The sequence below is a fragment of the Sinohyriopsis cumingii genome, chromosome 1, assembly GCF_028554795.1.
Source record: "Sinohyriopsis cumingii isolate HCF-2022 chromosome 1, ASM2855479v2, whole genome shotgun sequence".
Classification (NCBI taxonomy): Eukaryota; Metazoa; Mollusca; class Bivalvia; order Unionida; family Unionidae; genus Sinohyriopsis; species Sinohyriopsis cumingii.
In genome coordinates, this window is record NC_142961.1 from 121,350,039 (window position 1) to 121,638,396 (window position 288,358).

General features: G+C 34.9%; 5 protein-coding genes across 5 annotated transcripts in view; 2 read left to right on the forward strand and 3 right to left on the reverse strand.

The window, feature by feature from the left end:
* LOC149807756 (proteasome assembly chaperone 3-like) overlaps window positions 1-5,766 on the forward strand; it is a 25,751-nt gene extending 19,985 nt beyond the window's left edge. The window contains exon 4 of the mRNA XM_089970167.1: window positions 734-5,766. Within this exon, the coding sequence (XP_089826293.1) occupies window positions 734-877 (144 nt within the window). The 3' untranslated portion in view covers window positions 878-5,766. The remainder of the gene's footprint in view (window positions 1-733) is intronic.
* A 24,436-nt stretch (window positions 5,767-30,202) lies between these two features.
* LOC149807757 (muscle, skeletal receptor tyrosine protein kinase-like) lies at window positions 30,203-195,177 on the reverse strand. The gene is made up of 9 exons (XM_089970143.1): window positions 192,611-195,177; window positions 145,766-146,041; window positions 133,053-133,183; window positions 126,330-126,519; window positions 109,331-109,343; window positions 73,949-74,212; window positions 51,073-51,248; window positions 39,925-40,167; window positions 30,203-32,731 (listed from the first exon to the last, which is right to left on the reverse strand). The coding sequence occupies exons 1-9, from the start codon at window positions 192,690-192,692 to the stop codon at window positions 31,542-31,544; spliced, it is 2,565 nt and encodes an 854-aa protein (XP_089826269.1). The 5' UTR covers window positions 192,693-195,177; the 3' UTR covers window positions 30,203-31,541.
* Window positions 195,178-223,303: 28,126 nt separating this feature from the next.
* On the reverse strand, window positions 223,304-247,391 carry LOC149807758 (WD repeat domain-containing protein 83-like). Its single transcript, XM_089970155.1, has 7 exons — window positions 247,251-247,391; window positions 244,657-244,881; window positions 237,055-237,167; window positions 236,559-236,691; window positions 235,120-235,228; window positions 232,839-232,953; window positions 223,304-226,660 (listed from the first exon to the last, which is right to left on the reverse strand). The coding sequence occupies exons 1-7, from the start codon at window positions 247,327-247,329 to the stop codon at window positions 226,514-226,516; spliced, it is 921 nt and encodes a 306-aa protein (XP_089826281.1). The 5' UTR covers window positions 247,330-247,391; the 3' UTR covers window positions 223,304-226,513.
* An 849-nt stretch (window positions 247,392-248,240) lies between these two features.
* Window positions 248,241-268,078, forward strand: LOC149807759 (protein mago nashi homolog). Its single transcript, XM_089970178.1, has 5 exons — window positions 248,241-248,370; window positions 260,865-260,923; window positions 262,678-262,788; window positions 265,361-265,443; window positions 267,243-268,078. The coding sequence occupies exons 1-5, from the start codon at window positions 248,277-248,279 to the stop codon at window positions 267,340-267,342; spliced, it is 447 nt and encodes a 148-aa protein (XP_089826304.1). The 5' UTR covers window positions 248,241-248,276; the 3' UTR covers window positions 267,343-268,078.
* Window positions 268,079-272,928: 4,850 nt separating this feature from the next.
* LOC149807760 (ectonucleotide pyrophosphatase/phosphodiesterase family member 3-like) overlaps window positions 272,929-288,358 on the reverse strand; it is a 73,723-nt gene continuing 58,293 nt past the window's right edge. The window contains exons 14-19 of the mRNA XM_089960155.1: window positions 286,767-286,881; window positions 286,107-286,184; window positions 284,803-284,932; window positions 280,086-280,233; window positions 274,691-274,851; window positions 272,929-273,774 (exon numbers count right to left, since the gene is read on the reverse strand). Coding sequence (XP_089816281.1) covers window positions 274,693-274,851; window positions 280,086-280,233; window positions 284,803-284,932; window positions 286,107-286,184; window positions 286,767-286,881 — 630 coding nt within the window. The 3' untranslated portion in view covers window positions 272,929-273,774; window positions 274,691-274,692. The remainder of the gene's footprint in view (window positions 273,775-274,690; window positions 274,852-280,085; window positions 280,234-284,802; window positions 284,933-286,106; window positions 286,185-286,766; window positions 286,882-288,358) is intronic.

The following is a 288,358-nucleotide window of genomic DNA, read 5'->3' on the forward strand; positions in this document are numbered from 1 at the left end:
TTTCAAATGATTATTTTGTTTTATATTATGATCATAAGTTGCACCAGAAGCAGTTTTTTATGATTGTAAAATGCATTTTTGGTCATGGGCCTTTGTCTCCCTGCACCCCCAGATGAGGGACACTGCCCCTCAAGACCTTGTTGGGGGAGGACCCCCAAAGCCCCCTTAAAACTTTTTCAGCTTTTTTATGGAAGACCAAAATCATGTCTTAAAAATAGAAATATTTTTAGATAGCTTCTGGGGAAGCTGGTCAACAGAATGTACCAAATTTGACAAAAACATTGTGGTATGAAGGGCTTTCAGTTTGTAAAAAGCATTGTCCTTATATTATTGTGAATGTAGATGCAGAAGGTATGGAAGCCTGAAACATGTTTTCATGGATGAAATTTTGTACTGATAGGATCCTACTGTTTCTAAGTTCATGGGGAGCTGCTCTAGCACGTGGTTATTGGGAATATGTTGGCCAGGTGAGCAATCTCAGACCTGCTTGGTCCTCTTGTTACAATAATTGTTTGACCAATAATAAATTCTGCTTATGCCATTTATGGGAAGAAAATCCATAAGATGGTTGACAATCATTGCATGGGAGGTAATTATAGGACCATGTGCTTAAATCCAAATAACTACAATTTGTCTGTTTGGTTTATTGTATATAACCAAGTATGCACACAGCTGCTAATTGATATACTGACACATACTATTATGATTTGTTGCATCGTTTTATTTATTTCAGCCCATGACACATGTTCTGGCAAAGACGTTGACGTCCAAGTTAGATGTCCACAAACCAATTATTCTGGCAATGGCTCTGAAAGACACTGCTCCCTCAAGTGTGAAGAAACTCGCTGAATATCTTACTCAACTGGTCAACACATGAATTGTGGCATTATAGCATAAATGGACTTTGATTATTCATTTAGTTATATTCACAATAAGTGAATTGAAATGGATGGCTATCATATTATCAGGATGTTGTCTATTAACAGGGGTTCATAAAGTTAGTGTCAGCCTGATGTACAGTATTTACTTACAAATTGAGACCAACTGCAAATACCATTGACCTGATCTTCTGTCACATCAGGGTCTGTGTGATTGTTTCTACTGGTTGCTGCATAGATGAAGATCTGCTGGCGCATTATGCAATGGGAGATCTGGATCTGTGAAGTTTGCAGTTGGGCTAGTATGCATATATATATATATATATATATATATATATATATATATATATATATATATATATATATATATATATATGGTGGATTTTTTCAAACAATAAATATAATCAATTATGAGTCTTTAAAAAGACAAAGTCTCATTTCAGTTTTTCAAGACACTTTTTGAGAATTCATGGTGTAACAAATCGTGTGCCCAGAGCCCAGGGGATACCATATGTTACATTTAGGCATCCTAGTGGTCCACTATAAGGTATATAACAGAGTTTGACAATTTTTGTGCCCAGAGACCAGGGTCCAAGGATACCATATGTTACATTTAGGCATCCTAATGGCCCACTGTATGGTATATAACAGGGTTTGACAATTTTTGTGCCCAGAGACCAGGGTCCAAGGATACCATATGTTACATTTAGGCATCCTAATGGCCCACTATATGGTATATAACAGGGTTTGACAATTTTTGTGCCCAGAGACCAGGGTCCAAGGGATACCATATGTTACATTTAGGCATCCTAATGGCCCACTATATGGTATATAACAGGGTTTGACAATTTTTGTGCCCAGAGACCAGGGTCCAAGGATACCATATGTTACATTTAGGCATCCTAATGGCCCACTATATGGTATATAACAGGGTTAGGGTTTCTGAAAAACAGTCATTTTTGAAAAACAACTGTTTACTGTTTTCAATTTTCAAAAAACAGCTGTTAACAGCTGTTTTTACTGTTTTTTTCATATTTTCACTAATTTTACAGTCAGTAGCTTATTTTTATGATGAACACCGTTTTATTATATATCTTTCGTGATAAGTTCTAAATCAATACATTTTTACTTCTTATAATAATATTTCAAGAATACAAGTGCATTAAGCGACTTGTCTGAGAGACGTGATCTTAATTTTATACAGAAATTCGTACAGACCGAAAAAACTCTTTCAACATCCGTTGATGTCGGTTTAATGGATAGAATTGCGTTGTACAATTTCTGGAGATTTTCAGTGCGCTGGCCAGAGTTCCTGAAGAGCGTGAATTCGGACTTGAGCCATTTGAAACTGTCTTGCCCTCCGACTGCAATTGATGATCCATCTTTTTGAAGCAACAAATTCAATTCATCTTGAAGAGACAAGTTCACACTTTCAGCATCATTTGACGACAGTTCAGTGACATCTTCTACATCGTTGACTTCAAAATAGACAAGACGCTAGATTTCCTGCGAAATTTAGCGTAGTTTTTGATGGGGCGACAGATGGAACTTTGAGACTGTGCAGGAGGTTAATGACATCATTGTTCAATCGCTCTTCAACGTGACACTTCAAATTTTCCATGAGCTTGGTACTAATATCATTATTCAGGTTAGAGAGCTTGTTGAACATGAATTCTAAAATTGTGTCAGCACTCATCAACGTCGCGTCTTCTCGACTTAGATTCTCAACAGCAAGTTTCACAGGTTCCATTGCCTTCAGAAGAGTTTTGAGAGCGTCAAAATCCAATGTCTCAATGTCCGTTAGAAACAGTAAAACAGTTAGAAAAAAAACAGCTGTTTACTGTTTTTTGATTTTGGACGAAAAACAGCTGTTTTACTGTTACTGTTAAACAGTTACCAGAAACCCTAAACAGGGTTTGACAAATTTTGTGCCCAGAGTCCTGTCTCCAAGGTATACCAATGTTACATTTAGGCATCTTAGTGGTCCCTCGATAACTCGCACCCTGATAACCCACGAACCCGCTTATAACTAGGGATCATGTGTGGATCCCATTTTTTAAAACCAGAAAATAATAAAAACTTATTCCTATTTGTTGAACTTATAGAAAATTGCGATTAAAATTTGTAATGGAAACTGATATTTTGCTCATTTTATCATTGAAAATGGTAGATATGACCTGGAAATTTTAATTAACATTTTGAAATATAAACTTTAAAAAGAAGTCATAAAATTTATAACATTTTCTTTCCAAACAACATTCTTAGTACACCATAATTAGCAATACTCAATGAAAGTTTGATCAATGAAAATGTCACGTACACCTAGTGGAGGCACTACTTTGATAAATAAATACCAAATAAATAATTTTTTGTATCGATTGAAATTTGTGTTCTAGTTCTATCTTTTAGTTCCTTTTAAGTGTAATAATCATAAATGCAATGTGTCCTCTTGTAATTAAATGTAAAATGTGTCAGTCTACTCTAACAGCTATATCTGCGAGAGTTTCACAGAAAACCTAATTAAGTGCCAACTGTGTTTTGATATCGGGCTTGCAGAAACATTTGTTGTATTGTTGCACTAAATAAAAAGTGGGCCTCCTTTTCTATTATCACATTAATTATGTCTTTTGAATCAAATAAAGGAGGTGGAATAAACAAAAAAGTTAAAAAGACATACAAACCCTACATGCTTAAGAACCAGCGGATTCAGTCGTATGTCGAGTAACTCATTTCATTTGATCAATTGAACACTGTTATAAATGTTATTATGTACATAATCTAAATAAACTACCTTAAATCAACCTACTCAATCATAACTGTGATTAAAGGTAGCAAGGCAACCAAGCGAAATGTGTACTTCGTAAAATAAAGAGCTTTGTTTCACAGATATAGACTATTATGGGGAAAACAGTTTTCAGAGAATTCCTGAATTCGCATGGAGAGATATTCTTTAGGATGATAAGAAGTTTCAATGTTACTTGCAGTGAAATCATGCCATCTATATTTTTCTAATTGAACAATTCAAAAATAGAGTTTCAACATAGACGATTGTCTCATGAAATGTTTGTTTGATAAAAAGGAATCTTATTTGGTAGTTTATCAACAGGTAGTATGGTTTTCTGCTTCATAGACTCCTTGTCTCACAAAAAGTATCATACTCCACTCCGGAAACCAGACTAATCAACAAAAGCAAAAAGATGTGATGTAATACGTGATTGTTTTCGCGTACTGTGTTGGTTGTTGAAACCAGTTGGAATCATGTTATCAATCTTTCAGATGTTCGACAGTTTGAAAATAATTGTGATTTATACAGAATAACAAACAACTTCATCAGAAAAAGCGCTTTATTGACAATTATTTGATGCGATTATAAAATGAGGATTGCGTCATTAAACAGAACAGTCCCCCCTCCCCCCAACAACCCCTAAGGTCTCAGGATGTCTTTTGTTTTGTCGATTTTTGGGAGGTCCTTCGGTAACTCGCACCCTTGCTTCTAATACAGTCTATCTTTTTGGACCACAGTGTGTGTGAGTTATCGAGGGTGAGGTGTATATGGTATTTAGCAGGGTCTGTTGAATCTTGTGCCCAGAGTCCAGAGCCCAGGGAATACCATATGTTACATTTAGGCATCCTAATGGCCCACTATATGGTATATAACAGGGTTTGACAATTTTTGTGCCCAGAGACCAGGGTCCAAGGATACCATATGTTACATTTAGGCATCCTAATGGCCCACTATATGGTATATAACAGGGTCTGACAAATCTTGTGTCCAGAGCATCGGGTATATATACTAGAATGATGTGTTTGGGCTACTTTATATTGAAGTCAGGTAACCCAGTGGGTTGCTATTTGATATCATGACTTCTTGTTGTAGTATGATGAGAAGATATACAGTACAATATTTAGTAGATTTTAAGAACAATAATTTTTTAAAAACAAAATAGAAACCAAATCAGTCTCAGTATTATAGTATCCCTTATTATGAGTAGTTATGGTAGCAGTGGTATTGGCCATTATTTTAGTACCTCTGCTTTGATTTCATAGGAAAGAATGTACTTATTGTTAAAGGGGCCTTTTTATTCTCAAGACTACATTAGTGTGAATTTATTTTCTGTGTGATAATTAACGTTTGCTACTGAAGACTATTAAAAACTTTTTAGAGGCAAATCATGTGGTCATAGTTTACATGCTGGTTTTTAAATATACCGAGAAAAATATTTTATAAATAATAGTAATTTATTAATTATACATTAGAAGGCAACAGATTATTATTTCAGTGCCTTCATTGCCTTGTTAGGGCTACTAAATATCCAATTCTTTTTTAGATAACCCACTGGGTCACAGTCTGATTTTGAAATTTGGTGAACGTTGCTGAGAAAGATAACATTTTGTTATTAGAACAATCATTTCAGTTATTTAAAATCTATAGTAATGGGAGTTACAAGTGGTTTATTACACCTCTTGATTCAGTTGTAAGTACAGTTTCAAATAGAGTGTAGCATTTGTAGACCAGGGGAATAACTTTTAGTTATCTGTTGTTGCTGTGTTATGATTGTGTTAGGCACTACTTGTTTGCAATAAATTTGTTTTCTGTATATATGACGAAGAAGCTGTATGCAGATGAAGTGATTTGCTCAAGTTTGGTATGTTTTCTTGGCATGTTCTTTTTACAGTATAGAAAAATAGATGCATTTTACTTTTAAATACATGTGAGGTGACTTTGAGTTAGTTCATCAGTATTTATAATGAAACATTGGTATGTCCAGGCAATAAAGAAGCTTTTAGTGTTAGATAATAACTGCCTTTGTTGAACAGAATATGAATTCAGTTGTGGACTTGGATTAAAATGAAAATATTTTCAAATTCATTAAAGTTTTCAACTTACTACACAGATACTTTATTGACATCTGCATGCATTCTTTAGTTGATCATGAAAAAAAGATAATAAATACTTGTATGAAATGTTGTTGATTACTTGTAGCTATTAACATGTTCAAAGCTTTGTGTATAGTTTATGCATACGACATTCTTTAATCAATTTTTTTATATTTGAATTTTGTCCCTCGTTTACAATTAGTTGTTGTTGTTGTTGTTGTAGGGCTTAACGCCATTTTTCAGCACGCGATTGGCTATACATGGCGGCCAGTATTAATGGTGGAGGAAGAACCCGGGAAAACCCCGGAAAGAACCACCGACCCACGAGAAGCTACTGGCAGGCTTTCTCACATACCCACATTAGCCGAATCCGAGACTCGAACCCACGCAGACAGAGGTGAGATGGCAGTGATCCGTAACGGTTTACAATTAGTGAAGAATATATATTTTTCTAATTTACAGAAGAACTTAAATAGTGAAAGTATAAACTAATATCATTAAAAATAAGTTTACTAATTCTTTAAAAATGAAGGGGCATTTTAAACTTAATTCTCAATATATTACAATTAATTATTTATAAAATACTTATTTATTTTATGATTATAAGTATACTGTACACCTTAATTTTTTATTATATAATTTGAGTTCTGATGAAATTTTGATCATTCATCAATTATATAATATATAAAAAATAAAATTTAAAATGTGCATTATACATATTAAAAATTATAATAAACTTTTTATCTCTATTTATTCATAAATTTTTTATACATACACAGACACTAATGATAGGAGAAGGGAGATAATATGTATAGGACACAGTTGGAAAGTATTGAGTTGCTTCTCTTGTATCATTGTTGTACAAGAGTGAGAATTGAGAGTTCTATTCATTAAAAAACTTTTTCTTCAAATTTAAGTGTTCTAATGTGCATAGACAGCTGGATTTTCTGAGTTTTACTCAGAGCCCAAAAAATGATTCCTAATTAGATATAAGGTCACATAAAAATTACACGTGGTATTCCTACAATAGTTTTTAGCTCTGTTGATCATAGACTAGAAGAATCAGTGTGATGGGCCATTGTCTGTTATCCATCATCTGACATCCATCTGTCATGAAGAATCAGTGTGATGGGCCATTGTCTGTTATCCATCATCTGACATCTATCTGTCATGAAGAATCAGTGTGATGGGCCGTTGTCTGTTATCCATCATCTGACATCCATCTGTCATGAAGAATCAATGTGATGGGCCATTGTCTGTTATCCATCATCTGACATCTAACTATCTTTTAGAATAATTTTGTTTTTGGAACTCCTCCTGATTGGATGTTTATATCAAAATGGGCATTTCACTGAAAGATTTATTATTATTCCTACTTGGTCCAAAGTGGAAAGGGTACTGATCTGCCTTCCAATATGGTAACCACAGTGGCCATTTTGAAAATCTTGTTATTGCTACTCCTTCTGAATGGAAAGTAATATTAGCATTGGGTTTTCTCCAGAAGACTTTTTATACTGTCTGGTTGGTCTGAAACGAAAATGGTACCATATGAACATGCAGTTTAGCTGTCATAATGTCCTATTTGACGGTCTTGCTGATTGAAAATGATGTCGATCTAACTTCTAATAAAGCTTGTCCTCCCAATAAATGTTATACTCAGATCTGGTTTTCACCTACAAATTTCTTACAATATTTATTTAGTCCTAAATAAAAATGGTGTCTGACAGACATTAAATATGGCTGGCACAATTGAAATCTTTAAAGTCTTGTTGTCACTAACTCTCGTGAATGGGTGGTCATATTTGCTTTGGCCCAGAGTTTTCACAACTGATGTTGTCTGGTTTGCCCTAAATGAAAATGGTGTCTAACAGACATTAAATATGGCTGCCACAATTGAAATCTTTAAAGTCTTGTTGTCACTAACTCTCGTGAATGGGTGGTTATATTGGTGCAGAGTTTTCACAACTGATGTTGTCTGTTTTGCCCTAAATGAAAATGGTGCCAGTTGTGCATCATATTTTGGTGTGTCACCATGGCTGATTTGAAAATCGAATTGCTGAAGAATATGAAAGGTGCTTTCAACACTTATCAGTTAATGTCCTTGAATTTGTAAAAAATGATTTTGGACAGTCAAGCATCAGTCCTTTTGTGGGACTTGTGTTGTTTTTTTTATCAATATCAATGTTGCATTTTTATTTTGCCATCATTTAGAGATATAGACCAGGAATCTTTTCCTAACTCACCTTTGTAGAAAACAAAATTATATTCAAGTTTTGTTCACTTTGTTTTCCACATTCTTCTGTGAAGAAGAAACAATACAATTTTCCATACTTTTTATCAGGGTTTCCTGCCATAAAGGCCAGTGTCTTGTACAAGTCCTTGGAGTGACCTTTATTTACTGGTTTGCATTACATTTATTATTTTACACTTACATATTGCATTTATTTACAACTTATGCACAATGCCACCCATTTTATATGGATAATTGAATAACCTTAATTAACATAATTTCTAATAGAAAGTTCTTGAATGATGTCATCAGCAGCCATATTTGTGGTCTGCTGGCAGATTTACCATTGAGTTTATATGGTGTTTGGAAGTTAAAATAAATTAATTTAATCTCAAGATACTGTTACAAAACATACATAAACAGAATGCAAATCAAGCTTTCTGTTAGTATCAAAATTTATAATTTATAAGTTGATTTGCTTCAAAGTGCGTTGTTCAGAATAGTCAATTTTTGTGGTTGCATATAGGAGAAACTGCCAGGTTGCCCATTGTCCAGTTAAATGGACAGAATATCATCGACTATTGACTTTATCGGGAAGCATCTATAGATGAAATCTGTTCCCCAGAATTTTCATTCAGAGACTGAGATGTACAGATAGATGGAGTATTAGGCCTTCCGGTAGTACATATAGTAAAATATTGGCCCGAATCCAATTACAGCATCACACACTGCACCAGATGTAGATATCAGATCATAAATCATTAGATAAAAACATAATCAGCTTGCAGATTAAAATTCACTTGTTTCAAGGAGCAGCTGACCTCTTTTTCTTGGTCAAACAGCATGCCTCATCTTGATAGCATCTTTTGGGTTGTAATCCTTAGTGTCTAGTGAGCTAAGCAGCACCATCATCAGTTTGATTCAAGTGATTATTTATCAAATTCTTTACAACCATTAACAAATTAAGTTCCCAGTATACATTTGTAAGGGGCCCCGGGTGGCCAAAAGTGGTCTAAAGTGCTCTCCGTTATGGATCACTGCCATCTCACCTCTGTCTGTGTGGGTTTGAGTCTTGGGCTTGGCCAATGTGGATATGTGAGAAAGCTTGCTGGTAGCTTCTCGTGGGTTGGTGGTTCTTTCTGAGGTTTTCCCGGGTTCTTTCACTATTAATACTGGCCGCTGTGTATAGCCTATCTTGTGCTGAAAAATGGCATTAAACCGACAACAACAACAACACATTTGTAATTTTCTGAATAATCAGTACACAAAATGTGCACAGCTTCAGAGCCTTTCCTGGGTCATATTTCAGCCATTCATATGCTTTTTCTATGCATTTTACATACTTACTTACTCTCTTCTTTTGTTCATATTGATAATAGTCTTCTCTCATCATCTAATTTCTGGCATTTCTGCACACCTTGTAAACACTTCCACAACTTTCCAATCATCACTGCACATTTATCAGTAGCTTCAGTGGTTCTTTCTGGGGCTTTCCTGGGTTCTTCCTCTACCATTAATACTGGCTGCCACATATAGCCTATCTTGTGCTGAAAAATGGCATTAAACCTTATAACAATGACAACAACAACATCAATGCACAATGCAGTGAATATATGTCAACAACAATGTAAATATTAGAACATTATTTGGTATAATTCTGGTTTATTTTTAGTGCAACTAAGTGACTTTGTGGAAATTAAATTTATTGTGTACTTAGCTGGAAGTCAGCTGAGATACAGTACATGGATCATTTGGGTGCTTGCCCGAAACATATAGTCAATCCAAGTTCTCAGGCATTGATTGACCTAGTCCATGTAGAATATACATATACTATATATATGTAGTGTCACAGCGTGTTGGTATGGCTGCAACAAGTGATTGTGGTAAGTATGTTGGAAAAATGATGAAGCTTTCTTCCCCAATTATGCAAAATTAAGAAAAAATCTGTTGGGATTCACCAAGTCATAATATCATAAATGATTATTGGCAGTGGACCTGGGTACATTGACCATGTCATAATATCATATATGATTATTGGCAACGAACATGAGTACATTCACCACATCATAATATCATATATGATTATTAGCAATGGACCTGGGTACATTCACCATGTCATAATATCATATATGATTATTGGCAATGGACATGGGTACATTCACCACATCATAATATCATATATGATTATTAGCAATGGACCTGGGTACATTCACCACGTCATAATATCATATATGATTATTAGCAATGGACCTGGGTACATTTACCATGTCATAATATCATATATGATTATTAGCAATGGACCTGGGTACATTCACCATGTCATAATATCATATATGATTATTGGCAATGGACCTGGGTACATTCACCACGTCATAATATCATATATGATTATTAGAAATGGACCTGGGTACATTCACCATGTCATAATATCATATGATTATTGGCAACGGACATGGGTACATTCACCACATCATAATATCATATATGATTATTAGCAATGGACCTGGGTACATTCACCACGTCATAATATCTTATATGATTATTAGAAATGGACCTGGGTACATTCACCATGTCATAATATCATATATGATTATTAGCAACGGACCTGGGTACATTCACCACATCATAATATCATATGATTATTAGCAATGGACCTGGGTACATTCACCACGTCATAATATCATATGATTATTAGCAACGGACCTGGGTACATTCACCACGTCATACTATCATATGATTATTAGCAATGGACCTGGGTACATTGACCACGTCATAATATCATATATGATTATTAGCAATGGACCTGGGTACATTCACCACGTCATAATATCATATGATTATTAGCAACGGACCTGGGTACATTCACGACATCATAATATCATATGATTATTAGCAATGGATCTGGGTACATTCACCACGTCATAATATCATATATGATTATTGGCAACGGACATGGGTACATTCACCACGTCATAATATCATATATGATTATTAGCAATGGACCTGGGAACATTCACCATGTCATAATATCATATATGATTATTGGCAACGAACATGGGTACATTCACCACATCATAATATCATATATGATTATTAGCAATGGACCTGGGTACATTCACCATGTCATAATATCATATATGATTATTGGCAATGGACATGGGTACATTCACCACATCATAATATCATATATGATTATTAGCAATGGACCTGGGTACATTCACCACGTCATAATATCATATATGATTATTAGCAATGGACCTGGGTACATTTACCATGTCATAATATCATATATGATTATTAGCAATGGACCTGGGTACATTCACCATGTCATAATATCATATATGATTATTGGCAATGGACCTGGGTACATTCACCACGTCATAATATCATATATGATTATTAGAAATGGACCTGGGTACATTCACCATGTCATAATATCATATGATTATTGGCAACGGACATGGGTACATTCACCACATCATAATATCATATATGATTATTAGCAATGGACCTGGGTACATTCACCACGTCATAATATCTTATATGATTATTAGAAATGGACCTGGGTACATTCACCATGTCATAATATCATATATGATTATTAGCAACGGACCTGGGTACATTCACCACATCATAATATCATATGATTATTAGCAATGGACCTGGGTACATTCACCACGTCATAATATCATATGATTATTAGCAACGGACCTGGGTACATTCACCACGTCATACTATCATATGATTATTAGCAATGGACCTGGGTACATTGACCACGTCATAATATCATATATGATTATTAGCAATGGACCTGGGTACATTCACCACGTCATAATATCATATGATTATTAGCAACGGACCTGGGTACATTCACGACATCATAATATCATATGATTATTAGCAATGGATCTGGGTACATTCACCACGTCATAATATCATATATGATTATTGGCAACGGACATGGGTACATTCACCACGTCATAATATCATATATGATTATTAGCAATGGACCTGGGAACATTCACCATGTCATAATATCATATGATTATTAGCAACGGACCTGGGTACATTCACCACATCATAATATCATATGATTATTAGCAATGGACCTGGGTACATTCACCACGTCATAATATCATATATGATTATTGGCAACGGACATGGGTACATTCACCACGTCATAATATCATATATGATTATTAGAAATGGACCTGGGTACATTCACCATGTCATAATATCATATATGATTATTAGCAATGGACCTGGGTACATTCACCATGTCATAATATCATATATGATTATTGGCAATGGACCTGGGTACATTCACCACGTCATAATATCATATATGATTATTAGAAATGGACCTGGGTACATTCACCATGTCATAATATCGTATGATTATTGGCAATGGACATGGGTACATTCACCACATCATAATATCATATATGATTATTAGCAATGGACCTGGGTACATTCACCACGTCATAATATCTTATATGATTATTAGAAATGGACCTGGGTACATTCACCATGTCATAATATCATATATGATTATTAGCAACGGACCTGGGTACATTCACCACATCATAATATCATATGATTATTAGCAATGGACCTGGGTACATTCACCACGTCATAATATCATATGATTATTAGCAACGGACCTGGGTACATTCACCACGTCATACTATCATATGATTATTAGCAATGGACCTGGGTACATTCACCACGTCATAATATCATATATGATTATTAGCAATGGACCTGGGTACATTCACCACGTCATAATATCATATGATTATTAGCAACGGACCTGGGTACATTCACGACATCATAATATCATATGATTATTAGCAATGGACCTGGGTACATTCACCACGTCATAATATCATATATGATTATTGGCAACGGACATGGGTACATTCACCACGTCATAATATCATATATGATTATTAGCAATGGACCTGGGTACATTCACCATGTCATAATATCATATATGATTATTAGCAATGGACCTGGGTACATTCACCACGTCATAATATCATATGATTATTAGCAATGGACCTGGGTACATTCACCACATCATAATATCATATATGATTATTAGCAATGGACCTGGGTACATTCACCAAGTCATAATATCATAAATGATTATTGGCAATGGACCTGGGTACATTCACCACATCATAATTTCATATATGATTATTAGCAATGGACCTGGGTACATTCAACACGTCATAATATCATATATGATTATTAGCAATGAACTTGGGTACATTTACCATGTCATAATATCATATATGATTATTAGCAATGGACCTGGGTACATTCACCACGTCATAATTTCATATATGATTATTAGCAATGGACCTGGGTACATTTACCATGTCATAATATCATATATGATTATTAGCAATGGACCTGGGTACATTTACCATGTCATAATATCATATATGATTATTAGAAATGGACCTGGGTACATTCACCACGTCATAATATCATATATGATTATTAGCAACGGACCTGGATACATTCACCACGTCATAATATCATATATGATTATTAGCAACGGACCTGGGTACATTCACCACATCATAATATCATATATGATTATTAGCAACAGACCTGGGTACATTCACCACATCATAATATCATATGATTATTAGCAATGGACCTGGGTACATTCACCACGTCATAATATCATATATGATTATTAGCAATGGACCTGGGTACATTCACCACGTCATAATATCATATATAATTATTAGCAACGGACCTGGGTACATTCGCCACGTCATAATATCATATATGATTATTGGCAACGGACCTGGGTACATTCACCACGTCATAATATCGTATATGATTATTGGCAATGGACATGGGTACATTCACCACATGTTCCTAACTTCGTTTCTTTAAAAGCAATGGAAAATTATATCCTTTTCTGGAAATATATGGTATGAAAATTTACTTTGGTGTGTTATTTCTATGTATATGCTTAACTGCCAAAAAGCATAGACCCATATTTGCTGTCATATAATTTGCTGACTGGCCAGGTCCAGTATTCTCATAAAAATAATTTCCTTGATTAAACATGAGCTCCCAAAATCTGATGTGATAAAATCATAGACCCGTATTTGCTGTCATATAATTTGCTGACTGGCCATGCTTAAACACGAGTCATATAATTTGCTGACTGGCCATGCTTAAACACGAGTCATATAATTTGCTGACTGGCCATGCTTAAACACGAGTCATATAATTTGCTGACTGGCCATGCTTAAACACGAGTCATATAATTTGCTGACTGGCCATGCTTAAACACGAGTCATATAATTTGCTGACTGGCCATGCTTAAACACGAGTCATATAATTTGCTGACTGGCCATGCTTGAACATGAGTCATATAATTTGCTGACTGGCCATGCTTAAACACGAGTCATATAATTTGCTGACTGGCCATGCTTGAACATGAGTTCAAAAGTGAGTATGTTACAGTGCCAGTTCAAAAGTGAGTATCCACCAGAATAATGGAAGCTGACATATTAAGTGAAATACTATTTAATATGGTCACTATTTGGACAATAATTGTTCTGCACTCTTGATTTTAGATGTGTCCACAAAAGAACATTTTGACTTCAGTTTGAAATTGTTATTTTGTAACAAGTGCTATTTTTAGACCACTTTGGTGACGTAAACAAAATATGACTTTCTGACAGGAATTGGCACGAGTCAGAAGGGCCAGTTTGTTGAGAAAGATATTAATGGTAGAAAATATCAGAAATAACTGGAATATCTCATAGGCTTCTATAGAAACCAGGAAATAAGCAGGTGACTAACAATCTTGAACAGAAGGAGTGAACATGGGCTTTCTCATGTTCATCACAATTTTTGACAATTGTAGACACTCTTTGTTGACTTAACAATAGTTCTTAATTTATAACGAGTCTTTGAGTGTTCATGTTTCAGAAAGCACCATCAACAGAAGGATAAAAAGTTTGGGATTCAGGAGATTGATGGAAGAAGATGGCAGGTTTTCAGCAGAATTGTGTATCATGTATTTCAAGGTTTAAAGAGAGACATAACTGGAGAGTTGAAAATGGAGAGTTGAAAACAAGTGACCAAGATTAACTTTTTGCGATGAAGCTTAAGTTGTTTGGGGCAAATATTAAACGTTCAGAGACCACCACCACCCCAATGGCAACCATAGTGTTTAAGTCTGTAACTGGACATTTGCCATTCAGGCATATTTCAATCATGTTTTAGTGGGCATTAATTGGAGCTGTGCTTGAAATCGGCATGGGTTTTCACCAAAAGTACGTCTTATGATATTTAGCTGGTCCTATATAAATGCGGTGCTGATCTGATATGTATCCACTATGGTAGCCATCTTTAAAATCTTGCTATCGCTACTTCTCTTGAATAGATGATCATATCAGCATGAGATTTTCACTAACAAGCGTTTTAATGGCAAATCAGGGGTTATGCTATTTACATTTGGGTGTACATTACGTGGGAGGGGCATATCTGCTGTTATGTTATTCACATCTGGATCACATTATGCAGTGACATATCTGGGGTTATGCTATTTTCAGCCCAGTTTATATTATTTAATGGCAGATCAGGGGTTATGCTATTTTCAGCCCAGTGTATTATTATTTGATGACAGATCAGGGGTTATGCTATTAACATTTCTGTCACATTATGCTGAGACACATCTGGGGTTATGCTATTTGCAGCCTGGTATGCATTATTGAATGGAAGATCTGGGGTTTGGATATTTAATTGGGTGCATATTATAGAGTGACATAGCTGGGGTTATGCTATTCACTGCTGGAAGCACATTATTTAATGATATATCAGTTATGCTATCCACACTTCGACGCACATTATAAAATGACAGAGTTGGGCTTCTGTCATTACAACTGGTTGCAAATGATACAATGACAGATCTGGAGTTGAACTATTCACAGCTGGTTGCACATTATACAATGACAGATCTGGAGTTGAACTATTCACAGCTGGTTGCACATTATACAATGACAGATCTGGAGTTGAACTATTCACAGCTGGTTGCAAATGATACAATGACAGATCTGGAGTTGAACTATTCACAGCTGGTTGCAAATGATACAATGACAGATCTGGAGTTGAACTATTCACAGCTGGTTGCACATTATACAATGACAGATCTGGAGTTGAACTATTCACAGCTGTGAGAAGTGTCATAGCGCTTTGGTAATTCAGGCAGCCGTGGTTGAAACCTGACCATAAAGAAGTTAGATATCAGACTGATCACAATAAATGAAATTATAACGACTTTGATTTCTCAGTTAATTTACCATTAAGAAAATAGGATTGATACACAAATAAGCATATACAGGAGAAACACTGCATTGACCATCTTTATCAGTTTTTAGCTCTATAGGTTGGTTATAGACCAAAGAGCTTATGGGAAGTTGTCCATCCATAGTCCAAGTTTGTTATCAATACTTTTATAAATCTTGACAAGATTGCCATGAAACCTTATACACACATTCATCCCAATTTTTTAAGGCCAGTTGATCCTAAATGAGGGACATAACAATATGGCCAGCATAGTTGACATTTTAAAAATTGCTTTTTAAGCATGATGTTTTTTTCTACATGCCTTCTTATGATGTCTTATTGGTCCAAAAATAAAAATATGGCCACAGTTGCAGCCATCTTGAAAATGTTATTGCTACTCCTGGAAGAAACATCACCACATCAATATCTGGTTGGTCCAAAATGAAAATGTCACCAAGATAACTGCAGCCAATATGGCAGGCCACCACATTTTTATTGCTTGAGAATATCAGACATGGTTTCAATACTTGGCAGTTGAAAAGAAACAATGATCTTGTCTTGGATTCCTGGAAATTCTTTTCAGCCAGAAGAACATCAGTATTTTTTAATGTACTCTTGTTCTTATCTGTAATATAGCTAAATCTGAGTACCCCATTTTTTTGTTATAACATGCAGCAAACAGAGCGCACCATTTTTTCATTATAACATGCAGTGAACAGTTTGAGCACACCATTATTTCATTGTAATAGGTGGTCAGAATGGATCTTCTTCACCATAAGGTTCCAGCATATCAGAATCTATTCAGTTTTTCCTGTATCTTACTGAAAGTGAACAAAACTTTGACCCTGATCTACTTAAATGCTTTACCCTGACAGATCTGAGTCTATCCTGATCACTTGTTCATTGTGAAATGTCAGGTCATCTACCCTGATCACTTGTTCATTGTACATATGTGAAATATCTGGTCATTGGTTGTGATCATGATCCAAAATTCTGTCCTCTACAAAACAACAGGAAATCAGGTCTGTAAAGCCCACCTTCAAGACTTGCAGATTATTTTTGTTGTTGGTTTCATGGTAGTTTTAATATATTGTTGGCTATATCATGCTGAGGATATAGGTGCTTGGTGCAAAGGCACCACCTGGCAGCCAACCCTGACTGTCCTGTGCATGTATTGGGCCCATGACCTTTTGATTATCAGTCCTGTGCTCCATCAGCTGAACAACCATTCACTTGCAGGTACTTGTATTGATAAGCAAATAGTCTTTTCACAACTCATTTTGTTTATATACAACTTGAAATTGTTATATAAAGAACACTTAAGAGAACACAAAATTTGTCCTTAATGGATGTAAATAGACCGATTTTGTTTGATCTGTATAAACAGGTGTATTTTACCTATTGATGATAGCTATACCAAGTTTAACAATACTTTTAAAAAAATTACAAATTACTTTATAGTTCTTTGAGTAGAACCAAATGTAGAAGTCAGTGATTAATTTGCCATAGAAAGCACTTATTCACCATTCAACTTTGCAGACCAGTGGTCATTTTGTAGCAGCACAAGTTTCTGACCACTTTTGTAACCTTTAAGTTTGGTATAAAAGCTCCCTTCATGATTAAATCTGCATCAATTAGTGTCAAGCTTGCTTCATTAATTTCAGGACATGTAACAGATTAGTTCATTAGAAGGGGTCATTCTACAGCCATATTATATAAATCTTAATTTGTTTATCTTTAATCAGCTTTTATTGGAGCAAGCACCACTTGCAATGAAGGGTTAGCAGGTGCCTTTCTATTTCTCCTCCAGAAACAAGAACCCCAGAATATTTTCAAGCTTGATTTGGACTTAATTTAGCTCATATGGCTGTCCACCACCCTGATCCTACTCATCCCTGCCCCAGGCAGTGATCCAGCATGGCTCAAAGTGCAAAATCTATCACAAATGTGATGTGTTTGTAGGACAGAGAGAGGGGGGAAAAAACCTGTGACAAATTTCCCAGGGGTAAAAAAAAGGTTATTTTAATGTCATTGTGAAATGTATCAATTATTTTTCACTCTAAGGGACATGCATTAATTTAAAGTAGTGCTTTGCATAAAGTTAATGGAAAATTTACAACAAATGAGACAAAGATGAGTTTTGAAAATTACTGTATGTAAGTAGTAGTCTTTAACTAAAAACATCACAAAAAAGTCTTTAGCAATTCACAAATCTTTTTATTTCATCACAATATATACAAATTGAAAGCTCTACAAATAGATAATAACATACAAAATCAATCCCATCTGGGTATTTGAGCTACAAAAAGACTGGTCCTCAATATATAAAAAGTATTCTATTTGCCAAGAAATTATCCCAAATGCCTACAGCAAGGAACCAGTCAACCAATGATTGCAGACTGGAAACACCTTTAATTTGTTTATTTGCTAAAAATAAATGTAATCAATTTATTAAATGATTGATATTTAAAAAAGAAACTGTTCTGTCTGCATATGCTGCAGTAATCGATCTCTAAACCTCACTGATCGGTCTAGCCCTGTATTCTTTAAATTGCATAAATTTAGCATGTAAAAAGAAGAATCAATAGTGACAACAATTCCGAAACTTTTAAGTTCTATTATTCTGGTTAATTTTAATAGAAAGTTAAAAAGCTATAAATAAAAAAAAAAGATTTGGACTTGCATTCTAGTTTTCACTCTCAAAATCAGATAAAGTACTATCAGTTGAAGATTTGTTCCAATTTGTGCAGTGTAGACCAGTCCGTTACGATAATTCATTGGCTACTTTTGAACACAGGGATGATTTCTTTTTCTTTCTGTCAATAAATAATGAATCATACATGAGAACATCTATGATACAACAGAGTGTAATGAAATGATAAATGTACAAACTGTAATGTATAAAAATGCATACATGTTATTTTGCCATGCAAAATAGCATTTTTAACAATTTTCATGCCACATGCAATATGATTACTATATCTGAAACTAGTGCATAATGTGTACTTGTCATCCATACACATTAATATACCTTAATCTGCCATTGTATAATAAGCCCATATATCGGGTTCCTTTCTGTTCTTTTCACTCGTGATTTCAATCAAATACCATAAACCCTAATTTATTCATGCAATATGCTATGGCATATCATGGTTTGTGTTGTTCACAGTTGAGAGTGTCCTGTACACGGGAAAGTATATAAAAAAAAGAAATAAATGACAAGCATTGTTGTTGAGTAGAAAAATCCACCTGAGGTTCAGAATTTGTGGGCAAGGGCAAGGCTTTGCCAAGTTTCAGCCCACAAATTTTGATCCTTTGGATGGGATTTCTCTACCTCTCACCATGAACAAATATTTTTCTCTTTGTAACAAAGATGGCTGATCTCAGACTTGGAGGTTGCCACAGAAGTTCCAAGTAATTTCTAAAAGTTATTACTTCAACAGATGGAGTATACAAAATTTTGCTTGCAACAAAGAATATTTGTTGTAACCATGAATTGCTTTATTTAAATTTGAAGTCTTTTTTTAAGGCTATCATATGACAACACTATTGGGTGTGATTTTTGTGAGAGCTCTAATAAAGTATGTGTTGAATTTTGTTACATACTGTTTTGCATACCACTTGAATTGTAAATAAACATCAAAAACTCAATTTATTACACCAGCTTAAAACAAAATTGTTTTAGTGCTGTAGTCTATGTGTTTAATCTTTTCCCACTGTATTCTATCAAAGACCCCCTGTTTTGTCTGTAGACATCAATATTCAGCCTTATCTTCCAACAGAAGCTGTGTGAGGCAGCTGTACACTTAATCTCTGCAGCTCCAGATTGTATTCTGCATGGAACAGATAGCATCTTCATTCAGTACAGGAGGATGTGAATGTATCAATCCCTTTTAGTGTCCCAGTATTGATCTGAACTTTTCTAAGCATAAAGGTGACATCAGCCTTATGATGTCATGAACTGAAGTACAAGTTGTACCAGTCATGTAGGTTTTTTTGGCCCGGACTACTTCAGCTATAGGTGTCATTTTGAGAATTGTATCACACATTAACTGCCGATTATTTGCTTCCTTTTGTTCCTCGTTGATCAATATTCCTTGGAAAATCATCATATAAATGCCCTAAGAAATATATATGACAAATCTATCTTAAAGTCTGTTTACATTTTTAGATCAGAACAGCAAAGGGGTGTGATTCAATATAAACAATACTTAATGTCATGTTATGATGTCACAAAGAAAGTGCAGCATATTAACTCAACCCCCCCAATGTACACTGGTACTAATTAGACCTCCTATCGTGTTTCCTTAACCCAGATTAGTGCCAGTGAGATTGATAATTTGCACCTGGAAGTTTATATGTTGACAAATAAGGTACAGATGACTGAACAATAAAAATGAATCAGCAAAACTACTTTTGGACTAAACTTTTGAATGCTTAATATTTTATTTTACGACAAGCATAAATGCTGACATGACTGTTCATGTATAGATAATGTAAAACATGATGTTACAATTTGAATGCTAAAATATATATTTTTGACAAAATAATGAAAGTGTATAGAAATGAAAATGACACCTATACAGAGCCAATATTTTTGAGGTATCCAGTACACTGTATGAGGTGACTACTGTAGGCAACGCATTTCTTGCCATTTGATATATCCCATCAAGATTTTCAAAGTTATGAACTTTTCAATAAAGTTGGGTTTATATAGAAAAAAATTGACATACTGTATTATTAGGATTGTACTTCTTTTTGGTCTATCTTTGTTCTGTATGCCTTTTACATGATGCCTAAACTTATTGGCGCTAGCGAGGATTGTACTCGAGTGCTGTTAAACCCCATCCATCCACTAGAAATCTTTATAATTTATTTTAATGTATGAGATCTTTTAGGCTAGGAATGGCTCATTTTAAAGAGATCATCTGCAACCTAAATTGGTGACTCCAATCCCAGTGTCAACAAAAACCATGATAGGCCCCATTCACAATGTCAAATATTTTAAAAATCTTGAAAAATGTCCTCATTTTATCAATTCAAAGCTGAAATTGTATCCACAATTAAACACTTTTCCACTCGAAATAATGGATCTATTCGCACCCATCACTATAATCCTAAACTGATCCCAGAACAGTAGTCCCTGCAAACATCAATGCTGCACAGTACTGACTGGAATTCAGGTATCACTGACCCGACATGAGCGTTTTGCTGATCTTACAAATTAAGGTAAAAGGAACAGGGAGCGTAAAGATAAGAGGTTCTATTGCTTGTTGGAAATACCACACTCTGGGGCATGTAAAGGCATGGGGAAATACCAGCAAAATTTCCGTGTTTACCAAAAACATAATTTTGTTCTTCACTGTACCAGTCTCATTTGTACTACAGGATCTGAGGCAGGCAGGCATTGACACACACATATTTATATATAATGGGATATGAAGGACCTTATTTTGCAGACCTTTTTCAGTGATGAATATGCAAAGTTTTAGGCACACAGATTATCAGTATTTTGAATTATAAAATACGGGCAATACATTGCAGTGATGATTACCGCATATATTCACTTACAAGTCCAGTCTAACTACAAACATCAACCCTAACATGCTACTTCATAATTAGCTGGCCACTCTGGATTAATGCAGTCTGCAGTTATACTGGACTTGGAAGTCTATATATATATATATATATATATATATATATATAGTAATCTGTTGAGCAAGTTTTAATCTGATTCAAATAAAGCATATAATTTCTCATACCATATATACTCTCTTATAAGTAGAAGCAAACTGCAAGCAACAGAGATCCTCACCTGCCACAGGATAATGCAGTTGCAGATCTGGGTCTATATGGTTTTGTTCTACTAATTGCTTATAGCAAACTGCACACTCAGATCTGCCTGCACATATTGTAATGGCAGATCTGGGTCTGTGTAATTTGCAATTGGACTCTTTATATATATATATATATATATATATATATATATATATATATATATATATATATATATATATATATATATATATATATATATATATATATATATATATATATATATATATATATATATATAAAATTTCAATCATCTTCTGTTTCATAAGGGAGAAGCAACAAAAAAAATATGCCTTAATAATCAATGACTTGACAATCAAGTAAATAAAATCTTTATTTATACTGCTCCACAAAATTGGGCATATTTTGAACAAATAATGCCCACCCAACTTTATTCAACTCTTGCCTTACATTTAGATCTCTTAATAGGCATAGAAGAGAGCAACATGATATTAAGAATGGTAAACAAGGTGACACTTGGAAACTGAAGTCTTTAGAAACTTCTAAGGACCAAGATTCTTGAAAATATAACTCTTGTGTTAGTTGAGATTTATTGCCAAAGAAATATACTGAAAAAACTTTTCTTGAGCAATATACACTTATATTCACAATTCAGATAAATGAATCTAAATCGAGAGGTATCATATATACTCAGAAGTCCAGTAAAATGGCACACCGCATAGACCCATATCATCCATCACATATTTATGGTCTAGGTTGTTTGCAATCGGACATGCAAGTCTATACGCCATTGTCTCATTAACCTTTTCCAAACTGTGCACATAAACACATCGGTTGGATAATCAAGTAGTGACAAGTATTGTCCATCTCATTGTATCTTATTAAGAGAGATTAACAAAAATCAAGATAAAGGAGACCCGATAGTATTTAAATAATTCATATCAACAATTTTCTGCATGAAGATAAAAGCAATGCATTTCACAATTTTAAAAAGAATGGCGTTGGATATTCACAGTTTAAGATTAAGTAGGTTATCTGGAGCAAACAGTTTTAAAGAAACTCAGTTACCTCCAAAACCCAGGACTGGCTTTAAAAAAATGCCCCCAGACCTACTCAGCTAACTGATAAAGAAGATATTTTTTATCATCAAGGTATCAAGTGATAACTAATATAACTCCCTCTGGTGAGTGGCTGATAATGTGCCCACTGAGGGAGACAACTTATGTTCATGGAGAATAATACTGGATTCAAAAACAGGTGTGCATCAACATCCTGTCAGAATGCTGATTAGATTCATTCATCTGTGGCTGTGCTATCAAAATTCCTTCAATAACCCTTGCATCCAGGAACAGTTATTTAACACCCTGGCAATAGTGTGCATATGAAAACATATTTACAAAATACTTCAACAATGCGGTTCATATTCAGACAGGAAATATGGCAGAGAATTTTATGAAATATTTTTTCCAGAATTCCTTGGTGTTATGAAATGAGACAATACAATTATGTTAACAATTCCTAATGAAAAGAATAGGCTAAAGTTGAAATGTATCATAAATTCTTTGTCATCTCAATGAAAATGCAACAAAAGGTTGAACTTACGGAAGACAAATTATTTATCTAGATACAGCTATCATCAATTGATAAAATACACCTGTTTATTCAGATCAAACAAAATAATCTGAAAATAGTCTAATGAATGCAGGGTATACTACCATATTTCTTCAATGATAAGACCAGGGTACCAGCCTAATAAATTTGTCTAAAAGTATAGGGTGGGCTTATTAAATATCTGTCAAAGTTTTCCAAAAAGGGGAGGCAGCAGTGCTTACCATCTGATAAGTATGGTGACATCTATGCTGTATCATCTTGGCCATGAGGGAGGGGTTATTTCAACATTTTTATTTTCAATCAGTTAATTTAATGACAACAATATAGGCAAGGGAATATTGGTCTTGTAATGGTAAGTTGCAGTCACTTTAACTGATGCCAACTGATACGAATCAGTGTCAAATATTTATTAAGAAACTTATTTAAAGTATAAGGCAAATCCAAGCTTTTTTAATTACTACTACGTGTTCTAACAAATGATTAACACTTGCCAATGTTGCAATTCTTTACGTGTGTGGGTGGGAGTGGCAAGAGAGAGTTGTTGTAGGGTTTTTCAGCACACGATAGGCTATACATGGCGGCCAGTATTAATGGTGGAGGAAGAACCCTGGAAAGAATCGCCAACCCACGAGAAGCTACTGGCAAGCTTTCTCACATACCCACACTGGCCAAATCCGAGACTCAAACCCATGCAGACAGAGGTGAGATGGCAGTGATTGGTAATGGAGAGCACTTTAGACCACTCAGGGCCCCCTAGCAAGAGAGAGAGAGAGAGATGACTGGACAGATCAGCAAATTTGATAGACAAACAAATGTATTTCATAATTGCAAAGAAAATACTTGAAGAATTTTCACCACAAGCTACTGTATATACAAACAAGGCCATGTGCAAACTGTACGGATCCAGATCTGTTATCACACAATGTGCTGGCAGATCTCAGTCTTTGCTGTTTGCAGTTTGCTGGCAGATCTCGGTCTTTGCTGTTTACAATGTGTTGGCAGATCTCTGTCATTGCTGTTTGTTGGGAGTGATCAGTAGAACAAACAAAATAGAACCTGAACTGCCATAGCATCATGTGATATTTTAACCACATTACACAATAAACAGTCTTGTATTTACACATGCAAGAATGTTTATCAGTTTTTTTTTGTTTCAAAGTGTCTTTTACTGGTGTTGCAACAGTGATATCAGTAAGATGGATATTTGTGAATGTTAACCATTATCAGTCAAATTCTCACACCATTTTAATATGGCACTTTTTAAATTTGTATTAGCTGAAAACAAATTTCTTTGTGGTCTTCCATCACAGAATTTTTTTTTGAATGGACAGAAAGTTTCCTACAGTATCTGCCAGACTTTTATTGTTGTGAATTTTGATTTTCAACTATCTGAAACAATACTGCATTAACAGATCTGACAGAATGAGACATAACGTTTCTGAATTTGAGTACCTATCAAAATTTTATAAAAACAGGTGATGGGCATGTCAAACATGGGATTATCATTGAGTATGGGGATATCATCAAACATGGGCTTATCATCAAACATGGGCTTATTATTAGATAAATATGGTACTGTAGGTAAAGATTTACTTTTAAGTCCGAATGCACTTTATGGACCCAGATGTTCCATTGCAGAATGCATTGGCAAATCTGGATTGTTTATGTTTGTTAGGAGTAATCAGTAGAATAAACAACACAGACCCTGATCTGCAGTGGCACAGATTGGGATCTATTTTGTCTGGACTCAACTTATAAGTGAATTTATATGGTATGTGGTGTCAGATCTGTTTTCTGTATTAAACATACAGGAAGAATTTGTAATAATTAAGAATATTGGCCTATGTAACAAGCTGCCTAAAAATCATATCACATGATGCAGAAATTACATTAAATATTCATAACTACTCCTTTATAAATGTGCCCTTCTTGCCTACTTTGACAATATTTGTCAACAATGGCTAATGAATAGCTCTTTCATTTAGTTCTTGACATTCATTATTATTTTTAAAACTCTTTGTAACTGTAAGAATTAAACCTTATATTTTACAGAATTCAGTGGCAGACGAGGTATTTCAAGACAGGTTCTACTTTAAAATCAAAAGTTGATGAGTCACAGAATTTATGCAATAAATTTGTATAATGAATACAAGACATTTATTTTTCACTTTCTGAACCGCTAAATCTTAAATCAACTCATGAAAGAAAGAACAAACGTGGCATAACATACATTCAACACATGTATATCAGAATTACTCATAAAATGTACAAACAAGTGTGTATGCAAAACGTTCTCAGGACACAATGTGTGAGACCATCAATACACTCTGAGACATCTTACAAAAATGAGACAATAAGTCAACAGAAAAACAAAATACAATTGTGATATAAATATATTTTGTACAAATTTAAAGTTAATTTAGGCAGCAAGGAGCCACATTAGCATACATGCCAACCATTATGCTTTTGGCATAATTATGCTTTTTGCACAAAATTATGTTGCATGCTTGCCTGTATATGGATTACGCTTTTTTGATACATTAAAAATTAAAAATAAAGCAAGAAAAAGTTGTATTTTTCATTTATACTATCGTTTCTTTAATCCCACTTATCATATAAAGTTGAGAATATTCTCAAAAAGAGGGCTACTGCATAAGAATAACTTACAAGTACATTTGCCCATCCCAGACTTACATGTGCTTTCCTAATTTTCTGTTTATAGCAAACTGTATGACACAATTCCAAGAAAATAGACTGGTATTTCAATTTGAAAATTTGCCTCATGAAGTCATGAATGTAATAATGCATTTAGTAATGGACCAGTCTATACTTTTAAAGAAAAGGTGCCAGATGTTAAAGTTAAACAGGCTTTATCAATGTGCCTCATGGTTGTTATAGAAAAAATGTTAAAGCAGATGGATCTTTATAAAGTTCAAAAAATTGCATCAACTGCGCTTTTAAAATCTGAATAGAAGAATATGAGATTTATTTCAACACTATTAGCACATTGTAATGCTCACTGCAGAATTTGAGGATATGACTATGATAATTTAGCAAAAATTAAACATGTAGACTAGTTAAAGCATGTGATGAATATAATAATCTGGCAGTATGTTTTGTGTTTGTATTATGGAACTAATCCACATGGATTTTGTCCATTTGTGACAAGAATTTTGATCAGCAGATTGAAATAAATGTACATTTTACCACATAATTCTCATGCTTTATCAATAAAATACAATGAAAATCTGTGACAACATGAAATAACTGTATCTGTTCTGTAAATATTTATAGTACAGATATTTTGTGTTGTCAAAATTTTCATATTTTATTGATAAACATCAAACTCCTGCAACTTTTCATAGTGTCCTGTCATTATCATTATGGCATGTAATATATAGATTAAACATTTAATGCTTTTTTGACACATAAATGAGTAATAATTATGCTTATACATCTTCTGGGGTTGGCATGTATGCATTAGCTAAGTTGATGAGTGTAATACAAGGATCACGGTTTGATACCTACCCAGGCCAGCCTGGGTCAGCTACCAGTGTGTTGTTGGAAAAGGCACTGTGACTTAGCTCCCATTTCCCTGGGATGATATTGTCAATAATGTGTTCAAAGTGCTGTTGAAAATCCAACCAACTTCATTCAGGTAGCAAAAAAAAAGGCGAAGTCCCTTCCTGACCCACATTCACTTCACATCCATAGCTATATCTGATTTACCATATATATATATATACTTACAAATTGAATCCAAATGAAAACAACATAGACCCTGATATCCTGTCATACAGTGCACCAGCTGACCAGGGTCAGTGGTGTTTGGTCTACTGATTGCAATGTATGAGGGTAGATCTGGATCTATGAAGTTTTCAGTTATAGATGTCTTATAGGTACGTATCTATGGTAGAGGTACAAGCTCACCTTGGCTGCAAATACACACTGTGTCTACTAATTCTAGACAAAATTCAGGCCCAGCCCTAGGGCAAAGGCAAACAAGGCAACCACCTTGGGCCCATGCTAACTGGCAATGCAATTTTTTGCTTGGGGCCCTGCACTCATTACTTGCTGCCAGGCCTGACTAAATTGGTTTATAATGACTGGAAAGGGGGGGGGGGTTAACGTATTTTTTTTTTACATGTGTCTGGATAGCCTTTATTGTATTTAAAGGATGTTCATTTTTGTCAAATCAACATCTAACTCAAAATGATGTAATAATTACAAAATATTACATAGTCCATATGACATAACACATTGCACCAGTGTGTCATTGATGCTAACTCTGAGAGACATTGGATACAAGATGACCTAATTCTGACTTATTTTAATAGTAAAATTACCAAGCATCTCAATGAGATTGCTCATGGAGCTGGTGTCTGCCAAAAAAAGAAAAGAAATTCAAAAGCAGTTGACCAAGAAATCTGGTTCAGTAGGATTCCTCCTGTTGAAATTTTTTCACTGCTCCTGAAAAACAATAAGGGTCCACGCTTTGAGGATCTTTCCGATGACCGTCATTTCAACCGGATACAGAGAAAAAGCAAAGTTGACTTCATCTGTTTTTTTAGTTGATATCTTTTCCACACACATTATTTGCGAGTGATTTTACTATTCTGAGTATAATATCAACTTTTCTTTCTTTTATCTATTCAAAATCAATCGTAAAACAGAGCAGTGGCATAATTTACACAAACTTGAAAGTTCATCATGTCAGATTGCTTTCTGTCAAATTCTGTTCTTTCGTTTTCTTATTAGAAGTTTCAAAGTTTTCTTATTTTAGTAAAAAAAAGTCACTATATTTGATAGTGGGTCTGAATCATTCATAAACATTTGAAAGCCCTAAATGCCAGGATGTTGGATGTTCTCTGACAAATTTGGTAAAAACTGATTCAATGGTTTTAAAAGTTCAAAGCAACAACAAGTTGTCATATAAAACACTCAGGACAAGGCAAGCTAAGAAATGTTTATACAAGTTAATAACTGCAAAGAACATTGCTGTAAACGAAAATTTTAAAGTCAACGAAAACTATGACAGTTTGAGAAGCATTAGTGATTTACGATCTCCCATAAAATTGACCACATAGACTTTCTATGGAGGAATTTTCATGTGAGTTCAATAATTGTGCTGTAGAGTGAAAATTCACTCATCCGCGCATGTTTCTAAACCTACAATAACAGGGCTCAATAACCTCCGATCTGTGCACATGTGATCACATAGTAAATGCTCATTCATCTTTCATATAGTCAGTGATACTGGACTCTTCCCTATACTCTTATATGTAATGACCATTACATAGCTATTTTACAGAAGAATAAATCTACAAAATTACCTAGATCTTTCAATATATAAAAATTTACATTTTTCAACAACAAAATGTTTCTAAATATTCCAATAATTCACCAGTGGCAATCTTTAATCAGATTTAGTAATGGGCACAGGGTCAGGAGGGGGCTGTAGACCCCAGTTTCAATAAACATCTAGAAATTTCTTCCTCAAATTGAGATAATTAAGCAACTTTTGTTTTTGGCTTGGTTAATAAATGTGTTTAGCAGTGAATATTCAGCACACATCCAGGTATAAAACAAATTAGTAAAATCGATAATGCTTCTTGAAGGAATCTTGCCTTATCTCTGAGTAAAGTCTTGATCATTTCCTGCAATTTGAGGAATTACTCGACTTGTGTTTTAAGATTATGTTTCCATGCTGTGTTAAATTTTAAAACAAATAAGTGATTCTGCATCTTTTCCACTATACCAGTATTATCTGAAGTATCACAAAAATTAGGTAAAATCTCAGTCTGAGGAGAAATTTAGAGCAGATTAATGAAGTGGGAGGCCTGTTTATCGGTGGTTAAGACTGGTCAACATTAAAAATAAAAGATACATATTTACAAATATGCTTGTATAAATATACAATAAAGAAAACACCCAGTCTGTGTATGGACTGGGACCATGACATTTTACATGAGAAATATTTAAATAAATTAGGTGATTGGAGAATTTGTTCATAGAAATGTGAGCAAAAACATGCATACTGAGGATGGATAAATATTTTGTAAAATGAATGGTTGGTATAAAGAAATGCTGGTCCATAGCTTTGGAATAAATTATGGATAAAAAATACATGTATACAAAAATTGAAAACTTTAAAGCAGGTTTTTGGCTTATTTTATAGCATAAATTTATCTTAAGTTTTGGCATCCCTGTTCATGAAGCTGAAAATTGTCCATCATATAATTATTGCTTCAATCTAGTATGATTTCAGATTAACTTACTTACAGCACAGATGAAACTTATCAATCATTATGGATTGTCTACTGTAATTTTAGTACTGTTTTCTTTTTCAAAGTTGTATTGTATACCAATCAGTTTACTGATAGTAATTGCAGTGAAGAGTACCATAATGTGCCAGCAGATGTGGGTCTGTGCAGCTTATTAGGAGTAATCATTAAAAACAAACAACACAGACCCTAATATGCTGTGGCAGATCAGGATCTTTTTTGTTTGCCGTTTGACTTGACTGATAAACGAATACATACGAAATTTTGATCTTTCTTGGAGTTATCATATCTGGTGCCATTTAATTTACAGACTGACTCTCTAATGGAAAAGTACAAAGTTGGTCTCATTGTCTGAACCCTTGCCTTGTTTCCTTCCCTTAATGGCCCCATTCTCTATTATGCAATGTGTAATGCTGTGCAAAAAAACCTAAGAGAATGGCTGTTCTGTTATTGCAAGAAGCATCACAAATGCAGATGAAACACAACTTCATCAAATGAAAACAGATATCTCTCTTGTCATGGACAAAAGTTGATACATGTGAAGATCTGGCTTCTATGAAGATAAGTCGTAATTGCTGTAATATATACGAGAACTGATGCATTACTGTATATACTCACTTATATGTCAAGTCCAACTGTAAACTGCATATACCCAGATCTGCCATCACTGGGTCTCCACAGTTTACTAGTAATACTCATTTGAACACATACATACCATGATCTGCCAGTGCATTATGTGATAGCAGATCAGGGTCTATGTTGATTGCTGTCGGATAACTTATACAGGAGTATAAATTATATATAAATATGCTTGACACCTCCAATGCATGTTTGATCTAATCTTGGGATTTTATATATATATATATATATATATATATATATATATATATATATATATATATATATATATATATATATATATATATATATAACAAGCAAAATATAATGAGCTTGAAACAGAAAAAAAATGTTTGCAATTAATTCCATTTCATCTGCATTTGTAGTTTCTGTAAAGTCACTCTCATGCTTCTATCATCATAGCATCACATGATTTGTGAGAGTGGCCGGTGACTGGTGTTCTTGTTCCTTTTATTTAGAAAAATTGAATTTAAAAAAAAAAGTTTATGAAATCTGGTGCTTTTATTTTGTAAATAAATTTGGACTTTGAACATTAGAACATGTACTCCTTTTTTGATACAATTTTAACAAGATTGAAACAAAACATACAACCTTGGGCATTTTGCTTGGAGTTTACATTAAGTGACTGGTATTTGAAAACACACGCAGACAGAACTTTAACTTGTGTTAGAATTTCTCTTGCAATAAACTTTACAAATTGGAGCAATAAAATAAAAAGATGGTGTTGCACAGAATCGGTACTGAGAAGAAGGAAGACAATTCAGCATGTCAGTGAAAATATTTCAAACTAGTAGCAATGTTGAATAGTTTAGATTCATCAGTATAAACTTTGTTAAATAATTCTGTTAAAATTTTTGTTTTAGCTAAATAATGGCTTAAAACAATGATAAGCATGTGCTATACCGTTTCTACTTCTTTCAACTTTTTCCTACTAAATTCATCGTGTAGACCATTAAGTGTCAAGTGAAGCGTCCTGAATTTAGGTCGGCTTAATGGCTTTCTATTCCAGCACATGCACATTAATTCATAGAGTTGTTGGGGCGTGTTTTCTGGACACACTAGCACCTTTCCTTCTTTTACATACTGAACAACTTCTTCATGCGTCATCCCATAATATGGCTGTAGTGCGAATGAGAATATTTCCCATAATACCACACCGAATGACCACACGTCTGATTCTATTGTAAATTTGTTATAAAGTATTGCCTCTAATGGCATCCATCGAATTGGAATAGCATCATGTTCACTACCTTTGTAATAATCAATACTATGAACACTCCGTGCTAGACCAAAGTCTGAGATTTTCACAAGGAGATTATCCCCGACCAGACAATTTCTGGTAGCCAGATCTCTATGAACATAGCCTTTTTCTGATAAATACACCATGCCGGCTGCTATTTGCATGCCGACAAAGAGCTGTTGAACATAGTCTAACATATATGTATCACTGTTGTAAATATCCACACTATGTCTGCGGATGATGTACTGATCTGGACTACTATTCCGTAAGAATTCATTTAAATCACCTTTTCCCATGTACTCAAACAGCAAGCACATAGGTTTCCCAATTGCACATACCCCAAGAAATTTAACAATGTTTGGATGGTCAAACTCCGCCATCAATGAGGCTTCTCTTTCAAAGTCCTGTTGCAGATCTTCCGATGCATCCTCTTTCAACATTTTAACAGCAATAAGAGTGTAATCATCCCCTTTGGTTAAATTAGGGGCTTTAGCTTTGAAAACTCTCCCAAAGGCACCTTGCCCAATGTCTCGAATATAAACTATATCATTTCTAGGATACTCAAATATTTCAAGTTTTGGATTTAACCTTTTGGTCTCTTCCACTCTATGGTATGACATGTTGGCTGGTAGTTTTTCAACATCAATCTCTAACTCGTCTTGTGGAGTTGTGTCGTATTTGATATTTTTACGTCTGTGAGAAATAATCAGACAGCACAGAACTCCAATAAGAACAAAAACTGCGACTCCAACAGAAGCAACTACAGATATCACCAAAACTGTTGGAAAGTCGTTTGTTTTCTGTTTGGATTCTTCCTTTACAGTTGCCTTTTCTTCTTTTTGTTCCTCTGCAAAATAACACAGAAAGTGCATTGTAAAATATAATGGGAGGAGGGGAGAGAAACAAATTGTATTATGTAATAATCACCTGATGCTACTGTGTATCTTACTCTTAATTATGGACGGAAAATACCCTTGATCAGTGCAGGGGGAGACCAGGAAATCAGGCAATACCAACACTGAAGTATGTAAAGTCTTGAATTTAAAAAAAGTATTGAACCTTAAGCATTAAAACTGTATCATGTTTAAGCCAGAAAAGTCTTTGTGAATGGTCACATCAAACTTTCTTCTTCCCCCCCCCAACCATGTCAGTGTTAAACTTGAAAGACCAGCATCTACAACTCGTTGAGATTTGACTGGGGCATCCTCAGAAAGTAAACATTTCAGCTACCAACTATAACCACCTGATAGGAACCCATGTCAAATAGTCATTTTCAAAGGGAAGTTGAGATGCAACATAGTCCAGAGATTCTAGGCTGTCCACAATCTGACGAAAGAAATGATTATCTCCGGAAAACATTTAGAAACCGCTGCATATGATTGGTCAGAGTAAATTAAGGCATACACTTTGGAAGTAATGTGAATTTAAAGTGTGACCTTGGTCGAAAATCTTTAGTCTCATTCCTGAGAGAGGAGAAGTTTGGCTTCGAGGAAACCTAAAAAGAATAGTGCTTTCCTTGTTAAAAAGAAAAGGGGACCAGGTGGCTGTCTTGTAAGAAAAGAGATATGGTAATGTTAGATGCACCGCTCACTTGTTAATTTATGGCAAGTCACTGTGAAGCAAGAGTGATGATCTATCAAATTAGGTCAGAATTTATGCAGTGTTTGGATAGCTAGTTATGCTTCTGAGTAATGTAAGTGAGGGAATTTTATGTACATATCGGAAGTGATGCATATAGAGATTATGGGGTAATTTTGTCCTTTCAAGAAACAGCTTTCTGGGAAAGACGGAAGTCCGGAAAGAGATGACAAGTTCAGAATAAAAGACTAGGAAGTCCAGAAAGAGATGAAGCTTTCAGAATAGGAAGACTAGAGAGAATAGGAAGACGTGTGATACACAGTTGAGAGAGGAAGGTGATGCAATCAGTTGCAGACATTGCGTTCTTTTCACCACTCGTTACTATGATAAGTCCAATTTAGATGCTGCTATTAAATTCTGTTGACATAACTTAGGCTGAATTGGAGTTTCTGCTATTGTTATTGATTAATTAACCACCCCTCTTACTAAGAGAGCATCATTACAAAGTATTACATCATAAAAATTAATATCACTAATACATAACCTGTTGCAATTCCACAGCTGAATTTGCTAGTTTTGGTTGAAGGCTGGTGATCCCACAAAGTGGCAAAGGAAAAAGCAAGGAATACTTTGTGTGTGTGTGTGTGTGTAAAATGCTTTCAGTCATATCGCTATGATGTCTGCAGTGTCGCAGTTTATAGTGATGTCTAGCACTGGGGCATCATGCCGCAGACATGTATCATCATGTCCCACCTAGCCACATTATCCCCACACCTGGCAGACAAGTCCTAACACTAACCTCTTAATGCTGTGTACCTAGAGAGGCAGTTCTACCATTTTTATGTCTGGTCCTGGGTTCAAACCCATGACATCCCACATCCAAGGCAGATGTTCGAACCATTAAACCACCAGAGCGGTCACAAGGAATACTCATATTTGCTGTATAAGTGTAGACTACTATAGAATGGTGCCCATATGGACCATTTTTGTGCTAATACTACTGGTTCCATAGAAATACGCCTTCACTTTGGTGACCCAAATAGCAAAGGTAGGAGGAAAAGGTGTGTGATCACCAAACTGTGACCTTCATATTCAAAAAATGAGTAAGATAGAACCATGAGGTAGCAATGACTCAGACCTCATGGGCTTTTAATCTTCATGGATGAAAGGTCTCTCTCAGTATGGAAGTAAGGGACTGATAAGCTTTCTTGATTGTTGTGACAATCCACCTCAAAATGGTTTAAGCCAAAACGTCAGCCATAAGGAGGACAGAATATTGTTTCCTATATCCTTCTCCCTTTAGAATCTGCCCTATAAAAATTTAAAAGCCCAAATTGGGCAAAACACCTTTCCAAATGATCTGATACTCCGAATCTCAATCAGAGGTGGAACAATTTTTTTCTTTCTTAAACCCCTACCCCACTAAATCATGTTTGGCAAAGGAAAGAAACTTATAATTTCCACCAAAACCTCAGACAGCCTGGTTCATGGATAGGGGATGAAGCTTGCTAATTCATCTCTTGGACACTAAGGACATTAATGGCTCGAGGGTAAGGTTTTCAAAAGAAGCTTCAAGCAAAGGTTTATAGGGAATTTTAATGAAAGCTGAGGCTAAGTGTTGTCAAAAAGGAACTGCACTCTGAGATGGACCACAAGGATTCAAATGTTTCCTACTGCAACAATTGCAAAAGATTCTCCACTTGGCGCCTGGACATGGATCATCTCCTGGAGTGAATGATGCACATGGCAACTTTGTTCTAAAATTACTCTCTATTGGGGAGCAACCTAAATGCAAAGTTATGAAAATACACCTAAGTAAAAGAAGCTAATAATGAGAGCATCAATTCTAAACAGGAATAAAACTTTATCATGAGGTAATTTCATGTGGTAAAAACAAGTACACAATGAAATTGTCTTGATGTACGACTTGAAACAATTTTCTCTTTGAGGTGTTTTTTCAAAGCAACTATTTAATGGCTACAACTGGAAAAACAATGAAGCTTTAAGTGCATGGGGTTGGGTCATGATTTAGACCAGAGATCTTTCTCGAATGTCACCCTATTGGAGAATGAATTCTCATCATATCCTTGAGGGGTTTTTTCCATCCAGAAAAAAGTATGCTATATAATAGCAACAGGTTATGTAATGCTGATTTTAAATCGTCTTGAAATAATAATCATGAACAGTCTAATCTTGTGTATTACTGATATTAAATCATCTTGTAGTAATAATCATGAACAGCCTAATCTTGTGTATTACTGATATCAAATCATCTTGTAGTAATAATCATGAACAGCCTAATCTTGTGTAGTACTGATATTAAATCATCTTGTGATAATAATCATGAACAGTCTAATCTTGTGTAGTACTGATATTAATATTACTGATATTAAATCATCTTGTAATAATAATCATGAACAGTCTAATCTTGTGTAGTACTGATATTAAATCATCTTGTAGTAATAATCATGAGCAGTCTAATCTTGTTGTGTATTACTGATATTAAATCATCTTGTAACAATAATGTACAGTCAAATATTGTTATTTTTTTACTGATATTAAAACATGTAAGAATAATCACATACAGTCTAATCTTATTATGTATTACTGATATTAAACCACCTTGGAATAATAATATACAGTCAAATCTTGTTACTTATAACAAATATCAAATCGTCTCAATATTAATAATAATGTACACTCAAATCTTAATCCAACACAAGTTGGTACTGAAAAATATTTCTTTTTAACTTTTCATGTTAGTTATTCATATGAATCGTCTTAAAGGAAACAATAAAAGAAATCGAAAATAATTTGATGAATGAGACTAGACTGTATTAAAAGAAAACGTAATAAAAGTTGAATAAGAATCATATCAATCTGATTGTGCTATTAAAGGAGACTGCCTAAGTGGTTATAGTGTCCCCCTCAGATGCTGGTGGTTACGGGTTCTAACCCCGGCTGAGTCATACCAAAGACTTATAAAAATGGTTGTAGCGGCTGCTCAGCATTAAGAGGTTAGTGTTAAGATTGGTCTGTCTGGTGTCAGGATAATGTGACTGGGTGGGACATATTACTACATGGCTGTGGCATGGTGCCCCAGTGTTAGACATCACTATAAACTACCACATTACAGATATTGTAGCGATATGACTCAAATTATTAAAGCTATGTTAAAAATCCCAAAACACAACCACATATATTGAAGGAATCAATACTACAAGTTAAATAAGAGTCAACTGAATGAAACCAGACTGTGTAAATAATGATGTGTAGTTCTGCACTGTGTACCTGCATACAGACAAACTTGTCTAAAGCAGCTACCACTTGAACAGTTAAAAATTGTCCTCTCAAGACAGGTACTTGCCTAACAGAGGTTGTTTTTGTAAAAATATTTCTGTTTCTGGGAATTTGTAAAACTTGAAATTTTAGGCAGGTTATTGTTTAGTACAGGTGTCCTGTAAGGTAGGTTCAACTGTATAATGTGCACCCAACTGTAGGTAATGTTGCAGCCTTGATTTTGTGACAATTATCTGTTTGACAGTTTTTCTTTTGCAATGAAAGCAAACTAAAACAAATTTAAAAAAAGAGAGAATGGCACTGTGTATAAATGGAAATGAGTACAAAGAGGTCATGAATTCACTAGACCAAGGAATCTGAAAAATTTAACTAAATAGAATCTAAAATAGCTGAGGTATATGGCATGTAAGAACACAGATGAACTAACATTTGAGAACAACTAGAGAAGCTATTAAACTCATCATAGAATACATCAAGTCACACAAAGAAATGCCTATTTCATATGTGGAGTAAAGCTATATGATAAAATCTGTATGCAGGAGGGTTTACTACATGATAAAATGTATTTGAACTCCAAGATCAAAGGGCCATAAGCTGATGTACGGGTTTTCGATTAATATGGAACAAGGTATGCAAAGTGCCTTATGATAACCTTCATAAATTATACAACATAAACAAACTTGAGTGGCTTACACATTTTTTTAACATGACCAGTATTTCTCGGATAATAAACCCACGCAAGATGGCAATTTGATCCCCAACTTTCACAAAACTTGGACAGAATTTTTTCACTTAAAGTTTTGTCTAATTAAAAAAAAAATCCACACTTTTCATCATAATTACAAGGCTGGCCCACGTGGGCTTGTCAATGGTGTTACGTATATCTGATTTAATTCATATTTATTTTAATTTTATTTTTTGTTTGTTAGCTTTAAAAATTTATTTTTATTGTACATGCTATTATAATATAATATTGTTTATGTGATTTGGAAATTTTTCAGAAAATAGTTTGACCTTGATTGATTCATTTGCAAACACATAAAGCTGACCTAGTTCCCGACCTTAATTCAAAACTAGCAACAGTCATGTAAAAATTATTTAAAATTTATTTTTACTGTGGGAATATTAAGGCTGAGATTGAGGCTCTGTTGGATACGTGATCTCAACTTGTAAATAGTTTTTAGTGAAGTTAACAACTTTTTTTATTTTTAAAAATTTTATTCTGAGAGTAAAATGATTGGTTTTTGTCAGAGCCATGTTTTGAGTACGTGTTTTGAGTATGAGATGTAAACATGATCACGTGACCCTCGTACGGGCACCCATTCTGCACCTCAAAATTACTGTATAACCAATATTTTAGAGAAATAATCTCAGTCTAGGCTTAAAATACTTGGTGTCAAGGTGTTCTTTTGTTGTGTTAGTTTGGAGTTATTTCGAATTATTTGGATTCAAAAGGATTAATTCTTTTTTCCTGGAAACGTGTGCTCATACAGAATTCTTGAACAAAGACATTTCTTACAAATTTTATTTGGATTTTCAAAACCAGAGTGTTATTTCTTGTTTCTCTACAAATACCTGTAGACAACCACACTATACAGGATACACTACAGCATACGCCAACGCCTTCCATCTTGGATTCTTCGTCGGGACTCAAACTTGAATTCATTAGAACATTTCTTTATTAGGACTTCTAAAATTTTATTTGTCGATTATTCTTGGATTATTTTTGGATTTGATTCTTAAAATTAAGTTCTTATTTTTCATTTTTACATTATTTTTCCAGGGAAATAAATAATTTGTTAAATTTTTCAAAGCTTATTGCTTTCACTCTTTCTTGTGCTACTGTTTTTTCGAGCCTAAACACGTGACATAAGACTGGAGAAATACTGCCAAAAAAATAGGACATTTTCAACAGAATCGGCTAAGCAGCAATGCTGGACACAAGTTTTGCACTTAATGATGATCATAAACATTTTTCCCTATTCCCATTTTTTACTTTGCTACAGATAAATTTTATGTTTGTCTCATATTTACAAATAACTGCTCAAAGTTTTAATTAATTTTTCCTGTGTTCAGAATGTTTAATGTCTAATGTGCCAGTTAAAGTAGATTTTAATTTTTTTCAGGGGAGAGTAAATCCAACGTACATGGAACTTGCAACCTAAGGCCATCTTGTTGTTCAGTTTCATCTTTTAATAGTTAAATTTTCAAATGACACAATAGTCTCAGTTGCAGAGACTGAATTCAAATAATATATAAGAAAAAATTAAAATATTACAACATTGTGATAAAATTCCAAAACTTTCACAAAACAAGTTCTGCAAAACCCAGTGTTTCACCTGCATCTTTATGCATGCTAGAATAATTACTAATTTTGCCTTTTAAAAACTTGCACACAAAACAATAACATTGTTGCCACTTGTACCACCAGAAAAAGCAACAACTTTATCTCACCATAATTATAAAATGTTAAGATTTTGTCTCCAAAACAGGAAAAAAGGATAATGGCCAATAATCAAGGAGGCTTCCGACTGAAAAGGATGATCTCACACATACTTCTCAGCCTTTTTCATTCAATTTTAGAGGATTTTGTCACACACAGTTCAGTTTGTCATCAAAATTCTGTGTCACACTGTAATGCCTTGTGCCAGTACATAGTGTGTGTGTTTGTGTGATTTGGATTTTTAATGCAGCTTTAACAATTTTTCAGTCATACTGCTAAGATGTCTGCAGTGTGGCAGTTTATAGTGATGTCTAGCACTGGGGCATCATGCCATAGACATGTAGCATGATGTCCCACCCAGTCACATTATCCTGACACCAGACCGACCAGTCCTAGCACTAACCTCTTAATGTTGAGCACCAAACGAGGCAGCTGTTAGTTGTTTTTATGTCTTTAGTACAACTCGGCCATGGTTCAAACTCATGACCTCCTGCATCTGAGGTGGATGCTCTAACCACTCAAGCCACAGGAGAGCGGTATGCCAGCACATAGCAAAGTCACCATGGAACAATTATATGATAAACAGAAAAGAATATTTGTGATCTTTAAAGATCTAATTCTCAAATTTGTTGAGAAGCAGTAATGGGGTATATTATTCACCTTTCTCATGAACTTCACAGATGATTAACACATATTTACATCCTCAAATATTTACTTACCACATTTAGGTATATCACAGAACTCCCATCTAATATAACGGTCCTGTGTATAGCACCATGGCGATTTTTCCTCAGAGCCAGGATTCCGGCAGTAGTTCTCTGAATTCATTAGCTCAGGAAATACGTCAGGAGGACGCTTATGGGTGTGTGGTGTATTGGATGACCATGCTTGGCAGGCAAGGCCAGATTTGGTGACATTGACTGTCCCATTATACCATTTGCCCGTATCAATATAACAGTCACCTGAAATGAGGAAAAAATTATAGAACTAAAGTAATGAAGTTTGAGCCATGATTTACAGTATATACTCTCTTATAAGACGAGTCCAACTGCAAACTGCACAGACCCAAATCTGCCCGCACAGTATATGCCAGCAGATCTGGGTCTGTGCAGTTTGTTAGGAGTAATCAATAGAACAAACTGCATAGACCCTGATCTGCAGGTGCATTATGCTAAAGCAGATCTATATTGTTTGCAGTCTGACTGGATTGATATTAAAGTATATAAAGTATATACCATCAAGTCTAAATTGGCTATAACCAACCTAAATTAAGCAAACATTTTGATATACAGTGAAACTTTACTAAACTATGCCCTCCGTAATTTGTATTGGCCCAATTCAGTGGGCTCCAAATACATGTACAAATGCCCATCAAGCCTCTTTATAATGGCAACTTTAACAAATCAGCCATATTTTGGGGTCGGTGTCCAGTTAAAGTAAATTTCACTTTAGCAAAGTACAGTGTTTCCTCACTATAAAGTACCTCAATATACCATTACTCTTATAACTCAAGTATAGTGATAGATCCCATCAAATTGGTAAATTTTCAATATTGGCTGTTGAGAACTAGTGAACTAGTTTTTATTATGTACATTGTTTATGCCATTAAACACACACTGTTTATACCACTAAACACACATTGGTTATACCATTAAACACCCATTGTTTATACCATTAAACCCACTGTTTATACCAAAAATCACCCATTTTTTATACCATTGACCCTTTGTTTATACCATTAAGCCCACTATTTATACCATCAACCCATTGCTTATAACATTAAACCCATTGTTGATAGTACCAACCCAATGTTTATCCCATTAAACCAATTGTTGTTTCCCATTAAATACCCATTATTTGTTCCATTAAACCCATTGTTTATTCCATTAAACACCTTTTGCTTACACAATTAACCCACTGTTTATACCATTAAATCCTGTTTATACCATTAAACATCCCATTGTTTATACCATTAAACACCCACTGTTTATACCATTACTCATTGTTTATACCATTAAACCCATTGTTTATACCATTAAACACTATTTTTGTTTTATGCATTATTATGATGCATTCTTGTTATAACATCATGATCTCATTTACAAAACAAGTCAATGTTATGGCTCCAATGAGCAACTTTATCATCATATGAATAGGAAGCACTGCATTATGTTGGAGTGATCATGGAATTATTGCACTTCTTATAAAATCAGTTTATTATTCAATTTAAGTGCTCCATAAAATTTTGTTAGAGTGTGTGTGTGTTTAGGATTTTTAATGCAGCTTTAACAATTTTTCAGTCATACTGCTTTGATGTCTTCAGTGTGGCAGTTTATAGTGATGTCTAGCACTGGGGCATCATGCCACAGACATGTAGCATGATGTCCCACCCTGTCACATTATCCCGACAACAGTCCTAACACTAACCTCTTAATGCTGAATGCCAAGCGAGGAAGCTGTTAGTACTATTTTTGTAAGTCTTTGGTATGACTTGCTGGGGATCGAACCCACGACCTCCCACTTCTGAGGCAGATGATCTAACCACTAGGCCACCAGAGTGGTTTTAAAAAAAACTTTGTTAGAAACTGTTTCCACCATTTATTCCCATTAAAATGAAAAATTTTAGTAACAAATTTTATGTATAGTGACCCGTGCATGGTAAAACATGGTCCTATTATAACATTGGTATTTTTTATTGATCCCATTATAAATACCTCTGAAGAATATGGTTCACCACATAACAAGTATGTTCATGGATAACAAGTATGTTCATGGATAACACGTATGTTCATGGATAACACGTATGTTCATGGATAACACGTATGTTCATGGACCCCATTATAAAATGCTTCAGTATAGCATTGTCCCAAATATAACATCTCAATTGTAACATGGCCCCTAATATAACACAGTAGGGTAATGAATTCCATTATAAAATTCCTCCATATAAACTGGTCTTTTAAAGAACATGGGTACAGTTATAAATGTCATTATAAAGTACCTAAAAATAATGTGATCCCTTATATAACATGGATTGGTCATGAATACCGTTAATAAATACCTCAATATAGTACAGTCTATCATATAACATGGGTGTGGCTATTAATGCCATTTTAATGTGTCCCAGTATAACATGGTCACTAATAAACTTGGGTAGGGTAATGAATATCGTTATAACAGTCATTAATAGAACATGGGTATGGTAATGAACTTCATTGCAAAGTACCTCAGAATACCATGATTCCTCATTTAACACAGGTATGGTAATGGATCCCTTTACAAAATGTCTAAGTAAAACATGATCCCTAATATAACGTGGTATAGATCATGATTTCTATTAAAAAGTGCCTCAGTATAACAAGGTCATTAATATAGCATAGTATATTCATGAATTCCACAATAAAGTGCATCAGTATAATGTAACATGGACATGGTAATGGATTTCATCATAAAAATACCTGATTATAACAGGATCCCTCATATAGGAAGGGTTGGTCATGGATCACTTATTTAGTACCTCAGTATATGGTCCCTGATATAACACAGGTGTGGTAATTGATGCCATTATAAAGTACCTCGGTACAACATGGTACCTGATATAACACAGGTATGGTAATTGATCCCATTATAATATGCCTCAGTATAACATGGTCCCTGATATAACACAGGCATGGTAATTGATCTCACTGTAAAGTGCTTCAATATAACATGGTCCATGATATAACACAGGCATGGTAATTGATCCCATTGTAAAGCAACACAATATAATATGGTGGCTATCAGAAAACAGGCACTGTCATGGATTCCATTTTGGGGATGAATATATTTTGATATTGATTCAACATGTACCTAGGAAACATTTATGGCACCTTCAGCAGCATAATAATGCAGTCCTTCTATATATATTCATATATATAATGCAGCAAACCATGAGTGGTCTGCTGTCACAATGCACTGACAGCTCAGACACTCTTTATCATGCTTGTCACTACAAGTAGGCCTTAATATGCTGGTGACTGTAGATCTGGATTTATTACAACAAAAACACCAATGCTGTTTGATTAACCTTGAGGATGATTGTTATAATCCTTTGAACAGTGGTCTCTCATTATACATCCCCTTAGTATACCATTTCCCTTATAATGCAGGTTTGGTCATCAACCGTCTCAATATCTTTTGAAGTACCTAGTTGGCTCAAATTCAAAGTATAATACTGGCCAATACAACAATATAACAAAAAAATTGACAGTGTTAGTCAAAGCTAAACAGAGCAGAAAAACAATTGTTAAGACCTAATTTTTTCAGGACGAAAACTGCCAGTTTCGGAACTGGAGTTTGTGCCCAGATTTTAGACTTTTAGACTTTTTGACAACAGATCTATATCAGATTGGTCTGAAATGCACACAGATAAACCTTTGGTTTTACATTTTGGAGTAAAATGTGGCAAGCACACAAAAATCACAGACCCAATTTGAAAATGTTTCAATATAGAAAATAGTCAATTTTCATCCTTCTGCACATGTGCAGTCAAAATAGTCAATCAAAATGTATTTTATACACCTAAGCATCTGGTCACATGAAATCTCCCAGAATCAGTTGTGTCTGGATTCATTCAGAAGAAAGCCCAAATATGTTTGTTACCCTCTTGAAAGGTGAAAATGATTTATTTGATGGGGCCAATGAGTTAAATGTCTATATTTTTGTTCTGTTGTTACTTATTATATCTGATTCCTTATCTTTTAACACTTAGCTGCTTAAAATCAGTAATGTAGTTTTACATCAATGAAAACCCATTTTTGCTAGGTTTATTTCCCTTCATAATATGCATGATGACGACACTGCCAGTACAAGGTGTGTTGTCTGTACACTTTATCTGCAAGTTACTTTAATATAAAATGCACATTCATCTTGAAACCTGCAAATATAGGTTTGATAAAGTGCAGCTATCCAGAGAAATAATGTGCATCAAATAAGATCTTGGCAATAAATAAATTCCTGTCCAATGTACCATATATCCTTGCATGCAAGTTAGATGCATCTGTAAACACAACAGATCCTGATCTGCTGTAGAATAATGAAATGGCAGTTTAGGATCTATCTTTGCTATACTGATTAGTCCTAACAAACTGCTGAGACCCAAATCTGCCTGCACATTAGGCCATGGCAGATCTCGGCCTATGGTGTTAGCAGTTTGGGGACCCCATGTGGCCGAGTGGTCTAAGGCATTCACCTTTACAGCTCATCAACATTTTACCCATGTCTGTGTGGATTTGAGCCTCAGATTGGCCAACATGGGTATGCGAGAAAGCTCGCCAGTAGCTTCCCATTGATCGGTGGTTCTTCCTGGTTTTTTTGCCCTCCACCAGATATAGTATTTAACATATATAGCCTATCCTGTGCTGAAATAAAATGGTATTAAACTCACAAAACCAAACCAAACTGTTAGTGGTTGTCTCTGACTTACATGTAAGTATATATGGTATTATTCTTTTGATTGAGATAAGCTAACAAGTTTAAACATGCATCTTCAGGTTATCCCACTGGTGTTTTATATACCATATAAACTTCTTTATAAGTAGAGACTGACTGTAACTGCACAGATCCAGCAGATCGGGGTGTATGTTGTTTGCAGTTGGATTCAACTTAAAAGCAAGTATATACAGTACATATCCAGATCAAGTATCAAATTCTCCTTAGTGCAATTCATTCATTCAAAATGAACAAAAAAATAAATATTTTTTATATAACAGCATGTATTAATTATATGTCTCGGGCACATAAAAAAAAAGGCAAATGGCCTAATACAACACAGCAGGAATCTTTTACAAGTGTAAAACAAAACTAATAAAAGTAAATAATGGCAAAGTTTGTTATATTTGAGAAATTGTAGTTCTGGGGAGAACATCTGTTAACTTGAGAAGTGGAACTGTTGATAACTGGTTTACCATTACATCCAACTGAATGAGCTGTCAAAAACAAACACCTGTACTGTATGTATACAGGCCCCATGTATGTATCATATATCAGAAAACGTCAACCTAATATTGGTCCATACTTTGACATGGTCCTAATTAGGTAAACAAATTTGATGCAGTTTAATTAATCAAGACCTTGTAGTTCCAAACATTTAGTCCCAGCGACTTCTATTTTTTTGTCTGCTCAGATTAGCATGTGTGTAGTCATTTTTTCATTTGTGATAGTTTGTTCCAAAAACTGAATATGTAAACAGTATGGGTGAATAATAGGGAAAGAATCAAAACTAAATATACAAAATTATTTTTCGGACTATCTTTTTATATGAAAGCAGATCATAAGTCACAAAACTGGAGGAGAATCAAAGATTAACATCAGCTCAAGACTACAGAACTTTCAATACAGCCCTTCATTATAATGTCAATCATGCAGTTGTAAATTACAGATATACTGTAGCTTACTATAACACATCTTCACTTTAAGATGGAACACTCCGCGCTGTCAGTGGACAACAGTTTTAAATGGTGCTGACTTTTGATTTTGAGTCAAGTTGTGATCTTTAAATATGATTAAAGTTGTGATCTTTTTGATACGAGTAAAGTTGTAATCTTTTGACGCAAGTAACGTTGTGATCTATGAGATGAGTAAAGTTGTGATCTTTTGACGAGTAAAACTGTGATCATTTGATGCAAGTTGCAGTCTTTTGATATGAGCAAAGCTGTGATCTTTTGACATGAGTAAAACTGTGATCATTTGATACAAGTTGCAGTCTTTTGATATGAGTAAAGCTGTGATCTTTTGACATGAGTAAAGCTGTGATTATTTTATACAAGTTGCAGTCTTTTGATATGAGTAAAGTTGTGATCTTCTGAGATGATTAAAGTTGTGATCTTTTGGCATGAGTAAAGCTGTGATTATTTCATACAAGTTACAGTCTTTAGATATGAGTAAAGTTGTGATCTTTAGATACGGGCAGTCAAGTTTTGTCTTTTGACACGAGTTGTAATCTGATGTGAGTAAAGCTGTGATCGATAAAAGTTGTGATCTTTTGATATCAGAAAACTTGTAGTCTTTTTTATACAAGTACTGTTGTGGTCTTTTGATACAAGTTGTGGTCTTCTGATGTGAGTGAAGTTGTTGTCTTTTAATATGAACAAAGTTATAATCTTTGATACAAGTAAAGTTGTGATCTTTTGATACAAGTGAAATTGTGGTCTTTTGATACAAGTTGTAATTATTTGATATGTGTAAAGATGTGATTTTTTGATACTGGTGAAGTTGTGGTCTTTGAATATGAGTAAAGCTGGGATCTTATCATATGGGTAAAGTTGAACAAATGTATGTTTTTACAATCTCACCATTATAGTGAGTCAAGTTTTTGCACAATTTAAATACTGAGACCCAGTTCAAATTTTGTGCTCAGAACAGTTTATAAAATGTACTTTTAAGTCAAGTAAACAGCAAAGACCCTGAACGCCATTGCATAATGTGCCCTCAGATAAGAATCTATGTTGTTGTTCTACTTATTATTCCTAACAAACTGCATAGACGAAGATCAGCTTGCACATTATGTTTGGGCATATTGGGGTCTGACCAATCTGCAGTTAGACTGGACATTATGCAAGTATATATGGTAGCTTTGGTTCAGAGTCTAGAAGGTTATTATCGTTACTTCCCAAAGATTTTCTGGGTCCCAGTTCAAGGAACATTATCTATGCTTCCCAATGAGGGGCCCAAAGTGGCCTAATGGTCTGAAGAACTTGCTTTTACTGATCACTGCCATCTAACTACTGTCTGCATGGGTTCAAGTCTGGGGCTCAGCCAATATGGGTATTTGAGAAAGCTTGCCAAAGCTTCCTGTGGGTCAGTGGTTCATCAGATAGTTTTCCCAGGTTCTTCCTCCACCAGTTATACTGACCACCATGTATAGCCTACCATGTGCTGAAAAATGGTGTTTAAAGCCCACAAAAACAACAAGTTCCCAAAGATATTCAAGGTCTCTGGTCAAGGGACATATCTTTAGTTCTCAATGATTTTCAAATTCCCAGGTCATGGTACATTATCTTTATTATCCAATGACTTTGTTTCTGTACATTAATAACAAGGTAGGCCAAATTTTGGTGCAGACACAAAATATTGGTCAGCAAATGTGCCTCAAGACATATCCTGTGTATACTATTTTAAATGCTATCAACGGGGATTTATCTGCATGTAATGAACATTGAGATTCATTTGCATGTAATGAACATTGAGATTCATTTACATGTAATGAACTAGCACAATGATTGATTTGCATGTAATGAACTATCATAGGGATGTATGCTTATTGATGCTGCACTAAAACCTTTAAATTAAGACCTCTGATCAAACTTGGAAAAAGCGAACTTAAGTAGCCAACCTCAGAGGATAATATGAAGATTTTCCTTCAAGCAGAGAACACTAATCCTTGACAGCTTTCTGTTCAGGGACACCCATTCCAGAATTTTAGACATCACATGGAATCAACTTTTAAAACATTTCTTGCAATGTTTTCCACAAGAGGAACTCCTAATTAGTTTATAGAAGTCCTACTGCAAACAACATAAACCCTGTTTTGTCATTGCATCATAAACGAATATTAAAGCTCAACAAATCTCATGTTCAGGGTACCCTTAACCCTGTAATTTTTCTAATATATGTAAAATAAAAATTATGCACAAGAAGTTTCTTTTGGGGGCTTTTTTTTTGGTGGGGAGTGGTCTTGTTTTGAGGGTTTCTGGATCTGGTGTACTGCATTTATCAATGTATAACGCAGCCCTCAACCTTTCAGTATAGCATGCAATGGCAGGCAACAGTCTATCACAGTGAAACTTTCCTAATTAGGCCCCTTTGTAACTTAGTGTCATCTGTATACTAGTTGCTTATTCTGGTTAAAAATGGCTCTTCAAGTACTGACCAAACTTCCCTATACTGGCCAACCCTCTACAAGTTGAAATGAGTAATCCCATCAGTGTCCAGCTTTTGAAAATATGACTACTTGTCATAGAACTTTTTTTATTTGGATATGTACTGTAGTTACATTATGGGCACTCCATACTGGATCTCCAGATGTTGAGTTCAGATTTGTTTTCCATAATGTTCACTACAGCTTTTGCAGTGAAAGAGTTACCCTGTTTTGTCCTAATCTAATGCTAATAACATGGTAAGATAAGCATGTAAGTGTACCCCATATCAAGGAAAACATGCCAGATCGAGATAACAGCATTGCTAGAAAGCACCTGTTTTTACCATGATCAAATCTAATAACTATGTCCATGTGTGGTGAGCAGGCCAAATTAGTACTTGAAATTCTCTGCCATTATTCAACTTCTTTCTTTAATTGAACTAAAAACAAATGTGTGTTGAATACTGCACTGGTTTTAAAATTAGGTTAGGCAGGTCTTTTTTTAAACATTATATATATTTACTGTGATTTTTTGTGATTTTTTTTAACCATGAGGGAATGCAATAGGGTTGGCAATGAGAAGGATGGTTGGCTGACACATTTTCTTTTGGCCTAAACTTCAAAATTTCCACAAATACTTCTGTCTGCAAGCTCACAAAATGTGGCGAAAGTTTGCTTATCCATAGGTAAATGAATTAAATTTGTTGACCTGTCCTATCCTGGGGGAGATCCAGAAATATCAAAGGAAAAGGGTATACATTAGTTGGCAAGGAGTCTGAGGGCCTTAGGGGCGAAGGCACCAGAAGCTCTGACCTTTTAAACATTCCAGAGCATATCAAGTTGCATGCTGGTTCTGCCTACACCTCACCCCCATCTCTACATATAAATTTAACATTCTCTGCTCAATCAATGGCAAATGACAAAGCATAAATTTCCTGTTTAAAAAGAAAATACTAATTTCATTTCAGATAAAACCATTTTCACATCAAATCAATGCATGCTTCATCAAATCTAAACGAACAATGCCAGAAGTGAGATGGGGTCAGATGGTAAGCTAATTTCGATATTTGTGTACACGTATGGAAATCCAACTTGCCTAGGAAACAGGAAAAAGGGATTTGGATGGTCGATGTTGTGGAACAGAAGAAGATTCCCTTGAAGAGTCTGATATTCTACTTGTTTTAAAAGGATTTCCAGGAATTCCATGATAAGGCCATGTCCCCCTTTTAACTGCCAGAGTGTTGAAACCATCTATAATATTGATATTCTTCAACAATTTTCAAATCAGCTGCTATGGTGGATACAATGCAATGGATGTCAGATTGGACCCATTTGCCTTTGGGAACAACAAGACATCGTTTAGAACCAACAAAACATAAGAAGACTAAGGTGGAAACTCCATATGACATTTCATTTTGGATGAGTAACAAAAGGATTTTCAAGAAGGCTACCATGGTAGCCATGCTGGATATCAAATTGGTACCATTTTTATTTAGAATCAACTAGACATCACAAGAAGAAACCTTTTGGTGGAAGCACAATATCGATATGACCAGCCAAGATTTTCAAGATGGCCATTGCTTTGACCAGCTTGAAAGTCAGTTCACACCATTTTCATTTACAACCAACTAGACACCATAAGAAGTTTTTCAGTGAAAACCTTTTCTGGTTTGACCATTATTCAGGATTAGTGATAATAAGATTTTCAAGATGGCCACTGTGGCAGCCATATTGGAAGTCTGGGTGGCACCATCACATACACACCACACCTACTTTCTCAACCTTCCCTCCAACTTGAAATCTAATGGAAGGCCTGGCACATCATATGAAGCTTTTTAGCAAAAACTACATGTTCACCTGATTTCTTCATCCAAGAGCTACTGTTCTGTGACCATGCAACTGACATAGGGTTGTCTACAGTCACTGTCATGTGCTAACGATGAAGTGATACTCAAAACTGATATCTTGAGGATCTGACCATTGCATTGATGGGTTTGGATCTTGCCATTTGTAAGTGTTATTATAACTACATGTTTGCTCGCAATGCACAGACATGTTCTTACCATAAAAAGGGAAGCAATCCCAACTTTACTAATGCATGAATTTATGAGTACTGCATGTCACCTTGATCTATGTTCAAGATGTGTTATCAATAATTGACTTTAATGCACTTCTTCACATGTAATATCCAAAAATATTTAAAATCCATTAAATGTATATTTGTGTAAGACAATTTTCATGAAACAAACAAAATCTGATAGCATTTCATCCACTCACCCCAACCAAACTTTTAGTCCCTCCATATTTTGTATCCTTATCCGTGCCATAGCTAATATTTATGGACCCTATCCTTTGTGAGTTACTGTGGGAGAGGCGTACATGTTACAAGCATATCAGAACACATTTTACATCAAATAGTACCACATTTAGTTATCCAGGCCTATGTTGCAATGAAGTAACATTTAGACTTGGTACAAATTTGTTTTAGTTCTTTTGGTTGTCTCTGACAATGAAACATTTCACTGTTTTAAAAAAAAAACACTTCTCATTTTTCCGCTTTGACAACATAACTTTTCACATCATCATGCCCATATCATGAAGAACCCCAGAGGCCTTTGTTCGATGACATCTTGATTGAGTCACCAAACATGTTATTGGTATATGTGCTCTTAGCTTCCTTTTGAAATATTTTGCAATCAAGGGATGAATATGGTCTATTGGGATGCTCATTCTAACTTGATCAGGGGCCATAACTCTGCAAGAAATAGTACAAATCTACCCATCATCAACTCATCTGAGACCTCTATGAAGTGAAGCTTAATATTAGATTTAGTTGAAATCTAATAATAAATGTGTTCGCAAGGGTGTACAATGTCCAAGTGATGGACAGGGGCCATTTTCTACGTACTCTTGCCTGAGTGGTAGGAGGTAAAAGTTAAATTATTTATGTGAAAAGCATGTCAAACACTACCTCTGACTTGAGTCTCATCTTTGATGAAAATACCCGCCTCATTACAGTTAGTAGTGGAATCAGATCTGGATGGGAGGGAGTCACAGTTAGGGAGCGATACAGCTACATCATCCCTCTGCATTAAAATCAGCCATTGCTGGTAACAAAGCAAATCTTTCACTGCCAAGCAGCTCTCCCTGAAAATATAACAAGAAAAACTTGTTAAAACTTGTTATGTTTGAATTCTATCACACAAGCATTGTTTTATTTAAATCAATAAAGCCATTTCACACTTTTTCTGTTAAATCATGTAATATCTTGTAACATTACAAATGAAATCATCATGTCTTATTAAGTTATGACACAATGTCAGAGGTATACAACTGTTCATTTTGTTCTGTTGGGTTTTAGTAGCACTTTTAACACATTACATTATTATATAATATAGCAAGGAAATGTGTGCTAAGTGCTCTTCCCCAAGGTCACACCAAGGCAACCAACCCTGGCTGGTCTGGGCAGGTATCAAACCTGTGACCCTTAGATTACAAATCTGATATTCTACCAGATGAGCTACTGAGGTTCTCTAGAGTCATTTTGCTACACTATGTTCTGATTAAATTGAACATATTTCTTTTCATCACATGCCATATAGAATCTTAAATTTGTGCATCAAGATGTCAAAATTTGGTTATAACAAATTCAACATGTGTCACGGAATTGTGTGCATTTATTTTTCATGAATATTTGGAATAGAATGTACTCAGGTTTCGTTTCCGTTTACAGTGTTACCTGAGGGTGGTTTATCTAAATCATATATTATTTCTATGTAGTGAGTTCAGTTCACTCCATGCTGCACGAGCAAAGTGCTTACGATGGGAAAACCGATTTTACCTTGAGTGCGCAGGCCGTGCATTGCAACATAGCCAGTGTACATATTGGCTCAAGGTTCATACAAACTTCACATTACGGAAAGTCTTGTCAGCAAGATGTCCACTACATGGTGCAATATCTCTAGCTGTAGAGGTATGTGAATTGTGTTTTCCTATCTGTGTTATAGGACAGAATTGTTTTGTTTTATTGTTCTAATATTTATTGTGCATTTTTGATAGTTCCGAATTGTGTAATGCAATGTAAGATTTTATTATAGTCTGTTTTCAAGTTCACCAGTATATAACTGAACAGAAGGATTGTATTCACATTAATGGTGCATGAATTAAGGGAGAGAATGTTACTTCAAGTACTGTAAGATTCTCGTCAGATACAGGCTCACATATGAACCTGATTAGTATAGTTACCTTATATGCCTATCCCAATAATGCGATTTTTATAAAATTATCAACTCATTTGCATGCATTACATAACGTCACTGTGTGTTAAACACGACCCTGTCACTGATATTATATGGATTTAGATATTATTTCTTCAGCTGAAAAGGGGTGAAGGGCTGAAAAAAGTGAAGGGGTGAAGGAGTGACACTGATAGAGCAATAATGACAGAGCTATCCTGTATCTTTGTGTCTGCACCATACTGAAGGTATTGTTTTAGCCGTGGTGCTATTTTTGGGTTGGTATATACCCAGTATGCTGCTGTCATTGGAAACATTGGCCCTGAGGAAGAGAGTGGTTATTTCGTGGTGAGGGACCAAAGCTTCAGGACCAACGATTCTGCTAGGAACAAGAGGTTCCACGGATCCTTAGGCAGACCATGAGGGTCAGACGATTCGTGGTGGCTCCTTGACCATTGGGTAGAGTGGTTGGCTGAAATTACCTTGTGGTTATTAATTGGACACTGCAAGAGATATGTCCCAATTTATATTAAATCAGTTATCACTATTTGAGTGAAACATTTTCACTATTTACATAAAACCAGTTATCACTATTTGAGTGAAACTGTATCATTGTTTTGAAATTCACGTATCACTGTTTGAGTGATTAACTATTGCTTCCTTTTGTGCTTAATTTTTGTTTAATTTCATTTCTTTTTTTTATTGTTGATTGTTCGTTTTATATTACATCTTACAATTTGTTCCATATAGGAACCATATCATTTTCCGTTGTTATTTACCTCAGTGCTTATCATTGTGTTAAAAATCCAGTCTTGGAATTTATGTGCACGAGTTTGGGTATAGGATTTTTCTATCTTTAATCATCTATAAATAAACATCGTGTTTACATTATCATTCTTAGCGTCTTCATTATAATCTGACCCCAACTCAGTTCATCTTGTTACAACATGATACTTCCAATTGTAAATGTCAAATTAATTCACTTACCTTTTCTTATTTTGGGGTTAATTACTAAGAAATAAGTGTATTTTATAAGTGATAAAAGAATATCACACTTGAGCTCATTTCAAATCAAGTTTATAAAACTTGTGAAAGAGTTTGTTTTTCTCATAAGACTTAAAGAAAAAATGAAAATGTTACTGGTGTTATAAATTTCATATCAAACAAAATGATTCTCTACTTAAATTTATTTCTCCTGTTTTGTACAAGTTAATACAACTGCTAGTAAAATTCAATCTTGAAGTCTTAATGCTGAAATCAGAATGTATAAGGGTGCTGAAATGCTGGAATCAGAGTACAGTAGAACCTGTCTTGAAAGACCACCCCTTATGCCAAAAAAGAATGGTCTCTCAAGACAGGTGGTCTCTCATGACAGGTCATAACACTATATAACCAATAAATCTGTGCAAGGAGAACCTGGACTCTCAAGACAGGTGGTCTTTCATAGCAGTGGCCTAACAAGACAGGTTTTACTGTATACGATATTATGGAAATCCTGGAATTAGAATGTACAAGGAGAGGATACTGAAATGTTGGAATTGGACAGCATGAGGGTACTGAAATGCTGGAATTGGACTGTATGAGTGTACTGAAATGCTGGAATCAGAGTGTATGAGGGTACTGAATGCTGGAATTGGACTGTATGAGGTACTCAATGTTGGAATTGGACTGTTGAGAGTACTGAATGCTGGAATTGGACTGTATGAGGGTACTGAAATGCTGGAACTGGACTGTATGAGGGTACTGAAATGCTGAATTGGACTGTATGAGGGTACTGAAATGCTGAATTGGACTGTATGAAGGTACTAAAATCCTGGAATGTGACTGTATGAGGGTACTGAATGTTGGAATTGGACTGTATGAGGGTACTGAAATGTTGGAATTGGACTGTATGAGGGTACTGAAATGCTGGAATTAGACTGTATGAGGGTACTGAAATGCTGGAATTAGACTGTATGAGGGTACTGAAATGCTGGAATTGGACTGTATGAGGGTACTGAAATGCTGGAATTTGACTGTATGAGGGTACTGAAATGCTGGAGTTGGACTGTTTGAGGGTACTGAAATGCTGGAACTGGACTGTATGAGGGTACTGAAATGCTGGAATTGGACTGTAGGAGGGTACTGAAATGCTGGAATTAGACTGTATGAGGGTACTGAAATGCTGGAATTAGACTGTATGAGGGTACTGAAATGCTGGAATTGGACTGTATGAGGGTACTGAAATGCTGGAATTCGACTGTATGAGGGTAATGAATGCTGGAGTTGGACTGTTTGAGGGTACTGAAATGCTGCAATTGGATTATGAGGGTACTGAAATGCTGGAATCGGAGTGTATGGGGAATGGGTACTGAAATGCTGGAATCGGAGTGTATGAGGGTACAGAATGCTGGAATTGGACTGTATGAGGGTAGTGAATGCTGGAATTGGACTGTACAAAGGTACTGAAATGCTGGAATTACAGTGTATGATGGTAGGTTTTGTACGAGGATAGGTTTTGCTCTCGTTTAGAAGAATGTATGAACTAATTAGCAGATTAAAGTAGCCTGTTAGACTACAGATAATCCACATTCATTATTTGTGATTCTGAAACTTGGTTCTATTCATAAAGTCTTGGAACTCATACGACCTTGGACACATGATACATGATCTTTACGAATTTGATGAAATCGAAGAACTCTTCAAAGTTTCAAGGCAGCCTTGGCCTGCCCAGTCCATATCTGCACAGAAAGTATGCATATAGAATTCCAGGAAGAAAATGGCTGACATTGTTCTTGTACGATTATCAAACATGTCTACCAATGTACAGACATTCTGACACTATAATATTTCCATGTTTTCTGTATACTACAGAAATTTGGACACTATAATATTTCCATTTGTCCCATATGTTGGCTGAAACAGCTGAATAATTTTCAATAATGTTATTTTTGGGACATGCATCTTCTAAACTTTACAAATAAATTCAAACTGGTTGTGGACATTCATGGTTGGTTTAGATAAGAACATGATGCAAAGATAAATTGTTTGGACCAGTCTATCAGTTCAGCATGCTGTAGACATTCATAACCTTTGCAAATGTTTACACATCAAAACAAGTAATACATGTACCACTATCTACTGTCTGAGCACAAAAATGTTGGTCAAATGTTCATTGACTGAAAACTGCAATGACACGGAAACAATTTAAATATGAAAATAAAATAACCATGATTAAATACTGATATGTAATAACTATTCAATCTATGTGATTAAAACAATGCCATTTAGTTCTAAATGCTTCTTTGTTAAGTGACATGGGAGTTTTTGATGGGCAAGTGGTGGTGGAATATTTTTCATGTTTAATTTGGTAAAAAAAGAAATATGCAGCGTCAAAATTTTAAAAATAACTAATGTATTAATATGAATATAAAATTGAAAAATAACTAAAACAACTATAAACAAAAATGAAACAAAGAGTACATGTGGTCAATGCTGAACTCGAACATTTTTCAGCACATGATGGGATATACATGGCAGCCAGTATAACTGGTGAAGGAAGAACCCAGAAAAAACCTGGGAACAACCACCAACCTATGGGAATCTACTGGCAAGATTCTCACATACCCATACTGGCCAAGCCCAAGACTTCAACCCCTGCAGACAGAGGTGAGATGACAGTGATCCATAACAGTGTGCACTTTAGAGTACTCAGCCAATCAGGACTCAAACAGTTGAAAAGACAATAATGCTGTGAATGATACAGAACCATAGTTTTTTTTTCTTTCCAAAGAGTGAACTGGTCCATGCATTCAAATCATAAATTACTTCTTCACAGCAATGATAAAACCCTATGGAAGATTATAACTTGCAGAAGCCAGTACATCAAAGCTGCTAGGACTACATCCTGATGATAAAAATGTCATGTCCATTACACATTTCAAAGTTTTCCAAAGAAAGTATTGGATAATATGAAAGATAAGGAAAGAACATGTCCCCCTCTTGGGTTCAAGAATCTCTAAATATTTACTTTAAAATATGATAAGAGCATGGATGTCATGCACCATACTGCTGCTGATAAAGGAGTCTCTCTTTGTACTGCTGATGTCTACAGACTCAATGTAAGGTCACTTTCAATAAATTAATCTTAAATTACCTCCTTATGAAAGAAGCTAGATTGCTGGGTCAATTTTTTTGGAAAACTAAGTCTGTCTGGAGTAATATTTGACAGAATCAAAATATAACAACTCTGAGAAGACATTATCCCACCATCTCTAGTCTCCATGCACCAAACCCCACCCGGGGATACAGTTAAACTTTTTTCCCATGGAAACATAGCCAATATTATATGCAGCAAACTGGGAGTATTTAAAAGGAACCTCTAGATACCATATATACTTACTTATAAGTCAGGTCCAACTGCAAACAATAAAGATCCTGATCTGCTGCAGCATAATGCAACTACAGATCAGGATCTATGCTGCCTGTTCTAATGATTACTCTTAACAAACTGCACAGACCCAGATCTTCCAGTGCAATATGCGATAGCAGATCTGGGTCTGTGCAGTTTGCAGTTGGTCTTGACTTTTAAGCAAGTATATACAGTAACTTGTCTTATGTTACATATTAGGTTCAAATAAACAGTAACACAAGAAAGAGTGAAAACAAGAAGCTTTGAAAATATTTATCAAATTATTTATTTCCCTGGAAAAATACTGTAAAAATAAAGAAAAAAAATAAGAACTTACGGTTTCAAGAATCAAATCCCAAAATAATCCACAAATAAAATTTTAGAAGTCCTAATAATGAAATGTTCTAATGAAATCAAGTTCGAGTCCTGACAAAGAATCAAAGATGGAAGGCAATGACGTATGCTGTATCCTGTATATTGTTGAAGTCTACAGTTCCTTGTAAAAACACAAGAAATAATCTGGTGTCTGAATTTACGAAATTTCTTTGTTAAAGAATTCTGTTTGAGCACTCAAAATATTTCCAGAGAAATGAATTAATCCTTTTGAATCTAAATAATCTGAATAAACATTAAAATGTAATTCTTGAAAGGACACAACAAAATTAAACACCTTTAAGTCTCAATGTTTAGAAGCCTGACTGTCATTATTTCTCTAAAACAATTGTTTATAACTTGAATTTTGCCCAAAACAGATGCCCGGATATGGGTCATTTGATCATGATTACATAAAAAAAATCATGTAAACCCTGTATGTCCTTGATAAAAACCAATCGTTTTACTCTTCTCTAAAAACTATTTACAAGTCGAGGGTCACGTATCCAACACAGCCTCGATCTCAATCTTATTATTCCCACAATAAAAATAAATTAAAAATAACTTGTTCACATGGCTTTTACTAATTTTGAATTAAAGTCGGGAACCAGGTCAGCCTTATGTGTTTACAAAAATGAACAGTCAAGGTCAAACTATTTTCTGGAAAAAGTATCAAGTTCCTAGTAAACAGAATTACATTATTTTGACATATAATGATATTAAAAAAGAAAACTATTTTAAAACTTAACAAAAAATTAGATCAGATAAAAATTAAATAAAATATACATAATACTATATTTGTACCAAGTTCTGACTGAAATACAATGAAGAGTTTGAGAGTTATGCTCCAGAAACAAAAATGTTTACAGACAGAAAAAAAAAAAGGTAGGCACAATGATAACTATGTAACCCCATATTTACCTTGGGAATAAAAAAAGTGTGATAAGAATGCATTAGTGACTAATTAGTGACTTCACACAGCTTCCATGGAATGTGGTATTTTGCTAACAAACTGTTTTAAGATGCACACCAATTGTCAAAATGACATGCAAAAACTTGAACACAACACTTTTCCACACATTCTAAAGGATGACTGCCTTTGAAATGATGGAATATTTAACTATTTTTTAACATAACATAAAAATAAAGCAAATCTAAACTCTCTCTAGCTGAACATCTGTCTGCATGAAAAGGAAAAAGTACCCGGTCATTAATTGCCCATAAAAAGAAAAGCTGAATGAGTATTTAAAACTTAATCAAAATTTGCACAGGTCAAAGATCATAGACTTATATTATCAATAAACATATAAAAGGGTATGGTGGTTAATTAATTTTTTACCACTACAGCACAATTATGATGACAAAATCCCTGTGTGGCTGATTTATGGCAGGTAAAAACTTGTGAATGATTTCTAAAGGTCTTTAATAAATTCCACTGAGTTTATTATTTTCTTTCAAAAGTCATCTAGATATTGAAAAGGTGAGAGAGAGAAAAATAAAGTGCTTTTGGGATTCACAGTCAGCTGTGTATGCAGAATAAACACATATACAATGTATAAATACATATAGATACCAAGTATAAACACATATAGCTATCATTTATAAATACATATAGCTATCAAGTATAAACACATATAGCCACCAAGAATAAATAATAAATATACAGTATATAGATACCAATTATAAATAAACATAAATACCAAGTATATATATATATATATATATATATATATATATATATATATATATATATATATATATATATATATATATATATATATATATATATATATATATACACTATGTACAAATACATATTGCTAACATAAGCACACATAGCTACCATGTATAAATGCATACAGCTACGAAGAACATAATACAGTTACCAAGTATAAATACATACAGAATAAATCCATATAAATACATATAGCTACCAAGTATAAATCCATATAGATATCAAGTATAAATCCATATAGATACCAAGTATAATTACATATAGCTACCAAGTATAAATCCATATAGATACCAAGTATAAATAAATATAGCCACCAAAGTTAAGAGAAACAGCAACAATTACTGTGACTTCATTTGGTAAGATTCTTCTTCAGAAGTTCAAATATGTTTTCAGCAATGGGTGGAGTCTCCAACACTTTGATTATTTTTTACTGTTAATCTCCAGCACTCTTATAGAGATGACATGTCCAGCATTTTATATATTATATCAAATGAAGCTACTGATGACAGTATTTCAAATACCTGATGATGGCTTGTTGACTTTTGGGCTATAAATATGTGTAGGCTTGGCATATGAAAAGCATCGTCCCCTCATGTCATTATTTAAATTTGTTGTTTCTTCGAACCAATTTATGTATACAGTTTACATTAAATCCTGGTAATGGTGATCACTGTACATTAAAATTTCATATTTTGCCTAAACCTCCAATATTCTAGGTCAATCAGGAACATTCTCAAAATGTGGTTTCCCATTTTACTCCTGAGCTCACAACTTGGATGAAACAACATGGAACACCTTGATTTAGAACATATATAACTTAGAATGTACATCTGACAACATGAGTGCCCCACCTGAATGCATAGGTAGATGGGTAGGCAGGTAGGTAGGTATGTGTGGTTTGGAATTTTAATGCAGCTTTAAAAAAATTTCAGTCATACTGCTACAATGTCTGCAGTGTGACAGTTTATAGTGATGTCTAGCACTGGGGCATCATGCCGCAGACATGTAGCATGATGTCCCACCCAATCATTATCCTGACACCAGGCCAACCAGTCCTAGCACTAACCTCTTAATGCTGAGCACCAAGCAAGGCAGCTCTTAGTACCATTTTTACCAGTTTTTGTTATGACTTGGCTGGGGTTTAAACCCACAACCTGCATTTACCTGCAAATCAGCACAGGACTATTTCTTCCTTTAACTACTCAGTATTAAAACCACCTCTGCTATTCTTCAGCAATAACAAGATTTTCAAATTAGCTGCTGTGGTGCACATATCTGATGTCAGCTTGGCACCATTTTCATTTATGACAAAGTAGACATCAATAGAAGTCTTTTAGTGAAAACCTCAAGTCATAAATATAATCCCGGGGGAGTAATGACACGATTTTTTAAGACAGTCATTGTGGCAGCCATAATGGAAGTATGACTGGCACCTTTTCATTTATGACCATCTAGATATCATATTAAGTCTACTGGTGACCATGTTGATGTACCATTAACAGAAACCTTTTCATGAAAACCCGATGCTGATATGCCTATCCATTTAGGCAGAGTAATGGCAATACTTTAAAGATGGCCACTGTGCCAGCCATATTGGACATCTCATCGGTACCATTTTTATTTTGGACCAAGTATACATTGTAAGAAATCATTCAGTAAAAAGCACATGCTGATGTGACCGTCTATGAAGAAGTAGTGACAAGATTTTCAAGATGGTTACTGGTGGCTATACTGGATATCAAGCCAGCACAATTTTCATTTAGGACTAACATGACATCATATAAAGTCTTTTAGTAAAAAACCCCATGCTGATATGACCATACTTTCATGAGTAGTGATAGCAAGATTTTCAAGATGGCTGCTGAGATGGCCATATTAAACATCAAATTGGTGTTATTTTCATTTAAGCCAACAATACATCCAAAGAAGTCTTGCAGAAGAAATCCTTCCAAGAGAGGTATCAACAACAAAATATTCAAGATGGCCAATGAATGGAAATATTGGTTGTATGTGACCTCCATCTTCAATTAGGACCTACAAGACTGTGAGATGAATGTGTGTAAAATGTTTCATGGTGATCCTCCGTGTAGTTTAGGAGGAGTAGAGTAAACAAATTTGCAAGGACATATAACTCACGCAAGACTATCCCAAAAGCTCTTTGGCTCTATGACCAGTAGAGCTAACAATAAACTTGTAAACAATTTTTTTTAGATTTCATTCAAGGAAATTAACAACAAAACTTATTTAGGACAAGAAATCCACAAAAAGCAACAATATTTTTTGAAAGAAATGTTTACAAAGTGCTGCAAAACTATGTACTGATTCTGGCAGCTTGCCTGGTGCACCAAGCTTACTGGAATATATCACCACCAATAAGGCTATCATTTCTATCACATCTTTCATACTTTTTACTGGAAGAAGTATGGAAGATAAGTAGGCTCAGCTGGAGTTCAAGCGCTTCTAAATATTTATTTTATGAACTGTGGAAAGGCCATTAATACCTTAAATCCTTACTGCTGCTTGTAGGGATCATACATCTATGCATACAGCTCTTATTGTCAGACAAATGTATTGCTTTTGGGCAGGAAAACTGTCATATCATTAAACATCTGAATGGTGAAGAATTTCTGTATCCTTTTTCAAACTGTGCAATGATTCACTTTTTAATGTTTTTCAATCTGATGTAACTCCAGAGTGTTAAATTTCCATATTCTGTCACAAAGTGTGACAAGACACCAAAGTACTGCTTAGGAATTCCTGGTTATAATCTAAAACATCATTAACTTCAAAAAACTAATTTTACACTGGCTGCATTCATAACATTTCGAAAATACTAAAACACTTGTACAGATTAAGCCAAAATGCTCAAAGTCCTCTTTTTCTTATAACAAGAAATGTTGTAAAGTGAAAGTCACAATGTCGTCTGTCATTCATTTCAGTCCAGGAAGCTGCAGAAGCTCAGCTGATAGAGTACATAACTTTTAATGCAAGGGTTGCTGGTTCAATACTGACACAAACCATCCTATTGCTGGCTGCTTCTTTGTCTCCTTGGAAAGGCACTTAGCTGCCATTTCCTTGGCATGACGAAGCCAATAATATTTAAAAGTGCCATTAAAACAGAGAAAAATATTTGTCTCAGTTCATCCCTCTCAATCCATTTGTCTTAGTCTATTCATCTAGTCCATTTGTCTTGGTCTATTCATCTCAGTCAATTTGTCTGATGTCAGCTTGGCACCATTTTCATTTATGACAAAGTAGACATCAATAGAAGTCTTTTAGTGAAAACCTCAAGTCATAAATATAATCCCGGGGGAGTAATGACACGATTTTTTAAGACAGTCATTGTGGCAGCCATAATGGAAGTATGACTGGCACCTTTTCATTTATGACCATCTAGATATCATATTAAGTCTACTGGTGACCATGTTGATGTACCATTAACAGAAACCTTTTCATGAAAACCCGATGCTGATATGCCTATCCATTTAGGCAGAGTAATGGCAATACTTTAAAGATGGCCACTGTGCCAGCCATATTGGACATCTCATCGGTACCATTTTTATTTTGGACCAAGTATACATTGTAAGAAATCATTCAGTAAAAAGCACATGCTGATGTGACCGTCTATGAAGAAGTAGTGACAAGATTTTCAAGATGGTTACTGGTGGCTATACTGGATATCAAGCCAGCACAATTTTCATTTAGGACTAACATGACATCATATAAAGTCTTTTAGTAAAAAACCCCATGCTGATATGACCATACTTTCATGAGTAGTGATAGCAAGATTTTCAAGATGGCTGCTGAGATGGCCATATTAAACATCAAATTGGTGTTATTTTCATTTAAGCCAACAATACATCCAAAGAAGTCTTGTAGAAGAAATCCTTCCAAGAGAGGTATCAACAACAAAATATTCAAGATGGCCAATGAATGGAAATATTGGTTGTATGTGACCTCCATCGTCAATTAGGACCTACAAGACTGTGAGATGAATGTGTGTAAAATGTTTCATGGTGATCCTCCGTGTAGTTTAGGAGGAGTAGAGTAAACAAATTTGCAAGGACATATAACTCACGCAAGACTATCCCAAAAGCTCTTTGGCTCTATGACCAGTAGAGCTAACAATAAACTTGTAAACAATTTTTTTTAGATTTCATTCAAGGAAATTAACAACAAAACTTATTTAGGACAAGAAATCCACAAAAAGCAACAATATTTTTTGAAAGAAATGTTTACAAAGTGCTGCAAAACTATGTACTGATTCTGGCAGCTTGCCTGGTGCACCAAGCTTACTGGAATATATCACCACCAATAAGGCTATCATTTCTATCACATCTTTCATACTTTTTACTGGAAGAAGTATGGAAGATAAGTAGGCTCAGCTGGAGTTCAAGCGCTTCTAAATATTTATTTTATGAACTGTGGAAAGGCCATTAATACCTTAAATCCTTACTGCTGCTTGTAGGGATCATACATCTATGCATACAGCTCTTATTGTCAGACAAATGTATTGCTTTTGGGCAGGAAAACTGTCATATCATTAAACATCTGAATGGTGAAGAATTTCTGTATCCTTTTTCAAACTGTGCAATGATTCACTTTTTAATGTTTTTCAATCTGATGTAACTCCAGAGTGTTAAATTTCCATATTCTGTCACAAAGTGTGACAAGACACCAAAGTACTGCTTAGGAATTCCTGGTTATAATCTAAAACATCATTAACTTCAAAAAACCAATTTTACACTGGCTGCATTCATAACATTTCGAAAATACTAAAACACTTGTACAGATTAAGCCAAAATGCTCAAAGTCCTCTTTTTCTTATAACAAGAAATGTTGTAAAGTGAAAGTCACAATGTCGTCTGTCATTCATTTCAGTCCAGGAAGCTGCAGAAGCTCAGCTGATAGAGTACATAACTTTTAATGCAAGGGTTGCTGGTTCAATACTGACACAAACCATCCTATTGCTGGCTGCTTCTTTGTCTCCTTGGAAAGGCACTTAGCTGCCATTTCCTTGGCATGACGAAGCCAATAATATTTAAAAGTGCCATTAAAACAGAGAAAAATATTTGTCTCAGTTCATCCCTCTCAATCCATTTGTCTTAGTCTATTCATCTAGTCCATTTGTCTTGGTCTATTCATCTCAGTCAATTTGTCTAACTATATTCATTTCAGTCCACTTGTCTCAGTCTATTCATCTCAGTCAATTTGTCTCAAAAGAATGTAGTTCAAGTGTATTATAAGATCTATATTTTCTAAAAGCCTCAAAGCTGCTATAATCAAAAATGTGTACATATAACACATATGCCCCTTACAATTTGATGAATTTGAAATTCACTACCTATTTGAAATTAAACGGGCCATCATTCCCTTACAATTGGTTTGCAAATGGTGAAAACCCAACTTGATCTAATTTTCCGAAAACACCATATATACATGCTTATAAGTCAGGTCCAACTGCACACAATATACACCCTGATCTGCCATCGCATAATGGAGTCAGCAGATCAGGGTCTATGTAGTTTGCTCTATTGATTACTCCTAATGAACTGTACAGACCCAATTCAGAAGGAAAATTATGTGATGACAGATCTGGGTTTGTGCAGATGGACTTAACATCTTAGTGAGTATATGCACTAAAGTTAATTTTAGAACCTGAAAGTCCCTTAAAAAACACTAAGCAGACACAAAATTTGTAACATTTAAGTTATGTTGCATGATGGGACAAAATGGGACATGATATGGTGCCAAAATCATCATTCTACTGGATGGATATTTTTCTTCTCAAAAAACTGTTTCACCAGAAGGCTACTTCTGAAGAGACAACATGGAAACATCTTACACCTGTATCACCAAAACCTTTTAAATCAGGTCAATGATTTTTATTTTACCCAAGTTATACACATATAATGGAATCTCCTCTGGCTGGGGTACAAAATTAATCATATGTAACCTGGTGTATGTCAATGGCACATTTTGCATTTGGCATATCAACCTGAACACCTCAATAAATTAACAGTAAGCCTCACTCCTGCCCAGTCAAAATGGGCAGGATGGGCTGCATGCCTTCAAAACAGGAAGTGCCATACTGATATATCTTTGAGAGTTGGTGCTGGGACTGATAAACTCAACCTAAACATTTTCTGTGTCTTCACTACTCAGCATGTGCCTTAATCCGAATGTAAGAATAATCTTATTTCTTCACAGATAGTCCTCACTTACATGATCACAAAACTGTGATGGTTTACATCCGGAAGATCAAAAATGAAAACTAATTCAAACATCTCCCAATTAAGTTAACATCAAGTGGAAGTCAGTCAATCATTTATCTAAACCCTCGTCAATCTATGCAGCAGGCATGTATTTACCATAAGTTCCTGTATTGGCATGCAAAATATCATTGATGTCGATATATTCCTAGTGTCATAAGCAAAACTTGTTACCGATGGAAATAAACAGTTTTATTTACTGGCTTGTTGTTGAAATACACAGATGCACAAAGTTGATGCAAGACAAGCGACCTCAAGCATATATAACAACGAAGTTATGTTATGTTGAAATATGCTTCAGCAAATTGCTGATCTTCTTATCCAATAAGCAGCTTTTCAACACTCATGCTATAACTTTTCAACACTCATGCTATAACTTTTCAACACTCATGCTATAACTTTTCAATACTCATACTATAACCTTTCAACACTCATACTATACCTTTTCAACACTCATACTATGACCTTTCAACACTCATGCTATAACTTTTCAACACTCATGCTATAACCTTTCAACACTCATGCTATAACTTTTCAACACTCATACTATAACTTTTCAACACTAATACTATAACTTTTCAACACTCATGCTATAACCTTTCAACACTCATGCTATAACTTTTCAACACTCATGCTATAACCTTTCAACACTCATGCTATAACTTTTCAACACTCATGCTATAACCTTTCAACACTCATGCTATAACTTTTCAACACTCATGCTATAACTTTTCAACACTCATACTATAACTTTTCAACACTAATACTATAACTTTCAAACACTCATGCTACAACTTTTCAACACTCATACTATAACTTTTCAATACTCATGCTATAACTTTTCAACACTCATGCTATATCTTTTCAATACTCATACTATAACTTTTCAACACTCATACTATAACTTTTCAACACTCATGCTATAACCTTTCAACACTCATGCTATAACTTTTCAACACTCATACTATAACTTTTCAACACTCATGCTATAACTTTTCAACACTCATGCTATAACTTTTTGATACTCATGCTATAACTTTTCAACACTCATACTATAACTTTTCAACACTGATCCTATAACTTTTCAACACTCATCCTATAACTTTTCAACACTCATGCTATAACTTTTCAACACTCATACTATAACTTTTCAACACTCATGCTATAACTTTTCAACACTCATACTATAACTTTTCAATACTCATGCTATAACTTTTCAACATTCATGCTATAACTTTTCAACACTCATACTATAACTTTTCAACACTCATGCTATAACTTTTCAACACTCATACTATAACTTTTCAATACTCATGCTATAACTTTGCAACACTCATACTATAACTTTTCAATACTCATGCTATAACTTTTCAACACTCAAGCTATAACTTTTCAACACTCATTCTATAACTTTTCAACACTCATACTATAACTTTTCAATACTCATGCTATAACTTTTCAACACTCATACTATAACTTTTCAACACTCATGCAATGAATTTTCAACACTCATACTATAACTTTCAAACACTCATGCTACAACTTTTCAACACTCATACTATAACTTTTCAACACTCATGCTATAACTTTTCAACACTCATGCTATAACTTTTCAACACTCATACTATAACTTTTCAACACTCGTGCTATAACTTTTCAACACTCATGCTATAACTTTTCAACACTCATACTATAACTTTTCAACACTCATGCTATAACTTTTCAACACTCATACTATAACTTTTCAATACTCATGCCATAACTTTTCAACATTCATGCTACAACTTTTCAACACTCATACTATAACTTTTCAACACTCATACTATAACTTTTCAATACTCGTGCTATAACTTTTCAACACTCATGCTATAACTTTTCAACACTCATACTATAACTTTTCAATACTCATGCTATAACTTTTCAACACTCATACTATAACTTTTCAATACTCATGCTATAACTTTTCAACACTCAAGCTATAACTTTTCAACACTCATTCTATAACTTTTCAACACTCATACTATAACTTTTCAATACTCATGCTATAACTTTTCAACACTCATACTATAACTTTTCAATACTCATGCTATAACTTTTCAACACTCAAGCTATAACTTTTCAACACTCATTCTATAACTTTTCAACACTCATACTATAACTTTTCAACACTCATACTATAACTTTTCAATACTCATGCTATAACTTTTCAATACTCATGCTATAACTTTTCAACACTCATGCTATAACTTTTCAACACTCATGCTATAACTTTTCAACACTCATACTATAACTTTTCAATACTCATGCTATAACTTTTCAACACTCAAGCTATAACTTTTCAACACTCATGCTATAACTTTTCAACACTCATACTATAACTTTTCAACACTCATACTATAACTTTTCAACACTCATACTATAACTTTTCAACACTTATACTATAACTTTTCTACTCTATTTGTTCATAAGCATTTCTGTGAGGTCACTCATCAATGAAATGTCTTATAACATATATAATCATTTATATGAGTCCAACTACAAACTGCACACACCCAAATCTGCCATCCCAGAATGCACAAGCAGATCTGGGCCTGTGCAGTCTGTAAGGAATAATCAGTAGAACAAACAATATAGGTACTGATCAGCAGGCACATTATGCTATGGCAGATCAGGATCTTTGTTGGGAGTTTGATTAGATGTATAAGGTACCTGTCATTTTTCATAATTGTCTGATGGTACTTTGAATGAATTTCTCACCTATGCTGTATAGGTAGCAAGTAGTCATCAGGGATATCAGATCATATTAATAACCAAATACCAAAGTATTCTGACTATCTATAAAGACACAGATGCTTACTGATATGAATTTTCATTAAGCAGGCATAGCATTTGAAGAATAAAAATGGCTGCAAGGGTGGCCATATCGGATTGTCAGATCAGTATCATTTCAATTCAGGACCAAGTAGGCTGATAGGACTTACTTTCTAGGACAAGTAGCAATATTTTCAGGATGGTTAAGATCGTGGCCACATAGGATATCAGACTGTCACAAAGAATCACAAAAAGTCTTTTACCACTCTTACAAAACAGGTATGGTCATGGATCCAATAAAACAGGTAATTAAATTCTTCTTTTTGTTTCATTGTTAAATATATTCTGATTGTCTTGTACTTGTTGTCTGCAGTAGAGAACCCTTTGAGTGTTATGTACACAGTAAGAGAGAGTTTTATTACAACATCCCTCCAGTATAAGGCTTCCTCATTATGACTCCCATTAAGAGCATCATATGGAGTGAGCATTGAATTAATAAGGCTCACTCATTATGGCTTCTATGATGACCATTATATTGAGGGAAAACTGGTATTAATAAGGCTCCCTCATCATTTTTTTCCCAGTTTGTCCTGTTCTTGGAGCCACAGTGACTCGATTGTTAGCATGCCAGACTTGCAACTGACTGGGTCTTGGCATGAATCCTACCATCAGGTCAGCCCAGATCAGCTAAAGTGATGTACCCTTCGGCAAGTCACAACTACCTCAGCATCAATGATCCCACCATATATATTCACATGTAAGGCAAGACCATCTGCAAACTGCACAGACCCAGATCTGCCATCACATAATGAGCTGGCAGATCCAGGTCTCTGCAGTTTGCCAGGAGCAATTAGTTGAACAAACAACATAAACCATGATCTGCACGTGCATTGTGGTACCTCAGATCAGGATCTTTAATGTATATTTTTTTAACTTCTTTTATAAGTAAGTATATACGTTACTTCTGCTGCAGTGAAATAAACACCAATCCAAACCAATCATCCTTATCTGGGGGACTACGCCAGTCAATTAATACTTCTTAAACAGTTTATAATTTAAATGGCATTAACCACTTAAACAAACTATGGATTAAAGGGAATCTACAAGAAATAAAACTTTAAAAGATACTGAACAACTGTTAGGGGGTGTATCATGTCAAGGTGTAAAATGAATAGCCCTGCCCCCTTCCTAGTGCCTAAAACCATGTCTTATGGATTGACTAATTGCCTCAAGCCAACCTTATAATTCTGCAAGTCCCAAAGTAAACAGGAACACTAAAACCACCTAGAAAATTGCTCCACCCACCTCATCCTCAAGTAAGCCTCTTTGTTATGCTGAAAATGATGCCAATATGTGATAAAATCTGAGAGATTCTGTCAATTCCAACACCCAAACCTAATTCCTATAGGATGGACATGGTTAATGATCATTTAACAATTTCCCAGCCTCATGTTCTGGGGCATATGGTACAGATTACTGTATGTACCCTTTTGAGATTTTAAATGAATACAATTCAAGGAGTTTATATGTATCTTACCTTTCATATCTGATTCTAAGAATTTAATGTAGATGACTTTGGACTGATACCATTCTCATATTGTCATTATTCTAAGGGAAGTATTCCTCTACTACAGAAAACAATCTTCCTAGCTTTTGACAAGTGAAGAATTTTGAGGCAGTCAAGCAGAACTAAGGGGTACAATCCATTTTATCACCAAGATGATGAGAATTTCACTGTTAAGGCTCAAACTACAGTATATATCCACTTAAAATCCATTTGAAATATGCACTTGGAGATCTAGGTCTTCACCATCACTTAATTAAACAAACTTTACAAATTGAAATCATTATAAAATAATTGGAGCTGTGGTAGCTCAGTCTGTAGAGCATCTGTCTCATAAACCAAGGGTTGTGGGTTCGATATCAGCCAAAGCCAGCCCGGGTGCCTGCTTTGGTGTGTCTTTGGAAAGGCAATTAGCTCCCATTCCTCAGCATAATAGAGTCAAAAGTGTGTTAAATGCAACATAAAAACAAGAACCAAAAACACAAAAAATTATGCACAGAAATGTACAATGTACACCAAACAGCACAGATCCAGATTTGTTGGCCTATAATCCAGATTTGCTGACACATAATGTACCAACAAGTCTGGGCCCATGCTGTGAATGGAACAAAATAACTAAATTAGCACTGACATATAATACATAATGTGCCAGCAGACCTATAATATATAATGTGCCAGCAGACCTATAATATATAATGTGCCAGCAGACCTATAACACATAATGTGCCAGCAGACCATAACATAATGTGCCAGCAAACCTACAGTACATGTGCCCGCAGACCAGTAATATATAATGTGCCAGAAGACCTATAATACATTATGTGCCTGCAGACCTATAATACATAATGTGCCAGCAAGCCTATAGTACATAATGTGCTAGCAGACCTACAATATATAATGCGCTAGCAGACCTACAATATATAATGTGCCAGCAGAGCTATAATACATAATATGCCAGAAGGCCTATAATACATAATGTGCCAGCAGACCCATAATATATAATGTGCCAGCAGAGCTATAATGCATAATGTGCCAGAAGACCCATAATATATAACATGCCATCTGACCTATAATACACCATGTACCACCAGACCTATAGTACACATGTACAGGGTCTATGCTGTTTGCAACAGGGTGCATGTTTTACACAAACACCCTTGCCTTACATTGGGTTGCAGTTTACCTATCTAAAAGTGTTGACACAAATACCATTTCCTTACAGTAGGTTGTAGCTGGCTTGTCTAAAAACTGCATATGGAAATAATCAGTTGTACAGCCCCTAGAACTTTTCCTGAATCTGACAAGTTGTTTCCAGTTTCATTAAATCTGACTTTCCCCTACTTTAACTTGCTGCTGTTCATAATTTCATGACTTGAACTGTACAAAGTCTGCATAATCTTTAATCCATCAAACATTAAACAGGACATTTGTGCTCTATGAAATAAGGTATAACAGTTAATTTATATGTACTACAAATATTTACTAAATTTTATTGCATCTATAGTCTCCGAGATCTAAATATTTCCACATAAACATTAATTTTACATGCACTACTTCACACGTTTACCTTGTCATATAACTTGTAAAGCTAAACAAAAATAAAAATGTTTTCATTGGTTTTCACTAGGATTCCATACGTGTTTACATCAGTATAAGTGACCTGATAGTAATATTTAATGAGCAATTGATGTTAAGGGTATTAAGAGTAATCAAACTAAAGTTCGTGCACTTAACTTTGGGCAATTTTTTTCCCAAGGTTTACCTTTATATTTCTGGAACAGATTTTAAGTGACACTATATACAGCATTAATATGTGTTTATACAGCATGAGGCATATAATTCAATATAATATGTCTTCTTTTATCATACAAAGGTGTTCTACTCACCAAGACCCTGCAGCCAGCAGTGCATGGGAAAATAATTGAAATGGTAAATTTATCTCAAGTCACTTAAGTGTGAAATATAGGTCACAATGACCTAAATTCAGAATAGTGTACATTCTGATCTGCCAATATTTGCTGACATATGTCTACACTATCCATTTAAAACTATAAGTAGAACAGAGTACATCCTGATCTGCCAGTACTGATTGATATGGGTCTATACTGTCCACTTTAAACCACAAGTATAGTCTGATTATACATCCCTGTTTGTTTGTACCCCCCCTACCGATTTCAATAATGGAAACATTTAATGTGATAAAAAGTGCAAGGAACTTAGTCAATTCATTCATTGATTTACAATTTCTAACCTGACTGTTAGTATAGTGTCCCTAACACCGTGATTGTCTGCGCATTTCATGTTTAACGGAAGTTTTCAATATAATAGACCAACATTTCCAAGATCCATTTCCAGTTCCTGGACAAGTCCATATCCAGCAAAGGGGTGTGTACATGATTACAGATGTACATTCATGTTGTCTGCTTCCGATATGGACAGTGTCGAATCAAGCAAAGGAAAAGAATCAGAGTAACAAATTTGCCTTTCACATGGATTTAATAAGCGGTTTAATTTTTATGTTCATGTGTGCAAAGGGATATAATTCCAAACTCTCAACGTAATGGTAAGTTATGGAATTATCCGGCAGTTACTTAATAGGATGAACTACGTCATGATGTTGTCTGATGGAAATAAACTAGCCCATAGTGTACGCAATATGGTGCCATGTCAGTATGGAAAGTCTGTTAAGCATGAAAGGTGCAGGGGATGGCAGTATGAGTGCCATTCTGGTCACAGTCAGATTAGAAATTATAAATCAATGATTCAATTGACTATGCACTTTTTATCAAACATTTTTGTTATTGAAATCGGTGTGGGGGTACAAACAAATAGGGATGTATTGTCAGATTATAGAACAGTGTACATCCTGATTTGCCAGTATCGGCTGATACTAATCTTGAGTGTAAGTGGTTTAGATGTATGAATTATATATTAAAATCTACAGACATTACAATGCTTTGATTCTGTATATTCAATGAGTAACAGGCAATTTCCAACTTGAAATTTGTTTGTACTCAATTTCAACAGTCTCTACAAGTGTTATTACATAACAACTGATGAAAGCTGCCGATTTTATGGGTCAGAGAAATGAGCACCTGCACTATATTGCAAGTGTCTGAATCCAGATGGCATAACATAAACTGCATGGCTACCATTTATGAGTGTTCCAACTGGTAAATAATCAGATAACTGAGATCACAAACAAGCCATGTATGAATATTTATTGGTTACTAAATTTGGATCAGAAACTATGAACAAGTTGTTGTTTTTTATAGCAATACTGCACAAACATTATGAATGTAATATTGCTCACAAAAAAGGATTTATTTTCCCATACAAATGAAGCAACCTTATTATTACAGTATATGCTCATTTTGGCATCTTGAAATGATTAAACATTAACCTATTTTATATCCGACAAAAGTGGTTAAGGAACAACACAGCCTTCAGAGTTATTCCATGGGAGCTTAAAAGTGGGGGGGGGGTGTCTGCACAAGTTTTTGAACAAGAGTGAGTGTGTGTGTGTGATTTATACTTTTAACGTAGCTTTAAAAAATTTTCAGTCATATCACTATGATGTCTGCAGTGTGACAGTTTATAGTGATGTCTAGCACTGAGGCATCATGCCAAAGACATGTAGCATGATTTCCCATCATTCACATTATCCTGACACCAGGCCGACCAGTCCTGACACTAACCTCTTAATGCTGAGCGCCAAGCGAGGCAGCTGTAGGTACCATTTTTGTAAGTCTTTGGTATGTCTCGGCCGGGGTTCAAAGTTAAGAAGAAGGGGATCTGATACTAAAAAAGGTTAGGAACCACTGTCCTATAACATATGGAGAAAAAGAGGAATCTATCTTTCACAATATATGCCTTGGGGGTGGGAAGGGCTGCATGTCACCAACGGTAATGCCTTTATTATGTAACACTGCAACATCATCATTGAAATGCAAAACAAGTACCGATATTTAAAACAAGTGCTTATTAATTTATACAGACATTCTCCATAAATTATTTATTAAATAATAAAAAAGTGGCATTACTCAGAGCGAACAGGTCTCATTTCAGTTAATTGCAGGCAAATACACAACTATATCAAGCGAGTCACATAATTACAAGTTTTCCCATGTGCATAGCATTTTAAATTTTTAGTATGCTGTATACTGTATATACTTGCTTATAAGGTGAGTCCAACTGCAAACTGCACAGAACCAGATCTGCCAACTCATAATGCGTCAGCAGGTCTGGTTCTATGTAGTTTTTAATGACTAATCAGTAGAGCACTTGTTTGCAGTCTGACTCGACTTATAAGCGAGTACATTTCATGCATGATTGTGCACTATGACATAATATATTATTCAGAAATATTGCATAGTTCTGACAATGCTGAATGGAGAAAGAAAAAAAAAGAATACAATAATGGACATTAGATCGTCACTTGAAGAAAGAAAACAAAATCTGTACCAACCTGCACAGTGGCTGTGGGCTGACGGTGAGTTTATTTGCCAAGGATGGAAAGAGGTAGCTGCAGATGACTTTTTCACCGTTTCCTTGACACCTGTCAACCAGATCCCTTGTAACTTGGGCCCCAAAAAGATTATCTATCAACTCCCTGGCCATTTCTTCCTGTTCCCTAAAGGGGCTGGCTAATGACAAGTTAAAGAAGACAGAGCTGTTACCAAGTACCTTAGCACACACAGTGCCATTGTAGGGAGCTGCAATTCCAACTGACCTGTAAAAGAAAAATACAAATAAGTTAATATTGCAAACTTATAGCAATTCATAGAACTCCAGGATGTAAAAATCTGACCTTCATTTTCTGAGATTTTGGAACACAAAAAAATGTTGATAATAAGTAACGTGTTTGAGTCGATAGGGTAATTTTTATATTGATTTCCTCTCAGAGGCGAATGTTTGTTTGACTCAATGAGAATTCTAAATACCTTATGTACTCGCTTATAAGTCAAGTTAAATTGCAACAACAATGAACCTGATCTGCCATATCACAATGCGCCTGCAGATTAGGCTCCATGATTTTGTTCTACTGATCACTCCTAACAAATTGTACAGAACAAGGTTCTGCTGACACATTATGCAGCAGAAGATATGGGTCTTAGCAGTCTACAGTTGGACTTATAAACATGTATATACGGTACTTTATATCTTTTATTGTATTCTGATTTCTTGCACAACTGTGGTTTGTAATCTTAAGAAAAACAAATTCAGCTTCCCTGAAGAACAATCCATCACAATGAAGGAGCAACCTTCATTCAAATGCAGATTATAATATTTCTTACAAGTTTTGGTACAATTTTGTTTTTAATTCATAATTTTAATTCATAATTAAACAATTTTGTCAATGTTAATAGATAAGATTTTTGTTGAAATTTATTTTTTTATCAAGCAGACCAATTCTGTCTATTAAGGTTACATAAATTAATCATCAGGTCCAATTTGACATTTTCACATCAGCATTTTCTTCTTCTCTGCCGTCATTGCCTGATATGAAATGGTAAGGAAAGTATAACAGGCAGGAGCTCTGTGGAGTTTGCATGACTTTAAAATGCCGACAAGACTTAATTGTTGTCTTAAAGACTACTGTGTCTCTACTGTTCCCCTCTATTTTGGATTAAGTGCATGCACAAAAAGAGTGATTATCTCATGTGTTACTGTATATTTAATCATGACAGATCAGGGTCATACTAGTGGAATATAGGTTACACCTTATCACTGGGTATTCCTGATGCTGCTTCTAATTTGATCCTCTCAATCAGGTTCACCTGACATGAATCTCTCTTTACTCTGAGCACACTCCTCAACATCATTATCTACTGAATTCTTAGATGCTGAAGAAATCCAAGAAATCTTTGGTGACTTATCAAAGTTAGTGAACCAGTCAATATAACACAATTGCTTCAAGACAAGATCATTATCCAAGAACCAGTCTGAGATGAAAATAGAAACCCCTGCTTACAGACTATTCAGTGATATATATATATATATATATATATATATATATATATATATATATATATATATATATATATATATATATATATATATATATATATATATGGATAAAAATATCCTTGCTGCTGTAAGTGGTTTTTTTGTGCCAGTTTTTTTGTGCCAGTGTTATGACCAAGAGTGAGCAGGTTCAAATCTTGCCCAGTCCAAGCTGGATCAGCGCCATGGTGCGTATTTTGGCAAGGCACTTTATACCAATTGCATTAACCAAATACAAAGTTTCATGTGTTCATGTATTGGTTTGAGTACCTGCCTTGGAAGAAGGAGGTCCTTGGTTTGAACCCTGGTTGAGTCATACCAAAGACTAATAAAGATGGTACTAACAGCTACCTCACTTGGCACTCAAAATTAAGAGGTCAGTGTTAGTACTGGTCAGCCTGGTGTCAGGATAATGTGACTGGGTGGGAAACGATGCAACGTCTGCTGCATGATACTACAATGCTAGACATCACAATAAACTGCCACACTGCAGACATTATAGCAATGTGACTGGAAAATTGTTAAAGCTATGTTAAAAATCTAAATCATACACAAATCACAATGTTCGTGTGTCATTAAATGATTAATACCAGTGTCACTACCTAACTTTGAAACCTTGACTAACATCAATTCCAACGTTTCTGTTTCATTTTTAACGAGAATGATGATGTAGCTGTGCTTTAACGTCTGAGCATATCAGTACCATATTTACTAGCTTATAAGTCGGGTCCTACCACAAAAACTACAGACCTTAATCTACCATCACATAATGCGCTGGCAGAATAGGGTTTATGTTTGATAGTCTGATTATTCCATTAGTGGGATAGAAATAGCCTAGAAAAAATAGCACCAACAAAGATGTTTTGCTGCAATCAACAAAGGGACTTAATGACACATTCAAGTTATGTTACATCAAAAGTGTGGATGATTTGATCCCAGTGTGTTTATTTAATTATTAACACACACACACACACACAACCACACACACTTTCAGCAAGTAGCAAAAGAAGACTGTTTACACAATCACTGGTTACAATATGGTCACGCTACTTTTTCCACACACAATGATCATTTGATCAATTAATACATGTACTGTTAATGTGCCACTAGAATTTTACCAATCACTGGCTGAAAAACTGACACACATCTAAATCTGAGTAGGGGAATCTGTGTTATCTGACAAATCTTTGAATTTTTTATTTTTTAACAGATTATTTCAGGATTACTAATGCAAGTTTTACAGTAATTTTACGCTTTGGTGACAATTTTGATTTCTGGATCAAGAATGCAGATTTCAGGATTAACAGAGCAAATTAACATTTAGGAATTCTGTTCTTGTAGAACTATGTCCAGATAGTGAGGTTTCTCGATAAATGGAGTCTGGATTATTGAGGTTCCTCTGTATCATATATACTCACTTGTAAGTTGAGTCCAGCTGAAACAGCAGACCCCCGTCTGCCATTGCATAATGTGCCAGCAGATTGGGGTCTCAGCACTTTGTTAGGAGTGAACAGGAGAATAAAACAACAATGACCCTGATCTGCTGGTGCATTATGTAACAGAAGATCATGGTCTATGTTGTTTGCTGTTGGGCATTTCATTGATGAGTAACCTTGCAGAAATGTTTATAAGGAAGAATAGAGTATTCTTCAAATCTTAAGAAAATATTAAATACACCTATGTAAAAAAGAGCAGAAAAGAGGCTTCTGGTCAGTTTTCATATCATTAAATAATAAATTAATTTTGTCTCAGTACGACATGTTGAAAATGGTTAATTTTGTTCACTTATAAAGGACCCATTCCTCACTGGTAACTATATAACAATGAAGCCAAAACTTATCATGTCATACGTCTTGCCAAAAATAAAGAGTCAATGAATATTCAAGAAGGGTCAATGAATATTCATATCCATTTATCTCATTATCCCAAGTCCTCCCATATGTGGTACCTCTTCCAAAATACAGTACCTTACAATGTCGCACCTTCTTAAAATGCAGTACTTTACCAACAAGAGTAGCATGAATGATTTCAGCATAAGCCTGCCCTGTGTTTAAAAATCCTCAATAAAGGAAAAAGCATGACTGATACTAAAAATTACTGACCAATGGGTTTCAGTGACTTGGACCTTTGGTCATTTTCTTATTAGACTTCCCATGGCCATTACATCTAACCTCTCAATTTAAATGTGACATAATCATTTGTAAAACCAAAACAAAAAAATAATATTTCTTATCTGACATGCATTAGTCAGCCACAAAATCTTGGTGAAGGTACATGGTGCAGAAACCATTTTTCTTGATTCAGTCACAAATACCTTGACATTTGACCTTTTGCCCCACCCCCACATAAAAAAATAGGCTTCTTTGTTTTCCTAAGAGACACTATCCATAAAATATGGCAAAGGAATGCGCTATAGAACTGAAGTTATTATCTGTAAAAAGAAAAGGTAAATGGACAGAGAGAAAGACAGACAGACTAACAGACAGGGTAATAAAGCATAATACACTCTACCAGAGGCCAACAAATAAAAAATAATTCTGGGACAGCAATGGAAATTCTGTCACCAAAAAAAAAAATAGATTAACACACCAGACTGACCAAAAGTGGCACTGATTGCTATGCCCATGCTCAAAATTCAAGCAAGGAAAATGCACACAGAAACCTGAGGTTATCTTTGCAATTTGATACAAACATGGGAAATTAAGTCTTTAAAGTTATATATATATATATATATATATATATATATATATATATATATATATATATATATATATATATATATATACATACATTTTTCCATTAACATTCTTGCAGTTGTATAAATCTCTAAAACCCATGCAAACATATTCTACTATCATAACGGCTCAAAGCTTACTTATGAACGAATTTCCTAGAAATACCAGTCTACTGAACTTTAATATATGCTCCATGTTGGACTAATTCTTACTGTAAAAAATAACTGACAAGATGCAAAAATAAAACTACAATCCTTGCAAGATGACACCATAATTCTAACATTGCCTATTAACTAAGCAGGTAATACACAATTCGGCCAGGACAGACCAAGTACTTCCGGACTGATGAGCTATTAATTTTGTCATTATTACTATTGCTGCATGCAGTTGTTGTAGTAGTAAATAGAGTAGTAGTAGTAGTAGTAGTACTAGTAGCTGTAGTAAAAGTATTATCAAAATTTAAGCTGCTTTTGCATAGGTTTTAGCTGCATTTTGATTGTATCATGCCATGGGAAATGGAAACAATGTGCTTGTCCCAAGGACACACAGGTATCGAACTCAGGCTTATCTGGGCAGGTATTATGAGCCTGTAACACTGACAACTGAGCTTCCATAGTTCCATTTTAATTTCAGAATAAAATATCACCAGAATTTTTTCAATTAATTAATTCTAATAATCTATTTTGCAAAACCTGATTTAAAATTTCTGAAGCAGTCAAAACTAATTCAGCCTCAAAACGTAATAGGACAGAAGAAGATGCAGTCTCAGCATGCTTCATGTATTACTGTATAAATGGCAGCATTGGTATTGCCACTGGGAACAATAGAAAATCTACTTACTGTTATGATATGTTGTGAACATGCAAGAATAATGTACTATATCTGCTGCCTTCAAGCGTAGCCATCATGTAGCGATCTGCTGAAGGTTGTACAATTCTAATGATCTGATATCACAAATATGTTAGATGTTACAATTAACCAATTCTTGAGCTTGAATGTCCTTGACCTCACACTTCTCTAACCTCTTTGTTCCCCTCTTTAAAAAACGGTAATACTACTTCAAAATGACATTTTGGATTTTATATTCCAACAAACTTACTCAGCAAATGACATAAGCATATATGTATCACATTTGAATTTTAATCTTTAAACAAAGTCAAATGAAAGCTTGCACTTTACTATCATTTCCTTTATAAGCATTAGCTTTTCTTATGCTCATTGTGCTACTGTAATGAAATTGCTGTAGCATACACATAAATCAAAAATTATTTTTTAACTTAAGTATCAACTTCTACAACCAGTTAATTATTAAATCCAGTCCTAAATCACAGGGGCATGTATCATTGCTTACAATTTACCTGTCATAAATGTACTATACAATAACTACAAGGGAGGACACTTCTCTCCTATCTCGCGAGACCTATTTAAGAATAAATGCCGGTATTTTAAGCTAAGCTTTGCAAAGCTTAATAAATTTGGTACTGATGTTTAGCTCAGACATTTGTAATTGTATGCGTATCCGAAGTTTGGCTTACTATCATATCTCAAAGGAATGCTGGACCATTTCCCCACGCTGCTGCTCGACATGGCCATGATTATGCCTGCTTAATATGCAAGAACAATGTACTGAATGGAATACTGCCTTCTCATTGGCCAACTGATAATAAGTTATAAATAAATGCAGGGCATCATTTTCTTTTAACCAATGAGAGGACAGTATTCCATTCAGCAGGGTTTTACTTGCATATTAACCGGGTGCAATCAAGACCATGTGGAATGGTAGCGTGGGATAATAGTCTGGCATTCCTTAAAGGTATGATATTAAGTTCAGCTTTGGATAGGGATACACAGTCAAATGCCTGAGCTAAATATCGGTACCAAATTTTTTAAGCTTTGCATAGCTTAGCTTGAAAGATCAGCGTTTATTCTTAAATAGATCGCACGAGAAAGGAGATAAGAGTCCTCCATTGTAGTTATTATATAGTAATGTATGACAGGTAAATTGTAAGCAACCATACCAGCCAGTGTGCCTCAAATCAGACACCATGGTCTGAAGTCTGAAGGCAACTGCTTGTTGGTTGATTGTACTGACTAATTGGTATGACATGCTCTTTCCTGTGGAGACCAGATAAAATCAGCTTTAGAAAAGAGCACAACTAAAGCCAAACAATACTGAGTAGTGTGGCAATCTCTTGGAAGTGATAGTCAAATGGAACCTGATGTTAATGAGGGTCTCTGGCCTCACCCTTGGGATTCAGGTTAGCTGGAATGACATTTGGGGTCATGAGAAAAGACAGGACAGTTAAGACAAAGGCAACAGTCTCCAATTTTTGACAGATACATTTATCTTGAAGTCACCTTAAACAGAAAGAGGTGGAAGTAGTTCTTGTACTTAACATGGCTAGCATGCCAGACTGGCAGTCAATGTGTTGTAATTTCACCAGTCATGGTACTAATGATATGGAAGAATGGGAACCAGTCTAGAAATAGGTGAACATCAGACAGAGCATATATGGGGTAGCCGGCAGGAAATGGTTGATAATGAAAGTGTGATTTTAGTTAAAAGAATCTTTTGAGAGCTTATACAAAGTTGTGAGACATTGTTTTACTGATGTAATTTCAGTCCTTTTACAGACTTGAGTTTGAAAAATTCATTACTAAAATTATTAGCACCCGACTCTTTGTTGCAGAACTGAAAGCACATGTTTCAAACAGTGTAGATCTGGAAAATACCACTGCTCATTATTGTTTTCTATCATCAAGGATGTATCTATATGGATAAATATAGGTTTGATCATGAGCATTCAGAAATTTAAAGGTTTTGAATTTTCAATATCATGATGTTTGAAAAAGTTTACTATGGGAGCAGAAATTAGTAACTCGAGTCCTTCAAATCCTGCTTCGGATGGCTGCCATAGTGTGTCTCATGGCAACACGTTATTCCACTTGTACTTCCATATATAATAGCCCAATTGTAAACTGCAGAAGACCCAGATCAACCACTGCATAAAGCACCAACAAATCTGGTTCTATGCAGTTTTTTATGAGTAATCAGTAGAACCTGATGAAAAAATAAACTGAATTTTGTTCTGCTTGTCACTTCTGAAATTTACTCTAAGAAAATAATTTGCACAGTTATAACTTTTGGATGGATTAAAACTCAGAATGGAAAAACATAACATTTTTGTGGCGTAGAAATACCAACATATCATCCTTAATAATTATTGTCTGACGAGGTATTAATACCTTCTGATGAAATGAATCTAATGCAAAACAAATGTTACTTTCTTTTTTTAACTCCATTTAATATGCTTTATGAGTGTGTTATACTGCACATCACAAATGCACACTGACGGTTAAAAAAAAATACCCTATCACAAAAACATGTGTATATATTATATATATCCAAGAAGAGTTAGCACTCTTCCTTTCCACATGGGAGGTAGATCCTTTCTCACAATAGGATATGGTGAACATGTGCAAGATCAAGTTTGTAGACTGATTTAACCATGAAAGTTAAGTGGACATGAGACAGCATTGCATTTAAAGAACTTCCAAGATAATTATGATGCATTTAGGCAGTCTGGCAGCTGTATCACTCCCTTTGGGGCTTACTAGGACTGAGGCAATAGGCCTACTAGGACTGAGGCAGTAAGCTTACTAGGACTGAGGCAGTAGGCGTACTAGTACTGAGGCAATAGGCATACTAGGACTGAGGCAGTAAGCTTACTAGGAATGAGGCAGTAAGCTTACTAGGACTGAGGCAATAGGCTTACTAGGACTGAGGCAGTAGGCTTACTAGGACTGAGGCAATAGGCTTACTAGGACTGAGGCAGTAGGCTTACTAGGATTGAAGCAGTAAGCTTACTAGGACTGAGGCAGTAGGCTTACTAAGACTAGGGCAGTAGGCTTACTAGGACTGAGGCAATAGGCTTACTAGGACTGAGGTAGTAGGCTTACCATGACTGAGGCAGTAGGCTTACTAGGACTGAGGCAGTAGGCTTACTAGGACTGAGACAATAGGCTTACTAGGACTGAGGCAGTAGGCTTACTAGGACTGAGGCAGTAGGCTTACTAGGACTGAGGCAATAGGCTTACTAGGACTGAGGCGGTAAGCTTAGTAATGTACATACATGTACTTGTATGATCTGAAAAACATAAAACCCTGGAAGAAGGGAGGTTGGGTTCTCTGCAGGAGAAGGTCTAAACTTCAAACTTTTTAAGTTTTCTTGTTGACTACCAGTATATATTGTTATTGCAGATTGCTGAAGACAATATCACATGTCTAATCTGATCCCCCAGGACCTTCTGTACTGAAGATGACCATCCACTGAAATGGAGTATCAATAACAAAGATTTTTCAATTTGACTGGACTCATGGGTGAGCTAATATGCACAAGTCATGCACATTTTAAAGTTGTAACTATTGTTTTTTTCTGGTGGGGTGGGTGGCTTAAAAGGGCATGGGCTTATAAGCGAGTATACAGTAATACCTTGAACATTCGCGACGTTAGGTTCCAGAACCAGTCGCAGATCAGGAGGACTCGCGAATGTTTGGTACAAGTCACTAAAAATACTACTAAATGCTTATTTCTTGGGTTTAAACCCTAAATATGACCCAAATCATGCTCCCAAAGCACTTTAATTTCATTTAAAAGTTAGCTTAATACATTACCCTTAAAAAGAGAAATAAATGGTTGACGTAAAAATAGAGTACAGTATCGCCTAATGGGTATTTGCCACACTAGCGCATTTACAGTACGGTACATGTATACTAATATTAGCCCTATACTAATTCATTGGCTGCAGTTTTCTTTTGCACTCACAGTAAGGTAAAACCAAGTAACGAATGGGACTGTAAACTTAATGACTGACGTTTTCTTTGTCATTGTCAGGAAGGTAAACTAGGTAAACTTCATATGTCACAGAAGTCATATAATGAAGGTACAATTCAATAAAATAAACAAAATATGTACGTAAAGGGTACCAATGAAAATTTCGCGAATCCGTGAATTCGCAAATCCAGAAACGTGAATGCACGAGGTATTACTGTATAAAGTAATTATTATTTTATGCAAGTTTATTGAGGGATGGTCTGCACTTATTAAAACAACGTATTATGTAAAATATGGTATCAAAGGAAAAAACTATTTAAAATGTTTCACAAGTTGTTTTTTAAATATTGGATCTAACTTGATCTCTCAAATTTGAAAAGTTTATGTATATTTCAAGAACGTTATAATCTATATGGAAACTAACTTTTGGAAGGAAATGTCATGACTTAAATTTTCTTTCAAAATTGTTGCACGTGTCAGCCGAAATAGGTATGCTTGCATCTACTAAAAAATCTAATACAGTGTACCGGTACATACAATTCCCCCACACACATACACCAGAGTTCTCTCTTGTGTAACAAGTCTTATATCTTGTTTCCTTAAAGCTCATGGTCAGAAAAGGAATACACATCATTTATGTTCTACACTCTCTGACATGTCTGATAAAACAATAATATTTTCCCTTGAGCATAATACCTGTCTGGAAAATGCTGTGCAAACATATTCCTTTATCACTCAATGAAAGCATAAGAGAAATGGTAACTGTGATATACTGCAGCAGTGTAGGTGAAAATGGTTTAAAGCAATGAATTCAACTCAGTACTTATCTGCCTGTTCTAGATGCAGAGGATAATAAAGGACAAATAGGTCAAAGGCCATGGTCAATGTTACAATAAATACATTTTGTATTTTTCCCAGGAAGATTTGTGGCTCTAATAAATCACTAATAAAAACAAATGTATACCTTGATGGCAGGTTTCTCATAATATAGGTCATAATGAGTATATGGGGTAACATCATAAATCATACGAAACTTGAAAATGTCAGTGCCAATTTTATACAAGAAAAATATATACCTCAGCACATGTCCAGTGAAAACACTTACATTTTTTTAAAGTCTTGACTCTGAATCAAACCTGTTAAGAAAGGGTAGCCATAATGGCGCTTGTACTTTTTACCTTTGTGAAACGTCACAAGCAGTGATATCAGTTTCTAAAAATAGCCATTTGGACAAGGGGAACCTGCGTAAAGGCGTTCAGTCTTCATTTCCGTGTTATTGTTCTTATTACTGTTCTTACTGAAAACCATGTACCAGGCGTTAAATTTGTTCATCTGAATATCGATGTGCATTCCAATATTTATTTACAGTGGTGCTAAAGCCTGCAGACTGTATAAATCATATAATCAAATTTGATGAATCTTTTAGAACAGTAAAATACACAAATTCCTTGTATTTCATCACTGATAGATATACCCTGAATATTTGGGGGTGACAATGCCAATGGAACTGTCTGCCCCCCCCCCCCCATTAAATAATGTCGATGAAGCATTCTTATATGTGATTCGTGTTTTAAACAGAGCGGGGTGTATGTAGGAAAGTGACCATCTCTTACATTTTGTTCAGTGCGTAAAATTACGCTTCGCTAAGTTGATTTGATATTATGTATGTAGAATCTAGAAATGTTGTATATATGTTCCATAAGTTTAAAAACAATGAATCAATGTTTGTTTATTTTTTAATATTTTTTTTTGTGTTATGCATTAGTGATTTAATTAAGCTTTTCTGATTCTGATGTGTTATTCAGTAACAAAGTTAAGAAAAAAGGAGAGAAAATTTATGTTTATTTCAATAGCTATTTTACAAACAAATCATAATTTTGTATGACAGTTTAGAACATGAAATAATGCATTATGTTCAGTAGAGATATGGTGTTGAAACGAGCAGCACTGGTTGATTATATTTATACTACGTGGATTATACATTTTCTTATTTAAAAGATATATACAATTACATTTTTGTCGGGAAGTATAATTGTATGCATGTACTGATGGAAACAGCAATACAAAAACTGCTGTCCCTAATGACAACAGCCACCCTTAAAATGATACACATTTTACACACAAAAACTAACTGAAACGGAAATACAAATGAACAATACTGGTTTGAACACATTCAAACGGGACACACACACAAACTTTTTTCAATTATATCAAAATCAGTAGTGTATAGGTCACTGAAACAGAGTGTATTGTGAGTACAATATAAACTGTTTTGTCTATTCCAAGAGCAATGTAAAACCATTTCAACAAAGCTTTCTTTCATGCTTTTTGTGTTAATTTAATAATTACTTTATGTCTGCAATTATGTTTCAATCGACAAGATTTCTGAAGTACTGAGTGAAAATCCATGCATTTATAGCCCAATAATGAGTAAGTTATTACTATGTGGAGGTAAGTTATTACTATGTGGAGGTTTTATGCTGATTGCTGTATAATCAGACTCCACTTCCCTCCTGGCAGCAGCTTTTTGATTACTAGTAAAGTAAACAAGTTTATTTCACATTTCATTGAAAAGAAGTTTAAAGTGTGGACTTGTACATTAAGATGTGTCCCCCATTTTCAACAGTAACCTATTTTAGAGGTTACCATCTGTGGCAAAAACAGGAGTAATACACAATTTTGCAAAAATAGTGGCATAAAACATTTCTGCAAAAACAGAGGCTTAAAATACTTTTGCAAACAAGTCTACCAGTATGAAAAGCCTTAATATTTTCAAAACTTTGGCATATAAGTTTTTTATTTTATATTATTTGGTTCAAAGGAGTAAAAGAAAATGGTCTGTTTTAAGTGAATAGCGTAAATTTGTACCTTTGTACACTCACACCAACCCATTGGGGGGGGGGGGCAAACAGACAAAATTATTAACGGCATGGTCCCATGGACAAGAACAGCTTAATAATTAAATATGAACATCCAACACAATTATTACATGTTACTAATAACCGCTCTGGTGGCCTAGTGGTTAGAGCGTCAGCCTCGGATGCGGGAGGTTGTGGGTTCCATCCCCGGCTGAGTCATATCAAAGACTTACAAAAATTGTATTAACAGTTGCCTCGCATGGTGCCCAGCATTAAGAGGTTAATGTTAGGACTGGTCAGCCTGGTGTCAGGATAATGTGTGGGACATCATGTTACATGTCTGTGCCATGATGCCCCAGTGCTAGACATCACTATAAAGTGTGACACAGCAGACATCATAGCGATATGACTAAAAAATTGTTAAAAGCTACGTTAAAAATCCAAATCACACACACACACACGTGATACTAATAACATTCTTATTTCATAGTTATAATAATACTGTAAAATAAAATAATGTGGTAGATATATAAAACATCATCAGAAAGCAATACAGAAAAGAAGAATAAATATCTTCAAAAGGACTGACATCATGGCCGTGTGCCATACAGTATGAAGGTCACCAGTCACAAGTTTGACAGCCTGATCTAAACAATCAAGAATGTGATAACTTTTACCATATTTTCCCCACATTGGTATCTACAAACTCTCTCAGCGGATACAGTCTACGCAGTCCAAGACTATATAACAAGTAGAAGGAACAGAAGATCATATAATCTGCCAGTACATTATAAATTGGTATGTTACATACAACGACATCAATCGACAAGACGCTGATAGGATGCATGTTTTGTTTATACTAAGCTGAGCATTAAACAGTAATTTCAGCCGATGACGATAACTGAGTACCACATCATCATGCACATGCAAAATTACACAATGAATTAACTAATGGAAGAACCCAATCTAAAATGTAAGAGCAATAAATTATTCTATCCTATTACATTACTGTGAAGTGGTTAGGAATCACAATCTTAGAACAAAAACTGGTGATCATGAAATGCTAATTGCTAGCAGCTGGATTCCAGGTATCTTATATCATGTGATAGTTATTATGCATTAAGTTGAGCATTAAGAAATACGAACTACTCATATACTCACTTATAAGTTTGAGTCCAACTGCAAACTGCACTGACCACAATCTGTTGGAGCATAATGTGCCAGAAGATCTGAATCTGTACAATTTGATAGGAGTAATCAGTAGAACAAACAGTACAGACCCTAATCTGCAGACACACTACACCATGGCATATCAGGATCTTTGGTTTTTGCAGTTTGACTGAACTTATAATTGAGTATATATGGTCCCTTATATTGGATCCAGTTTTAAGACACAGGAGAGCTGGAAGACTCTTAAGTATATATAAGACTGATCTGCATATATAATTTGCCTTCAGTCTCCGAAAGAAGAAAATATCTTTTATGTTGAAAACTGGATTTGTATTTTGTAAAACACATATCCTGTTCCCACTGCAGACTAAAAAACCAAAAATCCTTCCAAGTAAAAAAAAATTAAGAAACAAGTTAGAAAAATTGCTATAATGGATAATGACATGAAAATCTAATCAAGATTTCACCATATTTCATTTTGTCAACTTCAAGTTGGTTTTGTTCTATCAGGCTAACAAAGTTTTTGTGAAAGAAGTCCAAGTATAAAAAAAGTTCAAAAATATGCTTTTAAAAACTGAAGAACTGCTGTAACTGCCTGAAGATCTAAACATGACCTCTACTTATGAATATAAATATGCAAAACAATTTTTCTTTGTCTTCGTAAAGTGGTTTTTCCTTAAGCACGCTAAGAAAATTACTCTTTAAAAAAAAAGTGTAAGACCACAATGTGGGGGGTTTGTGGTTATTTTTCTAGCGATGACCTGAATTTTATCTGGTCATTTACATATGGATACATATATGCCTACCAAATTGTCAGGAATGCTAACTAGATTGCGTGCAATCTTGCTAACAAGTTTATCTGGAGAGATAAATGGATGGAGGAAATGATAGACAGAACCAATCTGTATGCCTCCACTTGAAGCACAAGGAGAATATTTAAAAAATCAATACATATCCATTAATATTTCCTTCCTGCCAAATACAACCTCGAGTGGCCAAAATCAATCTCAAAATATTTCTTTGAAAAATCATTCTCAGTTCAATCATTAACCAATTATTTTTCATTAGCTCAGAAAAGTCTGTTTTTAAAAATCTTTTTTGGGAGATAAGGCAATTCCTTTTTAAATGAAGAAGTCATAATTAAATCCCATGGATCCAGCATGGTTATACAAACTGTCAGCCATCGATATTTCTCATCCCTTCCCTAAATGGAAATCTAAAACAGTTGGAGGTCATATACATTTTTGAGAACCTCTTTTTATGAAGATGAGTTCCAATATTCAAACTGAGCAGTGAAAGATTTCATTTTTATTGTATCTCTCTAAGCAGAAAAAGCATGTCATAGCACAAATAGACAAACATGGTGCATTTAAAACAAGGTGCTTGGAATTACTTTTACATTTGCCTGATAATAACAAAAAGCCTGATGGGATATGATACTACCACAAATCTATAAAGATCTATACAAATAAAACTGGAACCAAGATGTTTGGAATATCCTGCACAAAATGGTGTGCATTTCAGATAAGATTCCATTTGCCTCATAAACAACAAGCTTATCACATCTTCCATCCAAGAGGTTCCCATTCCAAATCTTTTCAGTTTTGCCTGCATTGGGGCTGGAGGCTGATAAAGGGTCTTAGCTCCAACTAAGTGGATCAACCGTACCTCATTAAGGGAACCCCTACGGATTATATTCCTTTATCAGGGTCCAAACCACAGCTCTTTAACTGGTCCCACAACAAATTTCCAGCAAATTCTGTCATTGTTAAAATCATATATATCATTATATCATACATGTTCACAGCATGACTGCACCTAGACTTTTATATGTTCTAAATACATCTCTGCTGAAATACTAACATACAAATTCATTTACAGCTTTGATATTCAAAAGGGGCCAATCCTTGAATATTATAGTGTACATGAGAGATACTAAAGTAATTTGATTTTATAGTTTTTTTGTGGTTTTAATGGTGCTTTTAAACACATTAACAGCTATACAATTCTAATGAAATTGGAGTGAAATTACCTTTCTTAAGGACACTTTGTGGTAGCTGCTCTGAGTGGGTATCAAACTTGCAACCATTTGATTACAAGTCAGACACCTCTACTAACTGAGCACAGGGCCCCAAATGTCCAAGTGGTCTAAAGCGCTCACTGTTACAGATCACTGCCATCTCACCTCTGTTAGTGTGGTTTTGAGTCTTGGATTTGGCCAATGTGGGTATGTGAGAAAGCTGGCCAGTAGCTTCTCGTGGGTTGGTGCTTCTTTCCGAGGTTTTCCCGGGTTCTTCCTCCACCATTAATACTGGCCGCCATAAATAGCCTATCTTGTGCTGAAAAGTGGCATTAAACCCTACAGCAACAGCAACAACTAACTGAGCTACCATGGGACCACAACACAAAAGTGAATAATTCGGGTTTGGATCCTGAAACTGAGGAGGATCTCTAAACCCTCCCCCCCCCCCTTGGTTTTGGAGGGAATTCAATGAATAAATAATAGCAAGGCTCGAAAATATAATACAAAATTTATGCACATTCAGTTGATTTCTGGGTAAGAAATTTTAGAATATACATGATTCCTGCATTTGTACATTCTATTAACAGGCTCTGAAATAATTCATTTTAATAAAAGAAAGTGAATGTAGGGTCAGAAAGTAAGAGCCATTGCCACATGATAAAAAAAATCAGGCAGTTTATAATCTTAAAGTCCCATCTGTTCTTTATAAAAAAAAATTCCCTGGCAATTTAAAAGGTTTAAGCAATTCTGTCTGTATTTCAGCAGAAGCAAAGACATTAGCATATAGTACCATACTTATGAGATTATACGGCAATCCAACTGCAAACTGCACTGACCCAGATCTGCTGTCACATAAGGTGCTGGCAAATCAGGATCTGTGCAGTTTTTTTAGGAGTAATCAGTAAAATATACAACACAGACCCTGATCTGCAGGTGCATTATAAGCTATGGCAGATCAGAATTTTTGTTGTTTGCAGTATGACTTGACTTACAAGAGGGTATATACTGTATGCTAGTCTAGAAAAAAGCTATTGAAAAAAAGGATATTCTATATAATGTTGATTTATGTTACAGTATATATAATAAATACACATTAATATTATGTGTGCTAATGGCCACATTTGTATATGATATGAAAGCTAAAGTGAAACCTTAATGCCTAACATAAATGAATGAAGACATTTTTTCAGATAATGCAAGTCAAAGAGGAAAGCTGAGATTTGATGTTCTTTTCCTATATTACACTTTTCAACAATACCATGCATAAACAGAATTCTTTAAAAACAAATTAGATTGAAAATCCTTATGCTTGTCAAAATGACCAATGCTGAAATCTTCCAAATACAGGTCAAAAATATGAAAAGTGCTAATCTGCAACAATTCTTCATGCCTGTCAAACTCATAAGGCAAATGTTTTTCAAGTTAATTGTTTTTCTTTTAGTTCACAGTTTAAAGACTGGGAAAATGGCAATTTACTCCCAGCATTGGAATGACCAGACAGTGATATGTATCAGTGCTGTTCTGCTGTCAGTAGCCCATCCCCATCAGTCAGTTCATCAGCCCCATGGTATGCTGGCAGTCTCGCCTCATCCATCATTTGGACAAGCTCATAACATTCCCCAGTAACAAGATAGGGCTATCAGAACATTTAGACTCCAGATAAACAGTCTCAAAAACTGCCCCTAAATCTGTCCATCACATCATCAAGAGGGAAAATACTGGTCCAATACTCCTGACCTGGTTGTATTTAACCATAATTTCTTATTCAGAAGAGATTTGTTCAATGAGTGAGCACCTGCTCAGACCAACTAGAAGGCCCTTATTTTATGCCGCTGTTCCTGTTATAATGTCCTTTATGATAACACAGTACTTGTTAAAAGGCCCTTCATTATAACACTTTCTGTTAAAAGCCCTGTTATTATAAATTGTTTTCTATTACAGGGCCTTTCATTATAACCGTTACCGTTATAATGCCCTTCAATTATAACACAGTACCTGTTATAAGGCCCTTCATTATAGCACTTTTTGTTAAAAGGCCTGTTATTATAGGAGTTACTGTTATACGGCTCTTCATTTGTAACACAGTTCCTGTTATAATGCCATTTATTACAATGTGGTTCAAGTTATAAGGCCTTTCTTTATAGTACAGTTTCTATTATAAGGCAAGTATGATCATGGACCCAATTTCATTAAGTGGTATGTAACATGTATTTTCTTGAAAGGTGGTTTCACTATAAGGCAGCATACTCTTTGGCTCCCATTTACTGTGTTATAATGAGGGAACACTGTATAATATCCCTCATTATAAGTTAATCTCCTTTCAAGTCCACTTTATAATTTGTAATTACCTTATATAATCACTGATAAGTCAAGTCAAATTGAAAACAAAAGATCCTGATCTTCCCTTTGAAGCATGCGCCTGCAGACCATATTGTGTGTTATATTGATCACTCCTAACAAACTGCACAGACCCAGATCTGCTGGCACATTTTGCAATGGCAGAGCTGGGTCTGTGCAGTTTGCAGTTGGTCTTGACTTATAAGTGAGTATATATGGACCACTGCTACTGAGGATACGTTTCTTGCTAATGATTTTTAAATGCACCACAAGTACAGAATTTTTTATTATTATAATAAAACCATAAAACAGAGACTCAAATTCCCAACTTAAGGTATTTCTGGTATGGATGTTTCAAAGAAAACACATTTCAAACATGACCCAAAAATATTGGTGGGTAAAGCAATTTTAAAACAATCAAATGGAAAAATCAAAGTAAGCATTTTATAAACTATACACTGTCACTGGTGCATTTTTCAAAAAATTATATCTGTAACAAGTGGCAATAGACTGATACATTATTTTCAGAAATCCAGCAAGAAAACTGAACCTCCAGATGAAATTGGTATCAAATTCTGCAGTCTAATCTGCACTGAGAAACTATACTAAATGCCACCTCAATCATATTATGTATATGGGACTTCAGCATAATGGATTTTATCAAATGTATGGAGTACCAGAAATTTCTTCTAATTTTCAAAAGTCTGCAAAACCTCAATTTTTAAGAACTCCAGCTGTCTATATGCAATACTGACCCCCGTATGTGCTTCATCTGAGATACCATTATTAGTCATGAAAAGTTATCTCCCTTTGCCTAACCACCGGGTGTTGCACATGTAAGGTATGTTATGTTGGCAGGTGCTAATATTAATGGTTTTAACTCATTAACACATTAACCCCTAGCGATGACTTAACGGGGAAGGAGGTAGTAGCCTACTGCCGAGATCTGAAGCATCATGGTCATGCATGATACACTAAAGTGGGTGGTATTATAGAAAGGTAGACAGATGTAGCTCTACAATGATACCAAATAATTTGGAATATCTAGTTGCACTACAAAATACAGATAAAAAACCTCATTTTTTGGACCCGACATTTTTGTACCCAAAATTCGCCCGTGGTCAAAATCTGATTTTGTGTCCGGATTTTAGACTTTTTGGTCTCAGATCTAAGGCAAACTGGTATGAACTGCAAACAGACAGACGAGTCTTTGCAAAAAGTAGGATAAGATGGGCATTTGGAATAAAGAGTGGTCTCTATATAAAAATAATGGCTTCATTTAGCAAAAAAAAACAAACTCCAACTTTTACCCTTAGACTCATGAGCAAGTCAAATAGCCAATGAAAACGAGGCAGTATTGAAAGATCACTGGGGATTTGGTGTTTTCGAATCTATTCAGAAATAGCTTTCAAAATGTGTTTCCTACTCGAATTTCAGGCGAAAACAACAAAAACCTCCAGGGGTTAATAAGTTAATGTCAGTACATAATGACATTTTTCAAAAATGAAATGTACTTGTGCATGAATCGTATGAGTTTTATCAATCCGTATTAAGAATTGTGTGGTCAGTGTTAATAATGTATTAATAATGTATTAATAATGTGTTAATAATGTATTAATAATGTATTAATAATGTATTAATAATGTATCAATAATGTATTAATAATGTGTTAATAATGTATTAATAATGTATTAATAATGTGTTAATAATGTATTAATGATGTATTAATAATGTATTAATAATGTATTAATAATGTATCAATAATGTATTAATAATGTGTTAATAATGTATTAATAATGTGTTAATAATGTGTTAATAATGTATTAATAATGTATTAATAATGTATTAATAATGTATTAATAATGTGTTAATAATGTATTAATAATGTATTAATAATGTGCTAATAATGTGTTAATAATGTATCAATAATGTATTATTGATGTATTAATAATGTATCACATGCAAGAAAATTTTGATAACATTGTTTGGTTTCTTTTTTGGTCGTTGAATGTGCATTGTAATTGTCCTGAAATTTAAGTACTGTTCCTAAGAAAATCAATCTGAACAATCAAGGCACTTCCTCATTGTTGGTGAATGTTAAACTACATTAGAGCCATACTTCCTGGTACCTGAACAAAACAAAACTGTTTTCCAAAAACCAATGAGTAGATGTCCACAAAAAAAGCACTTTCTTAAAACCTTTTAAGCAAAAAAAACTAAACTTGAAGCTCAAAATCTTACTGAAACAATGATACTTGGAGTACACCTCTGTTAGTTGACATAAACAATTTTTTTTAATGAAAGTTTAATTTCAGAGTTCATATGTATCCCAATATTGTTTCAGACCTACTGCATTTAGTATAAAAATTTCATCCTTAGAGAAAAATGAGTTCAATAAAGTTAATATCAAATTAAAAGTTTCCTTACTCTAAGTACTAACACCCTGTAACTTGAGCAGTGTAGCGGTTTTGAAGGCACAGGAAAACCAGTCTGCCTTGAGGAGCATGTATTCACAGTCTAATTGCTATATATTGTTGCCACTTAAAAAAGTTGGATAAATTGTTCCTATTTGAGGTATTATAATAGATGCAACCAAGTCAGATACAAGACCAGACTGTACCTTACATATGAAAACACCAGTGTCTGAACCTGTGATTATTGCAGTGCAAAATGATTGCCTTCACTATTACACTGTCCAGCTCAAAACCTGACCTGCAGTATTGTATGTTCCTACTCATGTTCTGTCTGACCTGGTCTTACCTTTAGAGTCTATAATGATCCCTTTATGCCCTTAACACATAACAGGGGGCTAGCCTTTCTTGCTCATTGCCTGAAGGACGGGACCATTTTTGTCAATAAAGGGGTGGGCTTTCCATATCACTAATGGCAGATGAAAGACTGGGTTAGCAATAAAACATTTTTTATGGCTACTTGGCCACTTGACCAGCCCTAAAGTTGTGGAATTAACAAGCTTAAGGGTCATTATTCAATTATCCTGCACATAGGTCTGATACAGTACATATGTTGACTGATATGCAGCCTACATGCTTGAAATGGAGAGCCCAGAAGGGATAATCCACCTGTTAAGAGAGGTCAAATGCTGCTGATGGACACATCATTACAAATGGTCAAGAACTTATATATATATATATATATATATATATATATATATATATATATATATATATATATATATACACATACACACACACACACACACACACTAAAAATAACACGGCTTGTAAAGTTTGGGTATAACGCAATTTGATATATCATTATTATACTGTTGGTATATCATTGTTATACTGTTGGTATATCAAATTGTGATCCACACATGTGGAATATATATAAACATTGGAACTGCATGCTGTTACTTTTAGGTCTATAGATTAATGATACATTTCCACTCATTAATCATTAGTGAGTATGAAAAGAATGATAAAAGGTATAAATTATCCACATTTTCTTAATGAATTTAACATGATATACAATTTGATCGCAATCCTTTCTGCTTTCCATTTAAAGCACAAATATGTATAATATCATTTGATATAAATAAAATATATGTGAAGTATGTATGCTGTATCAGTGATATGCTACTTGCATAAATTTTCATCAAAAGGAAACTCCACAAGGCCCATTTCATTGGAATGAAAAATTTATACATCTCAAGGTGGGTGTATTGGTTTTTAAGTGCTTTAACTGCAAGTCTTTATAAAAAAGACTTATCGTGATCAATGATTACTGCAATAAATTTCAATGTGTGTGTGTGTGTGTGTGAGTGTATATATATATATATAAATATAAAACTTCTGGTAAGCAAGCATATACAATCAAATGTGCAGTAAGCCTATGGTCTTTCTGCCAATCAGACAAGGACCCCCCACCCCATGTGATCATGCCCTATGACGTCACAGTGATATTCGCTATAGTGACGGTCAATGTGGTTATGTAGGTGCATTTACTCACTAAATTAAATATTAATTGCTGTTCTCAACTTTAATACTAATATAGTTTAACCAAATCTATCAATCCTGTTTACTGAATGCTCTACACCAGAAGTGTCATGATGAAAATCACGGACAAAAATGATGGATTGTTATGGAATTTTACAATGGTGGACAGGTGTTATTCTTTCTTGGGAAAAGAGACTATCAGGTATAATCGTTACAATATAAGGTAGTACAATTGTTCCTTTTCAACATGCATAGCTTTCATTATGACATCACATCACATGACATTTAACTGAGTTTGCAATGGATCACACCATCAGGTTGACCTCATCCCAAAATCTCCATGTACTGTAACAATAGCTTTTGCCATATATGGTTTTGGGGAGCATATAATTAATGACAATCCAAAACAATAAGGATATACAGTAAATAATCACCATTTAAAGGTATGTACAATCAACTTCTGAACAATGACATCTGTTATTGAATTTGTTGGCAATGAACACACCTGTATTAATTTCATTATAACTTTCAATATTATTTAAAAACATGTACTCAAAATAAGATTAAGATCAGGTGGATCTTTACCAGGTCAGCAAAACACATGACCATGCAAGCTGTACACTTTAAATATTTTAGCAATATAAAACGGAACTGAGAGAATGGAATCTTTTTTTATGTACTGGTAGGTCATTTTGGCCACTCAGGCGGCTCACTAAACATGAGACAATAATTTGACCAAGTTTATAAGGAAACCAAAGAGACATTAAATTTAAGAGGGTTATTAAGAATTAAGAATGCAAGCTTGAATACATATAATTTAATGAACTATTGCCTGTTATCGCCTCTTATGGCTCTTACCATATATACTCACTTATAAGTCGGGTCCAACTACAAAATGCACAGGTGGGGCCCCGAGTGGCCGAGTGGTCTAAAGCGCTCACCGTTACGGATCATTGCCATCTCACCTCTGTCTGCGTCAGTTCGAGTCTCGGATTCGGCTAATGTGGTTATGTGAGAAAGCTTGCCAGTAGCTTCTCGTGGGTCGGTGGTTCTTTCCGGGTTTTTCCGGGTTCTTCCTCCACCATTAATACTGGCCGCCATGTATGGCCTATCTTGTGCTGAAAAATGGCGTTAAACCCCACAGCAACAACAACAACAACAACAACAAAATGCACAGACCCAGATCTGCCATCGCATAAGAACCACAACTTCAGCTAAATGAGGACCAGTCTAAAAAAAATTGTACTTTCAGAGAAGATCTAAAAAGTTTAGAAAGTACATCCATTTGCAGTGAGTTAAGAGGTCATCAAGAAAAAAGAATCCCTCAAAAGAACATGTGCTCTACTGCCAACATGAATTTAGTGTTGAAACTATCAGATATTCTTGGTTGCTAACAGGATTTTCAAACTGGCAGGTGTGGTGGTCATATTGTATGTAAAGACTAGAATCATCATTTTCATCTAAGACCAAGAAGACATTATTTTATGTCTTTTAGTGAAAACCCAATGCCAATATATCATCTGTTTAGCAGGAATACAAATAACAAGCTTGGAGGAAATATTGGTACCATTTTTATTTAGAACCAAGTACATATTATAAGAATTCTTCTGGTGAAAACACTGATATGACTATCTATCTATCAGTATCAATAATAAGTTTCAAGATGGTTACCATGGTGGCCATATTGGAGGTCATGATTTTTATTTAGGACCAAGGAGACATGACAAGGAGTCTTTTATTGAAAATCTTGTTGACACAATCATCTATTCAGGAGAAGTATCTATAATAAGATTTTCAAGATGGCCACTGTTATATTGGATATATAGAGGCAACATTTTGCATTTAGGACCATCCAGACCTTGGGATTACTGTGCATGCAATGTTTCATGACAGTCCTTCTAGAAGTTCAGGAGTAACAATAAAACTTGAGTTAATGCTTGGATTGATGATAGACAACAGACAACAGGCCATTCTTCTGACCCATGACCAATTAAGCTAAAAAGTATTCAAGTTGAGAAACAATTGCAGCCTTGTAGAATGTGATATTTGTTTTGTAGAAATTTCACATATCTGAATGAGCACCCCTATTGATGTGAACAGACTGTTTTGTCCAATGCAAATGGACACAACTCCTGCATCAACTTGCACACTTCAATATCGAAAGATTACCCTGTCTGGCTCTGATTAACTAAAACAATCATATTTCTTCACATCCAACTTCAGTGTAAATCATGATGAATACATTTCACATTATGTCATAGGTAACATGAACACTGTTGACTCAGATCTGTAGATCTAGGTCTACAGTGTTATCATCTGGGTTTGCATTAAGCAGTAACCTAACTAGTGCAATACACTATTTAATACAATATATATTAATTTATGAAATAAGTCAAATTACAAACTGCACAGACTCATATCCGTTGACACATTCTGCTACAGCATAACTGGATATTTGGTGTTTACAGTTTTGACTGGACTTATAAGTGAGTACATATGGTGTCAGTTAAGCATGAAAACAGATATACTCCATTCAGGTTTTTTTTCACACAAACTGGTGGTGGGGGGAGTCACCTAGTAGGCCTTTCATTAAGATCCTGCAATATAAGTGTTTTGGGGCCATTACAAGTTAAAGTCAAGAAAGGTCACCCCAGTCCACCTCCAGACCAAGTTGTAATTGGTCCCCCAAAATGGGTTATCCTATGACAACTGCTGTAATAATGTAGATTTTGACAGGGTGATTACGCCAAGCCCTCAATTTGTTTGTTGATGTTGTTGTTGTTGTTGTAGGGTTTAACGCCATTTTTCAGCACAAGATAGGGCTATACCTGGCGGCCAGTATAAATGGTGGAGGAAGAACCTGTTAAAAGCCTGGAAAGAACCACCGACCCACATGAAGCTACTGGCAAGCTTTCTCACATACCCACATTGGCTGAAACCAAGACTTTAACCCACACAGACAGGTGAGATGGCAATGATTCATAACAGTGAGAGCTTTAGACCACTCGGCCACTCTGGCCCCCCCCAATTTGTTTGCATGTATCACTTTTGGATTTTATATATATATATATATATATATATATATATATATATATATATATATATATATATATATATATATATATATATATATATATATATATATATATATATATATATATATGTGTGTGTGTGTGTGTGTATCCACTAGGGGTAAAAGACTGAGAGTCAAAAATCTCCATGGTGTCAGAATTTGGGGTCAGATTTAGCAAAAAACAAATTTTGCTATCGAAACTGGGGGTCCAATTAAAATTTTGGGGGTCCCTGAAGCACAAATGAGGGTAAAGGGAAACACTGTGTATATAAAACATACATACATGCTGCATTTATCTTCATATAAGATACACACAAAGAATGAACAGCATTAACAGAGAACTGCCCTTGCATAATAAGTCAAAGGTCTGTCAATTTAATTGTGTGTGTGTGTGTGTGTGTGTGTGTGATTTGGATTTTTAACATAGCTACGATGTCTGCAATGTAACAGTTTATAGTGATGTCTAGCACTGGGGCAACATGCTGCAGACATGTAGCATGATGTCCCACCTAGTCACATCATACTGATACCAGGCCGACCAGTCCTAACACTAACCTCTTAATGCTGAGCACCAAGCAAAGCAGCCATTAGTACCATTTTTGTAAGTCTTTGGTATGACTTGACCAAGGATCGAACACACAACCTCCCGTATCCGAGGTAGATGCTCTAACCACTAGGCCACCAGAGAGGTTGTCCATTTCATTCTACCTATTAATGCATGTGGAGAACCAATACCCTTATGATAGAATGGGTCTATTCTTTGATGTATAATTGTGGAATTTAGGTTAATTTCCAAAATATAATGTGCTGAAACTTCAACAAAATGCACATTAAATTTTCAAGCTCCCCATTATCTTTCTAAAATCTCTCCGATACTGAGAAAATTCACCTTTTTATGGAGCGAGGAATTTCCCCATATATTTTCACTTCTAAAATAAACCATGGGGAAGACTAATCTTTGTACATCTATAACTGTGTGCAGATGAATGCATACATGGATACATACATCTGTCAAAGCTGCTTGAGAGATCCCCTGAATTTAACATGCCTTGCATCTCCATACAGCCAATTTCAATGTCCTTTAAGCCATACTAATTTAAAGAAGTAAATCTCTAGGACCCTTTAATCAACCAACTGTCACAGACAGACATTTTTCTCAGCTTCAGAGTATGTCTGCACACTCTGGACATACTGGGCTACAAAACATGAAGGACCAATATTTCATGAAATGTCATGCTTGGTTTGGTTTTTGTGCTTGGAATCACAGCAAAACATGGTGGCTATTTAACGATGAGGTAATCATAAGTAAGTGTGTTGCCCAATGACACACTATGGTAGCTGACCCAGGCTGGTTTGAAACACCTTTTCAGTCATGGGTTGGGCATGCAAACCACTAAATCACCACAAAGTTCCTGGACCATCATGTAACAGTACTTTAAATAAGTACAACAATTATTGCAAATTCATGACTTTCTGGATACATTCAGTTTTAAATATAGTTTTTGACTTTTGTAACTTTGAAGAACTACCTGTACTTTAATAACAAGTCCTAATATTATGTACCATATATGTTTACTTATTAGTCAAGTCTAACTGCAAACAACATAGACTCTGATCTGCCATCACATAATGTGCCAACAGATCAGGGTCTATATTGTTTGTTTTATTAATTATTTCTTGGTATGTTCACTGTTTGCAGTGTCAGGTGATGGTAGATAGCTGGTATATATGGTAATTCATGTCTATGATGGAGGTCTTGATTCAGTTTATTTGAAAAATTGATCTCAAAAATAGTAATTATCTTAAACTTAAAATTACAAAATCATGCTCCATAAAAATCAATGCCAAACCACAAACTATGTATGCAAAAATAAACTAACACCTAGTTGTCCCAAAAAGTGGGAGTCAATTAAAACTGTCATATATGACCAATAAACTTTAATTTTGACTTTCATTAAGTTTTCTCTTTATTGTCAAAGAGTGAATTCACCATGGATTGCTTGGTAGACAAAAAAAACACAAGAAGATGGTGTCAGTCATATAGACGGATATCATCAACTTGGTGGACCCATATCATTCATTTGAACAGATGTGTATACAAATTGCACTTGGCAGTTTGGCCAACTAATGTAATTTTCTTGTCAGAGGATTATCAATATCTACACAATTAATATGTTTAGTCAAAAAGTAATCTCCCTACATCTCAGACTGGTAGACAAGTCAATTCTACACCTGCTTTAAGGGTATAACCCTTCTATTATTCTTGAACATTTTAATATCTATCTTTAGATAAATGTACCCTGTGTACTCAAAAGCCAAGTCAAACAGCAAAAAAACCATAGACCCTGATATAAATGCACTGTCAGATCAGGTTCTGTGTTGTTTGTTCTACTGATGAGTCAACACACACTTCACAGACCCTGATATGCAGGCACAGTATGTTAATAAAGAAAACTGGCCTACAGAAAGACTGATAAAATGTCATAATTCACTTCAATTTATTACATTAGTCACATTTAATTCACTTCTCTTTATTACATTAGTCACATTTAATTCACTTCTCTTATTACATTAGTCACATTTAATTCATTTCTCTTATTACATTAGTCACATTTAATTCATTTCTCTGTATTACATTAGTCACATTTAATTCACTTCTCTTATTACATTAGTCACATTTAATTCATTTCTCTGTATTACAATAGTCACATTTAAAGAAAGGAAGACATGGTATTCCTGGAGTCTGAGAGTCAGAATCAAAATCCAAGGATGATGGGATTGATCCCAGCCCATGTCTGTTGTCTCAGTGTGTCCTTGGAAAAGGCAGTGAGCTCCCATGTATTACTGTATATACTCATAGTCCAACTGCAAACTGCACAGACCAAGATAAGTAATTGCATAATGCACCAGCAGATCTGGGTCTGACCAATTTCTTTGGAATAATCAGTAGAACAAACAGCATAGACCCAGATCTGCAGGCACATTATACTATGGCAGATCATGATCTTTGTTTGCAGTTTGACTCAACTTATAAGCAAGTACATACTGTATATTCTGTAGCCAGATAAGGTGCTGAAAGAGCCTGCTAAAAAACCAACCAACCCACTTGATGCCTCTGAAACAGCAAAGTTACCTGTTAAACCAAATCTGATACTTTATTTAAACAGATTTTGTCTTCAACTCATAAACAAATAACATCTAAATACAATCAAGTCACAATAATATAACCTCCATATATCCAGCTAGTGAAATCTGTCTCAGCAGATATCTCCTTAAAAAGGACACCTCATCTTAAAGGACAATGTTTATGATCAGTTTTTCCCCCTCTTTTTTCTTACATTATAAACCTCCACTGAAGGACCAAAAGCAAAAGGCAAAAAACTGTTGGTACCTACAGGTGTCACTGACTAGTTGATTTTGAAGTTGTCCAAGATCTTGATGATATATGACCCTATTTCAAGTCTGATTCAAACTGATCAGAAATATGGCTTCCAGAGTGATAACAAGCTCAGCCCATCTGACCCATTTCACCTCAATAATATGTGTATCTCACTCACTCGCTCGCTCACTCACTCATTAAATTTGAACAAGGACTTCATTATTTAAGCATATATTCTACACTGTATTCAAAATCAAATCAGAAACCCCAGGCCTCCCCAGTTAAAACATCAGCCAATCAGATGCAAAAGCAACCTCAATGCTATATGTTATCTTCACTCAATATCAAGCTCCTAATGAACTATGCCCATATTTCAAGTTTGATCAAAACTGAAATATTACTTCCAGAGCTGTAACAAGTTCAGCAAATCACCTGCATGATCACTTCATTAAGACATGTTTTATCTGTTTCATCTTGTTCTTTATTGAACTTGATATAAGCAAATACTTCATGTGTGACCAAAATCATATTTAAAGTGGCAACAAGGTCAGCCAATCAAATGCAAGATCACCTCATTAGTATGCAAGGAGCTCAATAGTTATCCAATTGACCCAAGATTTTGAGATGTAAGCCCATGTTCCAAGTTGGATTGAAACCAGGTCAGATGTATGCCATCAGGAGTTGTAACAAAAAAGCAACTGTTGACTGACAGATGATGCATGACAAATGACACATGACATATGACACATGACAGATGGACAAAATGAGTCAAAGCTGTTCACTCAAAATCATAAGTACCACAATCATCCTATATAATCATCCTATATAATCATCCCATTTTTTGGGCCTGGAAAAATACTAACTTTTTCCTTATCTCAAAACATGGGAACAAAAACAAACAAAACCAGAAAGAATTTGTTTCTGCAAGCAAATATATATCTTCCCTCACCAACCATTACTATCAATGTCATTTTATGATACTGACACTTGAAAGAACAAGGTGAATAAAGAGAATTTTGTTACAATTGTAATGCTTTTAAAAATTCATAATTATTTTAAGTCCAGAGTTTAGTTTCATGTATGTATAGGGTTGTTGTTGTTGTTTTAGGGTTTAACACCATTTTTCAACATAAGAATTGCTATTCATTGTGATCAATGTAAATGGTGGAGGAAGAACCCAGAAAAACCCCAGAGAGAACATCCGACCCATGAAAAGCTACTGGTATGCTTTCTCACGTACCCACATTGGCCGAGCCTGAGACTCGAACCCACGCAGACAGAGGAGAGATGGCAGTGATCCGTAATGGTGAGCGCTTTAGACCATTTGGCCACTCGGGGCCCCATGTATAGGGTTTAATCATACATCAGTACAATCATGGTTATACAGTAACAGGTAAGTTTATGCATACCAAAATAAAAGAAAACAAAAGCAATGGCAGAAATGTGTAAAGCATTAAAATACAAACTTAAATTTCTTGTATATAAACCTAACTCCATAAAAAGCCCATGACTTCAGCATGGACATTATCAATGAACACATCCCAGGTCAAACAAATTCCTTCAATTAGTTGTCTCCTTCAACATGCATGATGCCACATATATACACAACCTTTCCAGCTGGATCATATTCCTAACAATGCAGACATCTCTGTAACTAAAAGCACTTGGAGTATCTGCTCACATCATCAAAATCTTGGAGGAGTTTGACAATGAGTGAGCTCCATGCATACTAATGAGGTGACATCAATGTGCTTTGAAAAATGGCAACTCAAAAGTGACTACATAAAGTAACTGGTAACTTTGTGAATTCAAATTCAGAATTTGATTTTCACGGGTTTGACAGCAACCACTATGGCTGTGATAGTCAAAGTCTTCGAAATTGCTGAAAATCTATTTTCATTGATGCAAGTACCCTATTCTCATTACATTTTGCAAGCAATACAATGAAGATTTTTTACACTGACAATTTTTTTCCTGCCTTATTTTATCTCTCAATATAATGAAATAAAACAGTTGGGTAGTGCTTCTAGTATTATTATTTATTGCTGTTTATTCCTGATTATTACTGTTTATTACTGATTATTACTGTTTATTGCTGATTATTACTGTTTATTATGCAAATTATGTCAGTATATAATATCCAATGTAAGTTTACATGAAAGGGACACCCAACAGTTTACTTACCATTGTAAGTAAACCTTCCAGCCAACATCTTACACTGCTTAATCAACGTGATTAGATTAGGAGCTATACAATGGACAATTAATCACCAAGCAAGCTGAACAAAAAATATCTAAAGGAAAAATTCATTGCATAAGTGTGCCAAAATTTTCAACATAAAAAAGTTACAGAATTGAAATAACCCCTCAACAGCACATTACAAACAGATTTTTTTTTGTAAAAATCAACATAATTTAGTGTGTCCAAACTTTTATGGTATCCCAACATATTTGATAAATATAGTAAAAGAAACAGGTTAGAACCTGGTCTAACAGAAGATTTGGGAATACCCTGTTTGCAATTCAGTGTACACCAGCATGAGCAAATACAGTAAATTGTTACTGGTGTGAAACCTGATAACTGCTTGTATTGTGTATTCAATTAATCCTGCCCTATCTATGGTAACTGCTTATTCTGTGTATTCAATTCATCCTGCCCCATATAACATTACACTACATCTGTAACTTGTTATCATTATAAAATCCCTAGGTCAAAGTTTCATGTACAGTCTTGTATTTATAATTTATTGTGACTTCTAAGCCAACTTTCACTTTGATAAACTATCACAGTGACAGAATGGTAGTCCATTAAAATCCAATAAAATCAGACTTATTTATTGCTGACCTGATTTCAAAAGCAAATTAATCATAAGCTCTAACGACTTTGTTCTTTTCTTTCACAAACATTATAAAAACTTAAAGACCTTAGATGAACATGATTTACATGACATACAAGCAACAATTACAATATGAGACCAATCACACTGCACATAACTTAAGACTGCACATAACTTAAGTAAGCAAGCAAAGCACGTTTATGAGACAGTACATAGAAGTTAATTAATGTCCAGGTATGTAAAAGAAAGCATGTAAATTAAGCCTTTAAAAAATAACACAAATGAAGTGTCTGGTTATATTAAAAGGAAACACATTTCCGAATTAGAAATATGCCAAGATATAAATTAGGCCCATATAAGAGAATGGGGAGCCAACAGTAAACCCATACATGAACAAAACAGATTGACAAAGCAAAAATAGATATCAGTTGTTATCATCACAGTGGGTGGAATAGGGGTTTATTTGCTTTCTGAAATGGCCTGCCATATATACTCACTTATATGTTCAGTCCAACTGCACACTGCACAGACCAAGATCTGCCAGCACATAATGTGCCAGCAGTTCTGGAACTGTCCAGTTTGTTGGGATCTGTCCAGTTTGTTGGGAGAATCAGCAGAACCAAGACCATGATCTGTCATCATATTGTGCAATGACAGATCAAGATCTATGTTGCATGCTGTTGGATTGGACTCATAAGTATGTAAAAACAGTTTTCACCTAAAGTACATGTGCATCGCTGGTGTAATCAGAAGTATGAGAAAAAATATCAGAACATGCTCTTTGCTCTTGTATTTTTTTATGCATTTTTTATTTTCAAGTTTAGTATTGTTTTTATCACTACAGAAGTATTAAAGTTAATTCTTTCACATCAACCTGTGCCATCTTTTGAGATATTATTTAATTCAAATCAGTCTGTCATGCGATTGTATTCATATCATGAAAACACTTTTCAAAACAATGACACATTTCATGTGTATATGTAGACAAATAAATATTTTGAAAATAATGTTTGATAATATTACATATCAAACTTTTGCAATAAACTGACAACTCTGCTGAAAGCTCAGTATTTTTATGATCATGTTCTATGTAAAGACAAGCCTTTGCAATAATTGTATGACCTGAAACAAAGTTCAGAAAACTTTCTATTCTAAATCACATCAATAAAGTCTTAAAATTTGATATATCTCTCAAAATTACACTCAAATAAGTTGATACAGAAAAATTAACTAATGGAGAATTCAGTAATATAGTATTGTTACACACACTGTCTCCGGACATGCTGTATACAGTTAGAAATTTTGTTGAAATGGCCGACTGTCATATATTATACACAGATTTAAATAGTTGTTATCCTAAGTTTTTGAGAAAATACAGATTTAAACTGATACAATCTTGAGATTATGAGGAAAATATATATTGTGCAATGCTGAAGATCTCTACCAAAATTAAAACCTATACTTGGATAGCTCTGACCACACCTTCATGCATATATAAAGTATATAATGAACTGTCTCTTTGTATGAAAAGCTCAATTAAATGCATTTTGAAATTCATCTGGTGTAAATATTGGTCTCTCTATTCATTCAATTCACTAAATATAATGCTTCCTGTCTTGTTCGCAATATCAAACAAGAGACTACTATGCTGAAAATTAACCAGGGTTTGAGTGTGCTGTGAATCTAGGAATCTGTACTATATGCCCTATGACTTTCAAACCATTTGCACCAAAAATAGAGAACCCTGGAGTGAAACTGTTTTTCCAAATGCCTGACAATACCATATGTGTGCAAACAGAAGAAGCACCAATCATTTGTATAAATTAAGCTGTTGGTGTATAGCGGAATTTTCTCATGAAATTACTTTGGAATTGTCTCTAAATGCTTAGCAAACCTGAATTCTTTTCTTGCCACTATAACACTGAATGAATTAATACTATGAAAATACACAACTACCCAGGTAAACAAATGAGTACTGTCTTTGCTCACATACAAGTCGAGTCAAACTGAAAACAACAAAGATCCTTATCTGGTCTAGTATAATGCACCTGCTGATCAGGGTTTATTTTGTTTGTTCTACTGATCAATCCTAACAAAATGCACAGACCCAGATCTGCCAGTACATAATGCAACAGCAGAACTGGGTCTGTGCAGTTTGCAGTTGAACTGGACTTATAAGCAAGTATATATGGTAAGTCAATGGTTGGCACACAAACAACCTCCTAAGCTTCCACCACCAGAACACAAAAAGCTGTATTTGTTGCCATGACTATCAACAAATTGTTGATAATGATGAAAGTGGCAGCTTTAACTGTGCCATTCCTGAATCTGTAAGCAAATGAACATATAAATATAGAGCTAAACCTTGGAAATTGTCAATTATTATCAATTCTCTCCCAATCTAATTAGAAAACACTATTGCTGGATGTCTTGCAATTCTAATTATAATTTGTTTTACTGGAAATGGAAGTGCATGTGTACTAATTTTGAAGTAATATAAAAAATCTTCAAGTACTGCTAAAAAATGTATTAGCATGTTCTGTGTTGATTAAGACACTCCCATGTTTTTGTCTTAAGTCTGAAAGTCATCCTCTAAGATTTCTATTTATATATGCTTTTGTAAAAAAAAAATTGACTTATGTCGATTACTACATGTTAAAAGCAGCACATTAAATAAATTAACCCATACATGCTTAGATAAAGAATATGTTGTTGTTGTTATTCTAGGGTTTAACGCCATTTTTCAGCACAAGATAGGCTATACATGGCGGCCAGTATAACTGGTGGAAGAAGAACGCTGGAAAACCCAGGGAAGAACCACCGACCCACGACAAGCTACTGGCAGGCTTTCCCACGTACTAAAAGAATATGTAAACACACCAGGTCTGGAAATTGAATCTGACAGGAAAAGCCCAAGAAAAGGACAATGAATTACCTACCCACTCTGCAGAGACCAATGGGTAGAATGAAATACATTTATGTAGCAAAGTTTGCATTTGATATAAATCAACAAGTGAAATTTATTTAAGCTATTTATAAGTAAAATTCAAACTGTACACAGACAAAGCACTTATTTAATTCAGAGTACACTTGACCAAAAACATCCCTTCTCTCGCAGCTCTGAGATTAGTTAAAAGTTTGCACTGAAAGGAATTTTACATAATTTTGTCAGGTTTCAGGAAAAACTGCCATTTGTGAAAAATCACATTTTCATCCTGTAGAAATTTGTTGGTGTTTTCTCAGCCCTAATTTCTCAAATCAATTTTAATAATTAAAGAAAATTACAAAAACCTGTAAACCTATATTTCCCACTTGTCAGGGAAGACAACTATTCTTTAATACAAATCAACCAGGTGTAAAATTAATGCAAAGAGTTAAGTAAAAATATATGTATAAAAACAGGGCATAATTATATTGTGATAATACATTACAAGCAAACAGATGCATATTTGTATTGTTTTGCTTCAAAACTTCTAGATTACAGACCATCTGTAACATAGCTTCCTCCAAACTGCTCCCTATTATGTGCTCTAAATCCTCTCCAATTAACTGAGAATTACAACTTTCTTTCACAAATTCTTGCCCTCATTTTTACCTTTATTTTCAAGTGATTTGCACCCTAAAACTATTATTACTAACTCTGCATCTTTTTTCTGACCAAAATTCAAAGATTTTTTTTTTAAATAGCAACTGAAAAAGAGGCTGACCCCAGGGTAACATAGCTAGGCTATGCCAGTACTAATGCAACCTAACCTCTTTCATACTACTGAACTTTGTCTATAAAATTGCCTAATAATTTTAATCTGAACAATGTATTTGTTAACGATTAATTAATTAATAATTAATGACTGCATTTTGCTCAGACACTCCGATAGAACTAAGGAAATTCAAAAAGTAAGTTTGTGGTCATACGTATCAAAAAATGTCTCACAAAAAGTTCACCTCCTGAATATTTGTTTGTATTACAATATTTGCAAGATTTTATTTTCCCCCGACTTGTAAAATAGCAGGAAAAAAAACTGAAATAGACAAAATACTGAAAGATGCTTTAAAAAACAGTATGTAAGGTCACCACTTTCAAGACTGGTAGTCGTATCTAAAGCCCTTCAGTTTCCCGCAGACAATAGGCACAACAAGATCATGTACAAAAGAAATAAAATAAAAAATAAGGTTTCAATATCGAAATAAAATTAGGAGCAAGAATCAGTGTATAATTTATGTTAATTTATGCTTCCCTCTTTAGACAGGATGATCATTGGAAAAATAAATTCTGGCAAAATTAGGACTTTCATGACTGACCTAAAGGATGTTAGTGTTACTGCACGGGTAGTAAATGATATGGGACCAGTTAGGGCTGTAGTAAATAAATCTCAGAATTCAAAACAAAATAATTTTAATTTAATATTTCTTTCACTAAAGTACCAAATAAGGATGATTTAGTTGTATTTCAATTAGAAAATATTACCTGCTTTGTTAAATTTGAAAAGTATCTCATTTGTTTACACCCAGTCTCTGCCACCAAACTTACTTCAAATAACTGGCCATGCAACCCATTTGCTAAAGCATGAATTCCTAATAACAAAACTTGAACCTCAAAGAATTAAATAATGATTAAGCAGAAAATAAAAAAATTGTACTCTACCTTGGTCCCCCATCTGTGATTGCAGCAGCCACCACAACAGCAAGCATGAAAAAGAAAGGACAGAGTAAGTTCATATCCATTTTTGTGTTGGAATTACCATTCTAATTAACAGGTAATTTGCAGAAAGAAAAATAATAGTTTGAAAATATTTTGTCCTTCTAGTCCATTGTATACTTCCATGAGGAGGCAGTGTTCCACTTGCAAGAAAAAACAATCAATACTATCATACAAAGTCTTCTGACTGAGACACTAACAAAAAAAAAGTCTGGAAATTCTCCTGGTCCCAAATATTTATTCACCATGAGGGTGTTCCACAATATGAAACATCTGACACAAAACACTGCAAACTGAGTGTTTATCAGGGAATGTCATATGAATTACTCCACAGCTTCAGAGAGTCAGGAGTGAATTAATACATTAATCTCTACAGCATGTGGTCCAAACAGTCCCAATCTAGAATACTGAGTCTGTGTTTTGAATAATCACACCTCAGGCAGTAGCTGTGTATCAACTGACACTCAGCTTCAACCATCTTCCTTATAAAAACATTCAAGCTCTAAAACTAAATTAGGTGTCCTTGGTATCAATTCAGCCATGTGGTGTTCTCCATATGTACATGTATCAAGCAGAATGAAAGGGGTTGATAATATTCCCTGTATAGCTTGTGTTTGTTTTAGAGGAGAGGTGTAATCCAATCTTCTCTATCAATATTTTGATACAGAAGCTGGCTGACAACACACATCTTGGATGCAGCAGTTCTACATCTTCTGTCAAACTGCTGACAAAACATTGTCAGAATCAACAAGATTTATTGAAGCTGTTCTCCTCTCCTTTGTGTTGCACTGGTTTGTTGGTTTATTTTACTTGCCTGAAGGTGACAGCTATTCCCAAAAGAACTCTCCAGATTTCTTTTGTACAGTTGCTTTCAGGCAATTAATTCTCAAAATATGTTTACCTGTAGCTGTTAAATTCTGGAAGTTCTGTAGCTGTTAAATTCCAGTTCTATTTTTCTTTCTGTACCCAACTGTCTGCAAGCACTTTTTATCTATTTTCTAGCAGCAGAAGCTGTTGCTACAATTTCACTGGCACTGTGGCAATTAACCTTTTCTCACAATTTTTTAAAAACTAATTTGTTTCTCAATTCTACATGGCTGATTCTTAATTCCTTACTAATAAAAAAATGTCAGAACATTCTCAGAAACATAATAACCATGTCAAATCTAGTATACATTTTCAATGACATTTTATGGCAATGCCATAACTTCTTTTTAAAGGTAGCAGCACAAGTTTTCAAAGCTGTAAAAACTTCCAAGATTATGGATGCATTTTTTTATCATTTGATTTTTTTTCTGGGATCTGGTTTAGCTGTTCTTGTCTCCTCAGCTACAGGAAATTACAAATCATAATATGTACTAAATGTTTGAATAAACAGTTTCTAGATTCTTCCAGCTAAATATCTTCATAAACTTTTTTTTAGAAAAACACCAAGATTTCTATTCAACTTTTTAATTAGTAAAAATAAAATTCAAGAGTTTGCTGCAGATGTACAGAAAGTTATAGTCTGCTTCTCAAATATATCTCAGAGCTGTATAAATGCTATGAAATTTCAATGCAACATGAAAAGTGAACCAGTCATGTAACACTGGAACCATGGCAGCTCTGTCAACTCCTGGGGAAAAGACTGGTCTACTGGTTGAAATTAACCTCTGAGGGTATGAAATCAATGATACAGTCTGATGGATGCAAAGTAGATAGAAACCTTCTTGGGTTACACATCCATCTGCTTCAGAGCCAGATAACAAATAAATTTTGCCATCAAATTTGAATCTGCTGGGCACATCAGCTAGGGGTCAGTAAAACAGTATTTGCCTTATCTAACCAATATATGATGCTGATCTACAAGATAGGGATAGATAACAGATTAATTGAAGAATCAAAAGAGAACTCTCAAAAAGTTTTTGGGAGAAATCCTGCAGAAATAAAAAACTGAAATTTACCCAATCAACCTGAAACAGTTAAATGGAAAACTCTGGAACAAAAGCTAGAGGATGAATATCGTGGGAATATATACCAAAAAAATCTACCAACATTTACCAAATAACCTGAATCATGTGAGATACTGCAGTTTTTATCTTTTTAAGCAAGAGAGACCAGAGCGTATATTAAATGAGATCCTCATCTTTAATAGTCTCCACATAAGCACTAGTACGGCATCATTAACTCATGAGACAATTGACCAATGTGTCTCAATAACCTTGACATTTAGTGACCAATCCAGTGGCCTAGTGGTTAGAGTGTCCATCTCGGATGCGGGAGGTTGTGGGTTTGATCCCTCTTAATGCTGAGCGCCAAGTGAGGCAGCTGTTAGTACTATTTTTGTAAGTCTTTGGTATGACTCGGCCATGATCAAACCCACGACCTAACGCATCAGAGGCGGACACTCTAACCACTAGGCCACAGGAGTGGTCAATCATGACCTATGCCTATCCACATCTATAGGTTTCTTTATTATCAAAAGTGCAAGTTATCTACAAAGTTTGGTCTGGAACTAATTGTACAGAAAAACTTATGATCCAAAACTCATTTTTTTCACAGACTTTGACCTTTTAACCCTGAAATGCAAAGACCTCTTCAATACCTTGTGCAAGCCCTTCAAAAAGTTGATCAAAGTATGTGGTCCAGAGCTAAATTTGTTATTATAAAGTCATTTTTCTTCTTTCAGTGACAATGACCTTTTGACCCACCTACCCCAAGTGCAAGTCATCCAGAAATGTTGCAAAAAGGTTTATGTGATTAATTCAAGCTAATGTGGAGAAATATAATTGGGAAGAGATGGATGGACAGATGGATCTATGAAAGGATGTCATAACAGGTATGCTCCTAATGGCAGGTATGCAAAAATTGATTTCTTTTTGGCTAGGGACCAAGCGATAAAAAAAAAATCGCTGCAAAATGCAGAGGTTGACATGAATTTTCTAGTGCTACTCTTAGCTAAATATTTATCACCAAGTATAGCTTATTATTTTTAAAAGTATGGGGAAATGTGCATGGTCACTAATTGTTCACACAATAATGACTGAATAAGCATTTAAAACTTCATCAATCTGCAGTTTTGAATGTTATTGCCTGGGTACGTTGATTTCTTGACAGAAGTTTTGAGATCATGCTGGTTTTCCATGAGTGAAAAACTATGCAACCAATTAATGGCAGGTTATAAACTGCTAAAGGTTTCCAAAGGTCTATTACTTTTCATTTAACTTTATTATTTTCTTTCATGGGACTATTATTCAAGTTAGAAAAATTGTAAAAACACTTTTCCTTTACATTACATAACAATGGGCAGAAGCTGGCTAACCTCACCCAGAGTTCATAGTGCTGTGATACATCTAAGTAAAGAGTGATGTCATATCAACATCATTGTTATGTAATAATCGCATCATTCCAAGCTGAAGCTGTACAGTATACAAGCTTTCATTTTACACAGTGTATCACCTTTAAAGCATATATACACAGTTTTGGAAAAAGTTTACTGCCGATTTTTTATTTCTTGCGGATAAAAATTATTGCACTGTCAATGAAGAGAAACAATTTTTTGCACGACTTCACAATTATAGTAAAAGTAAAATTTTCATAACTTCTTTCTCAATATATTACCAGAATTTACTAGGTTCAACTTTGTTCCAAAATTTCAGCCCTGAGCTGATGATTGATGACTTAAATGCCCCTGTAAAGTAAAGCATCATTGTCTAAAATTTCCTTAACCTGATTACCATGAAAAGGTGCCAGTTACAGGTTAATGCCCATAGCATATTTACCATACTGCCAGATGATGCTTGTCAACCTATCAACTACCTTTAATTAAATCAACACCATGAGCCTTGTCTGGCAATACAATTCCCAACTGCATAAAGCAGGCTGAAGGATTAGAAAGTGTGTAAATAGATTTAGGTTAAGTGAACTTTAAGTTTACAGACAAAAATGTGTTCTTTATTTTCTGGATTAGAAAGTGTGTAAATAGATTTAGGTTAAGTGAACTTTAAGTTTACAGACAAAAATATGTTCTTTATTTTCTGGATTCTAAATCAGACCCACTCGTAATCCTCACCTTGATAATCCAGGTAAAATATCCGGAACCGAACTCCAAACTTGTATCATGTTTATGGTTATGTCATTTTCTTTGCCTAAACCCTTAAAGTGCTTGGAAAAATGTCCTGGATTGTTGGAAACACTGTCAAACTAACATACAAGCTGCATTTATGGTTGCTATATGGTACTGAGAGTGAGGCCAAAATGAAGTACCTTAATCCAATCTTCTTATAACTCAAATAAGTCTCTTCTCTTGGAGTACAGTACCTTCATATTGAAAAACCATTAATTTACACCTGAAGCATAGATGTTGTCCTCAGACACTCAAAAGATTTAGACATATTTTATATGATTAGGTCCTTATCACAGTTACTGTATATGCTCTGATAAACCTGTCTGATTTTTAGTGAACTTATTAAGTGGTTTGAAAGAGAAAAAAAATAATAAATTAAAAGCAAAAAAACCCAGATACATAGCCAACCAATAGATTTTAGGTAGCGTCAAACCATTGCTGAATGTATATTGCCCATCATGTAAACCAATAACAGATTTGGTGCTAATTTTATCTTGTCTGCTTTAAAACTTAATATTTGTTCTGGCTGGTGACAGCTTCAGAAGGTTACATCATTTTCCCATACTTGTTTTTAAATCGAGTACAGTTCAAATTGCACAGACCCAGATCCATCATTGCATCATGCAGTGGCAGAACTGAGTAAATGCAGTTACTTATAGTAGAAGTCATATAGGTCATGTATGCACATTTAATCATCTGAAATTAAATATAAATTGTTGTTTTAAACTTTCATAGAAATTTTATTTAACCGAAGTCTATTCAATCCTGATTATTGAATTAGCTGCACCTTAACTGTCATCAAGAAATATCCAGGCAAAAATGATTGATCACTATGGATTTTTACAATGGTGCCCAGGTACTAAACTGAGTCAAGAAAGAAGCACATCAAGTGTTACTGACACAATATGGGGTAGTACGAATTTGTTTATCAACATGCATAGCTTACACAGTGATATCACAGTGCACAACATTCAATCTGAACTGTACTAGATGACAACTTAAAGTTGATAGTGTATGTACTTCTAGGGCAGGGGTGGGCAAACTACGGCCCGCGGTACACATGTGGTCCACCAAGGGCTTTCATGTGGCCTGCCAAGGGTTTTCATGCGGCCTAGGAACAAGTCATCATTCACACTGACTCTGTATATGTTACTCTGTTTATCAAATAAATGTGCTTCTTTTGAAGTTTAAGTTTAAGTTTTCAAATATTAACAACATATTAACAACTGAAAATTAATTAGATGTTATTTAGAAAAACCTTTTGTTTTTGCTATTTCAAATATTAATTATTTTACTTAATGAACTATGTGGCCCGCGACAAGGTGTAAATTTGTGTATGCGGCCTTGCACTGGAAAGTTTGCCCACTTCTGTTCTAGGGGACCGTTAATAAAGACCTTCTAAAATAAATATGAAAGTATGAGTATCCAAATTAAATGAATAATTGCCATTAAAAGGAATGTCGAATCAAATTCGAAAAAGAGGATTATAACCCAATGTTGAAATAATCAGTCTTGACCATATACATGACATGTATGACTTTTACTTTAGAAGTAATCAGTTGAACAAACAACACAGACTTTGATATGCTAGCACATTATGCAATTGCAGATCAGGGTCTATGATCTTTGCAGTTGGACTTGACTTGTAAACATGTAGACACAGTATAAATATGATAATACAATATAATATAATACAACACAATATAATATTTCAGTACAAAATAAACCAAAGTGTAAGATGGGTTTTTTCTTTCAATTTTATTTCCCCCTCCCCATAACATCAATATTCATTTATCTTCTGGATTTATTACTGCCATAACAGAATCACCATTGCTCAATGACATTAACATCTGCAGTCACATGCACTGGCAGACCAAGTCTATGCTGTTCATTCTATTTTAAGGAAAAATGTTGCAAAATGTTCAAGCATTTTACTTTTTTGAAACTCAACAACTTACATACCTAATGCACTTTGGTTGAATTGCCAAGAAGATTGGTTAAGTTTAGGGGTGCACTGGCAGTCTGAGGCGTGAGCATGTCCCCTGGGCTGTCTCATGGTGCAACATTGAAATCAATCGAAAATTGCTTTTTTGTGTCACTCTTTGTTGAATATATAAAAGCCCAAGAAAGGGTCAGAACACAGAAAGTACAGGAAAAAGTAACCTGTCACTAAATACCCATAACAAAAATCGCTGAACTGAGTATTTAAAAATTTCATCAAACATTGAAAAGTGTAGAACTTTTCTTATCAATTACACAAAGAAAAGGAAATGTAGATGAGTGAATATTTTCAGTATGACACAATTATCGACATCACATGGGTTTTCTGCAATAGAAAGCCAGCACAGCTGATTTAGGGTACATTATAAATTGGCAATAATTTCCGAAGGCCTAGTATACTCTCTGTTGAGTTTATCATTTTGTTTCACACACTATTATTACTGTGATTATAAATGTATATTCATCTTGATTATTTCATGAGACAGAAGCTGACTGTGAACATCACTTTTATGTCCTATCTCTCCCACATTTCACAGCACTGTGAACATCACTTTATGTCCTATCTCTCCCACATTTCACAGCAATGTGAACATCACTTTATATCCTATCTCTCCCACATTTCACAGCACTGTGAACATCACTTTATGTCCTATCTCTCCCACATTTCACAGCAATGTGAACATCACTTTATGTCCTATCTCTCCCACATTTCACAGCACTGTGAACATCACTTTATGTCCTATCTCTCCCACATTTCACAGCAATGTGAACATCACTTTATGTCCTATCTCTCCCACATTTCACAGCAATGTGAACATCACTTTATGTCCTATCTCTCCCACATTTCACAGCACTGTGAACATCACTTTATGTCCTATCTCTCCCACATTTCACAGCACTGTGAACATCACTTTATGTCCTATCTTTCCCACATTTCACAGCACTGTGATATACCATGAACAAAACTTGACATCATACTGTTGACATTATAATGTAAAAAATACACTGTTGACATTATGTTATAGTTATATTGTTGACATAACGTAATAATTATATTGGCATTATAATGTAATAGTTATTGTTGGCATTATAATAATTATATCGCTGACACTAAAATGTAATAATTATGTAATTTCAAGCTACACAGTTAGCATTCATTTTAAAATATGGAAGCTGTCTCCGCTGAAATTTAAAAACTGAAATAGCTAGAAAGTGTTCAACAATTTTGATGGAAATTTCACTGTTGTTTGTTATGTATAAACTTCAGTGTCAGAACACACACTTAATTTAGTGAGGGTAGATCTGCACCTACACTGTTACAGTCTTGTGTATACCATATGTACTCACTTATAAGTCAAGGCAAACTGCAAACAATAAAGATCCTGATCTGCCATAGCATAAGGACCTACAGGCCAGAGTCTATGTTGACTGTTCAACTGATTACTCTGAACAAACTGCACAGACACAGATCTGCCAGTGCATTATGCAATGGCAGATCTGGATCTGTGCAGTTTGTAGTGGGACTTGACTTATAAGCAAGTATATATGGTAGTATAACATAAGTAAAAATTGTTTGCTCTTTCAGTTAATGGCACTTTTTACGGTTTATTTATCATTCCTAGTTATGGTTAAAATCAACCTTTTTTGCCAAACCAAACTTTTCAAATAGATTTTTCTCATGCTGTTGGAGAGTTGGACATTCTTTGTTATAAAAAAAAAATCCCTGGCATTCCCCAAATTAAATTGTTGGTCCCATACAGAATATTATTTTGTCTCTGTGGACTTGCATTCAAGACCTGGTACCAACATGTGCCAAGAATAGTGAGAGGTCATAATGGCATAATTAATACTTGGCTCCCTCTTTATGACACTGTTCATACAAGACACAAAGGTGATCTGTCTTATAAGTGATGGAGACGTTTACTGAAGGATGTTCCAACAAGGCTGTCATAATTTTAGATTAATACAAAATACAATAAATAATTACATGAAACCACACTATAACTGGTTCTCACTAGCCAAAAATTGAATATTAAGTGAAATCAATCAAATAACAATAACAAAAATAATCTACTGCATTATAAATCAAGCACTACTACACTGTGGGGTTATATATATGTATGTATATATATATATATATATATATATATATATATATATATATATATATATATATATATATATATATATATATATATATATATATATATATATATAGTGAGAGAGATCATTCAAGTTTGGTATAAAAAAAAAACATACTTCTCAATGATCATACTCATCTCACTCACCATATTCATCTCACTTATCTATTTAATCTCACTCATCATATTCATCTCACTCATCATACTCATCTCAATGATCATACTCATCTCACTCACCATATTCATCTCACTCATCATACTCATCTCAGTCATACTTATCTCTCATATTCATCTGACTGATCATATTCATCTCACTTGTCATACTCATCTCACATCATTCACCTCACCAACAATAATCGTCACACAGATCATATTTATCTGACTGATCATACTCATCTCACTCATCATATTTATCTCACTCATCATACACATCTCACTCATCATATTCAACTCACTAAGTAATCATACTCATAACAGTGATCATACTCATATCACCTATATTCATCTCCCCCAATCATATTCATCTCTCATGTCATACAATATCAAAAAGTTTATCAAATTCATCTGAAACATATTTACCACTATGAGATTTATTCAATTTTTATTTGGTAAATATTAGCTTCAGATATGCAACACTTGAATGTACTACACTAACATCTCCAACCCAAGCATGGGATATAGGTTCTGGATTTCAAACAATGGTTCACAGCACAAGAATGCTTCAAATGAACAGAAAAATATGGTAAGCCAATCAAACAGCATTAAAAAAAAAGGACATACTAAGGTTTTCTCCACCTACAAGAACACTTTTATTACTACAAATCCCTTTGATTATACAAGCTGATATGATTCATTCAACTGATTCGTCAGAATTTTTTCTAAAGATGTCATTAAGGGAATGAGTACCTCAAGAGTACCTTGTTCAGCCAATGCAACTGGATACCCACAATGATATCAATACACAAGAACATGCTGAGAAAAGTACTATTTGGGTTATGTATAAGCTTGCACAAGAAAACTACATTCCATACCCTTATGCTATAAATTATATCAATAAAACCTTATTGTCCAAAACATTCCACTGCAATTTTATCGAATACACACTGAGGTGCGCAAGCACCTTGTGTACTTGTACACTGAGCAATGCAATTTAAATGTAATGCCTATGAAGAGAGCCGACCAAACAAAACTAATATGGACCAAATATCTTTGTTTTATGTATTTACTTCACGAATTGGGGAATTAGCCAAACTGAATAGAAAGCTATTGGCATAAAGCTTTAATTTGAAATTCCAGTCGTGCTCCTTATTTTCATGCTTAAGAACTCTTGCCTATGAAATATTTGTACAATATAAATACATAGCTGTTAAATACTGAGCAAGATTTAGTTACGAAGAGGATATTAGCATTAAATTTATAGTGTTATAAATGGACACAATGAAGGTACTCTCTGTACCCACTTATATGTCTGGTCAAACTGGAAACGACAAAAGATCCTGATCTGCCATAGCATAATGCACCTGCCAATCAGTGTCAATGCTATTTGTTCTACTGATTACACCTAACATATGGCACAGACCCAGATCTGCTGGCACATTATGCAATGGCAGATATGGTTCTGTCCTATTTGCAGATTGAGTAGACTTATAAGCGAGTATATATGTTATGTAGTCATTTCTTCCTTAAATCTATTTACATAAAAGCTTTCTGACACTTACGAAAGAAAATTAATCTGCTAAAAATGTACCATAGATCATCTGCTTATAAAACTGAGCAACACAAAGCTCCAAATATCTGGGAGACCTTAACATAAACAGAAATTAAAGTTTTTGTCTTTGAAATGTTTCTTTAAAATCTACAAACAATGATGCAACACAAAATCTCAAAATAGGTCAAAAACTTGTAAAGTAACAAGGATAAAATTCATTAAATTCAAATACTGGTTTGAAAATCTAAAAAACTGCACACGTGACTCAATTTAGCGACTTCTAAAGAAACACCAATAAATAAAAATGTAAATAAATAAAACATACGACACAAAATCAAATAATATCTAAGACTTTTAAAGAAACATTGATACAGATCTTGACATTTAAGTACTTTTTTAATAATATAAATAAATTAAATAGTCAACACTAAATCTTTAAAAAAAATGAGAATGAAAGAAATGTGGATAAATATCTTGCCACTAAAATGATTTTTTCAATACATTAGATACATCATAATTTCATGCACCTCTGTCTGCGTGGGTTCGAGTCTAGGATTCGGCAAATGTGGGTATGTGAGAAAGTTTGCCAGTAGCTTCTCGAGGGTCGGTGGGTCTTTCCGGGGTTTGCCCAGGTTCTTCCTCCACCATTAATACTGGCCGCCATGTATAGCCTATCGTGTGCTGAAAAATGGCGTTAAACCCCACAACAACAACAACAACATAATTTCATGTGTATAAAACATGACAAGTAGCAAGCAACAAATGTAGACAGAGAAACACTGTCACATCATGTCCCTGCTGAGTTGATTTTGTTGTGTTTAATGGCAAATTTAACACATTTTAAGTTATATTATGCTGAAAAAATAGGAGCTTTCCCAAGAAAAAACTGAGGCAGTCAACCTGTGCTGGCCTGGATGGGTATCAGACCTGCTACCATTATGTTACAAGTCAAATTCTTTGCCAACTGAGCTACCATGATTTACTTTCCTGCAGATCTCTCTCTGATGTACATTCTATCATGCAAACAGTTAGGGACAGACCATTCAATTTTCGAGTTGGGGGAGGTCCTGAGATTTTCTTGTGAGTTGAGATATTGTTTTCTTTCAGTTAATATTTAATGACTAAAACAGGTTTTCATTTTGTTGGTGCTATATATCAGAGCAAGAATCAAGCTACATGTATTTGAGAGCCAGATCTTTTTTCTCCACAAAATTCCTAGTTTTCTCCCTCCTTGAAATTAAATGGTCCATCCCTTAGATCTTGGCCTAGTCACAAAACAGTATGAGCACCAAATATGAACTCAGACTTGAAAAGTAAAAAATAAAAATAAAATCATCTTTAGAGTATCTCAGCTCAGTGAAATTTAGGCATTTATTTAGGTCATGCCAATAGTTTTTTAAACTCTAACTATTTTTAAACAGAAGATCAGAATTTAGGACATTTGAGGATGATTTCAATTTTATACTTTGTCAGTTTGGTAACTATTGAGCCTGGCTCTATATTCACAAAACTCTTCAATTCTAAGTGTGCACTCTACCTGGAAACTGCCCTTGTTATAAGTCTTTTATTTGTCAAATAATTACAAAATCAGCAATTTATACTGAGAAACATCTTTATCTAAATGTATTGCTTAGCTTCATTAATAAGTGACCTGGTCTGTTGATTTCAGGGCTTGATCTGTTGAATAAGGGGCCTGATCTGTTAAAAAAGGGATCTGATATGTTGAATAAGGGTCTGGTCTGTGAAATAAGGAGCCTGATCTGTTTAATAAGGGGCCTGATCTACTGACATGTTATGCAATGCAGGGTTTGCACTGAGTGTGATTCACTGTCTTTTCTTTTGAAGTTCAGCGTATCAGCGATATAAAAGTTAGCAAATTTTGAATTAGCAAAATTATAAACAGATTTTCAATATATCTGAGGAAGTTTTTGCCCAAAAATTAGTAATTCTAAGACCCAATTTTTGGAAGTAAAATATCACTGTTACCAGTTTCAGATCTTGGGTCCAAATTCAGGTCTTCCTCTCAAAAAATATAAATTATCTGAATCAAAACACCACACAGACCAGGTACGCTCTAATTATGACATTTGTCCAAAAGTGTGATAAAGAAGCAGATATTGTGGGACCCCCCCTTCCAATTTTAACATCTCTGAAGATGTTACCACTAATCAGCCTATCCTAAACAGCTGTAACCAACCAGCAATAATAATAATCATGTATATACCACATTGGATCTGCATAGAGAAATTATGGATCATTTTCATTTATCTCTTATCTCTATTTCAGTTGAGAGAAAAAATATCTCTGGAATACCAAGTTAACAAGGGCAAAAGCAGTACATCTTTAAATGCTCAAGTTAGCTAAGTGTAGTTACATTGTGAACATTTAGTTGACTGAACACACTCAAGTTAGCTAAGTGTAGTTACATTGTGAACATTTAGTTGACTGAACACACTCAAGTTAGCTAAGTGTAGTTACATTGTGAACATTTAGTTGACTGAACACACTCAAGTTAGCTAAGTGTAGTTACATTGTGAACATTTAGTTGACTGAACACACTCAAGTTAGCTAAGTGTAGTTACATTGTGAACATTTAGTTGACTGAGCACACTCAAGTTAGCAATGTGTAGTTACATTGTGAACATTTAGTTTTCTGAACACACTCAAGATAGCTAAATGTAAATTCTGAACATTTAGTTGACTGAGCACACTCAAGTTAGCTAAGTGTAGTTACATTGTGAACATTTAGTTTTCTGAACACACTCAAGATAGCTAAATGTAAATTCTGAACATTTAGTTGACTGAGCACACTCAAGTTAGCTAAGTGTAGTTACATTGTGAACATTTAGTTGACTGAGCACACTCAAGTTAGCTAAGTGTAGTTACATTGTGAACATTTAGTTGACTGAACACACTCAAGTTAGCTAAGTGTAGTTACATTGTGAACATTTAGTTGACTGAGCACACTCAAGTTAGCAATGTGTAGTTACATTGTGAACATTTAGTTTTCTGAACACACTCAAGATAGCTAAATGTAAATTCTGAACATTTAGTTGACTGAGCACACTCAAGTTAGCTAAGTGTAGTTAAATTGTGAACATAAAAGATACATAAAACATATTACATTATCTACTGTAATACTAATATTTTATAAAAGTCACTTCCTACTACATTATCTACTGTTATACTAATATTTTAATAAAAGTAATTTCCTAACTATGTTGTTTAAAATTTTCATTGTAAAAGTTTTAAATTTGCTCATGAAAAGAAAAGAGACAAATTCTACAACTGTTTTCATGTCACTGAAACTTTCCCAAACATGATGAAATAAAGGTAAAAGATACAAGATTAACAGCAGTGATAACTTGGTTAAATTCTTCACGAAAATGATTAAAATCAAACCTGACCTAAATCTTTCTATTATAAGGCTATACTAAATATGGTTTCAATCCATGAAGATCTTCAAATACTTCTAAGCAAAATTTGAAGGGCACATTCAAGGGCATAAAGGGGCCTGTATTACATAAAATTGTGCCAGGATATAATAATTCCAATTACCAGAACAATGAATTGAATGGGTTTTCCGTAACATGATCAGATATTAATGGTCATGTGATACAGGTCTAGAATTTTTAACACATCGGTGAATTCTGCAACTACATTTGATTTCCAGCACTGTTTACAATGAAAACAAACACTGCAGACACGGCAAAGTGACATGCTCGTCTTATATTTAAAACGTGAAATTCAGCTAATAAATTGAAATTACATTCCTTTTTAATGCATGAAGTCCTTTAAGTGTTACTGAATGGAAATGAAATTTGAAGGCAATGTTTTTCGAGTCAAATCGGTGCCATTACTATAAAAAAAAATTCAAAGTGAAGAGGACCTTGTATTCTTAATTAAAACCCTCACACCAACTTTAAATTCAATTCATGAAATTCTTCAAATGTTAATAAGTGCACACAAAAGTGAAAGGCAAGCGCTCAGTCAAACATGAGTCATAACTGTTGAATTTTACAGGAAACCTGTGAAAATCAAACCTGATAATGGTTTTTCAAAGTAAAACTTCCCTGAATATATGAAATGTGATTTCTATCCAAGTCATTCACAAGCTATTTCAATCCAAGTCATTCACAAGCTATTTCAATCCAAGTCATTCACAAGTTACTATGTGGAAATATGATTGAAACGCAAAGTTCTAAGTCAGATAAGGGATTTAACTCCATGATCTTTGGGACTTTTGCTTGAGAAAATGGAGTCCTATTATCTCCATGAAAGTACAAATGCTTTTAAATTTAAATGCACCCATTAAGTTTTGTATCTAAATTCAAATACTAAATGTTGGCCTGTTCAATACATGACAGGTTTGGTGTGTTATGGCACAGCAAGACAATAAAGGTTATTGTGTGCCAATGGAAGTAATGGGCCTTCCCAAAGACACACCACATTAATATGTAACAAATCATGACTTAATATACAGTTAACCACAATGATTTTACATCATTCAGTGTTCCCAAACTCATTCAATTCAGCATATTTTCATCATTTTAGATTTTGCATCACATATATTGTATAACCAGTTTGTTAGCATTTTCTATAAAATAAACAAAATTGAAAAATTTTGTTTCTTGCCTAACTTACACAAAACATTATGTTTGCAAAATGTTGTGATTTACAGCAGTAACTTGTTACACAAATGATGGGATCAAGAGGGTAAAAAGTCTTAAGAATACAGAGATGGCAGTGAACCTAAACTGGTCCCCTGTATCAATTTCAAACTCTGGTCATGGAAAAAAACTACCAGGAATGCAAGATGCAGTTCTAGTCCAACAGAAGAAGGGCATAAAATGCATAAAACAGACAACAGATGGTTAAATTTCAATTGCAAGAACTTCAGCAAAATATTGAATAGTGTTAATGAACATGCAAAAGCATGACAACTTCTTTCTTTCAGCTGCTGAATCTTGAAACCATCTTTGTATTGTTCATCACATGAAGTCTTATGGTGGAAAACTCATGGTGATATGACATACTGTTTTGGTCTTATGGTGGAAAACCCATGGTGATATGACATACTGTTTAGGAAGAGCAATGATAAAAAGTTTTTCAAGATGGATAATAAATAAATCTTTGCACAGAAAATCTAATTTCTCAAGATAGGTGGTCTCTCAAAGCAGTTGTCCTTCAAGGCAGGTGGTCTCTCAAAGCAGTTGTCCTTCAAGGCAGGTTTAACTGTACTTATAGCCAGGCCTCGTTACAATGAAGAATTCATTTGGATACCAGAGCTTACACATTTTTATAAACGTCAGCTTGCCCAGAGCAAGCAGGCTGGTTGAGCTTGACAAAATATTATCACTAATAAAGTAAAAAATGAGGTCAAATAAAACATGGGACGTTTATGCATTATATTAATTTTACAAATAAAGAACTTTTGTTTTCATTTTATATTTTTCTACACCTTAAACCATATGCCGATAATTAAAGTTATCAAAAAAGACATGTTGAGATAGATATGCAGATAAGAAGAAAAAAGGAAAGGGTAGAATACAGATATAGTTAGAAGACAGGCAGATACATATAGATAAGTAGATAAATTAATATGTAGTGAATGGTTTTGGAAAGAGATAGAAATTTTAAAAAGAGAGATGCTTCAGTAAAAGGCATTAAGCTACATTGAATTAATTTTAAGGTTTTAATACATCATAACATTTTTACTTTATCTTTTTACTGATGGGAATGTGTTGGGTTCACTCACATTTTTGAAAGAGGCTCATTAGATTTGTTTGTAAAAACTTCATCAAGTTTCATTTTTTTGTTCTTGCATAGATATGCTAATGGACTCATCTTGTCAGCTATACCAAAAATAATGAAACGTAGACTTTCGTAATCATTTATTCATACTTACAACTGAATGATCCAGACACCTTATTTTATCCATTTGCTTATCACCTAGTCACCCTGATATTAGCAACATGCATCAAAAGCAAATTCTTATAAACCAACTTTTGAGAATGATTCGAGAATACTTTTCTTTCATCCATTTGATTACTTTCCAAACAGTATGTATGAGCATGTATTGGTCTCCTGTAATTATCATGTAAACAACAGACTGTAAACACTGCTTGTGGGTGCAAAATGTTTTGTACAGTGATTGTGCTTTTAACAAAATCCACATGGCCAACCATTCGGAACAAGAGTCTTTATTTCCAACATCTCACAAAGAAATCTCTCAAGTTATATCATTTCCAATTATCACCTAGTCACCAATTAATCCTCAACATGCATCAAATCAATTAATGAAAAGTCGATTGTTTTGAGTCAGCAAGCTCAGCCCATTTCAGAGTTCACAAACTGCATCTGATTAAATGGCACCCATCGCCTTGCCTGCACACGAGCCCATATTCCCTCATGCCTAAGCACCCATCACCCAAAAAATGATGTTACTCAATCGGAGACACACTCGCATGACTCTTGCCCACCATGCAACTACATTGAAAACTTCAGTCTGCCAAAGCCATATTTGAGCCAGGCTGTACTGGGGCAATGGGCAAGCAGAAAGCCCTGGTCACAAAATATTTTTCAACTGCATGGGACTGCCGTATTTCTCAAAATCAGACATTGCTAATTTAACAGGCTCTACTGTACTGCTTTGCACATGTGTGAACATCCATTCCATGGAAGTAGCCATGCAAATACGTATGGTGCAGGTATCATTTAGTCTGTACTTGTTTTTAAAACAAAAAGCATCAAAATGATGACCACAGTTGCTTCTCTATCATGTGTCTCCTACTTCAAAGTCTCAAAAAGAACAGAGACCTTCTACCTTATGCTTTGACAGTAACTCAGGGTCTATGCTGTTTGTTTAACTTATGATTCTAAGTTAACAATGATGACCCTGATTTACTGCCACATTATATAACTCATATCATGGTCAACACTGTTTTCAAAATGGATAAATATGGTAGACAGTTTTGCATCCACACTCACCATTCCTAGGCTGTGTCATAATGTTGAAATATTTCGACTGGACGGAGTCCCCCTCTATGTGTTGGTTTACAGCCTCACATTCAAAACTGCTGGTTTTGGTGAAGTTGAAAACAGTCAATTTGGATGTCAGGAAAACTTCGTTTGTTTCTTTATCCTCTTGTCTCATATTATATCTTTCTGGGTTGGTAATCTGAGAATGAAATAATTTTGAACAGATTTGTTTTAAATTCCTGAACTAACACTTCAACCAACTAATCAAACTTACTGTTTATGTATTAAGGTCCTTCAAAGATCAGTGATCACTCAGATAAACTGATCCACATTTAGAAGTGACTCGGCTAATTAATAATAATAATAATAATGCTTTATTTATAGAGGGTGACTTATTAGTCAAGGACTATTCTCCCTTGAGGCCCTCTTAAGGAGAGTATAACAAACACATTATATGAAGATAGCAATAATTAGTGTTTATTTTTCCTTGCTCATTGGAAAGCAGAATTTAAATCCTTGCATAACTGGTGTTTACTATGAAATGAGATGAAATTCTTGCATAATTTGTCTTTACTATGAAAATGAAATGAGATGGAATTCTTGCATAATTTGTATTTACTAAAAAATGCGACAGAATTCTTGCATAATTGGTGTTGACTATGAAATGTGTTGAAATTTCTGAATATCCGGTGTTTACCATGAAATTATTTTAAATCCTTGCATATGTGGTGCATATATGATTTTTCTAATGCATCTAAATAAGCACAATGCATTTTTACCCAGAATGACTTCTGACCTATTGCAAAGGAATGTACTTTGTTTTCTTGGAGAACATTCAGATTTATCTGTCAACATCACTTTGTTCCCCTTTCCAATACAAGCCATTTACAATACAGAAAAAAAATTGAAAGAAAACTCCAGATATTTACAAAAGGAACAGTGGTCAAAATGGCTAACATCCAGAAAAATCCCTGCATTCTACACTTTGAGGACGGCCATTTGAATTAGACATCTGATCAAGCTTAAAAATCTATCACACAAATAAAATATTTCTTCTAAAATACTATTACATGCAGATTTTTTTAAAAATGAATAAACATTTTTTTTACAGCAAAGCATATCTGGAAGCAAAAACTTTAACAGCAAGAAAAGGGCTGCAATGTACATTTCTTTCCTTTTTTCAGACCCAAATCCACTATAGGAAATGGTACATAATCCAGTCAGCATCAGCAGCCAGTTTCTGAGGCTGTCTTATCATAGTTACTTCCCTTGGCTCATCATTTGATTGATCCATGGATGAAGAAAGAAGCATGAATATCAAATGTAAAGAGCAGGACTAACACACTGAATATCATCATCATCATCATTTCATTCTGAAAATACTAAACAGCCTATCAAAACACTTTACGTAAATTTATGTAAATGATCTGGGCCCATTTCACTCAAATTACTGATATTAAATGAGAAAATTACCTTGTTCACTGTAAGAATGCAGTACACATTTCTTAGTGGACTTAGCCCTAATATATTGTAATTTTTTAAAAGTTAGTCTGTTGGTAGTCTGTTGGTCACTTTGATCAAGCTATATCTTGTTTACATGATATAAAATCAATGGCACAGTGGACAGGTGGGCCGAGAACTGAAACCACTAATTCACTCAATACCATGTGCAGCCAGATGGACTTACAGACAAGTGAACTGTGCATAAGACAGATTACAGCATAAGAAGAAATAATAAAAGAATTAGCCTATGCAAAATTATTAATCAACTCCTTCAAAAGTACTTAAGTTGATAAACCTTATACCAACTTGAAGACTGGGGTGAGTGTTCCCATAATTACTGCTATTAAGCTTCAAGTTCTGATAGAACTGAGAGGCAGGTGTTAAATAAAATAAACACTTGTAAATATTGTAAAATATTCAAACTCATCAATGGTGGTTACTGTAGAAAGTAAATAAATCTTATCATTTTTATTAGTTTTCTTCTGCTGTTGTCTGGGTTTTCATTACAATCATTTCTCAAGCTGTTTTATTTTGATGTTTCTGTTGGGTTTTTTGGTGTGCTTTTATTTTGATAGATAATATTACCATAAAATGATCGTATTAAGCACAGGTCCCATCAAAGCCAAACTAATTTTATCAACAAATTATTTGTGAGAAAGAGACCATGAAGATCTCCCCATCAATCAGTACATAACATCAACTCAATACAATATATTCCTCGTGCTCAAAGGCGTAAAATCTAGGACCTGGATTCAAAGGTAAAGAGATTGTATGTATGTAAAGCAACTGTATAGAAATGGCTGACCAGGTGTAATGGTCTATAACCACAATAGGAAACTACTGTCACCTATCACGATTAACAAGTCCCCTCCAGCAATGGAGCACTATTAGCATAGTAATATATGTCTGCCCTTAGAAATAGACCAAAATGCGAGCAGTGTGGTCTCCTTCTGTATTGTAAATCTCCATGAACTGGCATGTCTGAAACCCAACTCCATCTGCAGAATGACCACATATTTCGGACCAAACAAGTCATTCTAATTCTAATAAATCCATTTGATATGACTAGAACAGATACAATTTTTGATCTCAACAGTGTCCAGTTATGGGAGTTTTACTGTGGTTAATGGGATCAAATGAAAGATGTAATGGAGAAAGAGCTACATGGAGTCACACTCTTAACACCCAATACAACCATATTTTTCTTGTCACAAATTTGATTCTGTTAGTTCTTGTTAACTGTACTGAAAAAATGATATAACAACTCCATAAATATTTATGATTTTAGAACATATTTTTCAGTAGCAAATTTAATGGATGTTTTCAAGTAATGTCCTTGTTCAGTCTTATCAATCACACTTCCACATTGCTTCTTGACCATTTGGTTAAGATTAATTTGCATAGCTGACCATTACAAAATTTATCAAAAGTTGTCGTTGCTACTGAATACAGGATTCTTCTACAGTCATTTAGAATGAGTCTCAGCCCATAACTCTAGGGGCAAAAAAAGTATCACTTTGAAATACAATTTTCAGGTTAGATACTGCAAACTCTGATTTTTAGATATTTTTATTTTTAGCCTGGGACCATTTTTAACCAATAATAATCCTCTAAAATATCCTTGTAATAAGACTCTATACTTCAACAGCATATCAACACAATGAAGGTTACATTCCGTCATGGCAATTGCAGTAACTAGCCTTCCACAGAAACACAACATGATGGCCAAGCCAGACTGGTCTAGGTATGAAAATGAAATTTAATCCGATCTTTAGTCTTTATCGCAGCAATATTAATCCAATGATTGCCATGGGTAAAGTTGATATTGGATTAAGAGATTATGGTTGCTCATTACAAAAACTTGTGAACTTTTAAACTTGAAACCTCAGAAGAATATAGTTTTATATCTAAATGAACATGCAATTTAGAAATTAGTTTTACGTATGGTATAAAAAATTATGTTTGTCCTCTATCCATTTACACATCTGTACACAACATATAAAACAAATAATGATACTGAAGAACATCATGTATGCTTACTATCCAAAGGAAAACAATATCAGGGCAACTTACAAAAATTAATTACATTATCACTAATGAAGTAAATTATATATATATATAATTATATGAAATTTAGCAGATCTGCTCATAGCAATATACATATGTATTACAATGTTGTTGTACAATTGTGAAACAATAAAATAAAGTATGCTTGTCAAGTAAAAAAGCCACCACTAGACAAGTCTTGAAAAACACAACAATATTATATATAAAACGAAGAAGTAAATTCCAAAATCAGCTCAGTTATGTTAACACTTTAAATAATGCCAGGTCCTTTTCCAAAATGTCACTACTGTCTTCTGGGCATCAAAGCAGACACAAAGCTACTGACATTTCAATTACATCTCACCGAACAGTTTCAAGCCAGTGCTCTCAGGTGTGTTGAGTATGTAGTCAGGTATGTAGGTAGTAATGTTTATACATTTACCTGTATCTAGATAAAGGCACTGCAGTGGGTAAATCTATTTTCATATTCTAATATTGACAATAATAAATCCAATCAGGTTATTCTGACTGGAGTGTACAATTTATCTTTACTAATTTTTTCAAGTTATTTTCATTAGAACAAAAACTTTTATACATCCAGCAGACAATAACTGTGATCATAAATTGGTTGAATCAAAAGACTAAATTCTGCAATTATTTTCGTTGTTTCTATTATAAAAATATGCAGCAAAATACACAACACATAGCTTATACTGATTTCTTTTAGAAGTTTCATCACAATTTAAACAAGAATACCTCAAATGGACTAACACTACTGGCTGAGAAGAATTTCCAAGAATTCAAACTAAGACCTTTTCTTCCTTTTAACAGTGAGAGTTGCAACAATCATCAGCAGTAACATGATGCTGTGAAAACCCTATATTAATAAAACCATCCAATCAGGGGTAGTGACAGCAACATTTTCAAGACAGCCATCATGGCTGCTACATTGGATGTATGACTGTCAAAACGTTTGGTTTGTTCTGGATGACCAAGGTAACATAAGAAGCCATTTGGTGAAAACCTGATGTCAGTAGGGCCATCCATTTGGAAGGAGTAGAGATAACAATATTTTCAAGACGGCAGCATGGCCAGTTTGCATCATTTACATTTAGGAACACTTATGGTGTTCTGATATCCATTTAAAAGTAGCAATAACAGATTTTCATGATGGCCATATTGGGCATCACATCTGCAATATGCTACTTGAGGACCAACAAGACGTTATAAGAATCCTGCTGGTGAAAACCGGTGTTGATATCACTTTCCATTTTGGAGGATTTTCAAGATGACAGTCATTGTGGCCATGCTGGATATTAGATGTGCACCATTTCCATTTAGGATCAACTAGACATCAGATGAAGTCTTCTGATGAAAACACAATGTCACTATGACCAGCAATCTAGGTGAAGCAGCACTAATATGATTTTCAGATGGCCATTGTGGTGGCCATATTGGAGGTCAGATTGGCACCATTCTCATATATGATTAATGCGACAATAATATGAAGTCTTTCAGTATATATAACTAATTGATATAATCATTCATTCTGGATAAGAGGTGATAACAAAATTTTCCTTATGGCCACTGTGATGAGCAATGGCCATGATGGATGTCTGAGTGGAACCATTTTAATTCAGTACCAACTAGACATCATGATAAGCTGTGTAGTGAAAACCCTATACTGATGTAACCATCCATCCATAAGAAATAGCGATAAGAACATTCTCAAGATGGCAGCAGTGGGAGCCATACTGGATGTGTAAACAGAACCATTTTCATTTAGGACCGACTGGAGATCATAAGAAACCCTGTGGTAAAAACCCTATATCAGGTTTTTAAGAGGGCTCTGTGGTGGCCATTTTGGACATTAGATGGGCACCATTTCCATTTAGTACAAACTAGACATCATAAGAAGTCTTTTAGTAAAAACCTTATGTGAATATGACTATTCAATCAGGAGAAGAAGTGACTGGATTTTCAATATGGATGATGTGGCAGGAATACAGGATATCCAAGTGGCACCAATTTCATTTTCATTTGGGATAAACATGTGTATAAAGTTTCATGACAATTTTCCAAGGCCTTTAGAAGGAATAGCGAAAACAAACTTGAGCTAATGAACAGAATGACCAACAAAAGAACAACCCATAATCTCTTCTGGTCTATGTCCAACAGAGTTAAAAATGCAAATATCAAAACCATGAAAACTGAAATAAAGTAAAAATTATACTAATCTACCATTTGTGTTCACATTATTATGTATATTCTTGCTTTCTTTCCACAACCAACAATAGAACATTACAGAGAGTGTGTTGCAACAAATACTGAATACATGTATTCTGTTAACAAATTCAAGCCAATTTCTATATAAGGTATTTTTTTAATATAAATATCTGAAGTGCAAGCAACAAAGTATTATCCTTTTGCAGGGTCTGTTCAAGGACATAATTATGGGATTCATATTAACGTCTCCTTTTCTTTTAAATGGATGCAGGAATTTCCTGTCTAAATTTTTAGTTCTATAACAGACCCTGCCAATGTACTTCAACTTCATAAATGGTACCATTGTGAAGATGGCTATTAATGATATGATGATTGCTTCTGAAATGCTGGATGAGCTGAGGTTTTGAAGAAAAAAAAATTTGTTCTTACATAGGACCAGATCCACCTGATCCAAAACTACTAAAAAAATTCAAAAACTGATGCACATATGCTTATAATGGCAGGCCCCAAGGAGGATTAGTCCAGGCAACTAACTGTGTCACCCTCTTTAACAAAAAGTCATTATTATTGTTATTATTATTATTTGTATTATTACTGTTTGAAGTACACTCATTTAAATATCTACACCATTTAAGAATCATTGCATATAAACATATATGAAACAGTGCTCTATAACCAACTATCCATTAAAAAAAACCTATTGTGAATTTAAAAATGTCATCAAATTTGCACAGGGTCAAGGTCACAAATTCTTCTTATCATGTTCGTCCAAGAAAGTGTATGTTTGTGAGTGAAACATTTCCCTGCACCATAGTTATTGAGTTCATACTGAAATTATGACACAGAAAACCCAAGAAGCCAATTTACAGTAGGTTGTAAATCGGTAATGAATTCCCTAGGTGATATATAGACTGTATCATAAATTTCCCAAGGTACATGTATTTATACTTTACGTACAGATATACCATCTTTTCGCCATTGGATCTTGGGTAAAGGAATTCCAGCAGCCTCGCAGTACAGTTCCACATTGGATCCATATCCAATTGCAAGGTCATTCATGGGCCAATACTTTACAATGTCCACTTCAGCTGTAAAGATTAAAAATGGCAAATTACTGAGGCAGGTGCTTCTTGTTACTGTTGTTGTAATCATTATCATTATCGACATCATTACCAATTTTGTCACTGTGTAGCAATATTACATGTTGTAGTAATAGTCATCATTATAACCACCATTATCATCATCAAACACCACCATCACCATCAATATCACTGTTATCTTCCTCCTTCTCTTCATCATCATCGTCATCATTATCATAATCATCATCAACAACAACAACCACAACAACAACAACTGCTAATTACCATCTCTTGTTAAGAAATTTATTAATATAAGGAATTGATGCATACTAGCATACCAAGTGTCAAACAATTCTGTTTAAATAAAAAATCTGCGGCAACAAATAAACCGTAATGCATTCTGTATGTACATGTATGATACAATGTACAACATGTAACGCATGACAGACAGTATGCAATAAAACAACAGATCAGAGATATTCCTTTAGCTTACTGTGCCAATAAGCCTAGTTGGCTGAGAAAAAGGTTAGTTTACTGGTGTATACAGTTCTCAAGATCATGAAGTCAAAATTTATTGAAAATCTATAGAGTTTTAATGAGGGCCTTATTCAGTTGGTCGTTGGGGGAGGGGTCTTAAGATTAACTAAATCCATTTGAAATTTTTAAAATTGCAATGTGTCATTTACCAAAATGAATCAATATTACATTATGTTGTATTTTTATGCTATCAATCATCCTCAAAGCATATCGATCTTTCTGAAGTAGTTAGAAACTCGTTTATGACCGTGGTATAAGACATATTTGTTGTATGTAAATGTAACTGATGACATACCACATTCCTGATCTCGATTGTCGATCCGAAGAGATATATTTTTGTGCATTCTGCAGTAAGAAAATCCTGGCAGAAAATTTCACCGACGAAAAAGAATAAATTTTGTGAAACAAACTAAAACAAAATATATAGACTGAAGGTTAAACAGAGGGCTACACAGTATATTACATTACAAGTAAAATATTTGTATCATTGACAAGGATTAAAATCACTGAGCTACGACAGCACCGCAATATGACAAACTCAACAGAAAACAAAGACCTTTTCTTGACAACTTATCGTTCAGATATAAAAATCAATGGTAGGTCCAGGAGACACTCCATTACTGTACATCACAGGTATGAACAGTCCAACATGATTCGTATTTGGATAGTAGATGTTTCACTATATACTCCAATAACATTGATCTGGCTTACATTGATATACATGTGGCTTTGATAAATCACCATAAGTGGAAGCATTGGGGGTGGAAGTGGATCGTAAATATCAAACTTGTTTATACAACTGCTGGGTTCAATAGTTATAATACTGGATTCATGAGCAGTGGGTTTCGGGTTTGAGTCCTGCCCAGACCAATTCAGGTTAGCTGCCATGGTGTGTCTTGGAGCAAGGCACTGTCAGGACAAAATAGTCTTCCATATGCTGATGTGCCCTTATAAATAAAATCAATCATTCAATGTTTCTGACAGGCACAGTTTGTACCTTATAAATGAAATTATATGTGCACAATTAAATAGTTCTCATTATGTATGGGTCAGAAAAGTGCTCAGAAGTTGTACAAAATTATTGGAAACAAAGCAATCAGATGCACACTGCAATAACTTGGTATCACAAGCTTTTTCATGCATATTCCAAAATACCCTCCTTGAGCCCCCCTCATGATCACCCCCCCCCAGACAGTGACCAGGGCATATCATGCAAACTCTGTCATAGGTATGACAGCATATATATATATATATATATATATATATATATATATATATATATATATATATATATATATATATATATATATATATATATATATATATATATATATAACTTGCTTGGAAATAATAAATATGTCATCATAACTAAACGTTCTGTATATCTTACATCTGACCCCCACCCCACCCCAGGGGACCTAGGATGACACTTCTTTTACAGATGGTTACCCAAAGGACAACATAACTATGGTTTCATAAACTTCCACCAAGCAGTTTAGAAAATATGGTAATGGACAGAAGGATAAAGAGACAGATGGTATCACAATGTACCTCACCAAAGCACGGGGATAATGGGGTGCACATATTACTGGTAAAGCACAAGCTTATGACAACAGTGCATAATTTCACTGCAAATGGCAGGGATGCATACAAATCAGGCTGAAGCAACAAGAGACATACATGACACATACTTGTAGTTACTTGTTATAAAGGGGAATTGGTTGACCAAACACTGCCATCTAACCTCTGTCCACATGGGTTCAAGACACTTCAGCCAATGCCAGTATGTGACAAAATTTACCATGGGTCAGTGGTTCTTACCGGGCTTTTCCCAGCTTCTTCCACTGTTATACTGGCCACCATGTATAGCCTGTCATTTGCTGAAAAATGGCATTAAACCCACAACACAGCAAGAATTTTTTACAGAATCTACCTTGAAATCATTTTATCAATGCCGGTGTGGTATAAATATCAAAGACATTATAGGCCATCACTGAGTGGTAATAAATATATAATGCACTATTATCTGCCAAGTTGCTACATGTATAAAAAAATTTGCATATAAAATAGATTCTTCAAAACTCCAGTCTAAACAAATAGCATAAAAGGATGATTCTTATTCTTAAACATTCTCTTATTTGCTTATCTTACCATTCCATCAATCCCACCCCATGGCCATACTAATATGAGTTAAAGAACAAAGCAAAACTATTTTGTCTACATCATGTCCTTCAATCTCTTCACTGGGATGGTGTACGAAGAATGGCATGAAATGACATGTTTAATTGCATGCTTATTTTCGTGGACTAAAAGCATGGGGATTAACATCCTCCACGTTAAAGTCAAAATGGTTGTTGTTCTTGTAGGGTTTAATGCCATTTTTCAGCACAAGATAGGCTATACATGGCAGCCAGTATAAATGGTGGAAGAAGAACCCGGGAAAACCCCCGAAAGAACCACCAATATACGAGAAGCTACTGGCAAGCTTTCTCACGTGGCCACATTGGCCAAGCCCAAGACTCAAACCTATGCAGACAGAGGTGAGATGGCAGTGATCTGTATCAGTAATATCTGGATAAATAGCAATCATGTGTGACTCGAACAGTGATGAGCAATATTTAATATCAAATTAATTGTATGCTTGTCCACCACTATTACTTCCTTAGTGTGCAAATAACTATACCAGTCCATCCCATCATCATCACTTCTTAAAATTATATACATACAATATACATACAATATGTATTTATGTCATTCTGTGGTATTCATAAATCTATCAACTTCTGAACAACTGAAACTGAAATTGTCACAATGTTTGTGTTGGAGTATGACAGATGAAAACCAAATATAAAAAGCAAGCACTTAAGTACTTTTTTATGATGGGATGACACCTACCATCATCTTATGCAAATTGACAAATTGGCTTTATTTTTGAAGTTTGTCTTAAAAGCTCTAAATGGCACTACAAAAAATATATGAACATTTTGCAAAACTTAACAGACACAAATATTTCTGCACAAGACATTCTGGACATGAATTTTAGATCAAAACAGTCTTGAATGTTGTACACGATACAAGTGGAGCTATATAATTGGTAACTGCCCTGCCAGAAAAAAATTAAACATCTGTATTTTATTCCTTGTAGTTTTGTTAGTCAGAAAACAAAAAAAGGCCGTTTCCCATGAATAAAAGCATAAACATCGAAACATACAGAAGCCGATATTTATTCAATTTGTGGGTCATATTTATTTGGGCAAGTACATTAACTTTCCTCATTCTTGCAAATTAAAGCAAGATTTACATGAAAGATGTCAAATGCTTCCTTCCACATGTCCTGTGGTCTAAGCTTAGTTATGTAAATTTTAAAAACTTTTTTGTCTCGCCTCATTTGCATTTCCAAACCATAAGGACTCTATTTCAAGCTCTTTACATATACAGCTCATTACCATGTTACCACTCACATAAAAAACACCACTACCTGAAAGGCAGAATGACCAAAGACTACTTTTGTCATGATCAAAAGGTTCAACAACATAAATTTGCAGTTCCTTCTTTATTCTTTCCCCTAAAAAATGTACCTCTAGACCAGTATCGTCCCCAATTAATAGGCAAGCTAAAAATCCAGTAAATGAACTGGGCAAGCTATATAATCCAGTAAATGAACTGGGCAAATTTACAGTCCAGTAAATGAACTGGGCAAGCTTTATAATCCAGTAAATGAACAGGGAAAGTTTATAGTCCAGTAAATGAACTGGGTAAGCTTTATAAACTGGGCAAAAAATATAATCCAGTACATGAACTCAAGGGCAAGATTATATAGTCCAGTCAATGAACTGGGCAAGCTTTATAATCAAGCAAATGAAACTGGCAAGCTTTATAATCCAGTCAATGAACTGGGCAAGCTTTATAAACTGGGAAAAATTTATAATCCAGTACATGAACTCAAGTGCAAGATTATATAGTCCAGTCAATGAACTGGGCAAGCTTTATAATCCAGCAAATGAAACTGGCAAGCTTTATAATCCAGTCAATGAACTGGGCAAGCTTTATAGTTCAGTAAATGAACTGGGCAAGCTTTATAATCCAGTAAATGAACTGGGCAAACTTTATAATCCAGTCAATGAACTGGGCAAGCTTTATGGTCCAGTAAATGAACTGGGCAAGCTTTATAATCCAATAAATGGACTATCCAATCATCTGTATATGTGTACTGGTACTCAAGCCACATAGCTGTGACATACAATCGTCAATTTCCTAAAACGTGAAGATTGGTTCTGAAGATTTTGTGATATTTCTTTTTCACAGACTGGTCCTCTAAATTTACAAATATTCTTGAGCTAAACAAAACTCCAGCTTTAAATAGTTTTGTCGGAAATCATTTTGTTGATTACTGAGTATCAAATACTTAAGTCTGGATGTGCACTAAAGGGTTACAGGACTTTGTGAATATATAGACATAGAGTGTAAAAAACATTTAAGTATTCAAGACAGTCAAATGCCGTATTCTCTGCATTTGCAGGTCGGCACCCCACTATCAATTCATCTGTTTAACAATACACATACTTCCTGGTCCATGTGAATGTAAAGTAATAACAATAACTTACAATCCATCAGATTTTAAAGATGTTATGCTTTGCCAAGTATTATACCTATTTAAAGACCTATTCATATTCAACATAATACCCACACACATGCTTTAAAAAGTGTCTGCTCCAGTGGCCTAAGTGGTTAGAGCATCCTTCTAGGATACGGGAGGCCACAGGTTTGAACCCAGCCGAATCATAACAAAAACTTACAAAAATGGTACTAGCATCTACCTCACTTAGCGCTCAGCATCAAGAGGTTAGTGTTATGACCAGTCAGCCTAGTGTCAGGATAATGTGACTTGACTGGACATGATGCTACATGCCTGTGGCGTGATGCCCCAGTGCAAAGACATCAATATAAACTGCCTCACTGCAGACATCATAGCTATATGACTGAATTTTTTTAAAGCTGTGTTAAAAACCCAAATGACAGACAGACAGACAGACACACACACACACACAAGCATTCCTATTTTAGGTCATAACCTGCATAAATACAGCCATTTCTAAATGCCTGCATCTCAATCAATCATAGACCTAATCTGACGAAGACACTAAATGACATGATTTTCTTAAAACCTACCAACATATCTGCCTAGTATAAATGGTATAACTTTTTGGTCAAATTGGTCTGAAATGTTACATCCTACAAGTGTTGTATTAGATGCAGCCATACTGAGAGAGAGAAAACTAACCTCCAAAGTAGAAAGTATACAACAAAAAGGGAGCTAATTCTTCCAATACGTAGATACACAAGATGGGACTGTTTATGCCATTGTTGGAGAGCATTCATTATGAAGAATTATTATGATAACGACAGGAAAATTGCCAGAATTTGTAAAGTGTACAAGTGCTACAGCAAATATGGAATATTTAATTGCTCAGCATCAAGGTAGATTTTTAACTCTGGATAACTGGAGAACTATGAATAAGACATGGCTCATTTTTATCCCCATGTGCAGATCACTTATTTGTAGAGGATTATTATGAAAGGACATCAGAACAGGGTGGAAGGAGGGCATATAGCAGTAGCATTGTGTAGATATTGCATATTTAAAATAAGCTCACCCTACCCCACCCCAAAAAATAAAACTACACATAACAGCAGCAATACATTACTCATCACAATTCCATCGCTGAATTTGTCAGTTAGGTAGGTAGGTTCATGTGTTTAAACTAATCAAATACAGAGAAAAATAGAACATACTTGCCATTTAAGATAACAATCCACTTTACAAAATGCTGCTGTCAATCTGGCCCACAAGTTATGCCAGATCTACAGATCCTAGTAAAAGAATGCCTATGCTTTGTTCTGCTCAAGTGTGGAGGTAGAAAGAGAAGGTAGTATGTGACTGCCAGAATGTTGCCATCATGACATTCTCCAAGGAAAAATAACTTAGATATGCCCATTGCCAGAATGTTGCCATCATGGCATTCTCCAAGGAAGAATAACTTAGATATGCCCATTGCCAGAATGTTGCCATCATGGCATTCTCCAAGGAAGAATAACTTAGATATGCCCATTGCCAGAATGTTGCCATCATGGCATTCTCCAAGGAAGAATAACTTAGAAATGCCCATGAGGTACCAATGGCTAGATGCTCATGGCTTTTAGTGTCATAAAATAAAGGTCTTTATCATTATGAGACTGATAAGCCCTTGTAATGGTGGTACAATCTGCCATGAAATAGTGGAAGCAAAAGTATCAACAAAACCCTTAAGAGGAAGTAAAAAATATTTTCTACTCTTCCTTTTAATATGTTTGGCAGTATTAAAATATAAACATAGTGACCTAACGGGACATCAAAGCCTATCATGATCGTCCCCAGCAATGACTCAACCATGATTGGTAATCTCTCTAGGTATTGGAGCTACCGAAAGTAAATAATTTTTGCTAAACCTCCCAAACAACAAAGAGAAACAGATTTAAAAATTACCTTTAAACCAGAGACAGCTAATGTCAACAGACAATGCATAAATCTCACCGTGTCCTCCTGCAGACACCAAAGCAAGTAGAAATACCCTTTGAGTGTGAGATCCTGATAGGAAGCCTCACTCAATGGATCATAGGAGTTTGGGTTAAGGACCGTAAAGTACAAGATATATTCCAACAGGAGCAGTACCCTGTAGCTCAAAATACTTAATAGATCAGCAAGTTGTGAGTCTAAAATGACTGCCATGTTCAGACATTTTAAGTGTGTTTAGTAATGACAGCTCTATAGATCTTGACAGTCAATACTGAGCATGTTTTGTTGTTAAAAGAAAAACAGAGGAACAGCTAGGATCAACATGTTTCTTACCAAGTCAATCACAGGAGATTCGCCACCTGACTTCATATCGTTTGGAGGCATAAGTTCTCCTGATCGGAATGATACAACTGGCAATCTGGCCAAACAACCTATACTGGCAGATAAATTGCTTGAGATGAGCCAAGAGTGACAGTGGAGAATGTGTGGGCTATTCTGTATGACAGAGCCCCTATGTTGCAGTAGAATTAAGATGCCTCCTGTCAGGTAGAGACCTTGGTCGATCTATCAAAAGGTCTAGAGGATCACTGTACCACAACTGTTGGGGCCAAAGTAGGGTTTTGAGAATGACATGAGCAGTGCAAGTTCCAACTTTGTAAATCTTAGGTGGCGGTGAGAACTGTGAAAAGGCATACACAGACAGACAATCCCACCAGAAACTGGACACATCCAATGCACATGCTCTCTGGTCCAGGACTGGAAAATTATTAAAAAGGATGTCTGCTGCTGAACCTAGTTCCAATCAAGTCCACCAAAGGTTTTTCAGACTGTGAAATGGACTTTGTTACAGAGCGGTGAAGAGACCATTCCATCAGGACTGTTGTGTCTGCTAATACATTCCTCTTCCCAAGAATGTGGCGAATCAAGATGGGGATGTCCTCCAAGAAGTATCTATGAGTAACATGTTTCTAGAGGACACTGTGATTCCTTACTGTCGAAGCACCCTTTCAATGCTAAAAATATGGCTTTCATTTACAGATTTCTGATGTGGAGGTATGATTTGTCCCATGTCCTGTTACCCTTGAGAATTACACCTTCTAGTAATAAATGGGCACCCAAACTGGAATCTGATGCATTAGTTAATACATAAGAGTGGGGGTCAAGTGCATGCATGGAGACCCCAGTCAGGATTCAATTTGCAGCGCAAGTGGTGATGAAAATCTGATCCTAGTGGAATCAAAGCTGATGGAGAATCCCTGTGTGGTTCCTGCATTGTGAGGAGAAACCTGCAGCTGTTTTTATGGTTCTCAATAGGGATAGGTAAAGGCGAACAAACAAAGATGTTTTTGCTCATGCAGCCTTTAAAAATGCCAGGTTTTGAAGGACAAGGACTAAGTTCGGGTTTGTGAGGAAGTTCATCTCCATAAAAAAGAAGTTTTGTGATGGAGAAGTTCAGCTCAATAAAAAAAGAAGTCCTGAGCTGGAAGAGTTACAGTGGAGCAGTAATGGAACAGATCCTAATGGAAGGACTGTGACTGAACAATGTGGATCAAGCAGTTATCAAACTATTGCAGAATCTGGGTGCCTAGTAACTTGAAGCATGTTGCTACTACTCCCATAACTTGGGTAAAGATAGAAGTGCAGAATTAATTCCGAACCACAGAGCCCACCTAACAACTTCCTGGTAAAAGCAAAAACAGAGGCATTTGTAATGTGGAGGAAATACTGGGATGTGCAAGTAGGCATCCTAACTGTCAATGAAGACTGCCCAATCTGTTGGACACATTGCATTCAAAATTGAGGAACTGGTCTCCATCATGAAAGGTTCCTAGTGAAGGAACTGGTTTAATGGGGTGACATCAATTGTGAGATGAAACTTCCCACTTTTCTTTGTGACCAGGAAGATCTGGAAGTAGAATGTGCAAGACAGATTGTTCAGGATCATCTTATCTGCCCACATCTGTAACAGGGTGTGCTCCTCTTCCCTCAGTTCCACTAGACTGAATTGATAAAAGAGCATAGGGGTCCTTCACAGAGGGGATTTTTTCTGAAACTGTAGTAGGTAACCCTCACTTACAAAGGAAAGGACCCATCCATCATCCATGACACTTGACCAGGCCTTTAAAATGAGGCCTAGACTAGCACCTACATGCATGCGTGTGTGCGTACATGCATGTGCATGCATGTGTGTGCATGTGTGCATGGTGCTCCTTGGAGGAGTGAGACTGCTTGTCATTCCCAAATGATGCAATATTTCCAGCTGTCCCAGTCCATGCCAACTGAGGAGAAAGTGATGGTGGTACATGAACCATAACATTACCTTTACTCTGGGTCCTGGGACCAATAGTCCATGGAGGCAATTACCCCTGTGGAAGAACGCCCCACAGGGTAACAGGGAAGGGGGGATACTGATCCGATCTGTTTCCCTTGCCTGAACCCAAGTGGGCAGAATATCTCATTCCTGCACAGAATGCAACAGTAGTATGGGCAAAGGCAGAGACTTGGTCTGTTGACCTTTCCCATAGCCTGAGACCTCTAAGTGATGACCTGTGGCCAGTGACCGGTATTATCTAACTGATCAAGGGGCTGAACTAACTGGTCACCAATCATCACACTCTGACTGGTTACCTAGAACTAACTGGTACCCAGTCACTGGTCTGTGATATTATGTTACATGTGAACTCACCTATCAATTAATGGAGTTTGCTATACACACCCCAGTGAATAACACAAAGTAAACAATGATTTCACCTGTTAGGAATTTACATGTCTTTTCTTAAGTAAAGCAAGACGTTCAATTGTTAAACATTTATTGAGGAACAATTGCAAAACACACAATAAAAATGCAACACAAGTCACAACAACAATTGTCAATCAATAAATATCAAAAAACACCAAACTGGTGTTTAGGCCATTATTTATGAGAAAGGAATACATAATTCCTACTGGGTTATGGTAGGGACTCTGCCTCAATATTTTTTTTCTCCAAAGATATAAATGAAGCTAGTAAAATTGATAATAATGATATGAGTGTACCCTAACCTTATGGGGTGGGATAAAACATGGTCACTTCAAGAACTAAACTCTAAAAGGGGCTATGGTTACCAGATTATAAAATGAATACAGAACAGATAAATGTAACGTCAAGATAAAATATTGCAGAAGAGAGACTGCAATGCTGTAAAGCACCTGCAGCAAGTAAAAGTAATTTTCTTTGGTCACAATCTCCAACATATTTCCAACTGGGTGTCCTTAAAATGACAGCTGGTTTTCTGTGCCTGTAATTCATGAAAGTGCATGTTTCCACTAATTAAGTCAGATAGGACACTAGTCTATGGAGGAATTCATCAGAAATATGTATAAAAATGCTAACCATTACAACTTTGGTGTACAAAAGGATGAGGCTATATCATCTTGTAATCTGAATTCTTTATTATGATCTTTCTGAAAAACAACAAATGGAGGCTGATCTCATACCGAAGACCAAACAAACAGCGATGTAATTGGAACTGATGAAAAATCAGATGAAAGACCTAGGTCAGACTGTCAAGATTGCAATGAATTTATTTTTTAAAAAAAAGGCTTCAGGCGCTAAGCCAGTATCAACAGAAATGGAGTGCATCAGTGGCATGAATGTACAAACATGCTACGAGACAGCACAACAACCTCATCATAAATACAGCAGGAAGTGTGGTAGAAAAGATAGATGCCCCACTAAAGATAAAGACTGCAGAAGGTGTAATATGAAGCAAGACTGTCAGCTGTCTATTGTTCTAGGAAATTTATTGAAGTCAAATTCAATGAAATACTGCTAACTGTGGATGCAGGATACAAAAAGCATTCTTTCTTGGCTCAATCTTTATATGCATTGGTGACAATGAAGCATGAAATGTGACTAGGAACATTTGTGGTGCTTTGCTTGATTTAGACACTGGAATTGGACACGAATGTTATGTCTGAAAAAAAATGTACAGCTCCTGTACAGGAAAACTAAAAGCTGAAACAAGAAGAATCCAGGATGTGCAGCTCTAGAGGGATTCTGGATTTAAGGCATGAGCATAGGGCACATAAATATACTACACAAAATGGAAGAAGCATATCACAACTCCAACATTCAGTGCTGCCGGATGGCTCAAGAACCTTTCTACATGTTCCAGTTTTAACACTGTTACCATCTGATTTTACTGTTATACTGCCCACACTGACTTAGTTTTGTACTTTTAATTTTGTGCCAGTTACAAGTAAAGATAATGAGAAGGGATGATACCAGAATCGTGTCTCGTCGAAGGACGACAAACCAACAGTATCCTAGGAGATAGTGCTGCACATGCTATAGGGCTGGTAAAGAGAGTTGAAGGGATCAACAAAGCAGCTTTGGGACTACTTTTGGCCAAATAATGTGTGAGACTGTCAAGGTTGCACTCAAGAAAAATGCAAGGCTGTATAGTGCAGCTACATGCAAGTGCATACCATTCCTAGATGTCAAAGGTGAAAGAAGAATTACACTGAATAAAGCAAGAATGCATCAATGAGGAAGTAAGTCAACAGCCATTCAGTTTTTTGCAGACTTGGCAAAGACTGCTGCAGTGAAAGAACTACTTGCTCTATGAAATATCAGTGATGCACCATGGGTATGTTCAATACCGTCGAAGATTCCTCACAGATCTGTCTACAATAATGCAGTACTTCTGTATCGGCTAAAATCAGACACTGCCTGTTACTCGTGCACAGATCAGGCTAAAACTTTCAAGAAAGTCAAGGATATTCAGACTTGTACACCAGTTTTAACATTTTACGATTGAGGAAAAACTACAGTAGTGAGTGCTGATGACAAAAGTTATGATACTCGTGGTGCATTACTTAACAACATGGAGAGAAACTAAACAAAACCTGCAATTTGTTCGAGAGAGATGGGATGGTTATATTATCTTATGGCATAGCAATAAAAGTAGGTTATTTAGTGCAGAAACAATCTGAGTAAAGTATCTTGCCAAGGACACACCACTGTCAATGGAAGGATTTGACCCCATATCCTTGCAATCACCAAGTCCAGCATGCTAATCACTGAACCACATTAACTTCTGCACCTATAGTGAAGGAATTCTTTGCATGTGCATCGATCGGCCTGTGAGAAATTCTAAATATTAAATAACATGCAACTAACATCAATACTTCTGACCTTCTAGCCCTAAAGGTAGGCCACACGTAAAGACTGGGGCACATACTGTGAACAAAACCAAAGTTATTTCATAGAAATTGTTAAATAGTGATCTTGATGACTGACACTTCAAAATACAAAAAATATAAACAACCTATAAAGGTATTGTCATTTTAAATTGATGCCATGAAAGTACTGCAATAACATAATGATTTTTTATTTAAAGTCAAAAGGCAAATATGAAATCTTTTGTAACAAACTTGAAACACACACACACTTAAAGTAAACAAAATAATGAAATAATGTATGAATATTGAAGTTTATACAAAATTCTTGAAAATACCTTGAACTGTGAGATACGCTATATCGGACAACACAGACTCTGATCCACTGTCAACACGACATTGGTAAGCTCCTCTGTCTCGGACAGTGATGGTTCTAAATCGTAATGCTCCAGATCCACTGAGAACTTTGTAATTTTGGCCTATCCGTGGAATCTCATCATTGTTGTGGTACCATTTAACACTTGTCTGTGACTTGCCATCAGCATCACAGTGAAGAGTAAATCGCTTATCCTTCAAAACAGTGGCGTTTTTTGGAGGTCGCGTTATCATCAATCCTGAAATAAAGTAAGAAATTTCAAATGCTGACAAAAAAGTTATTTGATTATAAATCTTTTAAAAGCATGCAAAAACTTAATAATTTTGCAATAATGTATTAACACCAGGTTCTAGGACAGACAATTAATGGGAGAAATCCTCCTTCCATTTTGTAATAAAGGGGGAAATTTTCTGAATATAACAGGGGATTAATGAGAGAATAAATGAAGAGCTCAAAATTATAATGAGTAATTTCAACAGATTTTTCAGCACAATTGCAAATCCTGCAATCATATATCTGAGAAAAGATCTTGTAATGCCTGTATGTTGACATGGTTAAACCTGCCCAATGAACCATAATAATAATGAAAAATCAAAAAATTTTTGTCTCAGACCTCAGGATGTATGTATGATAAAATGTATATATTAGTGAATACGTACAAGTATGCATTATGTTGAAAGTACATGCTTCCAATTAGTCAGTTTCCTCTGCCCCATACCCCATGTTGGAGATCATGAAAGTTACGTTCCTAATATAGTATCTAACACAGGGTGGGAAAGGTCAGAGGATACTCATACTATATGTGGTTGTAGAAACTGGTTACAAAAGAGAAAACTGAAAACAGACCCTTAGTAATAAATGTTTAATGGCACAAACTTTGACAAAAATTGTGAGGATTTTTATACCTAACAAACTACAAAGACCCAGATCTGCTTTTGCATTGTGCAATGTCAAATTTGGGTCTATGCAATTTGAACTGGATCTGACATGTAACTGAGTAAATATGGTTGTGTTTTCTCATTATAACTCTATGGAGCCTACTTCAAACATTTTGAAAAGGGTGTGTGTGAGGGGGATAGTTATTGAAAATAAAAGCTTTTTGGAAAAAAATTGCCAAAATGTTGCAAAGATGTTTGATGAGCTCATCACAATCCTATCATGCAAAAAGTATGGTATACAGAAAATTATGCTGGACTACATCCAATTAAGCACAGACTCCAATTAACATTAAGAACAAAATATAAATCCCACCTTTACTATGGCTTTCAAAAATTATATTAATTACTTTCAGGTGCCATTCTTGCGGCCAAATATTGACTTGAGGCCCTGATAACAAGCAAATCCAATTAGACCACCTAACAGTTTAGTTGTTAAAATTTAGCACTAGTGGTAATGGTAAAAATGTAGTACTACTGGTAATGGTAAAAATTTAGTACTTGTGGCAATGGTAAAAATGTAGTACTAGTGGTAATGGTAAAAATTTAGTACTAGTGGTAATGGCAAAAATTTAGTACTAGTGGTAATGGTAAAAATTTAGTACTAGTGATAATGGTAAAAATTTAGTACTAGTGGTAATGGCAAAAACTTAGTACTAGTGGTAATGGTAAAAACTTAGTACTAGTGGTAATGGTAAAAATTTAGTACTAGTGGTAATGGTAAAAATTTAGTACTAGTGGTAATGGTAAAAATTTAGTACTAGTGGTAATGGTAAAAACTTAGTACTAGTGGTAATGGTAAAAATTTGGTACTAGTGATAATGGTACAAATTTAGTACTAGTGGTAATGGTAAAAATTTAGTACTAGTGATAATGGTACAAATTTAGTACTAGTGGTAATGATACAAATTTAGTACTAGTGGTAATGGTAAAAATTTAGTACTAGTGATAATGGTACAAATTTAGTACTAGTGGTAATGGTAAAAATTTAGTACTAGTGATAATGGTACAAATTTAGTACTAGTGGTAATGATACAAATTTAGTACTAGTGGTAATGGTAAAAATTTAGTACTAGTGGTAATGGTAAAAATTTAGTACTAGTGATAATGGTAAAAATTTTGTACTAGTGATAATGGTAAAAATTTAGTACTAGTGATAATGGTAAAAATTTAGTACTTGTGGTAATGGTAAAAATTTAGTACTAGTGATAATGGTAAAAATTTAGTACTAGTGGTAATGGTAAAAATTTAGTACTAGTGGTAATGGTAAAAATTTAGTACTAGTGATAATGGTAAAAATTTTGTACTAGTGATAATGGTACAAATTTAGTACTAGTGATAATGGTACAAATTTAGTACTAGTGGTAATGGTACAAATTTAGTACTAGTGGTAATGATATCATGTTCGAATCTTCGGCTTTCATTACTACTATGTAGATGTCGCAACAACTAAATTCAATTGACAGCCAGATATCTTTTTTCTCCAATAAATTCTACAAGCACAGACAATTCTGTGTTGGCAAAGAAACTGTCCATTGGATAAAACCTCCACAATTATTCAGTGTAGGCTCAGCTAGTTCTCCATAATCCTGCTGTGGGCTCTGTTCATTGCTAAATCATGTTACATTCACTTTTCAACCCATTTAGCAGGGGTAATTTGGGGTAGAGGAGGTGGTGATGGCCCACCACTGTTGAACACTCCACAGTACAACAGCATGGGGAAAGTCCATCAATAAAGAGCTCATTGTTAGAATAGACAGGTGAATTAAGCACTAACCCCACTCTATACACTAGTCTTGTGCAATACCTATATGCGATACAGTTTATATGTAAATAATGATAAATCAGTCTATGCTAGTCTTTTGTCAATGATCAGATTTTGGCAAGATACAATTTTTGTGGAACTAGTAGACAGGCACAGTTTGTGACATTAATTTTAATTAATGAATTAGCTCTGGACTAAATGGACTTTTTCTTACATGAAAGTCATTACAATAATTTTTTCTAGTAGAGTGTCTAGACTTCATTTTGTATGCCCACGAAAATGTTGTGATCTTTAAATACAAATGCTGTGAGACAACTGATCTTGAAGGACTCGCTTACTCTCAATGCACAAATTTACTTATTATGAAGTGATATGGCCTCTCCTGAGAGCTACCTGTCTAGAGAGGCCATGATTCTTTGGCAGAAAAGGTGGTCCTTCATGTACACATGGGACCAGCTCTAATCAGATATGGTCTCAACATGATTATATATAAAGCTTACAAAAAATTATGACCCATTTCCTTCAGCTCTATGTAAACCTGAAATGTAATCACAACATTGCTGGGTCATTTGAGTCAAGTCAAGAAATAACCATGGAGGTAGTTGTAAGAATACAAATAAATTTAATGTATTTGGTGATTCACCTCCAGCAGTAGGAGTGCACCACATATGTTGTGACAGAAAAGGACAACAATGTACTGATTGTAACTTTGTCCCATTCCACTACCTTACTGCGCCACTGAATACAAGTAGTTCCAAAAATAATTTTCAATGAATGATGATGTTTCTTTCTTGAAATGACTTTAAAGGTAAAAGACTGACTGCCTCAAAAGATGACCCACAAGTACAAGACTTAATTCCGAGTCTTTGTTTATCTTTATGGCCGATGTAGAAAGCTAGTGCCACATCTTCAACCCAAAACCTGGGAGCCCTGAGTGGCCGAGTGGTCTAAAGTGCTCACCATTACAGATCATTGCCATCTGACCTCTGTCTTCATGGGTTTGAGTCTTAGGCTTGGCCAGTGTAGGTATGTGAGAAAGCTTGCCAGTAGCTTCTCGTGGGTTGGTGGTTCTTCCTGGACTTTTCCTGGGTTCTTCCTCCACCATTTACAGTGGCCACCATGTATAGCCTTTCTTGTGCTGAAAAATGTCGTTAAACACTACAACAACAACAACAACAACCCAAAACTTGCACCAAAGTTTCCACACATTATATCCTGACACATCACAACAATTTACAGTCATTATAATCTTAAACCCTGACTCATCTACACAATTTTTTAAGTGCTGTATTCCCATGGAGACCATAGAGTAAAGCAACTTATAATGAAGTACATCATACAAATACTTTTAATACCATAGGATCCATGATCATACCATGCCTTATAATAAGAACAGAGTTAAAATTAAAGGCCTTATAACAGGAAAAGTGTTACATTGTTTTTGTTGTTGTATGGTTTAACACCATTTTTCAGTACAAGATATGCTATATATGGCAGCCAGTAAAAATGGTGGAGGAAGAACCTGAGAAAACCCCGGGAAGAACCACCAACCCATGAGAAGCTACTGGAAGCTTTCTCACATAAACACATTAGCCAAATCTGAAACTTGAACCCACGCAGAGGTGAGATGGCAGTGACCCATAATGGTGAGTGCTTTAGACCACTCAGTCATGGAAAAGTTTATAATTAAGGGCCTTATAACAGTAACAGTATCAAAATAAAGGGCCTTATAACAAGAACAGTGTCATAATGAATGGTCTTATAACAAAAACAGTGTTATAATGAAAGGCCTTATAAGAAAAGTGTTATAATGAAGGGCCTTGTAACAGTAACACTGTTATAATGAAGGGCCTTAAAACAAGAACAGTGTTATAATGAGTGTTTATGACATGGATTTTTAATGTCGCTTTACAAAAATGTCAGTCATATCGCTACGATGTCTGCAGTGTCACAGTTTATAGTGATTTCATGTACTAGGGCACCATGCCACAGATATTTAGCAAGATGTCCCACCCAGTCACATTATCCTGACACTAGGCCGACCAGTCCTAACATTAACCTCTTAATGCTAAGTGCCAAGCCACGACCTCCTGCATCCGAGGTGGATGCTCTAACCACTAGGCCACCGGAGCGGTATGTTATATTGATGGGCCTTTTAACAAGAACAGTGTTATAATGAAGGGCCTTATAACAGTAAGTGTTATAATGAAGGACCTCAAAACAAGAACACTGTTACAATGAAGGGCCTTATAACAGTGTTATAATGAAGGACCTTAAAACAAGAACACTGTTGTAACAAAGGGCCTTATAACAGTAAGTGTTATAATGAAGGGCCTTATAACAGTAAGTGTTATAATGAAGGACCTTAAAACAAGAAGTGTTACAATGAAGAGCCTTATAACAGTAAGTGTTATAATGAAGGGCCTTATAACAGTAAGTGTTATAATGAAGGACCTTAAAACAAGAAGTGTTATAATGAAGGGCCTTGTAGAGATTATGTGCTGTATTATACATATGATAGTTGAAGGAATATATGGAGAAAGTAGTCTTTGTATATAATAGCAAATACCTATATATCACTGGACTTTAATTTTCTGTCATTACAACTGTCTACCATTTGCCTGTGTGTACCATACACTGACTACAAATAGCCTAGACTCTGAGTAAGTAGATCTGCTTTTACATAATGTGCTGGCAGATCTGGGTCAACAATGCTTATTTTATGTCACAAGAACAAACTGTGTGCTATATGATCTATCAAAGTATTATATGGCTGCAGATTTGGGTCCATGTTGTTCACTGGATACATGATAAGCATGAACAATTATATATTAGGAATGGTTATATAAGAGGCATATTCGAGAATTAACAACGTGCCGTGGAAAAAATGCTTGAAGTTAGATGGGCATTATTATTCTATTATTATTTTTTTTAAACAGAACAGTGCCTAAAAAACTGGCCTAAATTTAAAACTTGACCAGACAGACAGACATTTAAACAAACAAACAGATGGACGTAACAGCATCTGCACTGGACCACACTTGTGGTTGGTTACCCCAATCATGATGCAGCACAAGAGAAAGTATTATACGCAAAATCTGGATCACACAATATGGGGACTGAAATTTGGGACATTAGCATACATGTACAAATCAAATGATGCAGGCAGTTATATGTATATGCAGAGAGTTTAATGACAAATCAGCACAACCCTGTCTCCACAGTACCATGAAATGTTCAGTTCCATGTAGTTACAGAACTCACTCATGAAGATATAAATGAATCTATGCATCAAAAGACATTCTGCAGAAAAAAACGGGTTTTAGGACCAGCAGGCTAAAGGATGTACAGTAGTATTAGGTCAAAAAAAAAACTCCTGTATTTCATAGAGGCAACTATGGAGGAAGTGGGTAGTCTGTCTGATTCACCATTATAAGATGCAGGCTGAATCCTACCTTCACATCAGCAAGGGTCTGCAATGTTCCAAAAGCAACAGCAAGAAAATAAAAAAACTTACTCGTGCTGTTGTGCCAAAGAACACAAAACCAAACCATTCAATCATATGTCACAGTAAACAAGCTGAATTAATTTTCATACTGTATTCTTTTGAAACTGTGCTCACTAAAGAGACTTTGAATTAATTTTCACATTGTATTCTTTTGAAGCTGTGCTCACTAAACAGACTTGAATAATTGTCATATTGTATTCTTTTGAAGCCGTGCTCACATAAGAGACTTTACGGTAAAATGCATTGATAAGGTATACAATATCTGTGTGTCTAGGCTCTGTGCACCAGTCTTGGACCAAAAAGTATTTTCATTTAAAGGAGACTGCAAAAGCTATAAACAAGCCATGGCCAAAGAAAACCAGTCAGTCAAAAATGAAACATGTTCCTAAAAATGGCTAAATGTTGCTGATTTAACCCTGCTCCAAACAATACAGGCTAAGTTGTGAGAGATTAAATTGTCCATAACAGGAAAATGTAATTTCTTTTATTTATATACAGACAAGATGGAGTGGGAGTGAAAGAAAGGTGTTATCTTGGAGAGTAAATTGACATGATGCTAGAGTATAGTTAATTCAATTATTACTGTATCTATCATATAAACTCACCTATAACACGACCCAATATCTGGGTCCGTGCAGTTTTGTTTGGAGTAATCAACAAAATAAACTAAATACATCCTGATCTGTGGCCACATATGCAACAGCAGATCAGGATCTATGTTGTTTGCAGTTGGACTCAACTTAATAGTGATAGTATATATGGTCCCTGATTCAGCTTATTATCTTATTTGTAGCTTTCTTTATGCTCCAAGTTTTTGTTCATCATCAATCCACAAAAATGGCAATTCTTGTTTCTGCATGTCCATATACAAATATTTTTAACTGAAAGTTGTGCTGATTTGTTTTACTTATCTGGATTGATAAAAAAAAATCTAGAACAAATACATTATCTTCTAAACAAAGCAAATGGCATTTTCACTTAATTTTCAAATGTAACCAGTGTTTTGCTGTCGTTAGTAAAATATTGCATTTTACTCCTGCTTTGATACAAGCAATATTTTTTTAACATTTCCATTAATTAGGAAGCAGTTCCAAGTGTGGGAGTATGAAAAATACACATTACATGAATAGGAATTTAACAAATGCCTCTTCTAAAGAAACTGAACTGACAAGGTCTCCAAACCTTCTCTTTTGATTTTTATCCTATCTTCGCCAGCCCAAGTGTAATTTGATCCACTCTGTTCCACAGTGACATGGAACAAAGTAGAGCAATGACCCTTAACAAGCAATGATAGATTTATCCATGTGCAAAACTACTCTAGATGTGAACAGCAAAAATGAAAGTGGTGCTGACTTGCATATGGTTTGCTGTTACAGTAGTGATGATAAGAATGGTCCTGGAGGTGATGGTATTAGTTGAAGTAATGGCAGTGACTGTAATATTAGTAACATAGCAGCTGCACCAGTAATAGTAGTTTTTACATTTGTAAAAGTGGCAGTAGTAGTAGTAGTAGCAGCATTATAGCCTTGGATAGTTCAGAGTTCATACAGATTTGAATCCGATTCAAGGCCATCTATATAGACTCCAGTAATAAATCTTAATGACCTAATTCATGATAATTCATTAGATGGCATTAAGGTTTTCTTTCAATTTTTTTCATATACTTCAAAAATTGCAAATTTTGTATAAAACCTGTTTTCTTTGAATGACTCACTTGTAAGTCGAATTCATCTGCAAATTGCAAATACCCATATCTACCATTGTGTAATGCACTGGCAGATCTGGGTCTATACAGTTTGTTTGGAAAATCAGTAGAACAAACAATACATACCCTGGCAAGCAGGTGCATTATGCTGTGGCAGATCAAGATCTTTTGTTGTTTGCAGTTTAACTTGATTTGTTGTTGTTGTTGTTGTTGTTGTTGTTGTTGTGGGGTTTAACGCCATTTTTCAGCACGATAGGCTATACATGGCGGCCAGTATTAATGGTGGAGGAAGAACCCGGAAAACCCCGGAAAGAACCACCGACCCACGAGAAGCTACTGGCAAGCTTTCTCACATGCCCACATTGGCTGAATCTTAGACTCGAACCGCCGCAGACAGAGGTGAGATGGCAGTGATCCGTAACAAAGAGCGCTTTAGACCACTCGGCCACTCCGGGCCCCAACTTGATTTGTAAGCGAGTATAGAAGGTACATGTATATAGTTAAGCGTCAGAATTTTTTTGTGTTTCTGTGTGTGTCTGTGTGTGTGTGTACGTCTGTGTGTGTCTGTGTGTGTGTCTGTGTCTGTGTGTGCGTGTGTGATTTAGAGTTTTAATGCAGTTTAAACAATTTTTCAGTCAAATCGCTATGATGGCTGCAGTGTGGCAGTTTATAGCTATGTTTATAGTGATGACTAACACTGGGGCATCATGACGAAGTCATGTAGCATTATGTCACAGAGAGTCACGTTATCTTTACACCAAGCTGACCAGTCCTAACACTAACCTCTTAACAGTGAGTGCCAATGAATGCAGCTGCTAGTACCATTTTTTTTAAGCCTTTGGTATTACTAGGCCAGGGTTCAAACCCGCGACACAGCTTATGGGGAGATCTGCATTGGCTAGGTGGATTTCTGGGGAATTTGGTGGTGCTTTCATGTTCAACAGTTCTTCAAAATGTTCTGCCATAATTCATTTGGTGTTCTGTGGTCTTTCCCTTCTTGTCCTTTATGGGTCTCTCTGTTCTGCTGTACTTGCAGTGGTGGTCAGATGCCACATCTGTTCCCTTCTTCACCCGCACATCTTGCTGGGATCTTTTGAATTTCTTGGCTATACAGATGTGGTCAATCTGATTTTCTGTCACATGGTCTGGTGATATCCATGTGTTCTTGTGGATTCTCTTGTGGGGAAAGTTGGTACCCCTGATGACCAGGTTGTTCAGTGCACAAAGGTCTGCAAATCTCTCTCCATTTTCATTCATCTTGCCCAGGCCGTGGATCCCCATGGCTTGTTCATACCCTGTGCTGCCTGGCCCAACTTTGGCACTGAAAACACCCATAAGGATGTCAATGTCTTTGTCTGGGAAGTTCTCTACACTGTTCTGTAGCCTGTTGTAAAACTGGTCCTTATCATTTTCTTCGCTGTCATTTGTTGAAGCATAGCACTGTATGGCATTGAGGATTCTGGGCCCATGTGGTTACCATCCTATCAGTGCATTATATTCTTGCTTCGACAGCAAGAGCACCACCTCATATATGAGGCATGTTATCTTCCTCATGTCCTGAATACAGCAGCATCTCTCCTGTCATCAGTCTTCTTTGTCCAGAATGAATCCATCTTGTCTCGCTAATGCCCAGTAGGGATAGGTTGTAGTTCCTCATCTCTGCTGCTACCTGTGCTGTTTTTCCTGCCTCATACATTGTCCTCACATTCCATGTTGCAATGTTGATTCTCCTGTTTGATAGAAGGGTGGTCTGCTCACAGCTTTCACTACATAGCATCACAAGTCTTCCAGAAGAAGACCCTTCCTCCCTCAGGCTTTCAGTTTCTGGTTTTTCTTTTGTTGGAGTGTTTGTAGCAAGTTGGGTTTTACAGGGTTGGATTGCGAACCCCATACCCAACCCTCCTTCTTTTACACCCAGGCTTTGGACCAGCAATGGTGGCATTTAAAATTTAAGTACTTCAAGGTATTCAAGGAGCTGTATGAACCCTGCAGCAGTGCTACTAGCAGAACTAGTTCCCTTGAAGGAATTTCTTGTAGAGAGGAGGGGAAGAAGGTAACTTTTCTTGAAGGGCTGTTCGGAAAAATGGGGCAATTTTGTAGAATCCATCATGGACATGACATATATAATTTAGAATTTCATCTTTTTGGAAGCAGAAGCAAATAAAAGCACATTCAAGTTTTTATCCTACATCAAATAACAGAAAAATACCTGCAATAAATAGAATAACAGTTTGCAGGTGATTTGATCAAGTGATAGGCACAGGGGAGGCTCTTGAAGGGCAAAGGGGAAGGGAAAGAATGGCACTGGGAGTATCAGAGCCCCTATATTTCTATCAGGCTGAAGCAATGTAGTAGCAGTAGTTGTATCAGTATCAGTAGTTGTAGTAGTAATAGTAGTAATTGCTTTATGTTTTAAAATAAGTAACAGAAAAGCTTTGTAAAATTCAACATATAATTTCTTTCTCTTCAATACAAAGTGGAAATGCATAAAGAACTTATGGTATTGATAATTAAAACCCAAATAATCCAAGAATTACTAAGACAAGTCTAATGCATAAAGTTCTGAATAATCTTTAGTGGCATTTTAAATAATTTTAAATGCTGAAGGTGCTAATGTGCCTGTAGTGGCCTGTAATCTATAATGTACTTAATAGCCTGAATTGTGTTGACGTGCCAACAGTCTTTTGTTGAATCATAGTAATATAATCCAAGGTTTCCTTCTCTGAATGCACTATAATGCCGAAATTAATGTCTCTCAACATAAATGCTATTGAGCACTTTGTATTTCCAAAGAATAATAAACAATTTCACCCAAATCAGAATCTGGATACAACAATATATATGACTTCTGTCCAGTTGACATCGCAGGAATCAATAATTTTTCCAGCAAACAAGATTTTATACTCCTCTACCTGACCTAGGCCACAATTAGCATTTTCTTTTTTAAAAAATATTACCTGATGGAAAATGTCATTCTAGAGGCTTCCAAATGTTTACAAGATAAAATCTGTTATCAAAATTATAATATAGAATGTGGTAAACAAGATATCCTTGACTAAGATAAATGTTTACTCCTATTGATAATGATCCTAATATTAAACCCATACTCACAGAGAAAATATTAAATATACATTTGTTGTTTACAGAATTTTAAAAATCAATGATTTTGGTCAGGTACACAATAAACTCGATTTTGGACAAGGTCAGCTACAAGATACAATTTTACATAACCCACAGCTGATAATAAATGTAAAAAAACTAACATTGCAAATTAAACATACGTAACAGTGGTGGTGGTAGTAGTAGTAGTAGTTATAGTGGTAGCAACAGTAGTAGTAGTAGTAGTAACAGTAATAATAACAGTCAGAAGTGGTCAAAAATAGTTGCAAGACAATGAAAAGAAATACAGTACCTAAGCCATATATATATATATATATATATATATATATATATATATATATATATATATATATATATATATATATATATATATATATATATGAAAAGAAACTAAATGTTTGACAAAAGAACTTCATAACGATGAGTTGAAAGCTTCTTTTCATTATGGCTGCTGTTTTTGTTGTCATAATTGATATTTTCAGTTCTATATTACTAGCACCACTTCTAATAATGCTACACAACAGACAGGGGTGTCTATGGGGACCCCCAAGACAACAAAGTAATTGAAACCATTAGACCTTATTAGCTGGTATTCTTTTTGTCTACAAAGCTAGAAAATTATATTACCTCCAAACAATACTCAACTACAAACAGCTTTTACAAGATCTGAGAATGCCCTACCATACAGTTACATTACCTAAGATCAATTCATAAACAGTTAAATGTACAACCAAAAGGCCAAGTTAGCAGCCATATATTGGGTGTACTAAATGCATTTCATAAAACATGTTCCATATATACTCACTTATAAGTCAAATGCAACTTCCACATGTACAAATCCAGATTTGCCATCACAAAATGCACCAGCAGATCTGGGTCAGTTCAATTTTTAGTGCAATCAATACAACTAGCAACATAGGCCTTAATCTGCTGGATAATTATACAATGGCAAATCAGGGTCTATGTTGTTTGCATTTGGACTCAACTTAGAAGTGCATATACATGGTAGTCCACAAAGCTGGATTTCTCATTAGCAAATGTAAAAAAAAAACCTATACAGCAACACAACATTTTGCTGCAGAAACATAAAGAAGAACATCTGGTGCGCTGACAAAATCAACAACTTAAACATGATCATAAGTCTCAAAAGAGATAGTACCTTATTTGCTCACGTATGAAATTTTTGAAGTGGGAGATCTAAAACAAGTAGATCGTTGGAGCAATATCAGAATGAAAAGCTCCTATCTAAGTAACCAGGATTTGATGCTATCAACTAACTTTTGGTTACCCTCACTATAATTCAGCCTTGCTAAACGCTACTCCAAAATTTAACATCTGATAATCCTTATGTACCTTAAACAAATGGCTTTCTGAATATTACTACACAAGAAAATTTCTGATTCAATCTGCTTTTATCATTTAGCATTAAAAAAATCCAAGATGTCACCTCTGTTATACCAGTATGTTGTTTTTGAGTAACCAGTCTATTAAAAGGAAACACAACCAATCAAAATACAAAGCAAAATTAATAACAGAGACTTCTTGTAGGTAGAAAGTGTCCATTAAATGGTCAAACTTCTAATAAATCAGACATTTTCCTCAGAAAAAATATTCTGAAAGTCATTTATGTAAGTAACGATTATTTTTCAATCAGGTGTTGAAGCTTTTAGAATTTGCAAAAAAGGGACGACTTGTGATGGGTGACCAACATTTTTGCAGGACAATTCCAGCTTCTAATGGAATCTCTGCATACTGTATATACTGTACCCAGATGTGAACTGCATAAACCCAGATCAGCTGTCACATAATGAAGTGGTAGATCAGGATCTATACTGTTTGACTGTTTGAACCAATAACATAGACCTTGGTCTGGAAGTATACTATATGAATCATATCTTAAGGGACAACTTGAGGTGAAGTTTGGGTGTACATTATATGCAGGAAAAAACTTTAAACCAGTCATACAGTGATCCCTCACTATGAAACACCTCAGTACAACACAGTCCCTGATACAGCCCACGGAGCCATTATACTGGTTGGATTAAATTTCTCCATGTAAGTACCTCAGTATAATGTGTCCTTGCCTATGAAGCAGTACATTTTTATGACTTCCTGAAACAGCATTTAAGGTTAGAACACTTGCACAAATTTCTAAATGTGTATATGGTATACAATAACCAAATGGATGCCATTTAAACAAACTGATTCAAAACTCAAGCTTGCCCTGATCTGAACATTAATAGCTGACAACTATTTATATGTAAGCTATTGATAATGGGCACATGGTGCCTTGCTCAACTTGAAATCATTTCATTTGCTGTATGTAAATTTACTTATTATGACACCAATCAGTTTATAATGACCTTATTAACCTCATAAATGTAACAAATCATGTAAATCTTAAGTATATAATACACATGCACAGAAGGAAAATAAAAGCTATTACATCTAGAATTTCATGCCTTTGAACACCTGCAATAAAAAGAACTATGCATTTAAGCTGGAAATAACACAGAACCTTTATTACTAATACATATATTGTTTGATTCATTACTGATTTAAATGATTCATTTGTGTGTTTATTTATATATTCATCTGTTACCTAGATATCTGCTAATTTCCCAAAAACTTAAAAGAATTGGTGAACAAAAGAATAATGAAGGAAAATGACGGTATGAAAATTATAATCTATTCAAGCTAGCATGATTGATAGGGCAAAAAAATCTAATATATCTTTGGTTGACAATACGACTTTCATTTATTTTGTATTCATTACATTTATTATCCCTGCACCTTCAAAGAAGCACATCGAATATGATATAGACATTTCACCTATATGTACAACTCCTCTCACACTGTTCAAGTTACATCCATTTTAGTACAATGGGTATCAATTATGACAACACTTTTTGGAATTTTGAATTAGGTCTTCAGAGATGGGGTATGGGTGTAGGGTGATTCAACATGAAATTTAACGTGTGAGGGTGGGACATCTCCCCACATCCCATCCCCACTCTGGGCCATGGGACTTCGGTTGCACTCAACCGGTTTGCACTTTGCAAAGGGTTAAGTTCTGAAAGAAAAAGAATTTTCACCACTGAGTATCATGGCTATTTTATAGCTTAGATTTAACTCCCTTTATTCTGGTGTATGATTAATGGATGTAATTTGGGTTCGAGAGTATACAGCCTGACCTTACATGGGATGCACACCTATAAAAAAAAAAAAAACCAGCTAACTCTACTTGCCCATTGTCAGTTCCTGGACATCTCTTTTTTTACTTATTATATATTTAGTAATTCATTCCTATCACTTTCAGACACTGGTATTGTCTACTCTGGCAAAATTTGTTTTCCCTATTTTAACTGCTGCTAAAGTTTGTGAACTTTGGACTAGTTCAGGCTGAATTTTCAAGCACATTGGAGCAGCTATTTGGATTGGCTGTGAGCTTAGAAAATGCATGATTTCCACAAACTACAATATGTATAGAAATATCAGCCACAGTAAATGAAAGTAGCATATAGGTATGCATACAGTCTCTCCAAAGTGCAAGTTACAAACGCAAACAACCTCACCTTACACATGTCATTCTGTTGTAAATACTTGATATTTGTGGAGTGCGACCTTAGGTCCAGGTTTCATGAAACAGAAACTACTGAGATCCCCACTGTGTAACTGTGTATATATTTTTAAAGCTTGAAAAGACACATCACAGGGGGTCCCAGTTTGATTTGTGTGGACATTTGGTCACAGACCACCTATACTGAATCTATAAAATCTGAGACATAGAAATCAAGAGTTATTCCAAATTTGTCAAATCATCACAACCACCCCCACTCCCCACCCCCAGAGACATCATAAAAAACAGTGAAGAGTTAGCAAAATCAACATCCACTTTTCAAATGTCTACCTCTGATGGTGTAGAAGTTGAATGACTCCATACAAATACAAACATATATCCACACATAGATGTATGCAATCACTATGGCTTGACTCCATCACAATATCCACACACCTCTTCAAAAGCACAGGGACTAAAATCATCTGAAAGGGTGACATTAGCACAAGTCAGGTATCTTCATCCCCCCATCTTTATTTCAATTATGGTAAATGAAAATGGCACCAAAAAACACCCAATGGTACCACAAGCCTCACAAAAGATAGATATGTCTCAAGTCAAGGTGTGCAATAAACCTGTATCACAGGTGAGATATGATTTACCTTCAGGTAATGATCAAAGCAAATTACAGATAGCAAATATTTCATCAATTTCATCAATTTGAAGATGCTCTTCCTATCAGCTATTTGCTTTTCATCATAATCAAATTCATAACCATATCTCCCCATTTTTATCAGAAAGCAAATACAGCATGGTGGGAACTTAAACAGTCAAGTGTCAACTGCAAGCCTTTAATTAGGTTACTGTACAGAGCCTTTATTGAAGTGTTTCTCATACCTGTCTGCAAAGCCTTAGGTGATAAAATATACCTGAGTAAACATGGTGATAATGTCAACGACATACTGATGATCGCTAGTATATTAAAATGACCTCAATGCCTAAATTTACTTGAGGTCCTTCCAACACGATGTATTAGCCACTATAGGATATGCATGACTTTTCTCAATAGAGCCTTTCAGTGAAAAACATTTACTAAGATGGTATAGCTAACGTATTTACCTTTATTTCTTATTATTTTGGGTAGACAGCATAGTTAATATGGTAACCCTGATCTACAGGTGCATTAGCAAGGGCATGTGGCCTAAAAACTATTCAGTGAAAAAGCATCAAACTGGATGGTACACCTGTATATGATAACCACAAAACATACAACTTTGTAACAAAAAAGTCTGGAACTCTTAAGATGCAATCTGGAATGTGTATCGGCATATCATTCTTTCCTAATTTGCTATTTACTTCATGTCACATTTTTAATGCCATAATGTTCACTTGCTTCTTAACTGCATCATTTTTATTAGCAAACATAAATAAATCTTCTCCGTATTTCTAAGTTATAATGGATTTACATTCATAAAACTGGTTGTCCTTCCTTCTGATGCAGTGCATTATTTTTGTGATTGCTCAGAGTTAGTATTCCATGATTTCAACAATAAAAAGTGTTATAGTACAGTGAAACCTGTCTTGAGAGACCACTGCTATGAGAGACCACCTGTTTTGAGAGACCAGATTTTCCATGCACAGATTCATTGATTATTTAGTGTTATGACCTGTTATGAGAGACCACCTGTCTTGAGAGACCAGTATTTGTTGGCAGAATGGGTGGTCTTTCAAGACAGGTTCTACTGTACATCAAAGAGCTTTTGGTTTATAGTTGGTCGAGGTCTATATTAATGTGTTTTGATTTGAGGCGTTGGTTAGTTTTGCTTGAAATTAAGAGTACAGTGTCTTGCCTAAGGACACAACACAGTGGCCAACCAGGCAAGCTGCAGCTTTTACATGATTAGTTTTGCTTGAAATTAAGAGTACAGTGTCTTGCCTAAGGACACAACACAGTGGCCAACCTGGCAAGCTGCAGCTTTTACATGATTAGTTTTGCTTGGCAATGAGAGTACAGTGTCTTGCCTAATAACATGACACTGCAGCCAACCAGACTTGCCTTAGGAACTAAACTTGTGAACACAATACTGTGGAGTTTATGATGCTAACCATTGATCTATCACAGGTTCTGCAGAATATTAAAAATATTAATAATAATGACAGAGATATCTGACTGGCAAGAAAATGAAATACATTATACATAAATATACATATATATTTCGGTGAAAAAGACAGGGCAAGCAGCTGCAAAGCAAACAGATACCCTCATCTAATGCAACATGGTTATAAGTGTAAGTAGATATATAATGCTTCTGTTTTCAATCAAATGAATTTTTTTAAACAAATGATAGTTAGTACAAGTTGGGAATATAGTTAGACATCCCCATCCACCAACCCACCTCATGCCATCCTCCACCAAGACATCAGGAAAGCACCAAGAACTTGGTCCTTTAAATCTCATTACAAGTAAATAACATCTTAGGGTCTTGCTTATACACCTGTGGGGTATTCAAACCAAAAATCCAATAAATGTGGGTGGGGTTTTAGTGCTTGTAACAGTGTGAATTTTGTTAAGATGTTACTGCAACACATAACTGAGTGAATCTTGCTGCAGTCAGTGTGAGAAGAAACAAGAAATGTATAACAATAACTACAACCCACCAATGTAACAGTGCAGAAGAAGGACTGCAGGTCAAGAAGGTAAGTAATTCTCAATTATTTGCTCAATTAAATGTGGGGACTCACAGTGAAAATCACACTTATATTTTACCATTTTTTAAAATAACATTTGGAAAAGTTGGCTGATATGTAAAAGTTTTGTTGGTTTTAATATGACAACTATTGTTTTACACCATGCACTCTATGAACTTGCAGTATTATCTTCAATAGCCCATAAATAGCAATGCATGCACCGTGAGCAATGTGACTACCAGTATTCAGAAATTTGACACTGTCATTACTTTGTAATTATGAGTTTGAATTTAAAGTGATTCAACAGGTTTCAAGTTGTTCATCCGTTGACTACTTCAACATTTGATAGTTTACATTTCACCTTATTTTATTCTTTCACAAAATAGTGCAAAGCACTTGCATCCCAAATATTCACAAAAATGTATTCTAATACTGATGAACGTTCAGTTATTCATTTCACTTCTAATATTGACACTCTTATGAAAGATAATATTCTAATGATAAATTGTCCAAGTTATATTGTAGTCTAACCTTTTCGTATTTACAAGAGACAGATGTTTGCTACATAAATCGACCTGAATCATAAATAAATCTGAGCAGAGATTTGCATTTACTTTTTTAAATATATTTTTCCAGATCATCAAGTCTTTTGTTACCACACAGCAAAAAGTCTTCAAGATTTAAACCTCTTAAGCTGTTTCTTGAAGACTTCAAAACTATATCACCCAAGCTGTAGCATAACTTGGATATTCAAAGATGAAGTTGAAAACAGTTTAAGCAGGAACAACCTATGAGCATTAAGGTGTTTTTACAAATGGTTTTATTATGTTTTTTGTTGGACAATAAAAGTAAAGTGTCTTTCCTAATGACACAGCAGGGCATCACAAGCAAATGTCTTAATTAATGACACTGCAGGGCAATAGCAGTAAAGTGTCTTGCTTAATGACACAGTAGGACAATAAAAGCAAAGTGTCTTGCCTAATGACACAGCAAGGCAATGAGTAAAATGTCTTGCTTAATGACACTGTAGGACAATAAAAGCAAAGTGTCTTGCCTAATGACACAGTACAGCAATGAGCAAAATGTCTTGCTTAATGACACAGTAGGACAATAAAAGCAAAGTGTCTTGCCTAATGACACAGTAGGACAATAAAAGCAATGTGTCCTGCCTAATGACACAGTACAGCAATGAGCAAAATGTCTTGCTTAATGACACAGTAGGACAATAAAAGCAAAGTGTCTTGCCTAATGACACAGTACAGCAATGAGCAAAATGTCTTGCTTAATGACACAGTAGGACAATAAAAGCAAAGTGTCTTGCCTAATGACACAGTACAGCAATGAGTAAAATGTCTTGCTTAATGACACAGTAGGACAATAAAACCAAAGTGTCTTGCAAGCAGTTTTATCTCAATGACATAATAATAAACATAATAATATTTCAATATAGTTTTTTTCATAAATAATTTCACAGTTGTGAGCATTACAAAAGTTTCTACCCATTCCAATGTAGGAGTTTAACCATAGCAACAACCATAACATGAAGTACATTGGCTACCAATATGTGTCAATCGAACTGCAATCTTATGAAAATGGAGTAAAAAGTGAGTCTATGGGTATTGCATATGTCATCCTGCCTAAGTACTTCTTTGCCTTAAGGGGTGTTGTAGTTGAGATCTGAATGCCAGCTGTCAGAACGGGACTACATCTGGATGACAGGACCTTCAGAAATCAGAGAAAACAACCTAAGGGAGGTTTTCAGAACTGGACTTTTTACTGTAAATGGTTATTAATATCTTTTTACTTTGTTGTGAGACATGACACATACTCAATCACAGGACACTGGCTATCTATCTACATGCACTATCAGCTGAAACTTTTTCAAAAAATATACATTACTGACGATTAAATTTAATAGAAACTTAAGGAAAACAAACTCATTAGAAATCATGATTAAAACCAAGGGATTTCCTTTGAAAATGGGAATTATTACATCCATGCCTATGCATCTTATTTCCAACATCACACTGATCTGGGACTGACCAATGCACAAAATATTTAAATCATGAAGTGACCACATGCATGTTGGATTTAAGTTCAATTGCAAAATAGTTTACCACTCCTGTGACCTAAGTGGTTAGAGTATTTGCCTTGGATGTGGGAGGTCATGAGTTCAAACCCTGGCTTAGTTATACTAAAGACTTTTTTAAATGGTACTAGCAGCTGCCTCACTTGGCACTCAGCATTAAGAGGTTTAGTTCTTAGGATTGGTCAGCTTGATGTCAGGATAATGTGACTGGAAGGGATATGATGATACATGTCTGCAGCGTGATGCCCCAATGCTAGATATCACTATAAACTGCTAAACTGCAGACATCGTAGCAATATGGCTAAAATTGTTAAAGCTACATTAAAAATCCAAAATAACACACATACACATACACAAACAGACACATGAACAGGTCCAGAAGTAAAATGTATTAAGGCTTTCAAAAGGAAGACAAAGTTATTGTACATCTTATAATGCTTACCGTTTCAATACATCTAATATTTACATTTTCATTAAGAATTCTAAATAACTTTCTTGCATTCTCTGCACTCGATGAACAACATCTTTATGAAGGAATTTCATACAATATCATTATAAAAGAATTTCAAATAACATCATTATAAAGGAATTTCATACAACATCATTATAAAGGAATTTCATACAATATCATTATAAAGGAATTTCATACAACATAGTTATATGCATTTTCAAACAACATCATTATGAAGGAATTTCATACAATATCATTATAAAGGAATTTCATACAACATTATAAAGGAATTTCATTCAACATCATTATAAAGTAATTTCATACAATATCATTATAAAGTAATTTCATACAACAACCAGTACATTGTTGCTGTTTTAATTAGTTGATGAAAAGACATAAGGCCAAAAAAATGTTTTAAAATTATGGGTTGGTAGGTTGTTTTGTTTCTAAGCATTATATATATTATAATGATTAGTAAACATAATGTACAAAGTGCTTCAAGCACTGGACTAAGCCAGCTCAATTTTTACTTTTTCTAGTCTTATTGTTTTCAATTTTTTAAAAAAATTTTACCTTGAAGGAAAATAGTGTTTGGATCGGCGTCAAAAAACAGTTACTCCAGTACTGTATAACCCCCTCTCTCCAAATCTGGGGGTATGACAATAGATATTTATAAAAGTTTGGGGTATTTTTGTTTCAGGAAGAATTATCTAGCATGATGAAAAATCATGTACAGCATTCAAATGTATGAAAAGATGGTTACCAGTAACTACGTTCCTGACCAATCAGACAAGGGGATTCCATTAAGTCCTGACCTGAAAACTTCCAGTCCAATTTTTCATACAGGACTATCTTTTTCACAATAGCACATTACAATAAAATTCAACAAATGATCTAATGGAACTATCCATCCTTGTCTTCCTATACCATCTGACTGTACATCATTATGATAATAAATCTACTGGAAAACATGGACTGCAAAATAATGGTATAATTATGTAAATCCAAGCTCCTGTATTCTAATTTAAAAAGATCGTGATGTGCAACATGTAATGGTTTGGTGCACTGTTGTGGGTCCAACAAAATTATGTTGGAACTGAAGCCTCCATTACAATTACTGATACTAACATGACTTTTTTAATTTGAAAAGTTTGTAGAAGGTTCTGATGAGTGTCTTGTCTCTGACAGTTACCTCCTTTACTGAAAGACTTTCCTGGAGGTATTATCAATATTGACAAGGCTGTCACTCCTAAGTGTTTTGAATCATTACACAACCATTTAATGATAACAACTTCCATTTAAAAAAACCTGAAGCGCATGCCAAGGGTAGAGTAGGTAAAGCAACATCTACACCATTGTAAAAAAACAGTAACATGTAAAATTCAGAATGAAACATTTGACTGTGTGCATATTACTCATACATCTAGAATTATGGTAATCACCATATGCATTGCCAATTGACACTGAAGTGACAAGGAGCAGGCTGCAGTGACCTTTGGTAGGAGGTTATCACTATGGCATACCTGCCAATTAAGATGTGAGAAATCACATCTAACAGCACTTGACAAAACATGCCTTACTGTAAATCTTAACATTTATCCTTTGAATTATTTTTACATGAACTACCACCAAAAATATATATGTACATGAATTGTACATGACATCTGCACACAAGTATTCTGTATTCTGAACCCCGAAACGACTATGTTTCTTTAACACTTAGGCTTTAAAGTTCACAACTGACAGCTCTGCCCTTCAGAGTGATTTTTCATCAAAAGAATATTTACGGTTAAGTTTAAAAGAATATTTTAGTACATTTTGGCCTTCCGACACAATTAATACCTCATATTCTGCCAATCTTTTACCATGTTGCATTATAATAATTATATTATTTGATTGTAAAATTAGTTAATCATGCTAATGGCTATATGGTACTAGTTAAAGAAAATATGTGTGTGATTTGGATTTTTTAATGTAGCTTTAATGATTTTTGTCATATCACTACGATGTCCAATGTCTAACAGTGAGCATCATGCTGCAGACATGTAACATCATATCCCACCCAGTCACATTATCCTGACACCAGGCCGACCAGTTGTAACATTAACCTCTTAATGATGAGCACCTACCGAGGCAGCTGTTAGTACCAATTTTATAAGTCTTTGATATGACTTGGCCGGGCTTCGAACCAGCAACCTCCCACATCTGAGGCAAACACTCTAACCACTATGCCACCAGAGCGGTAAAAATAAAACTATAACAAGAATTACACAAGAAATGTTGATAAATAATGGGATGCCAAGGATATATTAGCTTAACTGCTGCTGACCTTTCCGTTCTGTTGTCATGTGTACATGTACATCACACCTTCATTAAGCATCACGTGTACTAATCAATTGCCTTCTTAAAACAGCCAGTTTTCTCCACAAAACAATTATTTAACAAATAATAACAAATGAATTTATTCAAGGAGCACCTGTTTTCAGAGCAGCAATTAAGTCAAGATTGAAGATATCTGGGTCGAATCTTGGGAAGTCCCTCTTAAAACTGACTTTTAATAGGAATGGCAAAATGCATATTCATGCCTATTTTTGAAGTAAACTCAACTTTTGAAATCCCCATTTTCATCCATTATTGAGTTTTATGTGAAACTTTGGTTGTTTAGACTTTGGCTTTTTATCACTGGAAGATCAAGCTCGCTTAGATATCAACAAATGATGAATAACAACCCCAAAATGACCCATTTTATATCACTTGAGCTCTTTCAAAATGTCTAATCTAAACATAATCCATTAGGATTCTTTAATCCTTTCTGAATAACTTTCAATCCAATTATTAATTTTAGTGTCTGTCGAATCAGCACTTAAAGTGTAATCCTCATAGTCAAATCATTGCAGGAAATCTTTACCGGAAATATACTACGCAAGGTGCAGAAAAAAAACCTGAAGAATTGTCTGTTCAGAATTTCTTCGATGATAATTTTATTTATGTAGGTTATTTCAATGAATGATGGGAGGAGATGGGAGACACCCCTCATCTCAGTAGGAAAACCCTCCTGGTTTGGAGGTTCACAAGAATCCATGTGGACGTTAACGAAAGCTAAACTACATGTATGTACATATATGTCCTCTATCATGAAGAAGTATGCGTGAAACTGCAGATTACAGTGACCTATTTGAAAGAATAAAAGTGCTGAATATTCAAGTACACAGCCTGACCAAGTTTAACCGGACTTCATGAACAATGAGAAAGGTACATATAATACACACAAACTGTCAACCGGTGCACATTTCCTCCCACACCAATTACAGGCACAGTCAAAGAATTTTCTCATGTACCCTCAATAAAAGGGACTGAAAGAAGGCAGCAGAGGGAGTCCTCTAAGACCTTATAAATATTATGTTTTGATTTGTCTACATTACTCACATCCTTCCGTTCATTATATCAGCTACACCACTGTAGATTACAACATAAAATCAATGCCTGACAAAAATTTCACTTGTAGGTTCATATTTACAAGTGGTTGCTGAGAAAGGACATGTCACTTTTTTAAGCTGCTCATACAACTTGGACAAGTGGCATTTTAGGCAGTTTCAGCCTCATGTATGGTAAAGAATAACTATAATGCATACATGACCAGTAAAAATGGACAAGTCAAAAGCCCAGCAGGACAAGTTTCCAACTTTTCTCAAAGCCCTGACAATGATAAGTCATCTATATTCTCATAAGTGGTAACTGTATAATGTACTCAACTGCATATCTTTCAATACTATGTATATACTGATATAATGGCACAGCAGTACAATCCAGGTGAAAGTGCAGAGTAAGTTTAGGCATCCCCAAAGTACAAAAATAATTATTTTTTTTTTTAATCATGAATGTTTAATTCCTTTAAAAATTCCAGGACCTTCATCATGTGAGTACGAACATCATGGGACACACTCAAAGTCAAATAGGTTGCTTCCACTTGAGGTTTGTTACATCCTGCAGGAAGGCACATCATAATGATTTGATATCCGCAAGCCTGCTGGGAATGTTTTATTCATATTATGTTATGGACCCAAGCCTGTGAGGGATATTTTATTATTATTATCATTATTATTATTATTATTATTATTATTGTGTTATCATATGTACCTAAATGTGCAGAAGTTTTTATTATTATTATTATTATTATTATTATTTTATTATTACAATATGTACCCAAGCCTGCAGGGGATTTATTATTATTATTATTATTTTATTATTACAATATGTACCCAAGCCTGCAGGGGATTTATTATTATTGTTATTATTATTATTATTATTTTATGTACCTAAGCCTGCAGGGGATGTTTTATCATTATTATTCCATTTCCTCAAGCCTGCAGGGGATGTTTTATTATTATTATTCATCGCCATAACTCTTCACCAACTGATGAAGAGCAAGCCCCAAAATCTACATGAAAGTCACCATCAATAAATTTAAAAATCACATTTCAAATTCCTTGAGGCAGTTATGCCAAAAAAGAAAAATATTTGTTTCTTAATTAATTGGTTTTAAAATTAGGGCAAGTTATATATATTAGTATATATAATGTACTAAGTGCATCAAGTACTGGGCAAAACTGGGTTAATTAGATGTACAAATTAATTTCGTAAATTGGAGGGGGGGCTTATTTTGATAATTTCTACTCACAAACACACACTAAAAAACAACTGATCATGGCCACATGAACTTTGAACAGAATTTCTAATCAGCAGCACTAAAATCTGAAATATTATACAATTTATACTGACCTTTCTTAGCATTAATATGGAATTTTACAAACAAGACTTCATATTTACCAAAGCATATATATATATATATATATATATATATATATATATATATATATATATATATATATATATATATATATATTTATAATGTAAAATTATAAAGATTCAACTGATTTATAAAGCTAACATTTATGTATGGTGAAACTAATATTTATGTATGGCAAAACTAATATGTAAAACTAATATTTATGTATGGTAAAACTAATATTTATGTATGGTAAAACTAATATTTTTGTATGGTAAAACAGTTATGTAAGGTAAAACTAATGGTTATGTATGGTAAAACTAACATTTATGTATGGTAAAACTAATATTTATGTATGGTAAAACTAATATTTATGTATGGTAAAACTAACATTTATGTATGGTACAACTAATATTTATGTATGGTAAAACTAATATTTATGTATGGTAAAACAGTTATGTATGGTAAAACTAACATTTATGTATGGTAAAACTAATATTTATGTATGGTACAACTAACATTTATATATGGTACAACTAACATTTATGTATGGTAAGACTAATATTTAAGTGCCCCCATGGCCGAGTGGTCTAAAGTGCTCTCCATTACGGATCACTGTCATCTCACCTTTGTCTGCTTGGGTTCGAGTCTCTGATTCTGTCAATGTGGGTATGTGAGAAAGCTTGCCAGTAGCTTCTCATGGGTTGGTGGAACTTTCTGGGGTTTTCCTGGGTTCTTCCTCCACCATTAATACTGGCCGCCATGTATAGCTTATCGTGTGCTGAAAAATGGCATTAAACCCTACAACAACAACAACAACTAATATTTATGTATGGTATAACTAATATTTATGTATGGTATAACTAATATTTATGTATGGTAAAACTAATATTTATGTATGGTATAACTAATATTTATGTATGGTAAAACTAATATTTATGTATGGTATAACTAATATTTATGTATGGTAAAACTAATATTTATGTATGATATAACTAATATTTATGTATGGTAAAACTAACATTTATGCATGGTACAACTAACATTTATGTATGGTACAACTAATATTTATGTATGGTAAAATTTCTGTATGGTAAAACTAATATTTATGTATGGTAAAACAGTTATGTATGGTAAAACTAATATTTATGTATGGTAAAACCAACATTTATGCATGGTACAACTAACATGTATGTATGGTACAACTAAAATTTATGCATGGTACAACTAACATTTATGTATGGTACAACTAATATTTATGTATGGTAAAATTTATGTATGGTAAACTAATATTTATGTATGGTAAAACTAACATTTATGCATGGTACAACTAACATTTATGTATGGTACAACTAATATTTATGTATGGTAAAATTTATGTATGGTAAAACTAATATTTATGTATGGTAAAACTAACATTTATGCATGGTACAACTAACATTTATGTATGGTACAACTAATATTTATGTATGGTAAAACTAACATTTATGTATGGTAAAACTAATATTTATGTATGGTACAACTAACATTTATGCATGGTACAACTAACATTTATGTATGGTACAACTAATATTCATGTATGGTAAAATTTCTGTATGGTAAAACTAATATTTATGTATGGTAAAACAGTTATGTATGGTAAAACTAATATTTATGTATGGTAAAACCAACAGTTATATATGGTACAACTAACATTTATCTATGGTAAAACTAATATTTATGTATGGTAAAACTAACATTTATGTACGGTAAAACTAACATTTATGGATGGTAAAACTAACATTTATGTATGGCAATTATAGGTTACTGCATTTGTATGGGAAAATATGAACAAGTTTCTGGAATGGAAATACTGCACGACCTTGGGAGTGCAGTATATCCATCCGACAAAACGAGTTCATATTTTCCCATACAAATGCAGTAACCTTTTTATTATATGCTCATTTTTTTATTCTACCTACACAACAAGAAATAAAGTAACTGAATGTATGCCATATTCCAAACTAAATACACAAGCACAGATTCATAATTACGCAACAACAACATTATTACTGCACACATAACTCCGCCCAGATAAATATGAACTTAGTCGCATGCTCAACATAAGTTTTGAAAGAAAATGGCGCGTCTAGTTAAAACTGAAATTTGGAGTCATATTTTGTGAATGAATGCACAATGCAACAACTTTTCAATTTGATCTGGAATTAACAGATTTTGGTATTTTTTTTCAATTCTACAGAATTTCATCATTATAGACTGGATTTATATGTGATAATTCCACATGAAATACATCAGGTTGAAGAAGCGACGGAGAAGCGTGTTGACATCTGCAAATGTGTTTCTGTTTCTGTCATTGAATATTTGAAATCATAATGTGGGGAAAATATGAAGTCTTTCAATTGCAATTATCAAAAAGATGCTATGGAATTTAATGCTTATTTCATTTTGAGTGCAGTAAGGAGGATGTAATTGCACTACAGTACAATTTCAAAATGTGTAATCAAGATTGAGAACCTATGACATGGCTCATACAATTCGGATTTGCAGACCTAAGAAAGTACATTTTGAGGAAATTCAGGATGTAAAACTTAAGTATATTTTTTGCCATTCTTATCACAAGCTAAAGAAAACAGTATGCCTTGTCACTTGTATGTAATTTGTAAGGACCCTTTCTTGCATCTGTTGTATAGCTAGCCTAAATCCGAAACATGTATCAAAAAAGTTAACGTGAAATGTGCCAAAGCAGCTGGTACATGGCAGTCCACGAAACATCTGCTTTACTTCATTCAGATACAAATTTAAACCACCACAACGTAAAGCACCTACTACGTGAGTGTACATGATTTGTTTACAAATCAAAGTGCTCGCGTCTGCATCCATTGTTTGTTTACAACAGAAAGTCATTCCTTTATGCACATGAATGCAAGATGTGTATTTGCAAGTGAGTTCAGTATTGAGTAATATTGCATGATTCTGACAATGTAAAGTTAATGGAGAAAAAAAATGAGCATATAATAAAACTAATATTTATTTATCGTAAAAATAATATTTATGTATGGTGAAACTAACATTTATGTATGGTAAAACTAACATTTATGTATGGTAAAACTCAACTGCATAACACCATAAAAATATATTGGGGCATTATGGCATATTATATTATGGCAGTATGGCATGTTATATTATGGCATTGAGGCATGTTATATTATGGCATTATGGCAGGTTATATTATGGCATTATGATGATGCAATATCATGAATTGACACAATATTAGTCTCTGAGCTCCAAATGTAACCATATTGTGGTACTGATGATATACATGCATATACAACATGAGTGAAACAAAATTTCCAGGAATTCAAGATAAAACTATTTATTTCTTGTCACTGCTGGGTGCTGAAACCATCTCTGCTATTTTTCAGCAATAACAAGATTAAATTTTCAAATTAGCTGCTGATGTACACATAAAGGATGTCAGCTTGGCATCATTTGTATTGAGGACCAAGTTGGCATCATCAGAAATCTTTACTCAAAACCACATGTCATAATGATCATCCATTTAGAGCAGGGGTCTCAAACACATGCCATAGCTTTCAGATGAGCACATATTTTATTTAGCACCAACTAGTCATCATCAAGTGAAAAGCAGATTTTTATACATCCATTCAGAAGGAGTAGCAATGAAATCAATGAAATCTTTTTCAAGATGGTGGCTATATTAAATGTCAAATCAGGACCATTTGCATTTAGGACCAACTAGATATCATTAGAAGTCAATGCTGATATGAGCTTTGAATCAGGAGGAGTAGCAATAACATGATTTCCAAGGTGGCTAAAATTGCTGCCATAATGGATTGAAAGTCAGATCAGCACCATTTTCATTTAGGACCAACTGGACATCATAAGAAGTCTTTGAGTAAAAGCCTTTAATGTTTATAAGGCCATTCAGTCTGAAAGATTATGTGATAAGAATGTCTGATCCACACCATTTTTATTTTGGTTCAACTTGACCATGGGACAAGTTTCTGTGTAAAGTTTCAAGGCAATCCTTATGGAGGAGTAGCAATAAGAAACTTGTGCTAATGGACAAATGTCAACTGCAGACAACAGATAAGCTCGTTGGTCTGGTATATGACAAACAGAGCTAATGAAACCTCATGGGACCACAAAAAATTACTTCCACTTAATCCTAAGCACAATGGTGTAGACCTGGCTTCAGGTTCAACATTACCTCAAATTTTCTTCCTCAAAAATAGGTTTTCTTATTACTTTGTTAGCAACAATGAATTTATCAAAGAGCATTCAGCAGGATCAACAGAAACTGTCATAAGACAACACAACTGATCTGTAGACTTATACCAACATTTAACGAAGTCTAAATTGCTCCAAATTCAAAGGGAATCCTAGCTCGCAGGGCAGTTACTTTTCAGCTTTTTTCACAGTAAAGATTTACTGTTGTAAAACCCTGCTGATGGCATAACTTGCCTTCTGGGGCAACAACAACTGGTGATTCTGTGTGTGAATTATCTTATTACCATATATACTTGCTTAAAGCTCAGCACAGATCCAGATTTGATATAACATAATGTGCCAGCACATCTTATCTATGCAGTTTGTTATGAGTAATTAGCAGAAGAAGCAACAACCTCATCTGCCAGCACATTATGTATGCCTCCACATCCTATTATCTTCCTTATGTATATTTAACTTGTATTGTTTATAAGATGTTTTCTCCATGATTATAGGTTATATATAATTGTATTTTGGACTTGAACTTGTCACAAATCAAGTTTAGTGTGTACTTGATTAGAGCCAGTTATTCTATAAACAAATAATACATAGTTAATATTTCTCCAGCAGTGTAGGTTAAATATCAGGATCATTATCTTAATCTGAGACAAGAACACTGGTATTCCTTATGGATAAGTCAGCTGTACCTGATGTTTACCACATTCTTTATTATAACTGTACTAACAGATTTTATCTATTTACAACTCAGAATTTGTCAGAAATGAAATAGGGACCTACATCCTTGCTTTTCTTTTGTGCCTTAATTTTTTTATATATTTTTGTATATAACCTTGTTTACTTGAAAAATTATTCATGTTTGCTTTTACATCTTGTAGCAGTCTTATTATGTTCAGTATTTCATTTGGGTTGAATTATTTATTCAAAATATTATTCACTGGAAGTACAAAATGCTCATCTATACTATTCTTGGACTGGTACATTAATCTGAAAATACAGTGAATTCAGACAAGAATATTTTTGGATTATAATATTGTAATTCATGAAAAGAATGTTGGCACATCACAACTACACTGGCTACTAGAGGCACGTCAACACATTCACTGTTGGATCATATTTCTAACATCTGGAATTTAATTTAAACTTTTTTCATTAGGATTGGAGATAGAATGTTTTGGACTATTTAGGATTTAATTTGCATCACTGCAAATTCTTTTTAAATTTTCACTTAATATTCAAAAGAAATAAATTATTTGTTGAATTTTACAAAATATGTTGGTTTTTCACTCTTTTTATTACTTAGTTTAATACCATAGAGTCGTAATACAATTTTATAAAAAGTATTAAATAAGGTTAAGCACTGTCTTTAACAAAAAGTGAAATTGAAATACTGTACATAATTCCTTCCTACACAAGCTGATAAGCAACAAACAAAACCTTAAACACAAATATTAACTGCTGTCTATACTGAGAAAACCTTGAACACATTATTTAACCTGCTGTCTACATTGATCAAACCATTGACACAAACTTTAAACATCTGCCTATAAAAATATGACACAAATCTGAACCTACTGTCTAAAAAAATCAAACCTTAAAAACAAATTTCACCCTCCCCAAACATGTCTTCCTTACATGTCACCAACAAAAATTTAAACATAAACTTTAACCTGCTGTTTACAAAAAGCAATCATTGAAGACAAACTGTAACCTCAACCTTTTCTAATAAACTGCCAATTAAATAAGTACAATTAGGTTTTAAAAAAAACAGGATTAAATAAGGCCAGGGACATGCCAACAAACACACAGCAGTGAAATTTTAAAACACATCAACAACACACTAGTTCATGTATTTAATACAGACATGCTAAAATTAGGTCACAGTACCTTATATATTCTACCTAAAAGGGTTTCATTGTATCCCTGTGTAAGAGTTAAGGAATTTTTCAAACCTGAGATATTGCTCAATTCTTTTTCCAGAATAAAACATTCCTGGGTGTACAATTTTAAAATCAAAGGGTTAGTTTTCATCATTTCAATAACAATACTATCAAATGATAATCTAAATAATGGGAAATCTTAATCTAAGTTACAATCTCAAGACACATCATGAAACTGGGGCCTGATCTGCCATGTGTTGTGCAATGTTGGGCATGTATTTTGCCCTCATGTATTTAGCCATCCTGTACAAGGGAATGTATTTAGCCATCATGTACAAGGAATGTATTTAGCCATCATGTACAAGGACATATATTTAGCCATTATGTGCAAGGGCATGTATTTAGCCATCATGTACAAGGAATGTATTTAGCCATCATGTACAAGGACATATTTAGCCATTATGTGCAAGGACATGTATTTAGCCATCATGTACAAGGGCATGTATTTAGCCTTATGTACAAGGGCATGTATTTAACCATTATGTACAAGAGTATGTATTTAGCCATAATGTACAAGGAGATATATTTAGCCGTTATGTACAAGGGCATGTATTTAGCCACTATGTACAATGGCAATTATTTAGCCGTTATGTACAAGTGCATGTATTTAGCCATTATATCCAAGGGCATGTATTTAGCTGTCATGTACAGGTACATATATTTACCTGTAAGGGATTGTATTTAGCCATTCTGTTCAAGCAATTACAGTATTAAATTTTTCTAATGGAAATGATCAGGATTTGAATATCAAGATCAGACAGCAAATTATCATATTATTTCAAACAATGTTATTTTCTCTTTGAAGTGCTCCCAGGCAAGTAATCCATCAAAATAAGCAGATTATCCTTTGAATTGGTCCCAAATCTTCAAAGATATTGCACACCAATTGAACCCTTTAAACACTTCTTGACAATCGTCCCAAAATCAATACTTAATCACAACAGTGTTTTGATGAATTCTGTATCAAATATACACCATAGGTATTATTGTATTTTTTCCTATTTTTTTCTTCTTCTATTCTCAGTGAATAGGTTGATTTTAATGGTTCAAGTCATTATTACAATTCGGTATTACAATAATAATAAAATTCAACTATCACCCACACCCCTTCCCTTTGGGTATATTTTCTTCTGCTATATGGTGGAGGCAATGACTTTGTCAATGTAAACAACTAATTCATTTGTTTCCATTTCTGAATTCCATAGACAGTTAAGCTTTCAAATACTTTTCTTTTTGTCCAGCCCTAGCACAAATACATTACTGGAGATTGTTCACAGCTAAGAAATGTGAGGACCCCCACATACCAGCTATCCAACTCTTACACTGGCGAGGCCTTGGCTGTTTCAATTTTCTTTTTAACTGTTTCGCTGCAGCTTAACAAAAGTTTTCATTTCAAGCGACTTAAACTAATTTGTATTCAATGGTGAGGAACTTTAATCTTTCAAATGAGCAACCAGGATTAAATTTCTTGCTCCCATTTTGAGTTGGTATGTGGCACAACTTTGACTGATTCAATTACACCCTGATGACAAATTTTCTAGTTTGAAATGTAACGAGTGTACCAGTATGCAAGAGATACATGATAGACTGGTGGTACATGTATTTTTTTAAGTGTACCACTATGCAGGAGATGCAAGAGAGACTGGTACATGTACATGTTTTTTTTTCCACCACAGTTCATTCGTTTCTAAAAAAGAAAAGATGGCTCAATCAAAAAAGAAATGTGTATTTTCTACTTTCACTCCATGAATTTGGGAGTATAATATGCTATTCACCAGGGCAGATCTAAGTATTTAAAACTGTTATTTCCTGTAGATCATACCATCAGCAATTTAGATTTTTCTGCAAAGAGATATTTTCAGTAGGTAAATGAATTATAAACATGACTGATGGAAGAATGGGTTGTATAGTAATATATATAGAAGTTGTGGTAATGGTGATGATGGCAGATGCTGCTGATGATGACGATGATAAAGATGAAGACGATAATGACGACTGTTTATTATACAAGAAAAGATGAGGATTATGTGATTCTACCAGTCTAAACGAGCATGTCAAATCTTGCAACACCATCGAAGACAGAGAATTCAACCATTGCTCGACACTAACACTCGACGTTTCTTGCTTACAATAGTTTCTGTATTCAAATTTCAGTTTTATTTTATATGCTAGAGGGCGTTTTAAAATATCTGTGTGCTGAACATATAAGAACTATAAAAATGCAATCTGATCCGATGTGAAAATCTGACGACAATCAGTTAGGGGTCATGTTCTAGTGACCTTTGAATTAGCCAATGGAAATGCAGCTTTCACAAATCTGAAAGTGAATCAAGTCGTTCAGTACACATTCATGCTCTTCATTCACACTGCTCAGTCTCGAATTTGAACATATAAGACTTCATCTGATTGGCTGATAAAATTAGCGATTATGATAATAACATAGGCTACCAGATCATGACACCTAAGCGGTCACTGTCAGATCTTCATGTATAACAGTGGAGATCTGATTTTAATCAGATTGGTATCAAAATGCTGCTGGTACTGAAAACTAACCCAAGTGTCAACACATGCCCAAGTGTGAGTGGGGTTTGAATCAGACCCCTGGGACATGCCTGGGAGAAAACAGTTGTGACATGTATGTCCATTCTAACCCACAGGAACTTAGCCACCGAATCGTGACATAGAAACTATCATGATCTGCACTGTATAACCATTAACCTGTATACATTTACTGAGAATACACAATATAAATTTAAACATGCAACTGACAATGGCTCTAGAGTATATCTTTATCTCCCGGGACTTACCCCTGGGTCATAACTTTGAAGCTACGTTGACCCTACAGTATAAACAATACAAACATTTGTGTGCTTAATAAATACTGAGATATGAGAAGACAAACTTAAACATGCAAATGACACTGAACCCGAAGTCAACCCTACCACACAGGTCTTAGCCCCTTGGTGACAACCTGGAAACTAACGAATCCCACCATTTAAACAAAAAATTTAAAGTATGGACTTTAAAGTCTTACATAAACCATTCCGATTGGATACAATTCAAACCAACATAAGAACATTGACCAATCAAATGTAATGAGCAAAGAAATCTTAAGGACATGTGAGGTAATAACGTTTTAACTGACCACTATGTTACTACTGGAAAAAAATGTATTGATATTTGGGGTTCAGCCAAGACCTCACATGGCATGTACTCCTGCATAAATTAAAATGTAAATATTATCTAAATATTCAAAAAAATTGGCCAAACAGTCTCCATTTTTACTCAGTCCAAGCATTTTTTATGGGACTGGTAAATTGTGAAGTGGTTGCGGTGGTGGGGTTTAACGCCATTTTCAGCACACGATAGGCTATATACATGGCGGCCAGTATTAATGGTGGAGGAAGAATCCGGGAAAACCCCAGAAAGAACCAACGACCCACGAGAAGCTACTGGCAAGCTTTTTGACATACCCAGATTGGCCGAAACTGAGATTCGAATAAACGCAGACAGAGGTGAGATGGCAGTGATTCGTAATGGAGAGCGCTTTAGACCACGCGGCCACTCGGGGCCCCAAATTGTGAAGTAACTGGATGAAACTGAATTTGTGTGTGATATTTGGATATTTAAAGTAGCTTTAACAATTTTTCAGTCATATCGCCATGATGTCAGCAGTCCGACAGTTTATAGTGATTTCTAGCACTGAGGCATCATACTGCAGACATGTATCAGCATGTCCCACCTGGTCACATTATCCTGACACTGGGCCGAACAATCTTAGCAATAACCTCTTAATGCTGAGCGCCAAGCTAGGTTGCTGCTAGTACCATTTTCTTAAGTCTTTGATATGACTTGGTCAGGGTTCAAACCCACGCCCTCCCAAATCTAAGGCAGATACTCTAACTACTAGGCCACAGGAGCAGTGAAACTGGAAACATAATCTAAACTTACCTTTACCTCTGACTGTTTTCAAATTGTTACTGGTACATACATGGTATCTGCATGCTCAATAGACCGTATATACTCGCGTATAAGCCGAATAATTTAGGAAAAAATAAAGGCCTGGAAGAAGGGGGGTGGGGTGGCTTATCTGCGGGCCAATGTGTAAAATTGACAGTTTTTAGGTCTTTTTGTTGACTAATGTAATGGCTGTAAATCTTGGGACATGAAACAATAATTTTTTCCATGTCCTAAGACATACGCATGTTAAAAAAAAGTAACTTTCGCTGACCCAACAATTGTTAAACTGTGATAAAGTACTATGATTGATTTTGTTATTATTTTGTAAGTGCATATTTTCTGATTTCTCCAACAGAAAGTTAAATAAAGGTAAATACAGGCTTCGTAATTCGCGGGCCAGTTGAGTTTACCAGGGAGACCATACTGAACTATAATGTACAGTACTTACACAGTGCAAAGCATGCATAGCGTCACTTAAATCCTTACTTATTCCCAAACTTAGATGCAGATTTGCTTTATTCATTGTTTTGACCAAATTGCAATCTTCCAGATAACATTTCAGCTAGTCCTTAATAGCTGTTTCATTTACGTTGAATCACGCGCTCACGAGTTACTCATTTTCAATGATATAAGCGATCCTACAAACTGAGGTAATATTTTTAAAAAGGTGCGCACGTTTATTTGTACAAGGCACATAACCATCATAATTTACATGTTCATGAAGAGTGGTAATAATAAAGGCTAAAATTCTCATAGTGATCAACTAAGATTAACATCAATCAATTTTAGTTTTATGTTTTAGCTGAACAAACATAACTTTCCACACAATGGAAAGCTTGATGTTTCGGTGTCTCCTATGTTGATAGTCAGCGCATTTGTCTTTCGTTTTGCGACAGCATTACAGGCCAGTTAATCATTAAAACCCTTAAACTGGCTTTTGATAAGAGTGAATTTTGACCGGCAACTATACCAGTTTAACACTGGTATATACAGTATAAAAATGCGAGGTGTTCACTCATGAAGTTTGTTTCGTGGGAATGGTGCTACAGCATATGGTGTTACAGCATTAGTAGTGATCATTCTTGGGACTGAAATTAATTGTGGACAATTTTATTGTTGTTGTTTATTTGTTTGTTCTGGTTTATTTTATTATTTTTGTATTATTGTAGAGGTAAAAAAAATCATTAATATACATGAATAAAATTTAAACTTAAGATTCTATTTAGTGAAGAAGCAAAATCTTTATAGTAATTATTTCGTCACAACAATAATTCACAGGTGATACAACAGAACATGTAGGAATTTTCTTGTTTAGAAAAAATGAAAATCGAAGACATAATATAATAATCAGGAGTTCTCTGCAAAAATCGAAAGATATTATGAAATCGTTAGGTAGGCGTGAAGCTACCACAAAAATTGGAAGGGATTTTTTTCTCCTCCCGGTGTGAAAGTTGACAGGTATGGTGTAAGGTCGCTTACATCAAAGCAAACTACAACTCAGCTTTTACAGTATTAGCATAATTTTTGAAGCATTATTTCCGAAACTTTATTACTAAATTTTGGAGATATCATAAAAGTTGAGCACAATGGTGCCCATGATTCAACTCCAAGGGATGTACTTAATTCAGCGCATAATCAAACCTACAATGTACATGCCTGTTAAAAAAATATAATTTTTTCCCATTTCCCAACTGATCCTAGACATTTTTCCAACCATAAAAATAACTTCAGAAAAGGAATTCAGGATTTTCTGTTTGTTGTTACCAATCCAGATCTTATATCATTTGTAGATATTTATACCAAACATCACACTCGTTAATATGCTTGCTATTTCTCACAATATCTTTAAGTTCTTTATTGATGCTGACTCACATGAACAATTCATTAATGGATATTTTTGCATGCTATTTTTGCTAATCAAGGTCAGCTTCAACAAGACAGAAACTTACACAAACATAATTTTTAAGTAATTATATAAAGAATGTATATGTAAATATCGTAAAGCAACATATTCATAAGTAATACCAGCAAGGCAAATTTCTTTAACGAATAAAAATTTAGGTCATGCAAGTGTGGTTCACTTTCGATAAATGGAAGGGAAGAAAAGTAAAAAAACAAACTTCCAACCAGCCCAATTTTTTTAAAGCATAAAACCAGAAATAAGATGTTTTTCTTGTTCTGCTATGTCAATGTCTTCAAATGACCTAGTCATGACCCTGTGCTCTTTTCTGAAACCTCTCAAAACTTTCAACAACCAACAATTCAAATCCTGTAGTACTGGTTCTGAGGCTGTACTGTATACATGATCAAACATTCAATCTTCCACATTCAACACCAACATGCATTAACAAGCATAGGCACCCTCTTTTTCATAAAATCTCCAAAAAAAATTCCTCATAGTAAGCATGTTTCAATTCCTAGATGCCTCCTTGTGGGATGCAGCTCCTGAAAACAAAACTGACAGTGCGCATGTCTAATCTCTTGTTAGCACTGAACTTAGCAAGTTACACCATGCAATTTATAACAAAAATCTGGCATGCACTTTATCAACGTGACCATACTGGGAGAGACAATGTAACTTAAAAGTGGACAGCACCCAACATTGAACAAGGGAGCCAACTCTTCAAGCCTGTACATCCATGTGATACAATTGGTGGCACTCTAGAGTTTCTTATTTTACATAGGGTTAGAATTTTAAAGAAAAGAATTTCCTCAGGTTTCCTCACTGGTTATACTGGCTATTTAACAATGACCTTGTATATCTTAGGTATTATTCAAAGAACCTTTAATTTCCTTTATTTTGGTGTATGTTGATGGGTGTAATATGGATTATGGATTATACATCTTGGCCTTACTCCAGATGTGCATGTTTAAAAAAACTGCAAGCTCCACTTGGTTATTTTCACTTCCGGGACTTGAGAGGTAAATTGTAGAATAAAAGAGCCAACAACTGTTTTTACTTTTTATATATTTGGTAATTCATCCATTGCACTTTCAGAAGCTGATATTGTCTAGTTGGGAAAAATTAATTTTCCCTATTTTAATAGGTGCTAGAGACAGTGTACTTCAGACTAATTCAGGCTGATTTTTTAGCACAAGGGAGCAATCATTTTAGCTAGCAGTGCTTAAAACATGTACAATTTCCATAAGTACAATATCCAAAGAAATGTCAGCCACATTACATCAAAGTAGCATAGAGGTATGCCAATATTCTCTCCACTGTGCATGTTTCAAATGCAAACAACTTCACCTTACATACGTCACTCTCTCAAAAGTACATAATAACTGGCGAGCTCCCGTATTATCACTGCATGACTATAGTGCTCATCTTGCTACTATGTCAAATATGGTATAGGAATGGCAGCTGTCATAAATCTAAAAAGGAAACCATCAAAACACTGGATAAGCCTAATAATGAAGGTAGATCATATTAATTGGAAACTACAGATACATGTAGCAGCTACCCAAACATATGTATTTGTTATTTTTTTAATCACCTATCCACCCTCCCACTCCCCAACCCTGCATAAAACTTAGATTCAGAACCTCAGGTCTTCTTCTCATCTTCATGAAGTAACATACCGTATATACTTACTCATACACAAAGTCCAAGTGCAGAAGGCATAGATTCTGATCTGCCATATCATAATGAACCTGCAGATCAGGGTCTAGGTTGTTTGTTTTACTAATTCCTCAAAAAAAAAAAATGCACAGATTCAGATTTGCTATTGCATTATGTGACAGCAGACCTGGGTCTGTGCAGTTTGCAGTTGGGCTCATAACTGAGTATATATGATACATGTGCCAAATATGGTCACCCTCCTTCAGTAGGTTGAAATCAAAGGACGAGTACATACTACATGCACCTAGGACATGACATATGACACGCACACACACACGCACGCATACACCAAGGCTACCATCAAGTGTTCAAACAACTCCCCCCCCATGTCACCTACCATATATACTTGCTTATAAGTCCTGCATCAAACTCTACAAACCCAGATCTGACATTGCATTATGTACCAGCAGATAGATCTGTGTACCGGTATATGCAGTTTGTATGGACTAATCAGTAGAATAGCCAACACTGATCATGATCTTCCAGAACATAATGTGACAAAAGATCAGAACCTATGTTGTCTGCAGTTGGACATGACTTATAAGCAAGTACATATGGTGCTTATCATGAAAAATTATGCCCAATAGGATTATTCTCTCTGTCACTATAAAGCAAGTTCCAGTTACAAGAACTACTGTATATACTGGCTTATAGGACAAACCCAAATGCAAACTGCACAGACCCAGCTCTGCCATCTCACAATGCACCAGCAGATCTGTATCTGCAGTTTTTTTAGGAGTTATCAGTAAAATGAACAACACAGACCCTGATCTGCAGACATATTATGCTTCAGCAGATCAGGATCTTTGTTGTTTGCAGTTTGACTCAACTTATAAGCGAGTTCATATGATAACTAAATGGTACATAGACATATGTAGCCAATCACATTTGACAACATATCAACAACAAAAGAAAGGTGCAGATATGACTTCAAAGAAATCTTTCCCATTTATAGCCTGTACCTGATATAGAAATACCACACATATCCAATTATAAGTCCATGTTTGATAATAATGTCAACTGTTACTTTGAACACAATTTGGCAAGTATATACTATGAATATCTTTCTCATTATCACCCAACATCCCCTACTTGTTTTCAAATTTCTTATGGTGGCCCCCTGGTCTTATCATCAGATACATATGGTAATTTTCACTATACATGTATATATACATATATATTTGGTTTTTAACTAGTCATCTGATGGAATTGTTTCTCAGTACAAAATGTAACAGCTGTTCAAGAGACTTCAGAAATGTGTGTGCGTGTGTGATTTGGATTTTTAATGTAGCTTTAACAATTTTTCAGTCATATCACTACAATGTCTGCAGTGTGGCAGTTTATAGTGATATCTAGCACTGGGGCATCATGCCGCAGACATGTAGCATAATGTCCCACCCAGTCACATTATCCTGACACCAGGCCGACCAGTCCTAACACTAACCTCTTAATGCTGAGTGCCAAGCAAGGCAGCTGTTAGTACCATTTTTGTAAGTTTTTGGTTTGACTCAGCCGGGGACCGAACCCATGACCTCCCGCATCCGAGGCAGATGCTCTTACCACTAGGCCACCTGAGCAGTCGACCTCAGAAATAACAGTTTCTGGGATAAGAAATTCTGCACCATAAACCAATACTTTTGGTCAGGTGGTATTATTAGATTATCAACACTAATTGTTCCCAAACAGATGACATGAAAAAGAGAAGAAAACACAGAGAATTAATATGTAATATGATAATCAATAAGAAAAAATTATAATGAACAGTATGGCTCTTTTGCTTTTCATCAAATAAAATAAATCTAATAAATGAAGTTACTTTTACTAAGCACTATTAAGGGACCTTGCCTTGGATATTCTTTCAAGTAGGGATATTTTTTCTTTTACCTCAATATAATTTTTGCAGCTATTATAATGGATTTAACAGGATAGCTGGTTTTGCTATAATACGGAGCAAGAATAATTTTTTCAACTATTTAAAAGCTGTAATTTATTTCAACAAAAATCCAGCTCCACCATCACCCCAACAAGTACCCCAAAGAAGAAGGTTTAAATACTAACTTAATATGAAGCCCCCTCCCAACCCCATTTAGAGGTACTTGTATATCCAATGAAACACATCTATTGTAAACACACTCAGGGAACAGCCAAAATATTTCTTTTGTGGACAGATGTCCCTTTATAATGTATAGGGAGGTACAATATGACATAAAACAAGAAATTCACATATCTTGTCTTTTATAAGCTTGCGTTCTTCCTATGGAGGTATTTGCTAAGGCAGGTTCTACTGCTAACCCCCAAAGAAGTAATAATGACAATGTAGAGATCCAAATACGAACTGTGTGAGAGACATGTCAATAAACAAAACAGTGCATGGTATAAACCAGGCTGTTGAACAATAATTTAAAAATAGCTAACAGCCAACAAAACTCCTTAAATTAGTTGAGCTTTATGATAACACTCAATTTATCTTTTTTTCTTAAATTAGTTGAGCTTTCTGATAACACTCAATTTGTCTTATTTTTTCTCCACATGATCAGTATAAAGACTGATCACTGTAGTTCCACTCTGCCTAGGATATCAGTGGCTACCACAAAGGTCAACTCTCCTATTACCATACCATAACTTGAGTGGGAGTCCACAACTTGAGTGTGAGTGACCAGAATGGTCAACCCACCCACTGGCAAATTGCTCTGGACATTATTGCAGCATCAGCACCAAGACTGCTTCCCTGATAGCATGGAAATTTGATAAAGAATACCACTGTTCTGAAGTGATAACCAGCTATCAAACCAGTCTGATTTAGATCTGATTTCAAGACAGATGTCTTGATTAAAACATCAGACAAACAGCATTAATACAAGGAACACTAATACTACTGTTAGTGAATGTAATCAACATGGTAAACACCTCATTACTTGCCACATCACATAACAGTCAATCAGTACCGTAAATACTCACCTATGGATTGTACTGCAAACTGAACAGACCCAGGTCTGCCTTCACATAATGTGCAGGCAGAAGAACAAACAACACAAACCCTGATCTGCAGGTGCATTATGCTATGGCAGATCAGGATATTTGGGTTTGTTTTGCAGTTTGACTCAACTTATAAGCCAGTATATAGGTATTACTGCCAAAATAAATCCCAACAAATGGCTGAAGAAAAAACATGATTCCAAAGATTAAATCTTTCACTCCTCATTAACAATTTATAAATCGTCATTTTCTTTTTTAGTGAATTAATACTGAATAAAAAATAACAGAAATGTAATCTGAATTACAAATCAAACTTTACAAATCAATACTGGATGAACATAAACATGAAGCAACATAGGAAATTACATCATATGCAAATGAAATAATAATTAAAATGTAAGGGGTTAACTTAACCTTGAACACTACAGGGGCAAATTTGTATCTAGCTCCCTAATCCAAAATGCATCAAACACTTTATTCCAATGGTACCATATGCACTCACTTATAAGACAAGTCCAACAGCAAATTACACAGATCCAGATCTGTCAGCACACACATCATGTGCCAGCAGATCTAAGTATGTGCAGTTTGTAGAAGTAATCAGTATAACAAACAATATAGACCCCTATCTCTAGGTGCATAATGCTACAGCATATGAGGATCATTGATGCTTGCAGTTTGAGTCACTAATAAGCAAGTATATATGGTATAAAACACACAGGAGTTTGCAGTTTGAGTTGCCTTATAAACAAGTATATATATATATATATGGTATAATCTCCATACACACACCCTGTGGGCTAATGGATGAAGAACAGGCTACACGCATCTTCTTGCATGTTGTTGTTATTGTTGTTCTTGTGGGGTTTAATGCCATTTTTCAGCATATGATAGGCTATGCATGGCGGCCAGTATTAATGGTTGAGGAAGGACCCGGGAAAACCCTGGGAAGAACTACCGACCCACGAGAAGCTACTAGCAAGCTTTCTCACATACCCACATTGGCCGAATCCTAGACTCGAACCCACGCAGACAGTGATGAAATGGCAGTGATCTGTAACGACAGAGCGCTTTAGACCACTCTGCCACTTGAGGCCCCTCTTGCATGTTGCAAAAGGCAACTATTGTGGTTCAGTGGATACGTGTCCCATACTTGCAACATAAAAGAGTGGAGGTTAGAATCCTACCCCTGCATGTCCAGGTCAGCTATCATGGTGTGTTAAGCAAGTCTCTTTAATCCAATTGCTTTGGCACATAGCAATCTACTTCTATTCTTGTGCCATAAAACACCAAACCAATCTAATCTTTAACCCATGACACGACTTGCTACTACATGGACTCACTTCCAGACTGCCAATTATGTAAACATTCCTCACTCATAAAAAAATAAATTTGTTCAGCCTTTTTTCTTCTGTTTTTGGGGGTCTGTTTCATCACAAACTCTATTCAAACTATATTACCCTGAAAAGGTGACAGAGTGTTACAAATAACTGTGTTACTATACATACACAGTAGAGTAAAATATCTCAACTACCATCTACAACTGGTCCACAAATCATGAGGTACAACAAAGACTGAACATGAACCGAGGTCTACATATCATAATGATGTATGTGACAATTAACATACGACTATGTTTGACCTAGACTTAGTTTTTCTACGAAATAACCTTTATTCTATGGTCTAGATTTTTTATGTTCTCAATGCCATTTTTGCATGACGATTTCTACTTTGAGAATTCAATATTGTTGGTATTTATTATACTATTAGAACTATTGAAGAAAGCAATTCCAATGACACGAGGCAAAGAAAGATCAGCTAACATGAATAGATACATGTACATATTAGATAGATAGATAGATAGATAGATAGATAGATAGATAGATAGATAGACAGACAGATAGATAGACAGATGGATAGATAGATAGATCAACAGATGGATAGGTAGATAGAGAGACAAATAAAAAGGCAAATAAATCAGTGTTCTATGTAAGTACATATTAAATAAAAATGAAAAAATCCAAGGCAAGTGAGACTCCCCCCTGCTAAGTCAGTGTCAGAAACCTTGCCAACATCTGTCTTCACTTGTCACTTATAATGTCATAATGATGTCATCAGCACTGATTGTGTATTGAGTAACCTGTTAAAATATTTAGAACTGCAGAATTTTCAAGCTCTAGATGGTATTATAATGTGGTACCATGTACCATGACGGTACCATGGTGTACAGTTACCAAAGTGCAACTGAATATGACTATACACATATAGATGCAATGTATGTACTCACTTATGAGTCCAACTGCAAACTGCACAGGCCCAGATCTGCCACCGCATAATGCAATGGAAATCTGGGTCTATGTAGTTTGTAAGGAGTAATCAGAAGAACAAATAACGTAAACCCTGATCAACAAGTACATTATGCTACAACATATCAGGATCTTTGTTGGTTGCAGTCTGACTTGACTTATAAGCGAGTACATATGGTAGATGAGCTATAGACTAACATACAGTCAGTGGTGCATAGTAATATAATTACCGAATATGTTCACAAATCATAAAAAAGGATTCACTCTATGATCAGCAGAGTATGACAACACATGATCTGAGATGTACCATTACTTCAAGAGAAAATATGTATATAAGTATTACCATATTTATCAAAGTAAACGTTCAACTGATCATTGACCATTTTTAACAGATAGCAATAAAAAATAAAACAGAACCATTAAAGATTACAAATGCAGTTAAATCTTAAATATGATAAGCAAGCCAGACTTGTGGAAAAATTACCATGATGCGCATGCAGTGTTAAAAATGTTTGCTGCATATACTGGCTTTTAAGGCAAGTCCTACTGCAAAATGCACAGACCCAGATGTAACGTCGCATAATGTGATATTAGATCTGAGTCTGTGCCGTTTCTTAGGAGTAATCAGCAGAACAAACAACATCAAGCCTGAGATGCCGGTGCATTATGTGACAGCAAATCTGGACCTATGTCACCTGCACTTTGTATATGAGAATATACGATATGTATTGTATCGAACTTTATCATACTGGTGGATATTATTTTGAGGTCACCTCTGTAGCAGATTTGACTGTATATATGAGGAATTACTGTACATGCAGAAAAAAATTATTTAATTGAACCTTTAATCTTACACTCACTAGAAAACGATCTTGTTGTACTACATCTACTTTCTGGATATTTGGTATGCTTCTGGTTTAGTCTGATCACTACCTGTGTCTGTATTGCTGTGTTATGGTTTGGTTTCAAATGAATGGTTTAGATTTTACTTTACCCAACCACACACTGGATTACATATACAAACAGCAGCCTTATGAAACAAGAAGCAATATGAAGTCAAGAGTACATACAATGCTAGCTTGTCTGACAAATATGTGCAAGATATGATATTGTTTGTTGAAAAGCACTTTAGAAGCTGCTCAGTAAAAGGCTTTTTACAACAAAATTTACCACGAAGTGACTGGCGAATGACATGGATTATCACTAAGATGTCAGTTATGTACAACGCTGTCAGGCATTTCTGCACACATAAGGATTCCGTCTCCAATGCTGAGGCAAAACGCACACAGAATTTGACCGATTGACAAAAGTAAAATACTGCAATGCTTACCATTTGAAAAGAGGCAATTGTCACCAGAATATTCTGTTCAAAATAATATTAATTTTTGGATGCACGAGATACCACCCCGTGTCTTCATGACTCGTGATATGTCAGCCTATTCTGTGCACAGCTTTGAAAAGATGTAATGTTTATCCATCGGGCTACAGAAATGAAATATATGTACACTACTTTTCTGTCAGCAGTGAGTAATTAGGTTAGGTTTATTGCAAGCTTTACAAAATTCAACGTAACAATGCCAATAAATGGCAAGAGATCTTAAGCAAACTAAATTGATCTTGTAAAAAACATTAGCAGAGTTCAACATTTTATAAAAAAAAAATAAGCTATTATGTGGAAAAGATACAATAATAAGTAGGATGTAATGTGTTCACATCTTGTTTATGAGGAAAAATTACTAAACAATTCAGAAACAGACTCTCCACCAGGGAATTTCTTGAGAATCCCATTCTAGCAGCAAGTTAACACATTGGGTAGCAGACAATTTATTATGTGTGGGACAACTTCTTGCAAATTTGGAAACTTGGATTAAGCTGCAGAATTTTGTTAAGGTAAACATGTCCATTTTTTTAAATAATCTATTTATTTGTATGATTCTAAAAGCTACATAGTAAATATGATTTTCTGGGTTACAGGTTCAAGAAGGTCATGGAGCGGGTCTTCATGTTGACATTTAGAAATCACATTTTTGTATGCATTTTGAGCCAAAATGTGGGATATTTTCATACACTTTATGAATATCACTTTTCTTAATTAAAGTATAAAATGATACAAAATGGATTTTTGACCCAAAATAACATGTGATCCAATGTTTATAGAAATGAAGTATCATTGCTGAGAATTACCTGATGCACAGAATTGGCCAACATGGTGGTATATAAACTGCCAATATTTACAGACCTCAGTCTCTCTCTAAATTCTCAATATCCCCCCTTTACTATTGGCAGAGTACTCTTCTTCTGTACAGCACACTAATGACTTCTCTGATGTTGCAATTTTTTAATTTGGTACTAATGAGTGTTTTCTGATACTGCAATTTTTCATTTGGTATCATTTATACTTTTCAGAAACAGGGTTATAAAAAACCTGTTTTTTATTTTAAATCTATGGGTATGTTGAAAAAGCTGAATTTCTTTGGGATTTATTTCTGTATAACCACAGTTTCAAATGCGATGTTAAAAAGTGACTATAGTAATTTCACCGAAACATACAAGATTTGCAATTCACTTGGGATCCATCAAAGCAATATGTCAGCTTTGTTTAAGAAATCATGATTTTGGGGGGAAAATATTTAGAGGAGTTTTACAATGTACACCATTTTACTGCTGCCACCATTACTAGTATAAATAAGAATGAATATACAGATATTTATTCAATGTTACTTCATGTATGACTAATCACCACACTTACTAAAAACAAAAAACAATATATATATATATATATATATATATATATATATATATATATATATATATATATATATATATAACTGTAAACGGTTAATACTGAAACTTTTTAAAGGAAAAAAAAAATCTTCTCCATGTATCTTGAAAATTGGATCAAATGAAACGGTGTCAATGTATATATTTCACAATGTTCAACAGTACCTCGTGCATCTATAATAGTTCGATATCTTAAACAAATATTCGAGACCTAATGCATGACAATAATACAATATCGCGAGAATTTAGAAAACTAATTTACTCAGAATGCTTTAAGTATAGTCGTTAGTAAACAACGAACAGTTCCTATACAGTCCTTGAAATATACAAGTGGGTGATCAATCAGACAAAAATACCTTTTCTCTCACCTGCCAAAGACGAGGTGGACAAACTGCAAACTATGGCAACAATCACCAGTCTGCTCATTCTCAGTAGCCAATAGCCCATCATATATATTTATAGCGAGAAATGGGCCTCATTTTGTCCAAACAATATCCGTCTGTCGGGTAGATGTATTTTCCTTAGCTCGGGTAGTGTAGTATTGAGACATTACACGAGCGAGTTCACACACCGTGAACTTACAGTGGATATGTGTGAAATACGGTGACAGATTCCTTCACTGAAATGTAGCATAATTCCCCATTCCAGAACATACACTAACAAGCAGATACATCAAATAGTGATTAAATATCCGTTTAGACACTTGTGAGAAGCAAATAAACTTTAAATAACACTTTTTGTCACTCTAAATATTCCACAGGCGGAAAACAACTGTCTCCGCACGTAAACTCGATCAACCCTAGGTGCGCAGCTCAGCTCAACATAGTCACTTAGTGCGCATAACAAAAGCACATGTTTCGACAGATCAGTGACAAGTTCGGTAGTGTATCGCTTAACCGTCTTGCCCCAGTACAGTACGAATTTCTCCCAATGTAATTCTGTTCAGCAAAGAAGGCTTCTATGTATTATTGAATAGTTACTGCGACTGGACGTTTCTGTACAGGTGCACTTTTCATACGGATGCTAAATACCTCCCCAGAAGCAAGGCGTTCAAGTGATCAAATTGATGGACACATGACGCGTATTCATGACGAGTTTCCTGACGCGTTATTTCCAGGCATCTGCGCCTGCTATAAACCAGACCGACTCACAGTACCGAATGATCTTCATTTGTGATAGATATTATCACTCTTTTCTAAAATCCGATACAAAAAAATGGACGATGACGATGATGATGACGACGCCGATGATGATGGATGTGATGGTGGTGGAGTTCACACTCTCGGAACTTGTGAGACGTTTTACCAATTTAAAGAAAATCAGTACGTTAAAATAAAGTATTGCTGCCAAGTTATGAAAAGCGAAGACAAAACGCATAAATTAAAGACGAAACCCCCAGATTACAATAGTGGGGGTGCGACTGTGTTGGTGATGATGGTGGTGGTGGTCGCTTAGGGAGACTCCATTATTTATTAAGTTTATTCGAAAGTACTTAACAGAGGATATCAGTGCTGTACGATTTATCATTGCATTTGTAGACCTTTCACTTTGGAAACTGGTGCATTTGTATATATTATAAATACCCGTTAGTGTTCCCCAACAAGTTTGTAAGCAGTGATTTTCAAAATGTAACGATTGCAATCACATACCTCTAATAATTTATATCTAAAATGCGACTAATTTGACTCTAGAACTCTCTAGCCACAAGTATTCAGAACACATCACTCAACTGCATTGTAAAGTATGCGGGGTTGGGGGATATTTCGAATGGAAACGGCACTGTTGAAAACCATTCCGTATTTATTTTGTATTCACCTAGTTATATTCTATCTTATCTTTTGATATAGATATAATAATAAAAGTAAACATTATCACATTAGTATTTTCTTTAATATCATTGTATTATTTCAGACGTCAAAGTTTATATCAAGCCTTGCAGTATGTTTGATTTACAGTTATTGACTGCTGAACAGAGCTATTGGTGTACACTTTACAATGAAATACCATGACGATAAATATCACGCACAGTGTTGTGTCCATTACTTTAATTCACAACATCTTTCAATGTTTATTAGGTGATTTATTGTATGTTATCAGTATTTGATTTTTTTTTTTTTTTTTTTTTTTTTTTACAGACACACGTTGAAAGAACTTAATCGTATTTCCACAGTGATTTACATTTAACAGCAATCTGATTAAAATCAGATCTCCACTGTCCTACGTGAAGGGCAGTGGATATATGATTTTAATTAGATTGATATAACTGTGAATTCCATGATTGTCACTGCCGTTGCCTGAAAATGTAGGTCATTGTAACAAAATAACGCATTTTTTTGTAACGCTGAGGAGATAATTTTGTGCCATTGCATTTTAAAACGGTGACAATAAAACACGAGGTATAAAGTATATGAAAAACACCATTTTTAATTTGATTGCATTCAAATACAAAGCAACATGTCAGTGAGATCAGCAATCGACATCCAAAGCAGCGCGTCAGACGGGGTCAAAAAGAAAAAGAAAAAAAGAAAGAAGAATACAAGGATGAAATTTGAAAAAATAAAATAAAATAACGGCATTGCCTATTAGCATTACCGCTGTGCGCGAGGTCTTTTTTTTTTTTTTTTTTTTTTAAATATTCAGGAATTGTTTAAAAAATTTACATCAACAAACTTTACGAGAATTGCTATCGGAGAGAAAATGCCACAGTTTAATTTATTGGACAGCTTCTTTACATTAATCTTGCATGAAACCACTAGTATTACTTGCAACATTTAATGTGTTAGAGTCTTAATAAAAAATATAGGATAAATTAAACAATGCATCGGTATGTTTGTCTAGATTTATGTGAGCCAGAGGGGTGGAGAGAAGGAAAGGCAGAAGAATGGATGCATAAAAGAAAAACGGATATTATTGGGTTAAGCTAATGAAAACATTAATAGGCTTTGATGTTCATAATGATAATAGTAAAACACAACAAAAACAACAGATTGAAAAATATACTGCATATAATTGTATGACAGGAAATCTAATACATTTTCATTATGATAAATTAACACAGACACAGTAATCTCCATCAGAAAGTACGCAGTGTTTAAGAATTAATTTCAACATGCTGTGACCAGTTAGATTCTGCAAATCTTTTCCAACTGTGCTTCCTTTTTAATCAAGCATCCATTCAAGTGGGTAAAATCGGAGGAACTTTTTAAACGGTTGCACATGTGTAGGTCCGTTCTCTGCTCCTTGCGTCAGTTTTATATCAGCACATCTCGCGTGGACTGGCAGGAATCTGTCTTTTCGCTGATTCGTATTACGTTTACATACCAACATTTGACGGAGTTGTAAGAAAATATCTACGCGATAAAATATGGACGGAATGCAGTGGGTGAGATGCTAGCCTCGAATGGACAAGATGTATATAATAAGTGAGAAATTGCATGCATGCAACAAGTCTAATAACTACTACTACTACTACTACTTTTGCTGCTGCTGCAAATAATAGCCTCCTTGCATTCTCGGGAACATACATACATACATACATACATGTAAAATAGTGTAGCTGCATAACTATGTAAATATTGAGCGAGTACAGCAAAGGTTCGTCTATTTTACTGATTCTTGTTGTTATTGTAACAAAGGTTCATCTTTTTCACTGATCCTTGTTGTTGCTATTGTAAAACTTGCACTTATATGGGTATGTACATTTTTTGTTGTATTTTTAATTCTTTTAACGCACAAAAGCGAAAAATAATTTTTACTTCGCGAAACGAGAAACGAAAACGGAGTATTTCAGCTTTCAATTTCAAAGAACAACGATACATAGTGTGCGGTATTGGCGACAGAACAAAACCGACAGGTTTCATAAGGTTCATTAAAAAGACAATTTGTCGGTCTGTCTGCCTCTGTCTGTCTGTCTGTCTCTCTCTCTTTTTCTCCTTAATTTTCCTTACAACTGGAGTACGTTATATTATAGTTGGTCATTAATGAGGAATGATTCATATTTTGGTAATCTTTCTATATTCCAGTATGCGAATTTTCGTATCATACTCCCATTATTAAATGTTTAAATTTCTCTGTAAATATTATGGTTCAAGCACTTGCAGTTAACTTTTCCTTTATAGGGGGCATAGTTTTCGGAAAAGGTCGAAATGAACAACACACCTCTGTAATAAGACTAGTGAAGTTTTTTCGAGTAGCATGGCCGACTTTATGTTGTAACCCCCACCCCACCCCACACACAAATAAAAATAAATCAAACAAACGGACCGCCCATTTAATTTTCTAGCGAGGGGTGTGGGATTTTTTAAAAAAAAATCTCCAGTCCTTAAGTAGCTTGAAAATAATATACCGCTCTGATATTTTTTTATTATTAAAAGAAGAAAAACAAAAACATGATATCCATTATATTAGTTGAAAATAAAAATTATCTGGAGCCAAAGAATAAAACATATTCTGGGTAAAAAGAAAATCCCCTCCCTACAACAGAAAGTGAAATGATCGGTCCCTGAGTCTCATTGGCAGCCCATTCTCATTACTAAATTGGAATATCCATCATATCTGGTTTAGCTGGTGAACTGTTCTGAATGGCATGCACATGTTTATCTAGAAGTTTAAGATTATTAAGCGTAACTTTGCGACAATCAATTATTTCCGATAGCTAATCTATATATCTGAACGGTGGAACTATTTTCTATTTCATTTTGTAATGAAATATAATATTTTCTAATTTTAAGGTAGTTTTAGGTTCGTTTTATCTTTGGCTAATGACTTATTACTTTGTTAACCGCTGTGTGAAGAGAAGCGACATCAACAAACAAAAAATAATCACCAATTTGAGCGATAAGGGTCTAAAACAGAGATCCAAGAAGCAATAGATCAAACAAACACTGCACAAATTTGCAAATACGGTAGATATCATTTGATAATAAGTATATTTACTGGAACCATAAGAGTTGACGCTTTTAAAAAGCGAAATGTACTTATTAGAAATGCAACGCTTTTATATGGAATGTGATGGATGGCTTTTGTCAGTAGGCCTACTACAGTGACTAAGAAACAAATTGCAGTGGGTTACAAAATTGAAACGGTGCATCCTTGAAATAAAATGTTGCTTATCAAAAGTTTTATTCATCAACGTGTTTTTTAAAAGTAAATACTACTGCTTTAAGAAATTGTTGTAAGCGTTACCAAAAAAATCAACCTGGCGTGTTATGTGTTATTCAATCTCTTCTAATCACCGTAAACTTTTCCTAACTATGCTATATTCGATGTGAAAATCAAAAGTATATTACGACAATTTCTAACCAAAAAATCACGCTAAACAATCTCCTGAAACAGAGATTTCAAAATGACTAGTACCTACGTCACTGACAGCTACGAACATGTCCATTTACACTGTTACTTGTTTTGCAAACGTTGACTGGTAGTAAACTAAAGTAAACCGATTACATTTGTACGTGTTGCAGTCTTATTCAAAATATGAAGGATATCCAATTGATTACAATCGGGAATACTAGTGCTACTACTACTACTACTACTACTACTAAAAATAATAATAATAATTATTATTATTATTATTATTATTATTATTATTATTATTATTATTTATAGAGGGTAGGCTCTCTTTGGTAAACCGTAAAAACAACATTGTAAACAGTAGTCAGTAGTAGTCACATGCCAAGCAGAAAAAAAAGAAGTTCTGCTGTTTGAACATAACAACTTGGAAGATCTCAAGTGTTTTGTTTTTCTCCTCCCCCCCCCCTTTCTTTTTTCCATTAGTTTGCATATTTTTAGACATACGGAAAGAAAGAAAAATAGAGAAGGTCAACTATAACATTAAAACGAGAAACAGGGCATATTATTAGATATATACTTTGTAACAACTTAAACTGATTTCAAAATTAGACCTTTATATATCAACATAATGCGTCTGGAGATATTGACCATTTCCATCTTTGCAGTTTCCATGACAATTAAGCTGGACGGATTCACAAGCCATTTCCACTTTTACGGTCATCTACCACCACCACCATTGTCATCATCAGCATCATCGTCGTCGTCGTCACCATCATCATGATATTCTTCTTCTTCTTCTTCTTGACCGCTCAGGTGGCCTAAGTGGTAAGAGCGTCCGCATCGGATGCGGGAGTTCGTGGGTTCCATCACCGGCCGAGTCATACCAAAGACTTATAAAAATGGTACTAACAGCTTCCTCGCTTGGCGTTCAACATTAAGAGGTTAGTGTTAGGACTGGTCAGCCTGGTGTCAGGATAATGTGACTGGGTGGGGTCATCATGCTACATGTCTGCGGCATGATGTCCCAGTGCTAGACATCACTACAAATTGCCACACTACAGACATCGTAGCGAAATGACTGAAATTTTGTTAAAGCTTTTTGTTCTTCTTCTTCTGCTTCTTCTTCTTCTTCAATAATGCACAAACGGGTATTTCCGTATTATTTTTGTAATAGTATATCTAGACAGCGTTGGAATGTAATTGGGAATACATTTCTTTTGTTTTCATAAGACAAGCGTGCAGTTTATATATGTTGCTTGTCTACAAGCTTAATTCGTCGTGCAAAATTACCTACGCTCTATTGAAATCAGGTGTAAAATCTGTTAGATGGGAAAGAACCGGGAAGGGATATCACTAAAGCCTGACGAGGAACCGTGTCTGGAAAGAAACTTGATCGGCTGAGTTCTGACATCCAAAGAATGTCGGATGCAACGCATCAGAGGAAAGCTTTACTTTCGTTAATTCAAAGAGGCAGACATTTTTCGCCGTTAAATAAAAAATCACATAACAGCTCATCTGGACTGAATGCAAAATATATAGCGTAAAATTTGCCTCATAAATTCATTCCTGTCTTGCTTTATTATCGTTATTACTCGCATGAGTGAGCTCCAGCTGTATAGACGCCGATGTGCCATCGCATAATAATTGTGCCGGTAGATCTGAGTCTATACAGTTTGTTTATTAGCAATCAGTAGAGCAAACAATATACACTCTGACCTGCCGCCCCGTCGTGCTACGGGAAGGAATGGTCTATGGGCTGCTTTTTTGGTGGTGGTGGTGTTGTTTTCTTTTCTTTTCTTTTCTTTTTTTGGGGGAGGGGGAAGTGTTTTTTTCTCTTTCTTTCTCTCATTTGGACCAGAAACGCGGTGGATTATGAATAAAACGTACGAACAATGCGGTAGAACTAAAAAACAGCAGCAACAACAACAACAACAACAACAAAAACAAACAATGCTGAGCATGCAAAATATTAAATCACATACAAATAGTCTTTAGCAGTACATCACATAATGTAATCTCTGAAGATACAGGAGATCTACTTAACTTTCTGGCTAACATCGTTGAACATTTTAGACTTGCAAATTTCTGATGGTATTTATAATTCCTAAAAAATATTGAATACATCGAAATAAAAACCAATAATGACGATGATGATGGTGGTGAAATGATAATGATAATAATAATAATGACCACTACTCACTACTGTTGTTACTACTTGTAGAATTTTGGGACATAACTACTCACTTATCTAGAGCTTCACCCTTGACATCCTATCCCATGTCATGACCTAGGGGACAATCTGAAAGACATATCAACATTCATTTTTGTTTAATTCTTGAATGCTAAGTCTACGCACCATACATGTTGCCAGTCAGTCGTAAGTAATTGCAAGTGTGAACAAACGACTTCCAACCACAAACTCAGGCATGTACTTAGAGCTTCTAAAGATTAGGCGCTATACAAAGTCCTCATTATTATTATTATTATTATTATTATTATTATTATTATTATTATTATTTACTAAACGCTTTATACTAGTATGCATTGATACTAACGCGCCACCAACCCACCAAGACCCAGATCAACCACGATTCCATCCTCCACTCTCTTTAAAGAGTCGTGGTGTTGGGGGTTGAGGTTGAATCAAAATTTTAAAAATCGTTGTGGACATCCACATAATCACAATCCAATGTTTGAAGTCTAATTTTTCTACAGATAAGGTAGTGCAGGCAGTATCACATACTCTCAGCCCTTCATGCAGAAAAAGCGTGCAATAATAATAATAATAGAAGAAGAAGCAGAAGACAAAGTTGCAAAACAACAATGATACGAACAACCTTTTGTTATATATTTAAAAAAAACCAAAAACATTTTATATCATTGAATAGTGCAACAAGAACAAAAAGAATGATGATGAACAACTGGGAAATGTTTCGGCCAATGCTGTTTTGTTATTTTTTTTATTTATTTTTTATAATGTTTTTCTTGAGGAAGGGGGGTGCGATTGACGGGACCAACGGGAAGCTACAGGCAGCTTTTCACGTTTCACGTATCCACATTGCCCGAAACTCAAACCCACGCGGTCGAGGTGAAATGGCAGTTGTCTGTAAAGGCTAGCGTTTTAGACCACCCAGCCGCCCGGGTCCCCTTTTTATATACAAGTGCACCAAACAGCAAAAGAAGCGCAAAAGTTGTTACTATTTAGTTTTGTTAAGTACCTTTCCTACCGTTTAAATTTTCGATAAAATGTCATCGATGCTATCTGACTTCATTATGAACATTGGCGTTGATAAGACCGGTATTATTTTTATGCGCGCACACTTCTTGCAGCAGAAATATTATGGTTGATCCCATCTTTCCGCCCTGTTTGTTTATGTGTCTGTTCACCCGTCATTCCGTCTGTAAGCATGTCTGTCATAGGAAGCTGGTTGGAACGAAACAAACAAAAACAATCAGTTGAGATGAACAAGTGAAATTTATTGACGGACATGAATGACTTGAGTAGATTTTGCAATCAAATAAATCTAACTTTTTTATACATTTTTTACTTCGCTGGCGAGGACCTTGTTAGCACGATTGGGCACAGACTACATAAAGCAGACGAATTAAGCTGCGAACGTATTTTTTGGATTACCGTATTAGATTGCAATGCTATTACAGCTTTGTTTGTTTGGTGGGTGGGTATGTGTGTCTTTTTGTTAAATAAAGTTTGAACTTCTGAACTTGTAGTGTTTTATCATTATGATCACGATGATGATGATCCTCGTCATTGCTGATCAGTTAAATCTTTATCTACTGATGTCGCACGATATGCCGCCTGTGTACCTTGGTGGGAGGCACTCTATATGTACTTTTGCACACGTTTTGGTATATCTGATAAGGCAATGAGGTGTACAAGCACACTGTTGGAGGGCGGCTAAATATAAAAGTTCACCCGCGGTCGGTCTGCTGCGGCCGATCGTTATCATCGAAATGCATACAAACAGGACCGATTGGAGGTACATTCGTATTCAAGGAAAATTAACCGATTTTCTTCACTGTCATATAAGCACAAAGTGATACCAATAAAGTGCAAAACAAGATATTAAAGTTCCATCATGATGTAACTCATCCCAGTCGAAAGTGGCTGACATGACAAGTGTTGGGTCTCTCGATCGCTTGATTACTCGAGATCCCTAGTTCGATTCCAGTCTCGGCGAGTTCCTTTTTTCCTTGATGGTCAGCAATCCACAAAACAGTTATGTTTTCTGGCGGCGACTCCTTGCGTTCAGTCACGAAGGGGTGAGATTAAGGTGCACGGTAAGAGGAGGTGCGACGGATGCGACCGCAGTCAGATAAAAGTTAACCATGCAAAATACTAGAAATAGAGATTATATTTTAAATAATCTGATCGTCACTTTTCATTCTTGAAAAAAGCAGTTCCAGTTAGCATGCCAGAGTTGTAAATCTTCATCCAGACACTTCAGTGTATAGTTTTGAGTCTCTCTGCCCCACCCCCATTAAGTAACGTGTGCACATAGAAGAGGAGGGCAAGTGGAGGGCGAATGAAAGACAGAAATCAGAACTAAAACGGTGAACAGTCATCTGTCAACAAATATGTATCGGGGAAACCTTCAAGAAATTTACCAGACCACTCCGGTGACCTAAGTGGTTCGAGCGTCCGTCTCGGATGAGGGAGGTCGCGGGTTCGAACCCCGGTGGAGACATACCAAAGACATAAAAATGGTACTTACAGCTGCCTCGCTTGGCGCTCAGCCAGACCCGGTTCAAGGGCACGGTGAACGAGGCAGCCGCCTTAGACCCGCTCATCGCTTTTGCTTTTTTAAAAATAAGTTTAAACAAGTGTTATCCCCTTAGCTTCTACAGAACTTATCCCCAAAAGCGTAGTAAGGGCAAGTGCGCTACTGCATATCTCCCTCCCCGTTGTTTGTGCCAGAAAAATACAATTTGTAGGCATCATAATGTACTACTACTACTTCAAGAAAATCAAACACATTTGTCATCATCTTTAATAAAACTGACATCTTTAGAATGATGATGTCGAACATCTGGCACAATGCATGAATTATATGGTTAAATAGTGTGCACTTTGGTATACATACGGCATATAGACTCAAAGAACAATTAGTACCACTGTGATGACGCGATAAGCTTACAGCACCTGCGTTTTCGATAGTCTAGAGTACAAAAGACATTTATGATTCACCGTGCCCTCACTACTAACATTGTTCTTTCTCCAGACCACTCAAGATATTGAAGTATCCAAGTTTTAACATACATGCCCCATTGTGTTTTGTGTTAACATGGATTTTCAAGTGTAAAGTAGCCACTCAAGTGTACGTTTTGAGGGTATTATTGCTATTTCTTTGTTTGTCAGACAGTGTTATTGGTTGTTTTACTCTCTTAGCTGACAAAAATATCAACATTTACGTTTGGGTTTAACAAATGCTTGCAAAGAATATTTTTAAAAATAGCACTATCACACATATTAACTTTTATATTTTCACAACTGCGTGTTTGAAAATAATAGCATTGGTCAATGATCCCAAAATAAGGTCAATATACTTTTACGCAATCTCCAGTCGGAGATTACTCGGTCTTGTCTCCCGTGATATAATGTGTGTTTTTGATTTGTAACGTAGCTTTAACAATTTTCCACTCATGTCTGCAATGTGACATTTTACAGTGATGTCTAGCAATGGGGCATCATATCGCAGACATGTAGCATTATGTCCCACCCAGTCACATTATCCTGACACCAGATGGACCAGTCCTAACACTAACCTCTTAATGCTGAGCGCCAAGCGAGGCAACGGCTAGTACCATTTTTGTAAGCCTTTGATATGACTCGGCCGGTGTTCGAACCCGCGACCTTCCGCATCCGAGGCGGACGCTCTAACGACTTAGGCCACCGGAGCGGTTCCTGTGATAGAAGAACGAGGTTAAAGATGTGAAGTCACTGCCTTGACAGCAGTGCAACGTAAAGAAACACGGTGACACATTACTTGCTGCTCTCATATATTCTAATCTGTTAGACGTAAATAGGGCCTAATCACCCGTCTAGTTTGTTAGGTTATATTTGTATCTTTCCATTTTATATGTCGACAGATTTGTTCTGTATACACCCAGCGTCCCCTCCAACACATTACCTTTGATTATTGTGGATTGTGAAACTTGTCTACTGAAAGAAATATGAGTATGTTTTAGTCATTTATAGGTCGTTATGTCCTAATTTTCCGTTTAATAGTTTATTAATTCTGAGAGATGATTTTACATAACATGATAAGATATTCTTAAGCAACATGATATATGCCGCCGAGATAAATTATCGCCTTAGAATAATGACATAACAATTGGGCAAACGTAATAATTTGCGGCAGTAAAATTAGTTTACTCTTGCGTCATATATTTTATGGTCGTGAGACCACGTGTAACTATCAACCGCCATCTTTGAACAAAATACAATAAATTCGTACTTTGTAACTATTTAAAACCGCGCCTATGTGAAATTAAGAACCAAGAGAGGAAGTTTCCGAAATAACCGGCATCGGAATGGCGTTGTTCATGTGCAAGTGACGTCACTAACTAATTAAAAGAGAGAAAGAGAAATTTTACTAGTTACCGACCCATTATGCTGGCTTGCCAATTTAGACCGAGTACCAGTGAACACTACAAATCTACGATAAATGTCAGAAATGTTGACGCTGTTATGACGTCATGACTCTTAGGTGACGTATGTTGCAAAGAAATATTTATGTACTTTGCTATTTTCGGCATAATTTTCAATAGTTTGTTGGAATAGGGATATCGGTCTTGTGTTTGAGATCTGACGACGTTTATGGTGAATTTCCCGTCGCAAATATCCGTTTTCACAACTCACTAACGCGTTGCTGGTTGAGCTCAGTTTGTGACAGTAAAGCCACCTTTGACGTCAAAATACACGGTTGTTCTCGTCTAAATAACATTTTCGTCGATATTTAAATTTGTTGATTGGGAAATGGCTCGAATTTCTTCCGCAAAAGCAAAAGCAGCATTACTTGTTGGGTCATGAAGTTCCTGGTTCGTGCCAAACACAAATTCGAAAGACAGTGAATTAACTATTTTGTTTTCAGCTAAAATATGCAAGTACGCGAACGCCCACATTTGAAATATTCTTAAAAGAGACTAACACATTATACGGTAAATTTGGAGTTTAAAATGCATACTTTTCAGTGAAAATTCCGGTAAATCCTGAAAAAGTATCGCATTGATTAATATGCTAATGACAACATTGTGTAATTTGATTTAGTTTTATTAATTTTTAATTGTATTTATTTTTAGTTTGGTGGATATATGCCAAAATAACGAGAATAACAAATTAGTGTACAGTCTATAATTGGCAGAAGACTTGCAGACTTTCACTATTGTGGTTTTCTCTCGCTTTCCCAAGGACTGTTTTCTTGATTTACGGCACTGCAACACATTTTCTTTGTTTATTTTAGCTCCGAAACAATTTTCAGAGAGTTGCAATGAGACTGTTGAATGAGATTCGGATGATGTTATTTGCAGAACTCTTCAAGCCTGTTCCTAATTACTTCATTTGTTACAATGATTACAATAATGCCGAATGCGGTTTCATAGACAAAGACGAACACGACTTTATAGCAGAATCAGATGTTGTCAAGTACCTCGGGCACAATTTGAGACAGAACTCCGATACACAATTACAAATTTGCTTCTAATTGCAGATTGTTTGCACAGAAAAAGGCGTTAGGATTCGGTAACACACTCACCAGCTGTTCGTTTCTGGGATGTTTTCTCTCAAAATGTTATTGCTCTTTTTACATTGTCGTACACTTGATGGACCAGAGATTCGCGTCATTCTCGACGGGTCGAAAAATAAACAAGACCCGCAATGGATGCCGAAAACGTGTCTTCTCAAAGTTGTAAAACATTGCATGTGCTTCTTACTTGCGGTATTTAAATGTTTGGGGCGCATCTTGCACATTATATTAGTGTGCCAGAAGTATTTTGTTTGTCATAGAAAAGATAATTACAAAACATAACGGCATATGGCTTTAATAATAATAATAATAATAATGATAATAATAATAATAATCCCGTATGCTCAGAGACAGTGTAGATAATGAAGACGCCAGGAATAACGCAACAATCATCAAAGTCACCACTGAAAGCAGTACTCCTTGCTAAAACAAATAAAAAGAAATAATTAAAAAAAATACTTCCAAATATTTTTTTTCTGGCATATATTTAGCACCTAAAATATTTGGCTTGAACTTTCATATAATTTTGAGCCAAAGCACAGCTAACGTCCCATGTAATCATCCGAGAAAACCATACTAGTTGTAGAAGGTGAAATTGCCATATTAAAAGCAAAACATCTACATCATAGGTGTGTTGCTGGCGGGGAGCTAATATGGTTGTAAACTTAATTTAATTGAGTTTATTTATTCATGTGAGTTTTTTTTTAAAATAATGTTGATACATTCCGTTTGCTAGTATACATAATTTAATAGGCGAGATGTACCTGTCCACGGTTATAGGCTGCTGAGTTTTCATGTATAAAGAATTGGATGTCTGTTTTCGTAGTGACAGAAGATTTGGAAAATTCACATATATTATCAAAAGTTTTGCAAACACAACCTATTTAGAATTTTAAATACATTTTGATATTCAAGGAAGGGCGGAGTCAAGATATTTACCATTTGTGCTGTGTTTGTCCAGATTCTGCAATAGATAAAACAGAAATGTAAATTCGCACTATTCAGAAAACTGTCACGATAATTTGAGCCGTCAATGAACACTCAAATTCCATATGTTTGGTGTCACTTCCAGTGTCGTCTGGTTGCTATTTGTATCATTAATCTACTGTATCGTACGGTAAATTAAAAGTTATTCCGTCTAGTTGTTAATGTACCTATCAACACACTAATACAGACACAAATAGTGATCATATGAAACCGGAAGCGGAAGCAAACATTCAGAGTCGGAATAGACACAAGCCTATGGTGAGGTGTACGTAGTGTTCTATCAAACATACTTGCACAAAGAGTTTAAACATTTTCCTTTTTGAAAGTTTTAATTACATGATCTGCGTTTAAATTATCATTTAAAATATTGATACATATGCCACGGTTTGCTGCTGAAAATGCGGCGGTGAAAAAAGCTAAAATACTTGGTAATATAGAATGAAATGTTTCCACTGCAAAACAGTCGTGGTTTTATGTATCATATAAAAATGCAGGACAAAGATGATTGCCATGGTGCTGAAAATGGTTACATATGTCAGTTCAAACGTTGTCTTCTAGAAAATTCACTCCTAAAACAATAATACAGTTAGATGATGCATTGGAGACAAAAGTATCAGAAAACATTGTAGGGTCTACTAAAATATGTGCAGTTTTGACTAAAGTAACATAATAATTTCAGTGAAGCATGGTGGTACGGGGAGGTGGGTGGTGGTGGTTATGTTATCCAGAGGATGACTGAACTCGTTGTTATTGCCCGGATCGAGCGAAAATAAAAAAGAAATAAAATTAATGGATGGAACAAATGGAGATCTAAGCAGAGATATAGAATAGAACAACACGTAAATATAACAATTTCATCAATTAGATCAACAAAATAAAACTATACAAGACACTAGAAGGATACACATCAAGAAATAATTACAGACAATTATTTAAAAAAATGCAGTTAGCATTTCCATCGATACATAAAACCAAGTGAGCGTTCAAACTTAATTGTCCAAATGACTGCATAACCATATGACTTGTTGCGGGTCACTCCAGATTCTAATAGGTTGAGGTCGACATATTCCTTTTGGCTTCTTATGTGATGCTGCCTACAGTGACCTCTCTCTTGCATCCAGCTTCTTAGGGGTCTCAATTGTAATATGGATCGTATTTCTTCTACGCCCCCACCCCCACCCCGTGGTGTGGAGCTATTTCCCTGGCTCTTCTTCTCCCCCTTTACTAGAATCGTCTCTCAAGACAGCCAATGCACGTCCCTTGGATTATTTGTTTACGAGAAAAGTACTCTGTTACTTCCTCGGAGTCTTGATCTCAGCTAAACTGACTAATATGAAACACGAAACTTCGCGTGGAAACACACACTAACTGTTACTTAGCCAATCAGGATTTTTGGTTTGTTTAACCGCCTCAATTAACACACACCTATCGAGGTTCGAAAAATTCTACATATTTCGCGCTTCCCTTAATCGATCTCTGCAAAGATTCAACTTATGACAAATATTTAAGCATGTACAAACGCTGTGTCTTCAACGTTTCAGCATTGGCATTTTCTTTATAACTGGAATCAATTTAAACTCCTTTTGACCAATTTCTTGACAGTTATTAAACGGAACATCATTAAAAAATCAATCATATCCACGAAAGACATATTAAAGCTCTGTCCTTGCCAGCTGCCATGTATTTTGTCACGGTCCATAATCGCCATAAAACAACTTAAAATGACTGTGTCACGCTGACTGCTGCAACGTTTACTCAGTTATATGTTACGATGACGTCTACAAAATTCACACCATTACCCATGATTTCGTCATTTTCCTGATGTTTATAATAAAATATTAGAAACATTTTCACATAATTGTGTAACACTTAAAAAAGCTCAACTTAAAATTACTTGCTTTGCAATCACATTCAGGACGATGAAGCGAGAACAACTATTGTTTGAAAATCAAACTCGGGGAAAAACTTTATAGAAAAGGAAGCGCGGCACAAAGTCTATCTCAGTCACCTACAATATGTTCATTAATATAAGTCTGTAAATTATTTGATGAATGTATTAGTTTTGAATTCATACACCCGTTTTCCATGAGTTCGCAAGTTAATAGCTTGCATGCATTTGTCTCGAATGTTGTATGGCTCATGTGTTTTAAGGATTTCATGCATTATCTCTGATATGAATTGTGTGAATTTGTGAATTTAGCTGTCTTAAATAATATGTAAACATATGCCAGGAATTGATTATGCTATATCTGGAAATGTTATGTTAAGGAATTGCTAGTTGCTAGAAATTGGCGCATGGCGACCGAGATAGTCCAGTTAGTGATATATAGCCAACAGGAGCGCAGTACTATTTACTAAGATGTCTAGCTATGTTATGGTTCCATTTAGGAATGCTGTTATCGCCTAGGGGAGACATTAATGTCATGTTAATAGGATTGTGCATCGGCGAACTGACCCATATTAACATTAGTAGGTTGAATTATGATAAGACGATATCTGACGCAGCAAGGGTGGGGGATTATTGTTCGATCCAGGAATTAAAAAGTCTGACAAATATTTAGGTTTCTTTGTTATTTATTTAAAGGGGGAAAATGTAGCTCCATAATTGCACCACGTAGTTGAAAGGAGAAAAGACAATCAGGTTGCGGTTGATGAGCCAGAAGATGTTGGAGAGATAGAGAGAAGAGGAAAAGGAATACGGCGACTTTTATCTCCCACCAACGTTTATTTTGAGAGGACCGTAACCAAATAAGTTGTGCAGGCATGCTGAGCAAAATGAGTTCGATCGTTAACTGGATTCTGTGATGAAAACTGTTTTATCGGTGTAACAGAACGGCTAATTGCAACTCTTATAAATTTTGCATTTCTATTGCTAAGAGAAAGTGTATCATTCAAATATTCAATTTCATTTGTTTATGTAATTGATTAAATTGTTATATCTTACATAAGGGGGTTCGTGTTGTTCTATATCTCTGCTCACATCTTTCTTATTTCATCCACTAATTTCATATTTAATGTTATTAACTATAACACCGTGGTCGATCATCTCCAAGATAACTATAACCAAAGAAAGCCTCCATATAACAAGTGGACGACCTTAACAATGGTATGGAGTCTAAATATTTTAAAGCTACCAAATCATACTTTATTGGTCCCTGGACTCGTTTGATTTATGCTGTACTTGAAGCTCGCTATTTCCCTAAAGGTTGGTGTTCAGTAATATTCATTCCCATTTAAGTAATAAAAGGTGACTAAGACATCCCAAATAATTATAGAGGCACGAATTTACTACCAATACTGCCTAATAAAACAGGAAGCCATAAAATAACTGAATTAGACGAATTAAAAGTTTATAAATTAAAGAAGCAACGCTTTGGTTAAGAACTATATCTAGATATTCGTGAAAGGAGATTGTATTTTAACTTCTGTGTATAATATAAGTCAGGTATCTAATCTCAGAATAAATGCAAGAAGATATGATCACATTCCATATTTTAAAAAAAAAATGTTCAAATTTTGTTATTTAATGTTGAGATAGAATTGCACTTGTATCAATCTTTTGGGCATTTGAACGTCAACGACATCAATATGAAGAATTTCTCCAAACCAGCTTTTCAAACTAAAAGTAAAAACACATTCAATTTAATTTGTAAATTGTTTAGCATTAAAATACAAAATGCAACTTTAAGATTTTGGTATGACCGACACTGCATACAAATTGATATGCAATATTCAGTCAAATTATATTACTTAGCCTCTGTATTGAAACATATTTGCATACTCGCGACTATCGCTATAAACTGCTTTTGCAATTCAATAACGTTTGCGTTATATTCTTTTGTCTTAGTATCAATGTTTACAGCTAAAATACTGCTGTATGAAATGACTACAAAATTATATTTTAGCGTCAATATACTTTATATAATCTAGTAGTTTGCCATATTCGCAACTTCACAATAAATGTACCACCTATTAATTTTTCTCACGATTCATACAGCTGCATCTTAATTTCTGTACACATCGACAAAAGCAATCGCTCACTGTTGGAGTGCTAAATGACTCGTGGTAATAATTCAGTTCCCAACACCATGCTATTCAAAATTCTATAACTTAAAATCTTTTGGTGCTCATGATCAAACCTATATTTATCAGCATAGATGAAACCTGAATGTCAGCTTCTGTGTAGAGGGAAAGATATGAGCCGCAGTATTTTCTGGACATTCATGTTTGAAACATGTGCTTTCAATTCCGCACCAAGGAGTCAGGTGCTAATTTTAGTAATGAGTGTTCCAAACTCAAGACTGTTAAAGGACTAAAATTCCATCAATAAAACAATGTCTCTAAAAAAAAAATCACTTACAACTCGGATAATCTCTCAAAATATTCTTTTTCCATTCAACATAACCTACATTATTAACCAATCCTGATCAGCCTAACCCATATGTACTCAGTTTTGTTATCCAATTTCCAGGCTGGTTCCCATTTTTCCATACCATTAGTATCGCGTGTCCTAAAGCGGACCAGTCATGATTAGAGATTTTGGAGTCTTTAGTTGTAGTAGGGTTGAACGCCATTTTTCAGCACAATATAGGCTATACGTGGCGGCTAGCATAACTAGTGGAGGAAGAACCTTGGAAAACCTCGGGAAGAACCACAGACCCACGAGAAGCTACTGGCAGGCTTTCTCACGTACCCACGTTAGTCGAGCCTGAGACTCGAACCTACACAGACAGAGGTGAGATGGCAGTGATCCGGAATGGTGAGCGCTTTAGATCATTCGGCCACAGCATCGTTTTTGGAGTCAAGAGGAAAAAAAAAAAACAATGCGTAGCTTTAAAACCTATCTGGTATGCTGGCCAAGAAAAAATAAGCAACAATTTAAATGACGAAGTTAACAATTAAGCGAAGAAACTGACAGTGGCAAAATTAAAAAACACTAAATCCTTAGAAACCCGCCCCCCCCCCCAAAATAAACCCACCTCAAAACAAAACTAATTCAGTGATATCTAAACCTTTATTTTCTTGTAGAAACTACCTCAACAATTATAAACAACCACACATTCAAAGAAAAAGACCAAATGACAATAGTGATCTAATTAGTTAAATATTTTCGAAACGTTAACCTGATTGCATCTCCACGGCATTGAAGTGATTCTTGACCAGAACATTTCTTTATCCAAACAACACTTATCTGGTAGTAAACTACATTCGCAGCGTATCAACAATTATAACGGAAAAATTAGGGAACAAAATAACGAAATCAGTTCGTACGTGTTCTCGCAAATTAGCACAGCATTGATCATCGGCCGTGCAGTTTTGCATGTCGAACAGTGAAAAGTTGCTCTAGACAATGAAATGCTGGTCAGTCATTTTTCCCTGTGCAAACGTTTTCTTGTGGGGTCGCACAGCAAAGTAACCACAAAACATTGAGTTCCGTGTATCAAGCCCCATGTGGTAATCATAATATAGTGACCATCTGTGTTGGGGGTCATCTACAGTCAATCAAATACGTCTCTGTCCGTCTTGCCGGGGCCTCTCCAAACACTTGTATGGCTTCTCCAAACACAGAGGGTATCCAATAAACACCAGTAGCAACAGATGATTCCACTTTTTCTCGATGAGTGTTTTTAAATAAAACAAACTGGTGTTTAGTGATGAGTCTGCTTCAAGCTACCATTCACAAGCTGTTAACAGCGGACAATATGGTTTATTCAATTGATTTAAAGCTACGAAAACTTTCGCCTCAAGCTGGCGACTATTAGTTCATTAGTTTTGAAGCCTCGAATGAAAAAAAAAGTCCGATTTGATGATGAGAACCATAGGAACCAGGGCATAATCAGTCACGTTTGTTTTACACACACACACATTGTGGCAGTCATATCAATCTGATTAAAATCAGATCTCCACTGTCCCACGTGAAGATCTGACAGCGACCGATTAGGGGTCATATTCTGGTGACTTTTTAATTAGCCGGTAGAAATGCGGCTTTCAGAAATCTGAAAGAGAATCAAATCGTTCGGCACATATTGATGCTCTTCAGCCATACTAAGTCTCCAAAAAGCATAAACATAAGACAATTATGGTAATAGCATAGATCACTAGAGCATGACTACTAAGCGGTCGCTCTCAGATCTTCACATAGGACAGTGGAGATCTGATTTTAATGAGATTTACGGCCATATTGGATGTAGTATCGGCACCATTTTCATCTGTGAGCAACTATATATCTTTTGGTGAGAGACAAATGTTGATATGACCATCCGTCCAGGAAGAGTAGCTATAGTAAAATTTTAATGACTGCAACTATGGTGGCCATATTGGATGTCAAATCTGCATCCTATTCATCAATGACTAACAAGGCACCACGTCTTGAAGTGAAAACACAATGTTGACATAATAAAAATTATATATATATATATATATATATATATATATATATATATATATATATATATATATATATATATATATATATATATATATATATAATATTTTGTAATTAAAATTATATAATTGACTAAGCTAAGAGATTAAAAGTAAGTGTTACAAATTTAAAAGCTGATTCCAGATTTAAAAAGTTAAAAAATAATTCCAGTGAAATATCATTGAACCCTGCTCCCTTGATTTGCTTTGTTTTACAAGGTTTGTCTTAATAGCTGGTTTGAAGTTTTCTATATTTTAAATATGTATGATACAATTGACAATTGAATACTAGGTTCAAATCATCCATGACGTTATAAAAGAAAGTCGTCGAAACTATGCCACTAACATGTGGTGCAACACATTAAAATTTTCTGGTCCTAGTGGCGACAAGGTGATGATAACTAAATTTACTCTTGCTCATATAAGATGGATTTTTCTCATAAAAAATGGTTGTAAGCATGATTTGGTCATAACTGTTGCCGGTGGCCTAGTGGTTTAGCGTCCGCCTCTGATACGGGAGGTCGTGGGTTCGAACCCCGGCCGAGTCATACCAAAGACTTACAAAAATGGTACCAACAGCTGCTTCACTTGGCGCTCAGCATTAACAGGTTACTGTTAGGACTGATCGGCATGGTGTCAGGATAATGTGACTGGGTGGGGACATCATGCTACATGTCTGTGGCATGATGCCCCAGTGCTGGACATCACTATAAACTGTAACACATCAGACATCTTAGCGATATGACTGAACAATTATTAAAAGCTACGTTAAAAATCCAAATCACACACACACAGAGTCTATGCTGCATTTTAAGTATTCACACACTTTTAAGTATAATGTGTCAGATGCTGTGATCTGGGTACAATATTACTTATAAATCGTGCATTTTCCCCCCTAAGCTACATGGAGTTTGTTTACCAGCTCTGACATGCTGTGAAGAACAAAAGTAGTCGACATGACCTTGTATTAGAGCAGGGCATGATGATTTTCAAGTTATCAGTAACACGCGTTGGCTGTCTCGAAAGATAAACGTTAACCTAGCATTTACTTTTTTAATTATATTACTGACTATTCATTCACCCAAAAGCAAGTTATCTATATGGAGACCTAACTATCTGACCCACTTATCAAAGCTGATAATGTAGACATTACAGGTAATGTTAAATTCTCTGATTTTGTTTTAAAAAATTCTTCGTTTCGGGACAAATAGGCTGCAATCTGTCTTGCCCAGAATAATGTAATGACGGTCTGTTGTCAGTGAGTAAAAATATTGCAGGATTCGACTTCTTACCCAAACATTTGTGAAATTTATGCAAGATGCTGATGTGAAAATATGACATGACTGTCATATGCATATAATGAAAGATTACAATCAGAGCCCATGTTAGTTACCATATCATTCACATAATGTGAAAACCCTAAAAGAACAGGTCATAAAATACTACCCTGAGATGCACCACATGATATTACTGAAGGTATGGATTCTTTATTTTTTATACTGACACTTTGTCTATTTTTGTATAAGTATGATTCAAACCTATCAACGGTTGTACCTCCTAACCCAAAGAAGATATTTTAATACTTATTTCATGCTTCACTGTTTCAAAGGATTTTTGTTATTCAATCATGATAATTCCAATGTAGAAACCTTTTGACATTTGTACTTTATTATGATCGAAAAGACGTATCAAGTAGGTATAAGATATGTATATTCCCCTAAAACTCGACTGTACTTCCTGAAGTTATTCTTGTTTAGAAAGTGTTAAAGTTGAATGTAGTCTGCACTTCACAGAACAATGGACAGAATACAGAGTATACTAACAGGCCTATCATTGTCTGCATCAGCCCTACTACCCTTTTTGTACAGATATCTAACTCTAGCTAATTTCAGTTCATCAAGTTAAGTACTGCTTGATATAGACAAAGTAACAATGGAAGTAATTGGAATCGTGAAAATAATGGCACAATCTTTTATAAATATTGCTGGTATATTGTCATGGCATGTACCTTTACAAGGATTAAGGTTACTTAGTTCTTTGTAAAAAAAAAAAAATCCTCACTTACCGGTTGAAGTTGGAGTGTGTTATTATAAACATTTCTTAAAATTCGTTAAAAATTGTTGACTGTTGTTGTGATAATTTCTCCGAGAAAGTAGATGCTACATTAGTGCTGAAGGTATTACAGTGATACGCAGTATCAAAGGGGTTATTGGCAGTCGCTATACTCAAATACGTACAATATTAACTTCGTATTTTGATTTAGAACTGGCCTGTCTTGTTAACAGTTAGACTAAGTTATTCCATTGGAACTATTCAAATTTTATTACGAGCTAGGTCAAATGAAAATATTTTGTAAATAGGGATTTGATAAATAATTAATTACTGTTTTAGGTTAGTCCGTGGAAATCCGTTTTAATCAGAATTTACAGCTGAAATCAGATATAATTCAAGAAGAATTCTTTATTTTATCAATGACAAGAGTCATCAAGCCATGTCTCAGTTAAGGATTCAACTACACTTTTAGATTTTAGAGCAAGAGAGATAGCAACAGAAGAAGTAACGGTGATGAGAGTTAAACGATGACTGCCATAGTGTGTGTCAGATCAGCATTATGTTTATTTTGGACCAAACAAACATCACAAGTCGTTTGGTCCAAGCCGCAAGCCGATATTAAAGTCAATTCAGGCGGTGTAGTGATAAGATTTTCATATTGCATGTTCAAGTAGCACAATTTTCGTTTAGGACAACTAGACGTTGGGATGAATGTGTGTCATGACAATCCTTCATTTAGTTTTGGAGGAGTAGCAAGAGCACATTTGTGCCAACGGACGGCTGACAGATGGATGATAGACAATAGGCCATCCGATAGGTTCTTCTGGTCGATGACTCGCAGAGCTAAAAATTAACAGATATTAAAAATGGAAAAACGTGATATGACAAATCCCTTTCATGAAAAATAAAAAGTCCAATAGAAGAATAACTTTCTTCGTGAAAAAAAAATTATTAAAAAAATTTTTTGGTCAAGATTTTCCTTTTGGGAGATTTTTTATGTTGGCACGTCGTAAGCTAAAATTGTTGCTATCTACTTTCTACGTAACCAAATAAAGGTTCACAAAGATGGTACCTTTTCATGAATAAAGAAATTCTTTCACGAAGATCTTATAATAAAAGCGAATAGCACTGTTTTTAGCAATCTCCTGATGGATATTTGTATCGTTTAAGCTCCCAACACTTTGACAGGAACCCACGGGCTTACAAGGTAAGGGTTTAAAAAAAAATGGTTACCAAGCTAACAAAATTAGTTCGGGGTGGGGCATACATGAAGTGGTTAACTATTACGTTTTACGAATGCAGGACAAAACGTGCTTAGAAGTGAAATCGGAGGGAGGGGGTGACCCCACCCGTACTTATCTGTGCTGGTACCTATGACAGCTAATAATTAGGTAAGATAAAACGGAGCAGCTTTGCCTAATATGCAGCAGCATATCAGACATACCCATAATCAAGGCCGATACAGCGGATGGCTAGAATATAGTTAGGTACCGACCATTTCATTTTAAGGAAGGGGAGTAGACTGATTTTCTTTCGACCAGGTATTATTTTTTTTATATCACAAGATAACAAAAACGATGGACAAGAAGACATGAAACGCATTAGAGAATTTCTTTGTCAAGTAATTTAGGGGCTGGAACTTTTTGAAAAGAAAAATCTGCAAGCCCCTCCCTCACTCCTCCACTAAATGGCCGGTTCCATACTGATGTTTATTTTATTGAGAGCCCTTTTGTTCTACACACGGACATGTGGGCAAGCCACCAAGAACATCGACTTGGATAAGGCAGGTGAAGACAGATATGGTAATATATGATGTTGGTAGGGTTTAGTTAAATATCCACAGAATCTGTGGGGGTGGGTTAAGGTAAATTGCTAAATCTTGTGAAACTTGTTTTTAATTACCCGTCGAATAAAGTACATAGCAAAGTTTTAATGAAAATGACAAATCTTCTTCCAGTAAAATACATTATCTTTGTGAAAACATAATACTTTAATGAAAAGTTAAAGTGCAAATCTTTCGTCATTAAACAATGAAGAAAATGTATACTTTTGCACAAAGAAAGAGTATATATGTTACTCTCTGATTTATATGTTTACGCCGGTTCTTTTTTTTGTTTTAAGGGATCTGTGCAGGTGGGAAAGCAGTTTTAAAAAATGGGTACCATCATTATTGGGCTTTTGGCCTTTGTTTCTTTTACGGACATAGGTCAAAGCATTCCATTGACTTAACCTCGAATGACACGCGAGTGCATGATTTACGCGAACCCGTAGCAAGCTCCCCCACCCCCGTGGGGTTCCAAAAGCGAAGTCACTATAATAGGTGCCAAAGTCAGGCCAATACACTCTTTAGCTACTGATAACCGTGATTACTGATCGCAGCTATATCACAAGGAGATTGTTTTCTCTGTGTGAGAATAAAAAGCTAGTATAATATATTATTACTGATCATGACTATGCTATATTATATTTAACGGAGAATGCTTTATTTGTGTGAAAATATTTATTTATATATATAAAAATGGCGAGAATTTCACATATTGGTATGTATAATATTTTGAAAGTATTTATGAGCATATCTTTTTGGGGAGTCACACAGCCCAAACAAAGAGTGTTTTTAACATTACAGAAATGACGAAATCGCTAATTTTCTTAAACGCATCACACTGATCTGTTAACGAGGTTCAAAAGATTTTGTATGATTTTTCAAATACGTATCCGGAGCTTATTCTAAAATTAATAAACTTAATGATTGTACTGGAAGAACAATAATGTAGACTTGGGCAAGCTTATTAAAAAAAAAAAAAACAGTAAAGTCATTGTAGGATATTGTGCAGGTATAGTTTAAATCGCTGATGTTGGCTAGACCACCCATTTCTGATAATGAAACAAGTAATGAACATGCCAGTAATGACATTAAAAAAAATTAGTGAATATTGTAGCAGTAGTAAAGATTACCAAGTATAAATTAATTAGAGAGGTACCTTCAACATTATACCATATGGAAATATCAACAGCACTTTTATGTGAACATGAAAAATGTCTAAAACTGAAACGTTTAAGATGCAGACGCAATGTCAGGAGTTTTGCTGAAAGAAATTTAAATGCAGTGAAACAGACACTATGGAATCAATATGCAAGCATGCAAGACATTTTACGTCATTGGAAGTCATTATACAAGTGGTGGTCAATACTGACCAGTTAAGTGATCTGGCCAAATACAGAATTTAAGAAAATTATATTCAAGTGTAAGAATCTATTTGATGGTAATCCTCAGTTGATACAGCCTTGTAAAAAACATTGTTTAGTACTCACTGCATAGAGTTTGGAAATTATGATCACAGATATAAAGTATTTTACAGTGAATGGTTGTACAAAATATTCATATATATGTGTGTGTGTGTGTGTGTGTGTGTGTGGTTTGGAATGCACGTGTTTCAAGTCCACCAGGTGCTGCAATACAAATGAATACAGATCTACACATTACGGTTCATGAACAGGTTTGAAAAAGACTTCCTCAAACTGGTGAACAATGCTGTGTTTGGGAAAATTATGGACAATATGTGAAAATGAATCCATATTGATCTTGTTCAGGGCAGTGAGCAAGACAAACTTGACAGCCTGATTGTGAACCTGGCATCTGAACCACGCAAAATCTTTGATGGTGGGCTTGTTACTGTACACAGCAAGAAAGCCAGGCTGAGGTTGGCAAAACCCATCTATGTTGGCAATGCCACGTTGCAGCTGTCTAAACTACTTATGTAACAGTTTTACCACAACAAGATCAAACCATGGTGCTGTGAGAACATCGAGATGCTTTAAATGGATATGGACTCGATGCTGATGCATATGACCACCAATGACATGTATGTGGATATGGCAAACTATTTTGGTAAATGAATTTGACACCAGTGAATATCTGAAACATCATCCATTGTTTAGCAACACCAAGTGGAAAATCACAGCAAAATCCAAAGATGAATGCCCAGGTAAGCCTATTGAGGAATACATGAGACTGCATCCCAAAATGTATTTGATTGGGGTTGGCAGATCCCAAAACATTAACAAAGCAAGAGGAGTTCACTGGTTGTTGTTGCAAAGATCTCAAACACACCATATATGTCAAATGTTTGCATGAGAAACATGAATTAGAACTCACAGCTAATCTTACATGATCAAAAAAACTCTGGATGGGTGTGTGTCATAAGCTGATCCCCGCTTAATACCAATTAATGGATATTCACTGGCAGGATTACTATTTATGCATACAAGCACCACCTGCTAATGAATCAACATACAATTTTATAATAGACCTTGGTGGTAGTTCCATCTTTCAGGAATGACTTGCAATTCCTCAGGCACAAATGCTCTGCCTCCCATGGTTGGACTGCAGAATAGTCTGGTCTCCTGCTTGATAACCAGAATATGCTAAATGGTAAAGTGTTGGTTCTTCTGGAAAATCAGTCTGGTGTGAGATTGTAAGTGCATTAATGGATCATAAAGGGTCAGTAGTACAACACTGTCCACCTTGAAACTACCTCAGTGCAATCAAACACCAGACAAAACTGTTTCCAAGTGGGGCTAACTTGTGTGGTTGTAAACTGATTTGTGGGTAATGGTGAGTTATCTGCCAAGCTGCTTCAGTGAGTTGTATTCCAATCACATGTAATTTTACTGTTTAATGCTGATAAAGATTATAAGCAAATCCATGTTACCCACTTGCCCAGATCATTCCATATGATTGATTAACAGTTCTTGCATGTACTGATGTCCAAATAATTGTTCTTCAAGTGTATGGTTAAATCATTCCATGATAGCTTGATTATCATGTATGCCAACAAGCCCTGGTTAAAAAAAAGCACCTCCTATTTTGTAAACACTGCAATGCTGCACAACATTCTTGACCTGGTCCACTTGCAACAGCTGTGTTGTTAGTAGTGAACATGTATAAGCATGTCTGGCACTCGCTGAATTTTTGGACAATAGTTACTTGGTTATCCTTCTAACCTCCACAAAGGCTAACACATACGTGAATTGATGTTCCCTGTACATAATCATGTGGGAGAAACAAAAGATCTGCCTGATGAACTTTGTTGGATGTCCTCACATCAAAACCAACAACAGGAAATCTTTCTTGGCATGAGTAGGTATATTTGTTATGACACTAATTTGTTATATTTTGGTTTAAACTATAATGGGAATTTTAGCCTTTATACCTCTTTTGATTGTCCATTTGGCAATTCTTGCTCAAAGTGTAGGATTGATCACTTTCAAGTCATGTATGCAATATATATCAGCACATTGGTGTGCATTTGAATAATACTAATACTAATAATAATAATGCTTTATTTATAGAGGGTGACTCGTTAGTTAAGGACTATTCTCCCTTGAGGCCCTCTTAAGGAGAGTATAGCAATGCACTTTAACATGTTTATCATTAAAATACTAAATTCCATTATCTATTAGAAGCACATACATACTCATGATATCTCTTCTTAAATACTCTAATATTTTCAGCCTGAATAAGTCTTGAAGATACTCTGGTGCAGTTCCATGTAGACATTTATATAAAAGAACTGCCTTGTGAAAATCTATCCTGTCATACAAATGTGAACCATTTGAGTTCTGTAAATAATGCTTTTGAGGGATGATCAATAGATGCATCTAAAATTACATATGCAGCTCGTTTCTGAAGTTTATAAATCCTGTCAAGCTCAGAATTAGCACAGTTTTCCCATACATTTGAACAATAATCCATTGTTGGAAGAATATATGACTTGTAGTATAGATTTCAAGTTTCCATAGGTAAATATTTCTTTATTCTGCTGAGTAGGGCAATTTTGGATGACAGTGTTTTACAAAGTTTATCATTATGGTCATTCCTGAATAAATTATTATCTATGGACACACCTACAAGCATTTCATTTTTGACATTTTCTAATGGATGATTATTTATTGCAAGAGATAGTTCTGGGTTCCCTGACTTGTGTAGCTTTTGTTATGTCCCCAAAATCAAACATTTTGTTTTACCTTCATTAATTACCATCCTATTTTGTTTTGCCCAGTTTTAGACTCTAATAAGGTCCGAGTTTAACCTCATTTTGGATAACTTCAGTATCAGAACTAGACGTATTCAAGATTGCATCATCTGCAAACAGATCTGTATTTGTGGATTCATTATTTAATGGTAGATCATTGATATAGATAAGGAAGAGGAGAGGGCCTAAAACTGAGCCTTGAGGGACCCCTGAATGAATAGTGCGAGTTTGAGAGCTAATATTGCCAATGCTTACTTTAAACCTTTGGTTTAGGTATGATCTAAACCAGTTTAAAGAAGGATTGTCGAACCTGTAACAGTTCAACTTTTGCAGCAGAATTTCATGATCAACAAGATCAAAGGCTTTCTTGAAGTCAAGGGAAACAATCCGAGTTATACGTCCATTATCCATTTCCTTCAGCCAAGGATCAATTAATTTGGTAAGTTCTGTTTGGCACGAGTGGTACTTCTAAATCCTGATTGCACTTTATGAAATAGAGAGTACCGGTATGTTTAAAAATTTGTATAGACCTGAATGGCTACATGCTTTTCAAATAATTTTGATAATATAGGTAGAATTAATATTGGTCTGTAATTCCCTGGATCCTCCTTTCTTAAAGATAGGCGTAACCTTTGCACATTTCAGTGTTTCTGGAAAATTGCCACTAATTATACTAAAGAATATGATACACATTAATGGCTTTGTTATTACTGATGCAGAAATTTTAAGAATTCGTGGACCAATACCATTCAGTCCAGAGGATTCGTTAATATTTACCTTAATTAGCATATCAAAAACATCAGCTTCACTAACATAAGCTATTGAACAATAATTATCATCAGGAATTTTAGCTCTTATAAATAATCGAAGAGCATCAAGTTCAATTGGGATGTTAGTCTGGTTCTGAATACTGTTACTGGAGATGCTTATATAGAAACTGTTGAACATTTCCACAATGTCTTGTACAGATGTTGCTATATCATCATTTTGCTTAAGTCTAGTAGGTAGTCTAGCTTTGTATGTTGGTAACAGTCAACAGCAATTTATAGGTTATTCTCCAGGCTTCAGTTGATTGTTTGAATCAAGTTATTCATCTTGCTGTGTTCTTGGCCTACAATAATTGTATCCAGAGGTATGTTTTTCACAAGTTTGCTCCACAGGATCCCAGGTAGTTTCACTAATGCAGCAGTGATATTACAGCCAACCTTTTGGGTGTGTTCACCAGGTCCCACTTCTTTCTTCCACATTGAAAACAATTTCCAGTAATCACAACTTGTGCTTGAAATCACGTTGAATTTGCAGTACAAGTTTTAATGAGGCATCACGCACATTAAGAAAACATGATTGTGTTATACATTTGGTATTCAACATGTCATCAGGAAATTCATGTACTTTTCTACACAGGCAAAGCCAGACCACCCAAACATTGTGATATATTTCCAAACTCAGTTCATGTGTTAAGCATTGGCCTGCAATTGGCTCCAACTTATAAGCAAGTCTATACAGTACATAAAGAAGCACAAAATTCTCCTACTGTTTTATTTTTATACATTTTTTCAATTAATCATTTACAGAAATTGAAATATCTTTGGTGAAAAGATGCCATATCTCTACCTATGTGAAATGTGATTTTTGATTTATGGTCTGTAAAAAGAAAACAAATACACATAATTTTACAATGCAAAAACAATGAGATGCATTTTCCAATCTGTGTGGAGTGTAAGAAGTTTAATTAGTGTATAATCATTATAAATATAGTTACAAAAAGTTACTGTTGAAAAAAAAGAAAATTTGGTAAAATTTCAAAAATTCAACTTCATTTCTCTTTCTCAAAATGTTTTTCAAGAGGTTCAGTCCCAGACAACATCAGCAAAAACAACAATAATAACATAATATTAATATTAATAATAATAATAATAAACATCAACATTTTACATCTTAGTACTACTGTTGTTTTTGATGTTTTAGATGGTTTCATAGCTCATTGTCATTGAGACAAAGTAAATTATAGAGAGATCACTAAAGATACAGTGCAGAGTCTTCATCATAAACACAAATAGCTGTTGAGTTACAAAACTCAACATGGGTAATCATCTCATGATATGCAGTAGTCAAATATCTCACGGAAAAATACATTTTCTGCTTGCATGATGTGAAATTCTATTAAAAACGTTTTGAAGAAGAAAAATAGAACACATGGTCTGATGTTGATGCAGTCAAACCAGTCAATGGTCCGATTATGACTTCAGGGTAGATAACTATTTAAAAATGTTGGACAATGATACCATGATTGTGCCCCTTACATAAACAACTATAGGTGTAATTCATTTCAAATAATAAATTATAGCATGTAAGTTCAGTGTTTTTGCCCACTTGTTTTCTTCATCTACAGGGGTTATAATATAAAGAGAAAAAAAGAGTGATGTGTGTGTGTGAGAGAGAGAGAGAGGAGGGTAAGGTTAATACTGAAGTAGGGATAAAAGAATAAAAAAGGAGTATAAAGAGAAAGTCATCAAAAATATACTTTATTAATAATTTATTTGTATTGTAAAAGTGGACTAGAAGTATCTGTTTATTCATTTCTTTACTTCCCACTCTTCATTGATTTTTTTTTTCTCCAGTTATATTTGGGTCAATTAGATAGTATGCACTTTATAAGGGATCACACCACTAATTCATTTTCTGTAGACATCAATGTAAATGTTTGTGAAAACAGCTTGTTTCTGCATTAGATGTCCGACCAAGAAACATATATACTTCTTGACTGGTCTAAGTACAAAGGCAGATACTTTTTTTTATGTCTTGCTCTGGTTAGTTCATGGCACTAGTAAGCAAAGGACATACATAAAGGGAGTTAATCTGTGGTATTTACACTGATCAGTCAACAGCACACAATCCTGGAAATGGTGGTTAGGATTTTGGCAACTATGTCATGACATCAACATAATTTTCAAACAACAAAATTCAGTTCCGGACACGCTGCAGTCTTTAAATGGCTGACATTAGTGTCATAAAAATAGTGTCATAAAAATGATACTGACATACTTTTCGATCAACAAAATTCAGTGCCCCACATATTGCAGTCTTTAAGTGGCTAACATTAGTGTCATAACAATGATATCAACATATATTTCTATCAACAAAATTCAGTGCCCCACACACTGCAGTCTTTAAGTTGCTAACATTAGTATCCTAACAATGATATCGACATACTTTTCTACCAACAAAATTCAGTGCCCTGACACACTGCAGTTTTTAAGTGGCTAACATTAGTGTCATAACAAAGATAATGACATACTTTTGTATCAACAAAATTCAGTGCCCCACACAGTGCAGTCCTAAAGTGGCTAACATTAGTGTCATAACAATGATATCATCAACATACTTTTCTATCAACAAAATTCAGTGCCCCACACAATGCAGTCTTTAAGTGGCTAACATTCGTGTCATAACAATGATATCAACATACTTTTGTATCAACAAAATTCAGTGCCCCACACAATGCAGTCTTTAAGTGGCTAACATTAGTGCCATAACAATGATACTGACATACTTTTGTATCAACAAAATTCAGTGCCCCACATACTGCAGTCTTTAAATGGCCAACATTAGTGTCATAACAATGATATCAACATACTTTTCTATCCAAAAAATTCAGTGCCCATACACTGCGGTCTATACCTGGCTTCCATTAGTGTCATAGATATGATTGTGTAATGAGCCATCAGGATGAGTTAAGTCAGTTTTCAAGCCCACTACTCCTGTATTTCATGGTGTCAAAAACCACACTATTCACAAAACTTTGCAGCTTTTCCTATTAAATAAAGAATATTATAATAATCTGTTGTTATTTCTAAAATAAGCAATAGTTCTCCAATTTGTAGCAACACTGAGGATATCCTGAAAACTGATGCACGCATAATAACATGGGAAAGATGGGGACAGCTTCTATTTAAACTACTAATAGATTGTACAACCATTTCAGAACATAGGCTATTGATAAACCTTGTTTTATTCTGTTGTAACTTCTGGGTATATCCAACAGTTTTTTATTAAAAAAAGCTATTTTCTTCCGTAGAAATTTTGGCCTAAAATGCACTATTTTCAATCATTTTATTAAAATTTGTTTCCAAAGATATGCAAGACAAAAGGTAAAAAGATGTGTAAAATTCACATTTTACTTACATTTATGAAACTGAGCAAAGTTCTATCAATAATAAAGCTTCCAATATGAATATTACAACAATTTCATGTATGTTGTTTCCAGGTACTTCATGACCAGATTTTCCAAATTAAAAATCATATTTTCATCAACTTGCAACAAAGCATCTTATTATATGACATTTGTTTATAAATATATCATTAAAGACAGCTTTAATGAGTTTATAACAGCTGTATCTGTTTTATCCAGGATGTAAGAGATGACATGTACATTCTCTATATGAATCAGACAACTAATTAATTTTCTATAATCATCAATAATAATGTTTGAGAAAACAGAACTATTTGCTGCACTAAGGTAACCCACAAAGCAACACATTTCCTGACTGAAGTAGGTGTAAACATATGGAACAATCAAAATTATTTGCTTTCTGGCATTTTTCTTCAGATGTATGTCGCTAGGTGGGTTAGTAATCGAGATATCTTATTAACTTATTAATCATTTTTTAATCAGTCCAGCATAAGAAAATTTAACCTGCTAGAACAAAATTAAATCTTGTACTTGCCAAGATATAATGAATAAAACTGAAAGTTCTGATAAAAGTCTTTAAAAATTATTTAAAAAATTCCATGCTGACATTACAATCAATGATCAGATCTCCAAGCATTATGTGTGGTATCCACTGTTCTTAACTCTGAGACTTGCATGATGCTCAGTGAATGATTGGTCTGATTCCAATGGGAACACTTTTTTTTTCCACTAAGAATCTTAGGCTCAGAAATGTTTTTGTGGCAATTATGAATGTTTTCATTTTGAGGTTATATTTCTCCTGTTAGCTGGTCTCTCTTTCTCTTTAAAAATTCCTAATATCTTGATAATAAAATCTACTTTTTTTTTTTGCAATTTGTGTGTGCTGTGTATAGCTTCATGTTCTGTGCTAGAAGAAGCCAACTTTGACTTTTCATTGAACTACAAATTCTGTAAGCATCTGAATCCAATACAGAATTGCTTGCACATTGTTCCCACAAGGTGGCCCCAATATCATCTACTTTTTACTTGTCTTCTTGCAGCACACAGTTATGTCAAAGCACAAGCAATCTCATAAACACATTCACAAGTATCGTTATATGCCTATAAGTTGAACCAAACTGCAAAACAACAAAAATCTAGATTTTCCATAGAACAATATGCTTGCAGATCAGGGTCTATGTTGTTTGTTCTACTGATTACTCCTAACAAACTGCACAGACCCAGATCTGCTGGTGCATTATGCGATAGCAGATCTGGGTCTGTGCAGTTTGTACTTGTTTCATAAGTGAGTATATATGGTATCCAATGTTACTAGGCCTCTTCAGAATTGTTATCCTCCGTGATCTTTTAAAAATTCATACGTAGGTTGTCTCCATTTGTCCATCAGTTTCTGGTATGAATTCAGTTCAACTGATTCACTCTTCTTGTAACAGACAATTAGTAGCTTTTGCTTATCTGATGTAGTTAAGTTTACATCACACAGTGGGTCAATGCATCATTCTGCCAAACTTATTTATTGCCCTGAAGTCAGGTATCTTCATCTGCTGCAGACTTCGATTTCCAAACATACATCTTGTCCCCTGCTGCAGTCAACAGTGATATCTCTGTTGGGTGGTAACTCAGAGAATGAATCACTCGCTGATTCTCATGCTTTAGCTTGCTGATCACTTTTGGCTGAAAACGAAACAGTGCAGAATTAGAAATGTGATCTGCAGGCAATCTGGCCACAATATTATCAAGTGCCTCAAGCTCAAATATTTGAACTCAGACCAAAAATTAAAATTTGTACAAGAGTAAATTTCACAATCAGTTTTATATTGTTTGCTGTACACAACTAATATATTTCATCCCAAAATGGGATTTTTATGTCTCAAGGTGTGAGGGATGGGGCATTGTCTCTGACCTTACCATATTGGCCAACCTCCAGTGTCTATGTGCTGCGTTGAGGCCGCAAATAAGTGTTGTGGTCCCAAGGGAGGTCTATCATTGTCATAGCAATGGCCTAACAATCTCTGCAACTGCAGGGTGGGGGTGTGTGCCAAAATTCCCATAATGTTTTGTTAAATTAGGGCTGGGTTCCATAATTAACTTATGGAAGGTGGCAGAATTTCTTGCCATACTACTGGGGTCTTTTCACACAACCTTAAAAGGCAGTGTCATACAACTGAGAATAAGTTATTTATTTGTACAAGCCAACAGAAAATTACTGGCAATTAAAACTGGATAAAAAATTTATATTAAAAAATGCATTTAATACTTTTGCAAATCAAATAGTAGGCTTAACATTGTCAAATATCATCACACATGCATCCAAATGCACACACTTAATCACAACACAGACATTATATCAGAAACAAAAATCTCCATCTTAAAAATCAACAGTGGAATTAAGTCTTATGGGACTGACCATTGAACTGGCAGGGAAGGGAGAGGGGGTGACTAATATTTTCTGTGATCAGGATACTTTTTTTATATGATCTCAAAATAATTTTTTCAATTTGATGGATAAAATACAGATCAGAACAAAAGCAATTTGTTAGGTCAGACATGGTTTCCAAAAATTCAAGTTCCCTACCCCCCTTTTAGAAAATGAAATGGTCGGTCTCCAACTTGATGCAATCAATTCTGTTCTCAATAGATTAGTGTGGGGTTTGAAGGTGATACAAGTGTCATTAGTGTTTATCTTTGCACTCATCAGAAACTCGATCAATTAAAAGATCAGAAATTAGTTTTGCTGGGCTTTGCTCACTTCCCAGATGGTTTATCCTGGTCTGAACCATAGCAGTTTTAATAATTTGCCTTTAAATAGAATTACCTTTCCCACTAGTGAAATAATGTTTTGTGTTTTATATATGTAGTAAATTCCAACTTCAAAGAAACACTGCACCAAATATAAACAAAACAATAACCTTTTAAAAAATGGCTTAAACATTCTTGATAAAAGCAAAAATGTTTACTAATATTTTTCCTTCAAAACATCTCTTTTCAATTTACCTAACTTCAAATGAATTGGGTAATACCACTTCATGTACCTTACTTAAGTAAATTAGTTTATTACGCAGTTCTCAATGGATTTATATCCGATGTCTTTACCATTTCATCTCCTCTATGACAATCATCTGTATAAACTGCCTAGTGGCAATAGTCTTCCATGAGCATTAAACAGAACTGTATACGGTTTTTACAGACTACTAGTTATATATATGTATCATGGTGTCAAAAAAGATCTCTCTTTAAAATAAATAAGATTACAATAAATCGTGAGTCAGGGTTTTGAGATTTAGGTTTTCTGCATGCCAGGTCAGGTATGGCAGGTAGGCATTAGGATTCGGTACTGTGTAATGAATAAAAAATTGTCTAGTATACATAGTCACTTGGCTATAAAAGTTATTTTCTTTTAAAGGTATTTTAAATTTAAGGAAAAATATGATAATCAATCCAAGTTCAAGATAAGAATGTAATAAACTGTGTATTTTACTCCCTGGTTTGAAACTGTATTTTTAAAAAATCTGATGGTGTATTTTGTGAAAACTGCAGAACTTCTGGTACTTGACTGATTCTTAAACATCATGACATTAAAAATAACTCTTTGAATGCATCAAATGGCTTGGTGACCAAGACTAATTCTGGGTGCATTTGATTATATGGCACTACTGAGTGAGTGTTCTCAGAGTTGAACTATTGTTATGCATGAAACATCTGGAACTTGAACTGATTGCTTAGTTTATATGGATCGAACACACTATCATAAAACATGGACTGTGTTTATGACAGGAACAACACTGATTTTGGAATAAATGCTTAAAAAATGCTTTGCATAATCTTAATGCATGAAAAAAATTATGTATGAATTTTTTAGTTCATTTTTTTGCCTACAATACACAACCATGAAGCTTATCTAGATATCTGATAAATACTGTTTAATAGGTACGACTTAATTAAAACAATTTTGAATTTTAATGTCAAGATATACAACAACAAAGCAAGCCAACTCTTAATGATTATGACTGTACAAGCGCCACACTTCCCTTCTACTTAAAGTTTATATTATTTGTTTAATTTCATTTTTTTCAGGGGGAAGTAATGACTAAAATTACGGTTTAAAAAGTAATTTTGCACACAAATATAGACAAAGAAGCATCACAGAAAAACGCATACACAGTATTCAGTACAGGAGTTATGGCATTTCTCTTTAAGAAGAATAGAGTCCCAGCCGTAAAATGAGTCCCAAAGTCCCAAAAATTTTGTACATTATGCACATATTGTTGTGTCATTATACAATATCATAACTGAGTGATTATCAGATATGTGCCCTGATGGCAGCTTTATTTACTTTTCTTTGGTATCAAGTGCAAAACTGTAGATGAGCCTGATTCCTGTAAGACTGGTAAACAATATATATCTAACTTTGATAAAGAAAACAAAATTATTTGCCATTTAAAAACATCAGGTGAAGAGAACTATGATGCCAATTGTATGTTTCAAACAAGAAGTTGTTGTGTAACTGATAAGGGTGATGTTGGAAGGCCCTGAAAGTAAGGACTTTGATCCTAAACCTGCATAACAGAAATCTCAAATACACTGGCCGAAACATTCTTGAAGAACTCCTCACAAAAGAATTGTTCTGTTCAGTTTTCAAAACCGTAAAAGAAAATATCACTCTAAATTGCATATCAGTTAATGCGGGCAATTACAATTAATGCTGAGTAGGACCACTGTCAGCTTTGGAAATATTTACATGACTCAGCTCTAACAACAACGCTATACATTTTTAAAAACTTTGGGAAACTGGCGACTTTTCACATTACTGCTCTATCCAAATCTGGAAAATACCAAATCAACCCCTCCATCTATCATCCCATACCATTAACAAGCAGTATCTGCAAAACCATGGAATGGACAATATTATCTGCAAAATCATGAATGGATAATAAGTGATAGACTGGTATCTGCAAAAACATGAATGGATAATAAATGATAGAATGGTATCTTGACTCCACTGTCTGATGTTCTGTCTAAATTGAGACAACAGAGAAGCACAACAGACTATATCCTGTCAGACTTGAAATATTTAGTAGAGTTGCTTTTATAAAGCAAAAACAATTAGTTACCACCTTTTCTGACCTGGAAAAGGCTTATGACACCTTGTGGAAGTACAGCATAATGAATAATCTAATTTAACCTAGGTATACGGGCTGCTTACCTAACTTCATCTCCAATTTTTTGAAACACAGAAACTTCAGAGTTACGGATATTCAGCACCCTTTCTAAAAGCTAACCTCAAGGGATGGGTGTACCCAAAGCACTTCAGCTGATTACCATGTGTTTATGATGACCCAAAGCAATGCAGCAGATTACAATGTATTCATGATGACCCAAAGCACCTCAGCAGATTACAATGTATTCATGATGACCCAAAGCACCTCAGCAGATTACATTGTATTCATGATGACCCAAAGCATTTCCCCTGATTATCCTGTGTTCATGATGATCCAAAGCACTGCAGCTGATTACACTGTATTCATGATGACCCAAAGTACTGCAGCTGATTACACTGTATTCATGATGACCCAAAACACCAATGCACTGTAGCTGATTACACTGTATTCATGATGACCCAAAGCCCTCCAGCTGATTACACTGTATTCATGATGACCCCAAAGCACCAAAGCACTTCAAATGATTAACTGTATTCATGATAACCCAAAGCACTGCAGCTGATTACACTGTATTCATGATGACCCAAAGCACCAAAGTACTGCAGCTGATTACACTGTATTCATGACCCAAAACTCCAAAGCATTTCAACTGATTACACTATTTATAATGACCCAAAGCATCAAAGCACTGCAGCTGATTACACTGACCCAAATCATAAATAGCACGTCAGCTGACTACACTGTATTCATGATGACCCAAAGCACCAAAGCACTTCAACTGACTACCCTGTATTCATGATGACCCAAAGTTGTCTCAAAGTTTGCCTTATTCCTGGTATGAAAGAGACCAAATTTTAAGGGCTTATATTAAACAGTTAACTAACTTATCTTCCACATATCAGAGACTTCAGAACAAATGTAAAAAAAAGGCCCCAGATTTAAGACTGAATCATGGAAAACAAAGACTGTGGAGCAGATTGGAAGATCTTGCTCAGATTACACAGGTCATTAGTAAGCTCTATGATTTAAACTTGACTCTGGCTTGATTTTGTATGATTCAGCTTATAAATCATACCTGCAGATGCTTGATCCGATGCACAATCAGGGTGCATTTAGAGCTTGCCCTTTAGAAATCCTCTATATTCAGGCAAATTAACCATCAATTTATCTCACTAAAAAAAGAACCTAAATACTGAATACTGCAAAATGTTGTATTCTCAAATCACCAACATGGTTATCCAAACCACCCAAAATAATATTTTAACCCTTGTAAATTCAACAAGTCCTTCACAAATCCTCTCCTTTTTCCAAAGTAAATTCAATGAAATCAGGGCCTCTTACTGTAGCCATATGTCCATGTATACGGAGTTTGAAAGATGACGATAAAGAAGGACCTGCCATTGTAACATACAATGGCACTGTCTCTAGTCAATTACCGCATAAAGCCCCTGACAATGTTTACAGCAGAAATCAGTCATACAAAAACCTGAAACATTTCATCATCTTTTGGAGTCCTTTTTTTTTATACATGGAAAGCCTTGCAAAATCTAATCTCTGACAACCAATTTGATTTCCAAATTACAGAAATATGATGTTTTCATAGAACCTAGGAAAAATATTCTGTACTTTGGCTGCCTAGTCACATTGGCATACGGGTAACAATACAGCGGATAAGGCAGCAAAAGCTGCCCACCCATTTCTAACCGAAAGCATATTCTTGTCAAGTGTGTTGACTTCCACCTTTTGAGTATTACAGTATTGTAATGTAAAATGCACAAAGAAACTGTACGATGATGTACCAGCTGACAAAATCATGGACTTTTTGAGTAAATACAGTTTATATAACAAATTTTGATTATATGCTTTAAGGATTTTATACTTGCTACCTTTATTATTTCCTTTATATCCATTTTACAAAATCTTAACATCGTCACATTTTATATCTTGCACTTCATTTTTACATTCATTTGCATGGGTTTATCTTTCTAAATTTTTGTGCAGTCTATTATTACATTTTTCAAACTTTACCATTGTGGCTATACTGTGTTAACTAATGAAAAACGACCCAAAAATTAAAAAAGACACAAAAAAGGTTCTGTCAATGCCCAACTTGAAAAAAATTGTTTCATAAAACAACCAGAGAAATTATTAAAAAATTTAATTGGGGTCCATGGTACAGAATTGTGTTATAGCAAAGGAGATCAAATGAATGCATGCATGTATGCCGAATGTAGGTTTTTCTTTCCTGCTCTCCATCTTTCAATTTACTTACATGACTCATTCATGTATATAAAGACCACCTGTCTATAAAGGCCATTTTGTTCTGGTCCTTAGTAACTATATGTAGGTTGGATCATATCTACCATGCAATGGGAACATCCTTGTTCAAAATAACAGACAACCAAATTTCCAACCCCAGAAATCCCTGACTTCTAAATTTTTAAAGTTAACAAAGAACCTGATATTGAGAAATATGCTGAATCCATGTTTGAATAAGGTCCACTATACATGGATACCTTAAATCTTTTCAATGTGCCCAGGTTAGGGGGAATGCACATTTTCTACATAGGGAGTGGAATCTGAACCATTTCTTGTGATAGCATATAATTTTAGTTCTTTTCTAATGGTGCTACCACTAACAAAATGGTGCCCCCCCCCCATAGATTTAAATTGAATAGTCCTTGACATCTAACCTCAATAAGATCCCATATGTAGACATAACCATCCTCTGATCCTGAGAGAATCTGAGTGTCCTTACAGTTCAGGCAGTTGTCAATTTTATAGTCCGTGTTTTTATGCCCTTTATATCTGCAATGAGAGAGCAAATATACAATATCAGATTAACAGGTGCTTGACGGAAGATATACTGCTTTTCACATTATATGTGTGCACTTTTCATACTATAAAAACTAAAGCTTTATGAGCATCAAATAAGTGGTTATCATATCTAATGTTTACCTGAGAAAGAAACATTGGTCACTAAATGTACTGTAGTCAAGTATACCATACACTCTGATGGCACCATTATTCATCATGACAATAACTGAAACAACAGACATTTGCAATTATTTCGATTGGATAGCATGAATTTCTGATTGTGTTTGTATTAGTTGCTAATTCTTTCAAATCTTCACAGACATCAATGTTTTTTACTATGTGAGTTACAAAATTTAAGTCTGTAGCTACCGTATACTCCCTAAGTAGCACCCCTACTTGAATTAATGCCCCCCCCTTCTCCTTTTTAAGAACAGGAAATTTAAAACTTACCAAGAATCATCACTGTTCTCTAGTCCATAAGTGCAATACAGGAATTAAGCTGTCCAAAATGACAATTTTAAGATAATCACATTTGTTATGTATATTTAATTTGTACTGTTGTTTGTTTATTTTCTCCACAATTATTATATGGTACATATAACTGTATTTTTGACTTAACTATGTCCAAAAGTTAGGTTCACTATTTTCCTGACTAAAGATGCTGATGATGTTTTTATTTTGTAAACAAATAATGTTTAGTTAATACTTCACTAGAAGTGTGGGTTAAATATTAAGATCATTATCAATAAAAGTAAGCATATTTATTTGGGTCTGAGTCAAGGTCACTGGTATGGTATTCTCCATAAAATTACCTAGCCTGCCTAATGTTTACCACATCCTTATTATAATATTAGTAACAGATTTCATCTTGTAAACATCTTGGAATTTTCTAGAATGGAAAATTCCATTAAACCATAATATTTTCCAGAAAATGCTAATTGTGACCTAGGTCAGATAAAGGGGTTTATAATCTTGGTGACTGGAGAAATTACTCATTCTTGCTTTCATATCTTAAGGCAGAATCAGTCTTATTGTTGTGTTCAGTATTTGATTTTGGTGAAACTATTCAAATTTTGTATTCACTGGAAATACAAAATTCTCTAAAATAATATTCTTGGACAGAAACATTAATTTGGAATTTATACTTAATTCAGACAAGGACGTCTTGGGATTATATTATTGTGAATAATTGGGAGACTGTAAGTTCATCATCACACTTCAGGCTACTGGAACATTAGTGCACTCATGACTATGGGTACATCAAGGTCTTTAGTGCTGGATCTTATTTTGTACATCACTAGAATTTAATTAGAACTATATTCGTTAGGACTCGTGATAGCACATTTTGGACTATTTGGGATTCAATTGGCAATACTATAACTTCTTTATAAATTTTTAATTTTGTATTCAGTGAAAATAAATTATTTGTTGAATCATACAAAACTTGGTGGATTTCACTCTTTTCTATTACTTAGTTCAAAACCATAGTCATAATACATTTTCATGCAACTTTTTGTACCATTCACATAATACAGCTGCATGACATTACTGATGCCTTTCATAAATCCTACAAAGCAGTACCTCGTATATTCAGTGTAATTCATACTTATGCCAATGTACAATCTGGACTGCAGCACTCACAGTAGATCACACTGTTACAATGTATATATCAATGTATAAATTACTAAAGTCACAGGCACGCATGTAGTGTTAAACATGATGCAATAACTGGGTGGCAAATTCGAAGACTTTATAGTCTTGCTTCAACCACCTGCTGAGTGGAAAATGTTTTGACAGATTGATCATTTTGGCTGTTCTGATATTTATAATGACTGAATTCTGGGGATGAAAGATCCCAAGATGGCATAAGATCATGATGCAATAGCTGGGCAGCAAGTTCAAAGACGTCAGCTAACTGCTGAGTGGGATATAAAGTTCTGATATTTACAGTGACTGAATTCAGAGGGAGAAAGACCCAGAGATGTACATGTACTCTTTATAAGACTCCATGAACAACTTTAGCGTTCATTATTGTGCTTTAATAAATGCCACGTTTGGAAAACATAATGACCCTGGGAGTGTTTCTTTGGGAATACACAGCCTATTTCAAAATAGTCAAGAATGATTGATGTTTGAAAATGATTTATTAGTTCTTACTCATTCAGCATTTCCCCTGTATCTTTATCCATAAGTCTGATACTGCTGTCAAGTGTGCTGGTCAGTATACACTGCCCATCTCTAGTAAAATTTGCACTCGTAACAGCTTCTGACAAGGAAAAAATATATCAAGATATACATGGTAATGATGCAGCCTAGAAAGAAACAAACAACAAAAATGGGAAAAAGTATAAAAGAAGGGAGACAAGTAATGTTCAATGCCGATATAAGTTTGTGCTAACAACTGCTCTAAAGTCAAAAGTAAAATCTATTAAACCTGTGGGCCTGGATGGTTGAGTGGTCTAAGGAGATCACCTTTACAGATCACTGACATGGCCACTGTAGACTTCATGCCACTCTGCATGGATTAGGGTCCAACTCTGGCTTGGCCAATGTGGGTTATCTGAGAAAACTTGCCAGTACCTTCCCGTGGGACAGTGGTTCTTGCGGTGTTTTCCCAGATTCTTCTTCATCAATATATACTGACCACCATGTATAGAGTGAAATGTGCTGAAATATGGCACTAAACCCACAAAACCAAACCAAACCATTAGACCTGCAGTAGTGAAGCAACAAATAGCTTATTACAACCAAAAGAAAAAAGACATTACATAATTACAAAAACAAAAATACTGTATAAAATTTAAATGTATTTATCTCTACTTAAATAAATGAATGTCAGAAAACTTTGAAAAGTAATAACTTAATAGTGCTGGATGCATTGCAATGGACCCCAGATGATACAATTTACTCTGGGTCTCCAAAAGAAGATATCATCATTGTTGTGTCTTTGGGTTTAATGCCATCTTTCAGCACATTGGCCGAATCCTAGACTCGAACCCATGCAGACAGAGGTGAGATGGCAGTGATCCGTAATGGAGAGCGCTTTAGACCAATTAAATCTAGTTCAGGGGTAAAAAAGCACTTATGTCAATAGTGGATGTCATATGGATAAACAATGGTTACATATTGGGAATCTGACATCCTAGCATAATCATTTAATCAGTAAGAATTTTTTAATTTAAAAAAAGAATCACTTTACAAAACATAATAGAGTTTTAGCCAAGTGATTTAGATGTAGCTTGGTTATAAAAAATATAGTGGCATTTTATCTTGCAAAATTGAAGCTGTGCTATATTGGCCTGACACTTGCTGTTAGAGTTCCTGCTTCCAGGACAGCTGATTCTTTTTCTACTTCTCTCCAAATTTAAAAAAAATGTTCTATAGTTTTCTCTATAATGGACATAAAGGTTTTGAAGAAAAATGATCCCAGACTTCCATTTGTGATGTACTGCTCCAGTCTCTGTTGATAACAGAATTTCACTTGTAAAATTTCATCTGAATTGCTGTTTTTCTTTAAAAAGCAACCATCCAAACAATCAAAACTGCCATGTAGGAAGGACTCCAAAATCGTATTCACTGTTATGTATCAAACTTACTGCCAATAAAATCTGTAAAGAGCTTCCCATTCCTCAGGTCATATCTGCGGATATTTCCATCAGCTGATCCTGTCAAAATTTCATGATCTGAAACTTGAATAGTTGTCACGCCATCCTTAGCTTCATCCATTACCTGTGATATGTGAAAGTGCAAAAAATATTAGAATATTTATTTTCTAAATATATAGATATGTTTCCAGAACAGTATTAAGACAAAATAAAATAACACTGATAGTTGTAACAAAGAAAGTGATAAGCAATAACACTATTAAAATTTACTTTGCATTAATGATTATTCTGAAAGCTTGTTATCCAAATGAGACCATAATTCAGTCTACATACCAGCAATTCCATTTACCAAATACCTTGTGCTTATATTTTGTTAATTACATACTTTGTTAGTATGGGCAAAAACAAATACAAAATTGACAATCCCGATATTGTGAAAAAAGAAAGAAAAAGAAAGATATAGTCCTGCTTGAAGATATCCCTGAACCTGTATGGGTTCCATGTTCTTGCTGCGGACATCCCAGCACCGTACCGAGCTGTCAATAGACCCTGACAAAACCACTGTAGACTCTTCATTAAACTGAACACAGTTTACTGTGCCTGAAAAAAAAAACTGATCTTGTTGATACCTTTTTCTTCTTGCTGTCACACAGATCATAGTGCCCTTAAAAACAGCATCTGTGGCTTCTCTGGCGTTAGGTCAGGCCCCTCCCATATTCTATGCTTATTCCCAGTATGGCTCATAAAACACCCCAACAAAAAAGGCCAATCAGATGTAAGGTCACCTCAAAAATATTTATAGGTGTCTCTTATGATAAAAATTGTCCAGCATTTCGACATTATTAGGCTACTTACCAAATCTGAATAACATCAGGTAAGAAATATTGTCTCTCAAGTGGAAAAAAGCACAGCCAATCACATGCAAAAATCACCTCATTAATATGCATGGTTTTGTTCATAATAAAACATATTATATAATTTAATAATATAAGCCACACATTTGATAAAAATATTAACGTTAATAGATCCTCTGAAAAGCTCAGCCAGTCCGATGCCAAATCACCTTATTAAAAAGTATTCATCATAATCATTTGAGGCTATTTATGAAGACTGATCAGAACTGGATCAGAAATAGTTCTTAAAATGGTAATAATCTCAGTCAATCACATGCAAGATTACCTCAATAATAATCATCCATCATATTATTTAACTCAAAATTAGATTGACCGCTCCGTTGGCCTAGTGGTTAGAGAGTCAGCCTCGGATGCGGGAGGTTGTGGGTTCAATCCCCGGCCGAGTCATATCAAAGACTTACCAAAATGGTACTAACAGCTGCCTCACTTGGCGCTCAGCATTAAGAGGTTAGTGTTAGGACTGGCCAGCCTGGTGTCAGGATAATGTGACTAGGTGGGACATCATGCTACATGATTGTGGCATGATGCCCCAGTGCCTGACTTCACTATAAACTGCCACACTGCAGACATCATAGCAATCTGACTGAAAAATTGTTAAAGCTATGTTAAAAATCCAAAACACATCACATCACATCAAAATTAGATCAAAAATATTATTTCCAGTGTGGTAACAAGCTCTGCCAATCAGATGTAAAATCACCTCATTAATATTGCTAGATTTTGCTCATTATCAAAATCATAACCAAATCCTGATGATATAAGCACATGTTCCAAACCAAATCAAAACTGGATTGGAATTATGGCTTCCTGAATGACAACAAGCTGAACCAATCTCATACAAAATCATGTCATTAATATGTATGAATCATTCTAAAAACTGTCTTGGATCTTCAAGATACTAGAATATATTCCACACAATTGCTGGAATTTTCATGCAAAAAGATTAAAGTACTTGTACTTTTAAACAGATTTTAGTGTCCCAGAGAACCCTGAGCCCATACTCCAAGTTTAATCAAAATTGGATCAGAAATAAGTCCTCAAGAGTGGAAGCAAGGTCAGCCAATTAGCTGTCAGATCATTTCATTAATATGCATGGATCTCATTCACTATCAAACTCATCATGGCTTTTAATGATATGAACTCACATTCCAAGTATGATCATGACTGGATCTGAAATATGGACTCTAGAGTGGTAACAAGCAATTGTTGATGGAAGATTGATTACTGACAACTGACAATGGATGCAGGGCCATAACATTTACTCACCTGGCTTTATCATGCTAAATTTAATTTTGTTAACATTGCTTAAGTCCATAAAGTTAAAGAGATGTATAAAAAGTTGAAAATTTGCTATAGTGGTCTGAAAATCTAATGAAGTCATACATACCACTCCCTTGATAACTCGTGTCCTGATAACTTGCGAACCCGCTTATAATGCGGGGTCATGCATTGATCCCATTTTTTAAAACCAGAAAATACAAAAAAATTTGATCCCTATTTCTTGAATTTTAAAAATATCACGATCAAAACTGGTAAATGAAACGCTGAAATATCGCTCATTTTATGGTCAAAAACGGTAGATATAACCTGGAAATTTTAATAAGCATTGTAAAATTATGAACTTTTAATAAGAAGTCATATAATAGGTTACATTTTCTTTCCAAACATCATTCTTTGTACATCATAATTAAAGATATTCAAGGAAATTGTTATCAATGAATATGTCACTTACGCCTAGTGTATGCAGTACATTAATATTTAAATGCCAATTAAATAGTTTTTATGAAGTGAAATTTGTGTTTTAATTCTATCTTTTAGTTCTACTTAAGTGCAATTATCATAAATGCAGTGTGTATTTAAATGTAAAATGTGTCAATCCACTGTAACAACTATATCCGCAAGCGTTTCTCTAAGAATCTAATTAAAGTGCCAACAGTGTTTTGATAACTGACTTGCAGAAGTATTTGTTGTATTGTTGGACTGAATTAAAAGCTGGCCTCCTTTGTATTATCACATTAATTATGTCTTTTGAATCAAATAAAGGAAGTAGAATTTAAAAAATGTTGAAAGGCACACAAATCCTACAAACTTAAAATCTAGCTGTCCAGGTCATATGACAGGTGAACTCACTTCAGTTGATCAATCGAACACTGTTATAACTGTTATTGTGTATGTAACATAAACTAACTTAAATTAACTGACTCCTACATAACTGTGATCAAAGATAGCAAGGTAGCTACATGAAATGAATACTTTGTAAAATTAAGAGCTTGGTTTAAACAGATACAGACCATTGTGGGCAAGCGATTTTCAGACAATTCCTGAACTGGTACTTAGAGATATCCTCAATGTTGATAAGAAGTTTCACTATTATTTTCAATGAAATCATGACATCAATAATGTACTACTTGAACAATACAAAAATTGAGTTTCGGCACAGATGTTTGTCTCACAAAATAGATGTTGCTAATTTAAAAAAAAAAAGGAATCTTGATTGATGGTGTATCAACAGTTAGTCTAGCTCCCACTTACGTTGACTCATGACTTTTAGTATACTATTTAATACCACTCCGGGAATCAGATTAATTGACAAAACAAAAAGCATTGACATAATAAATAGATGTTTTTGCAAACACATGTGAACGATCTTTCACATGTTTGACATTTTGAAAATAAATGTTAATTATACGGAATAACGAACAACTTCATTACAAAAAGCACGTCAATAACAATTATTATTGATTTGATTGTAAAACGAGGATTCAGTCATTAAACAGCCCAGTTCCTCCCCCCCCCACAGATTTCTCGATGTATAAGCAGTTTTTTTTAAATTTCTGGAGGTCCCTCAGTAACTCGTGCTCTCACTTATAGTGTGGTCCATGTTTTTGTGGACCCCATTGTGTGTGAGTTATCGAGGGAGAGGTGTACTTATGTACGGTTAAAAATGTGCAAAAGTTCATGTCTTAAAATTTAAAAAGTGTGTGATTCAGGATGGATTTACTGAAGTATATATGGACAGTTAGCAAAAGAAATTCAATCTACTGAAAGAAAGATCATGACAATGGTATTAAGCCAAAAAAGAAATGTTTCCAGTTGGCTGACCTTCCCTGTTTCTCACTGCCAACACTAGCACTTTTTTCCTCCATGATAACCCCCCACCAAAAAATCACATTAAATACAATGTTAAAAAAAGAAAAACAATAAAAAAACAACAATAAAATATATAAAAAATGACATGTCTACCCTATTTTAAAACAAGTGCAATACAATTCTTGGTCTTAGTGTTGTTCCTATAATTCTGTTAACAACATCATACGCTGAAAAATATTAACTTAAAAACCTGGGTGTGACTTTATATTAAAGTACTTGCCTTGCATAGAAATAACATTTAGCATTCCCCAATTAGAAAATCAATTCTGAGGACCTCTAGTGTTATGCAGGTACTGAACCAGTCAAGATAATACCCAGAGAGAGAGAGAGAGATTAATAAATAAAAGCACTCACTTTGCATCATTTGGGTTTCAGTTGCATTTCCACAATATGATATTCAAGGTTTACTTGTTTTACCCATCTGTACAGTATAATCAGATTCTGTGATCTTAAAGCAGTCACATTATCTCAACAGTTACACGATGTCTTGTCAACACCCAGGTATATAAAAAGTAAATAAAAATAGTTGTTACATTTTGTTTTACAATTACATGACAGTGTAATCTCAAAGATCTATTTTTCTTCCAAAATTGAACCTGACCTTCTTGTAATGAAGCCTCAAGGACCAATAAAATGAATTTTGTTAAAAAAACAAATAATTTCACTTATTTACAAAACTGTTAAATTTAATCAAAACATTGCTACCTGAAAAATTATTTAAAAGTAAGAGTTGGCTTGTTACCAGACAGTATGGGGTGGCTTGTTACTGGACAGAGTGTGGGGTTGGCTTATTACGAGACAGATTATGGGGTTGGCTTGTTACCAGACAGTATGGGGTAGGCTTATTACCAGACAGAGTATGAGGTTGGCTTGTTACCAGACAGTATGGGATTGGATTGTTACCAGACAGAGTGTGGGGCTGGCTTGTTACCAAACAGAGTATAGGGTAGGCTTGTTACCAGACAGTATGGGGTTGGCTTGCTAACACATTATGGGGTAGGCTTATTACCAGACAGAGTATGGGGTTGGCTTGTTGCCAGACAGTGTAGGGTTAGCTTATTACCAGACAGAGTGTAGGGTTGGCTCATTACCAGACAGAGTATGAGGTTGGCTTGTTACCAGAGAGTATGGGGTTGGAATGTTACCAGACAGAGTGTGGGGCTGAATTGTTACCAAACAGAGTATGGGATAGGCTTGTTACCAGACAGTATGGGGTTGGCTTGTTACCAGACAGAGTAAGGGATCACAGGGCCTCCATTAGGCTTCACATCTGTTGCCAACATGAAAGACATTTGAAAGTGGCACTATTTTTTTTACTAACTGGCGAAAGTTTCTGGCGACAACTTTTTATAAAGTAAATTTTTAATTGTTCATTGATATAGGTGACTCAGGCCACTTAATACCAGTTTTCACTATCTGCAGCAGTCAGTAGATGATGAATAAGACTTTATTTGAACATGATTGCAGCTAACTGCAAGCTGTCAGCTGGTTTTGAGAAGCAATTAAATGTGACTAGTAGTAAAAAAAGAATAACAGGGGAAGGTCAGCAAAAATATTCAGTGTCATTTGCATGTGTTGTTAATTTATGTTTATTGAAAACTGAGTGTGAGACACACCTGGGACTGCTTAGAGTTGTAGGGATTATTTATTTATATAACACATGTTTGTGGTCTGAACCTAAGTGAGTAACACAGGATGCTGCTACAAGGATGGCAGTCATCAACTGTAATGGGCCAGAGTCGCTTCTATCAATGACAAATTAAAAATTCACATTATAACAAAGTCTGTATTATTATGAATATGGATAATCTACCTCTGAGCAACAAAGATTGATATCCAGATGCATCTGAGGCAGCTACCAGGGTACTTGTTACATTCTTATTCATTCTTCCTTTTCATATGCTAAACATTGAACTTCATGTGCCTATAATGGTATTGTTATACTTATTAATAATCATTCTTGTGCTCTGAAATGTAATAAAAACATATAAAAACTGTTTTATTGTCATTTTTATATAGATTAAAAATAGGGCCAATATAATAGTACACATATATTTAAGTGCCAGCATCATGGTATAACATTGACTGAAAAGTTGCTCCAAATTTTTTAATTTGGCAAATTTCATGGCAAAAAAATAAAAAAATCCAAGGGAGGCCCTGTGTTGGCTTCTTACCAGTAAGAATATGGGGTTAGCTTTTTACCAGAGGGAGTAATGGGTTGGATTGTTACCAAACAGAGTATGGGACAGGCTTGTTACCAGACAGAGTGTGGGGTAGGCTTGTTACCAGACAGTATGGGGTTGGCTTGTTACCAGACATTATTGGGTAAGCTTGTTACCGGAGTAAGAGGTTGCCTTATTACCAGACAGAGTATGGTGTAGGTTTGTTACTAGACAGAGTATGGGGTTGGCTTATTACCAGACAAGTAAGGGGTAGGCTTGTTACCAGACAGAGTATGGGGTAGGCTTGTTACCAGACAGAGTAAGGGGTTGGCTTATTACCAGACAAAGTAAGGGCCAGCAGGGATGGTCCTGGCTTTCAAAAAGCTGTCGCCAAAAAAATCGCCAACCACAACATTTTGTCGCCAATTTTCAAAAAGTGTCGCCAGAACAAGTAGTGTACATTTTTTGAAGTGTTAATTTAGTCTATTAATGTAACAGGCAATGAAAATTACAAAAGATGGGTTAGTTAATACTCTAATTACAATAAGGATTAACAAAATGTTACAAAGTCTAATTTTTCACATCTGTACATGCTGATTCTCATTAAATTCTCGAGAAATGAAATGCAGAGTTTATTTCTGATGTCAGTTTTTATGAGGTTCATCTTACTGAATCCACGTTCACAGTCTACAGTGCTGACAGGTGACACCAGTAGTCTCTTGGCAGCCCCCCCTCCCCGCCCCTTATGGCTAGCTTCACAAAGCTTGAAGTGAATTGCTTCCTAAATCCCAAGAATGATCACTGAATGCTGTATAAATTTTCTCGACAAGCAAACTAGGATCTCCATTCCCACGAATGAAACTTACATGAGTCAACACCTAGCAATATTGGACAGTATATATAAGCATAAATTCACATCCAATTTAGGGATTCTTTCACTCCTGTATTTTGAGAAATAAATAATTATTATTAATTATGAAAAACTGTTTTTTTTTGTTGCTATTTCTTGTTGCGGAGTTTAAGTCTCTGCAGCCATAACACGGATTGATGGCAAAAGGAAAAGATCAATGAGTAAAATGCTGCACTGACAGATATAATTGTGATTGAGATTTTTTCCATTTGCTTTGTATTTATACGCAATAGTCGGTACTTCAAAGGTTATCAGTTTTCTATGAAGGTTCAGCAAAATTATTGTATTGGTATATGTAAAAAAAAACAAAAAAAAAACAACAACAGAAGGATTAGCCATTCAATTAATTGTATCTGTTCTATTCGCGTCTTCAGAAGTCGGTCAGTTGTAGGTATAGTTCGGTAGCATGATTGACTGTATCACACAGCATACAGTACTCAGCCCAGATGTCAGCATAAGCAGATTATGATGTAACAATACACTCTAAAGATGGGGTTGTCAATGCGAACAAAGGATCGTTTGTGTAACAGATTGATTCCAATGCATTGCTTAGTCAAGTTTGTGGCTTTCTTTAATTCTCCCTTTTAATTTATCCAGTCAAAATCCATGATTGTATGTACAAATTAAATAACCAAAAAGTCTGTCGCCAAAAAAATCGCCAGATGGGATATTTATGTCACCAATAAGGAAAAAAAATCGCAATTTGCGACATTGGCGAAGCCCAGGACGATCCCTGGGCCAGGTTTATTACCAGACAAAGATATCCTTAGTAAATATTTGCCTAATGTTTGTAATAAAAAGATTAATCATTGGTTTTGTTTTATTTTTGCTGGTTATGATGGCACATTTAACATGTTATTAACTAAATCTTGCCAAAGAAATAGGAGCTAAGAACCTTTCATAAGGACATTGATTTAGGTAGGTTAATCATGGATAAATATGGTACACAGTACCTGCATGCCCTCTATATTTCCTTAATGTCTTTCCTGACGCCACATCAAAAAGCACCACTGTCTTGTCCATGCCACCAGAACAGATCTGACTGTTGTCACAGGAGGCTCGTGCATCCAGAACTTCATAGCCATGGCCAGAATAGGTCTTCAAGGCAATATTTCGATGAGGGTTCCATAACCTCACACTTTTATCACTTCCACATGTCAAACAATAGATGCCATCTCCTAAACATATAAATGTACTGTGTGATAAAAATAAGAGGTGAAATCAAATGAAGTTATTAGTTATGAAGAAACATCAGACATTTCACATATACTGATACATGAAATACAACAAATGTAAAGTCATTTTACAAAATGTATAATGCATTAACCTAAATGTTTGTGTAAATCTGGCAATGGGACATTATTATTATCTATGGGTGAGCTAAATACATTATTAATTTATTTCAAATATAGTGATATATCTAAAGACCAAAAAGCACTGGGGCTATGTAAAAGTTTGGATCTGAATGAGCTTTCAATTAACCAAAGATTTCAAATATTAAATAAAACAAGATGCAATCAGCTATGTCCCCTTAGTTATATCATAAAGTGCTTAATTCAAATACTAATCCCATTTCTACTTATGTTTAAAGTGCACGTGTTTACAAGAAATTGTGTTTAAAAATATGCATTAAAGCTTTTATCTAAATCACACGATTTGATAAAATGATATTTATCTGGAAACTAAGATACATTGTTGTAAAATTTTTCTTTTGCTAGTCTTTCTTTGCAGTGACATCAAAGGTGATAACATAGCATTGTTTTATATGCAAGTTCAAAAGAGTAGACCGATGATCATTTAAGCTTATAGTATCCGACATAGAAGATCAGCAAATGAACATAATATTCTTTTATCTGTGCAACCCCTGGCACTATAATATAAACAATTAACTTTGAACGTCGTCACTAAAACTTGGTGTAGATACTACTGATTGGCCCAGTGATGATACTGGACAGTCTGCTGCAGTAAATGTGTCATGCTTTGTTTACTTCATGCATGGCCCTAGGATATTTCTGCAACATGGACTGACAACACAAGTGAAATCTGGCAACTACATGGCCATGTTTTTAGTAAGTTTTGGTTTCGTGGGGTTGAATTTAGCATAAAATGAAATCAGGGACTGAAAATTTATTTTAGTTTACACTAGAAGAAGGGTTCCTGTTAAAGAATATTTTGTAACTGAAATTAAAGAATTCAAATTTGTGACCAGAAAAATGTTTCAGTTTCAACTGAATTTTGGTTTGATGAGATTTTGGTTTTGAGACGTTTCGCTGGAAATATTCACTCTTGGAATAACTCTCATAACTGAAAAATATTAATTTGTCTGTGCCTTTATCATTATTTTATTCTGTTTAAAAAGTAATAGAAGGACTGGAAGTTAGAGACCATAACTTATAATGCTAGGCAAATCAACAAAAAAGCATAACAGAAAATTGATGCTGATAAATTACAAATCAGTACTGAAGCTTGAATATACATTTTATTAAGAAATTAAGTGAAGCTGTCATGCAGACTTCACAATACAAAACAGTTCTCTGTTGGAAAATGAAGGGTTACTGTATAGATGGTGATGCAGTGTAGCTGACAAATCAACTGTTAGACATGGCCATGATCACATCAGCTTAATATGCAAGTGCAATGCACTTAATGGAATACTGCCTTTTCATTGCCCAACTGAAAGTAAGTTATAAATGCCGTTTTCCTTTGCAATGAGATGAAAGTATTTCATTCAGCGAGTTGCACCTGCATACTCATTATTCCCACTATGAAAACAAAAGTCATATGGACAGCGTTCTTTTGCATACCAGGGCCCAGCAACATGGAATGAATTGCTCACTGAACTTGAACACAAAGACAGTGATCACATTCAAGAGGGCTCTCAAAACTCCCTTCTTTCGACTTCAAGAACAAACTTAAAGACCTAATAATGTTTCCTACCTGAAATATTCTCAGCATGTTTTTTATTTTTTAATGTTTTTCTAATTTCATGTTGTTTGTTTTTGTAATAATATTATGTTTCTTATCTTATAGGTGTTGTCTAATGTTGTAAAGCGCTTAGAGCTTCTAAAGATTAGGCACTATACAAAGTCATCATTATTATTGTTATTAAGCAGGCGCGTTCCAAGAGGTAGCCTGGAAAAATGGTCTGGCAACAATATGAGCCCTATAGAACAGTCTGGTTATATTCATCAGTCTACTTGAAGAATACCCCCACCCCCAATTCCATTACCTTATTTGTATTTATTATATGCACTTTACAATAAATGCTCACTTCTGGAGAAAAAAAAATTCCAGGCAAAAAATAAGTTGTTTGCACTAAAATGAGCAAATACTATGCAAAGGATTATATTTGCTAATCTGTGATTTCTGACGCTTTGACCCTCACAAAAATTCCATATTTATGAACATGAGATTACATTTTAAAAGTGGGCCGTTGTCTCTATTTTAATAATGCAGGCTGTTAAATAAACTCGAAATTAAGTGACACAATTATGGAAACCACGGAAGAAAATTTAAAAAAAAAACAAACACTTTTTTCTGTAACAACCATTGAATCTCACAGCCCTCACAGCTCCTTGTTTACAATTTATAGTATGAACCAATCTATCTGGAAACTCTTGACTCATTTTATCGACGCTCTGGCATGTCAAATGTTAGTGTTAACTACAATCGTTATTTCCATGTAATATCTGCTCTGGGGGCGCTCACCAGTTGTATGTACTTTTGAGAGAGTGAGGTATGTAAGCTGAAGTTATTCGCATTTAAAACATGTACAGTGGAGATAATGTTGGTATACCTCTATGCTACATTAATGTAACGTGGATGAAATTTCTCTGTATATTGTACTTTTGGAAATTGTACACGATTTAAGCATACTACTAACTAAAATGACTGCTCCCTTGTGCTAAAAATTGGCCTGACTTAGTCTAAAGTACACTATCCATAGCAGCTATTAAAACTGGGAAAATGAATTTTGCCAGACTAGACAATACCAGCTTCTGAAAGTGCAATGAATGAATTACCAAATATATAAAATGTAAAAAAAAAAGTTATCGGCTCCTTTTTTATACAATTTACCTCTAAGTTCAGGAAGTGAAGATTACCAAGTAGAGCTAGCACTTTTTTGAAAGATGCACATCTGGAGTAAGGCCAAGCTGTTTACTCTATAACCCATATTACACCCATCAATCATACATCAAAATAAAGGGAATTAAAGGTTCTTTGAATTATAACTAACATATACGAGGTCTTGTTTAAATAGCCAGTATAACCAATGAGGAAATTCTTTTTCTTTAAAATTCTAACCTATGCAAAATGCGAAACTGTAGAGCGCAACCTCATTGGCTGAAGGCCCAATATTGTTCCGATTGCAACAACTATTTAGTATATCTATAGATTCGTATTATCCTTAGTTTAAATCTTGAACGGCACTTTAATGAAGTTGTCCAGTTTAAATAGCAAATAATTAAAACAAATAATTTATATTATATTTTGTAAATAAATCATAACACTGAAAAATGTTTACGAAGCTATAGCTTGGAAAGGTAAAATAGCTTAGCATTATTGTGATGAAATGGCGTCCTCCACAGATTTTTATTTGCGATATTACGTTGGGCACAAAGGGAAATTCGGACATGAATTTCTCGAATTTGAATTCAGACCCGATGGTAAGCAGCACATTCATTTCACATTTGCCGTTGTAAATAGTTACAAATGTTGCTTGGGCGGGCATTGTGTGTCTGAAATCTTGATTTTAGGCCGACACTAAACCGCTAAATGTATGTCAGCGTGGTCATATACATGTATGCGCATTTGCCATCTTAACTTGGTGTTCTTAAGTTTAGTTTTAATATGTTTTAAGCAAGGTCTGTTTAATGCAGATTTTATTATATTTGTGTGGGCGTGTGTGTGTCAGGTGGTACTAACTATAGTATTCGCACACCGTCCAGTTTGTTTGTAAGCCTCCCCCTCCCATTTTTAAAACAAAAAGCATCAACGATATAAAAATGCACAAAACTTAGTAATTTCATTCATTGATTTATAATATCTGACTCGATTAGACTTCCCAAGGTGTTCCTGACTGTCGACTGTTTTTATAATTGCTAGATAGTACAAACAAACCGGATGGTGTGTGAATATTAAAGACTGGATTTAAGAAAAAGAGGATATCGGATTTAATCAATGCAAATAACAGCATAGCATGACATTTTTAAATACATCTGTTGATATGATCTAAGAAAGACAACTGTTACTCTCTATTCTGTAGTGGTCTTGAAGGAGTTACCTTCGTGTGTGTTGATTAAACACGTGACTTGTGTTTTCGTCTACGAGCTATTCTTTTGAAGATATCACCACTAATGATGATACAAGCATGCTATCAACATGGTGGCAGCGGTGAACGCATATCCTGATAACGTCTGCAACGTTGATTTTCGCTGGATAAACGCACAGAGTCGAAGAAACTCCGAAAATTTGACCAAGCCAGGTCGCGAAAATAGATCACATTTAATTGAACATTCATCCCGATTTGATTCGTTCGACATGGCGGACTCGTTAAAGCCACCTGGGACTTTAGATATTACTGAAGGAAACATAAGTGAAAACTTCAAGAGATGGAAGCGACAGATAGAAATATATTTGACCGCTAGTGGTTCCCAAAACAAAGACAAGACAGTTCGAACCAGCATCATTTTACACTGTGCAGGACCGAAGGTAATTGACATTTATGACCAGTTTGTATGGGCAAATCAAGATGACAAAAACGATCCAGACAAAGTTCTGCAACAGATTGAAGCCTACTGTAATCCACGGAGGAATGAAGTTCTTGAAACCCACAGGTTCTGGTGTGTGAAATATGATGACTTTACATCGTTCGAACATTTCCTTACCGAAGTTAGGAGAAGAGCAGAGTCGTGCAATTTCAAAGAAAAAGACAGAATGATAAGAGATAAAATTTTACTCAGCACAAGTGGTAAGCTCCAAGAATTGTTGTTGAGAGAAGAAAAACTTGAACTTGACAAGTGTCTTCAAACTTGCCGAGCATTTGAACAGTCAAATAGACATGTGCAAGAAATCAGACAAGACAAAGTACATGATTCGGTGAACAAAGTTGATAACGCGAAACCACGATCACAAGCAGGTGTATCTGGTACTGGATTGGTAAGACCGAAACTTAAGTGCGGTTTCTGTGGACTGTTTCATGAACAAAGCAAAGAAAAATGTCCAGCCTGGGGAAAGAGATGTAACAACTGTGGTGTAAAGAACCATTTCAAATCATGCTGCAAGAAAGTGCAAACAGTTGACCAAAATGACAAGCCCGAAGAAGCTACAGAAGAAGAATTCTGGCTTAACTACATTGACAGTTCGATCAATTCAAAGGCAAAAGCCAAAATGATTGTAAATGGCTGTGATGTAACATTTCACATTGACACTGGGGCCCAGGTAAATACAATCCAACAGAGATTTGTCCGAAAATCTCAGAGAATACAGAAAGTGTCACATCTCAGAATGTGGAACAAGTCAACAGCGAAATCCTTAGGGGAGGCAACTCTGACAGTGACAAACCCAGTGAACAATGAAACTTATAACGTAACTTTTGTAATTGTGCCAAATGAGCTAGATTGCTTGCTAGGTTTGAAAGCGGTTCAAGAACTGAAACTGGTCACAATTAACACCGATAATTTTATCGGAAGCGTCAAACGCCACCTCGGAGATCTTGGTGAAGTGAACCTCAGACTCACAGATGATGCAAAACCCAGGGCACTGCCAGCTCGCAACATACCGCTGGCAGTGAGAACTGAGGTGAAAGAACAAATTGACCTACTGACAGAACGCGGCATTTTAATACCAGTTACAGAACCAACTGAATGGGTTAGCCAGATGGCAATTACAAAGAAGAGCAATGGATAGTGGAGGATATGTTTAGATCCTCAACCGCTGAACAAAGTGTTAGTGAGAGAACGATATAGACTTCCAACTTTTGATGACGTAGTTCCAGGATTACATAATGCCAAAGTATTCACGAAACTCGATGTGCAAGAAGCATATTGGCATATTAGACTTGATGAAAAATCCAGTCTACTTACTACTATGATAACACCGTTTGGAAGATACAGATGGGCTCGACTACCGTTCGGACTGAATGTATCCAGTGAAATATTTCAGCGGAAACTGAATGAAGCTCTTAGCGACCTTGAAGGCATATTTACAATTGCGGATGATATGATCATCGTTGGTTGTGGTGATAATGAAATAGCAGCTCAGAAAGACAATGATGAAAAGCTGGCAAAGCTTTACAAACGCTGTGAAGAGAGGCACATTGTTTTGAATGAAGGAAAGAAGGATATGGGCCCTGAAATCACTTTCCATGGACACAGAATAACGCCACAAGGTATCAAGCCAGATAACGATAAAATCAAAGCTGTTCTTGAAATGAATGCTCCAACGGACGTTACTGAAATAAAACGATTTTGTGGATTGGTACAGTATATGGCTAAATTTGTGCCAAATCTATCTGAGACTCTTGAACCATTGAGAAACCTGACTAGAAAGAACACACCGTGGAAATGGACAAAACAATGCACGGAAGCTTTTGAAAGAGTGAAACAACTGTTGAAGCAAACAGATGTGTTAGCAATCTACGATCCAAATAAGGACTTGGTACTACAAGTTGATAGTAGTAAAGATGGCCTAGGAGCTGCTCTGCTGCAAGATGGACACCCACTTGAGTTTGCATCAAGATCTTTGAAACCAGCTGAAAGGAACTGGGCACAAATAGAAAAAGAAGCCCTTGCAGTATTGTATGGGCTAGAGAGGTTCGATCAGTACACATATGGTCGCCCAGTGATTGTTGAAAACGACCATAAACCTCTGGAAACCATCCTGAAGAAACCACTCAGTCAAGCACCAAAGCGGCTACAAGACATTCTAATGAAGATGTTTAGATACAATGTTACGTTTCGGTACGTCAAAGGATCTGAATTAATCATTGCGGACACACTAAGTTGTGCTTATAGTTTGTCAGATGACACTGAACTGACTAGGCTGAAAGTATGTGAGGTCGAAATGTTTGATAAAATTCCGGATGCGCGAATTACAGAAATCAGGAGAGAAACTGCCAAAGACACAACTTGTCAGTTGTTGATTGACCGTATTATAGAAGGATGGCCCAAAAACAAAAATGACCTGAAGCCTGAAGTGAGACCTTATTTCTCTATCAGAGACACACTGAGCTTTTATGACGGTATAATACTGAAAGGGGAAGCTGTTTTAATTCCAAAAGCTTGGAGAGGACAAATTAAAGAACGTTTACATAGTGCCCACCTTGGCTTTGACAGTATGGTTAGGAGAGCACAAGGAACCGTTTTCTGGCTGGGAATGAATCAAGAAATAAGACAATTAGCAGACAATTGTGAACACTGCATAGAGAGAAAGCCAAAACTCCAGAAAGAGCCCCTGCGGCAACATGATGACGGCAACTACCCATGGGAGAAAATTGGGTTAGACTTGTTTGAAATACAGGGTAGAAACTATTTGCTGGCGATTGATTATTACTCAGATTTTATAGACGTTGATTTACTCACCACAACATCATCAAGTCAAGTCATTATCAAACTCAAGAAGCAGTTTGCGCAATTTGGAATACCTAGAATAATCATCAGCAATGGTGGACCACAATTTACGTCTGACGAATTCAGTCAGTTCACGAAACAGTGGGGCATTCAACATCATGTGACTTCTCCTCATCACCCAAAGTCAAATGGCAAAGCCGAAGCCGGTGTGAAGATTATAAAAGGCATGATGGTTAAATGCCTGAACTCTAGGACTGATCAGTACGAAGCACTGCTAGAACTAAGGAATACTCCAAGACAGGACACTGGTCTAAGTCCGGCCCAAATGATGTTTGGGAGAGAAACAAGATCAATGCTACCTTTGGTTCAAAAGAAGTCGCCCAGAAACAAGAAGCGAGATGCTAGGAAGGACTGTATCAAGAAAAGTTATGACCGCAGTGCTAGAATTAAACTAAAACTTGAAAACAGTCAGCCTGTATATTTCCGACACAAACCAGATAAACCCTGGAGAAAAGGTGTTATTACAGAATCAAACGACCGAAACTGTATTGTAACTTCAACGGATGGTGTTCAATACAAGAGAAATAGTGAACACATAAGACCGACATCAATCCCAGTACAAATCCACGATAAATCACCGGAAAGAACAACTGTACAGGAGCAAACGGCTGACACGCATGTAAAGGAACCTGATCAGAGGCGTCCCGTACCAGAGTCGACATGCCTGGAATCAGCGACTGCACCAGTTATAAGACCCAGGCGCGAAGTGAAGACGCCAACCTTTCTCAAAGACTATGTGAGGTTTTGAGTCAGTTTTATGCAGTTGTGAGGGACATAATAATCCCCTGTAGTGATCTAGAAATGTTTTCAAGTGTTACAGTTATTGTTAGCTAAATTAGTTGAATTTATTTGCATTGCATTTTGATGACTGCATAGTATAAAATCCTGTCTTCTTTAAATCATTTTCAGTTAAAGTCTAGTCAGTAATTTTTATCTAAGTCAAAAAATCCAAAGCCAGTACTTTTTGTAACTGTAAATTTTATAACCTGTTAACTTGTTCATAAATTGATGTTTTGTTTAGATCTCAATTAGTTTCGTTAGAGAAAAAGGGATGTTGATATGATCTAAGAAAGACAACTGTTACTCTCTATTCTGTAGTGGTCTTGAAGGAGTTACCTTCGTGTGTGTTGATTAAACACGTGACTTGTGTTTTCGTCTACGAGCTATTCTTTTGAAGATATCACCACTAATGATGATACAAGCATGCTATCAACAACATCTTTCACTGTGATGCTACAGCTTGCGATGTTCAATTAGATTGTACTGGATTACATCTTTACGTTGACCTAGTTCAAAACTGTGCACTAACTTTGGCATTAATTTATCAGTATTTTTTGGTGTATATGTATAACAACCTTCCAAGGAATGTTATTGTATGAGGATCAAAATAAAGTGAGCAATTGCTGTTTAAAGGTACATAAAGCTTTACCGATTTCACTTTTTGCCAATTATGCCGATACTGCATAAAGCTGATTCTTAAAATTGCTGATACCAATTAAGAGACCGATTATTTGATTATTATTTGTTTTATAACAATTACTGGTTCAGAAACAGAAACCTATTAATGTCATGCAAGCATGTATTTTGCCGTGTGAGTTATAACAAAGTTGTTTATATGGCAAGTGAATTTGAACTTCTGTACAAAAACAAGCAGAAACCGGACAAGAAGTACATTGCTGTTTATAGAAAACAACGATCACACAAATATAAAACTTGAAAAACTTTAAATTTAACACTGATAAAACTTATGGTTTGCCAATTCAAGATATAAATGAATGAAAATGTATGTGATCCAGGTCACCCTTACTAGATGTCATTAAATGACTGAAAAATGTTAATAATGATAGACCAATAATAATTAAAATTAATAATATGCATGATTTAAGACTAAAGTTAGACGTCACTGTACACTGGCTGCAGCTAATACTAAAAGCCTCATTGAGGTAGGTTGTATTTAAGAAACAGTAGCATTTCTCCTTTCTCGCCAAGTAATGATCCACTACAATCCAAAAAAGTCTGGCATGTGCCACTAAACAGCTGCTTGCTCTGAACACTTGAAGCTGGTGCAGACAAATAGCATCTAGCTAATTTGATCGAGATGGGGAGCTGAATCCTGTGAGCATTCCACCAGCCGTATGTCTTCTTTTCGTGGCAACAGAGGGCTGGCCAGATACAATGCAAGCATCGAGTCAATGACGTCATCCATGTGGGTTGTATTGCTGATGGTACAGACAGGTTCATTACAGGCCGCAGAAAACAAATCCCAGAGAAATGATGCTGATGGTCCAGTGGCGTTTGTTTCAGTTTCAGTTGTTTTTGGTGGGGGTCGAGGGTTTCTCCTCCTTGTCAGCTGACACAACTATGATGCATTCTGCTCTAAGCCATTCTTTGGATCTGGTCACAAGTAATTCTTCGCTGAATAGGCAATGTTTGAATCATGGATCCAAGATGGTGGCCAAGACAAGTTTGTTGCTGGCAGTGTCAGCACAGCATGTGTTCAGTGACATCAACATATCACACCACATTGTCTTAATACCTTGACTTGCTTCATGCTCTATAGCCAGCAACATTTGGAGCATGTTCAGCATTGTAAGAATGACGTATACTGACGTTTGGCTAATGGGCCTAATGTGTCCATAATATTGTTAATCAAGACCCACTGTTAGGCTAGGCAGGTCACAGAGAGTAGCATAAGCCCCCAAGACTTGTTTTTGTTCATATAATGAAACCAACATATTGTATATAAAATTCCAGCATGTCTGGACATCTTGGACGAGTTTCTTATGATCTGCACCAAATTTCTCATTCTGCTCTTTGAGCTGCTGCTGTACTAGGATGGAGTGCCTGAACTTGCTGACTATGGAAACAGAGATTGCCAGAACATCTTTGACAGCTTGTTGCGACAGAATGCTATCACTGACAGCTGATTGTGTCGATTTCAAAGAGACACATTGCTTTAACCATGTTTGCACCTCCATCACACAGAAGAACATGGATACGAGTATCTGGAATGTCATATTCCTCACATAATTTGTCCAGTTTGCTCACCAAATATTCTCTTTTGTGTGAGTCGAGGGGAGTTGCTGCTAAAATCACCTTCTGCTTCTGCTGAAAGTTTTTCCGTCAGCCAGTGTGCCGTAACACTCAACAGGGCTACGCTGATGAATGGAGTCTGATCACAAATCAGAGGTCAAACTAATGTCAGATTGGGCAGAAACTAAATCACCAACCTTGCTTTGTATAGCCTTATGCCTGTCAGGTATCGAAGATGTGGAAAAGTACTTCTGACTTGGAATTTTATAGTGCAGTTCTGCCTTGGTCAAAATCCAATGTTTTCAGCAACGGAAAATGGTTGCACATCTACTGCCATGAACTCTGCAGTAGTTTTGTGCCAGCTCTCAGATTGTCAGATGCAAATGGCTGCTTCCGGTCCAGCATGGCATCAGTAGCCAGAGTACAAGGAGTTGCTGCAGCTGCTGAGGTTAACTGCACAGCATCCTTTTCTTTTTTATCTGCCAGAAACAGGCCATGTTCGACGGTGTGCTTGCAGCGCAAGTGTTGGACAAGATTTGATGTCATATAGTGTTTAGAATCCTTTCCACCTCTCGAAATGCATCGTTTGCAAAGTGTGAAATTTACTTTGGACTTCTTGACTGCGTTTACTTTGAAGTAATTCCAGACTAAACTTGAGTGTTTCTAGTTTGACATCATACATAGGCTTGGTAATATATTTAATAGTGTATATTCGTTAGTCAGTATTAAAAATCCAATATATTCACTCTCTTGAAACAATGTTTTAAATCAAGTAAGTTACTACAAAGTTGTCCATGTGGCTGGAAGGATGCATGCACCACGCTGTGAGTCGCTCGATGAAGCAGCTCCACTGCTCACGTATCCAGGGGTAATATTGCTGGCGCTGGCATGTCAGTATCAATGCTGCATAATATTTGTATGTCAGTGTTCAGCTGCTTGATCGTGCAATCGCTGTTTGTTGATTAGCAGCATTGCAGGACTGTCTTAAGAACAGATTATCTATAGTGAGTCATAGTTTCATAGTAGTTGGAAATTTCGCTAGCTATCTGCTAATGTGTATGCTGGACGTTCAACAGCCACACGAAGTCTCATTCACTGCTGTGATTGGGATGAGTGCATCAGTGGTAATGATAATTTATTGTTTGCAGACAATCAGCAGTAGTTTACAGCAAGTGTGTTAAAAAGTATTTACTTTTAAGAATATATTGTCTTTCAGCTAACTCCCAAATCAAATGTTTATTCCTTAATTTCAACTATTTAATTCTGATTTAAAATTCAAGCCATGTCATGGTGAATGTTATGATTAAATTTATATTTTGGAAATTTGTTTACATCGACACTGATTATTTCTGCCGATACCGATTATACCAATTGTTCGCCTGGTTATGAGTATGACTGATTAATCGGTACAGCTTTATACATAAAGTGTTTGATACGTCTATATATGTGTGGGGTTAGGGTGCCAGGGTTTTCAATAGACGAATACCCTTGTGTTTTGAGGTATGTCTTTTTGACACACATTGATTTGGGCTGGAACATCAATCTTAATTACCCCTGATTCACTGCCAGCCAAGTTTCTTACTAAAACTATGCTGTTCATAACAAATTTACTGTAGGAGGCACTGATTGACATCTGCTCGACAATTGTTAAGACCTTGACGGCCAATAATATCACACCAATGGAAGATGTATATGAACTGGGTGGAGCTAACAGTTCACTGAAGTCAGGCTTAGATTCAAATGACTTAGGTTGGATTGTTTTGAGATTACGTTTGAAGTTTATGAGGGAGGAAGAGGAAACAATTTTGACATGAATGGACTGCCTTTTGATCAGATATCAGCATTGGTATGCTTGGACATCATATTATAATCAACTGGTCAGAACTAGAGAATATCATTATGGTTGCTTGTGAAGCCGGTTGTCAACAGAAGTGGACCAACTTTAATTGTTTTATTGCCAGTTTGCTTCATTTAGCGGATGTTTAAAAGTTGGGAATCATTGTGACTTCACTGGATTCATTTCTGATAAAATGTTGGCATTTGTTAGATTGCACTTTAAATTATAATCAGTTAGACAAAATGGGAATATATGGCTTCATACAAAGCCAGTGCTTGAATTGGCAATACGTTTAAATTAATGGATCAATCAGGAAAAAAATGAACAAGCTTAAAATTCAGTGCATACATCTGAACTTTAAAATCAGAATGGCACTAAGAAACAACCTGCCAGAGATTAATTAGCTTTTGAAGACTCTGTTAGGTTCCATTCCATTTTGGCAGCTGTAATGTGCTAAGATAGGATAACTTGTGAAGTATGTTCTTTAATGAAACAAATACGGGGCTTATTATTGAAGCCAAATGTTTTCAGTTGTTTTGTTAAAGAAAATATACCATAGTTAACTGACACTGGTTTTCAGCTACAGTACAGTTTACAATTTTGTTATATTTCCAACTCTTTGACGTGGGGGCTAAATCCCCTCCACTTTTGCTTGTGGTAATATTCTACAGTGGAGGGATAAGTAGCATCAGTATGCACACTGATGGCAACTCCAACATGGAGGGGCTGGTCGACATTACTGATTGTTATTTGAACAGCCAGTGAATGAAGACCTCCCATGGAAAGATAGAGACGTCAAGAAGGATTTGCAGTAAGATACCATTTGAAGAATTAGTCATCTTTATTTCAGTCAAATATTTTGACCAAAAAAATTAATTTTAAATGTCTTCTATGTTCAGTTTATGTATATTTAGTTATTTACTCCTTTTGAAATAGTATCATGCTTCTCCTTTATTCATTGAAATATGAACAAACTTGTGCACTGACTTGATGAGAGGTTCATCTTCTTGAGCTTCTTATGAACAGCATAAATTTATTCCGTTGTTACAAAGAAAAGGTAATCCTATGAGATGTGGATGGTTCAGTTTCAAATGACTGCTGCTTTTGTTGATGTCTTCCACGGTTGAAATATAAAAGGCAAGAAACGAGTTTGATACAAGGTAGTTGTACAGTCAAATAATTTAGTGCTGTAGGTCTCATTGTTAAAAACAGAAGGTCTTATTACATCATTGTAAGTAGTTTGGAGGAAGACCATTGTTTAGTTTAAAGAACTAATTTTATTTTGAGCTTTCTCTCCTCATTAACAAAAGATCTTAGCTTAGAAGATCTGACAGATGAAGTTTCAATTACCACTGTAGAATCCTGTGAATGGACGTCTTAAGAAATTATGCATTGTATTAATGAGTACTCAAACGTGGAGTAACCATTGGAGCTTGTGCATTTTGTTTCACTTCAGTCAGATATGAATGTGATTTTGTAAATAATTTCTTTAGTACTTATTCATTTCACAGCAAGGAGCACAATGCCACTGACTTTGATATGGTCATTAAGAAAGGGTATTCTGTAAACCACAACAGAAATAAAAACATGATTACATTTATTGATTTGGATAACATAGTATTGAAAAAAATTAGATTCATTGCACAAAATGTAGTATTAATACAGTTTATGCGGCATTGTCATTGTGTTGTTATTATTTAAAATTTAATTTGGCATTATCATACATTATCTTCAGTAGAACTAGCAAATGTTTATAATTCAATGATCGCAGGTTTTTTTTCAGTATAAAATAGAAAACATTTTTAGAAGGATCTCCATCTCTGTTGCAATTTCTTTTCAACTTGGCAAAGAGCATCTGATTTAAAGGACTTTTAGGTTATGTACAAATGATGCCAGTTCACCTTCAAATATGGCCACCATTACTAAATATATAAGAACCTTTGCACATCTCCCAAAAACCACTGAACAGAATTAGACAGAAAACATGGCATGAAATGCATTCAGATTTATACTCTGATGCTATCCCTCCATGAAATACACCCACTGTTACCAAAATAAAAACCTGCCCATTGCCTGTCAAATTGCTATTTTTAACAATTTCTAAAAAGAAAACTGCCAGACAAATTTTAAGCAAGCCGTAGCACAGACCATCCATGCTTAATGGCTTTTCAGATTTGTACAGATGATGCTGATCAGCCATAAAATCCAGCCACTGTTTCTAAAACTTGAAAAAATCTTAAATGATTTGTTTTCAAAAAGCATTGAGCTAAGCATAGTCATATTTGGCTGCCAATTAAAATGTTATTTGATTTGCTTGAAAGAAATATTGAATCATAGAATGCACTGTCAAAATGTATCATTTTTATTTTGAAGCTCGTGAAAAACACTGTTAAATTATTAATATTCATCCCTCAGCTGGGGTTCATTTGTTGGTCCCTCCACCTTGTGATTTCATGATGTAATTAATGGTATCTAAAGATTGAAGTGTTTGTATAATTCATGTAAGTAGACTAAGTTCATTTAATGCCTCAGAACATTTACAAAATTGGTAACCATGTAAGCAAACAAGCATTTGGCTGTCGATAATGCAGGGACAACCTGTTTTACCTAATTATTTCCACATATTTCATTTTTATTTTCTTTAGTAAGATTTTTTTAAACCCCTTTTTTTTAAAATTATGTATAGTTTTACATCAAATGTGGTGCCATTATAAATCCCAGAGTTAAAGAAAATTGGTTATGCAATTGATTTAGTGATCATGCTGAGAAACTGCTTTATTTTCTTTCATAAAATATGTACCATATATACTCATATAAGCCCATTTACACCCCCTTCCCCCAAAAACTAAATTAGGTTAAACTTTGAAAAAATACATGACATGTGCAAAAGCCAAATCACAAGTCAAGCCATATTGAAAAATTGGTCATCTTTGTATGGGGTCCTTGTGGTTCAGGTTAGACATGTGATCTCGTCTTCAGTAGTCAACAAGAAAACTTAAACATTTTCAAGTTCAGACCTTGTCCTGCACATAAGCTGACCACCCTTCCTCCAGGCTTTTATTTTTTCCTAAATTATTTTGCTTATATGTGACTATTTTCAATAAACACTTTTAAATTTTATTGCACTGCACATTTTAACTTAATCCTGTTGTAATAAGAGGTAGAGCATATAGCAAATGAAAAAATGTAATGTTGAATAACTTACTGCATATACATTGTCAATGGCTTACATATAAATAGCAGTCATCTTTAAACCTAACATGAAGATTGGGAAAAAGTTCTTTGATTTGATTAAATAGCATCTTATCAGTACACTGTGCAGTCTTGTGAAAAGCTGTAAACTTTGTGTATGTGACCTCTATATTTCAGGAAGCTGGAGAATATGTTGCTTGTAATTAAATGAAAATTTTCTTCAGAAGTACACTATTTTGATTGATATGTCCATTTTACATTTTTTTAAAATATAAAATATAGTTTAAAAATGATAGTCCAAAAAATGTTGCCCGTTTGGGAAGGTGGATTTTAAGTTTGAGAAAGCAATTGGGCTTCAGACCAAAAAAAAGTTTACATAAGCACTGGCTGCATTCAGTGAAGTAGTTATGAAGTTGGTTATGTTGTACTGGTGATTTAATTTAGTGCATTTATTCTTTTATGATTTCAGGTAAGCTGCGATATGCAAATAATTCAAACTACAAGAACGACACAATGATCAGGAAGGAGGTATGGTAACTTGTTGCCCCTGTGAAGCAAATTAATTTATGTTCTAATTTATTATAATGATAATAGGTGTTGGGATTTCCCTTTTTGATGTGTGTACCCATGAACATTTTGTATGTTCATAGACCACTGCAATAACATAACATGTACAGTACTTTTATGTATTTAGTGTATAATTTCTTTCCCTCTCATAGTAACAATCCAGATCTTGATGTAATAAATGAAATCTTAGGTTTGCTAGCTGTAAGAAAATGGGATATTTAAAGAACTATTACATGTCTGTGGGAATATTGAATCTTTTGAAGTATTTACAGAGGGAAGAAACATCTGTATATTATACCAGTTCATTGAATTATCTGACCACTCAGCCCATTAGCCAAGTTGTTGTGAATAAAAACGGTGCTTTGTTCAGAAAATAACTAATTTTTATGTTGCAAAATACTTTCTTTCAGATGATGTTATCTCAAATCGAAATTAAAGTCAGATGTTGTTGTTTCAGGTTAGCATGTGTGGGGGTGATAACAAATTAGGTCCTTGAGTTATTTGACAAAATACTTTTATTTATTTTGATATAAGTTATACAACTGCTCTCATCAGTCTTTAAAACTAATGAGGTGGAGCAAAAGTATGTAATTTTTAATTTTAAAATTAGTGTTCGGCGGTGCTTGAAAAAGTAAGTACTGGAATTTAAGATGTCACACAGTAGATATTTAGATTGCAGTATTATTGGGCAGGCAGATAGTATGATATGATGATTTGTAACAAAAATGCTCCAGAGGGTATAAGGAGAATATCTGGTGTGTAGTAGAAAAGAATAAAAGAAAATACTGTTAGCAAAATAATTGAATAAAACAAATTACGGAGTTGTATACAAAAAATCTCATATCTATAGTTAGCAAACAAAAATAGAATTTAAACATCTCTTATGGAATCAGTTATTTGTGTATCTTACTGGACAAGGAAGACTTTTTATTCAGGGCAAGTAAAAAAAACATTCCACTCTTTCACTTCCATGAAATCCTTATGTACTGTGTGCAAACATTATTGTAACTCTAGCCCCAGTTTGATTGTCATTAAGGGCTAGCTGTACAAAACAAATCTTTAAAAAAGTGAAAATCTAACTTTCTTATTTACTTGGTAAGGGTTGTTCATTTCTGCATTATACCCAGGCAAGGCAGTTTTAAAAAAAGAATTGCCATATTTTGGTTACTCACAGAATTCATATTAAAATGATACAAAATTATAAATTACATCTTTGGGTGACTACTCTACCATTAAAGTGCCTTTCTAAGTTTCAAGTATGTTTTACTGAACATAACTAAAATTGAATTTTGTCTTAAGCTCTTGAACAACCTTGTTTTAATGGGAAGAATTTAATAGTCCAACTCATGGGAAGAATCCTCCTGAGGCAGACTTTAGAATGTTGTGAAATGTATTGCAACATCTTGTTTTCTGAGAAAATCTTATTGTGTTGGTGCTTCCAATAAAAAATCTTGCCATTAAATATTTCTTGACATAGCAAATGCCGACTTCATATCCTAATGCCACATAAATATCCATAAAATTTGTAGCTATATTAAACATCTCTGTCAAATAAAGGAAAATTATGACCTGAAGTAATTTATTATAGGGAGAGACCACTGTATTAATTAATGTCAGCCTCATTAAATTTAATCTAAAAACAAAACAAATTCCATGTGTTATGTATTTCAGATCCTATCTACTGCAATTGCATATTTATTTTTCTTTGTGAACAGGCATATGCACACAAGTCTGTGATGGAGGAACTCAAGAGAATTATAGAGGATTCTGAGATCATGCAAGAGGATGACTCTTTGTGGCCGCCACCAGATAGAGTTGGAAGACAGGTTCTTGCTCATTACATTCCATTACTAAGTTTCATTGTTCCACCTTTCCCAAAATGTCTGTCTCGACTGTACTGATTTCTGTTCAGTAAGAGATATACATGGCTCTCAGGAACCCAAACATTCGGGTCAAATATGCTTGAAATTCTTAGAGGATGCACTGTTTTTCCATGTAATTCATTCAAGTGATGGTCCCATTCTTATTTTTTAGGTTGGTTTTTGCTGATATGCATAATAGCTAATGGATATACTTAGGTAAACATGCATAATGCCAATTTGACTAATCAGCAGTCAGTCCATCTTTGATTTAATGTCTTCAGAGAAACTAAGGTTATATTGAATGTGTATGTCAGCACCTGTGATTGTTTGGCAAATAAACAATGACCTTTGATGTTTTAATGGTATTTAAGTTAGTGATGATGTGTATATCAATCTTGAAAGTCGTCAAAACTTATCTCAGAGTTTGAGTTGGACATTATTATCCAATTATTATGGGATAATAATAATAATAATAATTGCAGTATGTGTCATTTATATTAAATTACTACAGGATCAGTAGACACTTTTTAAAAGAGTGTAGAAAAGTAAGTCTAAAAATGAGTCAGCCAAATCTGTTTCATTTTTCGGTGAACAGACTTTAGACGAAAATGACTAATACAGTGGAACCCCGCTATAATGTGGTAATTGGGGTCCCAAAAATTGTATCGCATTAATAGCGGGGTCGTGTCAATATGGGTTTTTAAAACACTATATAATTGGGGTAAAAAAAATTGGCTCGCGTTAATATTGGGGTCGCATTAATGCGGGGTTTTACAGTATTTTACTTTTCTCAGAGAACAACTCATTGGCACATATATGTGTATTCATGTCTAATGTATATGATGAATGGGATAACAACACTGTTTACTATCGTGGCATGCAGTTCGTCCATAATGCATGTGATTCCATTGAAAATTGCACACATATTTACAATATTCAATAATTTTGTCCCAGATCATTGTGTCTGAATTCATTGTCTGATGTACAGCATGAACAGAGTATTAGCACCGTTTACTTGCCATCTGATATTGTACTGTCAGGGCTTACAATTAATCCATTTTACATGTAATTCATTGCAAAACTTGCATACATATTTAAACTATTCAATAATTTTGTCACATCATTACGTGTCTGAATTCATTGGGAAAAATTAACAGCAAAATTAGGTTAAGAATGACGAAGCACGTGTATGGTTCATTATTTTCCAGGGTCTATGAACGATGTATGTTCAAATTTCATACTGCAGAAATTTTCTTGTGCATTTCCATGTATATTTATCAGTTGCAAATTTCCAATAATTAACACTTGTATGCCTATTCGTTTGAATGTCTACAGGAAGAATAATTAAAAATCAACACATGCTTTCAGCGTGCATAAAACCTTTACTTCAGATTTTGGGAATATCAAAGGGAATGTGTGAAAAGTACTATGCTCATCATTTCGCAAAGTGCAGAGAACAACTTGCATTTGTGAACTTGCTTTTCCATAACAGTAAAATATTTTTATAAAAAATAGAAATTAATAACTAGTTCATAGACAAACACCATACACATGTAAAACCAGAGAACTAAGTGCAGTAGGCCTGCAATGATCATGAGTCTATTTTATATATTTTTTAAAAGCTGAATGCATGTACAATTATATACCCTTTTAATTTCCAGCTAATAAAGCAGACATTATTTACTGGTAAACTGATTGCGTCTAAAAACACTGCCACGCCCAGCAAACATGTTGGCAGCTTTGTTTTTTTATGTTTAAAAGGTCAAGGTCTCTGTGATTAATGGAATAATAATGCTTTCAGCACAATATCTGACCAAACTCTGCAATGATTGCACCTGGGGTAGGAAAAGCCTAATGATTTTGAGGTTAAAAGTCAAATTCACATTAACTTCAGGAAGAAAAATGGTTTATGTGCAATAATGATACTTCTGGATCACAGACCTGGACCAATCCTTTTGCAGATGTTTTACATGAGTGCTGAGGAAGAAGCCTGTTAATGTAGTGGTCATAAGGTTAAAAGTTGAGCTCACTATAAAAGAAGAAATGTGGTTTAAGCACACAGATTACAGTCATTTACATAGAGGGCTATTAAATAGTGGGCAGGTGTATCATATGGAAATTATGGTACTCTTGTTTTCAAATAGAGTGGGAAATTTCATCTTTTATTTTCAGTTTAATAATAGACTCAGTGATATAACGAGGGGTTTATAGTGGTCAACTGCTGAATTTGTACTATTAGTGTTAGTTCAGTAAAGCAGAACTTAATTGATCATGGTACATTACATTTCAAGCCACACACATGAAGTTAATGTTTTCCTCCAAGAATTTAGATTTATATCGGATAAACTTAAAGAGAAAAAAAGATTGCAGTCAATACAAATCTTTTACTAATTATCAATACTCACTGCCAGAATTGATGTTTTCAGAGTAGTAGAAAATATTAGGCCATATAAATGTTTGGTGGCATGATGATTAGAGTATCTTTATGATAAAGTACTTTCAAAATTGTTTTCCATTTTGATTCTCTTTTCTTCAGGAGCTTGAAATTGTGATTGGGGATGAACACATTGCCTTCACAACATCAAAAATTGGATCTCTTGTAGATGTTAACCAGAGCAAGTAAGTAAATGATAGAAACAAGAGCTCCAGCCTTTCACCTGCTTCTTTTCAAAGCTCCTAACCCCATTACTACAGATCATTACAAAGTCCAGTCCAAGTCATTTTCCACAATATTTTTTAGTATACTCCACCACAGATAAGGTTACAGATATGTTTGTAATTTAGTTCAGTTTTAAGGCATTGTGGTATTCGTGTTTTATATAGCAACGCATACCAAGTGTATGATTGCTGTACCAGTGGACATGAGATATATTCTCTGTAGGATCACATGCTAAGTGTATGATTACTGTACCAATGTTCTTGACAGGTGTTTTATATAGAAACACATGCCAGGTGTATTACTACTGTTCCAATGGTCATGAAGATTGATGTTCTTTTACCATTAATCATCACTATGGCTACCAATTATTAAACAATAGATCTAAATTTGCAAGGTCTGATTTCAGAGCTTAATGTACTTGATTCGTCATTTGTGCAATATTTTTTAAAAATGGAACATAAATGAATGTACGTAATTTGAAAGTTCATGATCTCTTCATGTTCTCTGAGAGAGCGAGAAAGAGAGCATGATGTATTCATTTAAAATAAGGTACAGTTAATTCACTTTTATTACTACAAAGCACAAACATGAAGACACCATGAACAATCTGACACATTCTCCAATCCATGATTTAAGTACCAACAAATTGCAATGACCTTCGCATCCATTTACATCTCCATAGTCCATCAGGACCCTAAATTAAAGTCATTGTTAAAGCTCTTAGTTCACATGGCCAATTGAACTTACGGAATAACCATTGTGCCTTATCCATCAACTATTGGTATTTTGAATTCTTTGTATGACTTCTCCAAAATCGCTGTTAAGAATTTAACCAGCATTCTGGCATGAAGTCCAGTCCTGTTTGTACAAATAGTTCCAATCTAACCTTCAAATATGGCTACTTTTACTAAAAGCAGCAAATCCAAGTGTTTTTTCAGAGCCACCTTAATAGAACCTTGCATGGTGGCCTTTATAGTTTATACAAATGATAATAATTTGCCATAAAATGACTGCTGTTACTAAAAATAAAACAATTTTTAAATAACCATGACAGAATTTTACCAAATTTAATGGAAAGTCATAACTTAAGTACCTTTCAGAATTATACAAAAGATACTGCTACTCCATCAAATATAACTATTGTTACTAAAAGAAAAACTTGTGTCTATATATTTCTGAATAGAATTTGATGAAGTTTGCCAAAAGGCATTCAGGCATGGGATTTTGCAATAATAGACAAATGATGCTGATGTGTGATTACATACAAATGTAGATACAGAAACTTAAGAAAACAATGAAAGATTTATTATCATGATATATGAAGTCAACAACGTTGGAAAAATTTCTACAGAAAGCATCCTACTGGCCCAGATTTCTTGGCTGTCAGGTGAGTGATTTTGGGGACCACTTTGGATGCTTGTTTAGGTTAAATTGTAGCAGTGTGTCCCCTAGGGGTGCAAGACTGAGAGTCAGAAATCTCCTTGGTGTCAAAACTGAGGGTCAGACTGAGTAAAAAAAACAAACTTTGGTATCAAAACTGGGGGTCAAATAAAAAAATTGGGGGTCTCTGAAGCGCAAATGAGGTAAAGAGAAACACTGGTTGTGGTAATGATTTTTCCATTCTAGCTAAATGAAATGTAATCTAGACACAGTATTTAGTGTCTTTCATATCTGTTACAATCACCATCTTTTATAATATGATTTGTAAATGTTTTTTTTATCCTGATTATATGTTTATGACCCATTTTTTTTATTTCAGAGATCCAGAGGGTTTGCGATCTTTCTACTACTTGATTCAGGATCTTAAGTGTCTGGTATTTTCCTTGATTGGACTTCATTTCAAGATCAAGCCCATCTAACATTTAGCATGGTGACTGTGGTTGCTCATTACATCAGTTACACTCATTCTTTGGGACCTTCAGATCATGTTCATTAGAGGTGGATTTTGGATAAAGAACGACTTGAATCATAGGCACAGTTTGTGTTAAATAAAAGAATCGGAGCTTAAAAAATATATATATTTTTTTTAATTTGATTTTATGTTTGCCCCAAGATGTCTAGAAAATACTGTTTAATGGAATGACTTTTTCTGCAGAACAAACTATTTTAAGTTGTATTTAGTGATGATATCAAGAGCATTGTCAAAATATTTGAAAAATTTATTATGAGTACAGTAGATAGCACTATATAGATAGCACTACATCTGAATTAATTGCAGTGACTGTGAATTTAGTACATGGTAGCGTCCATTTATAAATTCCTGATGACTTGCCAGAAAAATAGAAAGAATGGTTGTAAATACTTAAATTTTAATGTGTAAAGAAAAGTTCTTATGTCCATATGTGGTCAAGTAATGTTTTTAAATATTCAGAGAGACATTAGAAAATGAACAGCTGTGTGACACATTGGTACCAATTTACTCCTAATGGATTTTTAGAAACAATGCTGATGCATATCCTTGTTCACTGTAAACATTGAACAGAAACAATGGGATCTTGATGGCATCATGTTATTTTTTAAATGTCTCATATGTCAAGAAATCATCTACCATGAACATTTTAACATTTTGTCACAAAATAAAGTGATAAAATAAAAAAATCTTCTTCTTTTATTGAACCACTTGAACGCAAAGATACTTGGAACAGACACTGTATATTCATGCTGAAGCCATGCAGTGACCAACTTCTGTTGTGCCCATGTTATGGAGTGCCAAGAGTTGCATCGCTTTACTAGTGGTAATGGTAGCAATGTAAGTCTTGGGGAAAACGGCCCAGACAACAAAAAAATTTGTGCTAGGCAAGATAGCTTGAATGGAACTAGCACACGTTTTACATAGGTAAAGAGATTTAACAGCAGTGTATCCCCCAGGGGTGTAAATTTGAGGGTACAAAAAACTCCTAGGTGTCAAAACTGGGGGTCCAATAAAAAATGTGGGGGTCAAAAATGTACTGACAAATTTTCATACGACTTGTACTTTTTCAGCTTGAAATAGGATATTGCAACTTGCACAACATTCTATCTCTCTTTCTCTCTAAACATACAAATACACCAACATGCACAATTAACAAACAAATGCATTGTCCATTCAAAGAATAATTTTATTAGTTCATTTTTCCTTTAAAGTTGTACTTTTAACAGTCTCCTCAACAGTATTATAGCCCAACACATTACATATAAGCCAATACAAAAAGCCAAATAAATCTTTTTAACCAAATGGGAGTTAATTTACTGCCTTTCATCAAATGTGTACTATCATAGGTTTCGTTGTACTTCGTTCTAGAACACATTTATCCAAATATCAAGGAGGATACTGATTCATCTTCTTTCCAATAAGTTACACTTGAACTTTAAGATCTTTCTTTTGTTGCAGTAAAAGTTAAAAACCAACAAAATCTGCAATGATCCGCTGACTTTGTAATCCAAATAATGCATTTGTCTCTGCAAGTTTACTGATTTCTATGTTGTGAAATAATGTCTTAGGTTATAATGTGTTCTCCAGATATCTTATGGCGAACGAGGGCCTATTTTTACAAATTCTAAAATCCTGTCACAAAATGATTATTCACTTTTGCAGTCTTTGCAATCACGTGATCAGAAGTCACACCGGTAATCATAATGAATATTCCAGTCAAGGGAATAATTTTCTCCATTTTTCATTAAAGTTAGATCCACAGTTACTCTTTTGTGTTCTGCTTCTTTCACTTTCTTCGCTAATGCTTTTTAGTGCATGACGTTTTAATCTGGCAATCACTTTCTAGTGCAACAAGTCTTAATGTTAAATATCTAGAACAGCTTGCTGAGCTCGATGGAAATCGCGAGAACCTTGCGAGATTAGGGGAAGCTACTCTGTCATAACATTGCCTATGCTAGTCTGGTTCATTGTTTTATATGTTCCCTGCGTTGCACTTTGCTATACGAATAGAGGAGCGCAAGGCAGGGAGCAAACAAAGTGGGAAACCAGTAAATGCCTATATGCGAAGTATATACGATGCCATCCATTGTCCAATGCATTGGGTATTAAATAAATCATGATCATATTATGAAATTCCTTTGCGTCAAAAAAACGCACGGCAACAAAATGCGTGCGTCAATTTTCTCCAGCATGCGTCCCTGACGCACAAATATGTGTAAAGGGAAACACTGCTTAAGAGTACAAAATTAAATTAAAAGACCTTTATTCCTTAAGCATCCTTTGAGCCTCAGGTCAGTTGTTGCTTCCCGTGAAGATTATGTGTACAAAATGTATTAAAAAGTTACTATATGGATATAAATAAAGCAAGACAACATTTAGAGAACCCTTGTTTTACACTCGCATTAACTGTTGAATTGAATTTGATTTTTATCACATTGTTGTCAGTCTTGGTGTGGGCATTAGGTTGGAGCTTTATATTTTTATGATTGCACAGAAGTTTGAATGACTTCTGTGGGTTACTTAAAAAGGGCTCATGTGTATTTGCCTGTGGTGGAAGGAACTAAAATCCTCCAGGAAAACACTTACAGTAATGTGTAAGTAACCTTACCCATGCTGGAATGGCAATTATACTCTGGCACAAGTTTCACTTAACATCTCAACATTTCCTTGAAACAGAATTGCTTGGATGGCAAAAATTATTTTTCTTATTATTTAGCAGACAACAAAAATTAAGTTGCAAAGTCTTGGCATTTCTTAAAGGAGTCTTGCCATATCTCAGGAATTTTGAGGATTGATGAATTCCTCGACTTCTGTTTTTCAAGAGTAAAAAGGTTTCTGTGTACTAAATTGTTAAACAAAGTGATTTTGCACCCTTACCACAATATCCAATGCCTTTACTAGCCTATAAGGTGAGTCCAAATAATATGGACCTCATATATTGTATATATATAAGTGTTAGCAGTGCTGTTTGCTGTACTTGTTAATCCTAACAAATGGAACAGACCCAGGTCTGACAGTGCATTATGTGATGGCAGATCTGGATATATAAAGTAGTTGGATCTGACTTGTACTTAAGTATATATGGTCCTTTGATAATACTGATATTGTCATGTGTCATAAAGTAACATCTCGATCCAAGGAGAATTTTAGTGAAACGGGGGCCAGGACAAGTATACTATGATTCCATCTTGCATAGCTGGATTTGCCATATTTGCCACATATGTTGGTACACCATATATGCTGGGACACCATAAATTAATTTTAAAAGTAAATTTTTGTGTACTGTTTGTTCTGGGACACATCGTTTATTTTTGAGGTGAAAGTTGTGGGACACCTTTTAGATCATTTGAAAATTACATGTCGAAAAATGCACTCCAACTGAAATTTCATTAAAAAAAATATAAAACTGTACTTGAGATTAAATTCTTTAATCCACTGCAGCAGTATCTCATCAACACAACCCTTCTCCTGCACATGAACAATCAATTCTTTTGGTGCATGAATATTTTTTTTTTTATCTTTCTCACACCGTGAAAAATGTTTAGAGACAACACATCACCTGAAGCAGAAAATGCAAGGACTAGAGTCAAATCTTTTCAAATATGCACCAGTCTAATTTTCACATTTTTGACCCCCATCTTATCGTCAGCAAGTCCAGGAATGTGATCAAAGTACACTAGAATTTCATCCATGTTAATGTTCATATTGTCAGTGAAATGATCTGTTTCTCTTCTGGCCTTCAAGAATTCATCACATATATTTTTCTGCCAGATCTTCTCGGCAATGCTGGGTCAGCCATGTCCGTGCACGAAGCACTATATTGCATCACTTTAAAAAAATATTCCATTTCAATTTATTTTCAAAATTCCTGTTAATATTGGTGAAAAAGAACCAAAGTTAGCTTCTATATCTTGGCCGTCTTTTTATATAAAAAAAAAATTGGCACACTTAAAAGAATTCTTCGTCTGCTTGCTTTGCAATAAAATAACCTTTGTATTTATATCCTTAAAAAAACTGCTTCATAGTATCCAAAGTCGGCTTCCAATTTCAGCTTGCTTTGTAATATAAATAACCTTTGTCACTGATGTCCTGTCGATAAGTTCAAAGAAGGAGTTCACTGCTCACTGCCAGTTATGTTTATTCACCACCTGGGCTTCTATGTGCCTGGTATCTGTAGTTATAATTAATACAAAGGAGCATTGATGTCTGTGGGTCAATAGTAATGATACTTTTGTAACCCATGCTGAGGAAAACATTGTCACTTACACTCAAGTGAATGTGTTTTCAAATAATGATTTTTATTTGCGAGATATTGTCATACAGTATACCTGGATATAATTTAATCTTGGTCATTTTGCACTTAACACCGTGTCATGCATGAAGGGCAGTTGTCTTCAATATGTCAGTTGATTATTTCCCTCTCATTTGCAAAATCATCTGCTTCTCTTCTGGCCTGCACAAATTCATCACATGATTTTATTTTCTCCAAATATTCTGGGTGACACTGGGTCATGGACGTCCATGCACGTAGCACTATATTGTGTCACTTTAAATTTTGTTCCATTGTTTCAATTTATTTTCAAAATTTCCATGAATACCGGTGAAAAGGAACCAAAGTTTGTTTCCATATCTCGGCCGTCTTTGTATATGAAAAAAAAAAAAAATCTGACGCACCTAAAGGAATCCATAGTCGGCTTCTGAGGTTGGTTTGCTTTGCAATAAAAATAACCTATATGTCCTGTTGGTAAGTTCAAAGAAGTTTACTGCTTGCTGCCAGTGTGTTTATTCACCACCCAGGCTTCTATGTGCCTGGCATCTGTAGTAATAATTAATACAAATGAGCATTGATGTCTGCGGGTAAATAGTAATGACACTTTTGTAACCCATGCTGGAGAAAAGATTGTTACTTACACTCAAGTGAACATGTTTTCAGATAATTACTTTTATTTTGCGAGATCCTGTAATAAAGGAGACCTGGATATAATTCATTCTTGATTAATTTGCATCTAGCACCATGTCATGTGTGAATGACAGTAGTCTTCAAGATATCAGTTGATTATTTTCCCTCTTGTTTGCGATTTTGTTGGATCCAGTTTTCTGTCAGATAACATGTTCAAACCTTTGAGCACAACAAAACACAATTTGTTTCTCAATGTTCATGTAACAATGTGGTGTGTGTTATTGGACATAAGCGATACATCGCTACATTATGGAAGCCTATATTTTATTCTTTAATGCTCATGTTGAACAAAAAGGTATAAACGAAAACAATACAAGGTTAGTTTTTTCTTTTTTATTATCAAATAAGCATTTTATTGCAGTGTGCATTGGGGGGGGGGAGCACAAATGCAATACAAATTTATTTCGTTTCTTAAGTCTTGGAATATATGACATAGGTGAAAAAAAGTTTCACCATAAGTTCTGGGACAGGAAAATGTTTTTTTTATCGTGTCCCAATAAATACGGTAATATATTTTCATTTTCTTGGGGTGCACTATCTTTGTCAACATTTTAAATATAAAATACAAGCAAGTTTTTATGGATCTTTTTATTCGTAATATTCTGAATACAATTTTTAAATATGTCATTAAAAATATACTCTGAATATGCTTAACAATTAGAAGACTGTTGAATGATGCTTTAACTTGGATATGTGTGTACCTGGTAATATCACAACAACAAAATACATTAATTATAATAAAACGGCAAAGAATTCTTTTCAAAATATGTCAGATGCATATCATTTAAGCTCTTGAAATCAATGTCCAACTTCAATGACACTGCAAGATTGGAATCTCTATTTACTGCTATCTGAAAAATCAAGAACTTAAAATCTCTCTCCAACACTTGACAAACATGCATAAAACAATTTAAATAGGATACATTAGACATTTCTGCAGAATCACAGTGTATTTTTTAACCTGGTGAATACATATAAAAAAACAAAAGGAAGAATAAAAAACAGAAAATGTTAAATACAAAAATATCAATCTTTTAATGTGACAACTAGTTTGGATACACTGTGACTAGTAAGATATAGAAAGACCAGATGTGGACCAGAAGAATCGTGTGTAATGGTCATATTTAAGCCCTTGTATAATGCAATGTCAACATTCAGTACCCAATAAATGACTGACTGAACATCATCATTATTATTACTAAATACCTGCATTTGATAACCACTTGAATGATTGAAAATCACCATTATTATTACTAATTATCTGCATTTTAGTTGAAAGTACAGGTATAACATGTATCTATTGACTAATGACTCAAAAAGATGGCTGCTTTTTGTTCTTGACAAATTGACTGGATCCTGGAGGTATATTGGTTGTCACATTTATCTGTTTGTCCTTCTGTCCATTCGTTAATGAGCAAACTACAAAGTCAAAAAATAGTGGTATTTTTAAATGTTCATTCAAGCATCTAGCTAACCTGATAATATATTTACACAGTTTATAGAAATTTTGCTAATGGTTGGTAGATTTTCTAAACTGAACATTTGACTTTGGGTGAAAAGTTTGTAATGTGAAATACACCAATGAAAGAAATTAACTTTCAATATTTCAAAATGTACTCTATTATTCATATCAACATGTTGACAACCTAATTATATTTTCAGAAATTTTTGGGCTTTGTAAAATGTGTCAAAAATCGTACAGAGTTGTCTTGTAGCTGCAGTGAAAACCACTGAATGCCACAAAAATGCAAAGCAGCATAAAAATGTTTTACCAATTATCACATTGTTATAGATATTCAATAAATATGAAATTTCAGTCTAAAATGTTGAGGGCTGTTCCAGTAAATGATTCTTGGGACCCAGGTAAGGCACTTTATCAGTCTGAAGTAGTCACCCATAGATACAATCTAGTTTTATATCGAATTCTGAGTATCATGGCATATCATTTTTTGAAAAAGCTGCATTTCCTGGTTACCAAATATATTGAAATGTTGAAACCATTAATTGCTTATTTGCAATCAGTGGCTTAATTGGAGAAAATTGGTTATCTCATATATGTTCACTCATCAGTCTTGTTAATAAATACATTCATTTATTTAATATTAGAACACTCATATCATTGTAGGAAAACTGTTCTATTTTGTGTATGTGCATTTTCTGAAATTAAGTATGGCTGTGTTTAGCAATAGCATTTGTGTTTCACAAACATTTTTGTCAGATAATGAGAGACGAAACAATCTAGATATAAAAGTTTAAAAAAATGAAAATACACCAGGTCTTCACAGGAAATGTGGCCCTGTTATATACACTGATGGAGGATTTATATTTTAGTTACCATTATGACTGGGTCATTTTTGTTGTCCAAAGTCCACTTGGAAGGTAAGTTTTTAACTGTACTGACAAGGATTTCTCCATTTTTGGAAAGAATTCCAGACCAGAGATAAGCTCCACATCTCGCACTCGAGCCTCATTATCTGTCATGTAACTGCTAATATTCTGGAACAAAAGGACAGAGATAACAGTAACATAAAAGTACATACCTATCAGCATACATATACACACTGTTACGAGTCATTCTTATAAGGTATGTAATTGACAAATGGGATTTGTGTGACAATTGTGTGTGTGTGTGTGACTTGGACTTTTAACGTAACTTTAACAATTTTTCAGTCATATAGCTATGATATCTGCAGTGTGGCAGTTTATAGTGATGTCTAGCACTCGGGCATCATGCCACATACATGTCCCACCCAGTCACATTATCCTGACACCAAGCCGACCAGTCCTAACACTAACCTCTTAACAATGAGCGCCGAGCGAGGCAGCTTTTAGTACCATTTTTATAAGTCTTTGGTATTACTCGGCCGGCGATCGAACCCACGACCTCCTGCATCCAAGGCAGACACTCTAACCACTAGGCCACCAGAGCGGTTGTGTGACAACTGTTCCACAGAAGTTGGTCCACCATGTTATAAAATATGAAGTGTGATAGAATTAAAAAAAAATGACTGAAATCCCAACATAAAAACAAAATTCTAACAGTGAGAATGCTATCAGCATTAACACTAAATAATTTTAACAATGTCTTACTTACTGAAGATATCAGAATTTGTTATTGTTGGATATATGAAAGATCTTGCTAGGATCAATCTTGAAAATAGACGTAATGTCTGACATCTAGTTAAGATAAATTCTGAACAATGTGATGCTAGATTTATTAGTGATGGGTAACACTGGGCTCTGCTCACTCAAGTTTACACAGCTTTAAACAGATTAACCTGGATAGGAAAATCAAAGTGAGTAGGATGTGCATTCAAGGGCCAGAACTCCTCTAAATAATGCAATGGAAAGCTTCAAGTCCAACTCATTCAAGGTTTCATCAATATAAAGGTCTATTAATCAGGTAGAAAGTTATGGAAAGATAACCAGTGACTGTGGGGCCATAACTCCTGTAAATGATGCTGTGGAACACTTGAAATTGAACTTGTTCAATGTCTGATCAATTTAAAGGAGCATGCCAAAGTTTGTGAAATCCAGCCATCCTTGATAAATGTAGAAACTAGTCCGGTGGAAGGACAATCAGGGGGCATAACTAAATGTCAGTGAACACTGGAAATTGCTTATGAATGGTCTCATTAATATAAAGCTGCAAACCAAATATAGCTGAAATGCAACAAAGCTTGGTAGTTATGCTGCAGAATGGAAAGTAGGGAGGACAGATGGTAAGGGACATAGATTCCTGTAAATGATTTTGTAGAATGCTAGAAATTGAATGTATTCATGGTCTCTTCAATTTAAGGCTGCAGGTCAAATTTTAAATCCGACAATCTTTGGTAAAGTAATGCTGCTGAACTGAAGTAAGGAAGATGGATAAATGAGAAGCATAACTCTGCATAAAGCTGCATGCCAGATGTGGCTGAAATCCAATGAACCATTATAAAGTTACATGGAACTAATGCCAGAAGGATGGGCAAACAGGAAACAACTCATGCAAACAATGTAGAACACTTGAAATTAAATTGTTCAAGGTCTTATGCTCATGCAAAATTTAACAGAAACCCAAACATCCTTGGTAAAAGTGCTGTAGAAACTGAAGTCAGGGGGCACAACTCCTGTAAATGGTATAATAAGGAACAGTGGAAATAGAACTCCTGCAAAACCATATCAGTATGTAAGCTCTCTAAACTTAAGTTAAAAGATCAGGCAATCAGGGGCTATAACTCCTTTAAGTGATCATATAGAAGACTCGATATCAAATTCTTATTCGTGTAACTGCAGAGACAATACAACAATAATGAAAACTACACATCCACCATTGTACAACCTTGAGAAGGCAGCTGGTAAAATACTTTTAATTACTAAATAATCATTAAAAGCATCTTCACTGGTTAATTGCAAAAGTCTCTTAGTAAGACCCCAATTATGAAAGTTGATATGAAACTCTTAGTAAGACCCCAATTATGAATGTTGGTATGAAACTCTTAGTAACACCCCAATTATGAAAGTTGATATGAAACTCTTAGTAAGACTCCAGTTATGAAAGTTGATATGAAACTCTTAGTAAGACTCCAATTATGAAAGTTGATATGAAACTCTTAGTAACACCCCAATTATGAAAGTTGATATGAAACTCTTAGTAAGACCCCAATTATGAAAGTTGATATGAAACTCTTAGTAACACCCCAATTATGAAAGTTGATATGAAACTCTTAGTAAGACCCCAATTATGAAAGTTGGTATAAATGTCATGTACTGAACTGACCAAACTGAACTTTGTTCATATTAATGAATGATGAATGTTACAGCTTTTGGCCATCCTTGGATAACATGTTTTGGAATTTTTGCCTGTAATCCAAGTACACATTCTCCTTTCTCAGGTGTGCTTACCTTGGCAACTGAACATACCCTGTAATCTCAGAACAACAGAGATGGAATGTTTTGCCAACTTGGTGTCCACTCCTGCTTCAAAGTTCACAGCCTGAGAACAATATTCTTCATTTTCTGGCAAAAAGGACAATGAGAATGTTCTTGTCATTGTGATGATGATGAGAACATTGGACCATGATAATGTTTTGTGATTGTGACCATAAGAACATTGGACCAGGAGAATGTTCTTGTGATTGTGATGATGATGTGAAAATTGGACCATGATGTTTTATGATTATGACCATGAGAACATTGGACCATGAGAATGTTATTGTAAATAACCATGTGAACAATGGACCATGAGAATGTTCCTGTAACTGTGACCATGAGATCATTAGATCATGAGAATATTTTTGTGATTATGACCATGAGAACGTGATTGTGATTGTGACCATGAGAACAATGGACCATGAAAATTCATACAGTGACACACAATTGGATAGATTGTAATTGGAGTCCAGATTTATTAGAAGAAACTGATTAGCTATCAGGAAATATTAACCGATTCCCAAGAGGTCAAGTTGAGTTTCTGATAATAAATCCAATAATCCTTTGTAAAGTTATGCAGCTAGAACCAATGTTTAGGAGGTCTTCACAGTATTAAAAGGAATTGGAGTTTTGCAAATGAAATGAAAATAGGGATGATAGATGGATGGGCATACGAATAGCAGAAATCATTAAAAATATTTAAAGTGAACAATTGTGAATAGCAAAAGGCACACCTGGACCACTGGTATTATATCTGGAACAGTTCTGCTCCAGAATCAAGTGTCAGTAGTGGATAGATGGATGAAAATTAAAAATAATGAATCTTAAGAATTGTGAACAGCAAAAGACACATCTGGATCACTAGTCTAATACAGGTATCAAATTTCATAGAAATAACTTTTTGGTGTTTTGACATGAAAATGAAATTGAGGAAAACAGCTTAATGGACAGAGAAGCAAATTTCATTCAAATATTTAAATAGTTTTGGAGTTTTATCAATTGACTACAAAAATGTCTAATGGATGGGTGGATGGAAGACAAAAATAACAAAAACATTGAAAATGAAGAATTGTTAATGGCACAATGCATGTCTGCATTAACCTCATATATTTACCAAGTTTCATAGAGATCTCTTGAATGGTTTTCAAGTAATGCTCTGGAAATGAAAGTGTGAATACTTGATGACCAAATCAATGGATGGACGGACATTGATATATCGGCAACCAACTCAGCTGAGTATGGAATAGAAAGGTCTTGGTAAAATTATACTGCTGAAACCCAACCTAAGAGAGTATGCAATTTGGAATAATAACATCTACTGATGAATAGATTGCTGGAAATTTAAGTCATTAAATGTCAATATAAAGTTACATGGCAAATGTAGTTAAAATCCAACAATTCTCCATTAAATTATGTTGCAGGAACCTACCCAAAATATATACTCAGTTACAGGCCTAGTGCAAAGAACACAGACCCTCATCTTCCATCTCATAATGCACCTACAGATCAGGATCTATGTTGTTTGTTGTTGTTGTGGGGTTTAGCACCATATTTCAGCACACGATAGGCTATGCATGGCGGCCAGTATTAATGGTGAAGGAAGAACCTGGGAAAACCCTGGGAAGAACCACTGACCCACGAGAAGCTACTGGCAAGCTTTCTCACATATCCATGTTAGCCGAATCCTAGACTCTAACCCACACAGACAGAGGTGAGATGGCAGTGATCCGTAATGGAAAGCGCTTTAGTCCACTTGGCTCCCCTATGTTGTTTGTTCAAGTGCCATTATACCCCCCATAACCTTTTATCCCCACATTCATCTGTCTATTGTTTAGGAATATAACGACAGTCACCTTAAGCCATGATCTCTGACTCCACAGGAATTCATTTTGTGGAATACCTTGTTGTGAGACATAGAAAAGAATCATTGCAATAAATCTAAGATTGCTATATCAACTTCAGTATTTCAATCATGGTTTTAGATGGTGGTGCATTGTCCTGAGTAGGTGGATTTTAGCTAAAAATCCATATATAGATTTCAATGTTCCAAAAAGATCATACTTTTCAAAATGTTTGATCTTAAAATGTTACCTACTGTATATACTCGAGTGAAAGTTGAGTCAAACTGCAAACAACACAGACCCCAATCTGCCATTGCATAATGTGCCAGAAGATCTGGGTATGTTGTTTGTTTTATTCATTAGGTACTTCTAACAAACTACATAGACCCAGATCTGCTGGTGCATTATGAAACATCAGATCTGGGTCTAGCTTTTAGTTTGAAGCAAGTTCTAAAAGAGTACACATGGTACTGAAAATGTATCTGATGTCAATGTAAATACAACAAAAATAACAACCATACCATTCCTGTATCTGATGTCAATGTAAATACAATAAAAATAGCAACCATACCATACCTGTATCTGATACAATGTAAATACAACAAATATAGCAACCATACCATACCTGTATCTGATGTCAATGTAAATACAACTAAAATAACAACCATACCATACCTGTATCTGATGTCAATGTAAATACAACAAAAATAACAACCATACCATACCTGTATCTGATGTCAATGTAAATACAACAAATATAGCAACCACACCATACCTGTATCTGATGTCAATGTAAATACAACAAAAATAACAACCATACCATACCTGTATCTGATGTCAATGTAAATACAACAAATATAGCAACCACACCATACCTGTATCTGATGTCAATGTAAATACAACAAAAATAGCAACCATACCATACCTGTATCTGATGTCAATGTAAATACAACAAATATAGCAACCATACCATACCTGGCATTTGGTGATATTGAACTGATGAGGTAAAATATAGGAAGCAGTCTGGAACTTTGCACAGTTTTGAAAAGACTCTCCAGTTCTGTTGCACCTTGTTAGCACCAGGTACAGATGTGTGGGTACAGGCATACTGCCATTGAAATACCTGTGGAGAAAGACAACAAATAATTCAACAAGAAATTTTAAGTGGATTGGCATTTGACAATTCATACTAGAGAAAATGTGATAAATAATGTAAAAAAATGTATCATTTTTCATTGGTATATATATATATATATATATATATATATATATATATATATATATATATATATATATATATATATATATATATATATATATGTGTGTAACTTTTTATTGTGGCAGGGTCAGTAACAGTAAGATTTAAGTAATTTGTTTTCTGGATGTGAATTGTGCAAAAATGAATATAAACTAATATTTGTTTTTTTCATTACCTGACCACACAGATTGTATTTCTACATGCTAATATCTAAACTGACCCTTAATTTGTTATTTTGCTGGTTATTTACATCTAAGCTGACCTTTAATTTGTAATTTTGCTGGTTATTTATATCTAAGCTGACCCTTAATTTGTTATTTTGCTGGTTATTTATATTTAAACTGACCCTTAATTTGTTATTTTGCTGGTTATTTAAATGCAATAATCAAGAAGCAGTTTGGCATGGTTATTAGGTTTATATATTAATTAAATAATCAATTTATCACAGATATTGCATATTATTATACATAATGAGATTTAGAAATATATCACTATTAAATCATACACTATTAGATCATACTGAGTATCAATATGGGGTTTATGAGTTAAAAATAAACTTAAAACAAGTAGGTTTCTAAGATGAACTTATTAACAATAAATTTCAAATGAAAGGTGCAAATTGTCATTAACTGAATATATATGGCCCATTTCTATTTGATATTCAGTGTAACCAATACCATGCATGCCATCCCCTGGCAAGGAAAAAGTGTATTCTACGTACACAAAAGGAGTAATCCGAGCAGAAAAAGAGTAATCCACATATAAAATTCAATGAGCATATGTACAAAATGATTTATTTACCCCTCTGGTCTTTTAACATCAATTACTGCCTCATGTTTTTATTGCACTTTGAGCTTTAGAAAGCTACAGCCTCTCATATTGCATTACAAAACACTTTGTACCAGCTGAAACTATGAATGTTTTGCACAACAGCAGAACACTAAGTGCTGGGTTACAGAACCTAGATTTGAATTCAGTTTTATTTTTGTTAACAATACTGAACAATCTCTCACTGTCAGCATTAGAATGGTAAAGAACCAATACGCCTTTCATAACCTGACAAAGAGGAAATTTATATCTTCCAGTTATTGGATCATTCAGATGGGAAATAAGGTGCCATTACACATCAACTCTGTCCGCATGAAGTACATTGTCAGGTAGAATGCCAACTTGATACTTCAGGAGTTCTTCTAATTTATCTGCAGCTTTTCCTATGGCAAGGTGCATCATTTGACAGGGATAACCTGATATGTTCACTGATGGAGACATTTTTCAAAATATAGAATTCCAGTCATCACTGATGCTTTATCAGCTGAAAACCCCACACAGTTCTGCCAACTTATGTTTATTCAAAGCATTATTAAGCAAATAAAAATGTTTTCTCCAGTGGAATCTACTGTTAATTCTGGTAATGAAAGAAGAGCATTCTGACTTTGCCCTTTTCATTATCAAAGTCTATTAAACAGATTGGGTACAACTTTTTGTCATCATAATCACTGCTCCTGTCTGTTGCAATACTAAAACCAAATTGTCATGGCTTCTGCACTTTTAAGTGAAATATCTTCTGCTAAACACTGAACAATATTTGATGGTTTTATTCTTGCACATTCATGTTTTCTGCAATCAGAATTCTGGAATCAGGAAACATCCGTTGGAACAAAGGATCAATGTAGTCTTCTACTACTAGGGGTAGTCCGTGTTTTATTAAGAACTCGGTAAATAACACATCTGCATTTATAAAATTTGTGTCCACAATTTAGTTCTGCTGTACAAAAGAAGTTACCTTAGTACTGGGTTAGTAAAACAAGCTAATTCAAGTTTGTTTCTTTTACCACAATGACCACATTTTTCAAAATACCTTGCACATAGCTATTGTTGCTCCACATCAAATTTACCACCATGAATAATAATCCTTTACACACAGCCTGCAATGGGCATGAAGCTGACATATAATGAAACACTGTATTGTGTAATTCATATATTCATCTTTGAATTGTTTTTCGTCTTTTTCTAATCCATCTGTGACATTATTTTGAAAAACATTTTTGCTCTAACACATGCATCGACTAAAATAAATCTTACTTGAATTTTAGCGCCAAATACCTACAGAATGGTTCTGTACCAGATATGAATTTGAACAAAGAATCTGTGGGAAAAGATTAAAAATCAGAAATCCAGTCTGTTCTCTCCTAACTAAGCCATACAGCTACTATAATTAGAAACCGTGGTCAAAAGTTTAAGTAGAAACCAGCATGTTTCTTGGAAATAGGGCAGCTGCTATAAATAGAACATAATACTGTTGGGAAAGTGCATGCAAGTCTTCAAACAAGTGTACTCTTATGTTGAAACTGCATAGATGTTGTCTTTTCTAGAATATGGTCTGAAAGATTATAGGGATGTTAATAAAAATGAGAAAACAAATTATTAATTCTTTTGGGAGGGGGATGTATCGAAATACATTTACACGTAAGGCATAATTTAGTGAAAAAAAGCATAATGATTATGCCATAAGCACAGTGGATGGCATGTATGCAATACTTGTTACATCCTCTGACAAAATCGTTTGGACAAAAATCTGAATCAAATAATAAACTTGAGTAATTAGCAATTCAAACTATAATCATACTCACAAACATGTTTGACAATGATGGAGAAGTAAGGGATTGACGAGTGTTGATTGCAAACTGAAATTAAGTTACTGACTAAATTTAGCTGCAGTGTCTGTTACAGAACTAGACTGCAAGCAAGCCAAGACCACTTAATTCATGTTTAAATGCAGAAATAAAAAGAAAGTAAATAAGCAAAATCCCTAATAGACAAACTTACAATCATTCACATCTGCACTCTGAAGTCTGTCAGATCTGACCACTCTTTGATGAATCTACCCATTCCCCAACAATGTTCAATGTATCAATCCACTCAATAACGTGTTTGCAAAAATAAACTGTTTAATTTTGAGTACAAAAACAGTCATTATTAGACAAAATACACAATCTGAATTATATATAGGAGATATATTTGTAAAAGGTCACATTTGTAAATCATTATAAACTTTTGAAACTTCTTGTTAATGATGTAGTAATACATCCATTAACAAAATGAAAATCTATGCAAGTTGACAGTTTTTGCCCTCAAAAATATATAATAAATGAAAATCTACCCCTTATTTAGTTATATAATTGCATTGGGAATAATTGCCCATAAAATGCTCTTTCTAATAAAGTTGTTTGCTTTTCTGTATAAATCACATTTATTTTTAAGATAACCAGATTGCTAATAACATTATTCCAGGAGGTTTCAACATACATTCAGCAAAAACATTTACGTCACTGCTTTTTGCATGTGAATATGGATATATATGAACGTTATTGTTGATTCCTTTTTATACAAACTAGGGACACTTAATTTGTGAAACAATGAACATTAAGGTCAAAGTTCACTTTTTTTTGTTTTTATTGTTCTATTAGTAAAATTTTGATGACTGGATTTCATTGTAAGCAATAGTGAAATTTCTGCTCATCCTTTGGAACTCATTTCTCTACAGTGAACCATAACTGTGTAAGTTTTTTTGATGCAAACTGGAGATCAAAACAAAACAGTGGCACTTAATTAGAATCTCAGAAATGCTTGTGGACATAGTTGTGATGGTAGATTGAGACTTTTCACATTGGAATACAAGAAGGCATACTGAATTTAAGATGATTACACTGAAACAAAATTAAAAGACAGAACTAAAGCACAAATTTCACTTGGCCCAAAAATTAATTGGTATTTATTTCTTAAAGTGCTGTCCAAGTAACCATAATTAACATTTTCATCAATCAAAATATCATTGAAAATTGTTATTTGCAGCATACTGAAAATTTTGCTTGTAAAGATAATTTAACAAAATATATTACTTATTAAAAGTTGCAAATTTCATGAGGCGGATTCATATTTCCAGGTACTAACTGCTGCTTTCGATGATAAAATATTCCAGGTCTGAATACAATTTACTTTGCGTTCAACAAATATAGGCCAACTGTTTTTAGTATTTTCTAGAAGAAATAAAATATGATTCACACCTGATCCCACATTATAAGTGGGTTTGCAAGTTATCCAGGTGTAGGTCATTGTGGAAGAGTTGTACTTCCATTCATTACATGCTCTAAGCCAACAAAATATATGCCATGGTCTCAGAGTTCAAAATATATTCTACATCTAATTAAATATTCAGCTTTGCAAACAAACAGAAAATCTGGAAACTGATACTTAAGTTTGGCCCAAGAGATTTCTAAATTGCAAATTTATGAATGTGTATGGAAAAGATTGGTAGACATGGGAATAAGAAAAAAAATGCACAATAATTTCCACAGGTATTCAACTTGTCAACTAATAATATAAAAGAATTTGCTGAATGATGCCTATTGTCAGAATCAAATCAAATTGATGTACCTGTGTATTTCATTAGCTGCATCTGAAAGTCCATCATGGTTGGTGTCAAAAACAGGGCCTGTCATAATGTTGACATAACTGTAGATATCAATCCACTGTTTCACCAGATTCTTAACTTCCCTCCATGTCCCTGCAGGGGAAATAACTAATGTCTAAATCAGATATTGTCAAGTTTTTGCAATGAGAAAATTTGTGTAAGATCGAGAAAATTACCTAATTTTTCCTTCTTTTACACGTATACCAGTAACGAAAACAAAAATAAATTACTGAAATTTTACATTTTCTCTGCATCAGTTCAAATGTTGAAAATCATTTAAAACTTTCTGATACAAATAAAATGACTGAAATAAAAAACTCTATACATTTTTTTAAAGCTAAGTATCATCAGATAAAGGTTGTTATATACTCACATACAAGTCAAATCCAACTGCAAACTGCACACAGCCAGATACGCCAGCACAAAATGTGCCAGCAGATCAGGATCAATGTTTGTTTGGAGTTGGACTCGACATAAAAGTGGGTACAGAGGTTAAATTAATCAACTTCATTTGATTTAATACTAAATGCTGACAAAAATTTATCACATAACAAAAATAATTGATTTTCTTCAATTAACCAAAGAAAATAAGTTACGAGTAAAATATCTTTCTCCAATAACAGTACCAATCATAATAATTTGGAATATGTCTATTATCTTGTGGATCCAGTTCTCCCAAGCTAAAATAAAAACATTTGCCACATCTTTAGGCTTTTCTTGCTATGCTTTATCTTAACATTCATTAGGCTGAGTTTATCTTTACATTCTTTTAACTTTAGTTTTAATCGGCACCATTCACCCATTATCATTCAGAGGTGCCATTAGATTCTAATACATATGTGGAGATGTAACGTTACAGCAACAGACATGCTAGAAGTCATTTGCTTGCCAAAAGTGGAGGTCAGTCTAGATGTGGCCTTTATTATGATGTGGATTTTCTATTACTATTTTGAATATAAAATAAAAATTTAAATCTTTAGTTTTTCAATATGTTAAATACATTTTTCTTTTGCAATTAATTTTGTGTTTTTTCTGTTCCTATTTTGAACAGATGTGGGCACCTTTAAAACTTTCACTGCAAAATCTGTGTAGTCAACATGTTTTATGATTGTCTCCTGTATATCGTTAAGTTTGTAAGAGTGTTAAAAGGATTCAGCAATACCTGATTGGGATGTAAATAATCACATGGGGAATATATTGCACACCTGAGAGAACTATAATGTAATGCTATGGTAAATTCTTGTTCTTTTGAAATCAAAATACAAACCAGATGCAAAATGCTCTTTCATATTAACAAAAGATGAGGACAAAAATGCAGACATTGCACCCAAACTTGATTTCAGCTCTGAAAAGAAACAGAAACAGCTGCTTAATGAAACAGATTTGAAAGGTAAAAGAAAGAACACTAAACTGAATTTGTTCTCAACCTGAAGATTAGTTGCCATTAAGGTTTATTATCAACTTCAGTGGGACAGAATGAAAATTTTTTTCCCCAACCCTTTGCATTATTAGACAGCTCACAAGTTATTCATGCCTTCATTTCAGATGTATCCAATTGGGAAAGACACTTTATCATAAATTGTACCTCATTTTTTTATTATGGGAAACTTAATTCTAGTCAATATAATATGCATCTACCAGATGCAACTCATGCTTATGTGCTAAAAGCTACTATTTAATATATAATGTGTATTCAAAGTACCTGGCAAAAATAAAAATAAGTCGCACAAAATGCATTTGACTGAAGCTTCATCAAGATACCCATACTGACTCCTTGGTTGTCAAGATAGTAATATGGCACAGACTTAAAATGTCATGAAAAGAAATATATTTAGTCTATCTGTAAAAGGTCAATTTATCACACAATTTCTCTACAAGATAATCTAACCATTTTGTATTTATTTCCATTGTCCAGATTTTGCCTCACCTGTAAGCAAAAGTGACTGGAAAGTAAAACCATCCTTACTGACCGAACAGTTTCTACTGGCATCAACTCTGCTGTCAGGTATAATACACTTAATTTCAGCATATGAATCGGACACCTGAAAATATATATACATACATGTACAAAAAAGCTAATGTAAGATACTTCACAAGCCTTTGTCCAACAGTTCTGCAAACAACAAAACCATACTGTGATGAATGGCATATGATGTTTGAAAATTTTGTACACAAAACCTTTATGTTGTTGTTTTTTGCTGCTGTAGGCAACTGATGAAACAAACTACATTTTGCTTTTGCCAGTGAGATGAGAAATAAACACAGCAATAATAATAACATATTTTTACCTGAATTTTAAGAACATTTTGGATTCTGTATAAATTCAAAGTTGAGGGATATCTTGCTAGATTGAAGTTTAACTTGTCCCTGACCTATACCTTTGCCTAGCACAATGTTTTGTTTGCAGCCAAATGAAAAAATTCACCGAATTATATCATATGGACTTAAGATCAATATATGTATTTATGAACATTTTTCTTGTGTTGCCTTTACAAATAACAGAAGGGGCCCCGAGTGGCCGAGTGGTCTAAATCGCTCTTTGTTATGGATTACTGCCATCTCACCTCTGTCTGCGTGGGTTCGAGTCTCGGATTCAGCTAATGTGGATAAGTGAGAAAGCTTGCCAGTAGCTTCTCGTGGGTTGGTGGTTCTTTCTGGGGTTTTCCCGGGTTCTTCCTCCACCATTAATACTGGCTGCCATGTATAACCTATTGTGTGCTGAAAAATGGCGTTAAACCCTACAACAACAGCAACAACAAGTAACAGAAAATCACAATTTAACAGTTGCATGACATTATATACCCACCTTATAATATCCATAGTTTGTTATGGGTAATTTGGAGATTACTGACCAAAGGATCCAAATGACCTGAACCTCTGGTCAAGTTATGCAGTCTTGATTGAAACTTAATGTGTGGAAACCATTATTTCTTATTAGACTTACCATGACTGTGACCTTTGACCTTCAAGTGCAAGCTGTTCCAAAAATTTGGTCAAGGAACTTACTCCAGAATAAAAGTTATTTTGCAAAACCAATTGTTCTTTGAGCCAAAATAACCTTTTGACCCTAGAAGAAACAGGCCTCCTCCATACCTAAGTGCAAGGCCTCCACAAACTATCATCAAGATACTAAAGTTATTATGCAAAAAATCTTTTCTTCTTTCAGACAATAACCTAGAAGTTGGATCTTGTAACACACTAATCATTAGACTTCTTTCTTACTCAAAGTGTAAGTCATCCATGCATAGTCAATAACTGAAATTTGTGTGCAGAAACCAATATTCTTCTTCTGATCACAATGACCTTGGCCCTTGACCTCATAAAATTGATAAGGTTCTTCCTTACCATGAGTCCAAGCCATCCACAAACATTGGCCCAGGTCTGTGATGTAATATTATTGTGCAGAAACTTTTATTCTTCTTTCAGTCGTAGTAACATTGACCTTTGACCTTTTTATCCCAAAAGTGATTTAGTTTTTTTATTCCTACAACAAGTATAAACCATTCACAAAGTTTGGAA

What these genes read in the sequence shown, in the direction of transcription:
- LOC149807758 (XM_089970155.1), bottom strand. Translation starts at nt 247,329, where the DNA reads ATGAGTCAAGAGTTTCCAGATAGATTGGTTCATACTATAAATTGTAAA. An exon ending in GAGGGCTGTGAGATTCAATG is followed by an intron (nt 244,882 to 247,250) that starts GTTGTTACAGAA and finishes TTATATGTTTAG; the next exon opens with GAGATGGCATCTATTGTTTG. An exon ending in CTTTACAGATTTTATTGGCA is followed by an intron (nt 235,229 to 236,558) that starts GTAAGTTTGATA and finishes TTTCCTTGTCAG; the next exon opens with AAGCTGTTACGAGTGCAAAT.
- LOC149807757 (XM_089970143.1), bottom strand. Translation starts at nt 192,692, where the DNA reads ATGATGGGCTATTGGCTACTGAGAATGAGCAGACTGGTGATTGTTGCC. An exon ending in GTCCACCTCGTCTTTGGCAG is followed by an intron (nt 146,042 to 192,610) that starts GTGAGAGAAAAG and finishes ACTTTATTTCAG; the next exon opens with GATTGATGATAACGCGACCT. An exon ending in AGCCCACAGCCACTGTGCAG is followed by an intron (nt 51,249 to 73,948) that starts GTTGGTACAGAT and finishes TTATATTTTCAG; the next exon opens with GGAGAGCTGCTTGGCAGTGA.
- LOC149807759 (XM_089970178.1), top strand. Translation starts at nt 248,277, where the DNA reads ATGGCGTCCTCCACAGATTTTTATTTGCGATATTACGTTGGGCACAAA. An exon ending in ATTTGAATTCAGACCCGATG is followed by an intron (nt 248,371 to 260,864) that starts GTAAGCAGCACA and finishes TTATGATTTCAG; the next exon opens with GTAAGCTGCGATATGCAAAT. An exon ending in ACACAATGATCAGGAAGGAG is followed by an intron (nt 260,924 to 262,677) that starts GTATGGTAACTT and finishes CTTTGTGAACAG; the next exon opens with GCATATGCACACAAGTCTGT.